A 248525-nucleotide genomic window follows, 5' to 3' on the forward strand; every position below is an offset into this window, starting at 1 on the left:
CAGCTGAAAGAAGTAGCCTACGGCCAGAGAGGTGCTCAAACATGAAAAAATAAATAAATAAATAAATAGACTGTGTGTATAGCTGCCTTTGTTGTATTAATGATGCGTCCTGTCTAGCACCTTGTATGGACATGAAAACTGCAAAGTACTACTAAACACTGATTTTAATGGTGGTGATCATAGGAAATGCAAATATACACAGTAAAAATGTCATCAGGTAACCAATAAATGTGTTTCATGTTAACGTTTAAATTAACTGTTAACCAAATCTTAATCAACCTGATTAGTTACACAGATAAAAATCATTTAAAGGGTCTTGTCAGGTAACATCTACACATGTTTGTAAAATCGGTCTATCATACATATACTTTTCTAAAGGTATGTATACCAAATGATGAGCTACCAGATAATGTCCAGAGCTAATTTCCCTTTAGGCAAAGCTTTCAGTACTATGCCAGAGCAAGTATAGACCCACACTGTCTATCTCCTCCTGCAAGGTTGCTGCTCCAGCAGTGGTAATCTGTCCCTGGACGTGCTTGTCACAGTCTCCTCTTGTAGATTAAGCTCAAGGCATGAACCATCTGTTACTGTAACATCACTAAGTGGAAGTCTGCGCTTATTAAATGAGAGCAGTTTTTTTCTTCTTCTTGGCTGTTGCTGGACAAGGAATTTCACCTTGTTTGTGCACATAGTGACCTGAATGTGTGAGAGGTTTAGACTGTTGATAGAGTTTCCTGATAAACTAACCTATTCCTGCATTAATGCTAATGAGAACATTTTGGAGGAATCATTTTTTTCCTTTGCTCTGGAGGAGTAGTACTTTACTGTGAGCTGTAAACTGTAAAGTATCATATTGATGTCAATTTAAATTCAGTACAGTAATGAATACTGTTACCACAGGATGGCAATGGAGGACAAGATGAGCACTGGATTTTTTAATCGAAATAAGACTGCAATTTCACAATTTAACACTTTAATTTGCAATTGATATTTATTACATAAAGCTGTGATGAATGTACACTGTAAAATATATATTTGCCAGCTAATGTAACAGCTTCTAAATGAATGGCTTCAAGTAAATTCAAGTGAAAAATTATTAGGCAAGATTTAAGATGAGGCAGAAATAGACCATTAAGATTTTTTTTTTTTTTTTTAATGTAGCCTACATTATATATATATAATAATATATATAATAGCTAGTCATATTTTTGTAAATGAAAGTTATATTTACTTTAGCTAGCTATTTAGTTTTGATGATTACTATCATGATTCCCATGAACTTTAATGACTTTAAACTGAAAACATGACCTTAACTCTTTCCCCCCTGTACTTTAGAAGAGGAAAAAACGACTTAATTAAATTCTAGAAACATTATGAAAATGTTCATTTCTTTCTTTCTTTATTTCGTATTAATATAAAACATCACTTTGAATTATACTAACAAACATGGAAGTAAAAAGACACTCCAAATGTAAAACTGTCAAATGTTTTTTGCGTAAGAGTGAAGAAATAATCGAATTGATGATCAAGATGAAAAACAAGTGAGGTTGCAACAGCAGCCCCCTCTTGTTTACACTGCCTGTGTATCAAAACCTAGTGAGTTACCTAAATAGAGAGCACTTTATGAGCATGTTCACCGTGTTCCTGCCCAGCATTATTTGGCCATCAAAATGTCTAAAGCGCCCAAAAACGATGCGTGCGTCAACGATGCCCAAAAGTGCTGCACGCGCCTATGAATGCCCAATACTGTCCATGCAGGCGGCTCGCAAGGTTTTAAGACACAGCCATGAGTTTCCCCACACGAGGGAGGCGGAGGCTCAGGCCCATTTCTATTTATAATGGGCTGAACAAATTTTGCAGCTGTAAAGGTCAATGAAGGAGTCGGCTTGAAAATAATCTGTAGATGTTGAGACATGCGCAGATGCGGGATGATGCCATATTGGACACACACATAGCCTACACACACACACACACACACACACACACACACACCGCTCCTGCTTCAACCAGAACACCGGATCACTCAATTCAGATAGACGGGAAAAACTCGCACAAGGTAAAAACTACATCATCAGCATGAACTTCATTCTGTAATAGTAATCGTGACTGACACGGACTCGCGCTTCTTTTCGCGAATTTCCGCGTCCAGGCGCTTTTTCCCCGTTAAAAACATTTGGAGGTTGTTCGTAACAGTCAGAAATATACAGAAGCATCTGCGTAAGAGTTGATAAAACGGTGCGAAAAATAAAGTAACCTCATTTATACATGACACGAACGTCGAGGGATCGCACTTTCGATTCTGCCGATAAATATATTTACGATCAGACGAGACGCACGCTGGAAATGTCGCCGAAAAATAACGTTTATGTAACAAGCGATATTTTCGTGTCGTGCTCTTCCTCAAAGCGACTCTCGCTCTGTTACTGTTGACTTTATTTTCAAACTGCCATTTGACCTCCTTTCGATTTCAAAGGACACTACGTTCACGCGTAGATATCAACACTTAAGTTTATGTTTTCGGGCGGTGTTGATATAAATGTTTTTGAACGTCACGAACCGGTCGGCGTAGGCGACGTGATTCAGGTGCGCAGAATATGCGCCGAAATCCTCGTTCCTCATGTGTCAAATCCACTTTCAACATGGCGGGTTAAGGTGTGTTAAAACTGGCATGCAAAATCTTTGAAGAAGGAAAAAATAAAACCGCACTGGTTACGCATCCCGTTTTGGTTTCTTTCGCTGCACCTGGACGTGATTTAATGAATTAAATTCAAAGTTGCCGTTTGGCGACGTCGGTGGAGTTTTTTTCCGCTGCAATACTTTTCGAGTGTGTAAAGTACAGTAGTGGATCACGCATGCTCACACAATATTTCCTGTTTCGCTTTGTGCACTCTTCGCTGACAAAGCCATCATTTTATTCGCATATTATTGCTATTTATCAAACGCTTCCCAGTTTTCAATAAGCTATTTATTGAGACATGCCACGCTTTGAGGGAAGAACAACCCGTCGTGTTCTTGTCGAATCAATGATGATGATTCTGAATCAAAAGTGATTAATTTTCGCCCAAATGAGAGCTATTTATTTGATTAACCTTTATATTAGTGGATGTCGCCGTAAATCCATGGGGTTTTATCCTTGATTTCACACGGGCGGATTAAATTGATGGCAGTAATGAAGGGAAATGAGATTAACTCGGATGAAATTATATATATTTTAAATTCTCTTTAATTTCTGAGCTGAAAGAGATGAATACGAACAAGTCTCTTCATGTATATGCTGGTCCATTATAGGCTTTTTAGACTATCTTATAGTCTAGGCTAAATAGCAGGCCATTTTAAGAAGCATTCGATTAATGAAACCGCTCTGCAATGATAAATGATATGACAGCTACAACACTTCAATAATACGGTTATGGAATTCATGGCATCCAAATCATCGATGTGTTAAAATACTCCCTGAGCTCGACATTTGAATCGATTGTACCCTCAAAGTTGAGCCGGAAAACATGTTTTTTTTTTCATCAAGGCAAAAGAGCAGAAGAACGAGACGAATGCAGATGCGACACCTGCCCGGCGCTTAAAGGGTGCTAGTTATGTGGGAGAAGAAGAGGGTGACCCGCTAATTAAGGCCTCTCAAAAGTAGCCTAGTCGAAACAAAAGGTCGTAGCCCACGTATTATATTTTACATACAACGTTTCAGGATGCACAAAATTTTAGGGGTTATCGAGTGCGTATTATCACCTTCGGCCAAACAAGCACGTCCTGCACGTAAACAAAACGTGACAAATACGTTTTAATCATTACAAAATGTGACATGATAGATTTAACGTACATAACACAGAAACGTAAGTCCTGCGTGTAATGAAACAGTGACGTTAAATTGTTGCGTATTTTTGGGTTGAGGTATATTGTATTTTATTTTTTGCTGTGTTATTTTTACTTTAACGTTTTGCGATTTGATTGTTAAGGTGTTGATTACGTAACATGTGAAGTAGGCCTACTGGCAAGAGATATTTAAGGCATGGTAAACAAACAAACAAACGCGGTTAGTTGTGTAGGGAGAGATATGCGATACTGTATGTCAGATAGTTCACGCTCGGGTCGCACAGATCGGGTGACTGCAGTTGGTCTGATGTGGATTGAATAATGCAATTTACATTCAGCCCTCTGTGATGCAGTGTCATAATGAAGACGTCACTTTGAAAACAAATACAGGTGCATGGCCTCGAATTAGATTTTCACATATATGATGATTCATTGAATAAAACATCTTGCAGTGCAGGAATGAATGGTGTTTATTCTTAGTTGGGATATGTAGGCTTATGCATACTCTCCTACATCCTACACATAGCCTATTATCTATTACCAACAGCATGAATTTCCCTTTATAATGTCAAAAGGTCATGGGCATTTTTCTTTGGCTGGTAAAGAGTAAAAAGTAAGCTTCTAGTGATGACCCTTGGTTTTATGCAATCCAGTACTTCTCCTAATTTTATTATACATATTGTTTTATTGTTTGCTGCTTTTACTTCTCAGTTATTTATTTATTTTTTACTCATTAACATTATTGAGGTCTTAATGTATAATACTTGAATTTATTGGCTTCTCTGTCGATTCAAAATATATTTTATGGCGCTATTTAAGAAATCTTGCCATAAACATTTCCCTATTATCCTGATATATGGACTTTCCTGGAAAACATTAGGCAAATAAGGCAAATAGTCAAATTATGGAGAAACAAACAAACAAACAAACTATTTGTTTGCTGTAGGTACCAATTAAACTCAAGTTGATTTTTTTTTTTCATTGTATTGTCATTAGGATCAACTGACCAAATAAATGTATTACAACCTCCTAAACTAAACATTAGACAGATGAACACACAGCTAGCCTTAACAATTCCTCTCTCCAACCTGGGTGATTAAAATGGATTATTAAATGTGTCTCAGGCTGATTAAGGCCAGAGCCGTTTATTTTAATAAGAAAGCAATGCTACATTGTGCTCTGATAATCGTTTAATTCCCCTTCCACAATTTAACAAGTCCTGGATTAGAGCGAGAGAGGGCATCTGGCTCAATATGAGCTAATCGATAGTACGGCCTGCCTAAAATCTGGATTGACTCTGAAACAGCCCACATCATAGATTAGTCTTGATAATTCACTTTAATCCCACATCTTCAGTCTGGAGATGTCTTTCCAACCACAAACCACAACGAACACACAATCGAGACATCCAAATGACAGCAGCAATGAATATGAAATATTAGTTTGTCATTCGAACATTACTCATTTGAACAAATATTGCCAACAAAAACTAACCTCTCATTATTAGATTGCTTTTTACACTAATAATTTAAAAAAGACTTGTTTTGTAATTGTCACTAGTATTATTTTTACTTAAAATAAGTTGATGAGAAATGGTTCACATTTCTGTCTGACAGCAATTTGGATGCAAATTCCCATGAAACTGGATAGAACACATTTTCCACATTTAAAGCCCACATACTGTAAGTCATAGCGAATCTCTGTAATGCCGATTTCCGCTTTGATTCCCGTCTTTCTCGACTGGGTTATTGTGGAACACCGCCAGAGATATCTGGCAAAGAAGTGAAAGAACCATAATATTTTTCTGTGGAATTGGTCTGCTGTGTTTATAACACACAACAAATGAGTGCACACACACACACACACACACACTCACACACATAACGATACACTGTCATCACGGCATATATTGAGTGAGTCATTTACAAGGAAGTGGTTTCAGTGTTTAAGTGCACTTCTCTTTCTTAGTTCCATCTGAAACCAAAGACTTCAATAGAAGAATCATGCTTTAGTGTCACAATGAATGCATTATTTATTGCTATTCACTCTAAAAAAAGATTCTTTGCAGTACTTTCAAATAACATTTTCGAATAGTATAGTGTTCTTGAGTTGTGTTGAATGATTTGATTGGAAATAAGGGAAGGAATGATGGAAAATGGAAACATTTTTAAAGGTTCTTCATATCAGCATAATGCTTTCTGGCTTCTTTAAAGCACCAGTATAGATGGTTTTAACCTAGAGATAAAAAAAAAAAAATGTTGGCATCACAAAACCTTATTAGTCCCAAATGGAAGCTTTATTTTAAAGAATGGTGTATTGGGCTTTGAAGGAACCTATGTGATTCACTAGTCTTAAGTGTATGCAAGCGTAAGCAAACCAAAAACTTCTCTGTGTTAACCTAGTGAACAATCCCACGATTTCTATAAACCATAGGGAGAGTAGATACTGTACTTGATTTGATGTGAATAAACAATGGTTTCGATTTGAAAATGAGAGCAACAAGGTGTAGCTTGTGATAAATCTGCATCTTTTTCACACAGTCAAGAGTAGATGTTGTAGAATTGTAACCTCATTTTAGTTTTAGTGTACCATTCTTCACATTTATTTATGTTTAACTGAGCTGAATAATCATTCATCTCGAAAGATGTGCTTCACTGGTCTCGAACATTGTCACCTAGTCTTAGCTAGTATTATTGTAAAATACTCTTAGAAAAGTAATAAAATTATGGAAGTTCTCCCCATCTTGTCCTTGGTTTTAGATGAATGAGTGATTTTTTTATATATATTTTTTAAATGAACAAGCCCTCAGCTGTGCTCAGCATTAGGAAAACACCCTAGACTCCTCACTATTTTTTTCTTTTTTTCTAAGTGGAACATTTGTTGACATAAATGGTGTCATGTAAAACCATGAAATCTTTGGTGTATTTATTCTTATAATAATGCTATTAGACTAGGTCTTTGGTCAAGCTAGCTGAAAAGCGAGAGATTTGGGAGTGATGGGAATGCAGGCGCTTGTCAAGTTTGTGAGTTTACGAATACTTCTTGCATTTGCTCATCAAAACGCGTCACTGTATTTGGTTATCCTACAATCTTCTAAAATTAGTGACAGTCGTTTGCAGCTAGTTTACTTTAAGGCCAGAAACAAACTATATGCATGCAGACGAGAATAACAAACAACAAAGCATATTATTTTAACTAGCATCACATTTTTGTGTGAAACAAGATATTCAATGAGAAAAGCGTTCCGTTTCCTCACTATATAAAGCACCTTGTGGCTATAGTGAAAACGCAACACATACTTGAGATAAGAATATTGAGAACATTGGGACACATTTTGGGACACAATGACACATGGAATTGAGCTGGTTAGAAACATTTGCATCGCACAGAATATGGCTAGTTCGAATATCTAACTATAATAATACCATACCATTCAAAATACACAAAAACAACAGTGCTACCAGCAAACTCTAACATGCACACACACACTTTCTTACTCTGTCTCTCTTTCCTAGCAGGCATGGATTGTGTAGAGGAGGAGGTGGATTTTAACTGGGAGGAGTACCTCGAAGAGACTGGAGCCACTGCTGCCCCTCACACTTCATTCAGACATGTGAGAACATCTCTCTCTCTCTCTCTCTCTCTCTCTCTGTGTATACACTGATCAAAAATATAGTAAAAGCAAATACTGTTAAATATTTACTTTAAATGTTTCTTTAAAATATGATATATCCCTGTGATGCAAAGCTGTATTTTCAGCATCATTACTCCAGTCTTCAGAGACACATGATTTAAATATGCTGATTTATTATCAGTGTTGTGCTGCTTAAACATTTTTTGGAATCTGTGATGCTGTTTTCCCACATAAACTTATTCCTTTATTCAAAATAGAAATCTTTTGTTACAATATACACTAGCATTCAAAAGTTTGGGGGTTATTATTTATCTCAGCAAGGAGTAAGTAAAATAAGTAAAGGCATATATTGTTACAAAATATGTCTATTTCGAATAAATACGGTTGTTTTTAACTTTTTATTCATCAGAGAATTCTGAAAAAAAGGATCACAGTTTACAAAAAAGATATTAAGCAGCACAACTGTTTCCAGCATTGATAATAAAGCAGATGATTGAATGATTTCTGAAGGATCATGTGACACTGAAGACTGGAATAATGATGCTGAAAAAATCAGCTCTGCCATCGCAGAAATACATTAATACAAGTAATATTTAAAGTAAATATTTGTTTTTACTGTATTTTTGATCCAATAAACGCAGCCTTGGTGAGCATAACTTCCATAAAAAATATTAAATTGCCCCATTATGCCATTTTTAAGGTTCCTAATATTGTTTTGGGAGTCTCCTACAATAGGTTTACATGCATGCAAGGTAAAAAAAAAAACACTTTTGTTTACTCAAAATATGTATTTACTATCAGCTCATTTTCGAACGATTCTCAAACGATTCCTTCGAAGCAGTTCTAAGATTCAGTCTCTATAAACCCCTCCTTTCTGTGAGCCTGCTCTGCTCTGATTGGTCGGATGGCCCAGTCTGTTGTGATTGGTCTACTGCATACAGCCCGTGTTAGAAACTATAAGCCCATTACCATACTTCCATATTTTGAACACTAGATAGAAAATATAAACATTTATTATTTATCATACTTACACATTGTGATTCAATGAACTGGATACTGAGCCATCTTTCGAGAGCAAGCGTTTTGTGAATCCCCGAGATTAGGGAAGCAGTCGTCAGTAAAATGACGGGAACACAAAAATAGGCGGGATTATGCAAATGTGTTACCCTGTGACATGTCATCGTCACGACTCGAGTCGTACTAACGACTCGTTTAGGCTGTTCAGAGTCGATTCTTTCTTTTGGGAGGCAATAGCTTTATTTATCGTGATCTTTCAGCTTTACAACTTTGCAGATCGTTTACATTCACATAAAGCTACATTACACACTGCATGAAAGGCAATATTCAAAATGGCATTATAGGGGCACTTAAAAAACAAAAAAGCTTACAGATCCCAAACGTTTGAATGTATTTTGAACTGAATCGTTGATGTTGTAAATTGTGTTTTGGCACAATGGTAAAACAATGGTAAAAGTTAGAAAAAAATTGACAGATTCCAACATGGGCACATTGTGTAACATGTTTCACTTCAAAATCATGAGCACGGTTAAAAATACAACCCAAAAAAACATGAAATACAGGTTAGGTTTGGTGCTGTGTTGGGTTGCTACTTGATGTCTAATATCAAATAAGGTCAAATAAAAATCACACACATTAACAAAATAGGAGGAGTGCAATTTAATGGTAACACTTTACAATAAGCTCATTAGTTAACTACGTTAGTTACTAACTAAGCATGAACAATAATTCAGCAGCATTAATCTTAGTTAATGTTAATTTCAAAATTTATTAATGCATTATTAAAATCAAAAGTTGTGCTTGTTAACATTAGTTAATACACTGTGAATTAGCATGAAATAACCGTGAACGACTGTTTTTTTAATTAACTGACATTAACAAAGATGTATAAATACACGTACTGCTCATTGTTCATTCATGTTAGTTAATACATTAACTAACTTTAACAAACAGAACCTTACTGTAGATTGTTACCCAGTGTTTTGAGACCATCAATAAGCCCATATATTTTTCATGGAAGAATGCATCAAAGTCTTATTACATCACACTAATCTGACTAAACCTTACAGGTGGAGCTCAGTCTTCAGAGCAGTTTTCAGCCTGGAATGAAGCTTGAAGTAGCTAATAAGGGCAGTCTGGACACATATTGGGTGGCCACCATTATAACCACATGTGGTCAGTTGCTATTGTTACGCTACTGTGGCTATGGCGACGACCGCAAGGCTGACTTCTGGTGTGATGTCATGACAGCCGAACTTCATCCTGTCGGCTGGTGCGCTCAGAACAACAAAACGCTTCAGCCACCCGAAGGTAAGGCGCAAGTGCACCCGAACTTAAACCAGCACACCTTCACAGATACATATTTATTCAAACATAGAAAAACCTCATGTTGAAACAGTCCCTCCTGTCTAAACAAATGACATCCATCCACACACACACACACAGCTTCTTGCTTTGCATGTAGCAAGTCCACTTTGTATGTAGCAAGTCCATTTTGTTTGTTCAAATAACAGCACCGAGAGTTTAACAATTTATGCTAATCAAACAAACAATGCAAAGTTGCTTGAAAATAAATACATTGTCCAAAATACAATACAATATTTATTTACAAAGCACATTTAAAAACAACTTAAGTTGACCAAAGTGTTTTGTATAGAATAGAATAAAAACAGAGAAATAATAATAAATAAAACAAGACTATCAAATTTAAAACACAACAATGATAAAAAAAAATAACTGAACCAATGATCAAAGGGGTATTGAAAGCTAGAGAGAATAGATATGTCTTTAGAGCAGACTTTGAAGTAGAAATAGAGGGAGCTAACAGTGCGATGATTTTCCAACAGTACTGATCTGTTTGTCAAATTTTAAGTGATGATCAAACAGAACACCCAGATTTCTTGCACATTGAGTTTCATATGGGGCCGGAGAGCTACAAATAGAGCCCAAATAGAATTATTTCACTGTTATTTTCATTTAAATTTAGAAAATTACTTGAAAGCCAAAGCTTAAGTTCCTCTAAGCAGGCCAACAGTGGTTGTAAGCCTGTTTTATCATTATGCTTTAAAGGAAAATAGATCTGAGTATCATCAGCATATAGATAAAAAAGGATACTCTATATTTGTTAAAAATGGAAGCTAGAATTTGTGAGCATTCGTGAGAATTTGTGAGCACTGTAATGTCTATAACAGCTGGAAAGCCTGAGACAGGCTTTAGGTTTAAGTGGATTATTTTTCTATAATTTTTAAAATAACACTCAGTTCAGTTTTTTATTGAAAAAGAATGTTAATAAAAACGTGCAGGCCTGCATTTAGCCGAAAAAAAAAATAATAATAATAATAATTACATTAAAAAAAAGAAATTTTCATTGGAAAAATGGAGTGCATATATTTTGTCTTTCTAGTTATGCTCAGATTTACAATATTTTTTTGCCACAAGTGCAATTTCTATAAATTAGTTTTAAGAATCCATATCCAGCAGTCACAGATAAGTGGAAAAAATGCAATTCATTGGTCCAAGGTAGCAGCATCTAAACACACGTATATCAGATCTTAGGCTACAGGCCACAGTCATGAGTCATGACCTATTTAGGGTTAAAGCATTCATTGTTGTACTATAGGTATAGCAGAACTTTGCTGTTTGCCTACTGTGCATCCTACAACAGATTTGAGATTTGAACCCTTAAACATGCAGTGTATGACTTCCACCTCTGGGTTGCTGTCAGATATTTGCAACGCTCTCAGATCTATTGTATTTTATCATATCATTTAATTCTACATGCTATGACATTAAGACTTAAAATGTGTCTAAAAACAGGTTATAACAGGGAATCATGGAGCCTTACAATGACCCGATCTCCGCCAAGACATCTTAGATCATAATTTGGTGGATTTACTTATGTTTGACAATCTCAATATCTTTTTGAACCACTCCACACTTCAGAGAATGGGTATCATTCAATTTATTTATTGATTGTTTTTAAAGAGAAACTAGCTCATTTGTTAAACCTGTCCTGGGAGAATCTGACCATACCTGTTTTGCCCATATTAGAAAAGGTTATTTTGGCAGAAAAGGTTTTGAACGAGAAAGATAATCTGTCGAACAAAGTGTTCTGTTGTCAAACGTAAGACTGAAAGGTCAAGCAGCAATAACGGGCGATGCTGAGCCCAATTCTGGCAGGATATAACATTATAATAAAACGTATGCAGTGTTTTAACATGTCTGATTCTAGTTGGCTTGGTGACAACACTGAATTTTAATAATTCTAAATATTTCATAATAGTGTTCAGTCACAATGGATGACTTTAAAGTGATAGTTCACCCACAAATTAAAATTCTGTCACCATTTATTCACCTTCATGCTGTTTTTTTTCTTCTTCCATTCCATATTCTATAAACTGTTTGATAAACGACATGCATTCAGTTTTTGAATGACATGAGGATGAGTAAATGCTGACAAAATCTTATCTTATTTTTGCCCTTTAAGGTCCAAGGTGTGCGTCAGTAGCACATTCATATTTTTCTCTCTTAACCTTATATATTTCTTATAAACGTGATCTCAGATAGTGATGTGTTGCATTCTGCCTTTGTCACAAGATTATCTTGAAGGCATTTTTTTTTTGTGATAATGACTAGCTGACTTGCTTTTTACTTGGATGCATATCTTAACAATGAGGAAACTATGCTTCTAGTATTTGATTGCAGAACTGGATTTTGTAATTCGTATTTAAAATTTACATGTTTATTTCATTCATCCATTATGCATATTAAAAGAACATTCCAGGTTAAATACTCTAGGCAGTACAGTATGCATAATTTAAAATTCAACTTTAAGGAACACATTTGTGGAATGCTGTCAGTTACTACTGAGAATACTTGAAATAAAAAAAATGTACGTAATCCACTGTCAATGTACACTCTGAAAAATAATGTATTAGCTCAACAACAAAAAATTAACGCAACAGTTTGCATACGTTTTTTGGAAACTAATCAAATCATGTGCAACCAACAAACTACATTGAGTTAGAAAAACTTAATAATTTGTAACAACTAATGGATTTGTGAGCTTGGAACTAATTTAATTCAGATCCACAGCTATCATAGCACACGCTTAAAATAACTTATGTAGCAGCATGTTTAATGAACAAGTAATAAGTTACCTGTCACTGGCATTAGCGCAGTCACTGCTAATAGAGTCAATGTAGTGTTTACCTTCATGTGGTCTACTCTTCAGCACAACAGTAACCACAAAAACGTCAACATAACAGAAACGGTTTAAGATGTCAAACATAACAGCATTAAACACTAGCAGGTCGCCCTTTCAATAAAAAGACATACAATAACACTTAATTTCAACATTTATTCTCCTTATCCAGTCTTATACAAAGCATGCTGGGAGCTAGAAATCCACTACCTAATTTACAAAGTTCCAAAAGTAACTTTAACATAATTTATTGTCAACTGAAGTCATCAAAATAATGTTTGCAACTTAAGAGCTTTAATTAAACGATCACATTTTAAGAATGATTTAATTTTTTATTTTTATCTCTTATTTATTCCAGTGTAAAGTTGCTGTTACTGTCAAGCCATCAGTCTGGTTTTGTGTGTATGTGTGTTTTCAGAAGAAACAGATAAAATCTGTGTTTGCATTTCTAAGATAAGATGCAGTCAGACACCATCAACAATTGCCAGAAGCTCTGAAGCAGGATACTGTTTCAAAGAAAGTTCAGTTAGTGGTTGAAATACTCTCCAAAATGGTACTGCAGTGTTAAAGAATGCAGGTGGTTCAAAACCCATTGAAAATGGTTAGACTGGTGCACTTCACATTCCTGTGTCGATGTGTTGAAACAGGAAGTTGGGTGCAGAACGTAGTACAGCACTCCCTCCTCTTTTTTATATAACAGCCAATAGTCTTTAGTTTACATCACAGCCCAGTAAACCACACACAACCACTTCCTTCACAAAGAAATATAGGTAATGTATTACAATTAGCACTAAAAATAAACCATAATTTGCTACTTGTTAAGAAAGGCTGATGGTTCTTACAGTGTTTTTATCATTTAGAATTAAAACAGCATGTTCATTCTAGAGATCATTTTAACTGGACATTAACATTTTTGCTTTTGTAACAAAAATTTAATTTTGTTGCATTTACACAAGCATATAGAAGTTAGCCTCAAAACTAATGTCTTTAAGAGAAGGTTTTTACATCACAATCATTCAGGCAGTGAACAACTGCAACACGTCAATCTGTAATTTACGTCATGTGTTTTGACAGGAAAATTACTGATGGTAGAAATAGAGTTCTTTAGCATTTAATCAAATGGTTTATGGAAAACTTTTGTAATCATGACACATTAACATTAGCAAGGTTCATTTCATTGAGTGCCAGAAGATATATGAGTTAAGTAAATGCCATTAATTAGGTTTTGTAGTGTGTACAGAAGCTTAATTTTAAAAATGTGTAGGCACAGCCAGGAATATTGTTTGTTTTACCGTGTTTAATTAGCGCCTAAAGTAATGTTTTGTTTACATGCATACATTTATGAGTGTGTGTGTGTGAGTGTGTATGTTTAGTCAGTGTGTACTCGTTGGTCATCTTTGTTCCTGTCTGTTTATTTCTCAGATAACGTTTACCTCAGAGCAGGTAAGCCGAGCCTACTTCTCTCTCTCTCTCTATCTCTCATTCTCTGTCTGTCTGTCCTCTATTCTCTCAGACCAAGGGCAAAGGTTTGCTTTCAACATTTTCGAATCAAATAAGCAAAAGCACCATGTTTTCACCACTATGATATTGGCTGTTATAGCTAAACCGTTATTTAGAAAGAGTATAAATATGTAGGTGTTTGTAAGGTGTAGTTCGCCCCAAAATGAAAATTTGCTGAAAACTCACCATCAGGCCATCCAAGGTGTAGATGAGTTTGTTTCTTCATCAGAGCAGATTTGGAGTTTATATACAGTGTCCTCTGCAGTGAATGGGTGCCGTCAGAATGAGAGTCCAAACAGCTGATTAATACATTAATAGACACGACTCGTGTTTTGGCCAGAAGCTACAGTTTAAAGTTAAAAAAGGCTTAATGTTGAATTTGTTTCTTATGAACATGCAGCTGTTCATTTCACAAGATCGGAGTCATGTGGATTATTGTGATGTTTTTATTAGCTTTTATTGTGACGGCACCCATTCGCTACAGAGGATTTATTAGTGAACAAGAGATGTAATGACAGTTCTCCAAATCTGTTTAGATTTAAAAAAAAAAACTCATCTACATCTTTGATGCCTTAAGGGTTTTTAAGCAAATTTCAATTTTTGGCCAAACTATTCCTTTAAGTTTATTTTATTTAAAAATATGTACAACTCTTGATATTTTATACACTGTGAGTGAGTCTAAAAGTCACTTAAAAATTTTTTTTTTAATCTTTAAAATTAAGTTGCGTATTATTGTGTAAAGTGTAAAGGTGTCTAAAATTATGGGACAGAAATCTCATTTTATCACACCTACATCTGTGTCACTCTTCCCTTAGATCATTTACATTTAACTGCAAAATTCAGTCATCATCTACCCACTCTTGGTGTTCCTTCCTTTCAAAGCTGCTCTTTTCTATGCAACAAAAGCCACAATAATCACTAGCTGTCGAATTCTGGTTTGCGTGTATTGTAAAAACACAGCTATGTTAAAATTTGAACGTGGTTCTCCTTTCACACTGAGTAAAAACTACACTATTATTAGTTTTTTCAAGAATAGTTCTTAAAAAATTCTTGAAACTCCTGCAAACCTACAAAATGAGAAATTGCGAAGGATCTTCGATAACGACGCAGTTTTGTTTGACGAACAAATGAAATGCAAGTAGTAATTCACTAAAATTCTTGACTATCTGTTCTTTTGTTTTTTTTTCTTTAATGAGTGAATTCATATTTTATTTCAAATTCTTCTTACTATTCTTATTGATTCAGTAGTTACGGTTAAAAAAAACCTGCCTCGACTTCTCGATTTCAAATAACAACAATGAAGTGATCAGAGGGGAAATTATAACTACTTAATTTCACTCAACTTGCAGGTAAAAGTTATTTTATGACTTAAGACTTATAGAATATGGCACACTGCTCATATTTACTTTTATGATGTTTTTATTTTTTTTATTTTTGGTTTTTGTATTTATTTTTTTATAAATAGTTTTTTTTTTAGCTCGAAAGCGCGACTATAGCATTTTTTCTTCTTCTTTAATTTCCTCTTTTGTGTTTCACGGAAGAAAGTAAGTTGTGCGAGTTTGTAATACCATGAGGGTGAGTAAATGGTGACAGAATTAAAAAATTTTGTGAACTACTCCTTTAACTTTGGTAGATGCACGTCGTCTCGCATGCCCCCAAATCTATGCCCATGTCTCAGATGCATGCATTATCTGTTGTTCAGGGTCTTTTTCTATATTTCTTGTCTCTTCTTTCTCAGGCCCCGTTTACACTAGTGCGTTTTCGTCTTAAAACGGCGTTTTAGAATGAAAACGTTCTCGTCTACACTGCCGTTTCAGCTGCATTTCAGAAACGATCTCCGTTTACACTACACAACCTAAAACGCATGTCACGTGACCATTCATGCAGGTACAGCCATAGATATGAATTGGTAGATTCCCTATTATTTAGATCGTGGACGCGTCTACGTGCTTGGAGCGATCGAATGGGGAATCGACCTATGATCGCGGACGCATCTACGTGTACATCTATGGGGATCTTTACACAGTCGTCAAGGATATGCAGAGCGAATGTGGACAGTCTCCGCTTTGGTCCGTTTACACTGAAAAGCAACCCGAGTTTTCAAATTAAAACGGGGTCTGCAGCGTTTTCAAAAGTCTCCGTTTTCAAGGGTCGAAAACGTAGGAGTAACGCTGGAGTAGTGAAAACGATAGGCGTAACCGTAACAAAAGTTATGCGTTTTAAAACGAAAACGCACTAGTATAAATGGGGCCTCAGACATCCTCCCGAATTCTTCTGCTTTCTCATAATGTCTATTTTTTTTTCAATTCCTGCAGCATTTTCTGTTTATGCTTGTTTGCTCAGCCCTGTTTATTAGATTATGTGAGTATGAATGAGAGTGTGTGAGAGGTGTGAACTTTATGGTGGTTTCCGGGTGAGCTTGTGTATTTGCATGCATTTGTGTAGCTGAGACATACAAAGTTAGGGCAACTCCGGAGGTCATATGTAAAGCTACTTAGCCTGGCATGCTTCACTTGGTGCACGCACATGTTTGCACGTATATCATGCTCTGTGAAACCCATTTTACTCCTACTTTCAGTTTCCGGTGCAAAAACAACTGTGAAATGTAAAATATTGTGCATACTGATAAAAACAGATAATTATTTATATATTATTACCTCTAACAAAAAATGCCAGATAAGGATACAAAACAAATAATACAAATAAATTAAATTAAATAAGACAAAAAATATATAACTAAATTAAAAAGTAAATATAAAAAATGTCAAATATACTATATTTAAAATAATACAATTTAGGCAATTTAACATGAATAAAGATTTGATCCCTAAACTCATAAATGTAAACTGCAAAATTGGTAAGATATTTCTAAATTTAATGATAAGAAGAATCTCTAAAATTCATAAATTATGTTCCGCAATAAAAAAAAAAAAAAAGTTTTTGTTGCTTGTTCTGTTTAAATGTTCAAATACCATTTTTTCTCTTTTTCTGTTTATAGTCTTTTGTGGTAGTTGTGTATGGGTCCTCGGTTTCTCCCGAGTAGTGAAGCTGCCCACTGTTCTTGACAAAAAGCCTCCAGGTCCAATAAGTTCGTTGCTTTCCCAGCATGCTCTGCACATTTCATTTCTTCCCCACAGTGACTTTATGATTTTGAGATTCAGCGTTGGCACTCAGGACAATTGAGGGACTCGTACACAACAGTTACAAAAGGCTGCAAGCAGTCATTGATTCTCAAGGAGACGCCACATGATACCAAGAACCGGGCATATGTAAGGTTTTGAAAAAGATCATTTGTGTAAATTAAACTATTTTCTTAAGTAAGTGCTCACTTGCTTCTCACTTCTTGGTTCATTTAGACTAAGACATGATGGGCACTACTAAATAAAAATAACTTTTAACAACAAAAATACTACTTATCTGTCATGATTTACTCACCCTCAAACTATTCCCAACCTGTTCTTTATCTGTTGAACACAGAAGAAGATATTTTGAAGAATGTTGGTAACTGAAAACCATTTTTTTCCCCGCCATACTGTTGAAGTCAATGCTTACCATCAACTGATCAGTTACCAACATTCTTCAAAATATCTTCTTTTGTGTTCAATAGCTGAGAAAACTTCATACAGGTTTGGGAAATCTTGAGGGTGAGTAAATGATAATTAAGTGAGGTTTTAAGGTTTTATTTGATCAAATTGTCATTTATTTAAATTTTTGATTTTATGAGTACAATTCTTCATTTCCATTGGTGCAACAGAACTTTTAAAAATACAACTTATTTTGAACAAGATCCCTATTTGGCATAAACTAAGGAGCAGTTTGAAAACCAAACACTGCCATAGCCTTACAGCAGTGGGCCAGATTAACCATATGCACAGTTGGGCACGTGCCCGTTTGGGCATCATGTAAGGCAATATAAATATTTTCAGTTGTGCAATGGCCAAAAGGGTTGATTTTGCGTGTTTTTTTTTGAATGGTTTTTTAGGTGATTTTTTGTTTTCTGTTTTTTGTTTTCTGTGGCAGCATGTATCAATAGAAATTAAGGCCCGTTCACATCAAGAACGATTACTATAAACTATAACTACAACAACAACTATATTAGCATCCACACCAACAGATGATAGCTGTTTATTATAAGTGTGTGCTGCAGTTCTTTCATCTGCTGCTTCAAAGCAGGATGGATTCTGATTGGTTGTTAATGTTTTTAGCATTCATCAGTTCGAAAAACTGTTCTGAAAGTGGTGTGGACTCTGCTCATCTTTTAAATTTAGATCAATTTGTAAAACTGTCTTTACAATTATTGTTCTTGGTGTGAACGGGCCTTTAATCTGTATTTAATGCAAATGGTATGATATGAATAATACCTGTTTTCTGTATGAATTGAATCAATTCATTCATTACGTTTAATAGCCAATAAGCCTGAAAGAAGCTACTAAGCACACACACACACTCAAGCACACAAAGCTTAAGGTTAATCGCATAAATATGTGTTGAATTTCATTGTCATGAGCTAATGTGCTGAAATGATCCCGTTTCACTGAAGAGTGTGGAACACACGGCCTGAGTAGAGTGCTTAGACGCTGGGGGGTTGTTGGCATGACAACGGCCGCACACTCCCGTTCTAGCGCTACTTAAGTGATTAGCGTACACACTTGTGCTGCAAAGATTACACACTGAGACACAGCGGCATTCTGCCACAAGCACTCATTCACACATACAGTCAAACTCAGCTTTTTCTCATCATAGCTATTTGAGCTGAATTACATTAGTGTTGGTCCTGTAAACCACAACATTTCGGCCAATAGCTGTGTGTGTGCACTTTGGATGGGTTAAACGCAGAGCACGAATTCCGAGTATGGGTCACCATACTTGGCTGTATGTCACGTCACTTTCACTTTCACTTTTTCACTTTCAGAATGACTGCATGTCTCATTGTTATGTTTGTATTCAAAAATGAAAGTTTAGATATTATATACATTATTAAACCCTAAATATCAATAGTCTAAATGCAGTATTTTTTGGCAGCAATAATAATATCCTAAAAACCACAAACCAGTCAAATATCCTTGAGTTAACCTGATTAAGCAATGACTGTTAAAAATACTATCCTGGATGTACTAGCGGTTGGCAGGCAAACAGGAAATCGTATTATCCTCTTCAGAGACACAGGACAGGTTGTTTCTACTGTACTAGTGAGTCTGTATCATGACGCTGCTCTCCCTTTTGTTCCCCTTCCTCTCTCGAATAATTGCTTTGATTACACGAGTGAGGGAAACTCTTTAAATCTGGTCCCGCTGTTTACAGAAGAGTTGTTGGAAGATATGCAAATCTGCTTTTGCAAAATGAATATTTGCATAGAGACTCCCTAGTGCAGAAAAGAGGAAATGCAAAGCGGCTCATGTGTCTCTTTGAGTTATTGTAAATTACGCATTTCTTTATTTGATCTGAACAAGTTTGTGCAGCCAAAAGAAACAAAAGAAAAAGTGCCACTTTACACTATTTACATCTACATAGGCACATTCCCATAAGAAAGAAAAATAACAAATGAGATCTTGTTTCTACAAAGCAATGATATTAAATTGAGCAAATGTCAGCTGTTTCTCCTGAAAACAAAAAGAAGCTCTGGAGCTTCAATTAATCTGATTAATGTCTCAAAATGTGGTTATATTTGCCAATGTAATAAAGACAGAAATCTTAGTATAAACTCAAACGCTATACTAAATTTCAAAAGCAACATTTTAAACGTTAATATAATATATTTATTACAAGATATATATTTTAAAAAGTAAACACAGTTGTTATAGTGGCTGTTATTAGTAGTTAGTAGGCAACTAGTTAAAAGAGAAAATAATAAAGACAGGAAGATGCATCCTGTTTAAATGGAAAAGGCCAGAAAACTACAGTCTCTGACGACTGAGCTTCTGTTATTAAAAAAAGCGTGATGACAAATTTAAAGTGTATCTGTAAAAATACTTGCTCTATTCCAGTCTGTAAAGCATCAAGGGGAAATACAGACAACACAATGACAGAGCAGATACACCGCAAAACAAATCAAGTTTACTCGCTGTTTGTTTGCTCCAATAGAACCATAAATCTGAGTCCCTTTAATTATAATGTAATAACTAATACTAACTTGATCAGACTCTGAAAAGACTTTACAAAACCCAGTAAATTTAACTCAAAAAAAATAAAATAATGCATTACGTAAGTAAAATGTGTTGCAGACACCACTTCAACCAATGCAATAAGCTGAAATATTTGTTTATGTAATAAACGAATTATAATAATCGTATCGCAATACATTCTCTGTAAATCATATGCAATGTTGCTTTTCTGGTAAAAGGTGTCTAGCTTTAAAGGGTTACTCCTCCCTAAAATGAAAATTTTGTCATTATTCACTTACCCCCATGTCGTTCCAAACCCGTAAAAGCTTAATTTATCTTTGGAACACAATTTAAGATATTTTGGATGAAAACCGGGAGGCTTGAGACTGTCCCATAGACTGCCAAATAAATAACAGTGTTAAGGTCCAGGAAAGTATGAAAAGCATCGTCAGAATAGTCCATCTGCCATCAGTGATTCAACCGTAATGTTATGAAGTGACAAGAATAATTTTTGTACACGAAGAAAACAAAAATAATGATTTTATTCAACAATTCCTCTGTGTCTCTCCAAATCAGCGTAGCTGATTATTGGCCTTAAATAATTCTATGTTTTAAAATTAAATATAAATATATCAAATTTTGTTTTAGGATGGCAGTCGGCGTAGTATGCCAAAATATTCTCTCATCATAATATCATTGTGTCTTTTTGGCTGATTCTTGTGTATTTCAAAAAGTTAGTATTGAATTTACTTTGAGCCTTTACATACAATAAAATCCAACTGTTTCTACTCCTGTCTCTCTTTCTTTCTCTCTGTCTCTCTCTCACTCTTTGTTTACTCAAATCCTCCGTCAGGGCAGAGATCACACCCATGTGAGTGGTATCATGTGTTATTGAGTGAAGCAATCATTACGTAGCAGGGCAGAGACAGTATTTGGCTCTCAGAGTCAAGCTAATAGTCAACAACCAGGCCGGCCTCCTATAGGAAGTTCAGCAGTGTGAATTCTGCTGATGCTAGTGCACAACTCGTCATGATTAATGTGTTGTTGTTCTTCTGTAACACATAACTGAGTAGCACTTTACTCTAAGGAGGTACTGTGTACAATTGTACAAAAACCATGATGTTTGGGCCTGTTTAGACATTAAAATGCAGGAACTGACTTCTTGTTATATACATTTGTAATGCATATATGAATATTTAATGTGGCTGACGCATTGGGGCAGGTAGTAGAAATATGTTTGAGAGAGGAAGTCTATTAAATGGCATATTCGTAAATCTGTGAACGTTAGAGTGTGTACTGTTTGAAACAAGCATGTTTTCAAGCATCAAAACAATAAAAGTTTAGCTTCATTAAATGTATTTATTTTAAATTAGAATGCATCCTGTTTAATTTTTATCTGGGGAAAAAGGAATAAATTTTTACTATGACTTACAGAATAATAATAATAATAAAACAGTGTGGTTTGTATGCCAAACAAAAATTCTATCAGGCATATGTAGAACAAGAATAATTGGATGACATTAAAAGACTACATTTAAGGATCACAGCCCCTAAAATATTAATTAATTGTGATTAACTTGCTAATCTTTGGCACTATCCTTTAAACCACTATGTTTTACCCATTTGTCAGCAAAAAGTTTAAAATTTTTGAAAATATTATAAAATTTAGTATGACCACTTATTCTCAGTCTTTTAATAAATATGTTGTACGTTATTTCATTTTTATATATATTATATGTTATGTAAATATATCTGTTTAGATATATGTTAGTGTGTTGTTTCATTTTTAAATAAGTTATGTAAATCATTAAAGTAGACACTACAGCTTTTTGTGCATATAAATAACTTTTGTTCATTTTATTTGATGCAAACGCCAAAAATGGGATATTGATCCATGTACAGTGGGCTACAAAAGAGAAAATAAAGCCAGAAAATGAAGAGTTATTTTAGTTGTAATATTAATAGGGGTTATTACTGTAAAAACCACAAACACACCCACACACACACACACACACACAAACAAACAAACAAACACACACACACACACACACACACACACACACACACACACACACACACACACACTCATCCTGTCAGTCACACACATGGTAGATACTATCAAATAGCAACATAATTCCAGGCACAAAAGTGTGGAATTGTATGTGAATTTGAATTTCTATCGCGCAAATCTCTACACTCACTCTTTCTTCATCTATTTCAGCTATTAAAGAGAAGAATAGCGACTGGACTGAGTTTCTCATCAAAGAGCTCACAGGTTCACGGACAGCACCGGCAAACCTGCTTGAAGGGGTGAGAATGACATTTTCTGTTTATGTCTACACTTATATATTTACTGTACAAAAGTAACTGTTTTTAACATTAACAATAAACAAATTTGTACCTACAGCATCTATTGCAGAAGTGCCAAACACCATATATATTACCAGCCCTACACATGGAACAAACACTGGGCCAAATATTATTATTACTGTAGTATTAGCCATATTAACAAGTGACAGATAAATTTGCACCAAACACAATAATTCTGTTTATTAGCTACATAATTATTGAGAACCACTGAATCATGGCCAAAAGAAATTTCAAATTGGCATTAATCAGTGCAGACACCATATTTAATTTGACATGAATTAAAACAAGACTGTAATAGATGTGTAAATCATTATGTGACGGGCTTGCTCAACACAGACAATGATTTCCCATGATTGTCTGTGATTGCAAGTAGGGATGTAATGATTAACTGCGATCCGGTCGAAAATCGATTCAAATATGTGTTGATTCAAATCGGTTGAGATGCCAAATAAATTGCGATACAATTGGAGTAAGAGTTTATATGAATGTATCTCTGAGGGGAACTGACTGTTTTTAGAAAAGTTTATGTGGTATTTTCTTTTCATCTTGCCTCTGAACAATGTATTTTAAAGTAGTGTTTATAAGCGCAGCGCTGCTTTTTTTACAGCGGTAACCAAGGAAACACTGTATCACTGCTGTTTATAAGCGCTGCGCTGCTTTGTTTACAGCGGTAGCCAAGGAAACACTGTATCACTGCTGTTTATAAGCGCTGCGCTGCTTTGTTTATAGCAGTAACCAAGGAAACACTGTATCACTGCTGTTTATAAGCGCTGCGCTGCTTTGTTTACAGCAGTAACCAAGGAAACACTGTATCACTGCTGTTTATAAGCGCTGCGCTGCTTTGTTTACAGCGGTAACCAAGGAAACACTGTATCACTGCTGTTTATAAGCGCTGCGCTGCTTTTTTTACAGCGGTAACCCAGCGTTAACCAAGGAAACACTGTATCACTGCTGTTTATAAGCGCTGCTTTGTTTACAGCGGTAACCCAGCGGTAACCAAGGAAACACTGTATCACTGCTGTTTATAAGCGCTGCGCTGCTTTGTTTACAGCGGTAACCCAGCAGTAACCAAGGAAACACTGTATCACTGCTGTTTATAAGCGCTGCGCTGCTTTGTTTACAGCAGTAACCCAGCAGTAACCAAGGAAACACTGTATCACTGCTGTTTATAAGCGCTGCGCTGCCTTTGTCTTTTTTACAGCGGTAACCAAGGAAACACTGTATCACTGCTGTTTATAAGCGCTGCGCTGCTTTGTTTACAGTGGTAGCCAAGGAAACACTGTATCACTGCTGTTTATAAGCGCTGCGCTGCTTTGTTTACACCGGTAACCAAGGAAACACTGTATCACTGCTGTTTATAAAGCGCTGCGCTGCTTTGTTTACAGCGGTAACCAAGGAAACACTGTATCACTGCTGTTTATAGCCGCTGCGCTGCTTTGCATTTTACAGCGGTAACCAAGGAAAACACTGTATCACTGCTGTTTATAAGCGCTGCGCTGCTTGTTTACACCGGTAACCAAGGGGAAACACTGTATCACTGCTGTTTTTGGGCGTTGGGATGTTTTTTTTTAAGCGGTAACCAAGGAAACACTGTATCACTGCTGTTCATAAGCTGTTTGTTTACAGCGGTAACCAAGGAAACACTGTATCACTGCTGTTCATAAGCTGTTTGTTTACAGTGGTAACCAAGGAAACACTGTATCACTGCTGTTCATAAGCGCCACCTGCTGTCAGAGAGTGAATCTGAGTCTAATTAAGCTCGCCTGCTGTTTCGTTCAGATATGTTTTATGTAGTATAGTTTCAGAAAACTAAAGCCAGACCATTTTGTTTTTGCTTCAAATTTCGAATTTATACAGTCAAATTTAGATTAAAAACTATTCATGCTGCATGTATTCTGCATCTTTGTTTGGATCATGATTAAAATCCAGTGGGTGCCTCTAATTTTAAATGGTAAGAGCACAGACAAAGCCTTGGTTTGTTCATATTAAGAGATTTCTTTTATTTGTGTAACTTACTTGTTTGATTTGGGGTTTGTTTTAAAATTTCAGTTTAGTTTTGCTGTACTTCAATTTCACAAAGAAACGTGCAGCAATAGCTTAATAAAACAATACCTTTTAATTTACTGTATCTTTTCAACCTAAAATTATGCATATCACATCATTATTTTTTCCAGACTCTTAAGTAGAAGTTTCTCAGGAGGGTTCAAAGGCAGCATAGAGTTAAGTTCCTAATTCTTGTTATATGATTAACTTGAATAATATTATTTCTTTGTCTCTCTCTTTCTCTCATCTTAGCCATTAAGAGGTAAAAACACAGTGGATCTGATTGTGGTAGGCTGTATTTTGGAGGTGCGTGATGCATTTGAACCCAGCGTGTACTGGGCAGCACGAGTCCAGAGTAACATTGGTGGACGTTTATGCCTCAGCTATGTTGGATTAAATGACCCCGCCTACGACATGTGGATGTTCTACCTTGACACCAGGCTCCGCCCCCTGGGTTGGGCCAAAGAGAATTATCTATCAATCAAACCACCCACAGGTGAGAGTATGAAGCTGTATTTGATTGGTCTAAAGTGACTAAACTAGACTCTAAAATATAATCAGTTTTAATTAAATTAAATTAAATGTTAGATTAACTATGTCCTCTACTTTTTTTTCATTCAAAACTTTGAATTAAAGCAGTGCAGTTCATAGCCATGCTTTTACATTTTTTTTTTTTGAGGCTTCCCCTCCCATATGCAAATTGTTCCATTGCACAATTGCCAAGCTCTAAGTGCAGCCTGTCTGACTTCCACACTCTAATTATCATGGATCTAAATTCACATTTCCTTAGAGGAAACCTTGCAAATAAATTCAAAATAACTTGTTCAGACAAGTTCTCTCATTGTCTTGCCTTTCTGTCAGATATGCTTATGGTATGTGTAAGGAATAACTGATGACAACAATTACATATTTGAAAATTAATGCACACCCACAGTGGTAATGCAATGATGAGTTTACATCTGAGGTGTGCATTCATTTTTATTCAATGGGCAGGCAGAGACCAGTTATTCAACTCATTATATGGTTAACATATGTTTATCTCAAGACATTTTTCAGGCTGTTACAAGTTCAAAAGCATTGCTTTAGAATTTGTATTGATGACTGTTTCTAAGCAGTTATTTTGAGAAGAGTGAGTGATCGAGTGAGTGTGATCACCTGCATCTGCTGTGGCTCTTAACACTGTTGAGAGGTAGAGACGATGCCACAAATAGCAAAGCAATTAGTTTAACTACATTTCTCAGAAGCAAGGTGTTACAATCACTTTTTATTTTTATTTATTATTTATAATAAATCATGTAGCTTTACAGCTTTTCAGTAGCAAAACTATTTTGATGACATAGAATAACGGATGGATGGATGGAAGTACAGAATGATGGATGAATGGCTGTACAAAATGATTTATGGATGGATGGATGGATGGATGGATGGATGGATGGATGGATGGATGGATGGATGGATGAGCTGGCTGGATATGGTTGGATGGATGGATGTACAGAATGATTTATGGATGGATGGATGGATGGATGGATGGATGGAACTACAGAATGCTAGATGGATTGATGAAAGTAAAGAATGATTTATGGATGCATGGAAATACAGAATTATGGATGGATGGATGGATGGAAGTACAGAATGCTGGATGGATGGATGGATGGATGGAAAGTACCGAATGATTTATGGATGGATGGATGGATGGATGAATGGAAGTACAGAATGATTTATGGATGGATGGATGGAGTGCTGGATGGATGGATGGATGGATGGATGGATGGATGGATGGATAGAAGTACAGAATGATTTGTGGAAGGATGGATGTATGGATAGAAGTACAGAATGATGGATGGATAGATGGATAGAAGTACAGAATGATGGATGGATGGATGGAAGTACAGAATGATTTGTGGAAGGATGGATGTATGGATAGAAGTACAAAATGATGGATGATGGATGGATGGATGGATGGATAGATGGAAGTACAGAATGATTGGTGGAAGGATGGATGTATGGATAGAAGTACAGAATGATGGATGATGGATGGATGGATGGATAGATGGATGGATGGATGGATGGATAGAAGTACCGAATGATTGGTGGAAGGATGGATGTATGGTTTAGAAGTACAGAATGATGGATGATGGATGGATAGATGGATAGAAGTACAGAATGCTAGATGGATTGATGGAAGTACATGATTTATGGATGGATGGATGGATGGAAGGAAGCACAGAATGATTGGTGGGTGGGTGGATGGATGGATGGATAGAAGTACAAAATGATTGGTGGAAGGATGGATGTAAGGATAGAAGTACAAAATGATGGATGGATGGATAGATGGATAGAAGTACAGAATGCTAGATGGATGGATGGAAGTACATAATGATTTATGGATGGATGGATGGAAGGAAGCACAGAATGATTGGTGGAAGGAGGGATGTATGGATAGAAGTACAGAATGATGGATGGATGGATGGAAGGAAGTACAGAATGATTGGCGGTTGGATGGCTGTATGGATAGAAATACAGAATGATGGATGGATGGATGGATGGATGGATAAACAGAGCAATAGACAGAATAATAGATAGAATGATAAAACCTTATAGATAGATAGATAGATAGATAGATAGATAGATAGATAGATAGATAGATAGATAGATAGATAGATAGATAGATAGATAGATAGATAGATAGATAGATAGATAGATAGATAGATAGTGGTTTAATAAATAGTTGAATAAATACTTGGTTGATTGGATGAATAACTGGATGGATGGATGGATGGACGGATGGATGGATGAAATAAAATTGATGACAATATAAATGGATGGATAACTGGATGGCAGTTGGTTGAATAAATTCTTAAATGGATGCACAGATGGATGAATATTTGGTTGAATAAATATTTGGACAGATGGATGGATGAAAAAATGGATGGACTGATAAATAGTTGGTAAATAAATACTTAATGAATGGAGAGATGGATAGATGGGTAGGTGGAGGATGGTTGAATGAATACTGTAAATATGTGGATGGATGATGAATGGATGGATGGAGGGATAGGTGGAGGGATGAAATATTGTCAGCTGAATAAATATGTGGATGGATGAGCTTGTGTTTCTCTCTTTCTCTTTTAGATCGGTGTGATTTGAGGAGCAGCTCAGAATGGACTGAAGCTTTAGATGAAGCCACAGCCAAAGCCTTGAAAAGTCCCCTTCCACTGGAGGTCTTCAAGGTATGTGTGGGTTTTGGGAAAGTTGGAGCAATGGGGCATTGTTTTACACAAAGCTCTTGATAAATTTCACAACTGATATCTGTATGTGTGTGTGTCCAGGATCATGCTGACCTACACACACACTCCTTCAGGCCAGGAATGAAGCTTGAAATGGTGTCACCCAAAGAACCCTTCCACATCTGCCCCGTGTCTGTAACTAAAGTACGCTTTTTCTCTCTCTCTCACACACACACACACACATTAGATGAAGGGTTATCCTAGAGGTTATAATTACTAGCCACCTACCCTGACATCAGTCTCTCTCTCTCACACATCATGTCTCTCTGTTCTGCAGGTCTATAATGAATACTACTTTCAGATCACAGTTGATGACCTCACAGCTGAAGCCACGCCCACTTGCGTGGTGTGTCACGCGGATTCACCGGGCATCCTGCCAGTGCAGTGGTGTCTGAAGAATGGTGTTGGACTGGAGAGGCCACAAGGTAGGTGTGACAGTGCTAATGGGATTTTTGCTCTATTAAATTCATTTTTTAACTTAATACGAGTCTTTATCAGTGCTGTTTGCCTCTTATCTCTTTTTTCTTTTCAGTTCAGTGTGATATACATTTGTATTGCCAAACCATTTGCACTGCTGCATCAGAGAATGAATTTAGTAAAAACATGAATACCAGCCAGAAATACAAATAAAGTATATATATTATTGTTGTATAATTTAATATTTATATATAAGATTAATAATAACTGATCATTCAATTATCAAATATAATTAAGGATGAAAGATACAGTACATATAAATATATATAGTACAATCAAACTATATTTGCTCATAATGTGTCTCTCTGTTTCTCTCACTCGCTCTGCCTCTCTTATCATCTCTATATCATTTGGTTTTTCTCGATGTCCAATTTTCTGTCAGGTTTTGAGTCACAGGACTTCGATTGGGCGGACTATCTCAAACACACTGGCACTGAAGCCGCTCCAGACGTGTGTTTCCCAAACGTAAGGCACTTTCTCTCAAATGTTTCAAATGTTTTGGTGATACCTGAACGAGACTTTGGGTATTTCTTCTTAATTAGATAAAGTCTGATGACAATGTGGCAAGTATTGGGTTTCCCCTCTGCAATGTTGATCACACTGACACACACAAGGTGCTAAAAGATTATTTTGGTTTTGTGAGAAATACCCCTTTCCCATTCCTCATAAAGTTCAAAGTTGACTATATGAACAACATAGTCGGGGCTATAAAATATGATGATTTCCTGCCAAGGCATACACATGCTAATTTTATTTATTTATTTATTTTTTGTTTAAACAGTATAATATATGAATAAATACATCAATAAAAAATTGTGTAATGACAATATCTACCTTTTTATTATTAAAATATTATTTAAGAATATATTTACTTTGTATTAAGTTGACAGTGTGTTTTTCGTCTTCCTTATATTACCTTATATTACATAAATCTTAAGAGAAATATTTGTAATTATTTAAAATTTGTAATTATAATGAGCATAAATATTGTCACAAAGTAGCATTATATATGTATATTTTGATATATATAATATATATATATATATATATATATATATATATATGTATATATATATATATATATATGAAAGATAACATGCATTTTGTATGATCCCTCTTATTTTGAAAAACTAAAATAATTTTTTTTTTTTTTTTTTTTTTTTTTATATTATTTTAGAATAATTATTGTTTTCATACAAAATGCATGTTATTTTTCATTCAACAGTGTCCTGAATAAGATATTTTACATAAAAAAGTGTTGCATTAAAGATATATATCTTATTTTGTAAAATCAACATATTTAGTCTCAGACCCCCTATAGTCTCTGACATGTAAACTAAGGTTAATTAATGATGTTAAATAATGTTTTGCATCATAAATGTTACTAGGCACTCACAGCTGGAGCACTGACCAATCAGCATCCAGCACTGGAATTTTAAAGCCCATCAAATTCCACTAATTATTTTGGGATTTGAGATAAAAGCTACGACTGCAGGCTTGTTCATAGTTTATTTTGTGCCAGTTACTGGATGTTAATGGTCATAAGTTCTATTAATCTGTTCGCCATTATTTTGGTGGATTCATTAAAACGTTTGCTGTTAAAAAGCAATTTTCCTTGACTATGTGTCTGCATCATTATCCTGTTCGTTTGCATTTATTGTGATATGCATTGTTTCATGTAATTGGACACATGGTGCTTTACCTCTGACCTATTTTTTTGAATTGTGTGTGATCAGGCGTCTCAGAGCAGGGGCTTCTGTAAGGATATGTGGCTTGAAGCCGTGAATCCACTCCAGCCTTCCGAACTCTGTGTCGCTCGTATCACTCAGGTCAAAGGTCGGCTTCTCTGGCTCAGACTGGAAGGTAGGAATGAACACAGCATGTATGTTATGTAAAAATCTTCCGAAGCTATGATCTTGAAGTAAATAGCAAAAAATATGACATACTGACATATGGTTGACATAGTTTTCACCTCTGCTGTCTGTCTTTGCCTTGAGGTCTGACCAAGCCATTACCAGATTGTATAGTGGATGTTGAGAGTATGAATATCTTCCCTGTGGGCTGGTGTGAAGCTAACGGCTATCCACTAACACATTTACAAAAGACAGTCTGTGAGTCTTATTGATTCTTTTATGTCTGTGACCACAACATATGCTTTCAGCCTGACATTTACTTAATAAAAAGGAACATATGCTGCAACAAATTTGGCTTTTTTAGCCACACAACCCTAAAACAAAACACAATGAGATGTGTACTTCGAAAATACTGACGATTCCTTCATATACACTGTTTGTGCAGACTTTTCTATGACTGTATTCATGCTGTAAAATGTTTAATTGTTTATGCATTGCTATTTGTAAATAACTTATAATTTATAAGAATTCTTGTATAGTAAGACTGGAAAATTTCTCTGGTGAAACGTTTTGAAGAACACTCACATTTCATGTTAGAATATTTGATTTGAAAATATATACGGCTATGTGAAAAAGGAAATTTTACCAGTGAGATCAGTGCAACAGGATGACAATATACTGTAAACTAAGACAACTTTAATAAGACCTGTTGCATGTCACCTCTCACTTATACATATACAGCATACCTTACTCTGCTCTTTGAAAGCGAACAAGATTTTTTTTTTTTTTTTTTACCATTTTATGGCATTTTCAGAGAACAGAGAAAAATCGTAGAAATGTCCCTATTTTCCCCAGTGAGTCATGTTTTTGTATGGTATGTTTCAGGTCTGCCTCAGAAGAAGATTGCTGTTGTTCAGCCTGAGAAACAGTGAGTAGATGTGCTCATGGACATTTTTAACCATGAGTCTTTGTGTTTGTGTCTAAATGTGTCATGCTTGTGACTCATCTACTTCTTGTTTTCTTCTGTTTCTGTTGTCCAAAATATATGTTGATGCTGTAATTTTACTGTAGTTTTGAATGGGATGGTAATAGCTTGATTTGGATTGATTGATTGATTGATTGATTGATTATTTTAGGTTGGTCCCCTCACAGCCTCCTGATGCCCCTCTTAACCTGTGCTCATCCATCGCCATGGATACAGGTTTTACATATTTACTACATAGTCTACCAATAATTTCATCAGAGCTTTGCATTTACAGTAACGCCAATTCATGTCAACCATTGTCTTCAGAACTGGATTTTATGCTAATTATTGCTATTGCATGTATGTGTTGTCTAGGTTTGGTGAATGGAAAGTACTGTTGTTCTCAGCTCTTCATCAATCATCGCTGTTTCTCTGGTCCGTATCTCAACAAAGGCCGAATTGCTGAGTTACCAAAGGCTGTGGGGCCCGGCAAGTGTGCTGTAGTCCTCAAAGAGGTACAATCCTTGCTTATATTGGTAGTTGACTTGTTGCCAATAATAAAGAATTTTAGATTTGTAAAAATGTACGTGAATGTACAGCATAAATGAAATTGTAGATGCTAAATCTGCGAGTCCCCCCCCCCATTTCAAATCAAATATTTGCTTCACTAGTTTAAATAGGGTATTATAATCTAATTACAATTCTACATTTAAATGAGGTACTAAAAGTTATGCATCCACAATTATTATAGAAGCACTAGTAAAATAGTTTTAGATGGAGTTTAGATATTTGCCCACTAGCTGTAGTGCATATGCACATGTGTTTAAATGTAGGTGTGTTTAAATTTTTTTGTATATATTTATGTAACACGATTCATTAAATGAATATCATGATGTATTCATAGTGATGTTATTTTCTCACAGATTCTGACAATGTTAATAAACTCAGCGTATAAACCTGGCCGTGTGCTCAGAGAACTACAGATGGTGGAAGACCCACAGTGGAACTGTCAGGAGGAAACCCTGAAAGCCAAGTATGAACACACACACACACACACACACACACACACACACACACACACATTCATGTTTACTTAGTCATCTAAATGAGAATATACCAGAGATATTGATTCTTTTTATATAAATCTGATTAAAATGTACACAGACTATACCTATCTATAAAAGAATAGGTTTTGTATTTGTATAATTAAAAACATTATAATTTGTTTTTTGTTAAACAGCGATGTCAATTGGAGGATTTGTCAGACTTGGCTTACTTCCTATGACGTCATTATGCCAATTTCTGAAAAAAAATGTTGTTGTTGATTTAGTTGAATTCACTCAACTCTAACATATGACTTTGTTTAGGGGTAAAATTGTGTGGTTGGAACAATATAATAACAATAATTATTATATTAATTATTTACTTTTATAAATAACATTGGGAACAATTTTTTTTAACTATTTTTAATCCAAATTGTTCTTCACTATAATTAACAATTAATTACAGTTCTATAGTAGTATATTACAGTTCTATATAATAGTTGAAAAGAGAGAAATAATCACAATTTTACTTCAAAAAATGTTCTTTTGTATGGAATCCTCTTTCTGCCATGGTAAAAATGTTATTGCAACCTTTTATCCTTTTTATTTTATTTATTATGACTTTTTTCTTCCAATCGTGAGTTATATCTTGAAATTGCTTTATATCTTACAATTCTGAGAAAAAGTCTGAATTGTGAAATATAAACTCAGAATTCTGACATTTGATCTCACAATTCTGAGTTTTCTTGCAGTTCTAACTTTTTCTCAGAATTGCGAGATATAAATGCTCATTTATTAGTTCATAAGTCGAAATCGCAAAATACAAACTTAAAATACAGAGAAAAAGCTCACAGTTGCGAGGTGTTTACTCACAATTACAAGTTTATAACTTTCAATTGTGAAAGGAAGAAAAGTCAGAATTGTTAGATGTACACTTGCAATTGTGAGAAAGAAAGTCAGAATTGTGAGACAATTACTTTTTTTTTATTCCATGGCGTTAACAAGCTTCCATACTTTTGTCTGATTACTTAAGCTAATCATTTCTTTTAACCTGTATGTGTGTGTGTGTGTGTGTGTGTGTGTGTCTAAAAGCAAAAATATTACTGATAATTTAGCAAACATATAAAATTAAAGTGCACTTATAATGAACTAAGCTTTCTTTAATTTGCATAATGAGATTTTGAGACTGCTGATTAGCATAGTCATGTGTATGTGAGCTGAATATCTAAAATGTTTCATAATGTTTTTTTTTTGTTGATAAGGGGGGAAGATATATGTGTAAAATGTGGGTATTGTGAACAGCAGATCAAGTGTCGGAGTTTTGTCGTCGAGTATGCGAGAGACTTCAGTGTTGTCTGAATCTTTTCGGCCCAACAATCGTGTCCGACAAGTGCCCTGAAAACTGCTTCAGTCAGACCAAGACCAAATACAGTGAGTGATTTATTCCTTTATGGTGATGAAAAGTGATGTTTGAATTAAAATGACATGTTTCAAAAGAGCAAGGTATCATTTTCTCCAGAAACACACACAGATACGCTGAGACTCATGTGTAGCTCTTGCTAACTGTCAATAATCATTATGCCTGATGTAGCATATTACAAGAAGAGGAAAGTTGGTCGGCCAAGTTTAGGGGAGAATGCTCAGGATGGTGACATGACCAAACCAGCACGACGGCGGAAGAAACGCAAAGCCATCTTTGTCCAGAAGAAACGGCGCACTTCCATTGTAGGATACCAAGCCACAGAGTCACCTCAGGTCTGCCAAACCACATGAACCCAGACAAAAACACACACTCAGAAACGTTCACTTGCAACTACTGAAACTTACTCTTAGGAAGTAAGCAAATGCAAGTGCATATACATATGAAAATGTATATGAAAAATAAAAATACAATATATTATGTGGAAAAATGTACTTAATACAAATACAGTATTTTGTCAATAGCATAGTCCCCCAAGTATGCAATTTTCTATTAAAATGATGATTGACTGGCACCTAAAGATCCAGTGTAACCCTGTCCCTGTGTCTTTATAGGATAGCGATTATTACTATGATGATGAGGAAGAAGATTTTGAGGAGTGGGGCAGTGAGGTAAGTTCAAGCTCACCGCGTGAGGAGAACTCCTTCAAAGACGTTCCGAAGAGAGGAAGACCACCGCGCCGTGCTGCTCTTCAGCGCAGGGCGACCCATCCAGGGCCAGAGACCTCAGACAGATCCTCTCCCAGAAGAACCACACGCTCCGTTTCTTACAGCCAGAACCAGACGGCCAAAAACACACACACAAAGGTCAAATATCCTTCTGTGCGAATCCTTTCCCAAATGTAATATCTGTCATTTTTAATGTATGCCTAGAGTTGAATTGTATTAGATAAAGTGAACTGTGCTTGTGTGCATATTTAGAATGAGAGTTTTGAAGAGGAAGATCGTCTGGTGTTAGAGAGGAATCCTCTGGAATGGAGCGTCTCTGATGTGGTCGACTTCATCACATCCACAGATTGTGCCTCTCTAGCAAAGATATTCCAAGAGCAGGTACAGTACACTAACTAACCTATCATTTGGCCCTTTCTAATCAAGTTATCAAGAAAATCATCAGATTTCTTAGTGCAGTAAGAAAGATTAGAAAAGACTGATTATTTAAAATTTTATTTTAAAATTCTGTAAATATGCTAAATAACATTTGTTTAGTCTTTTATTTTATTTCTGTAATTTAAATAGTCAAAGATTATGATTTTTATTTTTATGTTATTTTATTATTTTAATAATTGATATTAAAATATTGAAGGATATATATTAAAAGGCCAATCAGTGGTTGGTCAAAGATGATTTTTTTTATATTTTATTATTTTCTAAAATTCTGATACTCAAAGACTGATTGTGACTGATTGATTTTTTTTTTTAATAATGCAGACTTCAGTTAATTAATTATACTAAAAATAGATATTTTATATTTTTCATAATTTGAAATGGTCAAAGATTGATGATTGTTTTTATGTTATTTATTATTTTCCATAAATGAAATAATCAATTATTATTATTATTATTGCAGGAAATATTAAAATCAGTGAGTAAATTGTCAAAGTTTATGATGTTTAATAAGTGTTCTTAATTTTGTTATATATTACACTAAATAAAATATATTTCTGTATATATTTTATTTTCATAATTTACATTTTTCATCTTTTTCGTCATAAAATATTATCATTATTTTTATATTTATATTGCAGGCTATATCAGTGTGCAGTCAGCATGAAATCTGTGACAGATTGCATCTAGAATGCATTGCCTTTTATTAAAATCATAATTGACCCTTTTTACTTTATTAATGTTCTATACTGCAGCTTAGAATACTCAAATGAAAATGCAAACAGATGCACACCTAAGAAGAAAGACTGAAATAAACAAGAACAAGCAAAACCAGTAAAAATCTAATATTTATGCTAACCTGTACACCTTTTTTCCTCCTTAGACATTGATGGACAGGCCCTGTTGCTGCTGACACTTCCTACAGTCCAGGAATGTATGGACCTAAAGCTCGGCCCTGCCATCAAACTCTGTCATCAGATCGAGCGAGTCAAAGTGGCCTTCTACTCCCAGTTCGCTAACTAAGCTAACTTTCTGCCTCAGTGGACGTAAATCAACAGAGACCTATGTATTGTACTCAGGGGATGTAAAGAGTCATTCCATCCATCAGGAAGCCTCAGGTTGCCTCATACCCAATGGATTTTTTCCCCCATCATTTGCCTTCAATATGAGATTTAGTCGTGGAACATGACATTATTTCTGCTTTCCCTGCTAAAGAAAACCTACCTGGACTCCCAGCCCAGGCAAACCGGTGTCTACAGGATTTAACTGGATGGTCAGCTGGAAAAGTACCAAAAACCTCTTTAAAGCCATCAAAACAGACCAGTCTGACCATTCTGATCCCAGCTTCAACATCCTTACACTCTTGAAAATAAAGGTTCCAAAAGGGTGCCATAAAGTAGATCAGTTCTTCTATTTTTTTCTTAGTGTGAAGAACGTTTAAAAAAAAAAAAAAAAAACTCTTTTCCACTATAAAGAACCTTTTATGTTAAAGCATTGATGCCAATAAAGAATCTTTATTTTTTAAGAGTGTAGTTTTTTCTTTTTCATCAGTGTGGTGAATCTTTTAAGAAGACTAACCAAACAATCTAGAGGAGGTTTAGGTTTGGTTGGAGTTCCAGAAGAACGTTTAAACGTTAGGATGAAGACAGCTTTGAAAATCTCCAATGCGAATAAGGACACATCTAAACTGTGAAAAACCTCCAACCCCTGAGTTCACTGCAGAACTATCTGAAACTTTATCCGTCTTTTAAGACCAAATGATATTTATAATGGCAAATTACATATAAAGTATTACCTTTAGAAGTGAATTATATTTGTAATATTTATTTTATTCTAAACTATTTTTATTATGTTTGTTTGGAGGTTAGTGGCAAATTAACACCTGAAAAAAATCTACTTTTGGCAACCTGGGCATTATGAATTAGGGAATATTATTAATATCAGGACTGATATTTGATGTAAACTTATTGTGTGTTAAACTTATGTTGTGTGTGTGTGTGTGTGCATGAATGTTGGTGTTCATGCATACACACATACATAACTCCACACATTTGTTTTCCCAAAAATACATGCCTTTTGTTTGTCTAACACATCATTTGTTTCTCTTTAAAATTCAAGGGCAGGTAAATTTTTGAGGAGCTGCTTTTTGTCATGGCCTATCTATATTGTATGTTAATGTCATTTTTGATCTATGCAAAATTGGATATGTTTTCTATATATTTTTTGTTGTAATGAGTTTCATAGTGATATATTTTTTACTTCACTCTGTTGTACTACACTTACCTTGATCCCAAGTAGAATGTATTCGAAATTGATGGATAAAATATTTTCAATCATCATTTTCTCAATTTCCAATGCTTAAAACATTGCAATAATTAAAAATGGTTCATGTTTGAAAGTCCCGAAAATATAAACTGCACAAGCTGTCCATTATTTTGACTCGCTGCTCAATTTGTAAATACAAACAAAAATGGCATAGAGTGTGCTTTCAGTGGAAGTCTACAGGGCAAGGCACTCTAAGGGGATTTAAAGCAGGAATGAAAAGTGATTTTATCATATTAGTCTCTTGTATAATGTTTAATAACTGTTGCTGAACCTGTGTACTTTAATGCATATCTTAGTACAGTGTTTTGCCCTATAGGCTTTCAATTGCAAATGCATTACTTTAAATCTATATTCTTTGGTTAATCAACACCATTCAAAAATTTTGTATTAAGCCCGAAATGTTCCTTTAATTTTAAAAATAACAGCTTGCATAGTTTATCCTTATCTGTTTTCCGAAGAATTTGAAACAAATGTGAACTCATTCACACTAATACGAACATAATTTCCAGGAAACATTAGGCACAACCCACTCACACACTCAGTTTTGGTCAAGGCTAAAACATGGTGATATTTCATAACCACTAGAGGGTTTTTTCATGAACAATTCTTTAATTTTACAAAGCAGGTTCTTATTGGGCACAGAACTATATATATATATATATATTATATTAAGTGTCTTCTATTGAGTCTAACTGTGAACCTATTTGTAGTACTGCCATTTCTCATGGTTGCCAAGCAACATTATTTCAAAGGTATGCTGCATGTGGCTCAGCCAGTGATGTGTCTGACCACAATCGAGATGTTTCTCATGGTTGAGGAGCCCACTTTAATTTTAGTGAGCAACATTTCAAAGACAGCATGCCTAAAAACAAACACACCAATGAGATCTGTTTAATATCTCAATAGATTCTCATAGATACTGTCATTAAATGGGAAACAAATTAAGACTGTTGGTTAAGTCTCCAACTTGGGTGTGTCTCCTAGAGTTTCAAAAGAAATCTCAATAGTCCTTCAAAAAGTCTGTAATCAGATGTTCAACACTGTTCTCATAAAATACGTACATTTTCTCATCGGTATCTATTTGTTGTTTTTCTTACGTAATTTTAGGAGAAACATCTGACATAATACATCCAGTACAGCGTCTGTTCCACTTTTAGTGTACATACTATGTACAAACTCTAGTAACAACTAGGTACCAAAGTACCTTAACCCATGTGGTTACCTTCTGTTTCTCAGTTCTTTCATGGGCCAAATGCAGCAACCGCAAACAGTTTTGGTAAACTATACAAAAGGAGCTTCAAACATAGTGTTTAGCACTGACTGTAGAAGGTCAGTGGTGGAAAGAGTAGTAAGAAATTGTACTTAAGTAAAAGTATTGCTACTTAAAGAATAATTTACTTGAGTACAAGTAAAAGGACTGAAAAATAATATGACTTGAGTAAGAGTAAAAAAGTAGTTTGCTGAAAAACTTCTCAAGTTACTGCGTTACGAAGTACTTTAGTATTATTTTTTCTGTTTTTACCCAAAATGAGATGATGTGAGCATTATGGAGCAGGGTTAACCCTAACACTCATGTACTTTAAGGTCTGTTTCACAAGTGAGACCCAGGAAATCCCTTATATGGACAAATGCATCAGATATCACTACAGCTGCATAACATGCAGATAGAGATGCTTTGAATGATGAAACGTGGAAGACAATAAACACACAATTGCAGTGCAATGCTAATTGACATAGCTTGTATCACAGTAAAAGGTTATAAAGAATATTTTCTGTCTCACTGTGATAAGAAGCAATACAGAAGCACAGAAGGTAACTGTTTCAAACACGACTGATGTTATATAGTGATTTTGGAGCAAAACATGATATTAGTCTCATAAATTGTCAAGTTTGATGCTATGTAAAGCAAACATACTACCTATCCTTGTTGCCAGGAGCAACTGTTTTATACCTAATTTTGAAAAGTACATGTATAAGATTATGTGGTTGTTTTTAAGAAGGGCAAAAGCAAAGACGGGTACTGTAAGTAAAGGTTTAAAGGAAAAGAAGGGGTCTAAAACAATGTGAATAGAAAGGTGCCAGTAAAAAATTATGTGGGGTGTGGGTTTGGTTGTGGTTTTTGTTTTTGAAAGTAAGTAGTTTTGTTTTAGTGAAACACATTGAAACACACTGCATCTATACGACATGTCGGTGACGGCAACAACAATACTACAACGAGAATAAAAAGGTACGCCTTCTTTCTTTGTGTGAACATCTGGGCGGCGTTATGCAAATCTTCCTACACAGTTAAGTAGACATGTGAGGGCGTGTTAGAACGAGCCGTTTCAGGGGCGTGTGGGACTGTTAACTTTTAGAAAGAATATCTCTTTGGATTTGAGACTTAAGTCTTTGCAACTTCACAGAGCTTCTTTATTCACCAAGAGCTTGTAACACTCCAAATAGAAAGGAAAATTTGAATTTGCATCATATGACCCCTTTTAAGCTATACAGCAATAGTAAGATGCCTTTGTCCATGTCCTGCACGTCATAAGTTATTACTTCTACTGGGCCGTTTTGGACTTTCTGCGCGACAGTAGCCTCTGGCTACAAGTATGAATGAAACATGCACTGCATGAGAGTGTTTAGCGCTCGGTAATGCTCACATCCTCACATTTTGGATATGAATAAATCGTCTGGTTATACATAGACTATCTTGTTTCTTCGCCCATGTGCTCACACATCCAAAGCACGCACAGAGAAAAAGTGATTTTAAATGCATTTGATTAACAGATAAATCATGGTTGATCTATCAGCCAGATGCAGGTAAAATGCATGCGCTCTTATTTCAGTGTTGTTGTAATGTTGAGGTTATTTTAGCTTTGTACATTTAGTTTAACTACACTGTTAAAGAGGGCGATTTAAAATCAGAGATTAGCTCACATTCACTAAAATACTGTTTGAATGGACTTTGGTACTTTGTCCTTTTGGTGAAAAATAAAGGTAGCGAAGTTAAATACTTTAGTTTTATACTACTTAAGTAAAAGTAAAAGTACCACAATTTAATGTATACTCAAGATCAAGTAGAAGACATTTTAAAGATGTACACAGGTATTGTGGCTAGCGAAAGTATTTGTAATTAGTTACAAGAAGGTGTACTGCACTGTAAAATCACATAAATTAATGATAAATGTATCATCTGTCCAGTACGCTATTCTCAAACTATGTAATGTTTGTATGCTAATTGGCATCCAGTATTTAAATTTTTCACATAGCCTACCATGAAATCCATTTTTAGTGGCACAGCATTACTGACTTAGCTATTCTGTCAGATGACTTGTTATTTGTGTGTGATTATGAGCATGACTCTGTAGATAATATCAGGGGCTGGCAGCAAACAGGACTCTGTATGTGTGTCGGTTGGTGTAAAAAAAAGAAGAAGAAAAAAGAAGAGGAAAAAGAAAATTGCTGCTTGCATGGGTTAACCACAAAGCTCATTTTCATACTAACACACAAAACTGGGTCACTTAGAACCTTTAGGGGGGTGACAGGGACCAGTTCTGAATTGTTGTCTGCTGTTCTCTCATTTGAAATAAGCTTCCTTTTAGATTCGCACATTTTGCATGCAATCGGAAATCAAGATACAGCTTCAAGGACGACTGTTTCTCTCTACTTGTTTTACCGGAATGGAGTTGAAAGGTGCAACAAAAACACACACACACACACTTAAACAGACCTACACACCTGCTTTGACCTGAAAAGCACTTTAAGTTGATACATACATTCCTTATTCTAAAATGAAATGGCGGCACCTTCTGCTAATAAACTAGTATGATATTTCAACACACTTGTATTGCAATTTGTAATTATTTTTGTAAACTGGTGGCTAACTTACATGAATTTGTACAATTCCATTTGTATGCAATTAAAAAAAAAAGGAAAGGAGACTGTAAATGTACCGGTAATTTGTGTGCCAGTACATTATGCATTCATTTATGGACATTTCTGTTAACACTTAAACACTGCAATGACGGCTAAAATGAAAACTAAATGACCTGTACAGATTTTTTGTTTCTATTTTTTTTTTTTTTTTTACAGTGTATTTTTATACAATCTATTTACTCTCCACTGATGGGTAGGTTTAGAAGTGGACCATCTTGCTTGCTTTAAAAAAAAAAGTATGGTTTCTTATGAATTTATACAAAGTCACCACCTTATAAAATAGTTACGTTTTCTCAGGTTGGAATTTTTTTTTTTTTTTTTTTTTTGTAGCCTAATGAAAGTAAAAATAATTAATTTCTTCATAAAATGTAAAATATCTGATGTAAAATATTGCTTTTCTCATTAATTGTGATCATCAGCTGACCTATTCTGATTCTTAAGATCAATCGTTACACTTTGCCTATTCTTACAAGTAGATGAAAACATTTCTAAAGTGCTTCCTGTACTGCAGATGACACTTCGTTCATTCTGAACATTAATATTTTGTTATGTACCAAGTTATATGGTTGCAAGTATCAATGATTCCTGCACTGATTTTATGCATCTGTATAAAATGTGAAGGTATAAAAAAAGGTTGCCCTGAAAGGCTGCATGCAAAAAGATGGACAATGTGATAAGTGTACTCCAATTCATGAACAAATTATTTTCTTTTTATTCATTCAAAAACATACAGTGAATGACTCTTATAAACCAGTTTAGTAAACAGTCCAAAAAAGAAGAGTTACTGGTGTCTACATTCTTGATTTTGTGTGTAGTTGCTGCTTCTAGGTCAGCATTGCATCGCATTTCTTGCAGCGTGATGAAGTGTGAATGTAATGACTCTCAATGCTGTTCTGCAATAAGATATGCATGGAAAAAAATGTAAGCATTCAAATAAACAAGAGCTCTTTGTATCTGGTTTCAGAAATACAGGAAAGACTCAGTGAAGAAAAAGGTGGAGACTCTAAGCGGAGACTTTTGTGTCAAAAAGAAGAGAAAAAAAACCTCTTTAGCCATATTATGAGGAAAAGACCAAATATTATTCATTAAAAACCTTCTATATAATTTGCACTTTCCACTTATTTATGCTGAGAAACTGTCCATTAGAAGATACATAAGAACCTGGTGCAACATGGATAATGAGATTTGGACGTGATAGCAAATTGTACGATTTTCAGTAAATGAGAAGCAGGTGATTCCCATTTAATCGAACTACTTTACATGATAAAACCATTTCTAAATGTCCACTCAAAAAGATCTCAGTTGTGATTATTCTTCACAATGGTATGTTTATTGTGATTTTTACACTACTTTTATACATTACTGATTTGTATGCTTCTCCTTGTTTGTCATATTCAGTGACACAATCTCAATCTGTACAAAGCTCAACGCATCATTTCCTGTCTGCTACAGTCAAGGAGGGGTGTTTTGGAAAAGTGTTGCAAAAGTGAAAATAAATTCATCCCACTCATGGACAAGATGATCAGGAAGAACCACATTATTTAGTTTTTTTCTGTTTTCCTGCAAGCTGTCTTAAAGTATCACTGGCGTTATGGCTATTTTTCCAAATAAAAAGTTTTTTACAGTTTCCCTCAACAACCAATTCAGTCACACGGCTGGATATTTCACTGCATGGGGCATTTCAGCGATCTCTGTGAGTGTTTGTTTGTGTGTGTGTGTGTGTGTGTTCTTTCATTTGTATTCACTGTGAATGACTCCGCATGCAAGCTGCTTAAACAGAGATAGTTTTGAGAAAACGGTTTCATTTTCATTCATATTTCCTGTAAAAATAACACTAACGGAAGCAATTATAGAGAAAGTGATTGCTTATCATTACCTTTAAGCATAAACAGGAATGGTACATTTATGATCTACACATTGGTTTTCTATACCACCAGCTGAAATGGAAGGGTTTTTTTGTTTTGTTTTGTTTATAACAGATAAATAAAATGCATTTTTTTTTATAACAGATAAATAATTTCCAGTGTTCATTAATAAAGGTCATACTTTTTGCTTATTAAAAATAACTTCAATTTAATTATTTTATTCACTGCTGAAAGTAAGTCAAAACAATATATGGGAAAAGCTCAAGACTTATTTCTAACAAACACTTTATTAAAAACGCTGTCTTCAATTTTATCTTTATCTATTTCTAATTTTTATATTTATGTTTACACAAGCAAATGTTTAAATTACACACACACATATATATATATATATATGTTTTTATTTTTATTTATAATTTATACTGTATTATATTAAATTATTATCATGTTTTACAGTTTTCCTTTATGTATACTTTAAGGTTAATTATAGTAAATATGACAAAATACACAGTACAGTACTTCACCATAGATATTAAAATATTTTCCAATATTCAAATGTGTAAAATAGAGTGGAACATTGAAGTGTGAGAATTATGTGAAGTACAGTAATGGTAAACACATACACACACACACACACACACACACACACACACACACACACTTTTTTTTTTAAATTAATAGTATACTTTGGAATTAGGAATTTTGTACTATAAGTAATATATAAGTAATATATATTTAAATGTATGAAATATGAATGTAAGCATGATGCAGTATGATTAGCAGTGTAAGTAGTTAGACTGAAAATTGATCTGGTTTATCTAGATGAGTAAATAAGTAAAAATGGCATATGATGCTAGCAATCAAAATGTCAGTCATCTCAATCATTACTGTCTTTAACAGTCATATTCTACAGTCAGTATTTCATTCGGTCATATTAATTGGTATAAATCACATTTACAATCTCATTAGATAAAATAAAGTTAATAGATGAATTATTTTCCCTAGAGCTTTTATTAATTAGCTACACACTGAGATTAAGTGGGGCTTTTGGCAGTCCATGGTATTTTATCATAAATCTAAATAACAGACACAACAGTCGCTTCTCTGCAAAGCTTTGGATTCCATTCAATTAATTAAAATGAAATTTATTCTGACATACCCACACAACCACACAGGATTTCTCTCTGTCCCTCTGTGTGTGTGTGAAAGTAAGAGTGTGGAGGACTTTTGCTGGGGGTCTCCCAGACATCCGCCAGCTCCCTCACAGGTTTCCATAGCAACAGAAATATAGAGTAAAGGCACGTTCCCTGATGCAACGCAACACTTACAATTCTCTTACTCTCCGTCCCATCCCCCATATCCCTCCCTTCATCTTACACCTCTTTCATGCCACACTCACTTACTTTCCCAAAACAGAGCGAAAAAAAACCCTCTCACAATCCATCATGTTTTCATTCCTGTGGGTACCACAAAAAATTGCACCACAAATCAATCCTCCATCAGTAGGTGCTTAACTGGGTTTTAATTAGCTGTTTTATCTATTTATTATATGTTTTATTTATCTGTTGGCTTTTGTAGAATGTTGTCACAAATATTAAATAATGTAATTTGAAAGAAAGAAAGAAAGAAACAAAGAAAGAAAGAAAGAAAGAAACTAAAGCGACTAAAGTGACTAAAATAACAAAAGACTGGTACACTATTTGCTGACATGGTTATTTTGAATAAGTATATACTTAAATATTTCTCAGAAAGTATTTGCACGTTATTACATTGTGCCATATCACTATTGGCCATATTTTTTATATTTTTTTTTCACTCATGTTGATCCATCAATATTCAGTAAGTAAAATAAAATCTAAATAAATAAATAAATATTTTTCAGATCGGTGCACACTTTCAGAAAGAGAAATTGTTTACATTTATCTGTCTTTTTGAGGATATAGGTGTCGCTTTTTATGATTTAGCGCCGCCTGCTGGCAGAACAGTTACCCAGTACAGTTGGGACGTCTGATTCATTTGCGAATCGTTTGGTTTTAAAGAACCACCCACTCAATTCATCATCCTAGGACTCATTCTGACATTTTAATTGACATCATAATGTTTTTTCGCCGGATAAACCTTCCTACTTAGAAAAAAAGCAGTGTTACTTGTTAAAAATAAGCATTAAATATTAAAAATAGTCAGCTGCAATTTAATCTAACACACGTTATCAGACTTTTTTAAAGTCTCCGAAATAGAACAACTATTGCCAGTGTCTGTGTCAATCAAAACGGTTCTGTCATATTTCTGTAAAATTCATCTGTATTTTTTATTATTATTATTATTATTATTTTTAATCATATTGGCAACATCTTATACCAGTGGACATAAATAACTTAACATACAAACGATTCCTTTTGTGGGTGAGCCGTTCGAATGTCAACCCGTTTGACTGAACCGTTTGACTCATTCATTAAAAAGATTCGACTCAAAAATACGATTCGGGCATCGTTAGCAGAACTACAGCCGACAGAAAGCACGACTTCGTTTGCGGAAATATTAACAGACAAATGTAACATTATACAATCTGTTTACACTACCCTGCTTCTTAAAACAGATAGATAGATAGATAGATGGATGGATAGATAGATAGATAGATAGATAGATAGATAGATAGATAGATAGATAGATAGATACTTATATTCTTAAGTATCAGTGTTAAATGTTTATTTAAATGTTTCTATGTTTTGGTAATGTAAAGATACTTTTTTACCATGCCAATACTTGAATCTTGAATCTAGATAGATTGATCAAACAGCCTACAGAAAAACTTTATGCAATACCAAGTGGATCCATACGAAAAAAATCACTTGATTTAATTAGGCTACATAAAATTAAACATACGAACTTTGAGCATGCGTTACAATAAAAGTCAATGACGTGTACTTTTTGCAGCTAAGTGTGCAATCCTGCAAACCGCGATGCGTTTCTATCTGCTTCCTTCAGTGTGTGATGAGGCGAAACGCGCGCGTGACGTGCTCGCAGCCTGAAGGTCTAGAGAAGTTCTCAAGGCAGGCGTACAGTACTTACAGAGGACTGCATTGAAGAGCTGCGTTGATCTGAGCTGTGCTGGGTAAGAGCTGTTTCCATACTCTATGCGTTATGCACGAACCTTCAAGTTAAATGAAAGCTTAGTTTAACTCAAATAATCAATACGTAGCCTATAAACAGAATTACCGAGGATATTAATAGAAGAGAAACAGCCTGACTCTCCGTGTTGCTGATGTAACTGTTGTTGACTGCCTAGAAATTCACTAATAAGACATTCTGCAGCCTTATTATCCAGTTGACTTTTTCATAGCTGTTAGTTTGTCAGTTGCAGGAAACCACAAAACGTAGAAGAAAACAATGTATAAGTAAACTTTGCATTTGAGAACCTGCTCTTCTGAAAAAAAAAAACAAAAAACAAAAAAAAACAAGGTGATCTTTTAAAGAAAACACCACGTGTGGGATGTATCAGGAAGATTTCAGTTATAAGAAGAAAACATGTTTTCACACTGTTTCGTCTTACAGTGCCCACACAAGTGTGGCAAAAGCTGTGGATGGCAAGCTTTTGTTGCAGTTCGAAGCATATGCCTGGATTTTTAGTTTAGAGAAGGATTTAGAACTTGTTTATCCAGTATCTGAGCACTCTTTTTTTTAGCATTAATTGGTCTGTTTAAATCAGTTTATAGCCTTCCTGCTGAACTGTTGTGGTTTTAGCCTTACCTAAGATGTACATTAAATTCTTCCCACAGAGGAGAATGCAGCCCTTTTACAGGTTTCAGGTGATATTAATATCTCAAGTGTTGCTCTTTCATAGCTCGGGGGACTTAATAGAGATCTCAGTCTCAGATATATAACGTATCAAAGTTGACAGATGTTTCTCCTAAAATTTGATGAAATCAGTAACTGTACAGTTATATAAGTTGATAAGAAATGTTGAGATTTGTGAATTTTGATAGCTAACTTGGTTATTTTGGGAAATTTGAGCTAAATGTGAGATTATAGGGTCTTTTCAACAGGATAGAAAAGTCTAATCTGCGCTCCATTTAATCTCATTTAAATTGAAGAGAAACATCGGAGATATAAAAGAGATTTAACTTGAGCTTTTGAACTTTTGCATCTTTGAAAAGCATTTTTATAGTTTGCCAATGTTACTTACTGATGTTGACATTGTGCATCATATCAAAACGTCCCTTCTGAGCTCGTTCTGACAATAATTTGACGAAACCTGTTTGTAAATCACACATAGTTATTGCCAAAGAATCACCTTTTCTGAAGAGTTCCGATTTAGTTTACATAAAGGTGCTGATGTGCGTAGTTGTAAACAGGGTGATCCATTAAAACAAAACTATCAAATAACAAGAAAGGTATGAACATACTACCTTCTGTGGTATGATATGTGTGAATTAGAAGAACTGCAAATGTCGGGCACTGGAATATCTTACTCACATCAGACTGTAATTTCCGAACCACATTTTCACCAAGAGCACAAGAGTAAGTGTTGGTTTAAAACCGTTTACTGCAACTGTTTCTAAGACATTTGAACCAGAATATTTATGTATTTTCCTATGCTCCATTTTATAATATACTCAGCTGTGTATTTACTGTATCTGAAATAGCCCTAATCTAAAGCTAACTATCAAACTGCAACGTTTATCTGATAGTTCCTATGTCAGTTCTAGGATTTATAAACTAAATGTGGGTGAAAGTGCCAAGTGGTTATATGTTGACTTCTTTACAAAGGATAACATGGTACTAAACCTCAAACACAGATGCAGTGATGGTTTTTGGAGTATGCCTTGTTATTTCAACAGGCTTGTAGCAGAAAACCATGGGTTAAAAATTCTATGATGAACCAAAATGTGCAAGAATAGCTCAATAACTCAATGCCAGCATCAATAACAGCAAAGAACTGACTAAAAGCAGCTGTAAGCATAATTAGTTTGAATGAAAAGGGTGCAGGCTTTGAAATCAATCTTGTGAATGCTCTGCATGTTCTGCAAGTTTTTGGTCCTTTCAGTAGTTACTTTAAAATTTAGGGTTTAAAAAGGTAATGGAACAATGTGGATGTGGATGTGTAAAAATCACTTTTTCTCCTATTTGTTTATGCAAATGTATGTGTTTTGCGTTTACCTCTCAGATAGAAACGCACATCACTGTAGTTCTGTTTTTGAATTTAGAACTGTTAAAACTAGACTCACATTATTTGTCATTAGATATTGTTGTCAGTCCAGGTTCTGGAGTAGCCACTCAAAATGTTTATTTATACAGTATATTCCATAATATCTTCATTTATGTTTAATTTAGGTCTACACTAACGTTCAAAAGACAGTTTGCTTTTTTATTTTTTATATAGAAGTATCTTATGTTCATTAGGGCTGCATTTATTTGATCAAAAACGCAGTAAAAATTATTACAATTTAAAATTTATTATTACAATTTACTCCAGCCTTCATTGTCACATGATCCTTCAGAAATCATTCTAATATGCTGATTTGGCGATCAAGAAATCTTTATAATTATTATAAATGTTGAACACAGTTGTGCTTCTAATATTTTTATGGAAACAGACATTTTTTAAGATTCTTTGATGCATTTTTTTTAATAAAAATCTTTTGTAAATGTATGTACAGCCACTTTTGATCAATTTAATGTGAATAAAATTTATTTTACTATATATATATATATATATTAAATAGTGTGCTATATTTTAATTAAATATCAAAACAAATGAAAGGTCCTATTTTTGATTTGGAACTTTATTAATGCAAGTTAAAAGATGCATTCATAATAAACAAGTATTTCTGCACTGTAAAAAATGACTGTGAATTTAACGGTAAAAGATGCTACAGTAAAAACCTGTTAAATGGTTAAGGGTAAATTCTCCTTTTTTGTACTGGTAAAAAAATATGAATTGAACATTACGGGCCCTATTTTAACGATCTAAACGCAAAGTGTAAAGCGCATGACGCAGGTGCACTCAGGGCGTGTCCAAATCCACTTTTGCTATTTTAACGACGGAAAAACGGTTGGTGCGCCTGGGCCCATGGTCCAAACGGGTTGTCCCTATTCTCTTGATGAGTAATGGGTGTTTTTTGGGCATAACGTGCAATAAACCAATCAGAGTCTCATCTCCCATCCCCTTTAAGAGCCAGTTGCGCTTGTGCCATGATGGATTTGCTTTTTACACGGCGGAATTTGCAAGCGCAACGACAGAACGCATCTCTTTCATTTAACCTATCAGAGTCTGTTGGGGCAAATAGATAGCCTGATTCTGATACATGCATTGACTATCCATTATGACATGTAGGAATTTTTATATTTATGTAGCCTACACAATAATATTATTTTACTTTGTAATCCTTAAATTTTTTATATTTGGCATGTTTGTGTGCTGCTATGCGTCCCTGTGTGTGTAATAAGCAGCGGTTATGCGCGTTGTGGACTCGACTATACTAATGTGCTATTTAGATATTTAAGTATAAAAGTTGAGTATTGCTTTATATTTTGTTTGAGTTTTTATTTGGTGTATTGTGTTTTCTGTTTTTAGTTATTGAAACGCGCCAACAATGCGCCTGAACACACCTCGTTCTCAGACCAGCACCCCCCTGAGTGCACAAATGGGCGCAAATGCATTTGTTATTTAAACAACGCGACGCAGGACGGGAAAATGAGAACTGCGTCGGGCTGAAACTAGCAAAAACACTTGCATCGCACATTGCGCCACATTGCGGCAGGTGTATGATAGGGCCCAATATGTAATTTTACGGTAGTATACCATTTTTGTAAGTGAAAAGGGCTGTATAATTTACAGCGAATAACTGTAAATTGACATTCCCAGAATTCACTGCGTTATATTTCAAATTTGATGTTTTTTTTGTTTGTTTTTTTTTTTTGCTGAAATAACTGTTTCTTCTTATGTATGTATGTTATAACTAATGTTGTTAAATGAATGTTTATTGCATTATTTCAGTTTCATGTGTGTTACCATGATGGTGATTAGTGTTTGTGTGAATGACACTGGGCCCCTTTCTATATATGTTATTATTTACAAACTGTTTGTGAAGGGCTTTGGTTCATCATGTGACTTTCCCATCACCACCTGGATTTGGTGGTTATCAGTGTATTACAATGGTGCAAAAAAGATTTTGGTACTTTAATAGGTTGGTATATTAACATTATATCAGTTAATGAAATTACGTTATTTAACTGTAAATTTAAGTTAAAACAGTAAAACCTAAAATGTTGCTACCGTATTTTTTACAGTAAATTCTGGCAACCACAGCTGCCGTTTTTTTTACTTCTTTATGCCTCTGCTTATCAACATTTCAAAGTGCTTGCCTGACATTGTATGTGGATTCATGTAAAAATGTTTTGTTTTTATGAGTGTTGAGATTGATTTTCTGTGCCACAGAATTTTAAGTATTGAGTATGGAATATTAATTGAACAAGCCTTATGAGTCTAAGCTCCTGAATGGTTTGCGAAAGGTCAAAAATATTTGTAGTTCAGTCCAGTCTAGTGTATGTGAGTTCAATGGAGGCGTTTGTCGTTTGATCCCACACTTCTTACACCCCTGCAGCTTTCACATGCTGGGATAGTTCAAATCTGTCGACCCTGGAGTCAGTATTGACCCCACACACTGTTTGATGAAATATCACATTCATAGAGCCAATAAAGACTTACTAAGTTATGACATTAAAGAATCTGTCTGTGTCCTGCTGTGTTCTTTCTATCCATCTGCTGTTGTTTGTCTCTCTTCTGTCTATCCTGGTAGCAGAAGCAGGTAAGAGCAGCAGCTCGCTATCTGCGCTACAGTCCTTCAGTGATGCAGGAAGTGCGGTTTGAGCTGTCAGTCAAACGACAGGAAGTACTTGGCAGTCATGCAGACACATTTACAGAGCAAGAAAGAGAGTTTTAAGCCGGTATTTTGAGAAACTAAAGCTAAAGGGAAAAAGTATGAAATATATACTGAAATAACAGCCAGAAGCACTTAACAACATGGAGTTTAATTTAAATAATTTTATAATTAAAAAATTTAATAACATTTTACTTTAACAATTCATGTGTACAAATTAGTTTTGTTTAGTTTAGTTTGTTTTTCCCCTCTTTATTTACTCTCTCTCTCTGCCTACACATTAAATATTAGTATATGCTTTTTCTATACCATATAAAATCATGTTCTGTTTATCACTTACATCATGATATGATAGAACAGCTGAAACCTTGAGACTCTTAGTAACACCCTTGCAAACGTAAATACTTTTTTTGGTAAAAATCTGTGAGACGCTTACAATAGAAATAACATTCAAATGCTCACTTTTTTAATAGTATTGCTACAAGATGTAAATATTTTGTGTGCATGATTTTAGTGTGGTAAAAATGCTTACTAACCTATTCTGTGTAAAGTTATCTTTAATTTTAAGACTTTGTTGCCAAGACAATGTAACGCTAAAAACCTAAAATTACGAATTTACATCTACACAACTTCATTAGTTAGAATTAGTTAACTACTTTAGAACTAAGAATGAACAATACTTTTACAGCATTATTAATCTTAACTGATGTTAATTTCAACATTTACAAATAAATTATTAAAATTGAAAGCTGTGCTTGTTACTATTAGTTAATGTGAACTTACAATGAACGGCTGTATTTCCATTAACTAACATTAACAAAGATGTATTGTTCATTGTTCGTTCAAGTTAATACATTAACTAACATGAACTAATGGAACCGTATTGTAAAGTGTTACCCTACATTTTTAAGTTTTCACATTTATGTTTGGGAAAACTTCCAATATTGTCCCCATTCACTTACATTGTAACTTTGATTTTTCTTTTTTTTTTTTTTTTTTTTTTTTTAAAAAGAAAAACAAAGGATGAATCTAAATTATTTAACGTGATAATGCCACAAATTATGTTGTTTGAGTTTCATGAATATAAAAAGAATATAAGCCTAAAAGTTTTTGTAACATGAATATCATGCACCATAACATACACTTATCAAGTATAAATGTGTGACCATGAGGTGTGTGTTATTGATGTATGTTTGGCTGTGACTCAGCAGGGAAGTGAGTCTTGGCAGGCTGTTTGGATGGGAGTTTTGTGTTTCACATCTATTAATAGTTCTTTCTCTGGTTCTCTCTCTTCGCTAGTTACCTTACGGCTTTCAGCTGGCAAGAACTCTGTAAGTGTTTACTATGGTTCTGTGGTCCAACTGTTTAACAAGTCAGTGTGTTTTCTGCTTAGTTGATGACATGTTAAGTGTTACTGGTTCATTGAAACGTGGTTGGTGTGAACTGGTGTTGTTAAATTAAAGGGCATGTGTAGTATGGACAGAAGTTAAGCATGTATTCAGCTGTGTTTACGCTAGACAGAAAGCATATCAGAATGTGTTACAACCGCGTTGTTGATGGCTTTTTTTTACTCTGGCCTTTAGTAAATGGTTAAAGGAGAGATTGTTATTGATTATTAATTGTATGGTTTATTATTGATTATATTATTGATTATGTGATTTCATTATTATATAATGATGAACAGATCAGAGTTGTATATTATGAATATTATAAGACTCTCACTCTCTTAATCAAAGACATTTTTAACCATTGAAATACTAAATGTACTAATGATCTGTTACTCGTCAGATATCTGCTATTAATTACACGTATAGTGCTCTCAATTATTGTTTTCTTATTTATTTGAGGAACAAAGTAAATTTATTCATTTCTGTCATTTTACAAAACTTGATTTTCTTCATCAGTATTAAATTTGAAGTTATCAGAAAAATGCAATGAACTTATGAAACTGGTAATATACTGTATATACTGACTTTATCTATTTACTAATATGCATTTAGTTTAAATTTGTAATTGTATTATTTTACTTTATTATTTTTGTACTTTACTACTGGAATTTATTATATTTTATTCTGTTTTTGTAGACTGTTCCAGGTTTTCATCCCAGCATCATTTCTTCTAAAACAGTGGCTATAAGAGAGGACAGATCTGGTGGACAAAGTTAAACACTCATTCTGAAAAATATTACTTTGGTTGCCACAGAGTAAAGGACACCACGATTGAGCCATTTCGAAACCCATATATCAGACATCACAAATATGAAAATAAACATCAAATAGGAGTACATCACTGTACAGATCCTTACAGTGGAATTAACCACCGTGCTTTCAAGGAAAACTGTATATCAGAGGCTATTGCTGTTGGATCTGAGAGTTTACAGTCATGTCTCCGTTCCTGAGGATTGGTTTTTCGAGTTTTGTGATGGACCCAGGGCTTCCCTACCATGAAGAAGTACTCAATCCATACTGTGCTGTCTACATGAAAGAAGCAGTGGAGACTGGTAAGATACTTTTGCTACAGATATATGAGGATAGCATCAAAACATAGATAGGCAACAGACACCACGGGGCATTTTAAAATTTTTAGCATCCTGAGGTTTAACATTTCATATATATTTAAATATGAAAGTCACTTGGAAACTTTTTGCCATGCAATTATTATTTCTTTTTTCCACTTCAAATTTCAAATCCTTGTTTTATCCATATTGTTTTACACTTGTCCCATCTTTAATCCTAAAATATGAAAATCGATCAATATGAAATACAATAAGAAAATGTATTAATACACATATGAATAATTACTAGTTTAAAACTATATGATATGATTTTGCCCCGATTTGGGTGAAACTGTACTTAGTTACAAAGTAGAAAATAGAGTTAGTTAAGAATTTGATAAGTAAATATGAATCATGTGATGTGCAAAGTAAATAAATAAAAATCAAGGTAAATATGATTTAAAAAACTGAATATTTTAATTTTGCTTTAAGCTGTAATTTTAGCAAATTATGTCTGAAAAAGAAAATATTTTATTTATGATACATAAAATGCTATAATGCAAGACAAGCATTTTATTTAAAAAAAAAATAAAATAAAGTAAATGAATGAATGAAAAAAAGAAATTTAAATAAATGAAAAAACCCTAAATGAATGCTGATTCCGGATGTGGTGAAAATGGCACAACTTACCATTATTGGTTAGTTAGTTTTGTCTGTAAGTGTGAATTCTTGGGAAATATGTGTCATAAGTGTCATTGTCAGTAAAAAGAAATATCGGTTTCATTTCTATTAAACTCATAACGACTCATGATTCATAACGTCTCATCACACACATTTCACAATTTTAAACTGGGTACTTAGTCATTAGATTATTCAGCAAAAGAGTTTATGATGACAGACAGATGCCAAATATGGAGCCACTGTGTCTGAGCATTTGACAACCAAATATGCAATAATTCAAAATGTTTTGCAGATGCTGTCAAGATGTTTTTATACAAACTACTGTAGGTGCTGTATATTTGAAACTCTATGAGACCTACAAGAATTGTTTCATACAAAAATTGTAATTCTGTCATTATTTTACTCACCCTAATGTTGTTCCGAAAGAATGATTCATTCATGAATCAAACATCACTATTTCTGTCATGGTGGCATTTTTTTTTATATATATATTATTCTTTAAGACCACTGATCACTGCAGTGTTTCACTGTTTTTACTATACTGCAAGTGAGCACAACAATTAGAACGCCCACAAAGCAAATCAAGAAGAATCAAATTAATATGTAACTATTTCTGCAAAAGTGCACTTGAACTCACCTACTGTATGCATGTCGGAGGATTTTTATAAATATATGTTTTTTATGCATCATATATTTACTTGCACCGATGTCCATAGCTGGTAAAATGTAGGTGTAAATCAGATCAGATGAAATGATAAGTAGTTGTACAGACATGCATATTACTCAGACATAGCCACTAAGCAGTACTGAAGACACAAGGCTTTCCCAGCAACCCCTTTGGTTTCGTTCTATAAAACCAACCACAACCACACGTACCTGTCAAAATATAAAGTGTCATGTCATTCTGAAACACTTTTGAAACATCTCCACTGTCAAGTATAAGTCAGATAAATTGTTTTCAAATAAAATGTGTTTAATGTCAAATTACACGTTAAATGAAAGTGTTTGCAACCTATTTTACTTAGGTATGTGTTTCTAAGTGAAAAAATAGAATTTAACCAACCAAATAAAATAACTATAAATTTAGAGCTGTACTTGAATTTATTGGATTATGAAAGGTAGGCATTGTGCAACAGAATGAAGGCAGGTAGTTGGAGGGGAGGGGAGGGGCTAAAAATAAGAGGACTTGATGATGTCAGCAAAAAGGAAAGTCGTTTTAAGAGTCATTTGATGCATCATGCACAATAAGACCAGGAACAGCATTAAGAAAAAGCAAACAGAGCTGATTTTAAATGTTGTTAATGTTGACTTTAACTAAGGGAAATTGTTGACATTCTACCAAAATTGCATGGTACTTTATTTGTTTTCCTTCAGTAAAAGCTGTCAGATTATCGAACAGTTAGAGTATTGTGCCATTTCAGTGGTATTAGTTTCAGATCCGGTAAATCCAGTTATAATGCTGTAACACACATGAAGTGATTTACTCGTGCTGAATCTTAGTGGTGTGGAACTGATTTGGAGGTGTATCTGTGTGTGTATATGTAGAAAAGGGTCAGGTGTACAAACAGAAGCGGCCCACCATGTATCCCCCCTGGAGCAGCACATTTGATGCTCACGTCCACAGAGGACGAGTAATGCATGTGGTGGTCAAGGACAAGACGGCTGAGCTAAAGTCGGAGGCTACTGTTCAACTCGACACCCTCGCTTCACGCTGTAAGAAAGAGAACGGCAAATTGGAGATCTGGGTGAGAGTTGTGTGTGATCAACAGCGGCGACACTCTCAGAAAATCAAGCTAAATGGAAACGAATGTGTTACCAGTGCTGATATAAAGTCAACCATTTGTTATTTTTGTTATTTATTAAAAATAAAAAGAGATCACTTTTAGGTGGATTAGAACACTAAAATAAATTGAAAAAATTGAGCAAATGGATGTGGAATAAATGTTTTCAATATATTTTCAATAATTTGAGATTCATTTTTGTGTGTTATAGGTTGAACTGAAGCCACAGGGTCGCTTATTGATGGAAGCACACTATTTTTTGGAGAGGAGTGGTGAGTATTTGTCGATTTGTCGAACCATATCCACACACAATCTCTCACTGATTAATATATATATATTATATATATATATATATATATATATATATATATATATATATATATATATATATATATATATATATATATATATATATGCAATCATTTTACTTCTATTATTATGTTTTCATGAGCTGATGGATCTCACCCAGGAGTTTTCAAACTGGGATCAGGGGACATAAATCATTTTTGGTGTTTTTGTGTGGGTTCTTGTTTGTTCTTAGACGCTGCAGGTCACGGTGAAGGAGATGGAGAAACCGAACGGGAAAAAGAAGGGGTGTTCGCACTGCATCACAGACGAGGAGCCATCAAACAGGCTAAAGTTCATGTGGTCAAATGTCACGAGTTTACCGCCACCTTTTTCCCTCAGCCGACCTTCTGTTCAGTCTGCAAGGAGTTTGTCTGGTATAACGTCTCAAATATTTATATTTAAAACAACACTCTTCTTAAGAAATAAGTTCTGTACAGATAACATGAAACAACATTCACAACTTACATGAAATAATGTGGGGTGGAATTTTATGGATTAATCTATTTAGCTATATTGATCTGACTGGATGAAAACATGTTAACAAGGAAAATACTGATTAATAATATTTTTCACCCATATTGCCTTTTTTTCTATAAAATACTTTGCACTAACAAAGTGTGAACAGTATAACTTATATTTCATGGTCTCTTTAGAACATCAATAGGTCATTGAATCATTAAAAAAATACTAAACTAGAATAAATCTAATCAAATTTACTCAACATCAAATTTACATTATGACATATAGGTGTATGATATGTAATGGTGAGAATATATATGGGCCTCCCAACATGTTGTACTAGGGTTATTCTACAGAACTGGTCAAAACTGTTGTCCCACATCCAAAAAAAATAAAAAAAAAAATTTAAAATGCATTTATTAGATGTTTACTAAGATCCTTCTATTCTCTATTGAAACCCACAATAATATTTAAAATATTAGTAAGCTTAATATATATAAAATCATCATTTATTGGGTACTTTCAAACTTATGAAAATTATATTGAAATAATTTTTGGTTTTTTTTCCATTGTTGTTTTTAAAAATATCTTTTTGATTGGTTTAAAAAGTGAAGTTAAAAAAAATTATATTTTCTTTGTAAATTATGAAACTTTTTGTTAAAAATGTGTCCCGCATTTTCCATGTCACTACCGAAACAGTGAATGTTTCAGTCCATTGGCTGAGACTGAAATTAACTACCCCCCATACATTTATGATCAGAAAAGATTTAAATGTCTCTCTCTCATAGCTACAGAGTGAGTATATAGGCCCCATCATTTTGAGGTAAATGTGTTCAAAAGTCTGAAAATCAGTGTTCAACTCTAAGGAATATCACTACCGAACACCTTTTTTGGGAGTTTTTCCTTTTTTTTTCCGTTTTTTTTTTTTAAAACTGTTCAGAACTGTGCTAGCTGACCATGTGCTGATTAGCATCTTTGAGATAAGTTTATTTATGTGTGTTGTAATTACCAAAACATTTGGTGGAGTTTCGGTAGGTTTTTTGGGGGGGGTGTTATCCCATAAAATTGCCCTTATCGAAACAGTCACGACCGAAACATGTCATCATTGTTTTTTAGTACAGTTATGCAGTCTTTTTTTAGTATTTTTTTTTGTTTTTTTAGTATGTTTTATTATGGTTGTTATAATGTTGTGTTGTGTTGTGGTTGCTAAAGAATCATAACTGTCACTAGCGAACATGTGTAGTCACTACCGAAACATGGGATGTTTTGTCAAAAATATGTTAAGATGTTATGATAGTTTCTGGTTCAATGTATATTCAAACTAATGAATCCTTAACTTTGAACTCAGTATGATCAACTTTTTGCCTTTTACAAAGAAATATTGTATTCAAAATACAACAAATCTCATATATTACATGTGAAATATTGTAAAAAATTTAATTGTTATTGATTTACCTATGACAAAATTTATATAGCAAAAATATATATTTACAATTTAGATGAAAGCTAAATCTTAATATGTCAATATAACCCTTCTAATTAAATCATTATTACTGTGTTTAGGTAATAAATTTGGGGAAAGGACAAATATTCCAAAACTTTCTGAAAATACAATATGAGAATTAACTGCACAATTTATTATCACTGTGTTTCGGTAGTGACAAATTTGGGGAGAGGACAAATATTCCAGACATTATTCTATAGAATGGCCCATATATATATATATATATTATATATATATATATATATATATATAATCTAATTAATGTGATATTTTTATATATATATATATACAGTCTATATATATATATATATATATATATATATATATATATATATATATATATATATATATATATATATATATGCAAAAAATATCACATATTATATTAGATTATATATTACTAATATTTATATAACATAACATATTAACTTTATAAATATAAATGTGGTTTCTTTTCCTATTTCAGGGGCCTGAATAAACAGGGATATCAGTGTCGGCGTAAGTCATTTTTTTCACATCCTCATCACTGTCGCAGTCACTATACAAGTGTTCACTGAATTACTGTCAGGACTCCACCTACACACTTCTCTCTATTTTTTCCCCAGAATGCAATGCTGCCATCCATAAAAAGTGTATCGACAAAGTCATCGCCAAATGCACAGGCTCAGCAATAAACAGTAAAGAAACCATGGTAAACACAAGGTTCTTTTCATCACCCTTTTATACAATTACATAAAGCACACAAAGTGTTTTGTTTCGTTTTTTGTCACTTAACACTTCAAAAGGGTTTTGGTGCCCTGATTTTACAGTAAGTCAGAGACCTTTGGACATTTTGTGCAACTGTAGGCTAATAATAGATTAGGCTAAATAGGCTAAATATGTGTGCATATGTGTGTGTTTCAGATCCATAAAGAACGTTTTAAGATTGACATGCCTCACAGGTTTAAAGTGTATAACTACATGAGCCCGACATTCTGTGAGCACTGCGGAACCTTGTTGTGGGGTCTTGCTCGGCAGGGCCTTAAATGTGAAGGTGATTCATTACACAACCACATGCCATCTATGAATGTCTAAGGGCCATTCTGTGAAAGGATCATTCTGTGTTTTTCCATTTTGTAAACATTGATACTTTTCTATCAAAAAATGTGTTTAACTAATGTAATTATTACATTAAAATTAGTGCTGTCAGATGATTAATCGCGATTAATCACATCCAAAATAAGAGTTTTTGTTTAAATAATATGTGTGTATATTTATGTACTGTGTATATTTATCTATATATAAATACACGCATGCATGTTTTTTTTTTTTTTAATTTTTTTATTTATTTATTATATTTATTATATATATATATATATAAATATATATATATATATTATATATATATATATATATATATATATATAAACACACACGTAAATTTTCTTTTAAATATAAACGTATGTTTGTGTATTTATATACATAATAAATATACACAGTACTCACACATTTATTATGTAAACAAATGTTTTTTGAAGAGATTAATCATGATTAATCGTTTGACAACACTAAATATGTATTATTTAGCTTGAGATGGTACAACATACACAAACATATATACATACATATACATATGTTAGGACATTATGAATTATTAAAAGGGTAAAAATATTATGGTAATAGAGTTGATGTGCAACCTTGGCCTTTTTAATAATATAAAGAGAATAAAGACAAAGCGTTTAATAAAGTTACTAAGTTATATAGGTTAAGATATATAATAGATATTTTAAGGAGGCAAATGTTGCCTGTTTTGTCGAATGAGCCCTAGTGAGGCCTATTTTATTTGAAGCATTTGCATAAAATATGGAAAATTCAGTAACATTTAGTTAAAAACCACTAATGTAATTCAAAGTAAATGCAATGCAAAGTAAATGAGTAGAACTCGAAAATCAAGTTTCTAAAATAATTTTTTTTTGCATAATCACATTTTATATAATTTTATTTGTCAAAATGTCCACATAACATTTTAGAATTCCATTTTAATGTTTTGAGTGTTTTCTGTCCTTGCAGAGTGTGGCATGAATGTTCACCATAAATGTCAGAGGAAAGTAGCAAACCTCTGTGGCGTCAACCAGAAGTTAATGGCAGAGGCCCTGGCTATGATTGAGAGCACTCAACAGGTTGGAGGACACATACATTATGAACCACAGATGCTACGCAGCTTGACACAAGCATATAACAACTGTCACGCCATTTACTGTTGTTTGGTGTTTTTTGGTTTTTGTTTAGTTGGGAGTCTAATTGTTTATGAATTTTAATTGCTATGGAAATCTACATGTTCAGGAATTTTAAGTGAGGGCAAAATATTTCTTCAGGTAGCTTTTTAATATGGTTAAAGTTTTTTTTTTTTGTTATTTTTGTAGTTTTAATTTAAGTTAGTTAAACTCTACATGTAGCAAGCTACTTAATAGCACATGTGTTTAATGGCACAAACATTTGAACGTAACTCTATCGCCCCCTTGAGTACTGGAGTTGGTTATGATCTTCATGGCCAGCATGTTCATTAATAAAGACAGTTGACCCAAAAATGAAAATACTGTCATTTACTCACCCTCAGGTTGTTCCAAACCTGTGAATTTCTTTACTCTGCAAAACACAAAAGAAGATATTTTGAAGAATGTGGGTAACCAAACAGTTTTTGGTCCTCATTGACTTTCCATTGCAGGTTCGCAGCTCGCGGGATATTGAGATTGTTGGTCGAACGGGTCCAGTGGGCGTAGATCAGGCAGGGGTCACTAGAGAGCCTTCAGGCCACTTATCAATTACACCCCTCACGCCTGCACCCCCTCTACCACGCAAAGGTAAATATAACATGGACAAAAACAACATATTCACAATTCTGAATAGATTTGAGTGTCAAACTTGCTACTAACTAAATATTCATTTGATTTAATCAAATTACCTCAGAAAGAGAGGCGTGAAGTCTGTCTCAGTCAGCCACAGAATGACTTATAACTTAAATTATATAACTTATGAAGTATAATTTTACTGTCTCCCAGTTGGAACAGACTTCACAGCTGAGGAACAACATTTTGCCTGGCTAAGAAGCTTACATTTTGGATTGATGGATGGATGGATTAATGCTATCCATTTATGTCCAAATGTTCTTCTATCCTCCCTACAGAGCATCAAGGTATTTCATGGGACACTCCGGCTGAGGGCCGCAGGCCGAGTCTTGAACAGCCTGAACCACTGTACGCCACCCCACGCAAAGAGCATCACAAATTCAACCTAGATAATTTTACTCTGCATAAGATGCTGGGCAAGGGAAGCTTTGGAAAGGTAGGTATAGTGCATTCAACTCACAGCAAACACATCACAGCAGTGACTTTCCATTTAAACTACAGTACATGCTAACTTTTGATGCGTTAATTTCAATTTAAACTAATGTAAGCAGTGACTTTCCATTTAATATACTTTGAATTATTACTTTTAGGATGCCAAACAAGAAGTTTGTGTTCTGTTATACACAGATCATGTTTAAAAATCATGTTTAATGTCCTTTGAAGTCAGTTCATGTGGTGGCTGTATTTGGTAACATTCATGGACAGCTGTTATGTGGCATAACTGAATTAGGCATTGCAAGACAACAGCCTATTAAACTTCATTTTGGAAGATCATTCTGGATGCATACTCATGTATTTCAATATGAATCTTGCATGTATGTGCATATGTGTTGTAGGTATTCCTGGCTGAGCTGAAAGGCACAGGGCAGTTTTTTGCAGTAAAGGCATTGAAGAAGGATGTAGTTCTGATGGATGATGATGTTGAATGCACTATGGTGGAGAGGAGAGTGCTGTCTCTGGCCTGGGAACACCCCTTTCTCACACACCTCTACTGCACCTTCCAGACCAAGGTAATAGACTCCTACACACTTAGGGCTGGGCAGTATGACATATAGGAACATGTCAGTCAGTAGAAATGTTGCTATATATTTGATATGTAACTTTTAACGTATGGTTATGGTTTGGTTTTTTTGTATTTTTAGTATGTCTTTAGCTTGTACTAAACCTCTGTGAAATTTGATGTTTATCTGCTTACCCCCAGGGCATCCAAGATGTACGGGACTTTGTTTCTTCAGTAGAAAACAAACAAAGATTTTTAACTCAAACCGTTGCAGTCTGTCACTCTTATAATGTAAGTGGAAGGGAATCACAGCTAAAACATATACTAAAACTAAAAAAAAACACACAAACAAAACCAAATTAAACCCTGCAGCTCGTGACGATACATTGATATGTAAAGACACAAAATGATCAGTCTGTGAAACTGAACAGTTTTTATACCATTTTTTACCTCTGATTCACGCAATGTTGAACTGTTAGAACTTTCCTGAGCACGTTCTCAGCAGCAGGCGCATGAGGCGTCTTCTTCTTCTTCTTGCTTTATGGTGGATCGCAGACTTATAAATGCATTACCGCCACCTATCTCTCAAATGGACCATTGACATTCCTAATTGAGATTGTAGATAGAGTGTCAATGGTCCATTTTAGAGATAGGTGGCGGTAATGCACTTTTAAGTTTGTCAATCCGTCATAAAGCAAGAAGAAGAAGACGTTTTGCATTTTTACACATCAATGTATTGTCACGAGCCGCAGGGTTTAATTTGGTTTTGTTTGTGTATGTTTTTTTGTTGTTGTTTTAGTGTATGATTTAGCTGTAATTCCCATCCACTTACAATATATGATTGACAGACTGCAACGGTTTGAGTTAAAAATCTCAGTTTGTGTTCTACTGAAGAAACAAAGTCACCTACATCTTGGATGCCCTGGGGGTTAGCAGATAAACATCAAATTTTCATTTTTGGGTGAACTATCCCTTTAAGGTCCTATATTGTGTATTTTATTTAGAATTAATAAATATAAAGTGACTAAAAATGTATAATAAACTTGCATTATATTTATAAACTTTTGTTCAAGGCCTATGAATTAAAGTAATGGCCCTGAAATACTACAATATAAGATTTTGGACATTCCACCCACCCCATGACACACTCTGAGTCACTCTCACATACTGAAGTAATGTGGTTTTGTTTGACTGCGCTGAACTGTTCTGTTTCTGCATTGGTCTCTAAAGGAAAATCTTTTCTTTGTGATGGAGTACTTAAATGGGGGCGACTTAATGTTCCACATCCAGACCTGCCACAGATTTGACCTTCCACGGTCCACGTGAGACTCATATACAGCCCCCACAAACACATTTCAAATGCAGAGACTCTTGTTTTTCACTCTCTTACACCTCCTCTCTTCTCTCTTTTTCGATAGGTTCTATGCAGCTGAGATAGTTTGTGGGCTGCAGTTTCTACATTCTAAAGGCATTGTGTACAGGTTTGCACTGATATTACGTAAAATATGAACTAAGAGCGCACTGATAGACAGCTATTACAATGTTTTCATGTATTTATATGTGTATTATGCCTCCACAGAGATCTTAAGCTGGATAACATTTTGCTAGACATCGATGGTCACATCAAGATTGCAGATTTTGGCATGTGTAAAGAGAACATGTTTGGAGAAGCTAGAACGTGCACTTTCTGTGGAACCCCAGACTACATCGCTCCTGAGGTGAGGGTCTCTACCACTTGTACCATAGTTATATATATGTTATTTTGAATTGTTTACATGTAATAAATTATTGCACAAAACAGATAAATACATTAAATAAAGCATATAAATGAATACAAATGTGTTTCACAGATTCTGCTTGGGCAGAAATATGGGACTTCTGTAGACTGGTGGTCATTCGGTGTCCTTCTGTATGAGATGTTGATTGGCCAGTCGCCATTTCATGGCCATGATGAGGAAGAGTTGTTTCAGTCGATTCGCACAGATGACCCGTGCTACCCACGCTGGGTAACTAGAGACACAAATGATATTCTTGTAAAGGTATGTCAGAGTTAACATTAAAAGAAGAATGCTTGATTTGTGGGTCTCGGTATGTTATAAACCATAACTGGGTTTTCTGAATGGTTCTAGCTATTAGTCCGGGAACCAGAGCGAAGGCTGGGTGTGAAAGGAAATATAAGACAGCATGCATTCTTCAAAGACATAGACTGGAACGCACTTGAGAAACGGCAGGTGGAGCCGCCCTTCAGGCCAACTGTGGTGAGTTCATTATTGTCGCAAAAGACTGTTGTTCGTTCCAAAACCTAATGAGCTGCACAGCTAGATAATATTTTAAGGATATCATAACCGCGCTCCTCATGCATAGGCCGTATTTCCTCATATTTTTGTTTTGGTGACTTGGTGAAAAAAGCTTTTATTGTTCACTGAGGTAAAAATTTGAAGACACAGCAACATGTATGTCTTTGATTTGGATCGAGCATGATTTTAATTATAGAGTGTTGTTAGAGTATTATTACACCCTGCTGAAAAAAACAGCATATGCTGGTTAGGTATGTTTTGACGCTGGGATGCTGGTTCATGCTGGTCCTTTGCTGGTTGATGCTGGTCCTTTTGCTGGTTTATGCTGGTACTTTGCTGGTTTATTGTGGTCCTTATGCTGGTTTATGCTGGTCATGTGTCCTTTGGCTGGTTTAAAAAGGTCCAGCATAAACCAGCAAAGGACCTTGCTGGTTTATGCTGGTCCTTTGCTGGTAAAGGCCCTTTTGCTGGTTAAACCAGCAAAGGACCAGCATAAACCAGCACAAAAGGACCAGCATAAACCAGCAAAGGACCAGCATGAACCAGCAAAAGGACCAGCGTAAACCAGCTAAAGGACCAGCGTAAACCAGCTAAAGGACCAGCGTAAACCAACAAAAGACCAGCGTAAACCAGCAAAGGACCAGCGTAAACTGGCAAAGGACCAGCATAAACCAGCATCCCAGCGTCAAAACATACCTAACCAGCATATGCTGTTTTTTTCAATAGGGCACTGTTGTGTTTATAGCTTAGCAACACGCTAACATTACGTATGTTTTTTGTGCATTGAGCAACATTATTGAGAAACTTTTGAGGTTCCATTTCAGTTAAGGTGCTGACTAAGCAGGCAGCTGCCTGTGTAAACAGTAAACAGCAAAGGTAGCACCTCACTAGATTTAGGAAAAAAGATTTAGGAGTTTACCTGTGACTGACACGCTAACTTTCTGTTTACAGAAGTCAGCAGGTGACTGTAGCAACTTCGATAAGGAGTTCATAAATGAGAAGCCTCGACTTTCCGTCACAGACCGTATCATCATCAACAGCGTTGACCAGACCATGTTCAACAACTTCTCCTTCATCAACCCCGCCATGGCCAATCTCAAGAGCCCCTGACTAACATACAAACAGAAGACATTTGTGCAAATACTGTGAAAAGGTCCAAACCAAAAGGCAAACACTCACCTGAACTTCATGTCAGTCTCTGGTCGACCTCATTTAATGCTATGGTCAGTAAATAAAAGACACAGTAGTGTCAAATTATGTCATATAATATAAGTTGCATATTGTAATTATATTATTTGGTGCCTCCTTACTGCAACACACACACACAAAAAAGCATTTAAACTAGATATTATTAGATATTATTAAATGTGAGAGTTAAATCATTTTTTGATTATTAGAGATGTTTAAATGTGTTTTTGGGGGAGATTTTGGGGGATATATATGTGTTTTTGATTTTGGATATATTTTTTATTTTTGTTTTTGAGCTTAATGTACATCTCATCTTGTGATGGTTTTTTATGGTATTTGTTTGAAAAATATTATGATATCAAGATACTTGTGTTTGCTTGTGCATCACGAAAGTCATTACAGAAGATGAATTTATAATGTTTTATTAGAATGAATATGCTGTGGTGTCCAAATCTTTAATAATCTTGTATTGTTTTATTATGTGTTCCACACTGACCTCTAAAGGTCTTGTATAGAGGTGTGTAAAGTGGCAAAATATAAGTTACTGCTCAGTTAGGTTCAGTTATGTTCTTTGGTTGTACAAAGTTATATATGAGTTGCTGGAAATTAATGTGAAGTACTGAATATATTTAGGGAGACAAGTTCTTTATTACAAATTCATGTTTTCTGTATAGTCAGCATTAGGCTATGATTTCTTTTGTGACATCTAAAATTATTTCTTATTATTTGTGATCCCTTGTCATTTTATTATATGTATATTAAAGCCTTATTGATGAATAAATTAAACTGTGCTACAACAAAGCATCAAGCCTTATTTTTTAAGTGGGACCTTTTGGGACAAATTTAATTGAGGCACAATTATTTCAGTTAAGTCATAAATCAGTATTAAGTAATTGAAAATTTTGGCATATCACATAACTATGACTATGCAAAATGTAGCCCTTGTAAATACATACAGTAGGTAACAATTCAAGACGACTATATTAGAAACCACAATGGCATCATGAGTCCACTAGAGGTCAGTAATTCCTTCAGAATTAATCAGGAAAGACCGGAAGAACGAGTGCAAATGTTTCGCGCACGTGACCACTGAATCATCACAGTCAGGAAAATGACTCAGAGTTCCATGTTAACATGATGTAACAATATGCGATTTTATGCCCATAAAGCACAAGGCCAAAACAGTCCCGAGTTCCTTTTCTCTGACCATTTAAAATCTGCATTTTATTCGTTGCATTGCTTAGTACGATTTATAGAGAGATGTGCATAATATCCAGTACGTCTATTGGCTCACAGACAGATTATAATCTCAACTGTCTGATGCCCTGGCCGGCCGGACGGACTAACTTACCTTTCACCTTCAGACAACAAATTTCTTCACCTTGAACTCATAGAAGCTGCCACACACTTCACAGTGACTTTCCCCCTACACTACACACCCTGCATACACACAGACCATGATGCTCTGCAGGTGTGAGACCATAAATGGCAGTGACTCACTATCACGTGCTGTCTGTCTGTTCTCATTTTTCACTTGTCTTATGAAAGTTAATGTTTTATTATTTACTATTTATATATTGTATGACTGCTTATGTATGAATGTGCACTTTCAAACCTTTTCAGAACTGTTTGAAAGTGTTTGCTAAGGTTTTACAGCCAAATGGTTTGGGCAAATGCTTGAACTCTGCCCGCTGCGTTCATGCAAACTCTGTGTCACACCCTGCAAATCACCCTTGACCCTGGCATCACATGTATAAAGAGTCATCGAGTATTCGACCAATTTCCAGGTAGGCTGATTACTGTGTTTGTATATTCAAAGACTCCATAAACATACACATGCACATGTAACTCCACTTTGGTCAAGGTTAAAGAATGTAGCCATGTCACTAAATCTGAAGAACTCTGAGTATTATATCACTTAGGAACAGTCTATCTATCTATCTATCTATCTATCTATCTATCTATCTATCTATCTATCTATCTATCTATCTATCTTTAGTTTGAGCTGCTTGATTCAGTGTACATAGGTTAGCATTCTGGTTGCCATCTGAAAGTGTCACGTACACAGTTTGCATGCGATACTGTCAGTGTTTGCGTGCACCTGTACCTGGACGTAGGCATGCATCTCTCTCTGAGTATGTGCACAACGTGCTTGGCTGACGGTCCAGCATTGAGAGTAAGTTAATCCAGACGGGGCTCAGGGTCAGTGTGCAAAGTAATGAGATTTTAAGCGAATGGGGTCAAGAGCAGACAACAGTATCACACATCCTGCCTGAGTCGCCATTAAAGAGTTGAGCACAGTTACCTTTATCGGTCACTCATGGCTTCTTAGTTTTGAATGGGAAATTATTTTATTATGTGAGAAGAATTTTAAATGATGATTTTAAATCTTTTTTTTTTTTTTTTTTAACCTCAGAATGATCTCAAAATAAAAAGAGGCACTAAAGTCTGATTTTGTGGTGGCTGTGAAGAAATTATTATAATTTTAATTCAAGTGGACATCTGACAGTAATCACTGTTGAGTACTAATGTAAGGTTAACCCTGCCTGGTGTAAATGTTTGAAAATGATAAACATTCATTGGAAATTAGAAAAGAAATCAAAAAGTAATCTATTGCAATCAGTTACATAAGGTCACTGAAATAGTTACACTACTTAATATATTTTAAATAAGGTAACTTGTAATCTGTAACCTATTACATTTCCAAAGTAACCTTCCCAACACTGGTTAAGTTTAACATTGAGTGTGCATGATACAAGGTTAGCAGGGAGGACAACTACATGTCAGCTGAACTAGAGGACATGGACTGTGATTAGAGGACATCAGTATCTCTTAACACACTCGTGTAGGTCAAAAATAGTACGTTGAAACTGCTCATTTAAGGTTAAAGGTTATGTATCCACTTGTAAAAGTGGACACAAAAAGTGACAAACTGAAAGTTCCAAAAATTCACCGTACTCTCAACTTTTTGCAATACTTTGCTAAGATGTACAGTAACTACAAAACTGACAAAACAAACAGCTATAACAACATGTTTAGAGACAGAAACACAGGAGCATCGGCTGAACCCATGACTGAAACTGGGTTTTCCTGAAACACTTTTGTAATATTAAAAGAGGTCCTGATGAACTCATCCTGAATGTCTTTTATCTCTGTCTGGAAAGTACTAGGTCATTATGTGTCAAATCAACCAAATTTCAGAAACTTCCTCGCCTCAAATTTTTTATTTTGTCCGATTTTTTTCTGAAGAAAGATAGTGATGAAAGCTAAAAACATTTACTGAGTATCAACTATTTTATGGGATGGGGTGGGGTCAAAATGCAAATTTCCCCTGAGATTCAGAGCCAAATTACAGGGGGGGTAAAATGACTTCAGAAAGATGATCATTAACACAGTGATTGGTGGGTCTATTAATAAAATCTGATGACATTAGCCATCTTTGTTGCATTATATGCTAATGGTGATTATTCAAAAATGTTTTAATGCTGGCTCTCAGGTGTAAAATGTGAATTTGGCCACAGTCTACAAAATAGAATCAGAATCAGAATCAGAATGAGCTTTATTGCCAGGTTTACACATACGAGGAATTTGTTTTTGTGACAGAAGCTCCATAGTCCAACAGAGTGACAGGACAAAACACAGATGATAAAAGAATAAAAATAGAACAAGTAAACAGTGAAAATAACAATATACAGATTGACAATTGTATGAGCAGGTATATTACAATAGACAGTTTTGTATGTGCAGGTATATTATGTGCAAATTCAAAATGTAGACTAAGTATGTGTGTTAGATAAATAAGTGTATGAGTGTATAAATAGTGTAGTGTGTTCCACAGTTATTGTCAAGTGTTCATGAGATGGATTGCCTGAGGAAAGAAACTGTTCCTGTGTCTGGCCGTTCTGGTGCTCAGGGCTCTGTAGCGTCAACCAGACAGCAACAGTTCAAAGAGGGAGTGTGGTGGAAGTGAGGGGTACAGAGTAATTTTGCCAGCCCTTTTGCTCACTCTGGATGAGTACAGTTTTGGAGAGAAGGGAGGGTTGTACCAATGATTCACTCAGCAGTCCGGACTACCCTCTGTAGTCTTCTAAGGTCAGATTTTGTAGCTGAGCTGAACCAGACAGTTACTGAAGTGCGGAGGATGGATTCATTGATGGCTGAATAGAACTGTTTCAGCAGCTCCTGTGGCAGTTGAACCAACCTCTGCTGGGCTTTTTTAACAATGGAGCCAATGTGAGTGTCCCACTTCAAGTCCTGAGAGATAGTGGTGCCCAGGAACCTGAATGTCTACACTGTCGTTACAGTGCTGTTCATGATGGTGAGTGGAGGGAGAGCAGGGGGGTTCCTCCTGAAGTCATCTCCACTGTTTTGAGTGTGTTAAGCTCCAGGGTGTTAAGACTGCACCAGACAGCCAGCTCTTTAACCTCCTGTCTGTAAGCAGACTCATCACCATCCTGAATGAGGCCGATGAGTGTGGTGATTGTGGTGTATATGTGGTGTATATAGTGTGGTGTGGTCCCCACTAGACACTTTTCGTCATCTTTGCTGATCTGAAGTGCAGGTGTGGGGGAGAGGGGGGTTGCAGGAGGTGTTAATGGTTGTGGAGAGGTGTTCAGAGCGGGTGTGGGGTGTTTTTCCAAACCTGCAATAAAACTCATTCAGATTGTCTGCCAGTTGTTTATTCTCCACAGTGCTGGGGGATGGTGTCTTGAAGTCTTCCAGACCTTTTCACACTGATGCTGAGTCACTGGAAGACAACTGAATCCTTAGCTTTTCAGAATAAGTCCTCTTTGCCACTCTGATCTCCTTTTTGCAGTGTGTATTTGGCCTGTTTATAAAAGACTCTGTCCCCCTTCCTGTAAGCATCTTCTTTGGCCTGACGGAGCTGTCTGAGTTTTGCAGTGAACCATGGTTTGTCATTGTTGTAAGTTAAATGAGTCCTGGTAGGAATGCACATATCTTCACAGAAACTGATATAAGATGTTACAGTCTCTGTGGGCTCATAGAGATCATTTGCAGCTTTCTTTCACCAGAAAAAAAAAAAATATTAACAAAATCAAAACCTCTTGTTGAGTTGACACAGAATGACCCTACTGTTATTTGAAGTGGTTACTTTTTCTAAGTGATTGGATAATACAATTCCCATAGATTTACACTAAAGGGGGAACTAAAAGCATGTTCCTGCCAGTAATACCTTAGCAACCATCCAGACCACCCTAAAATTGGCAACTGGATAACAGCAAATGAAAAACCAATTTACTCACCTTAGCAAATGCATGGCAACACCCTAGCAACCCTTAGAAACCACATAACAATACCATGAAAACCACCCAAAGTACCCTAGCAATGCCTAGCAAACATCTCAAACACATAGCAAAACAAAAAAAAAAAAACAAAAAAAAACACCACTGTATAGCAACACCAGGGAAGCACTTACCTTAGAGCAGTGGTCTCCAACCCTGTTCCTGGAGAGCTACCGTCCTACAGATTTCAGCTCCAACCCCAATCAAACACACCTGAACCAGCTAATCAAGGTGTTCAGGGCTACTTGATAATTACAGACAGGTTTGTTGGAGCAGGGTTGGTACTGAAGTCTGCAGGACGGTAGCTCTCCAGGAGCAGGGTTGGAGATCCCTGCCTTAAAGGGATACTCCACCCCAAAATGAAAATTTTAGGGTTAGGGTTTGGCACTTGGCGATTTTGGTGAATCTGGGCAGTACGCAGGCGGCATATGCTCTTCTGGGTCAGCCGCGCCACAAGAATACCTTTTCTATATGTATTTACACTTTGAAAGAAAACAGCGCATCAGTAAATAACAGTGTGTCACTCTTCTGACACAGAAGAGTGTACGTCGCCTGCGTACTGCTCAGATTCGACAAAATGGCGCTACGCTGATTTGGAGAGACACAGGGGAGAGGAATTGTTGAATAAAGTCATTATTTTTGTTTATTCGCGTACAAAAAGTATTCTCGCCACTTCATAACGTTACGGTTGAATCACTGATGGCAGATGGACTATTCTGACGATGCTTTTCATACTTTCCTGGATCCTGACACTGTTATTTACTTGGCAGTCTATGGGACAGTCTCAAGCCTACCGGTTTTCATCCAAAATATCTGAAATTGTGTTCTGAAGACGAATGGAGCTTTGATGGGTTTGGAACGACATGGGGGTAAGTGATTAATGACAACATTTTCATTTTGGTGTGAAGTATCCCTTTAACATCATGGCAGTAAGCTGTGAGTGGTCAAATGACATATTTTCTTCAAATTAGGATAATTTTATTTGACTCCCTGTGGTAACTGTTGCTTTATAGTAAATTTAAAATGGTAAGAAATACAGTAACTGGCACATTAGCTTTACTTCTGTTTTATTTTAGTAGTTTGTGTTGCACTTGCTGATAAGACTGTCGTCTTGGGATTTATACTGACACCTAGTGGTGTGTATGCATTGTTAGGCAAAAGCTAAAGTTTTCAATTTGTCACTGTAGAAATGTGCTTTTTGCAGTGACCTGTTAATTTATTCTGTGAGGAAAAGTATCCAATAAAGCTTTTACAGATATAAAATAAGTAATATTTGGCATGGCATATGAACTCAATGTAAAATAATACAATAATGCTTTTATTAGGCTATTGATGTAGTATGATCTCATGATTTAATCTTTTTTTCTCCAAAAAATAAGTGAAGAAATATTAAATACAGCTTTAAGTTTGTCTAAAATAAGTCTACTTTTATACTTTAATTGTTTGAAAATACCTAATAGCTCTTTTAATGTATTATAATTTGCATTTCCAATCATGAAATGTCCAATGTTAGAGGTACCGTCGCACCATTTCTGGCCCAACAATGCTGCCAATCTTGTGATTGTGACATAATAGTTTGGCAAATGCAACACTTGTTTATTTTTCTCCTTTGGGTTCCTGTCCACTCAATGACATCATTGCCAAAGAGAGGCCAAGGAAATTTACTGGGAGTGCAGTGCATAAGTCTTCTAATTCAAATGGCACTGCATCTGTTTTCTGTGATACCAGCAAAGAGAAATGAACTGTTTTATTTTATTTCATTTCAAAATAAATAATAGAACAAAATAATAATAAGTGCATATATGTACCTTAAAGCTACATATTAGACCCTAAAAAAGTGTATTATTAGTACCTTAATGGTACATATTTGCAGTGTAAATCTGAGGGATGTCTTGGCTGTTTTTATCATCTGCCAGAAATAAGTAATTCATTCCAACTAAATCAGTCAAAAATATTACATCCTATTACTTAAAAAATAATAACATACTTCTCCTCCACTAGTCGGTCAGAAAATGATACAAAGAAATTCCTAAGCAAAATAAACAACATTAAATATGTGATTTTTTATTTTTATTGGGTTTGTTTGCTTATTTTCATTGGCATGTTTCCTGTAAATTTTGAAGCACAATGGATCTTTTGTGTGATGTTTAGGCCACTGGCGCCCAGATACGCATTTTTGAAACTCCACCATTTGCAATATTAACAAAAGACTGCGACCTTTTGTCCTTTTGTTTAACCCCTCAAGCTCAGGGGCGTTTTTTGGTATTTTCGCCTAAATTTGACATACTCAAATTCAAATGTTTACCCTACACACATACAATGTCGGAAATGAAAAAAAAAAGTTTCATTTTAAAGAAAACCCTTTGAGCTACAAAATATGAGTGTAATTCTTTATAAATAACATTATATATGTTTCAAATTGTTCATTATATATGTTCTATTAGGGCCAGCTCTCTGCAGCTTACTTTGTTTGATGCCACTAGATGCCAAAATGTACCAGAAAAAAAGAATCTTTCAATAACAGCTTCTAAACAGAAGTTATTGCATTATAAGTGAAGTGAGTAAAATTATCTTTTTTTTTTTTTGTATCTGCAAGTGTCATTTTGAGTTTCCTTTGCAAAAACAGGCTTTATAAAACACATTACCCCCAGAATCCTATTTTACTATGTGCCATAAGCACTTTTCTTGATTACTGATTGAATTATGTTTTATTTGTATGTTTTTCTAATTAGTAATATACAAAATGGCATAAACTAATTGGACCAATTTTCACATTTTGTGTTTTCTACAATCAGTTTTATTCTTTCAGGAGACACAAGACGGTATAGATTATAAATTAAACCTGGCCTATCACAGTCTAAAATAGAATCCACGTCCTTCAGCTTTATATCATTCCATTTATGTGCATTCTGTATTGGTATACTGTTCGGAGCATCTTCGTACCTCATCACCTGAGCCCTGCATCACCTGCTGCCTCACCTGCCTGCATCCTGAAGACAAGATGACAGCTCCTCCATTTAGCTGAACCTGCCTGCTGCTGCTATCTGATCTTCAGAACGTGAAACAAACAACTGTTCATCCACACAGCACTGTAATAATCCATGTATATTAACTCTATATTTACTGAAATGCATCCTGTACTGTTATTTTTTGTAAATAAACATTTTATCAAATTGTTAGCTGTGCTTTCACGTTTCTAAATAATGATTCTAATGATTCTGAATAATGACATATAATCTGACCTACTGCAGTCCACTGAACAGCACAGAGTTGTAAAAGATGAGAGCTGCTGGCCAGAAGCGCTAATGATTTGCAAAGGTGCGCGTCTGGACGAAACGATATATATCTCACCGATGGAAGCTTGCAGAAAATGGTCTTGTTTGAAAGAAGAGATCATAATCTAAAAGATAATATAGAGTTTGTGGGTGTTTGCGGCTGACTGAAGCAGTAGTACGAGTAGAATGGTGACCCATAAGAAAATTGCTCAGAAGTAACAAATTTCACATCGCGATTCTATTGAAGGTCATTCGATATGTGATTATCACACAATGAAATAATCTACATAGTCAAATTCCTGAGAATGAGCGCTTTCTTGTGATATATGACTTGAAAAATATCTAAAATACACTTTTTATGGAAAAAATCTTTGCAGTGGAAATTCGTGTGTGGGATGAATACATTTCTAAGCTTAATTTTCCTGCTTTATGTATCATAAAACGAAGATTTATGGTATTTCTTGTAAAGAAGAAACTCTAATCTTTCAAATGAACTAAAATGGGTTGATACCAAATAAGGAAGCCTATGCAAATGAAGCATAAACATTTTTAAGGCAGAGTTTAAGTGGTTTATGTCAATCACTTCTGTATTTGTGTGTACATCTGTCCTCATCTGTGTGTCAAAGACAAGTTTGGATGTTTTGCAACCCAGTGTAGGGCAGTGTTTAGTCAGGTTTGCTTGGGCAACTGTAGTTATGACAACTGTACATCATATAGAAATAACCAACCTGTTAAGTCATGCCCATTTTGATCTTTAGCATGGCTAATAAAGTGCATGCTCCCCTGAGATCTGACTGTTCGGGACTCCAGGGACAGTTGTTGGATGGCATTCAGGGCTTGGTTTAGGTTTACTGATGCACACTCAACCCTTTGAGGCTGGACAGGGGAAAAAAGGAACTACACCAAACCCCATCTAGTGAATGTGAGAAGTCTCACGTCCACCTGAAAATCTCTCCTCCTCCTCCATCTCTCACTCCGCCCAGCTTGTTCTTCCTCCACTGTTCAAACCGTAGCAATTTTGAGAGAATTGGGCGAGGTCTGACACAAATGAGACGCAGACATCACCTAATTTTATTTATTTACTTATTTTTATCAGCACTGTAAAGAAATAAAGAAACATAACAAACCTTAGTGTAATACTTATAATAAGTGAAAGCAAACTATTTACTGTACTTGAGCTTAAATAGAGTTTTCAGTAATGCTGGCCTATGAAATTCATCTCAGAGGTTTCTCATGAAATTTATTTTGATGTGAATTCAAATGTTTGAGATTGTGCTGAAATATTGATAGCATAAAAAAGTTAGTTATATAATGAAATAAATTTGATAGCATAGTTCATGACATTGTTGAAAAGACACATGGTCAATATAAGTGGTCAATATTATGTTATAAAACAATATATTAAACAATATTCTCTATTAATGTTACATATATGATTTGTCTGTGGATGTTAGTGTGCATGTGTGTGTATAGATAGACAGACAGACAGACAGACAGACAGAGATACACATGAACACATCACATTTCATTGGTTGAGAGTGTTGTATACTCTTATTCACTGAATATTAATGCACTGTGAAAGTGAAGCCTGGTGTAGTGTTTCCATGGAAACTCTGAAAGATGCCAAGTTAACTAAACCAAGGGCAGTCACTTCTGCACCCGCTCACACTTTTACAGTCGCTTCTGAATAAAAAAGAATGCTGACGAAGCATTTCTTTTCTATTTGTGTGTTCATGTTGGCAAATATGAGCATGCATGTGTGAAAGGGGGGTGACAGTGGGGTGGAGAGACAGAAAGTGAGTACGTGAGTCCGAACACAGCATACTCTGGGATTAATTATTCAACTGTGAACGAGGGATGAAGAGAGAAAAAAGGAGGAGGGGCAAATGTGAAAGAGAGCAGCATGCCACATGAGGACAGTTGTGCCAGTTTGCCATCTCAGACAATATCTAATACCCCACGGATGCGCTGATTGAAACAAGGATTTTTCCCATTTCATTCTGCATATTACACACGTTTATTATCAGACTTTTTTTTTTATCATTTACCTTTGCTGCTTTTATAATGCAGTGATGTATTAGTTTTTATTGTCTCAGACCCAGATATTTAATCATAAAATTTGAAAATATTTCATGAAATATTAAAATTTTTATTATAATAATTTTAAACAATATCACTTTAAACCATAATCTTAACAAAGAGTGAAAGAATCACAGACCATTTAAATATTGTGTTAAAATGCAATAATGCTGTAATGCATTCGTTTTATTGTCTCAGGCCCAGATATTTAATCGTAAAATGTTATAATATATAATAAAATATTAACTTTAAATTATTAACATTTTAAACCATAATCCAAACAAAGAATGAAAGAATCACACACCATTTCTGTATTGTGTTAAAATGCAATAATGCTGTTATGTATTCATTTTATGGTCTCAGACCCAGATATTTAAGCATAATATTTTAAAATATATCATAAAATATTGAAATTTTAATTATTAACATTTTAAACCAGAACATTGTGAACCATACTCAGAAACAAAGAGTGAAATAATCACAAACCATTTCAATATTTATTGTGTTAAAATGCAGTATGTAAACAAAGCAAGACAAATCAAAGTTATCACTTGTGAATAAAATATAGTTTGTATTGTATGCCATTTCTATTCAACCCTTTAATTTTGCAAAAAGTAGGAAATTCCTATGTAATTATGTGTATTTACAGTAGCAGAAAATGCTAGATATGAAATTAACCTTAGCAAAACAAAAGGGTGACCATTTATATATATATACATATATATATATATATATATATATATATATATATATATATATACATATATATATATATATATATATATATATATATATATATATATATATATATAAATGCCATTTATTACAGAATGAATGATGATTTGAGATGTAATGGAAATTTCATATTGGTTTACTTATTGGTTTGGATTTAGGTTCATATCCATCACTGTGGTTCATGCTAGGTAACTGAACCAAGACTTCCTTATTTGTGCATAAAAGTTGATCATAAATGCATAAAACATTACCTTATAGCTAATAATAGAATCTCATATGAATGATGCAGGCCGATCCCTCTGATTGTCATTTCCATGTGCTCAATTTTTCCTCCTCAGTTTCCTCTCTGACATTAAAATTTTTAAAGGCATGTTTTGGGTTCAATACAAAAGCTCTACAAACACATCTGTGACTTGATGTTGATTACCACAAACAATCATTTTTATGCACCCTCCAGAATCGTTAATTACGTTAAATGTACTTATGTACACTGAAAGTCAATGGGGCAAGGCACTGTACCAAAATAAAAGTTCAAATACACACTCTTTTGACTTATATTTGTATACATTATATGCATTAGCATGATTGATAAAATAACTTATTAGCCATGCAACTTGATCATATGTTTCCATTGTAAAGGAATTATATGAATTTTGTTTGTTCTATGGTCATCGACAGTATTACACTTATATTTAACGAGAGTCTGAAGCTGAAACATAATATAATTGCTGAAAAAACATAAATGAAAATGAATAATGAAATAAAATATGTTGAAGTACTAAAATAAATAAAAAAACTGAAATAAAATAAAGCTAAATCGAATAAAAATTATAAAAGTGCAACAAAACAAAAAAAAAAACTGAAAATCTATACAAATAAATGCTATTTCAAAATAGTAACAAATACTATAAAAGTATATAAATAATACTAAAATAACTCTGAACTTAGGACATTCTTTTAACAGACTCTGTGCCACAGATAAGAGAGTTTTATGTAGTGTCCAAGGTGCAATTAAGTGTTTTATCTTTTATAGATTGCTTCTGTCGCTTCCTTGCAGAGCACGTAGCATACTTGTCATTTTAGGCCCAGTGACGCTAGTAAACCTGTTCCTGATGGGTCAGCTTTGACTGACAGGATTAGAAACCGGCCTTCCTGTCCTTACAAGATCTAACAAAAGATCTGAATCAGGGTTTAACGAGAACCCCGACCCAAATGAACACGGTGCGTCATCGGGATTTGAATTTACTTTACACTTTAATTGCATATAATGCGTAGCATGTCATTTTTAGCCACACACACACACACACACACACACACAAAAAACGACTTAAGCACAGTTCTTTTTCTTTTTAAACCCATATATTACTTAATTGGTTAATTTGATTTACATGATTGAGCAAATGAGAAACCGTGGGAGTGGATCCATAGGTAGTCTGTGTTGCGTGTGTAGTTGCCAGCCATGCTAAGTCACCACACTGAACTAATCCCAGAGAATTACTGCTCTATTTAAAGGCACAGAGCTTAGCAGGACTGTGTCAAATCAGCCAGTACAACAACTTTTTCACCCCACAATGCTTTAGGGGGCATTTACAGGCATTTACACAACACTGTTTTCAGCTAAAATGGAAAACTTTTTAAGTGTTTTGGCTGTTCATATAGAGAATGGCATTTTGGGATATGAAATAAGACATTTATTGACTTCATCATAAACATAAAGACCTGATTTTTTAGGTTTTACCAGCATTCAAGAGACGTTTAAACGATAAACAAACAAGTTCTGTACACCTTATAAAAGATGGATGAGTTAGCTAACTTCCCTCTCTGTCTCTCTTCCACCGGCCAACTGAATCTTACACGTGACATTATGAAACCAAAATATCCAAAACAACCACTTCACAGGAACTTCATAATGTCTGTCTGACTTCATAATTTCACTCTGAGCAGATTTGGATGAATGAGCATTAATTATCCAATGTTTTAACAAGCATAAATTGCATAAAAGTAATCAGACTTGTCTTTATTTTCTTGCATATTGCTCATCTTTGTCAGCTCTGCCCACAGGAAGCTATGTGGTTTCCTAATTATTATCATGACCCTGGTTCAACTTCCTTCAGCCACAGTCTCCAGTTTGTCAGAAAACAGTAGAAGGAAATAAATGTCTTGCACAATGAGTGAAAAACAAAACTTTAAAAAGAAATAAACTCAAACTTTCCCACTCACACATTTTTAAGTAAGAGATTTCAAAAGGTTGCAGTTGAAGTCATGCGACTGTGGTGGTGTTTTGCAGCCAAACTTCAGCGTTTTACTTCTGGTGATGGTATTTAGGCCTTTATAAAAGTTAATTTATGAAGATAATCATGATAGACAAAATGTGTAAGAATCATAGCAGCTTATTTTCTGCAACAACCCAAAAGCCAATGAATATATAGTGCCTCATCTCAGTCAATTGTAGGTGCACTGAATAAAATTACAAAACATTTTATAATTAACCTTTCTCAGGCATACCAAAAAAAAAAAAAAAAAAAAAGCAAAGTGCAGGCACATTTGAGAAGACATCGACTTAGTAATAATAATCACCATGCCTCTAATTACGAGAAAAAAAAAAAAAAGGAATGAAAAAAATTCAAATCCCAGATATAACACAAATCCTGGAAAACCAAAATATTAGGTGACAAATATTGTCAACATCATATATTTCACATGGACATTTAAAAAAAAAAAAAATCCAACAAAATGTTTACTATCCCTTTCATGCATGTTATTGAATGACAAAGTTTTGTTTTTTATATCTTTTTTGTGTGTTTTGGACACCATGAATCAACTGTATTTTGGTCTGATAAAACATGGTCCTACTTTATATTAAGTGGCCTTAACTACTATCTACTTACATCAAAAATAAGTGCAATGTACATATTGTGTTCATATTGTATTGCAAAACCCTTTTGCTGCTATTGAGGTGGGATATGGGTACGTTTAGGGACAGGTTTGGTGGTATGGGTAGGTTAAGGTGTAAGGGATGGGTCAACAGTGTGTAATTATTTATGAATCTTAGCTAATGCGGTATTTTAATTTACAACATGTACACAATAAGTGCATTGTACCAAATTTTATTAAAATACATAAGTTGCCACTTAATATAAACTTGGACCAAAAAACATGTTACCATTTATTAAATGGTTCATAAGAACATTAAATAACAACAACAACAGAGAGGATGTTTGAAAAACATACCATTCTATTCCATCTCAAAACTCATGTTATTAATTTAAAAATGGCTAACATTTATTCAAAACAATTAAAACCAGTATCGAAAAACATACGGTTGTATTTTATATTAAGGTTCTTTTGTTGTTATTTTAATGATGGATACTCTTAAAGCATTTATGAATCTTAGCTAATGTTAATTTCAACAGTTACTAATGCTTTATTAAAATCAAAAGTTGCGCTTGTTAATATTAGTTAATGCACTGTGTATTAAAATGAACTAACAATGTTGTAAGGATAATCCCTTTAGCTTCTGGGTTGAATGGGAAAAATGTCCACAAAGGAAGAAAAGTATGAGAATTCTTTATAGGTTTAGATTTGGTCAGGTCTAAATAATAACAAACCTGTTATGTGCCACATTCCACAATCAGGAGTTGCTTTACAGATGTTATAGACATTTCAGAAACCAATGGAAACGGCTGGTGGGACATTTCCATACCGTTCAGGATTAGCCAAACCAGCTGTATCCATCTGCACATGAATAACTGGGGCGCTGGGTTCATCTCATGCGATAAGCTGCAGCATTGATGGCCTGATTGACTTCACGCTGATCTGATTGCAGTGGGCTTTAGCCTGAAGCTCACACTCAACACTGAGCTATAAATAACCATTAGAGCTCCCTGATAACAGTCACAAACACTCCTGAACTACACTGTTATTTACTACATGGTCATTTTAAATGAAGGGGTATAATTAAATAAAGTTTGGGGTGTTATTTTAGGATTTTAGATCATTTAGTTTGAAAAGGTTTGTGCTGATTGCAAGATACCATATTTAAAAATGTCCCATTTTTTTCAACGTTGAGCTTGAAGATGATTATTACTGACATTTACTGAAATAGAGAGAACTGTGTATCAAAAATGTATGACGTTGCTCCAGTAATTACGATGACCGAAAGATGAAACCATTTATTTAAAAGGAGGAGAATCTCATAACGAAAGTAAAGAAACTATTTATTTATTTATTTTTTAATAATTTCTCCGAAAATGCTATAGTAGAAAAACATTTTATCTATAGTTTATTCATTAAAGCATAGCATTAAATTATTATTATTATAATTAAAATATAAGAACAAATAAACATAGTTAAACAAATATATATATGTGTGTGTGTGTGTGTGTGTGTGTGTGTGTGTGTGTGTGTGTGTGTGTGTGTGTGTGTGTTTGTGTGTGTGTGTGTGTTGTTGTTTGTTTTATAATATTTCTTATGTGTATGGTGTTTTTTTGTTTATTTGTTATAAAAAAACATTGTATGGGTCAAAAATGATTGATTTTTCTTTTATGCCAAAAATCATTAGGATATTAAGTAAAGATCATTTTCCATGAAGATCCTTTGTAAAGTTCCTACCGTAAATATATTAAAACATAATTTTTGATTAGTAATATGCATTGCTAAGAACTTCATTTGGACGATTTTCTCAATATTTTGCATTTTTTATTTATTTTTTTGCACCCTCAGATTCCAAAATTTTAAATAGTTGTATCTCAACCAAATATTTTCCTATCATAATAAACCATACATCAATGGAAAGCTTTTAGATGATGTATTAATCGCAATTTTGAAAAATTTACCCTTATGACTGGTTTTGTGGTCCAGGGCCACACACATACACACACACACACACACACACACACACACATATATATATATAGTGAATAAATAAATAATAGTGTGTGTAAAATAGAATGATTCAATAACAAATTCTATCCACAAAGCTATCAAATTTTAATTTTTCTTTAGGTTGTTTATAATAACGTTTATTTAAAAGGAGGAAAATTTCATAACAGGATTGAAAATTGAAAAATTGTTTGTTGTTTGTGGTTGAATTTTTTTTTTCTGAAATAGTTTTTTTTTTTATGTAGCCAAATAAATTAACATTTTTAATAGAGTAAAAATTATATTTTTTATGTAAAAAATGCACGCACACACACATAAATGAATTAATAAATACAGTATATACAAAGATTTAAACTTCTTTTTTTTTAAATATTGCTCTCCTGTTGCAGGGAACTGTTGGCATGTGACACATGCAAATAGCGTTTCATGTAAATTGCATAATTTCACAATCATTTGAATGGTAAATGAAAGGTTTGCCTGGTTATACAACATTTTTCCACTGAAGGCAATAGTTACTATCTGTTCCAACAGGTAAGCAAAGCAAAGAGGGCCATAAAACACAGATAGAGCTCATTAGAAATGAGGCGGATGTGGTTACAGGTGAAATGGATGAGGAGTGATACTGCTGTGTGACTAAATAAAAACAGCAAACTGACCGAAAGCTGCAGGATGCTCCGTAGGATGGGAAACGCTCGCCCTATATTTGACCATTTATGGATAAATTGCAAGAAAAGGAAATGCAGTTCTGTGAAAACAAATATAAACACCCACAAATCCTCTTTTAGACTGTTTATTGATTCGGTAAATGCATATAAATGGCTCACTTTCTTCAGCATGAGACAATTATTAGACTTGTTGATATGCTGTATGATCTCAGTAATGAACAAAGTGCTTGAAACGCAGTCTAGTACAAATAAATAAATATTACTTTAACAACAACAACAAAAAAAAAACGGAGAGATATTACAAAATGAGGTTCAAGTATCAGAAGCAAACAAATGAATTACCGTTAAGAGCCAATATACAACATTGCAATTAGTCGTGTGATAAACAGAATGTTTTACACTAAAAATAGAGCCACAGAAAAAGTGAGAACTGTATATTTACAATTAAAGCTGGTACTTAGATTTGAACTGTTGAAATTGAACTCCTACAAAATCTCTTAAAAATTCTAATGGTAAACATTTGGTTTACAAGGGTAAATCTGTACATACAATATCAAATACTAGTTAAATCTCTTCAGGTTGTGACATGCTAACAAAACTAAAATGATGAAAGTACAATTTCTTTTTTTTCAATATAATTCTCATATTAGAATGTAAAAAAGCCTGATAGCTCAAGCACTAGGCACTCTAGGGAATTAATAAATGAACAGTATAAAAATGTATCTGATATCAGTCACGCCATAAAATACATTAAATATAAACAACAAATATAAACACTGCTTCACTTCGTTCCATCCAAACACACATAAAACACCCTGTTTTTATAACCTTGCATATCAACCTTGTCTTCAGGTCTTAAAAACACACAAATTACAAAAAACAAGGAAGAAAGAAAACACACTCACAATCCATATCCATAACACAAATCATCTGAAACTGCAGTGCACAACATGAGAACTTTTAAACAGCTTTCAAAATTGCAAGCAGCATTACAAATGGAAAGATGCATTACTGCCCTCAGGAATTAAGACAAATAAGTGTTAATGTTCTAAATGTGCAATTATAATGTGCAATTTATTTGCAGCATGTGTTTGAAAGCGAGTGCAGAAAAGCCATGAATCAGCCGTAAGCGTCTGCGGGTGATCTTTGGTCTGTTTTAGCATCCTCCTTCCTCAAGTTCAGGGCATATTCTTAACATCAGTGTTAAAAAAAAACTGGCTGAGACCAGAATAAAAACAAATACAAGTGATATCCTGTTACATAAACAGGGAATAGTGTCCAAAAATATGGGGATGGTTGACAACAAACCCTGCCACTGGGCTCCGATTTTCCCTTCATACCCAAAAAACACACATAGAAATGACTAAACTCTATACTAGTACAAACCACAGATACGCACATTAATTACAAATTCATGAAGGACCAATGGAAAAACCCACAGCTGCACTCAGTGTCCATTTTTGGGAGCTGGACACACATGCACCTCTCTGGGAGGAAAAGAGGAAGCAGCTTGGCAGGAAACTCTTCTGAGATGAGTAAAGCAATACAGCCTTAAAATCTCACAGGCAGAGCTGAGGGGGTTCATAGCACTCTATGGAGCATTTCTTCAGGTTCTGCGAAAAAAGAATATAGATCGTTTGGTTAATTACTGAACAGTCAGTCTACTCAACAATCTAGCTGCTAGCTCATAGCATTTTAGCATAACACAAAACCGTTATAATTGTTATTGTTGAATCTACATGGAATCTGCTCTCAAAATGGGAATATGTCCAAAGAATTCAAACAATGAATGGAAACTCTACAGATTCCGCCTGCTTTGCTGGTTTATTTATTGAATACCCTGCTGATTAAGACTGCTTTGCTGGTTTATATATGCTGGTTGCTGGTATGTTTGGTTTATGCTGGCCCTTTTGCTGTTTACTGGCCCTTTTGCTGGTTTATGCTGGGTCCTTTTGCTGGTTTGCTTATGCTGGCCCTTTTGCTGGCCCTTTGCTGGTTTACGCTGCTGGCCCTTTTGCTGGTTTATGCTGGCCATTTTGCTGGTTTATGCTGGCCCTTTTGCTGGTTTATGTTGGTCCTTTTGCTGGTTTATGCTGGTCCTTTTGCTGGTTTTGCGGGTCCTTTTGCTGGTTTATGTGTGCTGGTTGCTGGTTTATGCTGGTCCTTTTGCTGGTTTATGCTGGCCCTTTTGCTGGTTTATGCTGGTCCTTTTGCTGGTTTATGCGGGTCCTTTTGCTGGTTTATGCGGGTCCTTTTGCTGGTGCTGGCCCTTTTGCTGGTTTATGCTGGCCCTTTTGCTGGTTTATGTCCTTTTGCTGGTTTATGCGGGTCCTTTATGCTGGCCCACATGACCAGCATAAACCAGCACATGACCAGCATAAACCAGCTGGCCCTTTTGCTGGTTTATCAAAACATACCTGGCCCAGCCCTTTGCTGGTTTTTTTTGCCAGCAGGGTAAACCAGCACATGACCAGCTGGCAGCAAACACCTAACCAGCATATGCTGTATTTTTCAGCAGGGTAATCTGGCTAAAAAGTTTTCAGCAAATATTAACCTTGTTTACACCCGGTATTCTGTTATTAGCATCTGTTTCAGGTAGTTCGTAAGCACTAAATAAAACTGTAAACACAAGATGTTAATACCAGGTGTAAACAGGGCCCAATAGTTTAATTCTACCTCCATTTAACACATTTAACAAGATTTAAATCCAATCTGCAGGATTCTATAGATTTTTATCCCCAAATCAAAATGTTTGCAGTTTGCAAATTCTGCCCCGAAACCCTGAAACGTTCCAGTATCGACCATTTGCTATACTATTTAGCTACTCTACCACATTAGTTTCTACGACCATTACCTCTGAAAGAGCAGCACTGACACCACTTGTAGGTAATGTAAAAAAGTGCGTCTTTAAGCATGTAAAAAATGAGAGACAGTGTGACCATTTACAGAACAAATGAGAAAGTGAGTGTCTAGATATAAATGAAGATATGAACATAAAGTGTAGTGTCACTACAGTACTTGATTATATCTTCAATCATACCACCTTTAAAGGGCCCATATTGTAAAATTATAACATTTAATCAGTTGTAATTTTGTTTTACATGACCATTTTCTACCCTTTCTCTAAAACATACAAGATTGCTGCTGTAACTTTAAGACTTAAATATGCAAATAAGGTTGTTAAACTTTCTGTACTGGCATGGTTCACAATAACAATCACCAGGGCAGGTCAAGTTACAAAATACTTAAGCAATGTTAAATAAATGCAGGTGGTTTTATGTTAATGAGCTCATTGCTGTGACATCATCATTAAGAAGACTACTGATTGGTTAGTTTTAATAAATCACCAAGAGACAGATAGGCGTTTGACTGGACGTCAACAACCAAACGATATGAGAAACATTTTTTTTGTTGCATTAAAAGTCAATAAAGATGTGATTTATTATTTGAAGATAAGGCAGAAACAGAAATAGGAAATACTTACAGACAAGCTTCACTAAGCCAGTGCTGTAGTACATGAAGTGGAATGAGGAAGGATAAATGGAAGGAAACAGAAAGAATGTGAAAAGGCGAAGCAGGAAATGATTAGTATGTCACTACAGGGTTATGGAGTGAAGATATGACACAGTAACTGTGGCTCACCTGTGTGGACAGAGCGAGAGTGGTGTGTGAAGCTGTACACAGGGTGAGCTGGGTGGGCGTCACCTCTCTGATGATCGTGTCATCCAGACCCTCGATGCGGGGCTTCTTATTGGGTTCAGGGCTGGTGAGAGGGGTCACACTGTTTCTCCTGATCAGAGTGCTCGGGCCTCTCTTCACATCCTAGAGAGAGAAGATAGAACAAGAGATTAAAAAGCTGAAATGGATCAGCGTTTGTGTATAGTGTTGTATATGCGCTTGTGCTTACATCTGGTCTGTCTCTATGTGTGTTCACTGCCTCCACATTCAGAGAGATAGATTCAACTTTGCACCCTTTAAAACAACAACAACAACATCACACAATTAGTTTGTGTTATATCCCTTATCAAAATGATTCAGATTAGATATTATCAGAGATAATAAACTTACCATAAGCCACCGGGGTCAGCTTCAGTACTGTGTGGAGTGGACACTTCAAGTACGGCATCTCATCTGCCGACAGGAAATTAAAAAGTTAGCATGATTGCACTGCAAATAAGGACGGAACAGTGTACAGATGCAGATGCATTTACTTACTAAGTAAACTTCTACTGTTTTCCATAGAAGAATGACTTGAGGGTGCGTAAATGATGACATGAAGTTTCATTTAAGAATCTCACCTGCACTTTTGTCCAAGAAGTAGGCTAGTAGGCAACGCATCACAGCCTGGTGACAGATGACAAGAACATTTTCCTGTCGTTCCAGTTCCATGATCACAGGTTCCACCCGCTGAACCAAATCCTGATATGACTGGAGAAAGACAGAAGCATTTTATTAAGGATACTTTCTTATATTCATTGTAGTAAAATAAAGGCGTTTCGTCTGTTCGTACCTCTCCGGAGGGGTAGCGGTAGTAGTATTTGTCTTGATCTCTGAGAGCAAACTCATCTGGAAACCTCTCCCTCACTTCTTCATAGGTCATCTCCTCACACACACCCTATAGACAACATACAACCATCTTAAAGAGATTGAAATGAAGTAGCATTGCAGAAAAACCAAACCAGAGATGCGTGCACTTACGCCATCAATCTCATTCAGGGCTTTCCACTGCTCGTACGGGACATTGAGGGCCTCGGCGGTTTGGATACTACGACGCAGCTGGCTCGTCCAAACCTTCAAGTCCTTTAAGTTCTGCTCTTTCACAAATTTAGCAAGAGCTCCTGCAAACTACAGAGTGAGACGGTTTGTTATTCCGGAGAGTTTGGACAAATTGGACACATGGGTAATTTAGTACTCTTGGCTAGAACACGGTTTCAAATTGTACAAATACCGTCCTTGGGATTAATGGCAACAACATGCCTGTTTATAACGACTTGCAAAGGTATAAATCAGTTCAAGATGAGTCAAGAACTATTCAAAAGTAATTACCCGACCTCCCAAGTCAAACCTCCTGCGTTATTTTCATTCTTTTCCCAGATTTATGAGCGTAGTACCTTTCGTCCACGTGTAGACAGTCCAGAGTCTCCGCCCAGTCGGCCCTGCAGGTTGTGTTGGCTCTCACCATGGCGACACAAATAAATAGACCGCGGCTGCACATGGATGTTCATCAGGTAGTAGACGATCCGACTCTGGATGTGGTCTTGAATGCGGTTCACCAGGAACCTGCGACCGACGTCAATCACTTTGATGAAGGACAAATTTCTGTGAGGACAAACAAGGAAATGTGGGTAATCTTGTGATATTACAGATAAGTCGGTGACGAAGAAAGTGTGTATTGCTAGCGTACTTGTCATATTGGTCAGGGTCAAGCGGCTGATAGTTCATTCTGTAACATTCAATTCTTTTCTTAAAGTCCTCCATGGCATCCGTCTTTTGCAATCTTATAGTCAGGACATGACACCATTAACTTCCTGTTTAGGTTGCAATCTTAGAATGATAGTCAGGACATGACACCTTAACTTCCTGTTTAGGTATTAATGTAAGTAATTTAGAATTACTGTCAGTAATTTAACAGTCATTGTGCGTTTTATATATATATATATATATAAGTTTGAAACTCTAAATCATGTGACTTACCAAGATATTACAGGCGATTACATTTGGGTCATCACAAACAGACTCAATGAAGAAAATCTGCAGAAGTACATTTGTATTAGTGGTCTTCATCTCTGTAACTGTCATCAAAAGCAATCTACAAGAGAATATAACTGACCTTGAAGCCATTTACTGAACCAAACTCCAAGATCATATCTCGTCGCTCTCTGGTTGTGTTTGTAGCATCAAAAACCTGTGGAAAGATACAGCAGTGAGGATCTGCTCTGCTCTGCATAGCTAGCGGTTTATACATCTGCAGAAGATACTTACAGCCACTTGACCTTCCTCTTCAGTGAGGTAAGTCTTGACATCTCTCAGAGCGGCCAAGGCACACTGCCTGAGGACAAAACAAAATGATTAATTACTCCATATATCTACATAAACGAGTTGAACTAGAATTCATTTGCATGTTATGACATTGTGTAGTTCAGGCACACAACTCACTGTCGGATTTTGACGGCATCCTCATTGTCCGATTTGAAGAAATCGTAAGAGCTGTAGTGTTTCACTGCCTCTCGTCGATACTCGCCAACGTTAAAGACTAGAAACACACATATTCACAATTAAGAATTCATGCAAAATGCTATTTAAAATAAAAATAATATTATTAAGTAGTTTACAAATTTAAATAATGTAGTTATATATATAGCTTGATTTTGTACCTTTTGTGGGAATACCAATCCAGTTGAGGTAGCGTGTGAGTTTCCTTGAAATGTAGGTTTTGCCCCGCGCAGGAAGCCCTACCATCACTATCACTGTTGGGGGGTTTGCCAGGTGGGGGCCTCCATGTGCTGAAATTAAAGATAAAATAAAATACCTGGTCACATTATGCTAAATGTTTTTTAGGTTGGGGTATAATTGTTGTTAAATTTATGGTAAACAAATGTATATGGTCATATTGTGCTGACTGTTAGCGACCCTCCCCGCCAGCCAATCAGACAGCCAGCTATGGGCCAGGTCATGTGCGCACAGATGCACTTTCAAAACTAAACATTTACTACACTTAAATGCACATGCACATTCCACGCCGCCGGCAGCAAGACGTTAACCGGGTCAGGCGCAGATAAGTCTCACTTTCTTGTACACACAGACACACATGAATCCTCAAAGAAGTAAATGTTTCTGTGCATGCCTTAAGTTTCATGGGAATCATCACAAATTATATGTATTTATGCAGATGTGCATTAGGCAGGATTCAGAGTTTTGTATATTCTAATTGAGTTTTTATTTCATCAAGTTATTTATTGGTTAGAATAATCCCTATTAGAGAGAGAGAAAGTATGCAGCAGTTCTTCTCAATGAATTACAGACGTCCATTGGCAGGTGGCTATGTGAACCAGCGCAGTCAGGGTTAATCCTTAAGAAGATCCCCATGGAAACACTTAACCTCAAACTCAGCTCAATCAGCAGACACAGACAATGATCTTATTAGACTTTTACTGGCTATCCACGTACAATGACCAGACAGAATCTCATGCCTAGGTCATAATTCATTATATATTATATTTTTATGCATAAAGGATATTATGATTAATTTAGGGACATTAACATGTTGGAATCTTACTGTTGTTTTAGAAGAGTACATTTAGAAGGAAATTTAACCCCCTTATTTATGTATTTACAATAGCAATTTCATTATATTGTACAATATTTTGCAATAGTGCAATTAAAAAAAAACACTCTACTGGATACAATTATTTCACTGTATTAAAATCTGCAAATAAAATGTGTCATTGCATAAATTATTACAATTGTATTATTTTTTAATTTAAAGGTTTATGGTCTGTTGATTTATTTTTTGCAATTGTTCTGTCTTTAATTACATACATCGACACTCACTTACCAAATATGAGCACTTCTGTATAGGCTATTTATCATTTAATGCAGTAAATTATGCCTTCATTATAATCACAGTGAACAACATGAGAGGCAGTGTGGTATCCCGCTTCTGATTGTAATTCCTATGCATCCGCTACTGGCATCACGTTCACGCCAATTGTAGGTAAATATATTCGACCAATCAGAGCCCAGCATGATTGGAACACCTATCCGTCAAATCCCTATCCAGAGTTCGTCAATGCCTTGGCGTCATCAGAGTGCAAATGAGTTCGAAAGTCTTTACAAAGGTGATGCGCCCGGGTTTCCATGACAACAGAATCAATCGAGATAGTGCTATATTAGAATGTTAAACTCTGTATTCATGGCTACCGATGATCATCACCTTAAACATCATATGTTAATACGCTCTAATGTTAATAATAATAATATATGTGTTCACCATTCTTTAATATGAATATGTAATCACTTACATGTACGGGGCATTGAAGGTTTGTCATCCTTAGAGGGAATCCAGATTTTTTGGATCCTGTTTTGGGTTAGTTCCCTTGGCATTCCTTTCAGATCGGGAAATATCAGCAAAAACTGCGGCACGTTACACACCGGCTTCGGAAATTCCAAGATTGTTTGCGAACACAAACGAAAACTCAAGAATCAAGGTACTCTTCTTTGTGAGTCTTCGTCTTTGAAAGCTGTTTGAATATTTGCGGCGATTTGTCTCCGTTATGATTTTGAAGACCACTTCGCTCTGCTTCCCGGTAATCTCTAGCATCACGTTTCTCTTCATCCGCGCTTTAAATACGGAACCAGCGACACGAGGTGTGACGCAACTAGAGAAGGCGTGTCTGCCGGTGAGAGCGTTCACACGCGCCACCTTGCGGGGAAACGCAAAACATGGTTAAAATGCAAAAATAAATGCACAACTACAGTGTACGCTTTGCATCCATGCGTTTTAATAACAGACTATTTGATTTTATGATTTTGATGTTTAGTTATATTTCTAAATGCTAATTATATGCACAAAATGATAAAAGGGCAGTGCACTCAAGAGCATTAAATATGCAGGTCACGCGTCGAGTGGGCATCCCCAAATGCCTACGTGCGGGGAGTCACTACATCAATCCATCAATCTTCCTAAACCTGTGCAAAAAAATTAAAAATAGCCAGCATCTTCAAGCTTGTTGAAATACTGGCTTGTGTTTTTAAAATTATAATTCCCTGCCATAAAAGTAGTGAATTAGTAATGAATGTAAAGGTCAACTCTTAATGTAAAATAATGATAGTCTGTTTTATTTCCGTATCTGTAAAAAGGTTGATTTATTTTTGAACTGATGAATCAGCGATTAAATGAAACTGCACGTGCATGTAATTTCAAGAATTAATTTATGTAACTATTACCAAAAACCAGTGATTTGAAAGAAATGACAGATTGCATTGTTATTGGGGTTTATTTAACAACAAAAAAAAAAAAGTTAAGAACAATTCAATTAATTACTTAAAAAAAAATCAAAATTATTTCAAACTTCCAGTCTAATGAAAATTCATCATTTTGGATCATTATAGAAAAGTTAACTTAGCTGAATTTAACGTTATGCTATTTAGTGTTTGTTTAGTTTTTTGCACTTTTTGTTTTTGTCAGTTTTTTTGTTTTTTGTTTATTCTGTCCTTTTTCGTCTTATTGCATTGTTTTATTTAGAATATAAATAGCTATACTGAGTAAAAGAATGAGGGAATATGTGCATGTATTCCTTTATTTAAGCCTTTGTTGGTTTTGAGCTCTGCAGGGCAATGCTGACTCTCACATCTGCACGTACAGGATGAAAACCGAGGGCGTGACATCACTCTACCACCCTCGCACCTTCTCTGTCCAGAAAATATCACACGCATCGTTACAAGGAAAATGACTTATTTTGGCTAGTTCTCACGTGGCAGCTCTTTGTTTCTCTTACCGACCAATATTTCACTAGACATCTGAAGGTGATCAGAAAAGAAATCATTCTATTCATCCCTTCTCACACAGACACGTGACACCCAGAGAAAGCAAGTTAGTTGCGAGTCATAAGAGAACGGTTTTGTTTTTCTCACGCTTCTCGTGATTCCAGGTATCACTTTCCCACTCTTTCAAGTCTTTGTTAATGCACAGTGAACCTGTTTCCCGCCGGCTGCAGCGCTGACTCAGTCCCAGAAAGCTGTCTGTCTCAGCTCTCAAGAGGTTTCTTTTCTTTTTTTTTTAGTTGGCTGATATTTGATTTGCGGGACCCTCCGGGTGAGCTGAAATGACTATCATTCTAAAATATGTATACACGCCTTAGACTTATTCGCATAGTGTTTTTAAGGCAAGCAGATGGTACTACTGTTAAAAATAAAAATAAATAAATAAAAAAAAAAACCTTTACAAAATCTTAGTATTTCACTTAAACATGTAACCCTTACCTTTGTTTTGTGGACATTAATGATAAAGTATTCATATGGCTTTTTGAGGAGAGGTCTGAAACACTCTCATTCCAATCCGTAACCCGCGATTTTATCATTCGAATTCATATGAAACAGCCACCTTGTAAAACAGAGTTTTTTTGTTTTGTTTTTAATTTTACCTTTCCGAATCATGTGATCGGGATGGATATGCTATTACTTTTCTTAAAAAAAAATGACTCTCCTAACTTGCAATTTTCATCTGATTGTCGAGAAGCAGGCTATAGTTTAACACTGAAGCCCCCAAATAATTATCTAGAGGCTTGGAGGTGGGACAGTTAGTAAGCACCTAAACCCACCAGATCACGCTATAAATCACACAGCAAAGCTCCAATAACCACTCTGAACATCTTAGCAACCATATAGCAACGCTCTAACAACGCTCTTTGCAACTGCACAGCAAATTTGTCGCAAATTTATATGACTTTACATTTTTATATAATCTGCTCTCGCCCCATGAGGGCTAGGGATGTATTTTTGCATTTTTTTTTTTTAAATAAAAATCCTATTTCCATATGAATCACATCATACAAATTTGTGCACAACTGCAAACAGTTCTGTTTTCTCATGAGATTGGGTGGAACAAGCACGCCGAACAGCTTATTTTTCAAGTTTCATTAGAAAATTAGAAATCTCTCGGAAATCTCAAACCGGTTTTGGGACAGAGATCCTGGTATTTGGGTTACTGACTGGCATACGAAACGTCAATGGCTTTTTAGTGAAGTGCACTGCTAGATCTTCTATTTAACTTGCTTACAAAACACACATTGTAGAACACGCTTCCTGTTAAAAGATGTGGAAATACGGATTGCTTCATGCATCTGAACAAGAACAAACAAACAAACACCTACAATAGGAAATAAGACCCTAGAGCAAACACTAAACAGTACACATGGTTGTTGTGATACACACTGTTAGCATAAAGTGTTGACTGACTGTTGAGTGAGAAAGGCAAGTGATCCTGAAGTGGGATAAGATATCAAAACCAGGAATAGACCACAACACACACACACACACACACACACACACACACACACACACAGTGAAGTGTACACAGTCACACACTTTTTAATGTTCTGAGCCAGTGAGTAATGAATGGACCTTTCAGGAATCGGTTTCTTACTAAACCTTTGAGAAAATGTACATTGTGTTACTACATATAAAAGAACCTGCATGATAGTTTGGTGCATATTAATGTAAGCTGTATCCTTTAGGTGTGTTTTTATGGACTGTAGGGCCATTAAAATAGTCATAGATCATAAATTAATTTCACAAGTTAAATTGCAGGGAGTCATTTTCGATAAACACTGTCCAGACTAGAGTTCTGATGTACTGTTTACTGTAAATGAAACTGGCAACCCAACCTCTCGTCTCACACCATACGTACAAGCACAGTCAGAGCAATTCAAACTAAACTACACCTTCCTAACGGAGGTAACGGTCACACATCTGTTGACGGCCGTATGAAGGCGAGACTCAAGACTAAATCAAAGGGAGAGTTCACCCACAATTTACTCACCCTCGTGTTGTTCCAAACGTTTATGACTTTATTTTATCTGTGGAACACAAAAGACATTGTTTAAAAAACTGTTTTGTCCATACAATGAAAGTAAATGGGGTCCAAACCATCTTTTGTTTCCAACTGAAGAAAGAAATGCATACAAGTTTGGAACAACATGTGGGTGAACTTATCCATTTAAATTAGGCCTTTGGGCAAACCTAACAATAAACCACCAAATCTAAAATAGTATATCATAAAACTGCATAAACCCCCACAACTGTAAATATCGATTATTTCCCCACACACATACACTAGGATGAGTTGAGAAATCATGATATACAGAAAACAGAAATCATGTAGAGTATGATTGGCTCAGACTCTTTTATCTTCAGGCTATGAATGCATTCAGTTGCAGGCTATCAAATGTTTAATATTTTGAGCTGATTAGAACACATTAATCTTCTAGCAACGAGGCACATATTTCTGTGGTTTTGTGTAATTCCAGTCTTTTTTTTTTCTGTAACCATTTAAAAAGGCGGCAAGTTTATGATGCCTAGTTTTTAAAATCTGTTCAGAGCCTTAAGGGTTAAGGAAAAGTATTTTAATTTTTTTTTTTTTTTTTTTACAGACATTGGCTTAACTAAAAAAAAAAAAGAAAAGAAAAAAAGTCAATATTCATTATAAAAATGCTATTGGAGGTTTAGCTTTTTAAAATTATTATTATTAATTTACATGACTTTTCCAGGTCTACAAATTAAAATTTTATCATTAAAATTGATTTTAAGTTTTCCAAGATTGTGGAAACCCTGGTTCTTTAAAGAAAAAAAGGGGCGAATATAAATTTTAAATATATATATATATATTTGTTCTAGCTTATTTTAAAGCTTGATTTTTCTGGTTTTAAATACTTTTAAGACACTTAAGTACTTTGCTGTTTGTAGAAGTTTGCTAAGGCCCCCTAGTGGGCCCTGACTGAGAAACACTGCTCTACAGCATACATACGGCTCAAGTCTAGTCCCTCCTACAATTCAAGTCTAGAGGATTTTTCCAACATAATTTTAATGGCAATTCGTAACTGTTTTTTGCTAATTCATATATTCATTTGTACACTCATTTGTATGTTTTCAAACAATCTGCTCTCACCCCGCTGAGGTAGGCTTAGTGGTGGAGCTTCTTACTTTATATACATATATATATATAGAGAGAGAGAGAGACAGATTTAAGATATTTTAACATGTATAAAAAAATAGTATATCTTGTTCAGAAATAGTATATCTTGCTTCAACAAGCTGCACGATTTAAGGTATTCTTTATGTCCATATCACAAATATGACGAGGGGTTTATTTTAAATCCGTAACAGCTCAACCCCTTTCTGCCATTTTTCAGACACTCTGTTCATATAATATTCATCTGATGAGGATCTGTTCTGTTTAAACGATTCCTCATGGAGTTCAGTCTATTCTTTCCTTCATTCCCCAGCACCTTCGTCTTGCGTAAGTGCGTCTCTCTCACCAAACCAGAACATGGCACCATCACTGACCCAGTCCAACACATATCCACACACATTTCACATACATATCATACATATTACATGCAGAATCATCTAGTAAAAGACGAAATATTATTTAAGCGATGCATGAGGAAATATCCTGCAGATATGCTTTTGAAAACCTGTTCACCTTTTATTTTGTAACACACAGAACCCAATTTCTGCTCAGGTCAAGACACACATTACGAAAAAGTATAATTCTTTAAGTCTATCAATAGTGTGTGGATCAGAGAGTAAGGGCTCGTGGGAGTCGCTGTTATGTCACAATAGAAGAATGTAGGTTTCCTACTTTCTAGAGAGTCGCATAGGGACATGTGTGTCTGATTATATAAATCACGAACCAGGACTCATTCATTACCATCATCATCACCCCATTCAACATCAGTGTGTACATTTATCTTCTTCAAAACCATGTAGTAACTACTGGAGAAGACCAGTTTTCAATACCAACAACCCTTTTCTTATCTTTCTTTGTTCAGCTAAACAAATAGTCCCACCGCAAACGCACGCCATTGGTTAAACCGTGTTTTGAAAGCATCACATTGCTCATTCATCAGGAAGTAAACCCACAAGGCTCTGCATGTTAAACTGATATATGAAAAAGTCTGTTCCCATATTTTACCTTTAAAACAGAACACTAAACGTTTTTATTTCTGGGTTCTTCTTCACAAGGACAAAAGGATTTTTCTAACTGTGATGTAAGAGAGAGACTAGAAGCAATTAACAAAAGAGCAAATGAAATCTTCATTACAAAACATATGCAGAAAAGGGGCACGTAAGCTAATGTTTTACAAGGGTGTATAAAATGACACATGCTATTTACAGAAAGACAAATGACTTCCTCCTGGTGTTTACTCTTTCCTGGTTGTGCAGGACTGGGTCTCCCACTCACACCTGGTCTCCCAGGTCTAAAACACGGAACCTATCCAAGTTATAAAAACAGGCCTTCACCACACGACCTCCAAAGTACCGCCCATTCAGATCCACCACAGCTGAGGAGGACAAAAACAACAGCACGGTTATGATGAAATTTAAAAAAAAAAACACTACTAGATCTGAATGTCATTAAATTGTAAATATAAAATTACATTGCTTCAGGACACACATGGTAATGGTAATAAATCTAATATTTAATATATAAAATTGTACACAAAATAATACATAAATGTAATATTTAACATTTAATACTTGTCATAATACATCATAAAATAATACAAAAATTTCCAATAAAGTTGCAATTATGAGGCTATGAGCACAACAGAACAGAATTGCTATGAATAAATTTACCATGATTTATAACTTATGACCAGTTGATAGCGCTGTCCTAAAAGCATTACACATTCACCTAAGGCATTTCCTCAAAGTAAGATACAGATCTTTGTCTCAACATAAAAGCTGCCAGGATATAAGCTCATTTCCTATTCTGTATCTTTGCATTAAAATATCTCGTTTGGTTTCGTTTTCCCCCATGTGATCTCACCAGAGTGCGATTCTTTTTTTGCCATTTTAAAATACGAAAGTGGGTTTTTAATAATGATCTATGATCAAAAACATACCTATTCTTAAAAAAAGAAAAACCTTAGGGTCATGGCAACACACAACTCATCTAAAAATCCTCCTGTCTAAACATATCCCTAACAAAAGCCTTCCTAACGAACTGCTATGCAATTTATTTGTTTGCTTTGTTGCATTCTTAAAACTTCAGCACAACCCTGAAAAGTGAAAAAGTGATGCCAGATTCAGAGTGGTTTTTCAGGCTTGCTTTGTTACCAGATGTCTGGTTTACAGTATTTGTAGTTCTAAAATATGTAATTCTTGCTGCAGAATTACAAAAATGATAAGTGTATTTGAACAGGTTTCTCCTCCATCTGTTTCTGGATAGACAAGCACCACTGGTTCTGCCACAATTTTTTTACTACTATTTTATTTTAAGCACTAATTCAATACTTTCATTTGGCAAAGGCATATTAAATCGATCGTATAATGGTTCAAAAGATTTCAATTTCAAATAAATGCTGTTCTTATATCATAGTTTCCAAAAAAAGCAGCACATTTGATTTCAACACTGTTATATAAAAAATGTTTCTTAAGCAGCAAATCAGCATATTAGATTTTAAACCATATTAAAATAGAAAACAATTATAATAATATTTCACAATAATAGAATTTTACTGTTTTTGATTAAATTAATGCAACTTTGGTGACTTCTTTTAAAAAACATTTAATAAATCTTTCCAACCCCCCAAAATATTTGGAGACCAAAATTGTCTTTTCAGCTGCAGAATATGAAAAATATGATTATTTTAAAAGAGCTTTCCCTGAACACAGCATCGTCCATGGGTTAAACAATGAGAAGGTCTGTCCCAAACTAACACCAAACCATTGCTTCCACCAGTTTTGCTGTTGTGAATTTCCAAATACTATTTGTCTTCATTTTGAAATGTATATCTATTGCTTTATAATAATAATAAACCCACAAATCTCTATTTTTTTCTTAAAAAGTGTGCTTATGTTAACTTAAATCACTATTTTTATCTATTACTATGACAGACAGCTTGGTTAAAGTGTTCAAATACTTTTTGAGGCCACTGTCTCTGTAAATATGAATGCTTCTCCCAAATGGTGCAGTTTTGCACTGTTGTTATTTAATAAAAAGTATCTGAGCTGAACTTTATTTTTATCCCAAAGGAAGGCAAAGTGTGTCATTTTCATTGTCAGTCCTATGTATGAACTGCTCCAGATACATGATGACGTTAATTCAATCTCAAGTAGATTTGCCTTGTTCTTTTCCAGGAATAATAATTAGGAAAATATATGTATATATATTTCACAACACAATATGATAAGAACTCACAAATCAAGTTATTAATCTAATATGCTGTCCTTGTTGAGGATAAAAATGTTTTGACGGATGAATTAATATCCAACTTGTTAATATTTCAGTTAGTTTTTAAAATGAAGTGAGTGAAAACTGGTTTGGTCTGCCATCCCTAGAGGAAGTGATGTAACCAGCCAGGTGATGTAACACCTGAGGGACGGCCTTCACACACTTACCTGCTTTATTAAGTGAGATCTGGGGCGCTTCAAAAAAAAAAACAAAAAAAAGACCACCTGCACACACACTCTTCAAGTTTGTTTTTAAACCACTCACCTTTAATGGCTGATTCGACTCGTTCGAACTCCAGGAAAATGCGGACAGCCTCCTCGTCAGAAACACCAGAGATCTGAAAACACAAACGAGACGCACCGGTTTGATGTCAGCGACAGATATTATCGCATACACGAGCAGGAAACTTTCAGCGGCATGTGATACACCTTTGATGTAACGCTCACCTCAAAGATGACACACTTGGTGACTTTCCCATACTTCTCACACTCCTCCTTAGTCTCAGCTTCCAGGTCTTCATCCACTTCTCCCCTTCCAACCATGTTCTACACACACAGACAGTTTTTATGTGCAGATGTGAATATCAGCTGCTTCTCATGTAAAATCCTCTCAAAAGAAGCACAAATGAACTGGGACTACGTGCAAAAACAGCACAGAAAGTGTCAAAAAAGTCATGCATTTCTATGCTTTTTAATGCTTCAACATAAAGAGTGTACATATAAAAGTGACTGTAAATACTTAGTCCATTTTTAAATCTTTTTTTTTTTTTAATTGAATGACATTTGAATGAGATCTATCATCTCTAATGAAATCAACTGGCAGTCTAATCACATTTATGAAGTTCTATTTCATTAAAAATGATGTCTTTAAAAGTAGAAAGAAAGAGCTAGAAAAAAACACCGCTTACCCGGAGCAAAACCACCTTTGTAGGACACTTGAGAATCTCTGTAAGAGGGTTGGTCTCACTTTTCTTTGAGGCATCCGCTATAAAACGAACAGCACATTTCTATTTAAATCACAACATACAGCTTCACATACCAGCAAGAACAACTTTATACTGCTAACAGCATTAATGAAAACAACATTATTTACTGTAACATCTGTTTGCCACGTTACGGTTGCCACTGTTTGCACAACAGACACAAATGTGTATAGTTTCGGGTTTCTAATGACTAATAGGGCACATGTGGGTGATCACATACAGATGCAAACTTATATTAAAAATAAATGACTTGTATGGGAAACAGGAAATAAAATAAAGTCAAACCTGAATTAGAGCCATGTGGATCAGCCACATTCTGACTGGATCCTGATGCTGAAACATACACACACATTCAAATGAATAAAAGAATACACTCACACAGTGGGTACATGGTTGTGCAAATGACAAAACATGATGTTGAAAACAAACAGGATACTTAAAAATAACAATATAAATCAACAAGAAAAAAAAAATGAGAATGTTTATTTTGGACGTGTGATGTGTGGGTTTGCTTGCTTGCGTGTCTGTCTGTGTGTGCATGATCTCACTCTTTTCCGTTGAGTCTCCAATAATAATCTTTCCCCCGCGCTTGCTGGTTTTCTCCACTGAGAGCGCCGTGCTCAACCCCTGCTCGTGTTTCCCCAAGCCCTGTCCATCTCGGAATCCATACTTCTGCATGATTTTATGAGCCACAGTACCACTGAAAAACACACACAGAGAAGCATCGGACTTTGCTAAATTAATGACATATAACTGATACCCTCAGACAAAATGTTGTTTGTGTAGTGTACAGCTGATCGAACTCACATCTAATGCTTCAAACTCAAGTTTTTATTCTGTCTTTCAAAACACTTCTTTATAATGTTTTAGTTACATAAAAAAAAACAAAAAACAATTAAATCTAAAAAATTCCCCTCAATCTCCATATCTGAGGTAACATTTAAAACCTACAGTACTCAAATAAATATCATCAATGAATCCAAACTCTCTGGAATTCTGAATTTATTTGTTAAAGATGCAACCGAAACCCAATTAACACTATTCAGCCAAAAACAACATTCTGTATCTAGAAACAACAATGACTTCATTTAAGAGTGCAGGTTTATGTATTGGAACGGCTCTCTTACCCCATATTGGCCAGGAATGAATTAGTTGGTCCCGGGGGAGATCGTGGTCTATCAGAATCATCAAAAATTGGAGGTGGGATTGCTGCCTTCGACCTCTGCCGACCATCTTCATCATATGAATATGATGCTATCATGACAAACAAACAAACCGTTTTAAGTTATTCACTCACATATATTTAAGACTGTGTAAAGCTACAGAGACGAATCAACAGCACACAAAATCAACAGCATATAATGATTTCAGATATGGTGAACGATTTTTAAAGGTCAGTGAGATTTACTTACAGTCTCGCTCCACTAGTGATGTCGGAGGGGCGATGGCAGCTCCACCTATACCTGTGTGAAACACAAATAATATCTTATAACAAGACTGACGATCAAATCAACTGCCCTATTTACACCTGGTATTAACATCTCGGATTCAATCACAAGTGTCATTATATACCGACATGATTTAGGGAAGTGAGATAGAAAGACAGAAAGGAGGAATAAAGAAATGTTTCGAAGGGCGCTCACTCCTCTTCTTCTTTTCTCTCTCATACTCCTCCTCCTCGTCTGATTCGCCTTCTGTTGGGAAACGTGAAAATCCACTTGGTGCTCCCCCTCCTTCATGTCTCTCTTTACGCTTCCTAACACACAGTTTTACAAAACAATTTAACAAAACAACACCAATCCATGCGGCTCACGCATATACTCCCTGTCATGAGTTTGGAATCATTTTAAGCCTCTTTAGCGCACAGAGGCTTTATTTATTTGATTAAAAATATAGTAAAAACAGTAGTATTGTGAAATATTATTACAATTTAAAACAACTGTTCTCTATGTGAACCTTTTTTTTTAAATGTAATTTATTCCTGTCATGGCAAAGCTGAATTTTTATCTTCATTGTCAATCAATGATTCTGCTGAAATCATTCTAATATGCTGATCTGGTGCTCTGTTATTATTAATTATTATTGGTGCTCAATTATTAATACATTTTCTTATTATCATCAATGAAGAAAAACAGTTTTTGCTGCTTAATATCTATGTGGAAACTGTTATGCTGTATAAAAACTGTTTTGTTTTTTTCCAGGATTCTTTGATGAATAGAAAGTTCAATAGATATTTGTAACATCATATAATAATATTACTGTTATTACTGTATTTTGAGCCAACTAATACAGCCTAGGTCAGCATAAGAGACTTCTTTAAAAAAATTAGTATTTTTTTAAGTGTACATTGATGTGTCTGAAGAGGCAAAAATTTCCATTTTATGTCCTCTCTTTTTTTGTACTAAAAACTTTTAAAATGTTCAGCAAGTGTGCATTATGTAAAAATAAATTTTTAATGTAATTGTCATGATTGTGTTTTTTACTATCATTAAACAAAATACTGATATCATATACTACTCTAAGATATTGGCATCAGTCATCCAAAAAATCTATAGTTCATCCATCCAATAACAGAAATACCAAATACTGAAACAAATGAATGGAAAACCATGGATGCATACTTCTCTCTCTCCTCAATCTCTTTCTGTCGCTCCTGTTCTCTCTGTCTTTGTCGTTCTTCTCTGTGTCTCTTGACCACTTTCTCATAGTCGTTGGGAAACATGGGGTCATACTCATCAGCCAAAGGAATCAGCACATCTCCGGATGAAAACCCAACTGATGTCGAGTCCTAACAGACACACACAGTCAAAGAAAAATTTAATGAGCCACTTAGTGTGAAATCCTCATTCGTTTTTATGTTAAAATACTGCCGTGTGGAAGGGTTGTGGTTTTTACAGATTAAATACTGTGATGCCAACATTATAAGAGCATGATGAACTTTCTGCTAAGATAAAGAAAATTGTGATTATCGAAAACATTCAGACAGTAGCATACGCAATGTTTACCTTCATCCCTGCAGCAATGTGTGGAGGTGTATCAGAGATCTGTCTGTCATCTACAGCACTTCCTCTCTTCAGATCAACAACCGGAGCTAGAACATTGGATTGTCTCATCCTCTGAGTCTGCGAAAGAAGTCAGATTCATTTGTCGGTTCTCACACCTTTTGATAAACCATAACTTTTTTTCCAGTGATTTTGACTACTTGATAATTATGTAAAATAAACTATATAGACATCACTCACACAGATCAATTTCTGTAATCAGATCAGATCATAACAGATCAGTTCTGTAATAATTTTCTGTGGATTAATAAGACTGCATTATCATTGTCAGGCATTACATAAACATTGACCCACCTTCGCTTGTGTCAGTGTAGCTTTCTTCACTTTCAACTGAGACTGAAGCAGTTTGAAGTTTTTAGACCATCCTTCTGTTTTGGTGTCGCTGGTAGCGACCCCCAGATCATCATATAAAGACATTTTACCCCCTTCCCAACCAGAAAATCTGAAATACACACACACACACACGAAACGTAATTATGTAACAAAAGCTAGCGTATCCACAAAATAAGTAAATTAGCGTACATGTACATTTTAAACATTAAATCACAATCTAACTTTACCTGCTACTAGAACTTCTGTTCTAAAAATGATAAAGATTATGCTTACAGTCAAGTAATGCTACTATTTACACATTTAGCATTCGCTTCCAGGCGGCTTGTAACGAACACTGTATCATATAAATAGATTAAATGGTTAGTGTCCTACCTTAAATCACTAACGCATTTTAACTGTCAAATATATAAACTTAGACACACACCTTTAAGGAAAAATTAATCCACTGGTCGTGTTGCACCGTCGGTTAGCATAACATGGTACGTTACCATAAAGTGTGAGGTCGCATACGAATGACATCACCAACTGTGGCCAGACGCGCTATCACGTCACGACGTCCGTTTGAAATTTAATTTGACGTTTGAATCTTTAGGTTGTTAATCTTTATTGTTATTTATTTGTTATTCTGTATCACCTTTCGATTCCCTTTTAATAATTTCGAGTATCTAGTATGCGACCTGGCATGTTTCACGGAGGTCTGGAGAAGGGTGTTCCTGCACATCTGGAGGCTGCAGTTTCAGCACCGCGCTCATTTCTAGGACCCTGTTCTTTTGTAACAGCGCCACCTTACCGAGTTTGGATGATCTAGCGGAGGCTGCAGTTTCAGCCCCCAATAATCCCTGGTGGGTTAGTTTGTAGTAATGTTTGTACATGTCATGTTGTTAAAGATATTGAGTCTCAGGAACATTTTTTTTTTCAGTTGTGATTTTTGTTTTATAAATGCATCAGACGTTAATTACAAAGTGTGTAATACCTGCTTTGAGTTAAAGGGATACTCCACCCCAAAATGAAAATTTTGTCATTAATCACTTACCTCCATGTCTGTATACCGGGAGGCCGGTCAACGGTCTCCTCTGTGTCTCTCCATATCACCATATACTGTGTATGCTCTTCTGTATCATCCGCGCCACAAGGATGCTGAGTTTTCTTTCAAATCAAAGCTAAATACACATAGAAACTGCACATCCTTGTGGCACGGATGATACAGAAGAGCATACACAGCATACGGTGATGTGTAGAGACACAGAGGAGACCGCTGACAAAGGAATTGTTGAATAAAGTCGTTATTTTTGTTTTCTTCGCTTACAAAAAGTGTTCCCGTTGCTTCATATAACCCAGATTGCAGGTCTGATGGCGGTTGTAGTGTTGTTAATACGAATTTTGTACCTTTTATGGACCTTGACACTGTTATTTATTTGGCCGTCTATGGGACAGTCACAGGCCTCCCGGTTTTCATCCAAAATACCTTAAATTGTGTTCCGAAGACGAACTGTGCTTTTACGGGTTTGGAACGACATGGGGCTAAGTGATTAATGAAAAAAATTTCATTTTGGGGTGGAGTATCCCTTTAACAATTTTAAATTGAAATGAATTTACACTTAAATATAAATGAAAAATGTATTTTAGTCTGTAAACAACTGAAAAAGTGGAGTACCTTAAGTGTTAGTTTCTTGAAATATACTGTATATTTATAAGGCCCCTTAAGTTGAATTAGCTAATTATCAAAAAGTTTGTAGAGAGGCAAGACACAAGACAAAATAATGTGTGTGTGTATATATATATATATATATATATATATATATATATATATATATATATATATATATATATATATATATATATATATACACACAATTATTACACTAATTATAATGGATTAACTTGACATTGTTTATTAAAGATCTGGACAAGATAGTTTTTATTATTATTATTATTATTATTATTATTATTAGATTACATTTTATTTTGATGGTCCCCTTTAGTCTATTGACTATAAGCAACTTTTTATATAATTACATTTTACTACTCTTTGTTTTTTAAATTTCATTAGATTAATGTTAGTATGGTTTGGTTTAGTAGTAAAGTATAGTCAGTAGAATGTAGTCTGTTGGGGAACCTTCCAAAAAAGTGTTAGCAATATATTTACCAGACATTCTAATAATACTCTAATGACTGCTAGTTGACATGTAGTCACAGAGTTACTTATCATCAGTTGTCTAAAGGGTACCATTTAAAGCAAATGTGTACACATTCATCTGATATGATCTTATGGCTGTTTGAGAAAAATTATTATTATCATTTTTATTATTTATAAGTGGTCTTTGCCTGCTTTAAGTACAGTGAAGTTACTTAACTTAAAGCAGACAAAGAGCACTGATAAATAATAAGACCACATTAAAGTATTTTGGAATATTTTCATGAAGACTTTGTATTTTATATTTTACAGTAAAACACTAATAAGATGTACTAGGTTACTGTGCAGATCTTAAGCAATGGCAAGATATGAGACCTATAATACATTATAACTATGAGAAATATAATCCATTGTAACTTAAGTGGATGCAACGTGTTCAATGTATGTTATAAATCATCATACACTTAACCACAAATGAATACACGAGTAGCACCAGCATGCAATTTATACAGTAGATTTTGTAAGTACAGGAGCAGGACACTCACATACACATTACATGGTCAGGCATACCTATGGAAAAAGAGCACCACAGATGAACTGCACTTCATCTGAGAAGCATAGTTGTGTTGGTGTCCTATGCAGCACTTCTCTCAGACAGGCAAACAGGACAGTTGTTCCTCACTGTCGAGGTAGACAGGCACACACGGGAAGAGGTTAGTTTATGAGACTTCCCGTTGAGTACTCCCTATGGGCAAACCATGGTGCAAAAACAGTTATTTTGAGGAAATTGATACATTTAAAATAAAGATACAATAATCTGCAGCATAGTTAAAAGATATTGTTAATGTTATTTCTAATTAAGGCCCTTGGTGGACCTATACTATGAGTTTTTTGTAATGATGATTAAATGTGAACATAAATGCTCCTCAGATCCCTGTAACTTTACAGTGAAGTCCAGCAGACGCTTTACCTCTGCGGTGCGGTCATCAACAGCTTGAAAGGGATTTCCTCAGAGATAGCACTCTGTACACTGGCTGAAGAGTTCCTTGAAGCAAGATTCTGGCCTCATCAGTCCAGAAGGCAAACCACTGACCATGCCTTACAAACATCAACAAGATTAATCTAAAGTACTGCCAAAACGACAGGCTAATAACACATATTGTGGTGCAACCAAGCAGTGAGCCCTGTTTAATTATGAAAGACGATTTATACTTAAAGGGGTCCTATTATGCTTTTTCACATTTTTAACTTTATTTAGTCTGTAATGTTGCTGTTTGATCATAAAAAAGATCTGCAAAGTTACAAAGCTCAGAGTCCACTTCAAAAGGAGATCAATGGACCCTTTTTAGTTGCACCCAGTGGCGGTTCTACATTGAATTACACCCTGGGCGAGACCCCCTTCGAGCCCCTTTATTTTTTTAACTGCTCGTGCCACCCCCTGTTTATCATGACAAAATTTCGCCCCAGGCAGCTGCCCAGTTCACCAATGCCAAAAACCACTACTGGTTGCACCCAGCATCACTACCCCCTCCTACCCTGTGAATTTCGAGCCCCGGGATGCCCCAGTTGCTTAAAACAAAGCAATAGAGTAAAATAGCCTATATGCGTTGCGCTGGGACAGCTAGCGGGAAAGCTCGTGGATGATTAAGGTTTATATCATGAAGCAGAGGTTCAAACTCCAGTCCAAACACCACTGGCCAAGAGTTTTGGGCTCTGTTCTCATGGAGAATATTTATTTATAGAGCATATTTCAACTAGAAACAATGTTAATGTAAATCAATAACAATTGGCTGAAGCCAGAGCCAATGGTGAAAGTCTTTGCGCGAGGAGACCCCGCAACATTTTGGAGGTTCTGCGCGGCGCGGCCATTTGTACATTTCTATGGGTCTGGCTTCCGGTCTCATCTGCATCCAGCTATTTTTAGCTGTACAAAACAGTTAGTTTTACTGCTTGATATTGAAAATCGGTGCGTCTTATCATATTATTTTAATGCATTATCTTAATTATGAACACACTGGTTTGTAGTGCAAACAGTTTTACCGTTTACTGCACGTTGTTATTCTCCTCGTTATTTACCTATAGCGGCTAATGAACCGGAAGTCTCACCCATTGGCTTACTTCCGCGTTGAAGAAAAAGGTGGTAGTCGTTTTCAAACACAATCACGTGACTGCTTCGTATTCTGATTCAAATAACGCGAACCACTTGCGCAGTTTCAAGTGTCACTCACTTCTTTGAAATCAATACTTTCGATACTAGCATCAGTATTGATATATTGATACTTCCAAGCGATACACCCATCCCTAGCTTCGAGTAATGAACCTTTTTACGATACAGTTGAGGGGAAAGCCTTGGTGCTTTGCAAAGCTTCATTTTTCCATCACTACTGAAATCCACAGCCCTTTTGTTTTGTCCACATTCAGAGACATGTTGTTGGTTTTGCACTAGTGCATTAGACTTTGCAAAGAGCCACCAAAACTTAACTTAGGTTTAACAGAAAAACAACATACATTTTAAGCCCAGCCCTACAAATCCATGGCAAACTGTCACATTAGTCATATTTATACTACTAGTCATATTTAATACCTTAGTTGCAGGGATAGTTCACCCAAAAATTAAAATTCTGAAATAATTTACTCACCTTCAAGTAAAAGTATTATCTTGCATACACTTAAGGTATTGAGAGTAAAAGTAAAGGTATGTACAGTATTGTTCTGAAAACAACTATTTGTATTCTATTCTATTTTTTCCTATATTTCCTTTATTCCTAATGGTAATTTTATGATTTGTTTATATTGTACACATTTTATTTAACATTTTTATCACAATAAGGCAGAAAATATATTTTATAGTTTCTATGGCTACTGTATTAAATGCTTTGTCAGCTAGCACTGCTAAAAAACACACATACCATTGTCGCAATAGTGCATGTATTGTCTTCACATTTTTTATTAAGCTTAGCTACAGCAATAGCTGAATGCCTATGTCCATTTAAGGGATTTCCTGTCACTTCATAAATTATGAGTTTTAGATTTTCTGCATTAGTGCACCCTCCGGCTTCAAGTATGATAATCAAATACACCCAGTGGGATTTTTTATAGAGAGATAAAAATATTTAAATGGAATAATAGCAGGAAATAATGGTAAAATACGGGAGAATCCTGGGAAAAACGGTTTGACAGGTATGCTTCTCTTACCGTTGCTATGCGACAGGAGTGGAAACTCCTATACTTTTTTTTATTTTATTTATAATAAACATTAAAAAGTACTATGCACTTTTTGAATAAAAAGACATTTCAACAACAAAAAAATAAATAGAACTAAAATCATACTTTAAAACTTGTAATTGGACGTATACTTGTAATAGAAATAAAAAAAAGCAAATAATTTTGAAATTATTAATATTATAATTATTACTCATGACAAGAAGAATTCATTTTGCTGCCCTGTTTTCATTACATTTGATCAAAAAAGTCTCCATGTCTTCACTGAGTAAAAACGTAACTTAAATAAAGGGTCTCTGGAATCTTGCACATTTTGAATGTGATTTTGTAGTATGTCCCTACAAAAGATGACATGAAAAATGCATAACACACATTATCTCAACATTGTCAAAGATAAAAACAAAATCTATGCTCTAGAGTAACTTAACATAAACCCACAAACAAGAACTGTAATAGAATAAAGCACTGACTATATTTAAAATAATAAATTTAAAACATAAATTCAAGTGGCTTCATTGCAAAGCCACCCAATTTAAAACACAATAGAGCTGTCAACAAAACAACAATGAAAACAATAAAAGATGACAATTTTAACCTTAAGTAGTAAAATGTGAAAGACGTGCACATAATCAATATTAACAAGATAACCTTTTAATTTAATATATAAATTAATAGTTCACCACATAATGAGAGAAACATTACAGGTATCTTACCGTACTCTCTGCCATGTGGTCCAGCCTGGAAATCTCTTCAACCGCCAAGTGTGGGGCGGGACTCAGGCTTTTAGCCAAAATTGGAGGGGCCGCATGTGGAGCAGGCCCAGCAGAGTTACAGAGCTGGCAGCGGCCATGAGGCCGAGCAGCCTCTGAAAAACCCTCAGGGGGCATGTCGTCCCCAGTTTGAGGGAAGCCGTCAACTGCTGAATTGTCAGGGACCAATCCGGCAAGATCCACGCCCGCATTAGGGCGGAGTCTAGAACCGTTCTGTAAGGATAAAAGGAACTCAGATACTTTGATCTCCTGAGAAACATAAATGAGCATCTTTGAGACACCCGTGCAGGAGACCTCCTTCCCTTCTGTCCGTTTGTTTCATTTTAAATCCCTTCACCCATCCTTCCTTTTACTCAGTCTGCTCAAAATGATTACATGAAAATCTCAATGCAAGTGAACTAACAGTCATGTCTGGTATCATTTGAAATGTCTCAGTACAACTGGTACAATGGTCCCAATCTTACAAAAGTAGATTATAAGATAATACAGATCCTAAGAGTCAAGAGATATTTTGATTACTGTGATGGGAGTGCCCTTTCCCAGGGTCCTCCATGTTTATTACCTTCTGTTCCCTTGGAGTTGTAAACCACTCAGGTTTGGGACCTGAGTTAATGCAAATTGAAAGTGCTAGTTCCTGTCTCTATCTCAGGGGATGTTTGTCTTGGTCTGGGATCCTTAAGGAAATGTTGCAAGAGGAACAGGGGATTCTGTAGCCAGAAAGCCCATAGTGTGATGTGTGTCTCTTCACTTCATACTATGTATTTTCTAAGGTCAGGTATGTGTATTTTACTTTTAGATTTATCTTTGAGAGTTTGATGTTTTGTATTGATATGATTTGATATGTTTGAATTGGGTATGTAATTGACAGAATACATATTTACCTGACTGAAAATAAATTGTTACATTTGATTTTATTCTGTTTTACTCTGTAGTTATTGACTCTAGTAGATTACGTTGTATCCTTGTTAGCGACATGAGCACCCGAATGAATGAGTACAATAATATTAAAGAATAAATAGAATAATCAAATGTGAGATTAATAATAATTAGAGACAGACAAAAAACCAATTTGCCTTTCAACCTAAATTTGAGGTCATACTAAAAATTTTGTCAGATTAGATCATTTAATGGAGTCAGATTTGAGTTTAACCTAAATTGAATAACTGTACGTGCTGAAAAGACCGAACACTCAGCCAGCACCGGATACCTTCCTTGGACCAAGTGCGTGGACCTTACAAAGTGGTGACCCAGCCTCCATGATCTCCCTACTTAGGCGAATGACATCTTTCCAGTGCGAATTTCAGATTGATTCTCATTGAAGATATGAGGTTTGAGCTTCTTCTTCCCTGTCTACAACTGCTGTAGTAAGTTTGTTCCTTTTTCTTATTAGAAGTGTTGAGGGAAAGCTTTTTGCATCTCACATATAGACACATTTTTAAAATGGGTCGACATATCCATTGTTAGACCGGAGACCGTAGAAATCTGGTGGGGGAAGAATTAACTGGGAAACATGCCTTTTCAGGGACAATCAAGCGACAGTATAGATCTTGAAGAATGCTGTGACAATGCAGGCTTCCCAGTGGCTGCAGTTGAGCAAGCGGCACTGGATGAAACCTTTGATTATGATAGAAACAACGATAGTGACAATGATGATGTGGCCGCATTACAGAGTCAAACACGGGGAGAAACTCATAACCGAGATCCTGTTCAGAGACACAGAGAACAAAATCAGCGAAGTCCGGTTAAAACCAGAGCAAAGCCCAGCGAAAAACCCTCCAGATCAGGTAGAGTTGCTGTACTAAAAACCATGACAAACAATAACGATGAAATAACCACGATTAGCCGCCCATTAACATGCGAAGAGTGTACAACACACAAACAGATCGTGGGAATGATGCCCAGAAGAGGGCCATTCCAACCCTACTGGGAAACACTTATGTTACAGGCTACAGTGTATAAATTAGAAACGAGAGATGTGTGGCAAATAGCACTCCTTACGATCCCAGAAGAGCTAAGATCAAAACTAACCCCAGAGATGAAATCCGGTGACATAATGAAACAAAATAATAATGAAACCGACAAAAGTATCTACTAACGATTAAAACAGGCATTGTTAGATATGAGGGGACCAACGAGCGTGGATTGGAGCAGGATACTAGAAATTAAGCAGGAAAGCAACTGTTTGAAACATACGCTGAACGTCTGTGGATGACATACAAAGAACATTCCGGTCTAGAAAATGCAAGCCGTGATCACAAATCGTTATTACAACTCATAAAGAACAAGGCTGGCACTCCAGTCCAAAATGCATTGTCAAACGGAGTAGATTCAGCCGAAAACACATTCAGAGCGATTGTAGATTGGGGTTCAAGGATAGAAAACAGATGGAAATCAAAGCCCCACACTATTGCATCTGCACAGTGGTTAGCAGAAGGGAATTATTCTAAAAGTAATGGGGCTGAAAAGCATGTACACTTCATGGAAGAGGTGACTTGCTGTGATGACTCTAGAACTTTTAGTTCAGAGGAGGCCTGTGCCACTGCTCAAGATAGTGTGCCGATTTCAGTCCTTAAGGTGATGCAGCACCATAATAGTGCAGAGAACACAGCAAACAAACCAGTGGCAAAGATAACAAGTTTTGTAGTTCCTGTCACAAAATAGGCCATACAGAAGAAAAATGCTGATCACTGGGAAGGGGTAGACCTCCACCTTATTTTCTGAAACATAAGATATCACTTTCTAAAGACAAAGATCAGTTGTTTACATGTACCAAGTCATCCTCAGGTAAAACTCTTAGTGAGTTAACTGCATTGTTCATGCAAGGCCTCCAGCCATTGACTTCACTTGCAAGTGGGTTAGCAGCTTAATAACAATAAATTTAATAGGGAAACATCCAAATTTCAATAATCCTGTTTGTATTTTCAAATTTATAATTGTGCTAAACATTGTGCGCATAGAACACACATTATAATTGTTTGTTTTTGTTAATTTTATTTATAGATTGGTTGGTTTTGTTTTTTCTTTAAAAAACATGTGTGTTTTTTTTTTTGTGTGTGTGAAACTTTTGTTTTGGGTTTTGGATGCTACATGCATACTAGACAATGTGTCTTGTGTAAAATTGGAATAACTGTAATACTGGAATTGCATTGCAATTTCAAGTTGCATGTGTGTCTATCTATGTTGAATTTGTTTGTCTCCTGAGTGGTACACTCTGCTATTTTCCATATAGCTGCAGTTAAACCATGTACAGGAGCATAGAATTGCCATGTGGCCACAGTGTGATTTCATAATTGTCTTAACAATGAAAATGCCTTCCTCACATATCAGCAAGAAGTCACTGTACCTTCATCTAGTCTTTAAATACACTAAATAAAATAAATAGGCCTTTGAAACATAAAAACAGTGATTGTGCATTGCATGCTACCCAGTGCCAAAAGGGAGGAAGTGTGTTTTCATTTCAATAGTGTGGCACAAGCGATAGCAAACCAATTCATCCTTCGCTGCAGAGCAATAACTAAAAATTTGATCTGATCAGAGAGAGTGGCTAACAATATGTGGAAATGGAAACATCCAAATTTCAATGCAGAATTCAGAAGCTCTGAATTTGCACCTAATCCTGCTCCTTAAAAAATAAACACATTTGTATGGAAGTATTTTGAGCCAGATCTCACCTCATACTCACATTCTGAGGCTGGTTACCTGTTACAGCAACAGGACCAAACTGACATCACAATTGTAAAACTTCCTTTCCTTTGTTTGGAGCATGACTGTATTTACACAAAGCCACAGTCGAATGAAGCCACACAACACCATTTGATCTTTTAAATTTACTTGAAAACTAATGAAGGTGGGTGTAAAAATACTTAACATCAGACCAAAATACAAGAAGTCTTTATGTGCCACAGAGATCTGCATGTGTGAACAACACCACAAAACAACAATTGTCAAACAAACAACACCGAAACAGGTGAACACATTTCTGCCCACAGATCTGACTGTTATGAGAGCAACTGCAACTAAAGCCATGGACATTGGTCCAAGGGGAGTTCATGATGACATGGGTGATAAAAACACCAATTAATCTAGAAAATGTCCCCAGCAGAACTGGGGTCTCTAATGCTCATGACACAGGAGACTGTGAAGGCTCGACTGCAAGAGCAGCATCAGGTGTTACACACTCAAGACTGCACTGAAACAGTAGCAGTAATTCAGATCTGACCAACGGAACTCAGTTTCATCTGACATCTGGAATTAAAATTACAATACATGATGATGATTGTAGTTAAAATAATTCCACATGCCTGAACATGAAACTGATGAAAAGCTCAAAATTAACTGTGGTTCTCTCTGTATTTGTTTCTGTCTAAGGTTGACCACTGCAATTCAATGGAGGACAGATACCAGGAAGGAGCCTGGTCCCATCTGCATCAGGCCAGGACAGCAGAATTGTTACAACATAACCAGAAATGCGGGAAATGGATGCGAAGACACTTGAAGGGGCCATTCAGACCTCACAGGAGGGCATTACTACACAAATATCTACATGGCCTCCCGGATTAGAACCGGAACAAAATTTTTGCAACACAGATTGCTATAGATTAGACTCCATCCATCTCCCAGACATGAACACAGAACACACACCTCCACCATTGCATCACCTCATTTAGACTATCCAGTCTGTACACTAGACACAGAAGACAATGATGGTTTAGATTACAAACGTGGTACTCCACTAAAGATCTATTGTCCATTTTCACATTGACAGAACCACATAGCCTCACACACACACGACAATAGAATTAATCCCATGCTAAAAGAGACACACAACATATATACTATTTGCAACTGTCTGCAAACTCATGGAACAACACTGTAACACACATTTGCATGAATAGTCACAGATCGATGGCATAAATTTTGAACACAGAGGCAGACAAGCCTTTACAATTTAAAATCCATTTGTTTCATTTTAAATCCCTTCACCCATGCTTCCTTCTACTCAGTCTGCTCAAAATTATTACATGAAAATGTCAATGCAAGTGAACTAACAGTAATGTCTGGTATCATTTGAAATGTCTCAGTGCAACTGGTACAATGGTCTCAATCTTACAAAAGTAGACTAAAAGATAATACAGATCCTAAGAGTTAAGTTATATTTTGCTTACTGTAATAGGAGTGCCCTGTTCCCTTTTTTATTTGTAAACCACTCAGGTTTGAGACCTGAGTTAATGCAAATTCCAAGTGCTAGTTCCTGTCTCTATCTCGGGGGATGTTTGTCTTGGTCTGGGATCCTTAAGGAAATATTACAAGAGGAACAGGGGATTCTGTAGCCAGAAAGCCCATAGTGTGATGTGTGTCTCTTCACTTCATACTATGTATTTTCTAAGGTCAGGTATGCATATTTTACTTTTAGATTTATCTTTGAGAGTTTGATGTTTTGTATTGATATGATTTGATATGTTTGAATTGGGTATGTAATTGGCAGAAAACATATTTACCTGACTGAAAATAAATTGTTACATTTGATTTTATTCTGTTTTACTCTGTAGTTATTGACTCTAATAGATTACGTTGTATCCTTGTTAGCGACATGAGCACCCGAATGAATGAGTACAATAATATTAAAGAATAAATAGAACAATATAATGTGAGAATAATAATAATAATTAGAGACAAACAACCAATTTGCCTTTCAACCTAAATTTGAGGTCATACTAAAATGGCCTTTCAACCTAAATTTGAGGTAGTCAGATTTGAGTTTAACCTAAATTGAATAACTCTACATACTGAAAAGACCGAACACGCAGGAAACCTTCAGCCAGCACCTGATACCTGCCTGGGGAGGGGACAGAGCTGTGTCTATGCACTTCGTAAAAGTGCGTGGGGCCAGGGACAGTCCAAATGGAAGGACTGCATACTGATAGGCCACTACCTCAAATGCAAATCTCAAGAACGGTCTGTGACGTGGGGCTATGTGGATGTGAAAGTAAGCATCGTTCAAATCCATGGTCAAAAACCAATCATCGGGGCAAATAAGCGTGAGAATTTTCTTGACCGTCATCATCTTGAACGACCGGTGCATAAGCGAGCTGTTCAGATGTCTGAGATCTAGAATGGGTCTTAGCCCGCTGTCTCTCCTTGGGATGAGGAAATACCAGCAGAAAAAGCCCGAGTCACTGTTAGCTGGGGGCATTATTTCCACAGCGCCTTTTGCAAGCAGTTCTTGCACCTCCTGCCGAAGAACAATAGTTCAATAGACAGCTTCGTTGTACGGGACAGAAGTTTGAACAACGCCTCTGAAGCGGGGGGGTCTGCGAGCGAACTGCAGGGAGTAGCCTCATCGAACTGTTTCCAAAACCCATCTCGAGATTCCTGGAATGGCTGCCCAGGCCGTATAATGGGAGGCGAGGGGTTTTATTTTCTCGAACGAGAGCTCGCCTTGAAAAAGCATCGAGTCTACGTTAGTATAAGTGATTGAGAGAGGATGAGGAATTTTGAGAGAGTCGTCGGCGGTGACGTCATCGATGATGATATCCTCCTTAGACGTGCCAAATGAGACCAGTCCGCTCGCAGGTGAAGAGGGGCACTGCTCCTCATTTGCAAAGCACACCGCCGTGAGAGGATGCGGGGAGGGCGGGGCACGCAGGTGCTGAGCCAACGTGACACTGCTGGAAAGGATCCGCTGCCCCGTTGTTTTTTCCTCTTAGGGGAGGAAAAAGGCGGGAGGGCCTGGCAAGAGCGATCGCCTTGATGGGACAAGGCGACCCGTGAGCGTAGACAGGAAAGGATCATGCTCTCGCAGAAAGAGCATGAGCCATCAGAGATTGCAGCCTCTGCGTGTGCGCGGCCGAGGCATGTGGCGCACTCGCTGTGCCCGTCTTAATCGTGCAAGAGTCCCCTGCACGAACCACACTCGCTGCGCGACATTTGAAGTAACGCACGCTGAAATTTGCTCTAGAAAATTTGCTCTATGCTCTGGATGCCGGATGCCTGCAGTGATGCTTACTTCGCTGCTTTCGGCTTCTTCCACAGCGGTGAGCAGAGCAGGAGCTTCTTCTATGGCTTCTTGCAGAAGAGTCAGCGAAGAGATGGTGGGCTGAAGCGCCATTGGTTTGTGCAGCTACACAAACGTGAACAAATCAGGCTTCAGCAGTAAGAGTTTTCCCATACATAACTAGAGTGAACGTTCAAAAGGGAACACCATAGGCTATTTGTACAGTTATAACTGACAGGCAAATGACTATGTGCTGAATTGACAAGCTTGTAATTATGTAGGATTTTTCCAGTTGGCCTCGTCATGCAGTTTACATTTACATTTATAGCCGCGTTTCCCCTGTCGGGCCAAAAGCGGGCGTGCTAATCATAGACAGTAAAAGAAATGGACACAGCGACCCCATTGGAACTCAATTGAGACAAGTGAAGCCCATTTTTAGCGATTTTTAGCACTTCCGTTTCTGACGCGCAGACTCAAACTAAGCTTGATGACGTCAGCAACCTGTCTGACAGATGTAAATCTTCTAGTAGCTGTGCATGCAAACTGCCATCGTTAATCTTGCAGAGACGGCGAGCTTGAGCGGGGAGTTCTTTGCGTTGGCAGGAGTAAGTATTCTGATTAATTATTTTGTATAGTATTTTAAATGTAACACCAGTACGCCATTGTCTTGACGTCTTCCCGATTGCCTGCGAGCTTCTCCTCCTGTCTACAGTAATTTCTCTACTGTGCGACAGAGAGTCGAGTGGTTATGACGCAATCATTAGCCTATTTTTACAGGGGCCATAATGTAACATAGAAGGTAATAGAGCCCTTTATACATTTTCGTGTTTCTTTAGAAATAAATAATGGACAAATGGAGTCTTTAAACGCCTCAGATGTAAAGTTATTCGCTGCCAAAGTGACGCCAAAATGAATGGGAGTCAATGGGATGCTAACGCAAGTGAAGTTCTGCTACAAGATGGGGGCACGCGGCCTGCCTGGTGCTAATGCCAGTCGCGTTTTCACTGTCACTTCCGGTGCTTGATCGTGCCTCTGTGTTTCCTCGGGGCCAACGGCCCGGGTTTTTTGTCCCGACGAAACCCTTGGGCCAAAGCGGGCCAGCTGGGGCTAGAGGAGTGGTTATGAACAAAGGCGGAGTTTCTCCGCGTCTGGAGAGCGTCAGAGCTGCGGATCATTTCATAAAGCTAACAGCTGTAACACCAGCATTAAACACTTCTCAAAATAAGCTTAGCTCAAAACTCACTTTCAGTCAGCAGCGAGTGTTTGAAATAACTTGAAACGATGTGGATTATAATCGCCATACAAGGTCAGAAATATTTATAAGCGATGCAAAAGACTATGCATGCTAGGCATTAACGTTACCATAGTAAACATGGTAAATGTGACCACTTGGAGAAATCAGACATCAGCTTCTTATTCTCTATCACAATCGTGTATTTATTTAGTTACATATTTAATCTGTCATGAGTCTCTCGAGAGTTTAGCTCCGCATAGTCTATGTCATAAAAATATAATAACGGTTTTTGTTCGGGAGCTTTTATAAAAATATAGAAATTATCATTATTTCTAAATGTTATGTATATAGGCTAGGCTACTGTGAATACAAATGAACAGAAACAGACTAGACTGAATAAGCAGGCTGTGTTCATAACGCTTTATTTCTGTGTGACTACCCAGCCAGCAATGTCATGTGGGGCCCAGATGAGGGCTTCATGGGCGGCAAATGTGGGCCCCATTATGGGCTTGCACCCGGGATCCACATTGGGGCAAGCCGTGGAAGCCCAGACGTACTAAAAATGGGACCTGAAAGGGTACTGCATGGGTCTTAATTGGGCAATTCATGTCAGACCCATTTGGTCAGGTAGGGCCCAAATGGGTCTGACATGAATTGCCCAATTAAAGTAGGTTTGCACCCAGGATCCAGCCGTGGATGCCCAGATGGGCTTTAAAAGGGATCTATTAGGGTGTTATGTGGGATCTTAACTGGGCAATTCATGACAGACCCATTTGGGCCCCACCTGCTTAAAGGGCGTTTAAAATGGGCTTGCACCCAGGATCCACACGGGGGCCAGCTGTGGATGCCAAGATGGGTTTTAAGTGGGACCTGTAAGGGTCTTATGTGGGTCTTAACTGGGTTATTCATGCCAGACCCATTTGGGCCCCACCTGCCTAAAGGGGTTTAAAGTGGGCTTGCACCAGGATTCAACCGTGAATGCCCCCTATGGGCTTAAAGTGGGCTCTGTAAGGATCTTATGTGGGTCCTAACTGGGCAATTCATGCAAGGCCTATCTAAGCCCAACCATGCCAAATGGTTTAAGGAAACAATCTAAGAAAAACTAAAAACGAAGAATGAATATAAGTCCAAGATAAATACAAGACACTTGACGCTTTGAACTGCAAGAAATATATTGTTAAATTGAACAACAAAAATGATCTTTAAAAAACAATTTAAATGTTACAACATACCGGTAAACAAATCAAAAATATATTTAAAAAAAATCTCTGAAAAAAAAAACATCTCTCCAAAAAATACATTAATACAAAATTGTTACATCGAACAACAAACATAATCTTTAAAAAAACAATTTAAATATCACAACATACCGGTAAATAAATCAAAAATATTTTTAAAAAACAAATCTCTGAAAAAAAAAAAAACATCTCTCCAAAAAATACATTAATACAAAATACACTCATGGCGTCTGTGTGGTGGACGCTCCTTTTTCTCTTTGGGCTCTTGCACCCCTCTCCCCTCCACGGTCACATGTGCCGGTAAACCACTTCCCCAGTGCCATTTCCACTTCTTTGCGGTTCACATTTTGAGTCATTGCATTACTCTTCAGTGCACCTAAAAACAAAGGAGCATAAGTCAATTTAGCAAGGTTCTTTTTTGCTCCAACTTGCAACTCTTCAAATCATTCAGTCAAGTAAAACACATTTCCACATGTGGTAAGCTGAAATGTTTGATCTAGGGTGACATTTACCATGGAGTTTTATGCGTACCTATAACCAGGGTGCGATTTGTGAAAAAAACAGGAGGGGGGGGTGTTTTGAAACGTTTTAATTCATAAAAATAAATCATGAGAACATGAACTTCATCACTGCATTTGCAGGAATTGTAAAATCTTATTTCTTATTAACTCATGAAGCAGCCTAACGCAATATTTTTACTCTAATAGCTTATCTTTCCCCACACATATGAACTGTGATCATGCACAATGAAAAAACATGCAAGAATTAAATCCCCCTCCCAGTAACATGGATAGTGCCACTCGGCTAGACATGTCAAAATTTTTATGAATGGTAAAACTAAATGGCACAACGTAGTGTCAACTTAAACATAAATAGGCTATAGTGTAGGCCTATGCATCATACTAGGAAAACAGTCTGCCTTGATGACGGACTTCTGTCGTCTTTTTCTGCTTTCCTGTGGGAGCGTCATCTGCGGCATGTCGTCCCTCTTTTACCCACATTTCTGCGAATCTCCTGGCAGGGAAGTAGACAACCCCTGGCCCATTTATGGAAATGAACAGTAGGTTGTTCAGTGTGGAGACGTTTAGTCGGTTTCTTTCGTCTGTGAGAATACGGTTCATGGCACTGAATCCCCTTTCACACTCAGCCGTTGACACTGGGAGTGTGGAGACAGTGATGAGCACTTTGCGCAGATTGTCTCCTGTGATGCCATGACACTTGAATTGGTGGAATTCCTTGAGGAGTATGGTACTGGTTGCAGCTTCAACAGCGAGAGTCTTCTGAATGGTGAGAAGTTTGTTGTCTCCATATAGGATGCGCTCGTCTTCATCAGATGGCCAATTTGATGGATTTAGAGCAGCTGCATCAGAAATAATTCCGTTGTCATCCAACCTGCGCTCAATGTTGTCGCCCAGGGAAACGAACAGTCTTTCACGAAAGACCTCTGCCTTCCGATGATCACTGTCACTTGGCTGAGACACATTCACTCCCTTGAAAGAGTGGAAACTTTCAAATTCCTCCTTCAGGCCTCTTGTGTTCACACCATCTGCTTGCCGCATAGACCTCAGTGTTCTCAGTGCAACATCCACCTCAGCACTGGCACTGACAGCTGTGGCATCTCTCCTCTGCAGAAACAGGGACAAGGCTTGCAGGGTTTCCAGTGCCTCTTTTACCAACGCCATCTCCACCAAAAAAAGCCACTGTGTCATTTTACCATGAATGCCCCGACATTTGGCTCTTTCCACGGAAGATCTGGATTTGTCTTCCATCAACACTCCAAAGAGTTTGACCAAGGCTGGATAGCTTTGCCAAAGAGCCGTCACAGACGTGCAGGATGAGGACAGCCAGCGCACATCAAATACTCTTCCTATTCTGCGAGCATGCATGCCCAGATCGGAAGCTGCAGACTCAAACTCTCTCATATGTTTTGGGCTTTGAGAGAAAAATGAATACAGAGAGTCAATGAACATCTGAAAATGGCTCGCCTCTGTAATGTGTTTCACAGCATCATGGACCGCAAGTTCTAACTTGTGATTCATACAGTGAATGACGGTTAGGTTAGGGTTGATCTTCTCACGTAGGAGTGTGGCTGCTCCCCTGTATCGGCCCATCATCGCAGCGGCCCCATCTGTTGCAAAGCCAATAAGCCGGGTGCGCAACATGTCTTCAGAGATGCCCCGTGTATAAAGGCTTTGGAGCAGGATGTCACAGATGGCCGATCCAGTGCACGACTGCAGCTCAACAAGTTGAAGGAAGAAGTTGCAGACCTCACCTTCATAGGGAATCCTAATGTAGATGATTAGGCATGTTTTGTTTGACACCGTTGTGCTCTCATCAATGAGAATACTGAACTTATCAGATGAGTTTTTGATAAAATCCACTAGCTGAGTTCTCATTTTTTCTCCAATAAACATGAGCATATTACGACAAGCCTTGTCAGAATGCAGCATACATCCCAGGTTTACACCATTCAGTTGTTGCAGTTCCACCAGCTGTGGCTGGATTTTGAATGAGAGGTTGTTTTGGCAGATCATATAGGCTGTACGCATGCAATTCTCAGTTACTTTTAAAGTCTTCTCATTGTGTTTTCTCCACAGAGCAGCACTGTTACCTACTGCCTTTTCAATTGCTGTCTCGTGTCTTCTCTGCAAAATTTCTATGCATTTGATGTGGGACTGACACTTTCCATGTCTGCTTATTTTGTCATTTAATTTTTTTGCAGACTTTGCTTTTATGCCATTAATAAATGCAGAGTCGATGTGAAGCCTCTCTTGTGTATATGGGCCTAAATCTCTAATGTCTGAGCAAGCTGTACACTGAACTGATCCATCTGTGGTGACAGCAAGCCACTCTCGACCCTCTCTCCATTTAGCAAAGCGACCCGGCTCAATGCAACCTCCAACAATAGCCCCAGAAACCAAATCATTAGCTTGTAAGTCTGGGTTGTATGGTCCTTGTTCATTTGAGTCAACCTGGGACTGTGAGTTCTGCTGAGGCTGGGAGTTGCCCTCCATCCTACCTGTAGTAGTAACATTCTCATTTGCAGTTTTAGGATTTTTTTGTGATGGTCCTGTAAAATACGATGATATACTGCTCTGGACCCTTTTCATTGTTCCCAGCTAGCTAGCTAGAGTTTTCGCGCTGAAATAACAAAAATATTTGTACTTGGTGACATTCTGTAAAGCCGTACATGGATCACAGCTAATGGACAGGATCAGATAAATTAGGCGCAACGTCATCTATTGTATCAGAAGGCTAGCGCTGACAGTGGGTGGTCCATTTCGGATTTTATTGTTCTACTATCGCACTGACAGTTCACATTACAGCGCTTTACTTCGTTTATATATCAGCCTCTGTTGAACCACGGATTGATTGGAAAGTTAAACCATCACAGTAGAAACAGTTTTACTGCTGCTTTTAAAGTAATAACGTTAACTTTACATCGCGATGCTGAGCTACAGTGAAATGATAGAAAAGACAGATGCATTATCTGTGTTAGTCAATTCGCCTCATTTGCGCAAACTGGACGCGCCCGCGCCGCGCTAAACGCCTCATTCGCGCCGCAGGACCTCTACATTGACTTAACATTGAAATCACTCGCGGCAGACGCTCAAGAGTGAGCGAGTAATCAAAAAAACTTTGCTTTAGCCTCAATTGAGTGAAACACCGTATGTTTAACTTCGGCCATTCTCAGTGGTTTGACTAGGACACTAACTCTGCTTGTCATCATAGAAACAAATAATATGATTGTGATGTTTATTCCCGCTTCAGTAATATGCTGAATATGCTGCCTTCCTTTGTTTCGACCATGGTTTCGACACACAGCTCCACTGCCAGCGGACCGGCTTCAACCGTCTCGCAAGTGTTGATAGGCTATTACTCGTGAGGTGTAACCAATTAGATAGCGCCGTGGGCGGGACATTGAAGTCTGCAGAGTAATACAGAGAGGCTGCGCGGCAGCTATATCAGAGCCAGCCAAAGTAGCGCATTTTAAAAATACATTTGACTTTAATCAAACCACGGATCCGTGATAAGTTTTGTGATCCGTCTCTCGCCACTAGTGTAGTAGCACTGATCACTTTGAGGGGGGGATAAATTTATCCCCATCGGGGATAAACATAATTAAGCAGAGGCAGGGATACATTGACCAGAAAGGGGGAAATCCCACGCATCCCCCCGGCAAATCGCACCATTTATCGTGTATATACATATATAATATGTATGTATGTATGTATGTATGTGTATATAAAACACAGCAGGTTATTGTTGAGTATATACAGACAATTTTTTTGGAAGCTGTTGGGTTTTTTTTTTTTTTTTAGGTCCTGGGCCGTACCCAGGAGTGCTGGACCTGTGGGGAGGAGGTGGTGGTTTGGTTGAGTATCGTTCTGGCTTGCTTGCATCTCATGGCTTTGCATCCATGGCACTTGAGTACCTCGCTCCAGAAGAGCTGAGAACAGCTGATGTTGATGTGTCATACTTTGAGGTACATGTAATTCAAAATGTATTCTTCTGAAGTGTACCAACTCTGACATGACGTCCTCGGTGATCTGCAACTGTTATCGATCTTCGTCATTTCATTTGTTACCCATGCATTCTATGTGATTCCAGAGAAAATTTCCAGTTTCCCTGTTCCCAGGTCATTCTGTTGACTTCATATGTGTGTGTGCATATACATTGTTCCTATAGAAAGCATACCAGATCCTGCAGAATCATCCAAAGGTACAGAAGGACTGTATAGCAATGCTTGGGCTATCTTTCGGAAGTGCTATCACACTCAGTATGGCGGCTTATTCCAAAGTCATCAAGGTTTGCTTGACCTACACACACACATAGTTATCTACATTTAAAAGCAGCTTTTTAGTTTGGAATGTCATTACTGTTTTTAGCCCCAGTGCTGTGTGTGTATCAGCGGAAGTCATGTGGTTCCTGTTGATAAATCCATCTTTGAAGTCTTTGAGGAGATGAAAAAGTGAGTGAACAATAAACGTTATTCATTTACAATCTGATTGAGCCTCATCTAAAGCAATAGTTATTCTGTCTCATTCATCTCCATATTTCTTGATAGTGCAGTAGGACTGAAGAAACTGCCTAAATTCTTATAAAACATACAACTTTGGAGTGTTTAAAGAAAATTTGACACTCTTTTTATGCACACTTAAATAATTATATTAGTTTAGCTATCCAGAGCATTTGAGGGAAATTTCCCCACTCATTTTTGCCAGATCATTTAAATATTTTGTCTTTCTGTCAGGCTGATTTAAAGGGGTAGTTCACCTCAAAATTAAAATTTGCTGTTACAATTGACTAAGGACCATAATAAGAGTGTTTTTGAACAAGATCACTAATGTAATATTCAGATTTTGAAAAATTGAAGTGTGAGGAGTACTCTACCTCAAAGTCAATAAATCATCCACATGAGACATTTACAGTAAAAAAAAAAAAAAAAAAAAAAAATTGATAAACAGTAACAAGTGATGTTTTTTGCAGGTATATAGATAGGGTACGTGTGAATGAGGAGAACCAGATAATACACAGAGACATCATCTTGCCGATTCCCTCAGACCCAGCTCTCAAAGTGGATGTGAGTGTACAACTTCTAGATGATATACATTTGTTCATACACGGTCTTTTTGCTTGTCAGTTGTTGTTTGTTTTTTTCAAATGCACATAGGTTGGGAGAATAAAGTGTCCTCTTCTGTTGGTGAACGCTGGTGATGATCAGAGCTGGGCTTCGGTTGAATCTGCTGAAGATGTGAGTCACATATATTTCAATTTGGCCAAACTGACCATATTACTAAAGATTTATGATTTCATAAGATACCTGAAAAGGGCAGCACTTGGAAGACAATAGACAATAAGACAACATTAGAGGGATAGTTAACTAAAATGAAAATTCTTTTATCAATACATTAACATGTTTCAAACAAGTTTTTGTCTTTTTTTTTTTATCCATGCTCTTTTTTTCCTTGGTAACAGTGTTATTGATTACTAAAAATGTTAAAAGCTGAAATAAAATATAAATATTAAATTTCCAAAAAAAACTTTAAAATTAAATTTATAAATGTTGTCTTGACTGAAACTGAACTGAAATGGTTTGTAGTACTAAATAATAGTACTAAAACTAAGAGAATTATAACATTATGTATGTGTGTGTGTATGTATGTATTGCCAGGCATGCTTGCCAGGCATGCTTGTTATATATAATGTATGTGTGTGTATAACACACCACATATATATATATATACACACACATATATATATATATATATATATATATATATATGTGTGTGTATATATATATATATTATATATATATATATATATATATATATATAGTATATATATATATATATATATATATATATGAAACTAAAATTAAATTGAAAACTGATCATATGAAATTAAAATTAATAGATGTTCTGAAGAATGTTAGTAATAGTAACAAACAGTTTTGGTTACACTAAAATTAAATTGAAAACTGATCATATGAAATTAAAATTAATAGATGTTCTGAAGACACAGAAGAAATTACGGTGTGTGTGTGTGTGTGTATATGTATATATGTGTGTGTGTGTATGTGTGTGTGTGTATATATATATGAAACTAAAATATAAATTGATAAACTAAAATCATATGAAAACTCAAACTGATCATATGAAATTAAAATTAATAGATGTTCTGAAGAATGTTAGTAATAGTAACAAACAGTTTTGGTTACCATTGAATTTCAGTGAATGGACAAACAAAAATTTCTCAAAATATCTCAAAATACTTTTTCCACAGAAGAAATTATGTCATACAGTGGGGAAATATTTATTTGATCCCCTGCTGATTTTGTAAGTTTGCCCACTTACAAAGAAATGAAAAGTCATAATTTTTATGATAGGTTTATTTTAACGAAGAGAGACAGAATATCAACCAAAAATTTATGATAGGTTTATTTTAACGAAGAGATTTTTTTTTGGATTTTTTTTGTTTTTTGTTGTTCTATATGTTAAAATAAACCTACCATAAGAATTACAGGCCCTTCATTTCTTTGTAAGTGGGAAAACTTACAAAATCAGCAGGGGATCAAATATTTATTTTCCCCACTGTACATGTGTGGAACATCATGGGGGTGAATATATATATGATTGTGGAATTTTCATATTTTGAACTGTCCTTTTTAACATGCGGTATCAACCTTGTCCACCAGGTGCCACTAACACTATAAACACAAAATCTGTTTAGGACTTTAAATACATTTAAACTGAATGGGTGAATAACTTTTCAACCTACAAATAGGACACAATGAATTAAAATGTGCAGTATTACAAAAAATTAAAGGTCATACCAATGCTTTGTATGAGGAACATATACAATACATTCTGCAAATGAGCTGTGACTAGATCATTAACTGCTTTTGTGAAATGGATCAGAGGAACATATAAAATAAATTTTTATATTTATATGTGACTAGATCATTAACTGCTTTTGTGTATTTGATCAACTGATTTAATAGAAAGATTCATTCTGGTCTACTAATGTCTTTTTCATTTAGAGTAACACAGGGGTGACTAAATAGCTTAATTTTCATTTTTGGGTGAACTGTCCCTTTCAAAATGTTTTACAGCAGTTGATAATGGTGTAAGTGTTCTCACCTATGACTGAAATCCTCTGATCTGAACTGGATCTTTGAAATGGGTCTTTTACACCTAGATGGTGATGATGATGGAGAAAGCTGGAAATCGACACCTGTTGACGGTCCTGACATATCCTGGCGCGGGTCATCTGATTGAACCTCCGTACTCACCTCACTTCCGAGCAACTAACTTCATCCTGCAGGATATAAAAGAGAAGGGTAAGCATGCATGAGCTACTGTTTGCTTTTTTCATATAGGATCAATATATTTAGACCTTCTTAAATGTGTGGTTGTATGTGCATGTACCTGTTTGAATATTCATCTGAATGTGGTGTTGTTGTTGCTGCAGTTGTCATGCTGTGGGGTGGAAAGACTAAACCACACGCAAACGCACAGGAGGACGCATGGGAGAAGATTTTAGCATTTCTGTGGCAGCACCTCTACTTCAGTTCAAACTTTACAGTAAAAGCCAAACTGTAGTTCTGTCGTTTACAACTATTAAACTTTATTTCAAATAATGTTGATAATGATTGCCAGAACTTGATATCTATAGAAAATTATCTCACTTTGCTATTTGTAGTAAATAAAAGTGGATAGAAAGTATGATTTTTATGTAATATATTTGTAGTAAAAATTACACTTAATGGATACTTAATATTTATAATTATGATGACACTAACTAAAGTTAGCATTACAAACACAGTTTAGGTTTGTTGGGCAATATTTGTTGATACACTACCAATGATCAAAATACATTTTCCTCGTTTTGTATACAATCCACCTCTCGCTAAGAAGTTGAAATGAGGCTAATCCTTTATCTAATTTAATTTTGCTTAAAATTAATTTGGCTAAAAATAATTTTTATTTTCTAAAGTGAGTATTGCATTAAGAATATATGCAAAAGTATTTACAAAAAATATATAATACAAAAAATATACAAAAAATATTTTAGTGATTCTGTAACTACTTGCTGTAAAAGAAATTTTTACTAAATAAATAGCTGATTAAATGTTATGGTTGCATTCATAAGCTATGAGTGTTTTTGTTGTTGTGTTGTTTTTTAAGGATGTAATTAACATCAGATGTAATGTTTTTGCCATGTTGCATGTCATGTTTTTACATGTACAGATCAGTTGTAGATGAATAAATATAGACTGCTATTTTTAAAAAATCCTTTCATTTTTTTATTTCCGTTAAAGAGTGTATTTTTATTGTTTATTGTTGAAGTAATTGCAGATATAAGAGTTTTTTACCGTAATTTTCATAAATTAAGTAGCTACCAGGCTTTGGTGGTATGACTGAAATTTTAATGATGAATTTCTGGGGGGAAAAGTGACAAAATATCGCTTTTAATGTAAAAGCGATTATGTAAAATTTTTAATATAAAAAACCCCTTTTATTTACTTAGTTTTATCCCGTTAACATTGCCCGAGAACTAGAGGAAAATAATTAATGTTTCACATTGTTCATTCGCCACACAGAACAATAGATTTAAGAAGCAGTTTTATTTATTTATTTTTATTTTATTTATTTATTTTTGTTGCTGTCGTTGTTTTTGCAAAAGAATCAGAAAGTGTGCGTAAAGCATAAACGTTTTAATGTAATAACTGTAAAAAGTATTTTAAGCTAAAACGTTGTTTGGCACCGCGCCTGCATGATGCGCCATACAATCACGTTTATTCTAAAAAAAAATAAAAAAATTAGTCCACCCAAAGTACTGTCTTGCTAGGCAGTTCGCAAGGATTTGAGACACTGCCAGAGTGTTTGGCGTGGTACAGGGTTTGTAGCAGCGCTTCATGCGTAAATCAGCGTTGTTTAATGTCATGGGCGGGCGCTTCGCTTCGCTTCTCCCACGCTCCACACGCACTCTTACTCAACTCTGGACAACATTGATGGAGAACGAGAGCAACAATGTGGATTCTCCAGATTACAGCTTTTACAATATGTAAGTTTTGTTTATCAGTCTTTTGTAAGATACCTGGGCAGATTTCGAAAGAGCTACAGAAAAGCTAGAAGTTTCCTATCATGATGCAAGGGTTTTAGTTCTGTTTTGAAACTTTAGTTTACTTATTATTTCTGCTTCTTAAGTAAGCTATAAGTATGTAAAGAAAGGTTCAGGTGTAGTATTTGTGAAATGTTATGTGGTCCAAAGTCAGCATCAATATAAACTGATTTAATTTTGTTATGTAGTGTCAGGTTTGGTGTCTGGAGGTTTGTGTGCATCCCATCTGGTTTCTTGAATGCCACATTCAGCTCTCCATCCGGTCAATAAACGTTCTCATGTGATATTCATTTCAGTAATTAGAAACAGACTCTACAGTAACCAGAAGCCAAAATGATTAACCGTGTGCGTAGTTTACACAATGTTGTAATGAGTGATGTGGAAGTTTACACATTAAAATGAAATAGAAATAACGCATGAGTTGACATTTGAGTTTCATAACTAAGGGGCTAGTTGTCATAAGGGTTGTATAACAGTAACTTTAAGATTCTGAATCAAAAACTAAATACACAAATGTTTATTTTCTCTAGCATTGGTTCTGTAAGTTTTGCTGTAAGGGCATGTTGTCACAGGTCAATGTTTGTTTAATGAATTATATTGTATCTTTTTGTTGTCATTCTTTGCATTTTATTTATTTATTATGTGCTTGCATGCTATATGTAAAATTGAAAAATATGGAAAAAATCACCCTGAGGAACATTCACTGGAGCAATACGTATGACATCTATAAATGAACTTTTTGTTCTGTTTTTAATGTCTCTGGTTATCACTTGAGATTCATGACACTTGTTATGCCACTCATGTTCAATAAATATTAGCATGCAGTCTAATTGATACAATCAATGTGATTCCCGTAGCTATTGCTTTGCACGCTCTGGCACAATCACCCGATCACAATGATAAGTGCGGAGAGGGGAGTTGTTACCCTGCTACAGGTGATTTGCTGATCGGGAGAGCACACCGGCTTACGGCCTCCTCCACCTGCGGACTGGATAGACCAGAGACATTCTGCATTGTGAGTTATTTACAGGCAATGCATAGTTAGACATGCAGTCAAGTAGTATAAAAGAAAGGCATGCACTTATATACAGTATATATATGTACATTTACTTTTATGCACTATATAGGTCCTTCTCAAAAAGTAGTAATTGTGAAAAAGTTCATTATTTTCCATATATGATAAAAATTAAACTTTCATATATAGATTCATTGCACACCAACTGAAATATTTTTTTTTTTTTTTTAATTGATTTTTTGGCATACAGCTCATGAAAACCCAAAATTCTCATATTCTTATTTCATGGCAAATAATGTATAAGTGTTTTTTAATACAAAAAAAAGTCAACCTTCAAATTTATGTATAATTTTACTCAAATACAATGACAATATGCTAATTTTAGCATATCACAATATGCTAATTAATCACCAGAATGAGGATAAATACAGTATAGACGTGAAGTTATTTTCTCCATATCATTGTACATGGCAAATGTATTATTTTATAAGCACAAAATTATAATTGGGGTAATTACAATAATGATACCTCACCATTGAATAGAAAAACACAGACGTGAAAAGCATTGCAGTAATGACAAATTTGGGGTAAGCTGATCTTATTGTCAAATCACAGTGCATAAATGATAAAAATAGACATATTTATAAATATATTTTTTTAATTGTTCAATCATTTTTTCCATCTCTTATACATTACAAAGATAACCTAAAAACATCTGATTTGATCGTAATGTTTTTATGTTGTTGGGTTGGTTTCTTTCCACACTTGCATTCACTGTCTGATGAACAATCAGAGCTCTGTGTGGAGAGTATGTGGTGGGAGGATGAAGGCCCGTGTCAGATGTTCCAGACCCCCTTAGGTCACAGTTTTGCTCAATACACATCTATGTGGGCCATTATTTCAGTATCTTCTGAATTATATATTGTAAGTGATGAACTCTCTTCTCTGGTGAGAAGCTCAGACTAAAGTCTGACTGTAAATGTTAATGTGTGATATGTGTGTGATCTGAATTGTGTGTAGATTTGATCTGGAACTTAATAGTCCAGACAAAGTCTAGCACCCACTGGATTTGTAAATATGAGATGCTATCAAACCTTGAATAGTTCCCACATTTCCTCATCTACTCAACCTCATGACATTCCAAATGCGTATGACCTTCTTTCTTCATGGAGAAGGAGATGTTTTGCAGAATGTCCTACAATGATAATAAATGGGAATGTTGGAAGCTATTTAGAAACCCACCATAAATGTATCATTAAATAGCCCATAGGGTTTGTGTGCTGTAATTACAAGTAGTTTGAAGGTTATAAATTTTTTTATGTATTGTTTATATACTATTATACTATCTAACATTATTTCAAAAGGTACATGTTTGTACCTAAAGGGTCCATTTTGGTACCTTAAAGGTACATATTAGTACTTAAAGTGTACATGTTAGAACCTAATAGGTACCTTTTGAAAAGGTACCGCCCCGTTGACAGTTTTTGTACCTTTATTTCTGAGAGTGTACGATGTAGGTTTGTGTAAGGAAAAGGCCCAAATTTAAATCAAAATCTTGCCTCTGCCATTGATTTCAAATCTCATTCACACTTAAGCAAGGCTTGAGAGAACCAAAGACGTTTGTCTTAACTGATGCCAAAGCTTGTGAATGATATTTCGGGGCTTCTGTGTAATTGAATACCATTAGTATCAATATTACAGCAAAATCCAGACACAATTGAATAACCTCATAAGACTATTTATAGAACATAGTATATTATATACAAGCGAATATTTTGTAAATTTGTCTGTTTATGTTATTTTGCATGATCAAGTCAGTTAGATTTAGTCTGGTGAGTTTGTGTGTTTATGTTAATGAGTCATGTGCATGAGAGGGTGAGAAAAACAGGTGAACGTCCAGAACATCTGGATTCCTGCTGTCCGCATGAATGTGTTTTTCATTCTGCTGAACCCCAAAAGACTCTGTGTGTCTCACACACTCCACTAACATCTGCATCTCGATCTTTGTCCATCATTAGGACAATAAAAACTGTTTTGAATGCGATTCCCGACGGATGTACAATGAGTTCAACAACCCCAACAGCCACACCATTGAGAATGTGGTGACAACCTTCGCTCACAACCGCCTCAAAACCTGGTGGCAGTCCGAGAATGGTAAGATCTCACACAGCAGTAAGAGCAATCACAAATAAGATTAATATCATTAATATCTCAGTTGTTTCTCACTAAGCTCATATGTCTCCTGTGGAGTTTCAGAGGAGATCTCAACAAAGCCTCAAACGTAGCTCAGATTTACAAAGACACCAAAGTTATGATCAAAAGTTAGATCTCATTCTTTAAAGACCTAATTATCTGAGGCTTGCTATTAATAATTGTCTCATTTGTGTTTAATTTTTATTAGTAATATTAGTAACACCTGAGACAAAGGTGATACTTAAAGGGATAGCCCACCCAAAAATGTAAATTTTGTCATCATTTGCACACCCACGTGTGTTTCCGAACCTGTTTGTCTTTTTTTCTTTTGTGGAACATAAAAGAAGATATTTTGAGCTATGTCTCAATGTGTTTCGTCCATATTGTGGAAGTTACCAACATTCTTCCAAAATATTACCAAAAGGTTACCAAAATGTGTTATTTTTTGTTCCAAATAAGAAAGAAAGTCACAGAAGTTTGGAACGACGTAAGGGTGAGCAAATGATGACGGAATTATCATTTTGAGTGAATTGTTCCTTTAAATAAAACATAAATGAGATTTATGAGCTCAAGTCACTCAATTATTTTGAAAACTAATGAAACACTCCTTCAGGTCTCAGAAAAATACACACTTCTCATGTCAGTGGTCCCAAAACAATATACACTGGAAGAACATACAGTACTATGTATCATTGCAGAAACTTGGATAGACAAAAAGAGAAAGGGAAAGAAATTATTCAGCTGAGAAGCGCTGACAGGAAGTAGTGGGAATGTGAAAGTCAGAGCTGGGATGAGTGCAGGGGCTGGGCGTGGGAAACATCTGGCCTGCTCTCTCCCTAGCGACTGGCGTCCACAACAGTCACACTACCGGACTGAATCTAAGGGTGTGGCACGGCATCACTAATTCAGGGAATTTATGACTTTGGATGCTTTATTTGGCATAGTGCTGCTCTTTTGTTACACCCTTGTTCCCACTAAATATGAAGGAAAAAATTTGGACATTTTCTATTTTTCAAGCATGTTTATTTGATTTAAAGTGTGTCATATTGTGTTTTTTTTTTTTACATTTTCAACTTCCTTTAGTTAGTGAGAGTTTAATTTGTTTATTTATACACTTGTCATTATTTAGTTTTTCATATTAGTTTTCCATCTGACTACTAGAATGGAACAGACTGTTTTACAGTTGCTACTGTACTTTTAATTTTTGTATTGAATGGAGTACCTGAAAAGGACATGGTGATGGGAAAAAAAATAATTAGATGGGAGGAAAAATGATATTTCAATACTTTTGTGTTCAAAAGTATGCAACATTTTGAGAGTGAATGCGAAAAGCCTTGAAATAGGAGCTCCATATCTATGCACACAAAATCAATTCTAATATTTACTTATTGGCTGTTGGTTTTCCATCAAGTCTAATATTCTTTCTCTTTGCACGCTTAGTTTAAACTGTGGTTTAAAAAACTTTTTTCCATTAACCACTGTGTGGACTATGTTAAAGTTCAGCATTCCTGAGCATGAGCATGTTTTCCATTTTCTTGTACTCACAATATCGTCTTCGGGTGTTTTTGGAATATTGGTGTTTTTCCTGCTTCCTTTTTATTACTCCACAATGACTGAATGATTCTCAACACCCAACAAGAGTCGTTCATGTGCAGATGTGCTGTTTTTCGCCTACAGTATATTAGGAATTCAGGCATATTCGGACACTGGGATCTTTTCAGACTTGAGAGGAAGTTTTGACTTCTGAAACTGTTTATATAAGAGAGTAAAGTGTTTTGTTTCAAAAGATCATGGAAAATTCTTTTCATGAAATAACCCAGTGTATTTGATATTTTGAATTAGGAAACTATCCTTACCAGATCCTTTGGAATGAATAAAAATGTAAAATATTACTGCTTTTCTTACAAAAAATTATATATATATTCAGTATACATATTCAGTACATATTTGTCCAATCAGATCAAAGGACTGGAACTAACTGTTGCATAAAATTGTATTTAGAAAAAGTCCAGTAAATTTCAACCTCTCTTTCTAACCTCATTTGTTTCTTTCCTCACTCATTTATCCATTCCTCTATATCAGGAGTTGAAAATGTGACCATTCAGCTGGATTTGGAAGCCGAATTCCACTTCACACACCTCATCATGACCTTTAAGGTGAGACAGACACTCTCACACATAAACATACTGAACTAGAGCAGTCTTGAGGAATGTAGAACATATGTGCAGATATGTTTGTAATACTTCTTTTCAAGTCTAGAGCTGTATTTCTGAAAGTATTGTAAGCAGATAATAGAAACCCTTGGCATAAGTGGTCTCTATGATCTACTTGCTACAATGCTTTTGAGAAGTTTAGCATTTGTTATGTTTTTTTTTTCCAGTATCTGAGCCTAAGTCAGTTTCAGGATTATTATTTTTTTTTTTCACAGACCTTCCGGCCAGCAGCCATGCTGATTGAGCGTTCGGCAGATTACGGACAGAGCTGGCAGGTGTATCGTTACTACGCTTTCGACTGCGCTGAATCCTATCCAAACGTCCCTCGAGGGCCAATCAGAAAAGTTGATGATGTCATTTGTGACAGCCGCTATTCAGGTGTTAAGCCATCAACAGAAGGAGAAGTGTGTAGTACAAATATGCACAAAACTACTTATACATACTATGAAAACAGTAGTCTATAAACTCATGGGTAACTGTTCTTGTGTACTTGTGCACAGGTCATTTTTAGGGCACTTGCTCCTTCTTTTAATATTCCTGACCCTTACAGCCCACGAATTCAGAGTAAGTAATCCATGACAGCAAAAAAACTTTTTACAGATTTTTAACACAATTGTTTTTATTTTACTACCTCAGTTTTAAAGTAGCAATGAATGAAAATAACCCGCATAGATATTTGGTGCACCAAAATAGTGCAAATTAAAATCACTGCCTTAAATACAATAAAAATACAAATAAAAATCACTTGCTTAATTATGATGACAGAAAGATTTTTAAAAGGGAAAAATGGCATTAAAGCATTAAACACCAGGTCAGGGACAAAGAAAAAAAATCAGCATTTATAATTATAATTTAAAGCATTAAAAAATGTGAAGCATTTAAAAAAAAAACTACATAGTACAAGCATAATATCTGAATTTTAATAAAAGGAAGATTTAGGTAAAAAATTTTATTCTAAACCATTAGAATGTAATGGTGAGGAATGGAATGATATTCAAATAAAAAGCAAATATTTAAAAATGTATTTATTTATTTATTTTGCATTACACTAGTTAAATTGATTAAATAATGTGACTATATACAGCATCCTGATAATATCTTCGGGACACGAATGAGGCATATAATTTTCAGAGAATGACTGAACTGTATATCAAGAGGGAAATTTAACCCATACAATGACTCATTGTGTCAAAAAGTTGGGAAGTGAATTAGGAAAAAAACCTATTTGTTGTCTTTGAGTATGTGTATATATTTTTGGTGTGACTGTCTACTGATATTTGTTTGTGTGTGTGTATTACATGCATGTAGACCTACTGAAGATCACAAACTTGCGCATACGGATGGAAAAGTTGCACACTCAAGTTGATGATCTGTTTGATGAACATGAGAGGGTGAAAGAGAAATTCTATTATGCTCTCTACGACATGGTTGTCCGTGGCAACTGTTTCTGCTATGGCCACGCCTCCAAGTGTGCACCAGTCGGCAACGAGGCAGGGGTCGAGGGCATGGTGAGTAAAAACAATAACAACAATGACGATCGAGATTCATTTGCACTGCTCACCTGTGTCTGTGTGTGCAGGTTCATGGTCATTGCATGTGTAATCACCACACCACTGGACTGAACTGTGAAGAGTGTGAGGACTTCTACCACGATCTGCCCTGGAGACCAGCAGTGGGCCGAGAGACAAATGCTTGCAAGAGTATGACAGCCAGACGACTGTTAATTACAAAACATAACATTATTCCCACTGCCATTTCTGCCTTCTGAAATTAAATGCTTTAAATTTGCTTGGTTCACTCGTCTTTTTTCTTTCTCTCAGGATGTGAGTGTAACTATCACTCGCATTCCTGTCATTTTGACATGGCGGTGTATCTGTCATCGGGAAATAGAAGTGGAGGAGTGTGCGATGACTGTCAGCACAACACAGAGGGCCAGTGGTGTGAGAACTGCAAACCCTTCTACTACAAGCACCCTGGCAGGGACATCAGAGACCCCAGGATCTGCGAGCGTAAGTGTGTTAAATAGAATTTGTTCTGTTACGATGAAGATGGGATGCTGTACATCTTTTTATGATTTGCATAACTTAATTCTGCGTTAAAAAAAATTACAAGTAAACTGGCTTTGCATATTAAACTGGGATAAAATAAATGTAATTTAATTATTTTATTTTATAATTGTGTAATCTGTTTGCGTTTAGCCTGTGATTGTGACCCACGTGGTTCTCAGAACGGAGGCTTATGTGACAGCGCTACAGATGTTCTAAGAGATATGATTGCCGGACAGTGCCGTTGCAAAGCTAATGTGGAGGGACAACGATGTGACCACTGTAAAAAGGGACACTATGGCCTCAGTGACGACCCATTGGGCTGTCAGCGTGCGTAAATACACACATATTCCCACACCAGCAGCTTTGTTCATTTTCTTTCAAGGCTTTGACCTCTGGCTTCCTGTTTTTCTATTGTCAGTGAATATGATCATGTTCGTCTTACGCTTTCTTTTGCGTGTGTTTTTGTGGACCCAGCATGCAGCTGTAATCCTCTAGGGACACTCACAAAAGGAAGCCCCTGTGATATACAGACAGGAAACTGTTACTGCAAACGTCTTGTGACTGGACGAAACTGTGACCTATGTCTGGTAAAAGAGCGTTATTACAAGTTTGTGTAATCTGGTTTGTGTATTTGTGCTTGTGCGTAACACAGTTTTCCCCTTTCAGCCACAGCACTGGGGTCTTAGTAATGATATGGATGGCTGCAGACCATGTGACTGTGACGTGGGTGGGGCTTTGAATAATAAGTAGGTACCCATATCAGCTTTGTTAAAATTAATCGATTATCATAACTTTGTCAATTTATTTCTCATTTTTTATTCAAAATGAATTCATCCAGGCTTATATAAATATTCTTCCTTATATTTTTGTTCACTCTGTAGTTGTTCTCGGGAGACAGGGCAGTGTGCTTGTAAGAAACATATGTTTGGTAGGCGTTGTGACCAGGTGCATTCTGGGTACTACATTGCAGCACTGGACCACTATATTTATGAAGCTGAGGATGCTTCGTTTGGACCGGTAAGTGTAACATTGCCATTCATTCATGCAACACAAGCAAAAAAAAACTTGTTTTGTCAATATTTACTTTTTTTAAAAAATTGTAGCATTTTAAAATTTACATAATATAGTTTTACGAACGTATTGAATGTGACAATTTATATAACAAAGATTATACAGAAAAATGCACATGACAGTTTACATAAGAATGCTTTTACTAACAATTTTGATCATTTAATTTAATAGTTTACATAAGTGGTTTTACGAATGTAAAAATTTGTGTAACAGTGAACAAACTTTAAGTGACAGTTTACGTAAGAATGCTTTAATTTACATAAGAATGGTTTTACAAACTAATTGATTGTGACAGATTTAAGAATGATTTTATGAACTAACTGAATGCAAAAATTTACAATAAGAGTTTTATAAAAAAAATTACGCGCAATATTTTACTAAAGTATATTTTTACAATACAAATCAAATTGGTTTGTTTTTGTAAGAATGGTTTTACAAACTAATAGCGATAATTTACATATGAATGTTTGTAGTAATTTACAATTTGAATGCGGTAAGATTGGTTTTATGAACAAATTGAGCGCAACAAATGCATGTTTGCTTTTATGAAAACATGAGAAAACTGAGAACATTTAAAAGAGAGAATTTATGTAAAAATAATTTTATAAAGGATATACACAGAAGTTTTTTTTTTTTTTTTTTTTTTTGCTTTTCTATGAATGATGACCAATGAGTGTTTGAGTTCACCGTACATCACGATAAGTGTTTACTGATTTTATGCAGGAAGTAAAAGTGGTTCAAAGACCATTACCTTTGGATCGTAAACCCACCTGGACAGGTAATGGATTTGTGAATATACCAGAGGGTGAAACACTGAGGTTCAACATTTACAATTTACCACGATCTATGGAATACAACTTAATGATCCGCTATGAACCACTGGTAATAAACACACATACAATATTCAGTTTAAAACTTATCTGTGACAGGCAGCATGCATAAGTAAATGCTTGTGTTCAATGCATTTATTGTAGTTGCCAGATGAATGGGAGAAAGTTGTAGTACAGATAGAGCGCCCCAGAGGCACTTACCCATCAGCACACTGCACTTCTACAAACAATGTTGTGCAGACCATCTCACTGCACCCTGGATCCAGGTAAGGATGAATTAGTGTGTGTGCAGTGTTTAGTTTTGTTTATTGTGTATTTAACTCCTGATTGTGTGTTTCGGTGTTTCAGATATGTAGTTCTGCCTGATCCCGTGTGTTTGGAGAAGGGTCAGAATTACACAGTGAACATTAACTTCCCACAGTACTCATCATACAGCTATCACACTTCTCCTAGTACACTTGTTGATTCAGTAAGTTTGTTTAATTTATATATTAAGTATTAATTAATTTATTAATTACATGTATTAATTAGCAGCTTTTTTTAATTAATCCCTAAACCAAACCCAGATATGTTGTTGCATTTTTAATTTTAATTAAAACGTAACTTTTATTAAGCCTCATCAGGAATGGTCACAACTGATAGGGGCCATAAAAACATATCTAAACTGCTAAATGCAGCTAGTATTTTTAGATCTGACATAAGACATCATAACTATGTAAAGCTTTTTGAATGCCTATATATGGTACATTTGGCAAACTGAACACCATTTTAAGAACTTTCCCACACTGAAAAAAAAGTGTATTTACTTACTTTTAAATTTGGTCAATTTACTTTGAAACAATTTTCATGCAGCAATACACAAATAATTGCAAAGAAACAGCTAGTAATACTTTAAATTAAACATGAAATTTTAAAGTGGAAAGACTGAAATAGTATTTTTTGTAAATATACTCCTGTAATCTTTGTTTTATTCACAGCTTTGAGCATTTTTTTTTTTTTTAATTATAAATATAATGACTCGGGTTACACGAGACCCTTGTTCTCTGAATAGGGAATGAGATGCTCTGTAGCTATGACTCCATGAGTACACCCCTTGGGTGTGCCGATTGTCTGAAGCCCATATGGAATCACGTCAATCCATTGGCAGATGGTGCGGGCGCAACATCGACGTCACTATGTCACCCACTAATACTACCAACCACACCATCCGCTCCTCAGATTTCCTGTCTGAAGAAGTCCTTTCGGCAGTGCGAGGAGCTTGGCAGTGAACGCAGCATCTTGTTCCCTATTCAGAGAACGTGGGTTACGCTAGTAACCCGAGATGTTCTCTTTCATAGGTTCACTCAATTCTGCGTAGCTATGATGCAATGGGAACCATATACCACACCCGCCAAGCTAAGCGCTGCCATATCTGGCCTGATGCAAAATAGACCAGACTAACCTCAAATGGCTGGTTCAAACAGAAAGAATCTGGGAACGAGGAGCCGCATCTAAATCCAAGCTATAAAACCTGATAAAAGTGTGAGGAGAGGAACATCATGCTGCCACACAGATATCCTGTAGGGAAACGCTTTTGAAAAGAGCTTGAAAGGAAGCAACAGTCACAGTAAGATTAGCTTAAATTGGGCACGCCGGTCTTATACACTTAACCCCATGCAAAAACGAAGAGACCAAACAATGTCTATGAAGGGGGACTTCATCCACATACCAGTGAGCAGTGATAGCTGTAACATTAACTCTCAAGGTGGAAGCAGCCGCTTCAGCTGCAAACTTCTGCAAATGTCTGGGATGGCCAGAATAGGGCTATCAACATGAGGCAGACTCAGCACTCCCTCACTCTGCACAAGACCACCGGAATCAACATGATTGGTGGAAATGCATACAGCCTCAGATCCAGCCACAGGTGAGCAAAAGCATCTATGTCCAGAGGTTACATAGGGAGACCCAAAGGGGACATTGGGTCAATTCCTGTGTCGCAAAGAGATCTACCTACGCCCTGCAGAAAAGGTCCCAGATCTGAGCCACCATCTAGCGATTCAGCATCCAGTCCTCCCATCTGATTTTCTCCCTCGATAGGAAGTCTGCTGCGAAGTTCAGAGCCCTGGAATGTGAACCTCTCTCAGCGAAAGAAACCTGTCCTGAGCCCAAAGAAAGAGGCGGAGCGTATGCCTGTCCGGGGTGCGTGACCATGAGCCTCCCTGGTGGTTTATGTGAGACACTACCACCATGTTGTCAGTTCTGACGATCACATGACAACCCGTTCTGCCCTTGAAGACTGTGCCCCAACCAGTTAGGGAGGTGTCTGTCGTAATAATTTGGCGACTGTAAACAGAACCCATCTTGACCCCCTGCTGAAGAAAGAGAGGGACCAGCCATGTTGAGAGGGCACAAAAGCAACTGTGCAACACAGTATGCGGAGGGCCGGCCATGAGGAACAAACTCCTTTGAACTTCATCCACCACAGAAATGGCCTCATAAGAAGCAGCCCCAGGGGCAGCACAGGAGAGGCCACTGCCATGAGACCCAGGAGTCTGTGACGTGCTCACCGAAACATGATGGCCTTGCTTGAAGCGGCCCCATCACATTTTGATACTGGAAATCCGAGCAGGAGCCAAGCGGGCTGGACCCCCAAGAAAATGGTTTGCTGAGAAGGGGTGAGAGCGCACTTCTGAGTGTTCAACCTGAGGCCAAGAGATCACAGCTGGTGAAGAAGAATGTCTCTGTGACGACTCACCAACTCCCTGGAATGGGCCAAGATTAGCCAATCGTCCAGGTAGATGAGCACACAGATGCCCTGGTGCCTCAATGGGGCCAGAACAGCATCCATGCACTTCGTGAACATCCGTGGAGCCAAAGCCAGACCGAAGGGAAGAATCCTGTACTGGTACACCTTTCCTCCAAAGACAAACCTGAGGAACTTCCTGTGCCGCTGAACAACCTGAATATGAAAGTAAGCATCCTTCAGGTCTACAGTAATGAACCAATCCCCCGTGCAAACCTGAACCAGAATAGCCTTCAACGTTAGCATTTTAAAATTTCCCTTTGTAAAGAGAGGAATTCAGCCAGAGCAGATCTAGAATGGGTCTCAGACTGACATCCTTTTTCAGAACGAGGAAATAGCATCTGAAGAAGCTGCGATTCAGGTCTGTTGGAGGGACCTCCTCTTTCACACCCTTGAGGAGGTGTGAGGAGACTTCCTGCTGCAGAACAGAAGCCTCTAAGGCCCTGTTTACTGCAGTAAGATGAACCTCATTGAAACGGGGGATTGTGAATTGGATTGTGTGGAGAATCCAAGTCAACACTCCTGGCAGACACCACCATCCATGTAGGTTGCATGATAGAGGCTGCATACAGATATGCTAGCGCCAGGTCCCCGAGACGTTTGTGCACCCGTGTACACAGCCATGGCATTAACAGCAGCAGAGGAGGGCTTGTGGTGATGGGTTGGCCCACGAGAACTGGAGTAGGGGCACGGTCTGGTGTATGAGTAAGAATGCTGCAAGCATCTCCCATCATCTAAGCAGCAGCCGTAATGGAAACAGGTTATGAGGGGTGACAGCCTGAAGCCTAAACGACTGCTTCTAAAGGAAGGAAATCTGAGGAGTGGTCACTAGTATTAGAGAGGGTAACATAGTGACATTGAGGTGGTGCCCACGCCATCAGCCAATGAATTGGCATGATTCCATATGGGCTTCAGACAATCGCACACCCAAGGGGTGCTCCCATTGTGTCATAGTTATGCAGCATTGAGTGAACCTATGAAAGAGAACATAAACCAACATATATTTGCAATTACACACATACCCACTAATGCAAATCAGTTTTTCCTCTAGCTCTACATTTACAGCATAGTGGTGTGTTGCCATATTCATGCCCAGTGACTTAGACCTTGACTTCTGACTTCTTTAGATAGTGCTTTTGCCAGAGGTGCAAGACCTGGATTTATTTTCTGGGGGACACCAGCAGCGGGAGGACTGGGAGATGTTCCAGAAATACAGATGTATGGAACGCAGCCAGAGTGTTATTGAAATCCCCTTAACGGATATTTGCAAAGACTTTATCTTCAGTGTGTCAGCACTGCTGCACAATGGAGCTCTAGGTGAGAAAGACAGAAGATTAACAAATGCAGCAAAATGTATTAAAACTAAGCAAGAAACAGAGGTTATCAAAATAAGTATGTTTATACATTTCAAGTTTATTTTTCCCACAAACCTTTGCTGCTGTTTTTAGGAATCATGTTCTAAAGCATTCATTATTTTGCTGTTTAGTTTGGTGATGCTAGTGGTGCAGAAATTGCATAATTCAGCTGTAAAAGTGCATTATTTTTAAACTTTTTGTCCTTCAACCAATTTCCAAATTAAAATAGGCATGGACAGGAAACAATCAGAGTTTTGCTGAATAAAAGTCAATTGTCTCTTAATTATTTATCACTGGCAGAGTGTAAGTGTGACCCCCAAGGTTCTCTGAGCACAGTGTGTGACAGTATCGGTGGGCAGTGTCAGTGTCGACCCAACGTTTTAGGTAGGAACTGCGACACCTGTGCCCCGGCCACCTACCTGTTTGGACCCTCAGGATGTAGACGTTAGTGAACACTATGCATATGCACATATACACAAACCAATGAACATCAACATATCCATTTGCATAGAATAACATTAACGATGTTTTTTCTGATCATTTCCTCATCAGCGTGTGACTGTAACCCATTGGGCTCTCAGAACCCTTTCTGCCACCCCATGACGGGCCAGTGTTTATGTGTGCCAGGGGCATACGGGCGCCAATGTGGAAACTGTAAGCCAAACCATTGGGGCTTCCCTCAGTGCCAGCCCTGCTTCTGTAATGGGAAGAGTGAACAGTGCCACACAGTTACGGGCGAGTGTCTGAATTGCAGGGGTCACACCACAGGCCACAACTGTGAGAGGTAAGAAATGATAACATATCGTTTAACATGTCTGATACATATGATTTAGTGGTATAATGCCACTTTGATAGTGTTATAACCGTAAGTTAACATCTTTTTAAACCCGCAGTAAAGACTGGATTTTACCCTTTAATTATGAAAACCTGCTCCAGAACAGAGTTAGCACCACTTTTGTGGCTTTAACACTGAATTGTGGTTCCAAAAATAAAGTATTCAGCATGAAAATATTACAGTGGGTGGTTTCCGATCATAAACTACCTTGGTCCTTAAATCATTAGATATAAATGTTTACTTATGCTTAATCTACTTGTCTGAGCAAAACAGTGATCAAGTGATGAAGAGATGCTGTTATTTTTGTTGTTTCAAAAGACAGCAAGTGCAACATTTTAACAGATAGACAAGCAGTTATTTCTTTTTTTTTGTGATCAACCTTTTTATTTGCATTTTATTTGTAACAAAACAACATCTATTCAAAAGACAAGCAGTTATTAAAACAAGTTTCTCACTGTGTGCTGTATATTTGTTCAATAGCTGTAGAATCAACCATAGACTCCCTAGGCCATGTGGTGCAGCTCTGGCTCTGGGCTCAGTGGGGCCGATGGTGCAGCTCTGGCTCTGGGCTCAGTGAGCTCTCTGACAAGCCAATTATTTCAAATGTGTCCTGGAAGTGCATTTAAAGTGCTATGAAATATTTACAAATGCTGTTTTGTTCTGTTGTAAGCTGTGGTTTAAGTTCATAGCTAAGGTTAATCATAATTTTCTATCATAATTTTTTATATTTAAAGTTTATTTAAATGAAAATTTATTTCCAACATTAAATGTACCTGAATTCCTCAAAAAGGTAAAAACAATCACAATATTGACTTTTATTTTTAAGATGAATGTTTTGTGTGTGTTTATACAAGGAAGAGTAATATTTGAATAATTTGAATATTACAGTTTATTATTTCATTATTCATTAAATTTATTCATTGTTCATTTATTCATGTATTGTTTACTTGTTATAATTAATTTATTAATTATAATAGTTGCTTTTGAAATTTTTTATTAATGAGTGACTTTACTCAGAAACATTACATTATATTGGGTAACATTTAGTTGTGATTTATGCATCTTTTATCCAATCAACTTACACTGGACTAAAGGTATGCTTTTTTTTATTGGTTCATGCATTCCTTTGGAAGACGCTTGTGTTTTTTGAAACCCTCTGTTCCAGGTGTGAAAGTGGTTATCACCGTAACACGCTGCTGGGCTCCAGTGAGTCGTGTCGCCCTTGTATGTGTCCTAATGGACCTGGAAGTGGAATGCAGTTTGCTGAAAGCTGTTACCAAAATCCCAACTCTCTCCAAATGCTCTGTGTCTGCAACTCAGGCTACAAAGGTAAATACAACAGTCTGAGAAATGAATAGATCAAGATATTTCTTAAAACTCACATAAAACATATCTCACTCCTGTTCCTTCCTATAGGACTTAAGTGTGAGGAATGTGCCTCTGGTTACTATGGTAACCCTCAGGTACCAGGAGGGCGTTGCCATCCGTGTCAGTGTAATGGAAATATTAACATGCAGGATCCTGAATCATGTGATGCCCGCACTGGTGCCTGTCTCAAATGCCTATTTCACACCGATGGTAATGCATGCCAATACTGCAGTCGTGGTTACTATGGAGACGCCCGTACTCAGAACTGCAGGAGTGAGTATACAGTCTGAACAAGCACAGCATTCGGCGTTTGATTGGCTACATGTGTGTGTATATTTAGGTGTTCCACCAAAGAAATGTTGGCAGAATCGTTATTTTTGAGTGAGCTATGAAAGAGCAACCTTTGAGCAACAGAGGTTTACCCTTCATGCATGTTAAAACATCTTTTAAATATTGTAAGGCATTTTTTTTGTTGTATCGTTTTGTCTTCAGAATGTATGTGCCATCTCGTGGGAAGTTACAGGCAAAGTTGTGTTGACGGCCTGTGTGAGTGTGACAGGGTTAGTGGGCAGTGCCCATGTCTGCCCGGTGTGGTGGGGCAGCACTGTGACCGCTGTGCCCCCAACACATGGAACATCAACAGTGGAAAAGGATGCCAACCTTGCCAGTGCCACCCTGAGCATTCTTACACAGCCTCCTGCGACCTGGTATGAATACACATACACTTAAACTTAAATCCCAAATCAACTTAATTATAATTGAAACACTATATTTTGTGTGTCTCTGCCTGTCTCAGCTGACCGGTGAGTGTTCCTGTAAGCCTGGTTTTGGAGGCAGGACATGTGAGGAGTGCAGGGAACTGTTCTGGGGCAATCCTGAGGTCCAGTGTGACGGTGAGTCTGCACTGCGTCATTAAAATTGCTTGGTGCTGTGCTTTCAGTGGGTGGAATCTGATTACCGCTGCACTAATATTTGTGCAAACTGCAGTGCAGTCGAATAGCGCGTTTTCACCCTAAATTTTGCGCTGTACATGCACTTTAAAGGAACACTCCTTTATTTACTATTTTTGAAAATAGGCTCATTTTCCAACTCGCCTAGAGTTAAACAGTTGAGTTTTACCATTTTTGAATCCATTCAGCTGATCTCCGGGTCTGGCAGTAGCATTTTTAGCTTAGCTTAGCATGGATCGTTGAATCTGATTAGACCGTTAGCAACTCGGTTAAAAATGTTTCAATATTTTTCCTATTTAAAACTTGACTCTTCTGTAGTTACATCATGTACTAAGACAGACGGAAAATGAAACATTGCGATTTTCTAGGCCCATATGGCTAGGAACTATACTCTCAATCTGGCATAATGATCAAGAAACTTTGTTGCCGTACATGGGTGCAGCAGGCGCAATGATATTACGAAGCGCCTGAAATTTGCCAGCTGCAACTCTGCAACTACACAAACTAGCTGGGGACTATTTTCAGGCACTGCGTAATATCATTGTGCCTGCTGCACCCATGGTGAGATGCTAACGGTCTAATCAGATTCAATGATCTATGCTAAGCTAAGCTAAAGCCGCGTTCAGACTGCACGATTTTAGCCCAGTTTTTGGCTCGCCGACAGGTTTTTGAGAAATCGCCGACAAATGCCCGAAATCACAGGCAAATCGGTGCTCGTTCACGCGAGTGACAATCACGCAGTGTGAATGAGCAAAGACGCGATCTGAGAGAATCGCCGACGAGTCACCGACACCCGTGAGATATTTGGCATGCTAAATATCTGGACCTGTCGGTGATTCAAAGTCATGCTGTGTGAAAAGTGTTCTGACTGAAAACTACGTCTGCGATGACTGACAGCCAATGAGAGAGCAAGATACAGAGCAGCGGGGAGTTCGGGGAGGAGTTATAGACCACAATATCAGCAAGCATGGCTTCGTTTCAGAAAAAGGCTTCTTCTTGGTCTATTGGGACCCAAGAAATGGAAGAAAAATTAGTAGAAATTTGGCAGGAGCACCTGTGTCTGTTTGACGTTTCATCTGAGCTATCCCAGTCTCACGTGAGAACTCCGGTCTTGCACGCGTGATATCGCGTTGTTTCCCTTGTCACATCTCGCGTGTGTTTGGTTGTGAAACGTAGTTTGTTGGCCAGACAGAGTTGTCGGCGATTCTTCCTATTGTAAAGTCATGCAGTGTGAAAGCCTCTGTCGCCGATCCATCGTGCAGTGTGAACACAGCAGCGACTGAATGCTGGCCAAGATAGTCATGCAGTGTGAAAAGAACAGTGACCCGACTACTTTGAAAATCGTGCAGTCTGAACTCGGCTTAAAAGTGCTACTGCCAGACCCGGAGATCGGCTGAATCGATTTGAAAATGGTAAAACAACTGTTTAACTCTAGGGTAGTTGGAAAATGAGCCTATTTTCAAAAATAGTGCAGTGTTCCTTTAATTCCCATTAGCAGAGTTTTTATGTAAAATTTGGGCTTGTGCATAACATTAATGGATGGAAACACCAAAATGCTAATAAATATTCAAAAATACAAAAACTAAAATATTTAAAAATACACATTTTTCTTGTTTCTCTGAAAATGTTTTCTTGAACACATTAAATTGCTGTAATGCATTTTAATGTTTTTTTATTTTTTTTGAGGTTTTGTAGTTACCAATAGATTCTCATGAAATTATGCTTAAATTATGCTTATTTCAAAATAAGCATAATATATACATGCATACTTTGGAAATTAAGATTTTGTGATATTAATGATATTGTGAGGAATTAAATTTGCAACTCGGATGAAAACATAGTTAATGATTCATAAAATTCTCATGCATTTGTTAACATGACCTGAACATCTAGTGAAGATTTCAGACCAGACTGAACCAATTTGTTATGAAACAAAAAATTGCACATGAAGATATCCCTGATATGCATGAAAAATTTGAAACAGCTGACAGTGTAAACGCGGCATAGAACTCATTAACAAAATACAAATTCAAACTTAACACTCTTTCAAGAAAAAACACTTTACCACCTCCGATAAGTTAACATTTTTACCTTGTATTGGATAATTCCAGAAATCATTCTTATTTATTTATTTCAGAGAAATCTCCAGTATCTTTGCCAGCAGTTGATTTTTATGTGAACTGGTTCTCTTTATGTGAGAAATTTTTAGTATTCCATATTCTTGTGTAACTCAAATGCAAGATAGCATCCAAAAACTGTTTCCAGAAAAAAAAAAAAAATTCCCAGACAATGTTTCCGTGGTAAGCTGACAAAGTTTCCCTTGTGAGACTGGGCTGCTACAAACAAATACATGCATGCACACAGCATAAATAGACTCCCAGAATGTTTAAACTGGTTGGAAAGTATATGCATATGTGTTTATTTGTGTCAGTGTGATTTATTCTCCTCTCTCTGATATTCTACAGATAGAGACCCAGAGTTTATTTGAATAAGGGTCTGCTGTTACTTTAAGCATAAGTGTGTAGTATTCTTATTGAACTATAACCAAACAAACAATATTTTTCTCTTTTCTTGCTTTTTATCACTCTTAAGTAAGCAAGTGTTTTATAATGGTTTGGGGATAATGACTGCGTTTACATGTGCAATTTTCGATTCGGTCTAATAAACACCTTTAACTGTGTTCTTTTATCAGAGAAAGATTAGAAACCTAATATACAGCTAAAATGTTGTTTGTTTCAAAGTCAAGAGCAAATAAAAATGGGTGGAGGAAATTCCAGTGGAGATACACTAGGTCTCTTAATGCCAAAAAAAAAACTACTTTTTGCAAAGGAATCCTCTGTTATGAACCTAACACAATGTCATATTTCATCCCAGTGACAAGAGGAAAATAATATGAAATTATACTTTGCACAAACAAAATTCATCTATTTTTAGGACTATTAAGATTTTTTGCATTGACATTATTTTCAAAAAAAAAAAAAAAAAAACATTTAACCCCCAAGTTCTCATTATTGTAATGTTTTTGTGGTTCTCCTCAGTGATCAAATTCTCATTACTGCAATCTACAATGATTCTAATTTCAAAACAAAACATTTTTATCATTAAAATGAGCTGTTTTCTATTCATAATAGTGCTATTTTAGTATTATTGATATACTATTATAGTTTTTGTTAATATTTTGAATTAGATTTTATTTTTTTTTTTTTTATATACTGTTATTGTTTTTTTTTTTATTTTGAATTTTATTGTATTTTTTTTAATCTTTTTTTTCGTGGTTTATTTAGTTTTAGTTATTTTATTAATTTAACTTGTTGGCCTGGGCAACTAACTGAACTAAAATAAAATATATATAAAATATATAATATATATATATATAAAAAAAAAAAAAATATATATATATATATATATATATATATATATATATATATATATATATACAGGTCCATTCTCAAAAAATTAGCATATTGTGAAAAAAGTTCATTATTTTCCATAATGTAATGATAAAAATTAAACTTTCATATATTTTAGATTCATTGCACACCAACTGAAATATTTCAGTTCTTTTATTGTTTTAATGCTGATGATTTTGGCATACAGCTCATGAAAACCCAAAATTCCTATCTCAAAAAATTAGCATATCATGAAAAGGTTCTCTAAACAAGCTATTAACCTAATCATCTGAATCAACTAATTAATTCTAAAGACCTGCAAAAGATTCCTGAGGCTTTTAAAAACTCCCAGCCTGGTTCATTACTCAAAACCGCAATCATGGGTAAGACTGCTGTCCAGAAGGCCATCTTTGACACCCTCAAGCGATAGGGTAAGACACAGAAAGAAATTTCTGAACGAATAGGCTGTTCCCAGAGTGCTGTATCAAGGCACCTCAGTGGGAAGTCTGTGGGAAGGAAAAAAGTGTGGCAAAAAACGCTGCACAACGAGAAGAGGTGACCGGACCCTGAGGAAGATTGTGGAGAAGGACCGATTCCAGACCTTGGGGGACCTGCGGAAGCAGTGGACTGAGTCTGGAGTAGAAACATCCAGAGCAAACCTGCACAGGCGTGTGCTTTTGAACCAGAAACAGCGGCAGAAGCGCCTGACCTGGGCTACAGAGAAGCAGCACTGTTCTGTTGCTCAGTGGTCCAAAGTACTTTTTTTGGATGAAAGCAAATTTCGGAAATCAAGGTGCCAGAGTCTGGAGGAAGACTGGGGAGAAGGAAATGCCAAAATGCCTGAAGTCCAGTGTCAAGTACCCACAGTCAGTGATGGTCTGGGGTGCCATGTCAGCTGCTGGTGTTGGTCCACTGTGTTTTATCAAGGGCAGGGTCAATGCAGCTAGCTATCAGGAGATTTTGGAGCACTTCATGCTTCCATCTGCTGAAAAGCTTTATGGAGATGAAGATTTCGTTTTTCAGCACGACCTGGCACCTGCTCACAGTGCCAAAACCACTGGTAAATGGTTTACTGACCATGGTATTACTGTGCTCAATTGGCCTGCCAACTCTCCTGACCTGAACCCCATAGAGAATCTGTGGGATATTGTGAAGAGAAAGTTGAGAGACGCAAGACCCAACACTCTGGATGAGCTTAAGGCCACTATCGAAGCATCCTGGGCCTCCATAACACCTCAGCAGTGCCACAGGCTGATTGCCTCCATGCCACGCCGCATTGAAGCAGTCATTTCTGCAAAAGGATTCCTGACCAAGTATTGAGTGCATAACTGAACATAATTATTTGAAGGTTTACTTTTTTGTATTAAAAACACTTTTCTTTTATTGGTCGGATTAAATATGCTAATTTTTTGAGATAGGAATTTTGGGTTTTCATGAGCTGTATGCCAAAATCATCAGTATTAAAACAATAAAAGACCTGAAATATTTCAGTTGGTGTGCAATGAATCTAAAATATATGAAAGTTTAATTTTTATCATTACATTATGGAAAATAATGAACTTTTTCACAATATGCTAATTTTTTGAGAAGGTCCTGTATATATATATACATATATATATATATATATATATATATATATATATATATATATATATATATATAGATATATATATATACATGTGTATATATATATATATATATTGTTTCAGTTAATTTTTTTTTTTTTTAGTTAATAATAACCCTGATCCATACTATACATTTTTTTTTGTTTGTTTTCCCACTGCCATAATGAGAATATTTTTTTTTTTTTTTTTTTTTTTTACCACTGATTGTGATTAGATTTGTTTTTGTTTTTTTGCATAACAATAATAAATGGTAAAAAAAACTTTGTTACTAATAATTAAAAGTAGTGATACTAACAAAAGGCTTAATATATATATCTTTTTTAATATGGTTAAATATGATCCAGATACTGTTTTTAGGAGATTCACCCAAACACACATTTTCCCCAGTTCCTTCACATAGTATAGCAAGCATGGTAATAAGCAGATAAAATAATTCACTGTTCCTTCCAGCACTCACATCCAAGAATTTTGCCATTGTTTAATTTTTTTAATCATTTGTGCATGTTTATGTTCCAGCATGCGACTGTGATCCACGTGGCATTGCCACTCAACAGTGTAATAAGATGACTGGCGAGTGTGTGTGCGTAGAGGGCGTGGCCGGCCGGAGGTGTGACTCATGTGGACGTGGCTACGTTGGGACCTTTCCTGACTGCGAGGCCTGTCATCATTGTTTCCGCGAATGGGATGTTAATGTGGGAGAGCTGAACAATCACACGCAGAGACTGGTGGATACAGTAGAGGAAATGAAAGAGACTGGTGTGGCTACGCCCTATAAAGACATCATATCGAGTCTGGATGATGAAACCAGTCAGCTCAGACAGATTCTGGAAGATGACAAGGTTCAGCAAACGCTCACACACACACAGAGGATGCTGCAGCAAGCCAAGTATGTATTAGACATTCACACACACATCATTCCATTGTTTTCATTTTGTATACTCTGCTCTTTTTGAAAGGAAGAAATTTTTTTTTCCACACCAGTGGATTTCCTGGTGTGTGTGTGTATATATATATATATATAACTATGATTCTGCAAAGAAATCTCCACCAATTAGAGAAACAAAACAAACCAACCACTCCAAAAAACACCTTAGTCCCCAAAGTTTGTAATGTTGTGGTTCTGCTCTTGTTTGGTTCGGTTCGGTTCATGGCTTAAAGCTCTTTAACCAAGATTTTAAAAAAATCTTTTGAAACTATTTAGGTGATAGCTTAAAAAGAAAGTGCCATAAATGTAAGTCATGTGACTTGTGCATTAATACAAAATATCGTCATATACAAACAAATTTTCTTGGTGTCAGAATAGGGTCTGGGGAACCCAAATCCATTTAGGCAACCAACCAACTAGTTGATTTTGAAAATATGCCATTTTTTCACATACTATGAAATGATCATATAACTAATATTTCATTGATCTTCATGTGTGAAAACACCAGTGTGAATGGAATGTGGACTGAGTCCCGGTCACAACTAATCTAAGTCTGCTTTCAAGACCAGGGACAGTGGGAATACACAAGTTCTTTTTCACACAGTTCACAGCTTCTTTCTCCTAATCTTAGTGAGACAGCATCAGTCCTGAGAAAGTCTATGGACCGATCTGAAAAAGATCTGGAGAATGTATCTGCTGACCATCAGCAGGCTGTGGAGAACCTTAAAAACCTGACTGAGGAGGCCCAAAACCTGAAAGAGATCTCCTCTGATAAACAGCAGCAGGTTCTGAACATCAAACATTCAGACCCCAGAGGTGAGCAGAGCACACTGGTTTAAATTCAACACACACATGGTGTATCTGAAGTGTGTGGTGATCCTCTCCTGTAGGTGCGCTGGACAGCATCAGAGGGTATTACAAGGAATCTGGCGAGGCAGAGCTTCGCATCAATAGAGCAGTCTCTGACCCGAAAAGTATGGTTAAAGAGTCTGCCCTGATAAGGAAAGCTGCAGAGGCCAAACTAGACAGCACAGAGAAAGAATTTAACCTGAAGCATCAGCTGCATATACAGAGACTGGACAAAATTGGGTCTGAACTGGACTCCACAGACCTTTCACAACTAAGCCGTCAGGTAATTAATTAAACTGCATTTTAAACAGCTAGTCAGTGGGTTATCTAAATGGCTAATCGGTTAGTTGGTCTTACATGACGCAGCACAAAAGGAAATTGGTTGATTGGTTGCTTTACCTGTCAGTCATATGGCCTCTTGGGCTGTCCTTGGCCATTCAAAGCAGCCAAGGTTCCCAGACCTTCTGCCGTCAGTCTGAAGGTCTGGCTACGCAAGACTACTATTTTGGTGCTTGTGCTAATCAGTTCTCAAAAACATAGCCTAAGTACTTTTGAGAAATATTAGTCAACATCGAAACAATGTGCTTATTATTTGATTGTATCAAACGTGTGTTTTCATGAGTTATTGAATGTGTAAATGTGTGTGTAGTTGTGCGGAGGGGCATCCGGTCTAGATGGTTGCGGCAAGTGTGGTGGTCTGGGATGTGTGAGCGAGGAGGGCACGTCCCAGTGTGGTGGGGAAGGATGTGAGACCATTGTGACTCAAATTCAAGAGACCTTGAACAAAGTCAAAAACCAAGATGTCCTGCACACTTTAGGAGAAGTAGACAAGCTAAACAAGATGGTAGGTATTCACAACAGTATTATTTTAATTTATTAATTTATATATTAAATCCCCTGAAATTCATGTATATATATATATATGTATATATATATATATATATATATATATATATATATATATATATATATATATATATATATACACATTTCTATTTGAACGTTTTGGGTTAGTACTGGGCATGCATGTAAGGACAAGCATGTGTGTTTCTTACAGGTGTCAGATGCTCGAGGACATGCAGATGAGGCCAAGCTCAATGCTCAGGGTGTGTTACTGAGAGCCAATCAGAGCAAAGCACGAGTGGAACAGACCAATGAGGAGCTCAGAGACCTCATTCAGCAAATACGAGACTTCCTCACAAGTATGAATTGTCACATGTAGTAAACACTCACACTTTGGCTGTGTTCAGAATAGCTTACTAACAGGCTTTCATCAAACACACAGATTGTAAAGTCTGCAAGGTATGCAGATCTGCATGAAATGCCACTATATTTGTGAAGAGTATAACAACTTATACCAATTTTGGCTACAAACCATTGATATATATACAGTACTACTATAAGACCACGGTAGATCATATATAAATGATAGTCATGCCACAAATACAGTAAAAATCTGAATATTTATGTGAAAAACTTGAATCTGATTGTTTGTGTAGACGAAACTGATCCAAAGCGTATAGAGGAAGTAGCTGATGAGGTGATGAAACTGAGTGTGCCAGTGTCAGTGCCTGGTGCACTAAAGAACGTGACCACAGAGATCCGCCAACATGTGGCCAGACTGACCCAGGTGGATGATATTCTGACCCAGACGGCAGAGAATGCGCGCGCTGCAGAGAGACTCCTGCAAGAAGCACAGGCTGCCAAGTGAGTATTCATACACGCTCTATGTAGGATTTTTTGACCCTCTGGACTTTTCGACATTACACTTTCAAAAATAAACTCATTAGTTTATTTAATTTGTCTACTAACAATGTCCAACAGTAGATACAAAACAAGATTCTCAACCTTTTTGACTCCAGGGCCCCGTTTTGTCCAAGACAGAGGCCCTATCTACTGTATGTTGATATCTACCTGCAGTACCTCTGGTTGTTATAACATAAATCTCTATTTAAAAATACATCTCCATTTTTAGTGTTTTTTTTTTTTATCTTTTAAATTGAGTTAACATGACAAATATAACTAATTTTAAGACTACTATCACAGCTTGATTGTAAATGACACACTAATAAAAAATATGTTCAGTTGTAATTTATTTATTTGAAGTACCTTATTTGACCTCGAGCATGCTCTTCTGCTGTCTACTTGGCTAAATGGTGCTGCATCTAAGGGACAATAATAATTTGTGTAAAAATGAGTGCTGTCAACCGATTAATCGCATTCAGAATTTGTTTACATAATAAATGTATGTGTGCTGTGTATATTTATTATGTAAATATAAAAACACACATGCATGTATATATTTTGTAAATATTTACATGCATATGTATATACTTATTAATTTATAGTTTATTTTAAATATATTTAATATATAAACATAAACATTTTCTTACATATATATTATATATATATATATATATATATCTATATATATATATCTATATATATATATATATATATCTATAACATGCAGTTGTGGTTGTGTATTTATATATACATAATAAAATATACACCGTACACACACATTTATTTAAGTAAACAAAAAACTTTTATTTTGAATGCGATTAATTGCGATTAAATCGGTTGTCGGCACTAGTAAAAAATATATATACTTCTTTTGTATATATATATATATATATATATATATATATATATATATATATATATATATATATATATATAAAAGAATATTTTAATGTGACCTTCAAAAAACACATAAAGTCTGTTACATGTACTCTAATAAAATCAACTCCTGCAACACAAAAACCTCCTTTATTACATAACCGTGTGTGTTTTGTGTGTGTATCACAGTGAGAGAGCTACAGCTCTGAAACAGGCCACTGATGAGGTGAAGGAAACTCTAGAGGATACTGAGCATGCTCAGACTGCTGCCAGCGAAAAACTGAAACAGGTGCAGAGTGACTTAAACGAAACAAAACAACAAATCACAGAGGTGAGTATATATACCTTTAAAATCTCTGTGTCCTTTAAACATAATCTGTGTTTTTTTTATAATTCGATGAAATGTGTGTCTACAGGTACAATCAAAAACTGAAGCGACTGAGTTCAAACTGAGTAGCAGCACAGGAAAATCTCTGGATCTTGAGAGAGAGGTTGACGAACTCCAACAGAAAACTCTAGAAACGTCCAGTAGTGCAGATCAAACTCAGAGACAAACTGATAACATCAAAGCAGAAATCGAGCACACAGAACAGGTAACTGGCTTTTAACAGTGATGATGTTCATTTATTAAAATGAAATTTACACATACAAATTCTTGAATACACAATAATATGTTGAACGTTTTTAATTTGTGTGTTAAAATACATTTTGATAATATTTTGGGGGACGTAAAGTTAAAAATGTAATACAACTGTCCTGATATTATCATGAAAAATAAAGAAGGAATGTCCAGAAAATAAAACTTTATCAAGTAGTTTGGCATAAGCTTTTATTATAAGTCCTTATATTTAAAAAAAATTGTGTTAAGGCAATGTTGTGTTTTACTTTTTTATTTTTAAAATTTGGGACACTCTTATATGCTTTTGACCCATACACACAGCACTTGTATATTTGTCTATTTTAGGAGTTTGACTCACCTGTGCAAACCAAGTACAAATCTATCAGTGGTCTGATAGATCAAAAGGGAGCAGTTGTGTTTAATGCTCATCAGAAGGCTGAGCAACTCCGTCAGGAGGCAAAAGATCTATTGATGGATGCCACAAAAAAACTACAGAGACTAAGAGGTAAAACTGCTCACAGACTCGAATATTAGATTATAGATTTGCCTATGATTCCTCACTTTTCTTCCTCTTTAACTCTTCCAGAGTTGGAGAGATCATTTGAGATAAATCAACACATTCTGGTGGAGAAAGCTCAGGAGATGGATCGGCTGGAGAGTGAGGCCAGAGATGTACTGCAAGAACTCAGTCAGAAAACCACCATCTACAGCACCTGCGCTTAACTACTATGACCAAAATCTAATTAATAATGTTATAAACTCAGACTATAATCAGATGTCAACCATGTAAATGCAATTTTGCATTGTCAAAAATAAGCTACTAACTGCCTGACCAATTCAAGGTGTAGGTGTGTGTATGTGTGTGTATATATATATATATATATATATATATATATATATATATACTATATATATTTGCCTTTTCTATGAAACTATGAAAAAAGCTCATCTAGTTTACTGTGTCCTATATATGAGGAATCTTGCAATGTAAACCCCATCCATTGTTGTGAACAGCAAATCAGGTTGGCTTTTCTTGATAAAACTAAGTATGGTGACAATGAAATGCCAAAATAAAAATTCCATTAGATTATGTGATGAAGCGATAAACCACTGTGGCTTATTGTTTTTATTACTTTCATAAAACTGTGGAAACAACAAAATGATCGTAACCATTTACAATGTTTATTAAATATTTAAATGCATTACTATTGATTATACAATAACCATTTATTAGTAGTAATAATAAAAAGCTTGAGTCAACTGCATATGTGACCTGTGCTTGCAAAATGAGTCACAATGAGCACATTTTCAAAAATTAGTTCTTTTTATTTTCACATTCTCTATCAAAAGACCTGAATGGGACTCAGAATGATGGATGAATCAGCAAAGTCAATTTTGAGAAAAATCGAGTTCAAAGTTTTCTGAAGGTCCCAATGCAAAATCACAGAGCAACGCTGCATCTTTTCATCCAGTTCTTTACTTAATAATAATTACTATTAATAATCACAATATAGCTATTTTTTATTTTATCTTTGTTAGTATAAATAAGAACAGATGCGGAAAAAAACAGAACAAATATAAGAAAGAAAGAATGCATTACCTTTTTCATTTTACATCTAAACAAAAGCATTCAAGTAAGAAAAACAATAGGTCTAATAAAATGTAAAAATCCCTTTAGTCTGTTCATTACAAATAAACTGATTAATAAAACTACAAAAGCAGTTCAATCAAGAGCAGCAAGTGATTCCCTTTTCTTTTATTGTTAACATTAATGAGAGAGACATGCAGCTATATAAGACTAGGCTACTGTAATGCACGGATCTAGTACAATATTACACATCAGACGTTTTCCCCCAACGGTTCCCCAAATGTTCATTACAGATTATGTTTGCGTGAATACTTAAATACTATAATTTTATATATATGTGTGTATATTTATCGGGATCGCGCGCGCTTCGGATGACAGTCAGCGTGAGAAACGAAAAAAGTAAGCCTCAGAAAACCTACAAATAAAAATAATTAAATATCTAAAATTATTATTTGGAGCATGGGGGATCGCTAGACGACGCTTTAATTAACTCATTTTTGTGAAAACCTCAAAATAGACAATATTCACCCCCATTTTTTTATGCCTGTAGCTCAGGATTAGCCCGTGCGCATTCCGACTCATTGGCGTCAAATATGTAAATTAAGTCGTGACGCAATCTTCTCTAACGGTCGGTTTAATCGATTACAATGTTGAAGTTGACATTTGAGACTGAAAAAGGTCAGTAAATCGACAGACGAGATGACAGCCTACTCAAGATTCAAGAAAAAAGGTTTGTGAATAGCTAATTTAACAAAAACGAAATAGTCTTTACTGAAAAATCTTTAAACATTGTTGTGGAGTAACGTAGCTAACTACGCTGTTATCTACATTTTCAGGTGATACTCTGTTTGTATGTAGGTTATACAAAAATTAGTTTATTTTTATAATAATTCAACTATTACAACATCATCAGTGAAGTCCTCTCTAGAATATGAACTAGCAATTAGTTTTTGAGTCTGTTTTTCTTCTCAATGAATCACACAGCTAAACTAATCGATGCTCAGACTGAATCAGTTCACTCAAGTACTGAATCGGTTGGGGTTAATTGATTCGATGTTTGGCAGCCTTTTCAGATTAAAAGCTCGCTCTTTGTATCTAGCCTGGAGTTTTGTATGTAGAATTGACACCGAGTGGTTGAACTAGGTATTGCAGTCCAAATTCAAAATATTGGAGAGGGTTTTTTTTTCACCCCGGCCCCTCCTCCTCAGACTTGACGCACACGCAGGTTGCCAGATTGACGACACAAACAGGAACGAGCGCACTTGACTATTAATGAAATGAAATAGGTTGAGTTTTCCACCAACTGGCAACCCGGGATGCCGAAATACAATTGGGTAAACTGGCAGGGGTCGGGTTTCACAAACCAAAACAAAGACGGAACGCACATTTTCAAAGGAGAATTACTTACTGTAGCATTGTTTTTCAGATTAACAAGTATGTAGCATATTTCTTAAATATCTGCAAACATATTATGGTATTTTTATGCTTTAGTAGAGTCCAAATCTTACCTACAGCACCTTTAAATATAGTGGAGTTGGCTGTCATGCTTGTAAAGCTGATGATACGGGCAACATTTTAAGCAGTTTTGCTTGGGCACTTTCACATTGAGAATGAATAACAAATTTCTTACTGGATACTTTAGATTTGGTCGTGAGTCACTCGTGGGCCCTGTGTCTACCCTGGTTGCCCGTTGACGACAACATTGGTCAAAGTTGCCCGTCATTGCTCAAAAAGTTGTCCCGTGTATCATCACCTTAAGTTTATTATTCCACTATACAGACGACATTAATGGAAGCTTTTTTTCCTGTAGTTCATACCGGAGTTAATTCAAGCTCCGTTTCCTTCATCAACCACAAGAGAGCGACAACCATCTGAAAGTCGCTAAAGCTTAAGCGTCTTCAGTCAGTGACCGATGAAAACCATGAAAGGCATTCAACGCTTCACGTCTCGCAAAGGATCATCTTTCAGGTAACTAACGTCAAACAACACAGACAGGTTATATATATAAAAAAATGAACCGAACAACTACATTTTAATAAAAACAAAAAAATACAAGAAAAAACAAAATGGTTCCATCTAATGAGAAATGCATCAGGTGGTTGAGTAAATAAAGAATCGACAAATAGTCAAATTTCAGTAAAAATGAGGCCGTTTATTGTTAAGTTTAGATAATATTTAGGACCAGAAGTCTCCTACCACATGGCGCTGAAGCATGTATAAAACAAATAAAATCACTTTCCCCATGCTTGAAGGTAAAAGGCCACTACAACTCTAGTACAACACCACATTGCATTTCAGGTTGATGGGTAAATTCAGATGTTGTGGCTCATACGATCTTCAGTCAAAACCACAGGTAGGCACGCACTCACAGGGACAGTGGTAATAATGCTGAAATTGGTTTCCATTGTGGGAATCATTAAAGCAAATTAAATGTATATAAAAATAGTCTTTCTAACTTCCATGAGGAACAGTTCAGAATGTTACATCAACTTGACAGAGACATTTGTTTCCTTCTCATGTTCTAGTTTCTATAACCCCAAGGCATTTCTATTGCATAACAAACAAAACGACAGTGTTTCCATCTTTTGTGGTCAGTACAGAGCACCCCTGCTCAGACTAAAGAATAAAAAAAACAAAAAAAAAACACACAGATTCTCATATACCTGGGTGCTGTGTTTAAAGTGCCAGTGAAAAGAACTTCAGGCCATTTCATTAGTACAAATAATGCTAAAAACAGTAAATGGATGAAACTCACAAAGCATGTCTAAAACGTGTGTATTTGTTTGCATTTCACCCAAATTTTAAAATCAAGTTCACATTTTAGTACATAAAGAAAATCAAGCATTTTTTAAGACCATTACTTTTTTTTTGCATTCTAACAGTATGATAATTAAACATCTCCCAAACATTCTCATTACTGCAGTGAAAATATGAAAAAAAGTTACTAATTGTAACTAATATTGTTTCCTAATAGAATTAAATTCATCACAGTAATAAGAAACTAATGAGAATAATCAAGAATAATGAAAATAATAATAATAATGAAAATTACTCAAAAGTAAAACACCCATGAGAAAATATATAATGACAATTATGTCAAAATACAAAACATAAAATAAAAATAATAAAATAAAATCCAAAAACACTATGGTCTCTCTCTAATTAGTCTTCATTTTCTTTATGCAAAATATTTTTTTCTTATGATTATGGAATGAAATATTACCGAGATGTGTTTTTGTGAGCCATCACCACCTAAAAAAGCACATAAAACATGTAAAAAAAAAGGTGGTTTACCTTTACTCTTTAGACAGCTAAAGAAAGCTATTTGAAATAACACAAAACATCACAGAGATGGACCCGTTTCTGCTACAGTGCATCATGAATACTATTTCACATGCACACAAAAACACAACAGACAAAAATCTTGGGATCATCTTGGGACAGTCACATTGTAAAGGGAATATCCCAGGAGGAGCACTTTATCTGACGAGAACATCACTGAACACGCATGCAAACGCATGTTTTATGTCCCTCATCTGGGCAGCAGCATCCGTTCTATTGCACACTGCAAATGCTCCCAGTTGCTCCAGCTATAAACCAGTAGACACACACATACGAAAGTCCCAAACATGTGTAGCCGACTCCGCATCAGTGGAGCGGAAAACTTAGCAGCAGTGGAGACACAGACTAGGATCACCGTGACGATGGCCAACATGATGTTGATGCATTTTCCCAGCAGCACTTTGGCGTCGGCGCTTTCCAACTGCAAGACCTGCTGCTGTTGTTGCTGTAACTCCAACTTACTCACTCGCGTCTGACAAACTTCTAAAGCATCCTGCAGAGAGGAGAAGAAAGAGAAACAACAATTTTAGTGCTCATATCTGATTGGCAAAGCAGCGGTCCAAAAGGCTGATATTTAAAGGGATACTCCACCCCAAAATGAAAATGTTGTCATTAATCACTAACCCCCATGTCGTTCCAAACCCGTAAAAGCTCTGTTCGTCTTCGGAACACAATTTAAGATATTTTGGATGAAAACCGGGAGGCCTGTGACTGTCCCATAGACTGCCAAAAAAATAACAGTGTCAGGATCCATTAAAGGTATGAAAGTTGTCATTAGAATACTCCATCTGCCATCAGACGTGCAATCTGGGTTATAAGCGAAGAAAACAAAAATATTGACTTTATTCAACAATTCCTTTGTCAACAGTCTCCTCTGTCTCTCTCCATGTCATCGTATGCTGTGTATGCTCTTTTGTGTCATCCTCACCACAAGGATGTGCTGTTTTCTTTCAAATCAAAGCTAAATACACGTAGAAACAGTGCATCCTTGTGGCGCATACATATGCAGCATACGGTGATATGGAGAGACAAAGAGGAGACTGTTGACAAAGGAATTGTTGAATAAAGTTGTTATTTTGTTTTCTTTGCTTACAAAAAGTGTTCCCTTCACTTCATATAACCCAGATTGCACGTCTGATGGCAGATGGAGTATTCTGACGACGACTTTCATACCTTTAATGAATCCTGACACTGTTGTTTTTTTGGCAGTCTATGGGACAGTTACAGACCTCACGGTTTTCATCCAAAATATCTTAAATTGTGTTCCGAAGATGAACTGAGCTGTTACGGGTTTGGAACGACATGGGGGTTAGTGATTAATGACAACATTTTCATTTTCATTTTGGGGATTGGAGTATTCCTTTAATATAATGGCCACTGAAAACCTGGAGTGATTATAGAGCGCTTGGAACAGGAAAAGGAAATTGCATGCATTATTCCAGTCTGTTTTACAAAGCTTGATGCTCTGGTTTCTTTTGGAACCCTTTTTGTTGATGAAGGTCTACAGATCAATTGTAAAACTAAATGGCCAAATTACATCTAAAAGGTAAGGTATCAGTATTAACTTATTGTTTATTTAATGAAAAAAAATAACACAATTGTATGCATCCCAACCTAGGGTGCGTTTCCCAAAAGCATCGTTAGCCAACTATGGTAGCAAGTTCTGACATCAACAGTTTAAAGATTCTGTGTTTTCCAAAACCATAGTTCCATCGAACATTCTCAAACAGAATCACAAAATTTTGTGGTCAGAACTACAATCTCAACCTGTGGTTAGAAACCTAGTGTCTTGTTACTATGACATGCAGGCTTAAATAGATCATGCTCTCAAGCAAAATAAGCAAGCTGACATGCAGTATATTCTATGTGTATGCAAATTTAATTGGTGTTTTAAATGGTTATGAGAATGAAAGCAATGTTATTGAAGAGTGCACATGTCAATGTGCTCTAGTACCAAGAGGGATCCCTGGAGGTACTGCAACACATGCAACATTGACCTAGGCCGTTATTTCACAGCCGAAAAATAACAAAACAAAGAAAGCTCCAATTCTAGTTTAAAAAAAAACTACAAAGACATTTTTATTGCTCATGACTTCAGTAGAGCAATGGCCTGAGCACTGGACAAAGGTGAAACTTTCTAGTACTTGAGTGTCAACTAACTGTTTTCGTGCATTCTATAAAAATGGAGTATGCTTTCAAAGACTATGCATTTGGCTGTATGTTCAATCTATGCATTCGCATAGGGTTAGGTATATGTCTTAAAGTTGAATTCAAAATCAGAACATATTTGGTGTCTAAAATACAGTTATGTGGAGAGAGATTTTAGTGTGGCTTGTTGTGGTTGTGGCTGGTTTGGGCTAAAGCTCAGCTTAACATGGAAAACATAACTTCACTGCATTATCGCATTGCGTCTGGTTAGAACACAGAGTGAGTAACATTAGGCTGGTATTCCATTTATTGAGCGCTTTGCATAAGTTTAGGATAAGCCCTTTCATGTTTGTAGTGCATGTGAGTGTTTGTCTGTACCTGTATATCTCGTGCTCGTTCACAAGCCTGATAGGCCATCTTCTCTTCAACGCTGGCTAGCTCCTGTTTGAGGTTTGCGGTCTCGTTCTGATGGAGTTCTGTGAGGTCGTTCAGCTGGTCTTCCAACCGCTCACACTATACAGAAGAACAACAATCAGTGAGAGTCTGTGAGAGATATAGAGAGGAAATGAAGGGGTCTGCCCAGCGTACGTTAAGTTTTGTATGTTGGTCTCATCATGCCACAAATGATCACACGACATGTGGGAGCCTATGATATTTGATATTCAAGGAATACGTTGATAATTACTTACATGATATGACAGGTGATGAAAGATAAATGGTTGGAATGTATAAAATGTATACTGTTTATAATTGTTTGGTCTTAACAAATAAATAGAACAGTAAAGTTGGAAGTGAATTACAGAACAACATTATAAATCAAAAGTTCTGTCTTGAAACTCTAGATGGCGCGCAGGCTGATAGGGTCTAACTCAATCTGACGTAATGACTTCAGAACACTAATATGTTTATAGCAAAATGTAATTGAATGACTATTTACCTGTACCGCTCCTCTTGTAGTGTTTGTGTAATATTCTCAAATTCACATTTAAACTGGGTCTTCAGAGTCTCAATGTCTTCTGCAAGTAGATTCTGAGTCTCTCTCAACTCCCTGATCTCCTCCCAAGCTTCCACCAGCCGGCTGCTGTTTTCCCCTTGGCCTCCTTCTCTCCCAGACACATTGTGCTGCCCTGTCACACCTGATCCAGTCACATGACCATTACTCTCAATCGACACTGATGTCTCTGTGGAGCACTCGTCATCGCTTGGGTATTTGGGTTTAGGGCTTATTGTGGCGCTGCCGCTCAGATTTCGGGCTCCCCCTTCTGCCTGCAGCCCACTTCCCGTCTCCATGGTGCTCTTCAGGTGTGCAATGTTGTCCGCGCTCCCAAATTTGTTGCGAATGAGGTTTGCAATCTCTCTGGATTTGCTGAAGAAGAACGGTGGTGACAGTGAAACTCCCGGGCCAATAGTTTTGGCTTTGTCCAAATGTGGGTGGCGCCCACTTCCTGTGACTACACTTTCCTTGAGGTTGTATTTGGACATCTCATTTTCTTTGGAGTGTGGTGGGGTGTTGTTTGATTACATTTTAGTTGTGGTTGTATTTGATCTTGCGTTGATACTGCTCCAGCTTCTTCTGAAGCTGAATGATATTGTGTGCCGTTTTCTGGTTCTTTTTCTCAAACACCTGTTTGATACGGCTGCTCTGCTGCTTGTCGGCACTGTTAATGAGTTTGAGATACTCAGCCACGTTCTCATCCTGTAAATTTTGCTCAATTCTCAGCTGCTCTTTCACTTTTAGCACTTTCTGCTGCAGGGTGTCCAGACCAGTACGTGATCGTGGGGTGTCCCGTACCACCAGATCAGAATCCAGATCTAAACATGTTTCTGAACCTCCTCTACGCATGACCATTGGCACGCTGAGGGTGTTCACATCACAACATTTCTCCGCCTGAAAAGAAACAAAGAGAATAAAATGAATAACTTTAGGATGGATACAATATAAGTGTTCACAAAGAGCTTGTATTTAGTACTGGCCAAAATATTAATAATACATTTGATATTATATTGTTGGCCATACAAAATAGTTTTAGTATTATTTTTGTAGTATATATTAGACTAAACATTTTTGTATGTATATTTTTTTTCTTTGATTTTTATGTCAGTTTTAATAATTTTAGTACTTATTTTTTCAGTTAGTAAAATTTCTAATTTAAGTCAATTAAATTGTTAATTATTTTATTTCAGCTTCATTTTAATTAACAAAATTATCTGTAATAGTTTGTTACCAAAAAATAGAATATCCTTTTCTATTAGCACCATTAAGTTTCCTGAAATACATGCACCTTTCTTTCATTTGTATGAAAGAGTCAAAAATTGCAAATATAACAGATTTTTAATACTCTCTCAATTAAACCTCAACAAAGATGCAGATAAAATTGGGAATTTGATTTCCACAAAGTAGTTCTTTTGAACTGCACATTTCAGTGAATAATTTCCAAAGGCTTACTGAGAAAATCATTTGTATCATCACTCAAAAAAATAGTGTTTTAATGTTTTTAAGGATTATAATACAGGTGCATTAAGGTAAACCAGTCCTTGATTACTAAGTGCATTTTTTCTGCTCTGTTATTTTGTTGTACTTCTTGCGCTAAGGATTCCTCCAAGATTAAAGTAAATATGTAATAATATGTATATGCATATTTATAAGACTTTTAAAAAAGATATAACAGAGGCACACAGTTTGACAAGATCCAGAAGATCCAGCCATTAAAGTGCCTTAGCAACCATAGGACAAAATAAGGCATACTTTATTGGAACAGGAAATAAGCCAAGGAGACTTTTTTCAGCCACACAGTCACATGATGGCACTTTCAACAGGTAAATCGGTCTTTCACTTGTCTGAATAATAAAAAGTTTACTCATTCGGAAAAAAAAAAAAAATTGAATAACATTAGAATAAGACACTGTTATTGGCCGTTACCATGAAAAACTATTTTTGTTGGCACATTTGTTTTGATTTTTCATAAGAGTCTCTCTCAAACTGAGACAGCATGCACAAGTCTCATCTGGCTTGTTAATATCAAAACTATCTTTTATCAATCACCATTTACACTGAATGTAATGACTGAGGAAGAGAATGGTTCTTTTGTGGCTTAGTAGTGAATGAAGATTTGGGTCAACATTTTTGGACTGAAATGAGCCCTAGACCAAATGGAGTGGAAGGAATTAATAAAGCCCTATAAGGTCACTTTATGAGCCTGTGAAATGGGCTGACAATAATAAGCCATCCCCAGGGTCCTGAGGGACATAAAATTAATTTAGACAAACTAAAAGGGCAGTTCATCTAAAAATAAAAACTATCATAATTTACAGGTCAATCCATTTTAAGTGATCCAGTGGACCGCTGTACACTGTACTTTGGTAACCACTAACAAAAAAAATGTATAGGTCCTGTATGCAATTTATTGACTGTACTAAAGCATAAAAATACATTTGCAGATATTTAGGAAACATGCTAGTTCACATACTTGTTTCTCAAAAAAAAAAAAAAACTATATTAAAATGTAGGCTACAGCCAGTTATTCTTCTTTTGAAATGTGTGGTCTGTGTCAGAATGTCTGTTTTTGTTTTGGTCTGTGTGACTCTGTCCACTGCCATTTTACCCAATAATATTCTGACACTCAGGGTTGCCAGTTGGTGTAAAACACAGCGCACTGTGAGCAAACGAAATGGCTCAGAGATCCCAGAGTAAGGGGCCGTTCACACAGTATCTTTGCATCTAAAATGTGAGACTCAGAGCTCAGGAATGGTTTTTAAAAAAGAGCAGCACAGAACACAAGGTGCTAGCTTGAGACGCGCTTTTGAGACACGATGCACGAAGCTTGCACACTTTGTGTGACAATGGACCTCTGCCGAAAAATAAAATACAGATTTAGAGAAAAATTCAAAATGTTCAAGGAACCAACTTTAAAAAAAATGTGGGCCAATTGAGATAGACTGACCATTACTCAATCATGTCAAACCCACATTATTATTCCATAGAACACAAAATGAGATATTTACTGGTGCTGAAATGGATGGCGATTTAAACCTTCAAGCTTCAAAAAGACTAAAAGTAGCACATAAAAGTCTCATGTCTTTTAAAGCCATTTAATTGTTTTAGAATTTAAATTATTAATTCATTTTCAATTACAAAAAGCAGAAATTTGATTTTTTAGGTAAGCTAGAGATGAATTAATAACAAGCTGAAAAATACAGAAATGACATGAGGATGAATAAATGATGACACTAAGTTCAGTTTCGGTTGAATTATCCCTTTAAATTAACCTGGGTGAATCTTCACTTTGCTTATGAAGATGGTTAGTTTTCATCTGGCCATTCTCAAGCCTTACTAAGAGCTACATTAGCATCTCAAAACGTACAAACAACACTAACAAGAGACAGATGGAGGCTCCACTTTCCAAAGTTTGAGCCATCAATATGGCTTTAGAAAAGCTCTTTTCAGAGCTGTATACTTATTATCAGCTCTTATGGATGAATTTTCTGGGTACTCTTATGTAAAACTATTCAGATGTCCAAATGTCAGATATTTGCAACGAAATAAAATGTCAGTTACCATGGCAGCTAGTCATCAAGCGGTAACAGGCCGACAGAGATCAGGGACACAGGCTTTTATGACTTGACTGCAGTGGAGGAGAGGAAAGATAAGACAAGCAAATGCAGGCCACAGGGAGCGAATCCATGTCAACTCAAGCATTACTGGCAAAGTTCATGAATCGTATTAGAAAAGAATCTATAAAATACATCCAGAGACTCATAATTTGGGTTGAAGCATATGAGGACACTTGATGCTTTTATTTTAACAGATGTTTTCACACTCTGAAAGTTCTGTGGTTTAATCTGTTGTGATGACGGCAAGGGACTTCTGCAAACTCAACGAATGTCAAACATCAGCTCACTTAGTTTCATTTCACTATTTCTTTGGTTTGAAGACAGTGTGAGAGTTTCGAAACAGTTGAAGTGGAACTTGACCAATGTTGCACTGTCAGTAAATCTATGTGTATGTGTAGGTTTTAAATCCCTCAAACCTTTTTTTTTTTTTTTGAATGCTTCAAATGTCACCAAAGTAACATTACAACTTGGAAGCGCAAGTTAGATTGATACATAAAAAAAAATAAAAATTATAATAATAATAATAATAATATTTTCCAAATGTGTATTAATAGCTGTCATTAAGTTAACTTTTATTTTAAGAAAACTTAATATATATGCCAACATAATTAAATTAAATGAAATAGATGATAGCACAGGATACATTCATTATTTTATTCAATACATGCTCAAAATTTATAAAAAACAGCTCAATATCGTCCACTTAATTGGCCTGTCTAATATATTGCTTTATCTTAAGTGAAAAGAACATGGCTTTTCTCATCAAATGGCGTTTAATGATGAATACATGTAAAAGAGCTCCAAACATGTTTCTGTATGTGTCACTGAAGCAGCTCTGAAGCTCTTCTAACTTTGACCAGACTGTATCTGTGTCTTCAGGGCAGGAATGGTACTCTGGAGAACTAGGTCAGTCAGATCAAACGTGAAAAACAGGCTGTCTGCTCATCTAACCTTCCTTACATTCACACACCTGGCGTCTGATTTATGTCATCAGTGATCTCTGCAATCTGGAATTCATCTGTTTTTTTGTTTTTTTTTAAGAATTTGCAAATTTCTTTAATAATGGCATATAACTTTTTTTCTTGGATAGTAAAATACGTAAACTGATGTTAAAATGTGACTTTGTATCTAAATGAAACCTGTCTAGCACGTTATTATTTTTTATTTATTTTTAACTTAATAACAACAACAAAAATAGTTATACCTAATTCCACATGAACATAAACAAACTAAAAGAATTTCTCTCTGCTCTCACAAACTGAACCTGTTAGCTTGCATATTAAAAGTACATATTGTTTTTTTCTGTACAACTAAAGCCTGACTAAGGTTTACACCCCTACAAATTGAACAAGGAATGTGTGTACTGAGATTGTATAATCCAACCCTGGATTATTAAGAGAGAGAGAGAGAGAGAGGTTAAGATAAAAAGATTAGAGTTAGCATGTGGCCAGTGGAAGTGACCTCACAGTAGGCCTGTCATGTGAAGAGCTCTTAGCCTTTGAGTATAGAACAGCTCTGTACACAGAAGACTTATAAAACCCCTTGTGTGTGTGTATGTGTGTGTGTGTGTAATGCTTGCTCACATGCTTTACATAATGCTGAGGTCTACAAAAAAATACTGTTGAAATGTAACTATCTACATGAAACAGAAATCAAAACTTATTTGTCAGACACTCTAATAAGCATACAGACCATGAAAAGCACCCCCGTTTGCATTTTACGGCAAAGAGTTTAAGTTTCAGATGGAGAGAATGAGGAAATGAAAGAAGACAACAGAGTAAAAATAACTATAATGACAAAGGGCTGGGATGGCACTTACTAACATAATGCTTAAACTACATGCCAAATGCAGTTGCATACACACTTCACTTATTACACACACAACAAAGCCCTCATAGGAAAGCCAGTGTTTTCTCAACTCAAATGTAATCTGAAACAGGTTTTTCGATTGGCAATCCCCTAAGACAAAGGATAAGATTGAACTGGTTAAACTGCATACACAGGCCGTGTGACTATGCATATTTTAGAGGGTTTCCTACACAAATCTCTGTCTGTATCATCCTACATACTGAACAAAACAATACTGTTTGGAACATTTTAATGTTTTATTAAAATACACTATGTAAATAATAAAACAAATACAAATTCATTCGAAATCACACACTCTCTTTAGAAGGTACTCCTTTGAATAATTGTTTACTTTGCAACTGTTAAAAAAGTATGTTTTATATAGTAAGAATGTCTTGTTGTACAAATGGACCATGTTGTCACTGTCACATAACCTACAGTGTCAGTTTCGTTGCCTCACTGCCATTTCCAACTTGTCTCCCATGGCCTCATGGGATAGTAAAGTGTCTACTGAATGCACAGTTGCACACTTTAGTATCTCACTGGAAGTAGTAGGTCTTAATTCAGACGTACTGCTCTTTTCACATACTGTAGTAGGGGAGTAGCCATATTAGGTTGCAGCCTCTGTTTTTGCCTCAAGTCGGTAATGATAATGCAATAGAACGATTTGATGTGTATTTATTGTCAAATGTCATTATTATTATTATTTTGCATTACCCAGTTGTGATTGCACTTATTCAGTTTGATATTGCTTGACATACCTAGGGAAAGGGGATTATATTCATATAGCCTAGTAGCTAGGCACAAAGTCCACAACATAATTCCCACAAACAAAAAGCTTGGAAGGATGTGTTCTTTCTGACTTCTTTTTCAAATCCCCAGAGTAGATTTGTTCTCTCTTTAACTTCATTAGGAATGAGGCACACACCAGGCGGGAGAGAGTTGTGCAGCTGTGTGTTGGCTAAGTGCTAATCCAGTCAAAAGAGCCCTGCTTTAGAGGTAATGTGATAAAACCAAAAGCAAAACCACACACATATAAACAGCCAAATCCTTTTTTTTTTCCAAGCTCAGGGCACCAACAAACCTGGTTTTATCTGCTTGCATAACTAGGAAAGTTTCACATTCAAAAAGATTCCTAGTTGAAATGTCTATCTGTGTGGCCAAGTGCATGTCTTGGTTTCTCCGGGGCTTTCTTCTCCAGCTCTGGAATGTGCTGCAGGAAACATGTTGTAATGAGGAAGTTCACTCTAGTGTAACAGGAAGAAACATTACTGATGGACTAGATGTCTTGCAGTGAATTTTGTACTGTATCATTCAAGTCAACTGGATGTTTTTCTCTGTAGGCTGCACAATTAAATGAACAAATAATTAAGTTGAATACTATCATTTCAATTAATTACAGTGTTTCATTGACATGTTCTCATGTAATGTCAAGTTTTCTTTGTATATTTGATTGTATACAATTGCTGACATTTCTGGTATGCACACAAATGGTGAATTAACAGCGTTTAAATTAGTCTGATTCAGATTCATGTTTTACAAACATCAGTCACTCGTCTTTAAACAAAGGAGCCAGAAACAGCATAATGTTTGACATGTTAATGACTTAAATATTGGTGTTTATATGCAGAGTAGAATAATGGCTTCTTCTGGTGTTTAGAAATCACAATATCTATCCCACTCTCTTTATATTACCTCACTGGGTGGGTCGAGACTGTCTGAGCACTGAATAGGCGCTGTTGACATGTAAATGTAGGCGTTTGTGTGTTAATGTATTCAACTGAGGACCAAAAAAAAAATTGCAGCTTAGTTAAAAAACAAAAACAAAAAAAAAGGTTTTCTGGGACTAGAAAACAGAGTCAAAGGGGTCATGCGCCTATTTTGGCTGTATTTTAAATCACTTGGTGTCCTACATAAATAATATCTTTAAATTTTCAACTTTAATATTATCTTTGCAACTACTTAGTAGCTCTGTAAGAGTAGGACGGGAATCTAGTAGAGCAATTTTTGTATAGCAGGAAAGGGGACATGATTTTAAATCTCAACCTACCTTTTTTTTTTAACAGTCAGTGATGAGGTCAGTGATCACCATGCATGTTTGTTATACACAGGGAAAAAAAAGTTTACATTTTGTTACATGGGAGGGTGGGTAGATTGAAAAAAAAAAAAATATATATATATATATAAAATTATATATAGATATATATATTATATAATAGGGTGGGTAGATTGAAAAAAAAAAAATATATGTATATATATATGTAGTTTTTCAGAATATGCTGGACCAACGTAACAGTATGAGTTTTTTATTTTTATTTTTTTATTTTTTTTTTTTACAATAAAAATGTCAATTTAATTTTCTAAAAATGCATTGGAGGCTGCACTGAACTCAATTATCACTCAAAAATTGTGACCCTTCAGTTTAAATGGGCGTAACAGATCTAGTTATTTTTTCTTCAAATATCAAATAAATTTAGATTTTTCAAAAATACATCCCATTTAAAACACCACTAACTACATGTACCAGTTCTTGCACAGTTAAAAGTAGAGAAGAGAAATACGAAGCAGTATGAAGCCCTCCCACATGCAGTGCTATAAAATATCACTTGTTAATGAGGTCAGTTCACCTCAGCAAGCTCATCAGGATCCGACACTGAAACGCACAAGGTTTCTTCAAACTACGGAGAAACATGCTCATGTGGTCTCAAAAGTAAAAACCTTAAATTAACTGTAAATCCAAAAAAAAAATCATTCTGGGACACAAGAAATAACTGTGCCTTAAATTCTGTGTAAATTAAACATGACATGTGCTGTCTGTTATCATACTGTTGTTACTTCTAAATCATATATCTTCATGAAGACACACATAAATACTCGGGTGTGTCCAGCATGTGCGCCCTGCAGAAACTTGCTCTGTCTGCTTGTCATGTGACTAAGTACATAGAAACTCAAGGGCCAGAGGGCAAAGACATGTTTGTGTGAGCAACAAGACCTACTGTAGAACTGTTTGACTGCACTCAGATTTCTCTAAAACACACATGCAAACGTCCATGTCATGATAAACTTCCTGTACCTTATCTGTAATCTCTCAAAAACAGAAACACTTCATACATGCACATTTACAAAGAAAATAAGCGGCATATAATAAAGGCAAGTGACATTAAAATAAATGTTCTGGACTCAACACAACTGTGATGATAATTCTGACTTGCCCCTCAGTTTGTAAAAACATTCATAATAATGCACTTAAAATTACAACACCAAAATTGTTGTTAAAGCATTTATATAACAAATTAATGTACATTATTAAAACACTTATGTGATAAATAAGTGTCCACAATAAAGAAAAGGAAAAACACATTTGTCAAGTTCTAAGATGTATTCATGTTGGTTTTGCATTGCTTTGAAAAAAGAAAAGAAAAAAAAAACACCTTCCTTCATTGTTAAGAAAAGTTTCTAAATGCCAGGTTTCTAAATGTAGACTAAATGTCATGTGGTATAACCAAGAATAAGATGTTATCACAGAGATGCTTTCCACAGGTCTTATTAAACCCAGAAACATTCCTTTAATTTGTTTTCCATCTCTTCCAATATAGGAAGATAAAGTACCAGGTCCACCCTCATCCACAAATCTTCTGTCATCACAGAGAGCATTCTGGGACACAGCCAGTTCCACAATCTTATTTGTAACACACACACACACAATTACAGCAGTAAGTTATGGCCACATCGGACAGTGTCACAACAGGGACAGACACACTAATAACTATTAGTAAAACAGAGAGTGTGTCATCACTGCAAGCATTGATGTGAACATCACTGCTGATGGGAGCATTCTAGGGTTTTTTAAGCATTGCATCAGTCCAATATCCAGACATGCTTCACATGTTGGTGAGGGGGTTGAGGGGGGGAGTCTACGGGTTACCCTGGAAACAACAGGAATGCAGAACACCCATGACCACCACTAAGTCCTTAGAACAACAACTATATTTTAACCTGTTTGCGTGCATGTGGTAGCTATATTTTGGGGACAAAATTGTCCCCAGAAGTTGAGTTAATGAGTAAATATGACAAAAATCTCCCTTTGAAGACATCTTCAAAGATTAAAAAATAAATAACCAGAAGTTGAGTTAATGAGTAATTTTTAAATATATTTGTTTTTGTTTTATTATTAAAATCCTTCATCCCTGCCAACATTTTTCACTGGTCCAAACACCGAAAATATAACATTTGTTAACAAATATCTGCCAGCTTTACATTACCAAGACATAAGTTTAAAGGATATAATTTTATAACATATACTCAGAAAAGAAATTACACTATACATATTTTAAAATTTATTTCAGTGAAATTTCATTCTCCATAGATTTCCCAGTCTAAGTACATTACATTTTTTGTAATTTGTTTGGTTCCAAAAACGCGATAAATGCCATTTAAAAAATAATAATAATAATAATAATTTCCGGCAAAATCAGTATTGTATCTGGTCAGTATTGAAAAGTCCATTTTTAATTTTAAACAAAATGCAATATCCGCCGTGTTATTCTGTCATGTTTTGTCCCTATCTTTCCAAACCGCGACAAACGCCAGTCTCCCTTCTTTTCAGAATGAGATACATCCACTCAACCAATCACAGGGCACCATTCCACACACTGTAAACAGTAATGGCGGTGCTTTGAATACACCCGGCATCCCAGGATTTCCTCATCTACTTTGTACTTTGAAAAAGTAGAAATGATTGACTAATAAGCCAATAAGTGCTCCTTTGCTGCTGTCTACTGGTTATAATTGTGATTTGATGTATTTTTTTTATTTTACATAAGTGTTTGTTTACCACAAAATATATTTTGTTCATCCCATTAAAAATAACATTCAACTTGGATCATTTCAGTGCCTTAACTTGCTGGAAATAGCTGTGTGAAATGCTTTCACTGAAAAAGTCATTGAAAAGTGCTAGAATTTCTCTCTCAAAAGGGCGTACAAACCCTGAAATGAATGATGTAATGCATTCGACTATTTGAACACCATGGTTACAGTTAGCATTACCGCTTCTGGTTTCCTGATGTATGTCAGCGCTGTTCATGACAGAGATTTCTGTGCAGAATTTGAATGATTCTCAGTAAATTTCGCAGCAACCTTGTCATTGTGCAGCGAATTCAAACGCTTCTCACTGGATCTCGCAGCACTGTTGCATCTGTGCAGAAACAGTGTTGTGAAATCAACTTTGTCTCCCGAGTAAAGCTGTTCTGAGCTTGGACAAGGTTGTTTGCTTTGCGGTATGAGTTTTTTGAAGTTAAGTTTTTTTGTTTTGTTTTGCTGTTTTGTGTTTGTAAAATGTTGTTTGAATGGCAGCACTTATGAGTTGAACAATGCTCACAGAACAATGGTCGCAGTCAGGAGCCCATATATATATATAATTTTTTTTTTTTTTTTATTGAAAATGATGGTATACATGTAAAAAATAAAATAAATTTAAATACTGAAATTTTCAACCCATTCTTACTGATACTACCAAGACTATCACAAGTCATTCTTGCAATTTCCACAAAACATCTATTTGCCAGCTAGATCGTTATACGTTTAAAGCTTGACAAGCAGAAATCAACAAGAAAATTAGAAAATGCATATAAATGCAACACAGGTTGATGATAGATCTGTAAACGGGTGTATGTTTGTGTTTTTAGGCATCCCAAGTTGGCAAAATACAATGCTTAGCATTACTTAAGCATTGTCTGTAATAGTCAGTGAACTCAGTGTATGTTTCCATTTGATCGGTCATTTAATCAGTACTGCATCACTTCATCCAATGGGGTGATCCATAAAGGCAGCTTCATTAACGCGAACCGTACACAAAAAAGAAATTCAATTACGAAAAGCTGATCGAATGTGTTTTACATTCTCTCTCTCCAAGCTTAAGAATGCATTGGCAGACACATTCAAAACAATTAAGTCTATCAGAGTCCCGTCCATTCACTAAATCGCACTTCTGTGCTAACAGCATGTAAATGTGTTTCCTACAAGAGCCTCGTTTAAACACACGGACTGATGCAGTGCTGCTAATGCACTCATTTTCTTCACTTAAAAGTACACACTTGAGGATTATCATGACAAACCAACACATTCTTTTAACAAAGCAGGGGTTACTCGCATTAAAAAAAGCAAAGTGGCACAGCATCAGTCTGGCACACACATTGTCTTAGTGCCAGGGGTCAGGGGGTCTACACACGCACACACACACACACACGTGTACGTCGGACACAGAAGCACTTGTTCTGCTTACAACAGCCCGACTCAAGACCCAGGCACATGCCCCAGCACGCCACCATCACCCCAGTGTTTAAATGCATTTCAATGTGGTTTAGGCGTGTGTGCAACAAATACTTGGAATTTTCATTTTCATTAATTAGAATGCTGAAGCATCACCATTAACTCTTTCCATTACGGTGAACACCAGCGTAACCGGTCAAACTGGGGTTAAGTATCACTATTATTTGATCCAATGATGTGTGAGCACACTCTCTGGAGAGAGACAGTTATAATAGTACAGTTTCAGCATTACTGAAGTACTTTACTATTCAGCATATTTTTGATGATGTTTATACAAGACCTAGTCACACACAAAAAAAAAAATAGAACAAATAAAACAATAGATTCCAATCTAACACTATTAGGACTGGTTCCAAACTATGATAGAAATTCCATTGGCATTCATTTTGGATTTCTATCTTATTTATTTATATATTTTAGAGGAATACTCAAGCAACATGCATAGATCATGTAAACAACTGACATGTCAAATTTGGGGTTGGTAAGAGATTTTGAAAAGTCTCTTGTGCTCGCCAAGGCTGCATTTATTTGATGAAAAATACAGTAAAAAGTTTTGTGAAATATTATTACAATTTTAAATATTTTCTATTTTTATATATTTTTTAAATGTAATTTGTTCTTGTAATGACGATAATATAATTTCAAGCAGTCTTTACTCCATGATCCTTCAGAAATCATTCTGATTTCAGATTTGAGGTTCAGTGAGCATTTCTGATTATCAACAGTTGTTCCAACTAATATATTTGTGGAGACCATGATACTTTTATCTTGATTCATTGATGAATAGAAGGTTCAAAAGAAAAGCCTTTATCTGAAATAGATTTTTTGTAACAATGTAAATGTCTATACTGATATTTTCTTATCAATTTATGCATTCTGACTGAGTATTCATTTCTTTTCCTTTTTTAGAACCTTACTGATCCCAAACTTTTGAATGGTAACGTACCATGCTACAGGATGTCAACTAATCTTGAGGTAAATTTAATTTTAATGAGGTATACAGACTATAATATTATAATCAAAGCACTATTGTTTTGGAAAATACGTCATTTTTTTTTTAAGGTATGTTGCCATTTTTAAACATTTAACAGACATTATATTAGGTAGGCATATATATATACACACACACACCAGTAGTCTAATGATCGCTATGCAAATAAGACAACGTGACAACAGTACATTGTCATGTATGTAACAGATAATAAAATCGCTGTACAACCAACCGCATTGTTTACATCAAAGGGATACTGGTTACTGTAGAATTACTATAGTAACATTATAGATATTTCGGTGAAGCAAGAGACTGATAAACAAGAAAAACACCTTCTCAGGAAGAGCAGAAACACATTTGATCATATGATATCCACACATATCATGCAGAGTGTCAGGGTTAGATAACATGCTGCATGGATGGACTAAAGAGGTTTAAGAATAACTACCATTTCGCAGTGTAAGAAAGAGTTCCTCTCGAGTTCAGGTAAAGTTCTCTCGGCGCTGGGCATAATTCAGTTCACTTCGGTCCGGACAAACTGGACTCCCATGTGCGATTGCGACGGTTCGGTCTGCACCATTGTGTCGCGGGTTGCGGGGCGCCGCCGCGCGCTCTCGGTCCGTGGATTCCTCTTTGTAATCTGCGCGACGCACATTCACTCACTCAGTCACTCAACCCTAGTACACATATATCTGCTGTGAGAGAGAGAGAGAGAGACAAAGAGAGAGAGATGGAGGGAGGAGCCGGACGCGAGTTCATCATTACGTCACAGCCATTTAGGGGAGGTACTACAGCTGGTCAAATATTTTCGCTCCAGTGATCAGAATAAAAAAGTATAATAATTGAAGTATAATAATAATTTTAAAAAAAGTTAGAATTTTTTTTTAGTATAATTGTATTTAAAATATATTCTGATTTCACACATAAATATGCACACGAGAGCTCTTATTAAATATCCCCATATTTGCGTAGGCTATATTTAAAAAAAATCATATAGACTCAACAGACAAAATGTCACAAATGTTACTGTTATTCTTATTAATCTGATCAAAAACAGTAGTTGCTCATTTTCTGGCACTATATAATTTTCCCCCCTTCTTTTTAAATATGTATGCAACAAGCAAGTATGCATTTAATAATGAGAAATTTTATTTTAGGGTGAACTATTTTGAAGTTTAAATTTAGTTTAAGATTTAGGCTTCGGTGTTGCTATTGTTAAAAAAAACTAAACCTATTAAAAATCTTTAAATCATTATCATTCATTGAAATGAAGCTGAAAAAAAATAAGATGAAAAAATTTATTATAATATTTATTATTCTTTTTTTTCATTTAATTGAAGTTGAGATGAAATAAGATAAATAACAATAAATTAAAGCTAAATAGCTAGATAAAAAAAAACTAATAAAAAGTACAAAAGCACATAAAAAATGACTAAAACATAAAATATATATGTAATAAAAGTCTGAATTGTAAAATAGTGTACAAATGCGGTAATGCTAAAATAACACTAGCTCTGTGTCGAAAATAACACGTAATAACATTTGAAAACGTATATATATATATATATATATATATATTATTTTAAAAAGTGTATATATATATATAATTACTGAAATTATCTACAAAATGTGAACATGAAATACTGATTTCTTACTAAATAAAAAGTTCCAGCAGATATTAACCAGATTTTCAATTTTTTTACCCAAACATAATCTACAACCTCATGTAAAAACAATTATAAGCATCTATTAAAACTTGATTAAAACAATAAATTAGCATGAGTAATAAAAACGTTACAGCATCTCTTAGTCAAGTAATTATTTATCTGACCTGGACAGTAGCTGCAATTCACAACATGTCACCCAATAGTCCTGACTCCCAAACCATAAAAATCTATCATATGTTACAGCATTAATGTTTCAGAGTAGAAACCTTTTCAAATGAGTGCTGAATATTTGAACATCTACTGGTCTGAAAGAGTTACGTCAGGCTCATTCAGGGTGTCAACTTTACAGAGCACTGTCTATCTCCAGCTCTCAACAGTGTTTTGTCAAGGTGAAGGGTCAATTCCACAAGGTCAGAGCTATTGTTTACTGAATATATCCACATTTAACTGTTAACTTCTTGTTCACTACATGGGGTGATAAAGAAGGAGCAATAAAATATCAGTACCCAAATAATTTTAATATTTAATAATAATAGTTACGCTTAGCAAACTGCACAAATTATAATGAAGTAATACACCGAAGCTACTTTACTGTATGAGACTGTCATTACTTCAATAGGTTTATTAATGTTTCTCCCAGGGGAACTGTTACAATTATTCTCATCTGCCCTGCTGTGCTGCTAAATAATCTCATTTTATATGCACAAATCCCTGACTGTGAATTGTCACTCATCTAATTGCATTTAAGTGCAGAGGTCTGATGGTTGAGGTATCACGGGGGGTTAACAGTGTCAGAAATGGGCATGCATAAAACAATATAATGTTTCATTCATTACTTTTGTGGGTAGAATGGTACAGTTATGGCTTAAGTAATATGTGGTTATTGAAAAACACTGATGATTGCATTAAGTTTTTGTGTTAGTAATTGGACATTCTAAGGTGTGAAAACATTCAAAAATGCTTAACATGAAAAAATGTTGTAAACAACTAGCAAGAGCCATCTACAGTACTACCAAAAAAAGGGCAGCATTATAATACAAAGACAATATTGCAATTTTAAGTATTGTTTCCCATATTAAGAATGCTATGCAGAAACAGGGACACATCAGGGGTTCAACTGTAATTTTCAGCGTGACGCAGCTGACACAGAATAGAATACACTGTTTATGTGGATTTACATATCAGTGGATACTCTCCAGTATATGGTACCATGGTGATGCACAGGAGACGAATTGTTGAATAAAGTCATTATTTTTTTTTTTTTTTGCGTACAAAAAGTATTCTCGTAGCTTCGTAAAATTACGGTTGACCTCCTGATGTCACATGGATTATTTTACCGATCTCCTTGCTACGTTTCTTGACCTTGACCATGGAAATTACATTGCTGTCTATGGGAGGGTCAGAGAGGTCTCAGAATTCATCGAAAATATCTTAATTTGTGTTTTGAATGACATGAGGGTGAGTAATTAATGACAGAATTTGTCCCCACTGGATGCTACAAATGCCTAGTTTGTAATGGGTTTTATTGGTTTTGTCTCGTCGCACTGGGACACGGCATCACAGTATGTTAAGGGACATATTTTTTTCGTAAGTTGTTTGAGGTATTCGGCCAATCACAACACACTGGATAGCTGGCCAATCAGAGCACACCACGCTTTTCAGAATGATGAGCTTTGTAAAAATTGACACGTTTCAGAAAGGCAGGACATAGAGAAGAAACAATAATGTACAGTATGTGGAAAATAATGTGTTTTTTGAACCTTAAACCACATAAACACATTTCATTACACAAAATAATGTTCTTTTTTAAACAATGTCATATGACCCCTTTAATGGCCAGTTACATTTCCCTAAAACATTCCAATGAAGCCATAAGATTTACATATTTCTGTTTATTACATTTTCATAAATTGTTTTATAAATACATTATTAAAAAGTGTTTTATTAATAATATTATTAGGTGTATATTGTATTTTGTTTATTTTTATTATTTCTCATATAAAAGTACAATATAAAATAACAATAATACAAAGTTCTGTCATGAAACTCTAGATGGTGCAGGTCGATAGGCTCTAACTCAGTCTGATATATTCACATGATTATTCACATGGCACAGTGATTGGTTCTCGTTGCATCAGCAGCCAAAGACTTGCTGCTCAACATTTAAATTCTCGGCTAGTGTTTGCTGAAGCAGTTGCAGCACATTTCAGAAACCCTCCACCTTCCCCAGCTCCACCTGTATTGGTGTGCTATGGGGTGATTTCATGCATGTTATATGTGGGAGTTATTTCATATATGTTATATGTGCAGCAGCAGTATTTCTTACATGCTCACAGCAGCATGTGTGTGGATGTATTGGCAGTAGCAAGTCTCTGTACTTACTCTCCCGCAGCAGCAGCAGCATAGGATATCTATTCCGTCAAGACCTTACACATTAACATTGCATTATATACTACAATTCTAAACTGTCCTTGCTCAACCATGACCCGTTCTAGAACATTTAATCTCTAGCTGTTTTCAAAACAAATGGAAAGCATAAACTATTCACCAGAAGAAAATATATTGCTCTCACGGGCCTACTTTATTTCAAGTCTGTGAAATGGCCCTGCCAGTAACACCAGGTAGACACACATACTCACACACAGAGACTCAGGCTGATATAGGCCTACCTTTTCCCTTGATGTTCATCAAACTGAGCAGATAATGCAATAAGATCTTCACACACACAGTTCGAGACACACACCTGCTTATTCTTCTTGCACAAGCAACTTACACAATCACACCGGCACTCATCTTACTTGTGAAAGCTTGTACATACATTCATACCAGAACAAATAGTGCATTTGGAGTTCAACCTTCCTGTCTAAAATTAATTTGTGTGTATGTACAGACATGTAGAGAGATTATTCAGATATTTTACTGTAACGTTACATTAGCATTTAGACCCACTGAGTAGGCCATTACCATGTGACGTCAACCCAGCAGTGACCCCCAACCACTGACCCTCAAAACATGTTGGTCAATGCAACAGCAATAAGTGATTTTTAGGGGTAGTAAGTGAAAAAATGGTAATTCCATAAAGGGTCAATCTGCAAAAACATTTTTTAACAAAAAATTTTAACACATATAATATGAAACCTGTGCCGTTGTGTTATTATAAATACAAGATTTTTAAATTCTTTGTGTTGTTATTACTTTAACTTTAACCTTGTTATTAATGTATAAGATTGTTGTTATATGAATGGTTGCTAAAGTGTGGTTGTGTCATCATTTTTCTGAATCATCTTTAAGATCGAACCATTTTTACTCATTTTAATATTATAACCTAAAACACTCATACAGACATATGGAAATGAAGCTGTTTTACTGGCCTACAGACTGTATCTGCCAAAGATGATAAAATGAATGAATCATCACATCTGTCCTCCCATAAACTCACAACTGCTTCTGAGTCTGTGTGGATGTTTCTGAAATGCTTTCAATTCACAACGCCCACAGCATCTATTTTAAATAACTGGATGTAAAACTGTAAAACAGAACAATAACTAAAACAAAAGCGTTGCAACAAATCATGCATTTACAATATAAATATATAAAAATACAGCACATGTTAATGTTTTAAATTTAAATGAATATATAAATATATTAAAATTCTCGTTATTCCTTTATATTTAATATTGATATGAAATAAATTAGTGTGAAATACTGAGATATTTATATTCACTATATAAATATCAATTTTTTTCTAACCCTACATTTAAAAGAAAACTTTTAGAGTAAGAAAAATGTATGAATTTATGAATATTTATGAATCAGTTTTTACTTCTGAGGATGTTTCCAAAGAAGTTTTAGACAGATTTAAGTGACTTCACTTTTTTCCCCAATCTAAAAGTAATCCCATGTACAAATTCTTGAGTAGATGAATGTTTATGCAACAAGGTCAGTTTGTTCCCTTCTACTTCCGAAGACACTTTTGTTTCTGTTCCTAAATTACGTGTCCCCATCCACTCCCCATCACACACAAAGATGTCAAAGTGTGACAATAGGTGTTGTAAAGGCCATGATTTTTATTTTTAACAATCAGTGGAAAACCTAATCCATGAGAATGACCACAGGCTGTTTCTGTCTACTAAAAACAAGCCAAAACAGAGTCTAATAAATTGATTGATGTTGATCAGACAGAAACCACATTAAATTAACAACACAATAAATTGAGGTTTGGTAACAAGATAAAATGGAAAAAGGGAAAGGTTCAGTTAAACTGCGGTTCATTGTTCTGGAATAAACACTTCCATCTATTTCCATGTCACGCTGTGCAAATTGTTCAGAATCACATTAGCATTCTGTTTTCTTAAAGGGATAGTTCACCCAAAAATAAAAGAAAAAAATTAGTTCTAAAGATTTTATGATCTGAGCATGCTAGGTTTCAACATGTATAAGCAAAAATTAGATTTGAAACTTCAGGAAGGGAAGATTTTCAGTAAATAATACCTTGAATACAATTCATTGAGATTTAGATGACTTGAAATACAGTGTGGGCTATACTGTGCTTTTTTGTCCTTTTGAAATAAAAGTGAATGGGGACTGGGTTGTTTGGGAAATGGACAGCCCCATTCACTTTCATTTTATTGAAAAAAAAGCAGAATGAACATTCTTCAAAATGTCTTCTTTTGTGTTCCACAGAAGAAATCATATTAAATGGGTTTAGATGGCTTAACCTTTCAACCATTTCAACAAGGCCAAGTTTGTGTAAGTGTAAATTAGATTTAAAACCTACACAGGTGCCACAGTCTTGTGGACATCCTGAAGTCCCTTTACTTATTCTGTTCCCTTGTCTGATCCTTCATGTCTCTTCTTCATTGTGCTGTTAAATAAATGCAAAAATGCCAATGCTTTAAAGGTGCTGTATGTAAGATTTTGACTCCACTAAATCATAAAAATACCATAATATGTTTGCAGATATTTAAGAAACATGCTAAGTTAACAAACTTGTTTATCTGAAAAACAATGCTAGAGTCAGTTATTCTCCTTTGAAAATGTGCATTCCGGGCCGGAACGTGGGTCTTTGTTTTTGATTGTGTGAGTTAAGGGCTTGCAGTTTACCCAATTGTATTTTGGCATCCTGGGTTGCCAGTTGGAGGAAAACACAGTGTATTTCATTTCATTCATCGTCAAATGCGCTCGTTCCTGTTTGTGTCATCAATCTGGAAACCTGCGTGTGCGTCAAGTCTGAGGAGGAGGGGCCGGGTGAAAAAACCTTCTCCAATATTTAGAATTTGGACTGCAATACCTAGTTCAACCACTCGGTGTCAATCCTACATACAGCACCTTTAAAAACAGCCCTAGTCCCCATTCACTTTCATTAAATGGAAAAGAGCAGCATGAACATTCCTCAGAGATTCTCTTTTTTTTCCACAGAAAGGATCAAAATGATGGTTATTAGATGATGACTCACTTTTCATATCTGGGCGAAATATTTCTTTAGCAACAGCTACAACAGGTCAAGCTAGCTTATTAGTTACCCATCTTGAAATATCACTTGTTACCTTTTATCATACTGCTCCCTTCCCTCCCTTCCCTCTATCTCTATCCCTCTTTTATTGTACTTAGTTTATGCGCTCATACTTTTCATTAGTTGCTCCAACACACACCCACTTAGGTCTCTTTTGTCCTTTCCCTTGTTCTTGTCAGTGAATTAGTGCTGTGAACTGCAGAAAAACCTGAAAGACAAAGAGACTGAGAACTGAAAGATAAAAGAAAGAAAAATTACCTTCGCCCTTTTAGTTCACTCTGCCCCCCCTGCAGGACATGACATCACTACTGTGTAGTTTTGATCCTGTAAGGGTGAGATGAAAAGAGCTGGTATATGTATACACACAGGAATGCATCAGTTGGCCATCCTTTCATCTCAGCCAATAACTGCTATTTCTTTCATGACACATGCCAGGGTTGGTGTCAAAAGCTCATCCCTTATGACCAAGATCCAGAGAAATGGTTTTTTTTTTAACTTTCCATTGACAGCTATCATTAAATCCTTCCTTATTTATATATAAAGAATAGAGCATAACAACAAGCATCCACTTTAAAGGGATTGTACACTTAAAGGGATACTCCACCCCAAAATGAAAATTTTGTCATTAAAGGGTAACTAAACCCTAAACCAACTTTTTTTAGTTAATGATCTGTAAGAATGGGGCGTTATTAGTGCTGTTCATTGATTCGAGTAACTTTTTTGACATTTGAGTATAAAGTGTTTTAATTTACAATATATGGTGTAAAAATGTCTGAGTGCTGCCCTCTTCAGGTTGAACGGTGGCTACTGCAGTTGATTTTTCATATTGGATGTTTGTGGTGGTACATGACGTAATGGTGGCAGGTGACGTAAGCAGTTTCCAGCTCACCACGCCCTTGGTACGAGCTACCAAGCCCTTGACAGTATAAAACCATCTTGCTCCATCAAAATCACTGTAGCGGCTGCTTCCCTAGCATCGTCGGATGCCGATCGCGATGCGGGAGTTAAGACCGCAGTTTGAGCCAGCGGCTCGAATTGATATGGCTCAGGCCCTGGCCCTGTGTCCACAGACACCTCGACATCCTCCACTTCAGGTAAAGGTGGGGGAGAAAAGTCCTCTACTTCAAATGAACGCTCTGTTGTAAAACTACTTGCGTCACTACAGTCACTCTCCATTTTAGCGACTCTGACAGCAGCTGTCAATTAATCGGTTACTGCGGGTCTCAGGTTCACGCCCCACCCGCTCATCCCCGCCCTCGGTTCGTCCCCTCTATCGCCGCTGTGCTCTGCCCACTTCTCAGCATTTTTCAAATATTGCCAGTGGGTGGAGTCAGGCTCTGACCAGGGGGTTTAGTTACACTTTAATCACTTACCGCCATGTCATTCCAAACCCGTAAAAGCTTTGTTCATCTTCAGAACACAATTTAAGATATTTTGGATGAAAAACTGGAGGCCTGTGACTGTCCCATAGACTGCCAAGTAAATAACAGTGTCAGGATCCATAAAAGGTATGAAAGTCGTCGTCAGAATACTCCATCTGCCATCAGAAGTGCAATCTGGGTTATATGAAGTGAAGGGAACACTTTTTGTAAGCGAAGAAAACAAAAATAAAGACTTTATTCAATAATTTCTTTGTCAACAGTCTCCTCTGTGTCTCTCCATATCACCGTATGCTGTGTATACTTGTGGTGCGGATGATACAGAAGAGCATCACAGGCCTTCTGGTTTTCATCCAAAATATCTTAAATTGTGTTCCAAAGACGAACGGAGCTTTTACGGGTTTGGAACAACATGGGGGTAAGTGATTAATGACAAATTTTGACAAATGAAAAATTTTAATTTTAGGGTGGAGTATCCCTTTAAAAATTAAAAGAGAAGCTTGCAAGATAAGCTAGTCATTCCAAATCTGTTAAGATTTCATAATCGGTTAGGATTTTACAACTGCCATAGTCTGAGTGTGGATTAAGAAACCCACTACAGTTACCCACTATGGAAGAGACTGGAAGAAGAGTGGACCAAGATCACACCAGCACATAGTGAGAAACTAGTGATGTCTCACTGCCACAGATTTGCTGAAGTCATTCAAAGCATAGCCCTCTACAATTCCTACTAATTTCTGACAGCTGTATCTCTCCAAAATGTCATTTCCTTCCAGAATTTTTGTTGTAAACTTCTGTTTTGTGATTTTGTTGTTTGTGTTTTAGAATTTTTGTTGTTATTTTTTTTAGTGCTTTTGTTGTTTTTTTTATCATGTAGAACAGTGATATACTCACAGCTAATATTCCCTCAGATATTGAGCGCTGAAGATTAACATCTCCAGTGTTTGTGTGTGTGTGTGTGTGTGTTTGTGTGTATAGAAATGTGTGTGTGTGTATATATATATATATATATATATATATATATGTGTGTATATATGTATATATGTGTGTGTATGATATATAAAACTCAACAAAACAAGAAATGCCTCTTTTTCAGGAGACTGTATTTCAAGGATAATTTGGTAAAATTTAAAAAGCTTTACTCATCCCATTAAGCATTGCAGATTTATAAAATAACTGTACAATATAAAAATAATCACCGTAAGTCACTGGCTAAAAATGGTATGCAAAATATTTAAAAAAAATATATATTTATAAGTTGCTTATAAGTATAGATCTACTTAATTTCAGTGATTTCAGTTTCCATGTTAACAGTGATGCCTCTGCTTGGTGGATCAGATCTATGTTCAGCATTATTTAGTAGCTAGTGTTCCACTATAGTGTGAATTTATGTCTTCTACAGAAGAATTATCTCAGAGCTTACTGTCTTGAAAGGTTTGTTTATTATCTTTAAAAATCCTAGTTTTTAGTTCTGGAACCCTACTGTTGCGTTCTATTGTTATCAAGATCAAGAGCACTAGAATAAAACTGAAGATCTGATATGTCACGCAACCTTTTGCTCAGTAACTCTAATTCACACACATAAACATCACACACAGTCTCTAGAGGAGCTTCCATTGGAAGTCTTGCTGTCACATTATTAATGATTCATCTTCCTGACTACCATTCAGAAGTGAATTATTGATGAATACAGTCAGTGTGTGTGAAATGACCAAAGACTCAAGTCTAAATATAGCTCCTCTTTAATTGATGAAATTAACTTTCACAGGTCAGTGGGATTGTGATTCTTTGAATATGGACAGATTACGGATTTTGGATTTATAACGCTTGATTGATTTGTTGTCATTTTAGTGCTGACAATGGGTCTAGTCTCAGCTTACATAATCTTTAGCGCAAAAAAAAACACAACAGGAAGTTTCCACCTATGTTGCCCTGAAGAATTCCCATAAAAATCACAGCGTGAATTTTTCTCCTCCTTTTCATCTGTGCTATTCCTGTGACACACTGTCCTTTCTCAATTTGTAAAAACAAGCAAAAATTGCATTCATAGAAAGCCACTTACAATGGAAGTCTATGGAGAAGGGCATAACATATATATATGTATATATATATATATATATATATATATATATATATATATACATATATATATATATAGCTTATATATTTGGTTTACTGACCCTCATGTTATGCCAAACCTTTATGACGTTATTTACTTTGCAGAACACAAACATAGAACTCTGTATTTTAACATTTATCTCGAATACAAAACCTTGCCCCATAGAGTTCCATTTTAAGTGCATTACTGAAAACACAATTGTAGTTTGTTGTTATAACGAATGCATGATTATTTTCTGTGACAACATAGATACTGTTGATAGAACTTAATTAAAAATGTGCATTTTAGCACATTACATTTAAACAGCATGCAATCTAAACCAGCGGCGTGTAGATTACGCAGAGGATGTGTCGTACCAGGAAATTCCTAATATGGACAAAAGAGTCCAGCCATCGCTGTATGAAAACAGTTGTTTCCACAGAAGAACAGAAACGTTTGGAAACATGAAGACATTAAACATACGATTGCGAACATATATGGTTTATTTGTGTTTTTCAAGTCATCTCCAGGTAATAAATAAAGTATATGAAACAATGCAGTGCTAATTGACATAGTATTTATTACAGTATAACTGTTCTGCCTTATTATGTGATAAAAAAAAAGTGTTTGTAGTATATAAACTTTAACAAATCATTATTATTGATTATTGTCCGGCAGTTATCTGATTTCTAAGCTAATTAAAAGCTAGAAATTAGAGAAAAAATAAAGTTGCCTGTACACTACCAGTCAAAAGTTTTTGAACAGTAAAATTGTTAGTTTTTTAAAGAAGTCTCTTCTGTTCACCAAGCCTGCATTTTTTTTATCCAAAGTACAGCAAAACAATTACAGTACAATTTTTAAATATATTTTACTATTTAAAATAACCGTTTTCTATTTAAATATATTTTAAAATGTAATTTATTGTGATTTCAAAGCTAAATTTGTAGCATCATTACTTCAGTCACATGATCCTTCAGAAATCATTCTGATATTCTGATTTGCTGCTCAAAAAACATTTATTATTATGTTGATGTTAAAAACAGCTGAGTAGATTTTGTTCAGGTTTCTTTGATGAATAGAGAGTTCAGAAGAACAGCATTTGTCTGAAATAGAAATCTTTTGTAACATACATGTCTTTATCATCACTTTTGATGAATCTAAAGCATCATTGCTAAATAAAAGTATTAATTTCTAGCATTTCTTTTCTGAAAAATAAAAATTATACTGACTCTAAGCTTTTGAATGGTATAGTGTATAATGTTACAAAAGCTATTTTATTTCACATAAATGCTGATCTTTGGATCCTTCTATTCATCAAAGAATCCTGAAAAAAACTGTTTTAAATGTTGATAATAATAATAATTTTAAGAGGCTTCTTAACCCATTTAAGCCCAGCGGCAACTATAGTTGCTGCAGTTTATAGTTGTCATTTTCCTTTTGTAAGTATTTTTCTAGATGTTATCCATGTTTTATTTCTCAATGACATGCAAGTAAACAACCAAATAAAGGATTTCAAGAAAAAAATAAGGTATTCACTTCCTGTCACATGAGGCTGTCAACTTCCTACTCCTACTTCCAGGAAGCGTGGCGAAGGCAAACCCTCCCAAAGAAATGTAATTTTCATATTACTAATAATTAGTAAAAAAAAGTATTTTTTGTTGACATATCTCTACATAATCATGAAGGTCTCTAGAATCATCCAAACAAAACAAATCTTCCAGGAGATCTATAGTTTTTTGTATACTTAATCAAATGTTCAAGCGGCAACTATAGTTGCCGGTGGGCAAATAACTTGTAAGTACATATCATGGGGAAATGGGCTATACTGGGTTAACACGTTAATAAATCAAGGTTATTGGTCTTGTTTTCTGCCTTTTGCTTTCATAATATCCTACCTAAAACATAACTTAACCCTTTAACTGATATCTCTACTGTACAGTAGACCTTAATTTGATAGGGAACAAATATGTCAAAAGGAGGAGATGAGAGAGCAATCTTTCCACAGCTCTACTGCCCCACTCCTGTGTCTGCTTTTGCCAAGGGGTGTGGGAATTTCCAGTTTTCAAGTGACAGCAGCAGTTTACTAACTTCAGGCAGTCACACAAAAGGAAGAATGGAAAGATAAAGAGCTAATGCATGGGATTTATTGCTGTAGATTATCTTTTTCTCCCTTTTATGACATTATGTCTCGTAAGGGGCAAAATATTGAGGCCCCTTTATCCAGTTTGGATGCGTTTCATTTTAATTTGTCAATGACCCTTATTCATTTTATGACTAGTAGCTTATGATTCCATTGTAATGCTTATTTTTAATTAACTTATTGATACACAATATTCTGTTGTGTCACCTTAATGGCTGCTCTTTGTTCTGCACTATGTTCCACCCCTTTAAGACAAACGGATTTGTTGTGTTTTTATATTCAAGAGATTATAAGCTAGAAGCAACTTTTTGGAGGGTTTGCATCGAATGTTCTTCGACTTTTATGCATAATTAATTTGTTTATGAATAAAGATTGATCTGTTGAAAACAGTTATTTTGAGTTAGATGCCAAATGCTCTCCTCCTATGATTTTCAAGAAAATAAACTAAAACCTGGGGGAAAAAAATGCATGTTCACATAGGACACTATTAACATGACTATATGCATGAAACCAATCAGAAAAATTTGGGCACAAATGGGTTAAGTAGCAAATCCGCATATTAGTATGATTTCTGAAGGATCATATGACACTGAAGACTGGAGTAATGATGCAGAAAATTCAGCTTTGATAACAGGAATAAATTACAGTTTAAAACTTATTCAAATAAAAAACAGCAGCTATTTTAAATAGTAAAAATATTTCATAACATTACTGCTTTTGCTGTATTTTGCAGTCTTGGTTAGCAGAAGAGAATTCTTTATAAAACATTAAAAATCTTACTGTTCAAAAACTGTTGACTGGTAGGTTATATATAAATTACAGAAATGTTATATTGTAGTGTTCTGTCTATATGTATATATATATATATATATATATATATATATATATATATATATATATATATATATATATGTATATATAAACATTTCTGTCCCCCTCACTTCTGAAATAATGGCTATGCCCCTGATCTAAACAGACCATAAACAGACTTGACACTGTGTTCCTTGCACTTCCTGTGACTGAGTGAGGCTTTGTGGGCTCTGGAAAGCAACTGTATGAATTACAGTGTACAGTTTGCACCTAAAACCAGTCTTTGTGTTACACTGACACGAACACTGAGGACAACAGTGTAAAACTTGTCATAGTATGACACAGTAATATATGTTTCCAATATATCTTTCAGATACTTTCAAAGACGGTTGAGTGTGTAGCGTCCATCAGTCTATTTCAACAGGGAGTGGCCGGATTGGAAAAGCTATTTGTTTTGTAGCTCATCCTGTTGATGAAACCTCAACCCTATCCTAGAGGCTTTGTCTTCCTCTCTTTACAACCCTTCACTGCAGATAAAAAAAAGAAGATAAAATAGAGATGTGCTTTTAACAAGTATCTGGGCCAGTGCTAAATTTATCACATTAGGTGCCTCAAAATAAGGGCATATGGAAGCTCTCATAACATGATCCAGTGTTACAGTGAGATTCAAAATGCATAGCATAATTACTGTTCAGTAAAACTGACACCTTTCTGACCACACACTGCTGGAATAATAAGCCATCAACTGGTACAGACTCACCACATTTTAAAAACAATCGACTTTTTGTAGTAATTATGAGTAGCCACAGAGATGCTAGGATATTCTGGGTGGCTACTAGAGTGTTGCTATGCAGTTACTAGGGTGTAATAAGTTGGGGTTGAAGAGTGGTTGAGTGTTCTGATAGTTGCTATGAGGTCGTTTTATGAGAAATTACTATGATGGGTGTAGTGAATAGTTGCCAGGGTGTTGTTAGGGTATTCTGATAGATGCCAGGGAAATATAGAGTTGCTTGAGTGTTCTGGGTGTTGTCAGGGTAATATAGAGCCCAAGTGTTCTGGGTGGTTTCTAGGGTGATACTATGCTGTTGTTCAGGTGTTAGGTGTAGTTGATGTAGGTGATGTTAGTGGGATTCGGGGCGGATGCCACGGTGATATACGGTTGCCCAAGTGTTATGTGTAGTTGCTCTGGGTGGTTGCCATGATAATATGCAGCTGGGTGTTTGTGGGAGGTTTCCAGGGTGTTGCAGGTGTTGGTGGTTGTCAGGGTAATATACAGTTGCCCAAGTGCTCTTATTTATGCTAGAATTTAATTTTCACCAGCAAGTCCATATGTAAAGCATGTCAGATTGTAATTGAGAGACCTGGCGTTTATATGACATATGAATACACCCCCATATACACTACGCTAACAGCTGCTATTTCATGGGGGTATGAAAATTTAAACCACTTGGCGGTGTGAAATGACACCATGCTAATGTGCATATCCATAATTCATTACCTCAGTCCATTTTGCAGTGAACTTGTGTGAGTGAGTGTGTGTGTGTGTGTGTGTGTGTGTGTGTGTGAGAGAGAGAGAGAGAGAACTGGATAACAAAACTAGACACTGTAAATTAGAAGTCTGTTTTACACAGATGAGTTACAAATTCTGACTTATTAGCGTGTTAACCATAAGCTGCTGGTGTCATGCACACATTGACGTCCTCTGCTGACAGCACAATTTGCTCTTGTGTTTTTCTCGTGTGAACATTAAGGGTTCTTAGAGTACTGATACTTTTTTTGCATTTATCTGCAGGCACAGGCACGGATGTATTAACACTATTTGTGTGAAACTACTAATTGTGGCTGGTAGTGTTTACATTGTCACGTTACACTTGTAAACTTGTAAGCTTGTGGTGATAATGCTGCAGCCTTATAAAAATAAGTACTGCGGTGACATCATGGTATCAGGTGATAGTACCATGGTACTTCAATATTGATTACCATATTCATCTACCATGGTATTTAAACAATATTCCAAGGCACTTCAAACAGTGCAATAATATTACGATTGTACATGTTTAACCCTCAAGTATCCTTCGTATAGCAGCCCTTTATTGGTCCTCTGTGGACAAATTTCTCAGGTCTCAAGTGTGATCCCAATTGTTTTTTTTTAATAAACCTTATATGACTATCTTCGATCAAATAAAACCATACGCAATATTTGTGAATTTTGGTGCTTTTTTAAAAAAAAATGTATTTACTTCGAAAAGTACCTTTTTTTTTGGTAAAATATACTTTTTGGCTATAGTACTCAGTGGCTGCATATAGGCTGAAATCTATAAACCATTGTAACGAACTTAACCTCTTAAGTTTCCAATTAAAAATAGTTAAAATTGTAGAATAATAATAATCAAAAAAAGACATGTGTTGGGTGAGACTATACAAAGATGCCAAAATATGCTTACAAACAATTTTTTTTCTAACAAAAAACAAAACAAACAAACAAACAAACAAAAAAACATCAAATTTCAATACTTCGAAAAAGTTAAATGGTACCAAGTGATACCAAACAGGTAAGAATAAACAATAAACCTAGTAAGTATCATATTTTTAGATATGTTTTGTTTGGAGTCATCAGCAAATCTTGCAGTAGGACTTTGATCTGACATTGAAGAGTGTGTGTGTGTGCGTGTGCGTGTGCGTGTACACTCCAGTCAGCTCTATGACCCCTAGAGTAGATTCTAGGGCTCATGGCAGATTGGCACATAAAAGGCTCAGTTATTGGATCATTCAATTCTTTGTTTTTGTATGTGTGACTTTTATTTATTCAACAAAATCAATAATTATAATAATAATAATAAACAGGGGCCAGTTGCATAAACATACGCTATGTTAAGACTGTGTGTTTGGTATTGTTGTGAAGTATTAGGTTTTGGACACAATGATATTAGTCTCCCTTTTCTGATTTAAAATGGGCCAATCTGCATTTTTGTTATTGACTTTAAACAGTTATGACCTACTTAGAAGAAAACAAATAGGCTAAAGTTTTAAGACTAGTCTAAGCAGTTTATGCAACAGGCCCTTGCTCTGTTATATGCTTTGTTTGTGTGTGTGTGTGTGTGTGTGTGTTCAGGTGGCAAATTTAGGAAAATTAGACAAGTCTTGTACCATTCTGATTAAGGAAACTATTTTTTATAAAAACAAAAACAAAATGATTTTGCCCACATTTGTCCCAAAGGATGCTTGAGGGTTAAATCGACAAGTACAGTGAGCCTGTAAAATGTGCAGATTTGCTCTCACTCGTTGAAGGCCCTGTGTTTCTTAATAGGAAGCAGCTGTTTAAAGTTTGCGCACTGGTTTCAGTTTTCAGTGTCAACTGTGAGCTTTGAGCTGAACAACATTCCCTCAAAAACAGAATCCGAAAAACATAAGACCCGCGCCCTCTGCTGGTCAACCACTGATTCACCTGACTTAACACTCACCCTGCGTTTGGAAAATAAGTCTTTCCATTGGACTACAGGCCCCTAGAAAGAGACCTAACATTACCTAACATATTATTTACACTTAGCTTACTCTTTGACCAGAGAGAGGTTATGTTCACCACATCACGCTAAAATTTCTCTAAAAACTGATCCCTCATCATTGAGCCACACAGGAAATCATGCAACTCGGGTGTGATGCCATAGTGAACCGCTTCCAGCTGCAGTTTACTTGACCAGAGCTCATCTTACTTTACTGTGCATGTTTGGTCATATTGCTCATTATTGTTTTTGCATGTTATTCCAAATAAATTATTTACTAGTAAAAAAAATAAAAATAAAAAAAAAGACCAATATCAATCAAATGGATGCTTTTATATTTCTTCACTAAGTGTTGTAGATGTATTTTTCTAATGTTATAAAATGTTTATTTTAATTAAATGCTGTTTTCATCAAAAAATTATAAAATAACGGGGGGAAACCATGATTTCCAAGAACTATTTAGCAGTTTTTAACTGATAATAAATGTTTCCCGAGCAGCAAATCAGCATATTAGAATAGTTCTGAAGGATCATGTGACACTGAAGACTGGATTGATGACGCTGACAATTCAGCTTTGACGTAACAGGAATAAACAGAAAATAGATAGAAACAGATATTTACTGTATTTGTGATCAAATAAAGCCGTCTTGGTGAGTATAAGAGTTCCTCTGAAAGGGGGTCAAACCTTTGACTCCCCTGTAAAAGTAATGCTCAATTTTCCAAATGTTTATGAACATGAATTTTGAAGTCACTCAGACACAAAAACATTTGTTTTAATTTATTGATGATTATTAAGCTACAATTTACAGAATGTTCCAATCAGCAGAAGTGGTCAGAGGTGGTAAGGGAACACAAACAGGATGAGGGGATTATTTCTCCCCGGCTTTTGGTGGCACCCACTCGTGGATCTTCTTGCGAGTGGTTGAGTAGGGTACGTAGCAGTTCAGTGTGCCACTGTTGTTGAACTGATGAACTTTGGCCAGGAACTTCTTGGGTTCTGGAGGGTGAGTGGTGGGGGGGTCATCCGTCATGCAGTGCAGCCAACGGTGCCTGAGAAAACCATCACAGAGAGAAAACAATTGATTCAGTAATCATATAATATTAAGTGCAAAAGGTAAAAAACTACATCCATGGAAACACCATACCAAACACATCTATATATTACCATTCGGCAGGGACCATGCTGCCATCAACATCCCACAAAGTGTTCTTGCCGTTCATCTCTGTCGTGTAAATCACCCATCGGTGACGACCTGAGAGCCACAAATTGAAAAATACACATCCATAAAGCATAAAACCCAGTGAATTTGTATAAAGACATCAAAAGTATGTACATCCATACCGAAAAAGTATCTGTTGTCCTCATAGTATTTGTTGCCGTATTTGTCAATACCCACCAAGGCTCCAGTCTTGATATCATTCACCCTGACAAAGACACATTTTTAATCAATTATTAACATATTATATATGCATAAAAATGATTAATATATAAATATCAATAATAAATTCCCTAAAATATGTAGTGCATGTCCAAAAATAGTGTTACATTCCTAGTAATAGTAATAATGATTTAAATTAATAAAGATACAAATAAAAAGATTACATCATAACACTCATTAGCTCTTGTTCTGTACGACAATGATTGTTTTTAATATATAGTTTCGATGTATGTGCACGTAAAGATCTCAATGTTTAAATAAAATATTTTTCTGTCACTTACCTTGTTGTATTGTGATACCAGATGCAATATAAATATGCGAATTTAAATAATTACTCCAGGAAGTTATTTTAGCATTCTCACATATATCTGACTGTACCGTCACTACCGGAGAGGTCATTGCTTTGGCTTCAGTGTCTTACAGTTTAACACGCTGCATTTTACAGCGCTGTTTACATCAAAAGCGATTAAATCTGTTTGACTCGAGTGACCCACCTGAAGAGCTGCAGCAGGAAGCCTTTAACACCGCCATGACCGCTGAGCTGACCCGCGGCCCGTCGCACTAAATTCATGTACTCCGCCATAGCTGACGGACTCCAAACACTGACGGACTGTCACGCGACTGTACCGTTCCCCCTGCACACCATCACGCGCGTTGGGTTCCGCCGGCACGTTTAGAAATAATCCTACACCAATTTTAATTAATGCAGAGCCGTTCAGAATTTGTCTCTCGTTTTACTGAATTACAAACTGAAATGTAGTTCTCTTAGATGTATATTATATACACAATCCTCAAATTCTAATTGGATTTAAATTAAACACTGATTTTCACAATTAACTTTATCTTTATATTTCACCTGAAACAATGAAACGAGCAGCACGTTCATGATTGTTATGCAGTGAATATTCATGTCCACATTATATCGTCTTAATTTACCGTAGAAACAGTATTAAAAGATATTTTCCTTTTTGCCAGTTAAGAAAACAGTGATCAAAGTAACAACTTCTTTACTTTGGTTTGAACAGATCATGTTGTCTCTGTAACTTTTTTTTTTTCACTAAAACATTAGCATTTTATTAATAAATAAGTGTTTCAATAATAGTAATAATGGTAACACTGTACAATAAGGTTCCGTTAGTTTAAGTATTAACTAACATGAACAAACAATGAACAATAAATTTATTACAGTATATATTAATGTTAGTTAATGAAAATACAGTCATTCATTGTTTGTTCATGTTCATCCACAGAGCATTAACTAATATTAACCAGCACAAGAGTTGATTTTAATAATGCAGTAGTAGATGCTGAAATTAACATTGAATACAGAGTTCTGGCATGAAACTCTGATGGCGCAGTCTGATAGGTCTAATTCAGTCTGACGTAATGACATCATTATCACATGGCACAGCTGATTGGTTCTCTCCTGTATTGGTAGCCAATGAGCTCGCTGATCAACATTCAAATATATGACTAGAGCTTGCCGTAGCAGTGTAGCCTGCTTCAGAAATCCTCCACCTTCTCCAGCTCACCTGTATAGATCTGCTATGAGGTGATTCATGTATGCTATGTGGTTATTTCATGTATGTTATATTTGCAGCAGCAATATTCTTACATGCTCACAGCAACATGTTGTGGATGTATTGGCAGTAGCAAGTCTCGGAACTTGCTCTGCCGCAGCAGCATAGCAGATCTATTCCATCAAGACCAAATACATTAACATTATCATGTACATTACCATGCCAATCCCTCTGAGAGTTGTCATGACAGAACTAAGATTAGACTAAGAATAAATGCTGTAGAAGTATTGTTCATGCTTAGTTCATGTTAAGTAAAGTAATTAACTAACGAACTTTATTGTAAAGTGTTACCATAATAATGATATATAGTGCAATTTAAATGTCCAGAACATGTTTCTGAAAATCTGGTTTACCCTTTAATAAAAAAAGCAACACAACACAAACATATTCATTATTTAAACGTTACAGAGTTCAACCACTGTCTAGATTCTCACACATTTGACCAAAATTTGAAGATTGCACTCATAGATGAATATTTTGCCAATTAAATATAATAGAGCATAAACAGAAACATTTACATGCGCTCCATAAATTCTCATGTCTTTTCCAGGGTTAAAAAAAAAAGCTTTTCTGTGTCTGTGGGAACCCTGTATATCATTTATTATTCCTATATACATAATTCATATACATACAGAGGAATTCAGTGCTTGGGACAGGGGGCAAAGTTCTCTTTGGAAAAAGTTCTCAAGAACAGGTTCCTTGCACTTTCTGTATCTTTATAGATACTTTTCTAAACATAAGTACACCAGTACAATAAAAGCCCAAATGATTCAACCGCAACAGTTGCGGTAAACCACTTCATCCATATTACATTACCCATAGACACAACCACTGACCAAATGAAAAAGCAAAGTCATAAAAAAATGATTTCCTCATTCAAAATTCACATGATTATATCTGTTTTGGCTCTAAGGGTCTGAGTAAGCAAAGCTGATGGGTGCGGCTGTGGGTGGGGTTTCTGTCACTCAGCGGTGCTGATTGGCTGGCTGTTATAGTCGGTAGACTCCATTTTCAGGATGTAAGGAATAATGCTGTCGATCTGGACGTTCCCGATGAGACCGGCGAAAAAGAGCTCTTCGGTCACCGCCGCACTCATGAGCCGCAGAGCAGGCAGACGAACTAACAGTTTCGAAAGACTAAAAGAGAATTTATAGTTTAGTTTCTAGTCACAACTAATCTATCTCAAACAAGTTTCTGAATATTTAAAATTAATTAGACCATAATTATGCACTTAATAATTGAGAATCTATCATGATTGGGTTGACAAACGCAAGCTACTATAGTCACTCACCGATATGTGTCCTCTGGATACACTTTGCTCACATAGTCCTGCAGTTCCATGTAGGCTTTCTCCTGAAAGCGTTCGATCTGAAGGGTGCCGTCCACTCCACAGTGATCTATGATTAACACACACACACAATCAACTCCATTCTTAAGTTTTTATTTTCCATTTCCTTCCTGTTTTTCAGATGAACTCCAGTTGTGCTCACCTGGGCTGAAGAGAACCACAGCTTTGAGGTAAGCATATTCATATGCATCAGGACTCATGCGACTCATACTGTTACAAAATTCCTGCATACGCCAGATATGCTCCATGACTAGCTTCACCCGCTCCGGGGACAGTTTTTCTGTTGAACACACACACACACACACACACACACACATTTCTTATTAGGTATCTGTGTATCAGTCAATTAACTCCTAATTAATCATTTTAGATGATATTTTACCAATTCACTTTAATACAATGACAATATAAAAGCCAACTATTTTATTTTTGAAACAATTATTTAATTTTGTTTTCTCTATACAAGACTCAATGATGGCATATCAATGTAGGCCAATCTAAAAGTAAGCATCATCCTGGGTCCCTAGACAAAAGCCAATAGAAATTTTCGACTGGCTTTTGGATTATTGTAGTTAAATTAATTAAATTAATTGAACAATTATAAAATTAATTTTTATAACTTTAGTATAGGGTCCCTAACATGGGTATCATCTTTTTTGGGAGTCCTTGATGCCAAAATGTTGGCAAAAGCCTGAATTAATGGACTAAAAGTTTATTAGCTTAAACTTATGATGTTTTAAAGGGATACTCCACCCTAAAATAAAATTTTTGTCTAATTTAAGATATTTTGGATGAAAACCGTGAGGACTGTGACTGTCCCATAGACTGCCAAGTAAATAACAGTGTCAAGGTCCAGAAAAGGTATGAAAGTCGTCGTCAGTATACTCCATCTGCCATCAGACGTGCAATCTGGGTTATATGAAGCAACGGGAACACTTTTTGTTATTTACTTGGCAGTAAATATTTACTTGGACAGTCACAGGCCTCACGGTTTTCATCCAAAATACCTTAAATTGTGTTCCAAAGACGAACGAAGCTTTTACGGGTTTGGAACGACATGGGGGGTAAGTGATTAATGACAAAATTTTCATTTTGGGGTAGAGTATCCCTTTAATAGTAACATAAATTAGATACGAGACACAAAAAAACAAGAGCTTGGGGTCCACATACCTTCATCCAGGTTGGTCTGTAAGTGGTTGATTATGGCTGTGAGGATTGTTTCTACATTCATAATGTGTGAACACTGAGCCAGACCTAAAGCAAACAACTCATTCCAGCAGGCCTTCATCAGCGTAATGCTGTTCTCTGAGCTAAACACCAAAAATACAGAAAAGAAAATGAGGACACAGCCACAAATTCACAAATAAAACCATCACACAGTGCACTGTAAATTATAAGGAACAGATAAGGGGGAAAAGTATGCCTATAGTTCTGTTTCACTGCCTAAAGAGCGATATTTTAGGGGAATTGTATTAGCACTCCTGCACAAGGGCTGTATTAAAGGATGCTGCCTCCTAAGCATTGCATGTATTTTTAATGTTGGCAGAATGTAATGCAGTGAATTCTATAACTAAGATGGTGGAGAATGAAGGAAGTGCTGATTATAAATATAATTCATTTCGTACTTAAAGTATATATATATATATATATATATATATATATATATATATATATTAAAATTATATTTTTAGCCCGTTTACATCTGTATTTAGTGCTATCCTCTTGTGATCACCTGAAACTAGTTGTAAGCGGGGCCATTCATTCACTCACCCAAGGGCCTGGAAAGCTGGAATAGAGCGTGCCCAGTGCATGGAGAGGAACAGCAGACGGGAAGCTGATTCACAGATGTAATTCAGATTCAGGAAGTCTGGCATGGGCAGCGGCATCATCAGCTACACAAAATATTGAATACAGCTTGTTATTGGTCCATCATTTTTGGTGCTGTAACTGCAGTGTGTGCAAGTCAACAGTGACGCCTGACCTTAAAGGGCACATGCATATCTGAGAGCAGCGGTCCTTCCAGTTCCAGCAGGGCGGTGGTCTGTTCATCAACCCTGACAGCCCCCTCAGCCACCTCTTCCCCACAACCCTCCCCAGGCTGAAGCACCTTTGTGAGCGTGTCAAAGGCCCTGGACACAAAAAAAACACAGAACATTTAAGCACAGCCACGTACCGCACATCTTATATGCTTGAGCTATAAAAGTTGCTTTCCGCACCGTGTGACGTCATTCGACTCATCCCTTTGAATGTCCGTCATGGCGCTGTCATCGTTACTCATGGTCTCTATTCCCGATAGGTCGGTACTGCTGTCCATCATCTCACGACTTTTGCTGAGGTGACCGAGAGACGTGACCACATTGGCCAAGGTACCCAGATCTCCTTGACTAGAATCATTCTAAAGTGAACGTCAGAAAACATCAATATACATTTATGAACATGTTACACGTGTCCAGGTTAAATCTGACTTTTTTTTTTTAAATGAATGCATAGAAAATTCACAAATTTAATGCCGTAAAAACAATCAATTTTTCCATTATGTAAAAAAACTTTAAAATTTAAATAATATTTATAATTCTGTTATAAGCATTTTGAAGAATGTGATTAATTTTTAATGTGTAAAAATTCTTGACAGCCCTAAATTAAGCTTAATTTTCTTTATGAAAATTATATATATATTTACATATTTTGGTACAAATATTTTTAATTATATATACCTTGTATTGCAAGATTTATCCAGTGGTTTTTAAGCGGATCAGGAAAATAGATCACTGTATATATTAGTTACTACTAGAACTATACTTAACAATATTAATAATTAATAATAATAATCACTAATTTATTATATATTTTACAATATATGATGGATTTAATATATGTTTTATGCAAAAATTAAAAAATTACCTGATCTGGTGAAGAAGGAATTAAAATGGTGTTGTCAAGTTTGGAAAGAGACTGCTGGATGTTCAAGAGCATGTTTGAGTCCAGTAAACTGGTGGACCTGTGAAAGAACCCAGAGTTAGAAAAAAAAAAGATTGTATTTGACTCAGTCACACATTCACACCCATACCTGGTAGTCTCTTTTTCACTAACAAACGTTGGCATGGCGGCGAGAGGACTGCAGAGGTTTTTACGGATGTAGATCTTTTCGATGGAGGGCGCACAGTTTGCTGGCTTCTCTCTCGACACCTCTACCGGTTTCCTCTCACACTGAACAGCTGTGAAATATTAATATTTTAAGCAGGTGAAAATATTAAGTCTGATCGCTTCGAAAAATGACAGCACAGCCCTCCTCTAAAATTAGGGATGCACGATATTTTGGCCACCATATCGGTATCGGCCGCTAAATGCTCAATTTTTGTTATCGGTATCGGCCTGATAAAAAAATTTGGCCGATATCTTAAAGACGATAAATAATGCATTATTTCCTTCAGAAACACTCAACTTGAGATGACTTGTTTGCATTATTTATGCATTATTTTATTTATTTGTAAGACTTTTTATGATGAAATTTGGTATTGGGAGAGTAAAACTATTTTTAAAATGTACACTGTTCAAACTAGGCTACTTAAGTTTAAGTGTTTGGGACATGGCTTTTAATGATGAGAACTTTTTTGTAATCAGGCTCTCAAAAAGTATATCAAAATTTGGATATAGATTTATCGGCCAACATATCGGTTATCGGCTTTCAAATAATATATATATTTATACATATATACATATATATATATATATATATATATATATATATATATATATATATATATATATATATATATATATATAAAATATATATATTGGTTATCGTATCGGCCAAAATTTTAATATCGGTGCATCCCTACTCAAAATGCCACATGATTAGAGTCATCAGTAATGAATCGGATTTGGACTCACAGTCTTGTTTCATGCCGAGGGCCATGCAGCGCTGCAGTCTGCAGTACTGACAACGGTTCCGATGGTGTTTGTTGATGACACATTCTCCAGACCCGCGGCACGTGTACACCAGATTCTTCCTGATGCTGCGCTTGAAGAAACCTTTACAGCCCTCACAGCTCACTGCTCCATAATGACGACCTGATCCCACACATACACACACACAAACAGCTATTATAACTAATTGAATTCTGTTTGAGGTCTTCAATTATTTAAAACATGACTGTGTGTGTTTGTGTGTCATGTACCTGAGGCCTTGTCTCCACAAACTACACAATACTCCACTGGAAGCTTCGTAGTGCCCTGTTCTGAGCCCTCCGTCACAAACTGAAAAACCAAACATCATAATCTAAATATGAACAATAATACTGTGTAAATTACCAAAGGAAATACTGTGTATATATAAGCACACAAGCAAGTACAGACTATCACAATACAAACTTCTATGAGAGAACTACAATTATATTAAGTCTTACCAAAAAAAGTGAACCAAAGGTAATGTGGCGGGGTACCATGGTACAGTGATACATAAGAAAAACAACACCATGGTACTTTGATTGTATTGAATAATGTTTTTGTACCGTAGTATTTATAAGGAACTCATAGTCTTATAGAACATATACTCCATTTGATAGTGTGCGTGAACACAGGTGCAGAAGAAACTTTCATCTTCTTCCAGTGTCTGCACTATTTCTCTATAGAAGTTATGACCGATACAAATGTATTTGTACACTTTTAAATTGAAAGTTGCAGTTGTCTATTGTTGTTGCAGTCTCTAGTAGTGGTAGTACTGTTGATTTTTTGACTGAGAAACAATGGGCCAGTGTTGCCAACTTGTGGACCAACTTATTCAAGATGCATACATGAGCTGAGCGTAAACAGTATATGCATTTAGAAAAATCAGGCTGCATGTGTACAGTTGCTGATGACGCAATTTACAGCACACACTCACTGAGTGCAAAACGTAGCTTTTAAACACAAAAACCAAAGTGTACTTTGGGCTTAAACGAGTGGTGCCTGTTTACCTGGATTTGTTGTCCTGTCAGCTCAGGTGATGCAAAAAGCAGTTGATTGACAGCTGACCCATCGGCAGAAGTCAAGAAGACCTTGGCTGGTGAGTTCTCCTGTTTGATGAACAGTTTCTCCTGGTTGGGGTAATCCAGGTTAGCTAATATAAACTGCTGCTTGCCGGCTCCAGCCTGATCAATGGCTGTGACTATCTGCACCTTCTGAGCCAACTGCTGCTCCGTCACAATCTGATACGACACATGATAACAAAGACCATCAGAAAGAAACCTAATGGCATTTATAGTAATAGAGTTGGTTTGCACCAACACAAGCGATAGCATGAAAATTCAGTCTGATTTTCATATACCATTTGTCTGTTCAGATCAATACAAAAAAAAAAGGTTTGAAAATCTGAATCAAAAAGAAAATTCACTCTCTGACAGTAAGTGGGTCTTATGGAAAAGCAGAAACACAGTGGTGCACAGCTTTCCAGTTCTGACACCCATTGGTAACAGAAAAGTAATGCTCAAATCTTATTGGTTGCTCAGCTTTTTTCGCAATGTGATGGAAAAGAAATTAAAACACCTCTCTGTAAAAAAAAAAAACGTTCACCCGAATAGAAGCATTAACAGCCATTCATTAAAATGTTCTCACAAACATTCAGTCTAAGTCACCTGCAGGCCTCCATCTGCAGACACCAGCTGAATTCTGGGACTTTCTCCTTCCATGATACCCTTCCGTCAGAACCAGTGCTCAGCAACGCCCCATCAGCCACACGCCCACCTGAGAAAAATAACACACAACTCAGAGACTCTCGAAGATCCAAAGCAACCATTTGCAATAAGACCTTGTATAAGTCAGATTCACACATCTCTATATTCATATTTCAAATCTTTATAAATGCTAATATATAACTGAAAATTGTATTTAAAAAAATGAAAACCCCTGTTTACAAGTGAACAACATTTTTGGTGTTGTGTTTTTTTTTTTTTGAGTTGTATTATCACGTGCAAAATTTGCTGACAAGATGCCAGGGTGCTGTTGGTGATTGCTATGTAGTTTTTTAAAGAGCATTTCTAGAGATGTGCTGACCCAAGTCTCCATGACTTTCTGGTCTCCAGACGTGGCTCGAGTCCTTTCTTTAAAGTCGGAGATTTTTCACAAGTTTTATCATCTGCCAGGCAAACATCTGAAGTTTGACCTCTTAGAAAAGTCCTAAACATAACGTTTCAGGGATGCATTACATGCCTAAGTTTAATACGTAGGTTCAGGGGTTTGATAAAATGATTACACAAAGAGGGTCTACCTCAATTTCTGGCATGTTTCAACTTTCATTATCAGTCAAATGAGCTATGACTTTGCAGTTCTTGTCATTCCATCATCTTTATCACCTTAACCCATTACTGAAATCAGGTCTCTTTATTATTAATGATACAGGGTCTATATGCTCTACAGATGTTGAAGTATTCTGTTTAGTGTTGTCAATCACTTCAGACTGATAAAGGAAACTGATTAGCATCTGATTAGCAGTAGCTACATTAGCACACTAGCCAGCGTCGCGTATTGGTTTTAGTGTTTTGCAAAGAACTAAACGACTTGATGGATAACTGCAGTCTTGCGTGAATGACAGCTGGAGGTCAGTAGCTCATGTGGAATGTGTGGGTGTTGATCCGGGAAGATAAAGTCAGATCTGTTCCTGTAGGTTAAAGGTCATGATTGAAGGGTTAAAGCTCCCCGCGCGTAACGTTACACAGAGGGATCTGCACTGCAGTAGCTCTTCACACATGGAGCACAGGATACATCTCGTATCTTGCAAAAATTCTGATCACCAGATGACAAATTAACTCATGCGAATGATAGTCTTTGTGTTATTTAGCGATCGGTATTCGTGTTATCGGCGCAGTGATATCAGATTAGCCCACTGATAGCGTTAGCCTGCTAAAGATCGTCATATCTGCATCCGATTTGTTATGATGTCAATTAGCTGCTTCGATTTGTATATTTATTGTTCTTAAATAACCAAAAAAGCTCTTACGGTTAGTTTAATAGCAGACATTCGGTTGTACTGATCGATATTTTCTGTTTTGCTAGCGGCTACTACGCTAACGTGTGTTAGCAAGCCGGCTATCAACAGTGCTATTATTCTCCTGAATTATCTATCCTAAGCAATTACTGCAAACACAGTGTGCTTTAACAACATAGAAAGGGTTATTCTTACCCTGAACGCGTGAGAAATAATCCAAATACTGTGATGTTTTGATAAATTGTCGTAAACTGACGGCTCACTGCAGCTACAGGAGGTCAGAGTTCGCGACCCGCTCAAAACAGACCGGCACGTCTGCGCATGCGCAAGTGCACTCGTGAGACAGTGCGGTTTTTAGTGAAGGATGAGCGGTAGTGTATTAACGCCGCTAGCCAGTATGATTAACTAGAATTCCTTTTCTCTAATAGGACTGCTCTAGGAAGCCAGATTGATACATTGAAGATTTGAATGCATGTTTGGCAAAAACCGTCCCAGTTCAGTTGATTTCTTTTTTTGACTAATGTCAACAAGCACAACTTTTGATTTTATTAATAAATGTTAAAATTAACATCATGAACTAAGATTAATAAATGCTGTAGAATTATTGTTCAATTTTAGTTCACGTTAACTAAAGTTGTTAACTAATGAACAATAGGAATCTGAACTGCATAATGTATTTTTAATATTTTTTTAATTATGAAACCAAATGTAACCAGACTAACAGACATGGTATCTTATTACATTACAAATATTTATTAAAAACTATTTGCACTTTACATTTATGTTGGGGTATAGCCTACTCCCTTGAATTCCTCAAGATATGAACACATTCATGATGTAACCTTCTTGAGAGATGCACAGAACTTTGGGATACAACAGTGAACTAGTGCCAAAATGGACAAGAATCATCAATTATATTTTTTAATTCCTCATCAATTATATTTTTGTTAAAAGGTTGAATATATAATTTTGTTTAAAGTGGCCTATCTAATTTTGTTAAAAAATGTAAACAAACATTCAACACACAAATGTGATCAATATCGAACATATTACTGCAAAACAAATAACATTAATTTCTTGGACTTGTTACACTTCAAACAGTGAAAGATCAGTGGCTTTCTGTGGCTGGAGCTGACAAAGGACCTCAGTGAAAACTGCAGAGAATATAATCAGGTCATACCCATTGTCAAAGTGTTAAGAGATGTGGTCCTGAACAAGGTGCATTAGAGTATTTAATGTGTGTTCTATCTTTCCCTGATAAGAGCACTAGTTCTTCTCTAGGTATTCACAGCCGGTGTGCTATAATGTCTTCTATAGGAAGTTAAAACAGTGCTGAGTTAACCAGCCTGGCACTGTGTCTTTACTACCCATAATTCATTGAGGCCATTAAACATCCTAAACTATTTTAAATACACCTGCATTATATTACCATTTACAAAATATGTACACTTCCAGTTCTGTCCAGTATAAGGTTTAAAACAAGTCAAAACACCTACTTTGTACAAAAGAGTTTTAAAAAATGTTTAAGATTATTAAAACATTTTTGCAACAGTAAGACTGAAAACCAAATAAAAAGGGCATTTTTCAGGAAATTAGAGCATTAATCGTTTCTAAAACCATTCTTCCACAAATTGTTGCATATAATGAATGAATTGTTCATGAAAAGAACACGCTTACATGCAATGCAAACAGTTCCATGTATGCAAAAACATAAAAAATTCTTATGGAAATGCTCACATTCCATGCATGAACCGTTTATAAAATCACTATATATATATATATATATATATATATTTATTTATTTATTTATTTATTTATATTTATTTATTATTATTATTTCATAAAAAAGATTTTTTTTTTACATTTAGTATGTGAATCATTCTTAAAATAGTTTTTACGTAAATAATGCAGGTAACGCATGAACTGTTCATAAAACCATAGGTTTAGGTATACTGTCACAATCACTAAAATTTTCGTAAAAAAAAAAAAAAAATTACGTTAATGGTCACATCCAATGCATCAATCATTCGTAAAACCATTCAGCAACTTTCACCATCAATGTCCAGAACAATGGTTTTATGTAAAATTAAGTCATAAAGTCACTCTGTGCATCACGATGAAGGCCCAGTCGTTTTTTAAGCCTTCTTTTCCCAGCTTTCACAGTTGAATCCAAAATCTCCCATAATGCACCATGCCAGACTGCACGGACAGCCCCACATGACCGTGCCAAAGGTGCGACCTGGCATCAGACATTCCTTTGTCATACTTGCTCATGCACATTCAGACTTGACTATGAATCACACCCCTGACCAAATCTTTTTAAACCCTCTTCAGGCAACAAGTGGTACTGCAATTAGATTTAGACTGTCCCTATGACATCATAATGAAGTGGGCAGAATGAATTCAGATTGAATATGATTCATAGGCAAACCTAATGGTCAGGAGTCAATGAAAACGTCTGTATCTAGTGCTCATGACCAGTCATATTCTGACTTTTTTGACCTTGAATGCTTTGTGGGCTGGATTCATTGTAATGTTAAGCACCAAAAGCAACTGGCACAGAGAGGCAGTGTTTCATAAAAATGACATTAAGAACAAAATGATGGATTAATACCTCACGTTTCTGAAGTACAATTAAACAGCCAGTCATTGTACCCTCATTGGGGTGCTTAAGATAGATTAATGCATAAACTACATCTATCAACATCCTTTGCTTCAAACTGGGTTTTGATTTCTGCATCCTCAAACTCACTGCCTGTGTACACAGTGCAGAGAACCAGACGAATGACATTTATTCATTCTGTTTAATCCAAATGAATCCGGTCAGAGGATCATGGCCTCTTGAAACGCCTCAATCCATCTGAAAAAAAAAAAGCAGCACATATTTAGTTTGAAGCAATGAATCTTCGATTAGATTAACAGAACAAAATCTATACAACAAAGTGCTTGTGTACCTCTGAGCAGTGGGGATGTCCTCTGCTCTGAAGATGTCGTAGAGTGTGTTTTTATGGTACAGTTTAAACTGCAGTTTTTGAGCCGGTCCTGTCTTCTCCTCTCGGAGGAAAAAGCCCAGCAGCGGCTGACTCTCCAAAGCCGCAACATCCTGAAAACAATGCAGTCGTCATCACATGACAGCTTTTATGAAGTCATACACATCTGCAGACTCTCATGACACTATGAAACGCAGTGGAGGGGAACAATTGACTAAAATAGTGATGCTACTAATGTAATTAAAGTTTTCAGTATTGCAAAAATAGCTGTTTTCATCATAATAGTTCTTCTGATAACAAGCAACTTTTTCCTGTAGCTGTACAAAAAGAAAATTCCCTTTCAGACACAAAATTTATGGGTGGAGAGTTTAAAAATGAATCACACTAATGCGATTTACTAACGTTTGCGCTTGTCAAATTACTGGTATTTGCGCCATTATTTAAAGCTAAAATAAATTATGAGTAGCTTCCTCAACATTAAAAGTTATTACATAAGTAAAGGTTGCATACTTCACTAGCGGCGTAAGTGTAGAGGACTTTGTTCTTAATGACGAACCACAGCCTCTTCCATGGTTTCTTATGGCCTTTGGATCTGTGCAGATATCCACTCATGGAGGAGTTCTCAGTGTTGGCAGACACCTGTGAGCGAGATGTCACTTTAATAGCAATGCATTAATATGACATCAGCGTCGTGGTAAAAACAATGACATTACATAAAGTAAATGCGTAAATGCTGCATGCCATTGCATTATGGGTAATGTACAACTTCACGTCACCTCTTTGAGGGCGGAAGGAATCCTCTTCTGTTTTCTAGAAAAAGCAAATGTTGAACTCCGCCCACTAGGGGAAACGGCCACACTGGATTGGTCGCCTAAGACACAAAAGCAAAACAGCATATTAGAAAGAAATATGTAGTATTTGCCTGTACAGTAACAACACTGTTGCTATGTGGTTGCTAAAGTGTTCAAATGGTTTGGTTATGCGCTGTATTTGAATGAACAAACATTAAAAACAAACATGTCCAATTAAAAAAAAAAAAACTTTGAAGTGGGAGTAATAGAATATGAAAGAAGAGAAGAAAAGTTGGGTTGACAGCAGAAATCTCGTACCCTTGTGCTGTAGTTTAATATAGCAGTGGTCACACACTCGTGCCAGCTGATTCTTCAGATATTCCAGGTAGTATTTATTTGATGAACACGCCTGACACACCACCTGTTGCCACAACAAATGGAAATCAGACCTATTTTTTTTTTTTATCAAAAATAAAAAAGGCCTAGAACTTCTCTTATTTCTAACCTTCCCGCAGGCACGGCAGTGGTGGCGTCTCCAGGTGAGCGTGAACTCACACGTGCAGATCATACACATGGTCGTTCGCAAATCTGGAATCCAGATAGGAGCTTTAGAGCCCAGCGGTAGACCATCATCAGAGATTCCCTCCAACTACACAGGGGAAAAAGAGAGTGCATCTTTATGAGCTCCTTCAATACTGTTCTGCAATTATTATTATTATTATTATTATGAATGCCAAACAATTTATTCAAACATCTGAACCTTTCCCAGAGATTTTTCACAAATTTCGATATCGGATGGTGTGAATAGTTTGTGAATATCTGTTTATGTTTTATATATATATATATATATATTTATATATTTTTTTCTATATTCTATATATTTATAATATATATGTATATATATATATATTTTTTTTTTTTTCTTCTGAGAATTTGAATTATGAATATTTGACATTGGACTTGGTAATCATTGGTATTACTGCAAAAAAAAATAAAAAAAAAATATATATATATATTTATGTATATATTTATGTATATATTTTCCAGTACAGATATCTAAACATTCTTAAATCAAAATACATTTATTTGAGATGCAAAATGAAATTTAATTGAATTAGGTTAAGGAATTTATCAGAATTTATATTTTAAATTGCATTAGGCTGAATTCATACTTAAAGGGATACTCAACCCCAAAATGAAAATTTTGACATTAATCACTTACCCCCATGTCATTCCAAACCTGTAAAATCCACATTCATCTTCAGAACACAATTTAAGATATTTTGGATGAAAATTATTTGGATTTAAAATGATTGAATAAAGTCGTTTTTTTTGTTTTCTTCGCTTACAAAAAGTATTCTCGTCACTTCATAATGTTAAGGTTGAATCACTGATGGCTGATGGAGTATTCTGATGATGTCTTTCATACTTTCCTGGATCCTGACACTGTTATTTACTTGGCAGTCTATGGGACAGTCACAGGCCTCCCGGTTTTCATCCAAAATATCTTAAATTGTGGGAGAACGAAGCTTTTACGGGTTTGGAACGACATGGGGGTAAGTGATTAATGGTAAAATTTTCATTTTGGGGTGGAGTATCCCCAATATCTCCCAATATGGTAAGGAAAACTAAATAAAATCAAAGGGAAAACAATTTTAGTTTTATCACCTAATTTGGCTGATTGTTTCCTAAGCAAGACTTAAACAAGACTTTGTATTTTATGTCATTCTGCGTCTAAAAGAGATGTAAGTTTAAAGAATGTTTAAATATTTATGCTTTAAAGAAGACAAAAATCACTTTTTGCAGTGTATACATGTCAGTGAAGACCCTATAAATTTGATGAAAACAGACAGAAAGTCACACTTAAATGCACCCACCTCTTGGCTTCGACTGGAAACGAAAGAAATCTTCTTTCTGGTGTAGTCATCTATTGCTTTAGCGATGGCTTCCAGCCATTCGTCTCTTTCTGTGGCTGAACTGCAAACATTATTTTACAGTCTGTGATTTCAATTTAATTAAACCTAAGTACCAAAAATTGTTTTGGCACAAGTGATCAAAGGATCATTATCCTGGATAATTATTCTTTCAACTGCTGATATTTCTTTAATGTAGACCTCACACAGAAATCATTACGGTTGTGTGTTTCTTACTTGGCAGACAGTATGAAGGAGCGTTCCACACTCTCAATGTTTAACTCATTCTGATAGGCCTCCTGACTTGGTTTGCTCACCTATTGAAGACGTGAGACACACGACACATTATAACTCTTGTGAGTTTGTGTGTGTGTGTGTGTATGTAAGGAAGTATTATGATGGTGAATGTCTGACCTTCATGCCAGCCAGAGAGAGCATGCTGTTGACTTTATACTGGCCAGACTGAACAGGAGTTGTGTACAGCAGAATATCATTAAACTGTTGAGAGAAAGAAAATGTACTGGCTGTTGAAAATATAGCTGTTCACAATTTCCTGCCATATGCAGCAATATATATATTACATGAACACTGTAGATTTTATAATAAACATTTCTCACCAGGAAGAACATTCTGGGCTGCATAACTTTCCTGGAGAGTTTCATCAGAGTGCCCTCCTTTAAGAAAACCTGCGTATGCAACATGAGCAGGTTTAAATTAGCAACACAGAGACCACAGACTCAGACACAATGAATCAGGGGGAATTGAGTTTCTTACCCTGCCAGGCTGGACAATTTCATGGTGACCGTTCAGACTGTACTGAACCTGCATCAGCTTCTGAAAGTTATCCTGAAAAAGGTAGATGTCGTTCATGAGTAAGTCATTCATCTGTATGAGGTCTTAATGGTGGTTTGGTTGTGTTTGTTGTGTTACCCCTTGCTTCATGATGTCGTTTGCGTGGTTTGCCACTTCTTTCACCACACTGAGGGCAGCTGGGTAAACCAAACAAACAGAAATTCAATAAAACAGTTCAGATTTTTTGTACTCATTAAACAAACAAAATATTGAATGTTTTTAACTAAATTAAGTATTTTATTTTGCAGCAAAAGTCTCTTTTTTTCAATATTAAAGTCAGAATGAAATGGAAGTAGTGACAGATATTTTCTTCAGTATTGTCAGACATCCGAGTGAAAAAAAAAGATTAATTTCATGCCAATTTAAAATAAGGAAATATTTACATTGTGGACGCGTCTATGAAAATTAGAATGCCTTTCTATGGAAACGAGGGTTACACTTCTACATTCACATTAACTACATTGTTTTGGGTCTTTAGAAACTGACCAGCATTTATGACAATTCAGTGAATGAGGTGAAAGGAAACATGAGGCTGGTCTAAGACAATGGCCCTAGCTATAATTGTTGGTTACTGTGAATTTTACCAGGTCATTTTATTTTATTTATTTACTGGGCATTGGACATTTACTAAAAGTGCCACCTTAGCTGCATAATATGAGTCTCTGTAGAGAAAATGGTGTGCTCTTACTTTGTGTGTCTTTGTAGTCAGATGAATCCTCAGGAAGGTTCTTCAAATAATCTGAAAGAGACATGAAAATTCATTGGAAGATTCAAAATTGGTTATAGAGATTTATTGTATTCCCTAAACTACATGATTCAAGTTTAAAGTTTAATCATAAGTTTGTCCAATGCAAGAAAACATTTGAAAATTAAATTCACTTTAATTAGAGCAAACAGTTACTCCTCAGCCAAATCTAGCAAAAGCTCAAAAAGTCCACTAGCTGAAAATGATGTATCTGCTGTTTGTGGCTTCCTGTAATGAGCCTGATATCCTCCTGTTCTACTATTGAGTGCAGTGTCCACTCATCTGAGGGCATGTACCTGTGAGCAGGAGCTGGTACTGAGGTATCCGCTGCACCGGTTTCAGCAGGTAATGCTTCAAGGCAAGACTAGCACATCGAGGACTCGTCTAAGAATGAAAGAGTGAAATCTTAAATGTGAAGCATTACCTAGTCTTAGCCTCAGACATCACGCCCAAGGACTTTTGGGTGAACATCTGATGGATATGGAACACAAAAGTGGAAACACTTCAGGAGTTTTGAAGTCGTCATCGGATTGGTTGAATTATACAGGATTTCCGGGAGTCGTGTGTGTCGCGTTCTTTAACGTTGTGGATTGAATTAAGGATTTTTTGGGGCCAAACCCCCTCACGAAAGCCGAAGTGTTTACAACTGTGACGACGAGCGCATATCAGGATCAACTAAACACTGGAGTTTCAAAAGTATGTGAAATATTTCGCGGCATAGAATCTTTCAAATACATCAGAGAGTTGTACACTCCAGTCTGTTATTGTGATGACATTTCCATTCCCCGAAACGTGACACTGAACGAAACGAACTGTGTTTGTTTGTTTGACATGTCGGTCAAATGGCCTCATGGGTGGGCCTTGACCAAAGAAAGCTGCCATGAATTCCAGACCTTCAATGAGGTGTGTCTGACCTACAGTGACTTTGGTTTGTTTGAGACTAAGCTTTTCAAACAGGTTTCCCTGTTCAAAAAAAGTACCCATATCCCCTTTAAAGGGATACTCCATCCCAAAATGAAAATTTTGCCATTAATCACTTACCCCCATGTTGTTCCAAACCCATAAAAGCTTCGTTCGTCTTCAGGGCACAATTTAAGATATTTTGGTTGAAAAAAGGGAGGCTTGTGTCTGTCCCATAGACTGCCAAGTAAATAACAGTGCCAAGGTCCACGAAGAAAACAAAAATAACGACTTTATTCAACCTTAACATTATGAAGTGACTCTACTCGTCTTGTATCCTTTGTGGCGCAGCTGATACAGAAGAGCGCCATTGCATACTGCTCAGAATTGCCAAAATTACGCTGATTTGGAGAGATGAGGATTGTTGAATAAAGTCGTTATTTTTGTTTTCTTCGTGTACAAAAAGTATTTCTCGTCGCTTCATAACGTTACGGTTGAATCACTGATGGCAGATGGACTATTCTGACGATGTCTTTCATATTTTTCTGTACCTTGACACTGTTATTTATTTGGCAGTTTATGGGACAATCACAAGCCTCCCGGTTTTCATCCAAAATATCTTAAATTGTGTTCCAAAGACGAACAAAGCTTTTACAGGTTTGGAACGACATGGGGGTAAGTGATTAATGACAAAATTTTCATTTTGGGATGGAGTATCCCTTTAACAAAACTCAAATCGGCACCGATTAATCATTGTAAGTGAATGTTATGTAGTATATTATACATGATGTATGTTGTAATTTCAGTTCATTTCAAAAGTAAATTGTAATAGCAGAAAATTCCAAAAATATCAGCTATAGCAGCAATATTTTTGGATCTAATAAATAACAATGTGATTGGAGAAAGCATCTTTTCTGTTTTCTTCTATAATCATTATTATTGATGGTAATAATGCACACAAGATGGACACAAACTCCTACCTCAAACTGGCGCACAACGTTGGCAAAAGGAGGATTTTTGCGACATTGTTCATCCAGCAGAGCCACATTATGGTCAAACTCTCGTATGTAGGTAGAGTACATCTTTAGATACGGACCTTTCTGAACGAAGATGTCAGCCAATCTCTGATGATCAGACCTGCGGTAGTCATAGAGATGCCCAGAAACAAAACTGAGCAATGAGTAATGTAGGACTTTTTCTTATAAGTTAAGAGTTCTTAAATATTTTTTTATCTAGACAAGATCAATAAACTCCATCCAACTGTAAAGGGCTTTGACACAATCTGTATTGTTAAAAGCGCTATATAAATAAAGGTGACTTGACTCCAAAACAAAATTGACATGAAAATCATTCGCAATACATTTGCATTTGCCATGCCTTACCAGTGGGCTACTCTCTCCTCCAGCTCTTTCAGCAGGTCTTTATTGAGTTCGTAGAGTTGGGGCAGATAGTATAAGATCTGATTCAACACTTTCTCCTCCACCAGTGGCTTCCCGCTCGCACGAGTCGCTTTGGCAACTGCGTCCCGGAAATCCTGACACAGAAATGGAGATGCTAGCTACTGCCAAAATTCCAAGGTATAGCAACAAAACAAAGACCGCTAGACATGATGAGTAATAGCAAAAAACATGAGTTAACATCCGTGAATTCAAACCACCACTTTATTTACTAGCATTTAAACTTAAATAAAACAAACAGTGCCAGTAAGAGCCCAATTGAAATTTTCGCAATAAATCTTTTAAGGTACAATTGCTATAAACTGGCACTCAGCTAAACATTTCCAAACACGATCAGGGTAAAAATAAACAAACTGAAGTGCATAAACTGGAAGCACAGTCCATCTACAGCTTTAACAGGAAGTAGAGAGAACATTTTCCCTCACACACACACACACACACACGTGTCTTTAGGACAGCTGTTTGGGGTCACGGCCAAACAAGTGGGTTAAAGTGAAGGTGGGTGTAATTTCTTTCCGAAACTCTCTCTGTCCGTTGATCTCTTATTCCTCTACCACAGTCTCTTTGGACAAGCTCTTCCTCTTGCCTTTACTCTGTAGACTGTTTTTCTGACTTTTTTTCTCTAACTTTTTACTTCTCTCTAAATAGGTTGGCTAGTTGGCTAGTGAGACAAACTAGGGAATGTATCTAGACTTTTTTTTTCTTAGCAATGGTGCTTTAAACAAGAGAAATTAAGAGTGGGAACTGCTTGGCAGTGTTGTTTTTGTTATTGTAACTAAAAATTAAATTAATAAAAAAAAGCTGAAATAAAATATAAATTAATTAAAAACAATTATACATTTCTGACCATTTCTGTTGGACTTGAAGTGCAGGGACCATTGATCAATTTATTCACAGTGACTTCTATTAACCTTGCTCCATAGACATCCATTGTATTCCATTCATTTGGCCTTTTTTTTTTTTTTTTTTGACTCAAAATGATTTTCTGTGGCAATCAACATTATCCACTAAATATGTAGTCTTGCACATCTTTAGTCCTGATAATACACTTGCACAGAGCATATAGCTACTCATTAAAATCCAAAAATAAACAGAGAGATATGTCTGTTTACCTCTATGATCCTACTGTAACCGTGAAAACCGAACGCTCTTCCAGAACACATTCATATAAAATTAATAAAACACAGATGACTGAACCCACACTTCCACTATAATCATAATTCTTGTCTCAAATCTGGATCCAGTGAAAACAGTGATGACTTACGATGTGAAGTAACTTCAGAACATCCACAAATCTGCAGACAACAAACACACAATCAAAATACAAACTCAACCAAATATTTCCCACTAAATGTGTTCAAATATGAATTTGCATTTTTTTTAGTACATACACTTTCTCTGAGCTCATGATCTCCATTGCGATGTGGACCACCTTGTTCCTCTTCACCCTCTCTACCTCCTGAAGAGAAGACAGACGTGTTAAAATGCTGTTATAATATTAGACCATTTTAGAATCAATAATATAATTTTATCTGCCGTTAACTTACACAGTTGCTACATCCAACCATGATTACCAACAACATACAGCCTCATAGCAAAACAAATTCACTGCTCCATGTGAGCTTGAGTGTGTGTGTGTGTGTGTGTGTGTGTGTTGTCAGGGGCTGGTGAGAGGCTGCAGTCTTTATTTGGATCACAGTCTGTCTAAATTCAAGGACAAAGTTTGACTGAAAGCAACCCCTGTTTCTCAGATTGGGGTGTGTCTGGGTGGGGGGTCTCTCAGGATTATCTCCAGACAGAAAGTCTCTCCAAAAAAAAAAAAAAAAAACAATCCACAAGCAATTAGAGTTCTTATTTCTTAGGTTTTTCTCTTAAATTTGAGATGAATGACAACATTCTCAATGCATTTAAAGAGATAGTTCACCAAAAACTGAAAGTCCATTCCACCACAACTTTCACGCTTCAAAACGTTCATAAAGAAATTGTAAAAGTAGTCCATATGAATGGAGCAGTTTAATCCAAGTCTTCTGACGAGACACAATTGCTTTATATTACAAACAGATTTCATTTATTTTGTTTTATTCACATACAAACGTTGATAAATGCACATACATCAGCACATCAAATATGGTAAATGGAAGCTCAACCATACTTGCTTGATGAAAGAGAACAAACCTCATTGGTTTCTACAGAACCTCAATCATGTTTGCGTGACATGGCCGATGAATATGTGTTAATCAATGTAAATAAAAGCCTTATAAGTTTGCTGAAGCAATTTTGTCACAATAATCATCATATTAATAATCAACATGTTTACCATATTTAAGTCCTGTAGCTATACTGTGCATTTCAGTGTTTATCCCAGTGCAATGTCCTGCCTCATAAACTTTCATTGTAGGTGGATTAGTGTAAACACAATGTTTTTGTTTGTGTTTACACTAAGAGACGAGTTGAAATTATTTCCTGTGGTAACGGAAGAAACAATCACAGATGTTGTCGATGGAGCTTAACTTGTACTGAACCAGAAACATTCCTTTAATGGCATGCCAAGAATTACCAACCGTTTCGCTCTGATTTAGTTCTGTGCATCTGTGTAAAGGTGTAGTACCTCTTTGTCTTTTGAATGGCTCATGTCTTCCTTGCTGGAGTCGGAACTGTTCCCATCTTCCTCATTAGAGCTCAAGCCATCCTCTGACAGATCACCACTTACAGAACATCTGTTGCCAAACAGGAAGTGCACACGTTCAGTCAAATGTACATACAATCAAACATGTTTTTGCTTTTTTTACTGATATGCGTAATATGTGTAATAATACATTAAAATGATGCAAAAATAATAGATTAAATATATTAAAATATTCTAGATTTTAAACTTTACCCTATTTTATTTAATTCTGAATTTGATTTATTTATTTATTTGGCTTTCATTGTATGGAAAAGAGCCGCATGATCTATCTCCTAAATTTCCTCTTTTTTGCTCCTCATAAGAAATAAAGTCATACATGTTCGGAGTGACATTTGGGGTGAGAAAAGCTATTTTAATTTTTGGGTGAATGGTTCCTTTTGCATCCTGCACCAGATAGCACAAGCAAACTCTCACGCACACTCATGCATCCACACACTTTCTGCCCTCTTTCTGGTTCCCCTCGCTCTCATTCTTTCTCCTGCAGCAGGACAGAGCTGCTCTTGTTTACAGCTTATATAAACTCTCTCTGCAAAGAGACACACACACACACACATCGATACACAAACCTTCAAGTGCACAACCTCTCTCACACACAGAGATATGCAGGGAGTTTGGAGTTTCTGTCATGCCTGGGCAATTAGTGTGGATGTCATTTAAAATATGAGTTATCTATCTATTAAGGGCACTCAAATTCAGAAGCTGGAATGTGCTAAATCTAAACATCACCAAATATATTATTGACATTTAAAACTGTATTGGCTCACACAACTCACACATATATTACTAAGCCATCTAAATGAGGACCCATTGCAGAATATGGTTTTACATATAAAGATTTATAAATTATAATAATTATACATTACAAATATAACAAACTAACCCAAAATCTACACCCAAAATAAATAAATACATTTTATATTTCCCATGAATGTCCTTAAAAGTGAGCTAAATCGAAACCTACAGTACAAAACATTCAGGGAAATCCTCAATTTAAAATAATATATATATATACTGTATACAAATATTGCACACACATTCTCTTAAGATGGGTGCACACTGTATACTTTGTAATGGTCATTTATGATTGTTGTTTGTCAGACTGTATAAACATGATCCCAGCTATAAGCCATGTCACACACCGTGGGATCTCAGTTGTTATTAATGTGAGACTGTACGTCATTAAAGACTCGTTAAAAATGAGACATCATCGATCTGCAACACGTTCAGTGGTGGTCAGCCGCATTCACATGGAAAACTCAAATGGTGGCTTAGCAAACAAAAACAATCTCTAATGTTAATTTTGGAAAATACAAGGAAGTGGTGCAAGTGTTGTTGCCACACTATTTGCGCCATCAGGTTCTGTGCTCGTCATGGATTTTGATTCGACGGTCGTCATAGGAGACTGTGCCTCAAAACGTCTGACACTCACAGAATTTAATCAGATGTAGGTACAGTAGGTACATAGAAGCACGTTTCACTCCAAGTGCTTCAGCATGACTCTCATTAACCAATAGAGCCTACTGACAAAATCAATTCAAATCCCAAAGTTAAAGAGAAAGTGGGTTTTAGAATGCAATACTAGAATGCTGCCTAGTGCACACTGTGCAGTACACCCTGTATGCAACATAATATTTTTAAAAACTTGTATCTAAAACAGTATAGAAAAATGAATTTGAGTAATTTATATAGTATGTGTTTATAAATAAAAACAGTTAAGATTGAATTGATTTTTGTAGTCAAATAAGGAGTTAATTAAAAAAGAAACAAAGATTTGCATTGTTGCATGGAGGGACACAGTATTAAACGCAATGTATTCTGCATTGTGTTACTGAGAGATCAAAGATGATAATTTATTATAACTGGGATCAAGATCTGTAGCCCACATGACTGTAAAATATTTGTTGGTAACAACTTGCTGACAACTCCAAACACACAACCACAAACTTGATTCAACGTCCTGTGCATCTGGAAACCAACTGCAAATTCAGCAAAATGCTGTAAGTTTTCACCGGCACTGAGACCCCATCACTGAGAAGTCAATGTGTGATGGAGGTCAAGAATGTGTTTACAAAGTCATCACCGTAAACACACTTTAAGTCAAATGTTTGGAATTTATGTTGCCGAATTTGTTTCTTATGGACTAAAGGCTTATGCATAAATGCTTGAAATTAGTTTTGTAGACAAAAATAAACAGTGCTTACGCAAGACTTTCCTACAAAACTAAAACAAAACTCTTACAGCTGAGAAAAATTAGCTGTGGGCACTGATGTTTTATAATGAGGTCAGTGATACAGTCAGCAGTTGGTGTATTTTGCAATCAGAGTAAGATGATTCACATTTTACTGATGTGACATGATTTTTGCTACTGTGTTGGAAATGTTGTAATGACAAAGCATGACTGTGAGCCAGAAGATCTCAGTTGAAAATTCTGAGAATGAGAGTGTGGGAGAGACAGAGAGAGGGAAAGGTTATTTTCCAGTGGCTCAGCTCTCTTCTCTACAGACATTTCCTGCTCTGGCCACTGAAAATAACCCACAGGAAAACGGCCCAACCTGGACTCAAAGAGTGGACTGTAACCCTCGCACACACTTCATGATCACACAAACCTAACCAATACAGTGCACATTCAAATACATAGCAAAGTATATTAAAATGTGCATGTTATGTGGTCTGTGGTTTGGGGGTTACTCTGTGTATACGAGTCTTGAAGCCCATTCACACCATGGACAATAACTTTAATGACAACTATAAAGTTTTACTTAATTACTGTTAGAATTCCATGAGAATAAGCAAGTCCACACCACAACTATAATGACACAGAGGAAAAATACTGTTGGAATGATAAAATGATGAATGATACATTCACAGCCAATCAGAATCCACCCGGCTTTAAAGAGCTCAAGTATTTAAATCACCAGATGACATAAATGAATGGGGGAATCCTGAAATCTCAAAAATTTCCCTATGAGCTCACAAATAAATTCCATTTTTCAAATCAGCAACAAAATCTGAAATGAACTGCCCCATGAATGTTGTTTCTTATTTTTCAGACTAGCCCAGCCAATGCAGACGCGCAGTCAAAACACACTCAGGTTTCTATGGGAATCCTTACCTTCTAATGGCTGCTGCAGGGATGCAATGACTTTACCAATCAGTGATTGGCTCTTTCATTTAGAAGGCAGGACCATTCCACTATATTGCACGTTGCAGTTTCTCCCATTCATAAGTATAGGAGTGAACCGTCTTTGTATTTCTATAGTCTTTGACCATGCAAACATCCAAACAGTGATCCCTTGGTCTTAACCACCAAAATATGTTGATAATTATGTCTAATAATTATTATTAATTATTATATAGCTTGTTTGCGGTTTATAAGCAAGTTATAATTACACATAACCATAGCAAACCATTGTAGAATATTTTTATGTATTCTCAATGTTAAATATCCTATATGTAGCATTGTGCTATTCTATTAGCATGTTAAGCTAAAATAGTATATGCAAGTAAGTAGCAGTGTTGGGGTAATGTATTATTGAGTAACTAGTAAAGTAACATTACTTTTAAATTTACAATAAAATATCTGAGTTACTTTTTCAAATAAATAACACAAGTTACTCTGTTTTCCCATTTATTTCCTGACACCTCTCCTGTCCCTGTTTTGAGAGAAAACGTGAGTGAGCTGCAGAGTCAGTTTCCAAAAATATCATTTTTGTTTTTTTTGTTATAAAAAAAAAAACAAATAAGCAAGCCCAGCCCAGGTGACAAAAAGTAATGCAAAACTAACATAATGCTAAGTAACTAAGTAACGCAGTTAGTTACTTTTTTATGGAGTAACACAATATTGTAATGTGCTACTTTTAAAAGTAACTTTCCCCAACACTGGTAAATACACATAATCATAGCAAACCTTTGTAGAATTTCTCAAAGTATTTTCAATGAAACATACTGTAATACCCAAATTTTCCCATAATTGTTCAAAGGGTATGAGTTACATATTTTAAATTTGGGATCTGGGTTCGGATTTTGACAGGGGCTTGGACTTGGCACAAAGCTGGTAACATACAGTATCTATAACCTCAAATCAATCACAGATTGAAAAGTTATAAATTGTAAAGTATCTTAAAGTATTTTTTCATTAAGTACATCCCTCAAATCAAAACCTATTAAACAAGACAATTGTAGTTCAGGATGGTAGTATGAATAATGATGCTTGTGTATATATACATATATGCACATGCATAAACTGACCTGTTCACCTCACATGGTTCCTGCACTTCATACACGACTGTGTCCACATCCTGGTTGGAATAGACCCAGGGCAGGTTCATGTACTCTGGAATCTCCTCGTATAATGGGACGTTCTCGTATTCCACCCCACAGTCAGCCTCACTGTCACCCTGAGCTTCTACCTCATTGCCAGGTGTGACCTGATTAGTGGGTGTGGCTTTATTTTCATCGTATTCAGCATCAGTACGAGTGCAATCCAGGGATTGTCCACTGCGAAGCAACTTTGGAAGCAACCGTGCATACACACGCAGCTCTAGAAGTTTCCGCAAGCTACGTCTTGTTTGATCGGAGCGCACCAACTGCTCTGAAGATACGGTTCCGGTGTCCACTCGCTGAAGATCTGCAGAGGAAAACGACTTTGCCCTCTTTTTGACGAAAACAGGTCCCCCACCTCCAGCCTGTGGTTGGCTGTTACTGCGAGTTGGCTGGTTTTTACTGAAGAGAGTGATGCCTGGAAGGGCGACTCGCCATGAAAGTTTCTCTTGAGGAGGTGCCGGAAGTTCTTTGAATATGGGAGGACTGGAATTAGGAAGTGGAGGTGGAGTGTGTGTTAGCGGAGGCGTGTTTTGCTTCCGCAACACGACGGATGCGGGAAGACTGTTTCGTTGGGGCTTTTTAGGCATGACTTTTGGTGACTTTTCCTCCCCGTCCAGAGATGGCTTGGTTATGGGTGCCACTTGTGATCCACAGCTGAGCTTAATCTGTTTAGGAAGACTCCGAGTTATTGGGTATCGAGCAAAATCTCCATATGCTCCATCATCTTCATCATCGCTTTGCACCTCCTCATCTTTACACTCAACATCTTGAAGATCTGAGTAGCAATGCAAAAGCAAGTTGTCCACTGATGTTGAGGCCTTGCATGAGGAATCAACCATTTGTGGAAGGGATTTCTGTCGAGGTGGCGGAGCAGGAGGTTGCGACCCCTCCTCTGCAGCGGTTTTCACGGAAGCTAAAGTTACACCATTTGTTGGAACTGAATAATGGGTGGAGTCCAGATCAGGAGGCAGGTCTTCAGTATGTGCACTCTGAAAAGAGTCTACTTTGTGCAAAGAATCAGTGTTGGTTGAGAAGTCCGTGTCTGTGTTTTCCGTGTTCTCTTTAGGGGAACATAAATTTAGAGGTGTGTCCGTGTAGGTGTGACAGCTTTTTGAAGTGTTTTCGGGACTTTCTTGTAATGTTTCTGTCTGGACGTGTTCAGCAGTTTCTGTAGGTGTTTCTGCTTGAGTTTCCGAAGGTGCAATCTCCACAACATTCTGCCTGAGAAGTGCTCTCCGAGGGCGTCGTGGATGGGGTACAGGGAGTGGCTTGCTGGGTGGTGCAGGAACACCATTATTGTCACTGGTGCAAGAGCTAAAAATGTTCCCGGTGTGTCTCCGCTCTGCAGACTGTTCTTGTAGGGGTTTGGTAGGACTTGGGATCTGGAGAGAAGTTTGTTTTTGTGCACTCGTCTGGTTCTTTTCTAGTGTGGCAGAGTTTGTTTCTTCCTGTGCCTCTGTGTAAGTGTGGGATGGGTCAGTGGGAGCATGCATTTGTTCCCGTTCAGATCGGGAAGCATGTTCAGATGTGTCATTGTAAAACAACTGTTCCTTTGCATTGTACCCCACACCTACCTCCGCTGTTCCACATATTTCCTTGGAATCCTCTGATTTGCTGTTACCTAGTTGATGACCTTGAATACTGGGTGGTATGATGTAATGTGACAGGTGTGAGGATAGTAGAGCAGGACCCCCATTTTTGGAGACAGGGGGATGTTGGATCTTGCAGGGGTCTTGTTTCGGCTGGAGAGGTTTCTGAGGAGCTTTGGGCAAACATGGTTTGGGGGCGACAGCAGGTTTTCCTCTCTTGTGCGTAGTGGGTGAGGGTGAAGGCAGCAGGATCTCAGGTTTTGGGGCAATGGGGGGAGGTGATGGTTTATGCGACTGAACCAGCTTGGGTTTGGGGGCAACCGGTGGTTTCTTCATTCCTACATAATCTCACACAAAGAAGAAAGAGAGGGAACTACATGAATTCCATGAACATATCTGAATACTACACGCAGAGCTGAACACAATGGGTCTTAACTGAGGTCAAGACTGGCATGCAGCTCTAAAACATACATCAGTATCTGCAAATCAAAAATTTAGATTTATTTTATTTTCTGCTATTAGGATTGTGTTAGAACCTGTAAATGCAGGTCATTATCTAATTCAGATTTTGTCACCATTCACAATAATGCTTAATAGCATATTCTAGTACAGCATCCTAAACAGTGGCTTCAATATACTTCTTTAAATATCTAATATCAGACCATTCATTTTACAGTCCTTACAAAAAAAACACTGGCTACAGTAGGCTACAGGCATCCAAAAACGAGTTTATGTACAAAAAAAAAATATTTTTGTTAAATCTGTTTAACATTTTTGTTACATTTTTTGATGTTGAAATGCATTCAGCTCCATTTATTTAATTGTAGGAGATGACAGCTGCAATGTTGACAAAATTACCATGGTTTAAGTCATACAGGTATCAAATATTGTAGCCATTTTTATTTTTCCGGTGTTGCTAGCGACTAAATCCCAAACTTCACGGTTTGGATAACTGAACTGACATATAAGTTGTGACACAGAAAATATAAGCATGATTATGGCAACCTAAAAAAAATAAAAAAATAAATAAAAGTAATTTTCTCCTCAGCCAATAATGTTGTTGAGCTGGTGAAAGTATAGAAGGTGAAGGATGGTTTTGATATTGCCTGATTTTTTTCTCATAAAGTCACAGATATCAAATAAATACACAGCTTTAGTATTATTATTATTGTTTTAAGTATACAAATTTGTTCAAAACTAATAGCAGGTGTGGGATCTATTCTGTCCAAAGTAACAGTGTGTCGTAAACAATCTAATTTCTTACAAAATGCACTTATTGTTACTTTGTCACATCCATACAAATATTTTAAATGAAGTAAAAGAAAGGTCACTGAGATGTTTACATGGTTTGATAGTTTTGCAGTATCAACGATGAAACTACAGTTATCATGGAAACTTTGTACAGAAGACCCAATCATAATGCAACGCTGTGATTTCAGACCTCTCCATCTTACAGATGTCACAATTAATGATAGAGGAAGAAAACAACGGTGTTGACTTCGCTGGATTCACTTAGACAGCGCTTTCGGGAGAAAAAAAAGCTTGGGTTTGTTGATGCTCTCTTGAGGAAATGTGGTCTTCCCATTCCAAGGGAAGCAATCCAAGACTAATCCTGGAGGCGCCCTCCTCCGCTCATTCTTTTCTCCGATCCGAAGCGTCGAGCCCCGGATCAGGGAACTGAGCTCACGCGCTGTCGCGCTTTTACATCAGCACGGGAGACCGAGTCATCAGGCGGATGTTCTGTGATACAGCAGTGGAAAGACAGACACGGGACTTTTCCGCGTTATTCTCTTTGGTTATACCCTCGATAACAGTGTCCTTATCGATTGAAGAGAACAAAGAAAAGAGTAAACTCTTCCCAAAATGTGTAAAAAAAACCGAAGGGAGGGGGGAAAGTAAATAAAGAAACGTTGAAACAAAAGACTGAAGCCAAATCAAAGTATTCCGTGCGGTTTCCATATGCCTGGGGGAAAAAAAAAAACTGGAAAAGGCTGAAAGTACAATATCCATTCAGGTTTCAACTTTTGCGAAAAAGAAAAAAAAAACATCCAAAAAAAAAAAAAAACATCGTTCCTTACCTTCTTCATCCAGGGTATTTGTTGTGCTTGTTTTAAGCCATTCGTCCCGTTAACACAAGATTAGAATCTAACAGAGAACAGGAACACTGAAGCTGCTGCTAACGTTACTGCAATAAAGTTCCACCGGTTGCAACACATGGAAACATTCTAATGAAACCGTTAAATATCGCAACATCCCATCATAAAAGCCCCAGGTTTCTGCCATGCTTCCCTAGACTGCTTGTTCAACACAAGTAGTTGATGTTTATTCATCCAGGAAACTGACCTGTACTCATGATCCCCAAACGACTCACTTTACTCCATGAATGAGCTGCATTCAGCACACTTCCTTCAGATTCAGCTCTTTTCTTCTGGCGGGAGCCATTGCAGGAGACAACTCGATATCTTCAAAAGATCATCCAAAGTCTTTGTATTACTAATAAGTCGGAATGTGTTCCATGCTTGCCATGTTTTTTCGCCACCGCTTTGTAAAGCTGGGAACGGCGAAGTCCAGTCAAAGAGTTCAGTAAAAACTTCCACGATTCACCGCCAGAGGCGCTCTCGCTTTTGAATAGATCGCAGCCTTTGGGAAGTCCGATCCATTTAGTGAATCGGTTCGTTGAACAGATCAATGAATTGTTTCAACAAACTGATTCAGTTATTCGCGTCTTCATCCATAAAGGAAAAAAAAGTGAACGTGGCTTATTATGTCACCTAAATAATGGTTTCTTCAAGACGTGATATGCGAATACACATGTTTGGACAATTATATTGCCCACATTATAATTTCAGCCTAAAGTGCTCATAACAAAGAAGGAAATACACATTACACAACCACAAGCAATTAAATATGATATATTTTTTTAGTAACGTGTCCACCTTATTCGCAGTATCTAATTATCAGGTAATATCCATTTTCAATATTATCAACCGATTTCAGGGCAGAGTTCAGTCCTGCGCGATTCGGTATGACAGATTCCTTGAAAGGAACCGAATCCAACGAACGATTCGCTGATCACCGTCAGAGTTTGAGAGTTATGAGATAAAAAGTTATGAATAAAAAGTAGATGTTACTAATGCGGTTTGTGGCAAGAAAAAATTAGATGGTTACGAGTAGAAACAGAAATTAATTTATCATTATTCCTGAACGGGGAATATAAAATCTGAGAACAGTGTGGATGATGCATTATAATTCACAGACTGTTTTCATGTGTCCCGTTGAGTAATAATCATGAATTTATTTCTGTTTCTACTCGTAACCAGACTATCATCTGATTGTACAACAGGTCATTAGTTACTTTAATTAAATTTTATTGAAAACATTTAAATTTACAATCATGGTAATGCTAATGTATAATACAAACAGTTTACAAATAAAATACAAAACTCACATAGGCCTACACAGTATCAGTACAATTCAAATGTAAATAAAGAAAACAAATAAATGACTGTCACACAGACATCACAGCAAATTGTTTTTAGATAATTTAAAAAATTATATGAAAATCTATAAATTAATAAAGACTTCCTGGAAACGAGTGTGGCTAAACCACTACATTTTGTCTAATAATAATTTCCGATGTAGTAGAAGTAAAATTGTACGTTTTAAAATATCATATTTTAGAATAGCATACTCTTAACCATGAAGTCAAACCATTTCCATAAAAAGGACTTAAAGGGATAGTTCACCCAAAAATGGAAATTCTGTCATCATTTTCTCACGCTCATGTCATTCCAAACTTGTATGAGTTGCTTTCTTATGTTGAACACAAAAGAAGATATTCTGAAGATTGCTGGTAATCAAACAGTTGGTGGTTCCCATTGACTTCTATAGTATGGGTGAGTAAATGATGACAGAATTTTCATTTTTGGGTGAACTATCCCCTTTTTTTAATTGAAGATATAACATTCATAGGGGATACAATCAAAGCAATAAAATACATACACAACCAGAATACAAAACAATAAATACATAAAGAATAATAGAAATGAAATAAAAACAAAAAATAAAAAAGTTAAACATCTTTTTTTAAATAAATAAATAAATCATAATAAAAAAAAATAACTTAAATGAAAAATTACACATAAAATGTCAACTTCAAAGAATAAACAGAAGGAATCCCCCGCATCAAAGTCATTATTTTTTCCATCAATAAAGTAGTTTTAGTGGCTTTCTTATTAAGTGGAGAGCAGAGAGATTCATAAAATAATTTCAAATCAATACAAAAAAATCCTAAAATTGGGCATACAATCAACAACTTTACATTTGTGAAGATGAAATAGGCCACAAAGAGTTAAGTTTTAAGATATCATAGCTCCTTTGAACCTGAATCCAAAATTAAAAATAGTACATGAATTATCTCAAACCTAAAAAGTTTGTTGTGAGCTGAGAAAAAAAGCCAAGACATTTCTTTCCAAAAATCCTTTGCATAATCACATTCAAAACATAAGCGTGATATTGTTTCCAAATAGAATTACAGAATGTGCGTTGTGAAGAGATGCCCAATTTAAAATTTCAGAGTAAAGAATTACAAGGATAGTGCATATGAAGGATTTTATAGTAAAGTTATTTCATCTTGTTAGGTAACAGAAACTTGTTAATACCTGGCCATATTTTAATAGAAAGGAAAGGGTAATTTATTTTCCACTTATAAAATGCTTTAGAACGACAACTAAACTTCTTAATAAGGCGTTTTCTAATCCAGAAATTGTTATGTTTAACATTAAAAAGCTCCAGACCTCCAATACAAATTTTTAGCATTTCACATTTTGAAGATCTGTAACAATTTGCCCTAACCAATGTAACAGTTTAGGTGAAATAGAATTAATAACCCATTCATACACTCTAGGTGAGGTATCCACTTCAAAGATTTCTGAAAATTCAGAATAGGAATAGAAGCTACCATCTTTTTTTTTTAACAAATCTAAAACAAAAATGACACCTATGTCAAACCAGTTTTTAATAAAGACAGATTTTTATTTTCTCTCCACGCAGCACATTCTGATTATTCCATAAAATATATCTATGAGGGGAAAAATTGAGACAGAAGGCAAGCTTCCAGAGCTTGCTTATGAAAATGATCGAGCTTAACTGACTAAAATCACAAGCTAACAAAAAATATAAACCTCCACATTTATCAAATACCAGTTTAGGAATATATAAAACCATAATAAATTAGGGTCAGCATTCAGGCGACGTTTAATCCAACCAATTTTAAAAACTTGACTGAGAGCACTAAAGTCCAAAGCATTCACACCTCCCTCCAAAGTATTTCTAATCAGCGTCTTCCTTTTTAACCCCTTTTTAAAATTTTTATACTGTTCACAGAAATCAAGACCAACATTTCGGTAGATGTCGATTTGTACATATTTTGCAAGCCGTCGTCGAATAACCGAAGAAGAAGAGCTATGAATCATGGGAATTGTAGTTCAAGTCATGGCGTGTGTCTGCGCATTCAGCAGAAGCTGTAGGGATCGCTCCTTAATTCATAACGACTACCATCCCAGCATGCGCATCTGATGGACACATATGGCGGAGAGCTATGACTGAGGATTTTGATGAAGAAGTTGTTTTCGAGGTGAGTGTTTGATCCAGACACTTGCGTGTACGCGAGCACACAACAGCTGCTCGAATATCTGTGATAGGTGTGCAGTGAGTTAGCAGCCTGCACTTAGCACATGTAACACTCCTTCCTATGCACATCTACACTGACTTATAGCTGCTTATTAAGCAGTCTAGGTTTAATAAAATATAGATCGCGCTTTGTTCATTCATATAATACAACAACATGTTAGGAGATCTTGTATAAGCAGGGTCAGAGACTGTGCCTAAAAACACAGTGAGCACTAGGTAGTAATACCCAAAAATGTTGTCTAAGTAGGCAGGTCAGTCACAAGGTTTTGAGACTTTAATGCCTCTGAAATGTCATCTAAATTGGAAGTTCCTTAGGTTTTAGATTAATAAATGTGGTCTAGGTTGCCAGCTAGATGTCCAAGATGCCCCAAAATGCTGTCTAGGAAGGTAGCTCACTTTATTTTTGACTAAAAATGGTGTCTACACTGGTAGCTCCATAGGTTTTGGTACTGTGATGGTTGAAAATGCTGTCTGTTTAAGTGTTTTGAAACTAGATGTCCCAAAAACACAGTTTAGAGAGGCACCTAAATAGGTTTTGAGACGCCGCCAGAGTAAATGTAGACAGTTTCTGTCTGTCACTGTGGTCTGTTTTATTGTATTTCTCTTTAAAGTGATTTAAGAGCTTTGTGCATTAAAGCATGTGTGGTCTTGATCCGCCTTTATGAGTCAAGATTGGGGCTGTCAGATCAACATCCTACTGATGCTGCATCACCACGGAAACCATGCTGTCATATACATTGATATACATTACATCTTTATTCCTTTAATATGTTTGTGGTGGTAATTGTTGTAATAAATTACTGTACAGAAAATAGTCATAAGGTATATGTATTGGGTAAGACTGTAACAATTAGTTTTTCCAGGATCAACTATTTCATAGTCGATTCCAGCCAATGTTAATCTATTAAATAAATAAATCGCTTGACAGTTTGAAAGATTTTATTAAAAAGCAGCTTTAGATGATGGATATGGGTTTTTAATCAGCCAATGATTCTTTTTCTTTCTTAAGAAAAAAAAAATCACAAGCACATGGAAATTCATTGGTCAGAAATGATGGAAATCCTGTAATTTTGTGTATTTAGCGTAGTTGTTTTGGCGATATGTTGTGCTGGTCAGATTTTTGAAATGCTTTTACAATGCTGTATATCATCACATGCAACCCAGACTTCAGAACAACAAAAACAGTGGGATTCAGTTTGCTCTCATTTGGTGACCTAAAATCAGTTATTTTGCCGCAGGCCAGTTTAGCTGCTCTCTCACATCAATAAACACGCCGACCGATTCCTCTCACTGCAAATGAGCTTTAGAGCAAAAAGATCCAAAGTTCGCGATGGGTGGCAGGCTGTACCTCAAAGCAGGATTTGACTGAAATAAGAGTATGAGAATTATAAACCTCTTAAGCAACTCAAATCCAGAGGCAATGGTAAGCAGTGGAAACGAGCCTGTGATTCTGGATTCCTGTTTGGGAACTGGGACCTTTAAGAGTGTCGGATCTACTTCCTCTGTTGAGCGATGGTGCGTTTGAGACGATGCAAGACAAGAGTGAGGGACATGCGAGAGGTAAGGGAGGAACAAGGCAGGAGAGGATGTTGTTTGTAGTGTTTCTGCTCTGAGAGAGAGCTCAGCCCTTAACTTCCTGAGAGAGATATCTGAATCATCACCCCTCTTTCTCTCTCCTCCCTTCTCTCTATATTACTTTCACTCATTTGTTCATCAAGTTATGATTCTTATGTATGTGTGTGTGTGTGTGTGTGTGTGTGTTTTCTCCACTAAAAGAAGGGGTGCTTCTTTGGGTGACAAACATGAACTGAAAACCTATGCTGAAATGTGTTTAAATGCATGTAGGTCAATGACTTGAAAATCAGAAAAGGAATTTTATACCTTCTGTAACTTGTATTACACAAGTTCTGTGGGGAACAAATTAGATTTTTTAATTTTTTAAATTGTTTTTTTTTTTGATTTTTTTGTTATTTTTTTAAGGTTTGTGTGTGTTGCCTGTGCTCTGAAGTTGGAATGCTCTGAATGAATAAACAAACAAAAACTAGAATAAATAAATACATTAATTAATTAATTAATTAAATAGTGGAGCAGTTTTGTTATTATATTTCAAATATTATTAGGCTAATATTTGAAACTTTTGTCAGCCAAATGTAAGTTTTGTGCTATAACAAACATTAGGGGTGCACGATAAATATTGGCCGATAATTAATGCGCATCTCATCAGTAAAGCCGGTTCTCTAATATTTATTTAGGTGGGGCATGATATAAAGCAAAAATGTAGAATGTCTAGAAACCGTTTTTTCCGGGTAAGTCAGTGTGTTAATATTCAGCCTTTTTTTTTTATTATTATTCTACACTTTTATGACATGTCTAGGTTAGTTCAGGCAGTCAAATGGAAAAACCTCAATAAAACCTTATTTTATTAATGACTGACAAAAAAATGTTTTTTAAAATTTTTTTGAAAGTAATGCTTTAGGGTGTTTACATTTGCATATTCAGGATGTAATGTTATTACTTTTTGTTTGGTGGTTGCACCACTTGACATTTTTGTCAAAAAATGTTTCAAAACCCTGTTAAACCAAAACAAATATACGATTCCATAAAAACTTGAATTTATAAATAATTTTTCCTCATTCTTATTTGTCGTTGACCCATGTTTATATAGAGTTGTGTCTCTGTGGCCCCTCCAGAACTCTCCGCTGTTCCAGTACTTGCAGGATCTAGGACACACAGATTTTGAGGCATGTTCTCCCGTTTCTCAGGAGGAGGAGCCAAGCGCTGGTGGAGAGGAGGCGCAGTATCCTCAGGATATCCTCCCTTCTCGCAGAGTGAGTGTCAGCACCTATCTTTCCAATACGCTGACCGTACTTACAGCAACTCCAGTCTCTAAAGACGCTTGTCTGTATAGTGTTTACTGAAAGAACTTAATCCTTGGGAAAAACAACACATTTTTGTAAACTTGAGCTGTGGTGCTGGATTAAATGCTAATCTGAATGCTGTTTCATAACCAACAGCTTTTGAAACACACATTGAAAGATCAAATTAGAATCAGACGGATCCAATAATAAATATTCTGTACCCGATAATAAAAAATGTATCTATAATTTAAAAAAAAGTGTATTACAATTGGCTTCTTTTCTAATAGTCACCAGTGTGAGACTGTGAAGGCTGGTCTCATGGTCACCTCAGGAACAGGAAGTGATGTGATTAAGTGAATGATTAAGAATTGTCCAGTCTTGTTTGGGAATGTGCTGAAAATCCCCTTAGTGTGTAAATAGAGCTCATTCATTTGGCAGAACAAAATATTGTTTGTGTGTGTGCAACCACACTTTATTTTAGAATTTCTTTGGAAAGTTTCCACAGAGAACATCATTATTGTCATTAGTTTACACAGTTCAGGCTGTCCCTGTTTGTGTGTGTTCCCAGTCTGCAAAGTGTCTCTCTCTCACACACACACACACACACACACACACACAGTCTCTTTCTATTCTTCAGTTGTCTGACACACACACACAAAGCATCTAGAATGTGAGTCTTACAGCAACGGAATACTAAAGGCGTGAAGAAAGAAAAGAAGACAAAACAGGCAGAACCTCCTCAGTGTGTGAGCCTGAATGCACATTATAATTTCTTTCTGATTTGCTACACGCTTGTTCTAACATTTTAAGATATTAAAAATCTGAAGTGTGTCAATTTAAATGTTTTGTTTTCTCAGTGTCTGTGTTTGTTTCAGAGAATGTTTAGTATGTAGGTTAAAATGTTGAAAACCACAGACGTGTGGTTTGTGTGATCATGACCCAGACAGGAATCAATAATCGCTCTGTGGACTGTTACTCAAGAGGACATAATAAACATACCAGCATAATAAAGCTGTATATGAAAGAAGATGTTCTCCAAGGCTGCATTTATTGGATACAGTACAAACAATAATATTGTGAATTATTATTACTATTATTACATTACTAAAATAATTTTCTATTTTTAATTGTATTTTATTCCTGTGATGGTCAAGCTAAATTTTCAGCATCATTACTCCAGTCTTCAGTGTCACATGATATTTCATAAATCATTCTAATATGTCGATTTGCTGCTCAAGAAACATTTCTTATTATTATCAATATTTACAATGGTTGTGCCTAATGTTTTTGTGGAAATATTAGTTAGTGGCAGGTAGTTTTGTTTTGTTTTTGCTTTTTGGACAAAGGTAGGTAGTTTTTTTTTTAATGAGTGCAAGATGAGTTTGATGTACTATGTAGGCATGCTCACACACAAATCTTTCTCTCCCATCGGTCCAGAGAATTTATATATTGTAGTTTCTGTGCCATTACAACCATTATGTCATTGAAATATGACTGCCTGTGTTCACATATTAACACTTATTAAGTATTTAGTTACTTGTTTTGCTCTGATAAACAACAGCATGAGCTATGTTAGTCTTCCTCAGAAATCTAGTGTGCTTTAGGCATTTATTTGTGTGTTTTTGCAGAAAGGTGGTGTTTGGAGGCTGGCTGATGCTCTGCGCAGTCTGAATCCTCTGCATCGAGACAGCGCCACCCGCTGGCAGGAGCAGCAGCTGGTGAGAATCAAGCTCAACATACAGCTGGATTTCAGTCATGCATTAAATATGCATAATCACATCAAATATTTAAGGGGGGGAATAGTTGTTTGCTGGTGTGCAGGGTTGCCAGATCTGCTCAAGAAAACCAGCCCATTGGCCAGTCAAAATGAGCTCAGTTTGACCAATTAAACTATCCCAATTTCTAGCACAAATACCCAAACTCTAAATATGCTAATTCCATACCCAATATTTTAGAGTTACTGTTATTCACAATTTTAACTTAAAAATCACAATATAATAATTATCATGAACATAGTGTTTTGGTAGATAAAAACATCTTATGTTAAAGGGATACTCCACCCCAAAATGAAAATTTTGTCATTAATCACTAACCCCCATGTCGTTCCAAACCCGTAAAAGCTTCGTTCGTCTTCGGAACACAATTTAAGATATTTTGGATGAAAACCGGGAGGCCTGTGACTGTCCCATAGACTGCCAAATAAATAACAGAGTCAAGGTCCATAAAAGGTATGAAAGTCGTCATCAGAATACTCCATCTGCCATCAGACGTGCAATCTGGGTTATATGAAGCAACGGGAACACTTTTTGTAAGCGAAGAAAACAAAAATAATTTTCTTTTTTTAACAATTCCTTTGTCAACAGTCTCCTCTGAGTCTCTCCATATCACCGTATGCTCTTCTGTGTCATCCGCGCCACAAGGATGCGCTGTTTCTAAGTGTATTTAGCTTTGATTTGAAAGAAAACAGCACATCCTTGTGGCGCGGATGATACAGAAGCGCATATGGTGATATGGAGAGACACAGAGGAAACCGTTGGCAAAGGAATTGTTGAATAAAGTTTTTTTTCTTCGATTACAAAAAGTGTTCCCGTCGCTTCATATAACCTAGATTGCACGTCTGATGGCAGATGGAGTATTCTGATGACGACTTTCATACCTTTTATGGACCTTGACAGTTTGACTTACTTGCAGTCTATGGGACAGTCACAGGCCTCCCGGTTTTCATCCAAAATACCTTAAAAAAAATTATCAGTTAAAGCTGATTTCTGTCTAAAGTGGATTTTTTTTCGTTTTACTTACCTTTTTTCAAAAAACATTGATTCCATCTCCATAGGGTTTGCTTAATCTAACTGATACTAATCACTTTATTTCATAATCAATTTGATAAAACTGAGATTCAGAGACCAAGATCTTGTCGTGCATACAGTACAGAAACCCATTATTGCTGCAAGGCAGTCGAATGATTCAATAATTAGATTAATTTGCTGCTGCAGAAAGATTGTGTTCAACTGTGTTTGTGTTCCGGCAGGACGCTGCCTTCCGCCGGTATTCTCTGCGCTGTCTGTTATCTCAGGATGTGCTGTTGCAAGAGGATGTTGAGCTGATCGAGCTCTTGGATCCAAGCGTGCTCTCTCTGGGCTCTGCTGATACCGTCTGCCCCAGTGCCAGCACTGCTGTGCCAGCACCACGCTACCTCTCGCCACCCTCTAGATGGTACACACCCACTGCAATACCAACAAAAACACCTTAGGTTGATATATTACTGATGTGTTTCTGTGTTTCAGGGATGTGTCTGTTTTGGTGGGGCTGCTAGCTGTCCTGCTCGGTGTGTGCTTGTTGTACCCTGACCACGAGCAGGCTCTGTGGCTGTGCGTAGTCCTGGTGTGTGTTACGTGTGTGTGTCGTGGTCTGTCTCTGTGGCGTAAGGCCGTTCTTCAGCGTCGCCTCCAGTCTTTGGCTCTCCAGCTGGAGGGTTTGGTGAACAACAGCCGAACACTGACCAGTCTGTCTCGCAAATCACTGCGACTCATACAGGAGACAGAAGTCATCTCACGAGGATTCACCCTGTAAGTGTCCCCCCCCACACACACACAGACCCCAACCACTTTAGTCACATCTTATTTTATGTTTGTTTATGTGGTGTTATGTGTGGAAGCTTTTCTCTGCCACAGAATGAAAAAGAAGTATGACTTCATATCTCATAATTCTAAACTTTTTTTCTCACAACTATGAGATTCTAGCTTAAAATTCAAACTTTTTTCTCAGAACTGCAAGTTTGTGTCTCACTGTTGTTAGTTTCGTTTCGTTACATTTCGCAGTTTTATTTTTTTCTCTGAATTCTGAGTTTATTGTTTTTCAGAGTTTGACGGTTTTTTCCTAAATACATAATGTTGCATGTTGAGTGTAATTTGTCTTTCACTAGATCCAGTAAGTGTAATTATTATTAGTAATATTGCTGTTCAAATCTTTATGGCCAGAGAGATTTATTACTTTAAAGAAATTCAATCTTTTATCCATCAAGGATGCATCAAATTGATAAAAAGTGAAAGTAAACATTTTTACACTGTCGTAAAAAAAACTATTTCAAATAAATTATGTTCTAAATCTTTAAAATAGTGTAGCATGATTTAAAAAAAAACTGTTTTCAAAATTGATAACAATTTTAAATGTTTCTTGAGCAAATCTTGAATGATTTCTGAAGTTGTATAAAAAAGAAATGAGCACAAAATCAGTATAAAACGCTTAGCTATAAATTACATTTTATATATATATATATATATATATATATATATATATATATATAATATATATATATATATATATATATATATATATATATAAATGGAAAACAGTTATTTTAAATTATGCTATCATTCTTTCAAAAAACATCTTACTGACCCAAACTTTTGAACTGTAGTGTATCAGTTTGTCATTATTTATGTAATTTTTGTGTTTTGTGTGTTACATTGTTACATAGTGTCTAGTAGTGTTATATGTGTTGTTTGTGATGTGTGTCTGCCCTGATGGTTCTCGGACGTCTGCACATTTGGATCACATTTCACTTGTCAATTACTCGACAGGGTGAGTGCCGCCTGTCCCTTTAACAGGGCGGGGCAGCTTCGCAGCCAGCAGCTGATTGGTCTACGGAAGGCGGCCTATCAGAGTCTTCGCTGCGCGTTCCGAGCCTCTCGCCTCGCCACATGCGTCATGCTCAAGTCATATCCTGATCCAGCAGCAGCAACTGTGATGAACTGCTTTTACAATGTGATTTCAGAACATTTAATTCACTTGGTTGAGTCCTTGACTGTGTTTTACATTTCCACTGAACTCAGAGATTGACAATGTCACCAACTACGTGTCCACCGTGCCAATCAGAGAGCTTGGTCTCGGTCTGGGGGTGGAGCATCTCTCTGACGAGCAGGCGCAAGAACTGACCAATGATTACAGTCTGCCTTCACTCAAGGTACAGAACTCACACGGTTGATTAGGGCTGGGTGATATAGCTCAATTTATAGATTTTTTTTGTGTTTTGACAATATTTAGGTATGATGATGATCTTGATACTTCTCTGTCAATAAACCTTGATATTTATATTTTTTCTGCGAAATTTGTCAAAAGTATTTTTTTAAGTTGTATTTGTTTGTACTATAACAATAAAAAACTATATTTACCTGCATATATTTTTCATGAATCATTTAAAAGCACAGTGATGCTGCAAACTTTTTATTTTGGTTTTATTTTATGTATTTATTTTGGCTGTCATACAATATCTTGTGAAGATACAGATTTTTTCAAACTTTTTATTTTGGTTTTATTTTATGTATTTATTTTGGCTGTCATACAATATCTTATATATATATATATATATATATATATATATATATATATATATATATATATATATATATTAAAAATATATCATATTAATAAATATATTATATATACATATATATAATATGTGTGTGTGTTATATATATATAATTTATTTTTATATTTTAAATTCAGTTTAATAAATACCAGAGTTTACCTGCATATTTTTCATGAAACACTTGAAAGCTCATGATATTGCATGTTGGGTGTTGTTTGTTATTTTTTAGTTTTACGGTGAAGATGAATTTGGATTTGGTTTTTGTATTTGAATTTTTGAATTTGAAAGACAGAAAGACAATCATACTTCACAATCCGTAGCCCTTTCCTGTTATTTTCGAGTCAGGACACAAGGAGTAGGCACGATTCTACACCTGATGGTCAAATAAATGACATATTAACATTACAATATTAATGATGCTATTCTTTATAGCATTCACATAATCATTGTGACTGTACTGTAAATATTCAATATTTTGCCCAGCTCTGTTGTTGACATAAATGCACATCCTTCTCTTCGTCAAACATTGATTGTTTTGCAGATGTTGTTCCAGTTGTGGGTCGGGCAGAGCTCTGAGTTTTTCCGGCGATTAGCTCTGCTGTTGTCTCCGGGGAGGGCGGAGCTAGACTCCAGGCCCAGCCCTGTCACGTACAGCAGCGTCCCGTTGATCACTGACTCTCTCCATCGCACCCTGGCCGCTGGGCTTGGTGATCTTCAGCGCAGCTATGATTTCCATCGCTACTTTGAGACGCAGCACCAGTCGCTGCCCGCAGAAAGAAATGGGCGCGCTCAGCAGAAGTGTAGAGAGCTCAATTCTCTGCACACGTCTGTCCGCAGTTTACAGCTTCACCTGAAAACACTCTTAAACGAGTATGATCATCTTAGTGTTTATTGTTGTTATTTACATTTATGTGTTACTTTAAATGACAAAGCATTGCTGAAAAAGAGCACAAACTATCCCAGTATAACACACTTTGCTATAGAATAAGCTGATGAGTCTAGTTGTTGTTTGTTTTTGTTTTCTCTCTTAAAGGGTCATAATTCTTGAGGATGATCTGGAAAAGTTAATGGTTGCTAAGGAGACAGAGGAGATGACGTGTGCAGGATATCAGGAGCTGAAGGAGCGCCTGCAGCTGCTGCAGCCACACATGCAGGCCAGCACCTGCTGCTGGGACGACACACTCGCGCAGGTCGACCGCATGCTGCGCCGAGTCTCCAGCTGCCCAGGTCACAGATCAACCTCTCAAACAGTCACACCTCACCTCTTTGGAATATGAGTTGAATCACTGTTTTGTTTCATTCATGTGCTGAGTATTTTCTAAGTAAGTCCTAAGAAATGGAACTGAAATTAAATTTAAGACATTTGAAATTACTTAAAAGTAAAAATGAATTATTAATACAATCGTGCTAAAGGTCCTTCTTATAGTAGTTCACCAACAAATAAAAATGTCATGATCATTATCTGCTCACAGAAATTATATTCCAAATCTTTGTTATATTGATAAAAAAAGAATAAATTGTTACTAATAATGAGTTCATATTTTTATTAAGAGAGGACCCAATAAAAAAAATCAAAAGTGACTGTAAAGACATTTATAATATCACACAAGATTTCTATTTCAAATAAATGCTGTTCTTAGTTTATATTTTTATTTATATTTGAAATAATTGATGTTATATTGAGATTATATATGAGCTTTCTATTCAACAAGATATTGCAGAGAGCTTTGGCACTTGGCAGTATAACCATATATGAGCTCTCTAAATGACGTCCTCACAATATAATAGGTGCGTCAGCCTTTGTGTGTTTCTGTGTTAATCGTGTGTATTTTTAGAGTTCCTTATTCGACTGATTTCCCTCCCTTCAGTTATTTTCGGGAGCTTTAGGGAAGTAGGAGGGTAAAAATGGACAGAGATAGGGATGTGGTGGGTGACGTCCTTTACAGAATTAGGTCACAATACACACACGTAGGTGAAGTCAATGGTCGTGTGATTCCCAGCGTCATACGAGGACCCTGCTCAGGGCTGCTGGTTTAATGTAGGAAGGTCAAAGTTCAGCTGTGCAGTTGTTTGATGTATTTTTGTACGTCTGCACATGGATGCCAAACAACAGCAGCTATTTATAATGGAATAACTTCAGTGCTTAGCGCAAGATCCAGTAATGCATTTCTGTGGCCATCATAGTTTGGAGCACATAAAAAACAGGATATGTAAATATGACTCCAAATGTTTGTGTAAAATATTAATATGATCTGATAACTTGATTTGATTTTATACTTTATTTTTATACGGCAGTATTAGATCTTTATCTGTTATAGTTTATGCCAAAGATTTGTACTTGTAAGACTTTCTAACTGCCATCAATCCTCTTTTCTCTGTTATTATATTTTTTATCTCTTTTTTTTTTTCTAATTTAAACAGTTTACTGTGTTCTGTAGCAGGTTTTATTTTAGACAAATTTTGTCTTTTACTTTTTTTTTTTCAATCAAGCTAGTGTAGAGAACAGTTTTTGGCCATAATCATAACAATGCTATTTAATTTCCATAGATTTGAGTGTGTAAAATCGAGAAACTGAATTGGTTCTGTGTCATTTGTTGAAAGGAGACACTCATCAACAGGAAACTGTGTGTTTGTGTGTTACACAGAGAGTTCAGATCAGTCAGAGGAAACAGCTGCCCCAGATCCCCCTCCTCCTGCCCCCATTACAAGCATACAGGACAGAGACCCCGTCCCAGAGGAACAGGTACTGTTTGTTTTTTTTTTTTTTTTTTTTTTTTGTTTGGTTTAGTTTCAAGCATGAGAGAAATATTAGCATCTGTAGTATTAGTGGAGTTTGTTAAGGCTAGCTTCATTATTACTCCTAATACTTAGACATGACATGATGCTCATTAATTAATTAAAAAAGACCATTCATACAATTTACATTTAATCATTTAGCAGACTTGAATACATTTCTATGGTTGTTTTTTTTTTTTTTAATATCTGTAATTTCTTTTCTTTTCTTTTTGTTGTTGTTGTTGATGTAGCTGTCCCGATATCATCTTAAAGAAAAAAAGTCTCATTGAATGAAATACATTCTTCAAATTTTTTTATATATTTTTTTTTATATAAATAATTGTAATACATTTTAATAATGCTGCTTAATGAAATACATTCTTCAACATACAGAAAATCCAATGCTGCTTATAATACTTGAAAAATCATAGAGAGGACCCATAAAGACCTTCATGATTGTGTGTCAATGTCAGGATTTTTATGGTAATGTTGTTTTTGTTCAGAAGAATGTCATGCGGTGCAATGATAATTTTTTTTTAAAGTAAAAAAAAAAAAGTTCCTTAAAAATCTTGTTTAAACACATCCTGAAAAAAAATACCTTAATATAAAAATAAATAAATAAATTAAAAAAATCATGGATATTGATTGGGAAATATACACTGACAAAAATTTAAGGAAAATTGAAAATATATAGTTTTTTTTACTTTTTGCTACGTGATATTTTAGAGACATTTTAGGCACATGCATTTTAAACTAGATTAATTTATGAAATTATTATTTATCAATGACTTATACAAGTATTACATTTTGGCGTGACAAACAAGAAGCACTCATATTTTTGTCCAAATCTAGTTCACTTGTTTATTATTTGTAAGTATAGTGCATGTTATTTTTGTCATCAACATTTTTTCCCCTTTATATCTCACAAAGGACTTCAGAATTTTATAGACGTAAATTGTGGAACAAAGCAAAACAAACTGCTAAGATTTCAGTGTTGTCATTAGCAGATATGCAGAAATATTCATAAACAATGAGTTTGTGGTCATTAGCTAGTTGGGATTAAACAAGATGCTTTCCTTGGCCAGGAACTGGAGGCATATGTCTCGGACTCTGACTCTGAGACGGAGTGGAGAGGGGCCACGGACATGCTGTCGCCATGGGAACAGGAGCGCCAGCGCTGTGAACGTGAGGAGTCCAGACGTGTTTTACTCGAGCTGAAATCTGTTCTGGGAATCCGAACGTCAGATGGAGAGAGAGACAAGCGCAAGCTTCTGCTGTTCAGTGATCAGGGTACTACATGCACAAACACACTCTTGGTTCTTACACACTATAACAGAGTTAAAGCGAGTTCATACATCTATGATATAATGTTGCTTGAAAGATTTTGAGCGTTAGATCTGCTAATTTGCTTAAAAAGATAATGCTATATTACTGCTTATTAATATGCTAATTAGCAGCTATAGCATATCAGTGTATCATATATCTATACTATATTATTAATATTTTGAATTATATTATTTATATATATATACATATGTATCTATAATGATCTAAAATGTAAATTTAGTTTGATTAATTCTATTTTGAATAAACATGAGTTAGCATAACTTCTTGTTGCAAACTTACCTAATCATATTGATAGACTGTAACTCTTTAAAAATCTACATTTAAAGTAGGTTAAAAAAATATATGCTTTTTATGTCTTTTTTGTCATTCTAGCTGCCCTGGCTCCGTTTGCTAAGGACACATCAAAAACGGACACGAACTCTTACGAACCGCATATTTCGGCAGAGTCCATGACTACCACGGACAACCACGTCTCCCAACGAGGAGAGGAGAATGAAGGCGAACAGCAGATTCTGAGTGGGGCGGGAAGAGAGAAAGATTCTGTGACTGAGTTTTGCTGTGGAGATTCTGATGTAACTGGGGCAGCTAAAGATACCAGTGAGGAGACTGTGGAGGAAACACTGCTCTTCCAATCAGACGGGCTCATAGGTGACGGGGATGATGGGACACACCCACTCTCGCCCAGAGTGCCCACCTTCTCTGTGATTGACAGATTGACAGAACTGCATGGCTCAGAAGCGATCAGTTTCAGCTCCGCCCTGGCCGCCCAGGTAGCAGCGCGCTCGCATACGTTCACACACATACAGGAATGCACCTATGGGGACTCCTCGGAGGAAGAGGAAGTGACATCACTGCAGACGAGAGAAACTGAGGGGGACTGAAACGGCAAGATATTTATTCTCGTCCTTTTGGTTTTATTTATTGAGCTTGATTTCAGGTCACAGACATCATTGGATGTAGCTGGTGTGTGTGTGTGTGTGTGTGAATGTGTTTTTGGTGCGTCTCTTTTAAAGTGCGTATGTTTGTGTTTCATGTGACATCCCACGTCCACCCTCCTCATGACAGGCCTCAGGTACAGACTGGCACATGCTAGTACACAAAACAACAGACCAAAACCTAAACATTCACACACACTAACACAAACTCAAACTGCAAAACTACATGCCCTTGGCCATGTCCCAGATTTATTTACTGTAACAGAGGTCCTACACAGAACCAAAAAAGGGTATTTCTCACAAAGCCTAACAAGAACAAGAGTCATATTTGACCTCAATTCAATTCAATTAAAAGGAAAATGAAGTCTGCTTTAGTACGCTTAAGATTGTGTGTATTGTTACATTATTTTCATGACAAGTAAGCACTTTTCCCCCCAAATTGGCTCATTCTTTTTACCACAATACAAAAGAAATAAAGTTGTTGTTAGTGTAATGCAGGAAATGCTGTACATTTTATGTGGCTTTCAAAAAAAATATTATATATATTTTGACTTTTTATGCATTGTGGAAATGAGAAGCTATTTTCCCGCATTACACTAATTATTTATTTTGAATAAATAATAATAATAATGTTTCATTTATTTTGAATTGTGGTAATGAGAATGATATATATATATATATATTAGAATTAATTTTATTTATTTTTTTTACATTCCGATTTTTCCGTTGCACTAATAATGACTTTTTTTTTTTTTTTGTTTTTTAATTGTGGTAATGAGAATGAGATCCTGATTTTTTTTATTTTTTTATTTTTATTTCCACAATTAAAAATAAATAAAATCATCATTAGTATAATGGGGGGAATTATCACCATATCCCACCCCATTACATTAATGACAATTTTATTTATGTTGTGTTGCGGTAATGATCATAATATGGGGTGCACATAAGTGGTGGTCAATAAAGCTCTTTCTGAATCTGATTCTGGTGCACAGGTGCGCTTGTGCGACCACAATAAAAAAATGCGCTGGGTAAATAAGTTCAGACCGCTCATTTGCATACTGACATGGTTGACAGCAGTTATTGCTCAATCACTGTTTTAGACCGACTAACTGTAATGTAAGATTTCCATTCGAACTCAAAGCATAAATTTAGGCTACGTGCTGCTCATTTCTGAGCAAAACGCAAAACAGTGCAATATTTTAATTATTATATATTATAATATTATACAATTATAATCTTAATCGTACCAAAAATAGGCTTCCTTTTCTCTATGAAGATTTTGATTTTGGGGTGAAATATGACCCACGCATGCAATTCTCCTCATTAATTACAACAAAAAAGGCAAAGTTAATACTCACATCCTGCTGGATTGCAGCTGATATGTTTTCCTAAAAAAAGACAGCATCTCTCCTGCAGTGAAGCCTCTATCTTGTATGTTTTTGTGAGGTTGAGGGAAATAAATAGCTGCCCTGATTTCATTTCTGCATCAAACTTTGACAGTTTCTTTTCAGACGCAGCTGGAGTTTCACCACTGTGACAAGGTTACTGCTTCAAAGTCATTTCCAAACTTTTAAAACATACTTGTTACCAGTTTCAGGCTTTCAGACTGCCTGAAATTGCCATTGTGATTGGATTTTATCTCTGTAGTTTTTTTTTTACCCACAGTTCTTCAGTGTCATGTTTTCGCATAAAACCACAAATGATCAGGTCCTTATTAAAGTAAAAAAATACTGATCTGAAGATTTTCTCAAATAATGCTCAAGGCTACCACAGCCTTTCACGCAAAACCCAGTTTTAAACTAAAACCCTCTTTTAACTTAACACTGTGGAAAAGGTACTAAGCTACAGTTGAACTTGCCTTAAACAATGTTCCCATGTAAGGACTTCTGCACTGTACAACTAAACTTAAATGTTAAAATGAGACTTAGAATGTTAATGAAATGTTGATGAAACCAGAGAGCAAAATCCTAGATATAACAGTGTTTGTGTGTGAATTGTATGATGTTTTTATGTCTAACGTTCTCAATTAATTTTCCCCGTTGCATATGCACGACTCTCACACAGTTGTCTTGGCCATGGCAGAGACTGTCTCTATGTATTTGTCCTCACTCAACACCAGTTTTGCCTTTTCTAAAGGTTCAAGTTTTTCCTCAGTACAAAAGTGGCAATCTTGCATTTCATATGTGAAATAAAGTATGTGTACATATGTGTTCGTCTTTTGTGAGGTGAATCAATGCAGTCAACGACTTTTGAGCACACTTAGCACTGTACCACTAGGAAACACATGCCATTAAAGGAAAGTTTCTGCCATCTACTGGACAATATAATAATTATAACTACAACAATAATAATTGTTTTTCTTTATTTTAAATATATAATCATCTTTAAATATATAATATGAATTATTTATAATATATAACAAACGAAATTAATATTTTTATTAAATAATAAATATGAGCCATGTGGGACACTATTTATGATGAATGGCTGCCCTTTATTGGACTACTTCTATGGGACTATTGAAAAATAACACCTATTCACTGCCATTATAAAGTTTGGAAGAGCCAGGTAATTTTTTATTTGTAACTTCGATTGGATTCGTCTGAAAGAAGAAAGTCATATACATCTAGGATGCCTTGGGGGTGAGTAAATCATGGGCTCATTTTCATTTTTGTGTGAACTGTCCCTGGCCAAATGCTTCTAATATATTTTTCCATTTATATAAAATAAGTATAAAATATTGTTATATACTTTTTGTATATACTTTACACTTATAACGTTTATAATAAATGTTTCAGTTATATAAATATGTATTTTTCTTCTTTTAGAAGAATATAAATTACATATGGGCTATTTTGAGATCCTATAGAAAATACTTTTAGGTTTATATAAAGTTATAAAATAACATTTTTTTATTTGGATTTTATTAACATAAATTATATTTATATACTAAATGTACTTTTCAAATATTTGTATTATTTATGTGTATTATTATTACTTTTTAATGTAGCTAATGTAGCATTTTCATACAACCGATTACATTTCCTTCACGTTTGTTTTGTATGGCCCATTGTGAATATTGTCACCTGTCACATGCGTCTCAGATGGGGAGGAAGTCTCTGGGAAAAGAAAGAAAAAGAAGGCAAAGATGAAGAAAGGCAGTAAGTTTGTTTTCTCATATTCTCGTAAATTTTGTTCCCTGCAGGACCAAAGTGAGAGCAGTGCTGATTGGCTGCCAAAATGTCCTTGCTCTTTGCTGATTGGACACGATGTAAGATAATGACCGCTGAAGAGAAATTAATCAGTAATCTGGGAGAACGGGAGCATGTCAGTGCAGCAGCTGAGTGTGTGACAGTGCGGGGACCTCTGTGTGATTAGGTGAAGTGTGTGTGTGTGTGTGTGTGTGTGTGTGTGTGTGTGTGTGTGTGTGTGAGAGAGAGAGAGAGAATGGCCTCGTTGGAACATTTGAAATGATGGGCACATGCTATCAAACAGAAAGCTTCTTTTACATTATATGGAAAAGAGCAGCCTGTACATTCTGCTAAATATTTTCTTTTTAGTTCCACAGATAAAACAAACAGTTAAACCACAAAATTAGTGTGAACTATCCCTTTGAATGCATTTGATGATGTTGTTTTCACATTAATATCTACCATCTCTCCTCTAGCCAGAACCCAAACAGACGCTCCTTCCATCCCCATCTGTGATCTGTACCCCAGCGGTGTGTTTCCTGTGGGTCAGGAGTGTGAATACCCTCCGTCACAGGATGGGTAAGAATGTTTTGTCTTTTCTCAATGTGAATGCACTCTTTAACGCCCTCAGGTCACCTTGTACTTTTACGGACCGCTCTACCTCACATTACCCTTTGCCCTGTGTATTATTATATCGCTGAGACTACTGACATAGAGGTCACTCATGTTCCCTCACGCCTAAAGTACTCCAATAATAGTTGTGATCGCTCTGTGTGTGGGTGTATTTCGACACCCCGGGTTGCCAGTTGGCGGAGAAAACAGCGTATTTCATTTCATTCATCATCAAGTGCGCTCGTTCCTGTTTCCGTCATCAATCTGGCAACCTGCATGTGAGTCAAGTCTGAGGAGGAGGGGCCGGGGTGAAAAAAACCCTCTCCAATATTTTGAATTTGGACTGCAATACCTAGTTTAACCACTCGGTGTCAATTCTACCTACAGCACCTTTAATACTAATGTTAATCCCCACCTCATTCTGTGTGTGTTTCCTCATTCAAACCTATTCGGAATCTGAATGGACACTCTATTGGTCCTTATCGGATACATGCCGGTAAAACAATGCCTATAGTGAAGAGAGGAGAAGCCACTAGAATGGAGGTGTTTGTGTTTGTCATTGACATCTCATTTGAATTGCATTGAAGGTATCCGTATCAATTCGGCTATGTCTGGAATAGCATGCTACTCTAACTATTTAGTGCAGTATGCATGGAATTTCACACCTTTCTCTGTACATTTCATTTTAGTTATGTTTAGAATGGCATGCTAGATTACTCCTCTTACTATTTTTGCAGAATGGAGTGATACTGCATGGAAAACTGTATCCCATAATGCAATGCACTCATCTTGACCTTTTACATATTAACCAGAACAAGGGTGTAACCGTGTCTTGAAATCTGACATGACTATAGTTCCTTAAACATAACATATATTCAAAAATCTACTCTATTTCCAGTACTTACTGTAGTATACTAGTGTATCCTCAATGCTTACTGCAATGCTAAAAAGCTATTTGCGCAAGTTGTGTGATTATACCTTCTGAGAACTGAAACTTGGGAATTTAAATAGTCGAAAGACTGAAATGGGAATTTGTTACATTCATCCTCTTGTATATAGAATAAATATATTTTGACTGCCTCTCTATTAATTTCCATTCACATCCAGGAGGGGGACATTCGGCAGCACTGGTAAAGGAGTGGTGCATGATGACATGGACTGCTCACATTACATGAAGAACTTTGATGTTGGACATGTGCCAGTCAGGTGTGAGCCAATGATAATCAGCTGTGCATACGTTTAAATGAACGCAGGGAGTGTACTTTGGTGCATTTCTGGAAGAAAACATTACCGCCCTTCAAAGAATGATGTCATAATGAGAAAACTTTGTTCAAAGATCAGGTTTTAAATTATAATGACGTAAATGTTTTAAATGAGTAATTTCTGCATTGTTTGCAGAAGAACGTTTTTAGGTTGTATGAACAATATATTCATTCATTGCAGCAATTTCAGAAGAATGGTTTTATTAAAAATTTACACGTTTGCATTTATGCATTTGGCACAATACAGCTATTTACAGAAGAGTTTTAGGTTTATGAATGATGTATGCATTATATATGAGAATTGTTTTAGGTATAGCAAACAATTTGTGGATTGAATCTGACAATTTTCTAAAAATGTACGCATATACACATTTTACATTTATGCATTTAACACAATGCAGTTATTGTTTACGAATGATTTCTGCTTTAAATGCAAGAATTGTTCACATATCCTAGAAACCTTTACACATTGAATATGACGATTTCAAAAGAATGGTTTAATTATTTAGCATTATGTAGCAATTTAAGCACAATTTTTGGTTTTCATTATTCATTGATTTATTCATTATATGCAGGAATTGTTTGCAAAACCTAAAACATTTATACGCTGAATGCGACAATTTCATTAGAATGGTTTTATTAATAATTTACGCATTACGCAAAATGTATGCATTTTGCTTTCGTGCATTTAGCACAATATAGCTATTTACTCAACAGTGCTAGGTTTACAAATGATACATGCGTCATATGCAAGAATGTTTTTAGGTTTTGTAAACAATTTTTGCATTAAATGAGACAAATTGGTTTTAAAATTAATTTATGCATTGCACATTAATTTTACTATACATTTAGGTTTTAAGAACAAATTTGCATAGAATGAGACAATTATATAATAATGGTTTATAAACAAATTGCAAGAAAAAAAAAGTTCTGCTCATGTTTTATGAATGAAAACCGTTGTTTTGAATTGTTAAATCCGAAATATTAAGAGACATGCACATGCTACACCATTCTTAAATGGATAGTTGATTCGTCAAGTCGATAGAATGTATTAGAGACATGCACATGCTACACCATTCTTAAATGGATAGTTGGTTAGTTTAGTCGATATGGTGTTTTGTTGAATTTGGATAGACCGTTTGGGTGAAAGCAAGTACCTGATGGCCCTGAAGAACCTGTGTGACCTGGGCATCATCGACCCCTACCCCGTCTCTCTGTGATCCCAAGGGCTCGTACACGGCTCAGTTTGAACACACCATCCTGCTCAGACCTACATGCAAGGAAGTCGTGAGCCGTGGAAATGACTACTGAGACATACATATGCATAAACACTCACACTCCAGTGCCATGCAAAAACACACACATACACACACACACACAGGCATTCTTAAAAGAATAAAGTAGTTTAAAATCCAAACTGCTGTTAAGGAAATGCTGCAGTGATGGTACAGCATATACTAAGCATTAAGTTGAAACTACTATGCATGGGTACGAGCCAGTGCCCGAAGTAATCTGTTTTCGAAGTGAGCGAGATAGAGACTTTATACTCATTTGCACGCTGTGTAGTGAATGAGAGGATGTAAAAAGTATGGCTGCTTGGCTTTACACGTCACTAAAGGGTTTTTGCGAGAAAACAAATTCATCAGGAAATGAATCTATAATGCGCACAGCTAGTAGTTGTTTTGATATTTGTATAAAATCAAATGACTGTCTCATCTAGTACCTATTACATTGTATTAAGAGGGCAAACTTTAAAACTGAAAGCATTTTTAAATAGTAGCTTTGGGGTCATGAGGAAACTCTGCTCAAAATAACATTTAAGATTAAGATTTCTGTATTGTATGCAATTTGTGTGAGAATGAGTTAATTTATACATTGTATAGATGCACATTTTACATTTATGCATTTGGCATTACACAGAAGTAGTTTTAGATTTATGAATAATGTTGTATGTGGCAATTTATGCGAGAATGTAAAAATTTTGCACATTCCTGTAATTACATTGGAATGGTTTTGTGAACTATTTACTCATTTTATGGATTCAGTTCAAAGCATTTAAACTAGCTTTGGGTTTCTGAACTATTTGTCCATTGAACGAGACAACTACGTAAGAATGGTTTATTAATAATTTATGTATTGTACTTATTTTCACATTTTACATTTGGCACAATGCAGCCATACAGTTTTTCTCATTATATGCTGGAATTTACGCAAGAATGTTTTTAGGTTTTACGAACATTTTAT

At 36.0% G+C, this 248525-nt stretch overlaps 12 protein-coding genes and 2 long non-coding RNA genes across 27 annotated transcripts; 7 read left to right on the forward strand and 7 right to left on the reverse strand.

Annotated features, from left to right (window-relative positions):
* The first annotated feature begins 1778 nt into the window (after positions 1 to 1778).
* On the forward strand, positions 1779 to 37237 carry LOC109048871 (scm-like with four MBT domains protein 2). The gene is given in 21 exon segments (XM_042743071.1): positions 1779 to 2056; positions 7341 to 7435; positions 9544 to 9784; positions 14100 to 14120; positions 22500 to 22588; positions 24944 to 25187; positions 27824 to 27921; positions 28021 to 28122; positions 28256 to 28403; positions 28838 to 28920; positions 30192 to 30318; positions 30453 to 30566; positions 31194 to 31236; positions 31445 to 31509; positions 31648 to 31787; positions 32196 to 32307; positions 33573 to 33746; positions 33907 to 34070; positions 34350 to 34601; positions 34716 to 34844; positions 35781 to 37237. Coding segments are annotated over 20 exon segments (2580 nt in total). The 5' UTR covers positions 1779 to 2056; positions 7341 to 7342; the 3' UTR covers positions 35922 to 37237.
* An 8742-nt stretch (positions 37238 to 45979) lies between these two features.
* LOC109083346 (protein kinase C theta type-like) lies at positions 45980 to 65567 on the forward strand. 3 transcript variants are annotated; one of them, XM_042743079.1, is made up of 19 exons: positions 45994 to 46118; positions 52186 to 52217; positions 52971 to 53386; positions 55607 to 55806; positions 56054 to 56114; positions 56384 to 56564; positions 58620 to 58651; positions 58759 to 58844; positions 59057 to 59186; positions 60203 to 60312; positions 60858 to 60993; positions 61317 to 61474; positions 61875 to 62048; positions 63269 to 63360; positions 63457 to 63519; positions 63618 to 63756; positions 63889 to 64077; positions 64168 to 64296; positions 65287 to 65567. In XM_042743079.1, exons 3-19 carry the CDS (start codon positions 53269 to 53271, stop codon positions 65443 to 65445), a joined length of 2157 nt encoding a protein of 718 aa, XP_042599013.1. In that variant the 5' UTR covers positions 45994 to 46118; positions 52186 to 52217; positions 52971 to 53268; the 3' UTR covers positions 65446 to 65567. The 3 variants fall into 3 exon arrangements, with proteins under 3 accessions (XP_042599018.1, XP_042599013.1, XP_042599011.1); XM_042743084.1 differs by lacking the exon at positions 52186 to 52217 and having other exon boundaries at positions 45980 to 46118; XM_042743077.1 differs by lacking the exon at positions 45994 to 46118 and having other exon boundaries at positions 51917 to 52217.
* A 17003-nt stretch (positions 65568 to 82570) lies between these two features.
* Positions 82571 to 90799, reverse strand: LOC109095425 (6-phosphofructo-2-kinase/fructose-2,6-bisphosphatase 3-like). The gene is given in 15 exon segments (XM_042743088.1): positions 82571 to 84074; positions 86104 to 86283; positions 86369 to 86433; positions 86530 to 86592; positions 86760 to 86889; positions 86972 to 87076; positions 87160 to 87306; positions 87573 to 87780; positions 87866 to 88041; positions 88156 to 88212; positions 88292 to 88366; positions 88444 to 88510; positions 88618 to 88714; positions 88836 to 88964; positions 90483 to 90799. Coding segments are annotated over 15 exon segments (1635 nt in total). The 5' UTR covers positions 90565 to 90799; the 3' UTR covers positions 82571 to 84020.
* A 4842-nt stretch (positions 90800 to 95641) lies between these two features.
* On the reverse strand, positions 95642 to 105522 carry LOC109061502 (splicing factor 45). 2 transcript variants are annotated; one of them, XM_042743099.1, is made up of 13 exons: positions 103221 to 103374; positions 102758 to 102905; positions 102407 to 102523; positions 102023 to 102189; positions 101045 to 101157; positions 100814 to 100864; positions 100529 to 100655; positions 99950 to 100101; positions 99687 to 99734; positions 99327 to 99403; positions 98866 to 98964; positions 98684 to 98756; positions 95642 to 96524 (listed from the first exon to the last, which is right to left on the reverse strand). In XM_042743099.1, exons 2-13 carry the CDS (start codon positions 102878 to 102880, stop codon positions 96421 to 96423), a joined length of 1251 nt encoding a protein of 416 aa, XP_042599033.1. In that variant the 5' UTR covers positions 102881 to 102905; positions 103221 to 103374; the 3' UTR covers positions 95642 to 96420. The 2 variants fall into 2 exon arrangements, with proteins under 2 accessions (XP_042599033.1, XP_042599027.1); XM_042743093.1 differs by lacking the exons at positions 99687 to 99734; positions 103221 to 103374 and adding an exon at positions 105501 to 105522.
* Positions 105523 to 110153: 4631 nt separating this feature from the next.
* Positions 110154 to 113841, forward strand: LOC122140253. The gene is made up of 2 exons (XR_006156932.1): positions 110154 to 110286; positions 113291 to 113841. It is a non-coding gene; the product is annotated as an uncharacterized LOC122140253 (long non-coding RNA).
* Positions 113842 to 118609: 4768 nt separating this feature from the next.
* On the reverse strand, positions 118610 to 121402 carry LOC122139411 (E3 SUMO-protein ligase KIAA1586-like). Its single transcript, XM_042736766.1, has 2 exons — positions 119308 to 121402; positions 118610 to 118764 (listed from the first exon to the last, which is right to left on the reverse strand). Exons 1-2 carry the CDS (start codon positions 121400 to 121402, stop codon positions 118610 to 118612), a joined length of 2250 nt encoding a protein of 749 aa, XP_042592700.1.
* A 433-nt stretch (positions 121403 to 121835) lies between these two features.
* Positions 121836 to 127191, forward strand: LOC109069119 (bile acid-CoA:amino acid N-acyltransferase-like). Its single transcript, XM_042736782.1, has 8 exons — positions 121836 to 121848; positions 122669 to 122874; positions 123078 to 123197; positions 123278 to 123360; positions 123879 to 123972; positions 124063 to 124143; positions 126090 to 126231; positions 126363 to 127191. The coding sequence occupies exons 1-8, from the start codon at positions 121836 to 121838 to the stop codon at positions 126491 to 126493; spliced, it is 870 nt and encodes a 289-aa protein (XP_042592716.1). The 3' UTR covers positions 126494 to 127191.
* A 417-nt stretch (positions 127192 to 127608) lies between these two features.
* Positions 127609 to 155811, forward strand: LOC109069100 (laminin subunit beta-1-like). 2 transcript variants are annotated; one of them, XM_042743116.1, is made up of 33 exons: positions 127609 to 127958; positions 128873 to 129030; positions 131049 to 131184; positions 133306 to 133379; positions 133652 to 133840; positions 133937 to 134000; positions 134745 to 134944; positions 135016 to 135136; positions 135257 to 135445; positions 135635 to 135811; positions 135959 to 136071; positions 136151 to 136230; positions 136366 to 136501; positions 137279 to 137437; positions 137530 to 137651; positions 137734 to 137854; positions 141295 to 141484; positions 141823 to 141966; positions 142075 to 142306; positions 143523 to 143686; positions 143774 to 143998; positions 144218 to 144432; positions 144522 to 144618; positions 150206 to 150575; positions 151246 to 151430; positions 151505 to 151746; positions 152113 to 152307; positions 152521 to 152665; positions 152963 to 153170; positions 154275 to 154416; positions 154502 to 154678; positions 155050 to 155209; positions 155291 to 155811. In XM_042743116.1, exons 1-33 carry the CDS (start codon positions 127925 to 127927, stop codon positions 155425 to 155427), a joined length of 5301 nt encoding a protein of 1766 aa, XP_042599050.1. In that variant the 5' UTR covers positions 127609 to 127924; the 3' UTR covers positions 155428 to 155811. The 2 variants fall into 2 exon arrangements, with proteins under 2 accessions (XP_042599050.1, XP_042599053.1); XM_042743119.1 differs by lacking the exons at positions 127609 to 127958; positions 128873 to 129030; positions 131049 to 131184; positions 133306 to 133379 and having other exon boundaries at positions 133656 to 133814.
* A 647-nt stretch (positions 155812 to 156458) lies between these two features.
* On the forward strand, positions 156459 to 197185 carry LOC109069147. Of its 4 annotated transcripts, XR_006156944.1 has the most exons (4): positions 156459 to 157022; positions 158103 to 158260; positions 175478 to 175543; positions 197154 to 197185. It is a non-coding gene; the product is annotated as an uncharacterized LOC109069147 (long non-coding RNA). The 4 variants fall into 4 exon arrangements; XR_002014165.2 differs by lacking the exons at positions 175478 to 175543; positions 197154 to 197185 and adding an exon at positions 169155 to 170027; XR_006156939.1 differs by lacking the exons at positions 175478 to 175543; positions 197154 to 197185 and having other exon boundaries at positions 158103 to 159224.
* LOC109068886 (transmembrane and coiled-coil domain protein 3-like) lies at positions 158424 to 176273 on the reverse strand. The gene is given in 5 exon segments (XM_019085605.2): positions 158424 to 160127; positions 162161 to 162296; positions 162720 to 163294; positions 163296 to 163670; positions 176008 to 176273. Coding segments are annotated over 5 exon segments (1452 nt in total). The 5' UTR covers positions 176071 to 176273; the 3' UTR covers positions 158424 to 159824.
* LOC109108787 (NADH dehydrogenase [ubiquinone] 1 alpha subcomplex subunit 12-like) lies at positions 193429 to 194755 on the reverse strand. The gene is made up of 4 exons (XM_019121895.2): positions 194599 to 194755; positions 194008 to 194090; positions 193831 to 193918; positions 193429 to 193715 (listed from the first exon to the last, which is right to left on the reverse strand). Exons 1-4 carry the CDS (start codon positions 194685 to 194687, stop codon positions 193535 to 193537), a joined length of 441 nt encoding a protein of 146 aa, XP_018977440.2. The 5' UTR covers positions 194688 to 194755; the 3' UTR covers positions 193429 to 193534.
* On the reverse strand, positions 196018 to 204342 carry LOC109108786 (nuclear receptor subfamily 2 group C member 1-like). Its single transcript, XM_042743129.1, has 14 exons — positions 204189 to 204342; positions 202645 to 202753; positions 201988 to 202218; positions 201211 to 201289; positions 200924 to 201103; positions 200100 to 200247; positions 199934 to 200030; positions 199249 to 199427; positions 199014 to 199161; positions 198803 to 198924; positions 198203 to 198342; positions 197175 to 197312; positions 196976 to 197081; positions 196018 to 196820 (listed from the first exon to the last, which is right to left on the reverse strand). The coding sequence occupies exons 2-14, from the start codon at positions 202696 to 202698 to the stop codon at positions 196646 to 196648; spliced, it is 1797 nt and encodes a 598-aa protein (XP_042599063.1). The 5' UTR covers positions 202699 to 202753; positions 204189 to 204342; the 3' UTR covers positions 196018 to 196645.
* Positions 204343 to 205847: 1505 nt separating this feature from the next.
* LOC109056130 (FYVE, RhoGEF and PH domain-containing protein 6-like) lies at positions 205848 to 224855 on the reverse strand. 4 transcript variants are annotated; one of them, XM_042743176.1, is made up of 21 exons: positions 224583 to 224855; positions 220576 to 222577; positions 216250 to 216358; positions 215033 to 215100; positions 214906 to 214936; positions 213567 to 213718; positions 213165 to 213321; positions 211581 to 211668; positions 211228 to 211278; positions 210618 to 210676; positions 210462 to 210533; positions 210305 to 210373; positions 210102 to 210185; positions 209925 to 210004; positions 209652 to 209751; positions 208280 to 208423; positions 208093 to 208195; positions 207760 to 207854; positions 207494 to 207622; positions 206948 to 207096; positions 205848 to 206853 (listed from the first exon to the last, which is right to left on the reverse strand). In XM_042743176.1, exons 1-21 carry the CDS (start codon positions 224590 to 224592, stop codon positions 206817 to 206819), a joined length of 3789 nt encoding a protein of 1262 aa, XP_042599110.1. In that variant the 5' UTR covers positions 224593 to 224855; the 3' UTR covers positions 205848 to 206816. The 4 variants fall into 4 exon arrangements, with proteins under 4 accessions (XP_042599110.1, XP_042599102.1, XP_042599117.1 ...); XM_042743168.1 differs by having other exon boundaries at positions 220576 to 222586; XM_042743183.1 differs by lacking the exon at positions 224583 to 224855 and adding an exon at positions 224318 to 224572.
* A 2846-nt stretch (positions 224856 to 227701) lies between these two features.
* On the forward strand, positions 227702 to 241920 carry LOC109067901 (vezatin-like). Of its 4 annotated transcripts, none has more exons than XM_042743203.1 (12): positions 227702 to 227874; positions 230621 to 230758; positions 232417 to 232506; positions 233817 to 234001; positions 234073 to 234354; positions 235357 to 235506; positions 235604 to 235751; positions 236698 to 237026; positions 237190 to 237383; positions 238802 to 238899; positions 240017 to 240221; positions 240651 to 241917. In XM_042743203.1, exons 1-12 carry the CDS (start codon positions 227839 to 227841, stop codon positions 241157 to 241159), a joined length of 2364 nt encoding a protein of 787 aa, XP_042599137.1. In that variant the 5' UTR covers positions 227702 to 227838; the 3' UTR covers positions 241160 to 241917. The 4 variants fall into 4 exon arrangements, with proteins under 4 accessions (XP_042599137.1, XP_042599148.1, XP_042599135.1 ...); XM_042743214.1 differs by having other exon boundaries at positions 227703 to 227874; positions 235369 to 235506; positions 240651 to 241916; XM_042743201.1 differs by lacking the exon at positions 227702 to 227874 and adding an exon at positions 227924 to 229490 and having other exon boundaries at positions 240651 to 241920.
* The last annotated feature ends 6605 nt before the right edge of the window (positions 241921 to 248525 follow it).

The sequence above is a fragment of the Cyprinus carpio genome, chromosome A4 (genome assembly GCF_018340385.1).
Source record: "Cyprinus carpio isolate SPL01 chromosome A4, ASM1834038v1, whole genome shotgun sequence".
Taxonomy (NCBI): domain Eukaryota; kingdom Metazoa; phylum Chordata; class Actinopteri; order Cypriniformes; family Cyprinidae; genus Cyprinus; species Cyprinus carpio.

Excerpts from the sequence above, each read along its gene's own strand:
- LOC109083346 (XM_042743084.1), top strand. The coding sequence starts at position 53,269 with ATGTCTCCGTTCCTGAGGATTGGTTTTTCGAGTTTTGTGATGGACCCA. Across the intron at positions 58,845-59,056 it reads TAAACAGTAAAGAAACCATG|ATCCATAAAGAACGTTTTAA; the intron begins GTAAACACAAGG and ends TGTGTGTTTCAG. Across the intron at positions 63,361-63,456 it reads TTTGACCTTCCACGGTCCAC|GTTCTATGCAGCTGAGATAG; the intron begins GTGAGACTCATA and ends CTTTTTCGATAG.
- LOC109061502 (XM_042743099.1), bottom strand. The coding sequence starts at position 102,880 with ATGTCTTTATATGATGATCTGGGGGTCGCTACCAGCGACACCAAAACA. Across the intron at positions 102,190-102,406 it reads ACATTGCTGCAGGGATGAAG|GACTCGACATCAGTTGGGTT; the intron begins GTAAACATTGCG and ends TGTGTCTGTTAG. Across the intron at positions 100,656-100,813 it reads ATCACTAGTGGAGCGAGACT|CATCATATTCATATGATGAA; the intron begins GTAAGTAAATCT and ends TTGTCATGATAG.
- LOC122139411 (XM_042736766.1), bottom strand. The coding sequence starts at position 121,402 with ATGGAGGGCAACTCCCAGCCTCAGCAGAACTCACAGTCCCAGGTTGAC. Across the intron at positions 118,765-119,307 it reads GACAGAAGTCCGTCATCAAG|GTGCACTGAAGAGTAATGCA; the intron begins GCAGACTGTTTT and ends CTTTGTTTTTAG.
- LOC109069119 (XM_042736782.1), top strand. Across the intron at positions 123,198-123,277 it reads CTTATTCCAAAGTCATCAAG|CCCCAGTGCTGTGTGTGTAT; the intron begins GTTTGCTTGACC and ends TACTGTTTTTAG. Across the intron at positions 123,361-123,878 it reads GTCTTTGAGGAGATGAAAAA|GTATATAGATAGGGTACGTG; the intron begins GTGAGTGAACAA and ends TGTTTTTTGCAG.
- LOC109069100 (XM_042743116.1), top strand. The coding sequence starts at position 127,925 with ATGTGGATTCTCCAGATTACAGCTTTTACAATAT. Across the intron at positions 137,438-137,529 it reads TGATCCGCTATGAACCACTG|TTGCCAGATGAATGGGAGAA; the intron begins GTAATAAACACA and ends CATTTATTGTAG. Across the intron at positions 152,308-152,520 it reads TAGACAAGCTAAACAAGATG|GTGTCAGATGCTCGAGGACA; the intron begins GTAGGTATTCAC and ends TGTTTCTTACAG.
- LOC109108787 (XM_019121895.2), bottom strand. The coding sequence starts at position 194,687 with ATGGCGGAGTACATGAATTTAGTGCGACGGGCCGCGGGTCAGCTCAGC. Across the intron at positions 194,091-194,598 it reads TTCCTGCTGCAGCTCTTCAG|GGTGAATGATATCAAGACTG; the intron begins GTGGGTCACTCG and ends TGTCTTTGTCAG. Across the intron at positions 193,919-194,007 it reads GGACAACAGATACTTTTTCG|GTCGTCACCGATGGGTGATT; the intron begins GTATGGATGTAC and ends TGTGGCTCTCAG.
- LOC109108786 (XM_042743129.1), bottom strand. The coding sequence starts at position 202,698 with ATGGAAGGAGAAAGTCCCAGAATTCAGCTGGTGTCTGCAGATGGAGGC. Across the intron at positions 201,104-201,210 it reads TTGTGGAGACAAGGCCTCAG|GTCGTCATTATGGAGCAGTG; the intron begins GTACATGACACA and ends GTGTGGGATCAG. Across the intron at positions 198,925-199,013 it reads ATATGCATGTGCCCTTTAAG|CTGATGATGCCGCTGCCCAT; the intron begins GTCAGGCGTCAC and ends TATTTTGTGTAG.
- LOC109056130 (XM_042743168.1), bottom strand. Across the intron at positions 210,677-211,227 it reads TGACTACAAAGACACACAAA|CTGCCCTCAGTGTGGTGAAA; the intron begins GTAAGAGCACAC and ends TGGTTTACCCAG. Across the intron at positions 210,186-210,304 it reads AGCCCAGAATGTTCTTCCTG|TTTAATGATATTCTGCTGTA; the intron begins GTGAGAAATGTT and ends TTCTCTCAACAG.
- LOC109067901 (XM_042743201.1), top strand. The coding sequence starts at position 229,443 with ATGGTGCGTTTGAGACGATGCAAGACAAGAGTGAGGGACATGCGAGAG. Across the intron at positions 229,491-230,620 it reads GAGTGAGGGACATGCGAGAG|AACTCTCCGCTGTTCCAGTA; the intron begins GTAAGGGAGGAA and ends TGGCCCCTCCAG. Across the intron at positions 238,900-240,016 it reads ACCCCGTCCCAGAGGAACAG|GAACTGGAGGCATATGTCTC; the intron begins GTACTGTTTGTT and ends TTCCTTGGCCAG.